At 46.5% G+C, this 256,948-nt stretch overlaps 1 protein-coding gene across 2 annotated transcripts; it reads right to left on the bottom strand.

Annotated features, from left to right (window-relative positions):
• Positions 1–18,315: 18,315 nt before the first annotated feature.
• Positions 18,316–247,249, bottom strand: TTLL11 (tubulin tyrosine ligase like 11). Of its 2 annotated transcripts, XM_027614537.2 has the most exons (9): positions 246,052–247,249; positions 202,251–202,347; positions 195,542–195,675; positions 158,128–158,703; positions 146,490–146,585; positions 145,576–145,691; positions 63,002–63,253; positions 54,906–55,012; positions 18,316–24,524 (listed from the first exon to the last, which is right to left on the bottom strand). In XM_027614537.2, the coding sequence occupies exons 1-9, from the start codon at positions 246,487–246,489 to the stop codon at positions 24,232–24,234; spliced, it is 2,109 nt and encodes a 702-aa protein (XP_027470338.1). In that variant the 5' UTR covers positions 246,490–247,249; the 3' UTR covers positions 18,316–24,231. The 2 variants fall into 2 exon arrangements, with proteins under 2 accessions (XP_027470338.1, XP_027470339.1); XM_027614538.2 differs by lacking the exons at positions 195,542–195,675; positions 202,251–202,347.
• Between the last annotated feature and the right edge of the window lie 9,699 nt (positions 247,250–256,948).

Below are 256,948 nucleotides of genomic sequence, written 5' to 3'. Positions count from 1 at the left end.
GGCCTCTGAAACAAAGCAGCCCCCAAACCCCTTCGGCTGTACCCATGCACGGGGGCCGATTCAGCAGGAGCCAGGCAGGGGTCAGCGCCATCCTGTTTACCCAAGGCTGAGAGGGGGCATGTGCAGGCCCCAGTCCGGCCCCTCGGAGGGGACACACGTAACAGGGTCCCGGCTACGATGGGGGCAGTGATGTGTCGGCGGGTCCCCCGTGGAGACCACGGCCCGTCACCGGCACAGGTCCCTGGCTGTCCAGCATTCCCAGAGAGAATGGCTGGCGCCCTAGCCTCACCCTTGCTGCCGTCATCATTCCTAAAACTGCAGCCCGGCGGCTCTTTCCCACGGCACCGGGGCTGCTCACCTGCTCCGCTCACCTGCCCCGGGCTGGGTTTTCTTCTCTCCCCTTCAGCCAACCTTAAGGTGTGCTGCCTAGGGGACCCCGTCTCCACCTCCTCGCCTCCGTTCTTCTCCAGGCCAGTATCACCCGTCTCCCCTCCCACACCTCTGCCACCTCGTTGCCAGACCCGTGGGCCCCCTTAGAGCTTCTGTACCTCTGTCCTTGTCCCTCAAGATCGAGCACCGCCATTCCTCTGCTGGGCAGCACCACTTAAACACCATAGGATGCCAGGAAGTGGCTATGGATGAGGCACAGGCCATGTTGACAGAGGGCATCTGTAACAAACGTACAAAAGCCGTGAACCTCCATGTCTGCATTAAGTAGCATCAAATAGAAAGCAAAAACTGGAAATACAAAGGAAAAAATCAACAGAAGGACAATTACCTTTGAGACTAACACACCACTGCTGTTAGTTTATTACAGATCAAGGAGACAGTAAGAACCCCGAGGCTTTTAATAATTTATAATGTTTAATAAGCAGGGATACCTTGCTCTTGCCCTAGAGAGCATACCTTCTTTCTGAGTATGCCTGGAACAGTACCCAAAGTCGACTATATATTGAGACATGAAATCCTCAGAAAGTTGCCAAAGGCACAGCTGGGGCCACATTCTGTGCCTTGAAGCAATAAAACTAGAAATCAATAATGTTTATCGGGAAAAAAAAGCTACCATCAGGAAGTTAAAAAAAATAAATACTGAATCAATAGAATTAGATTTTTGAAAGAAACGTCTTCTCATTAAACAAAGCATATCGACCACATGCATTTATCTCTTTAATTCCCCAAACACTGCCACCCTGATGGGGAAAGGACTGGAAAGGTTATCAGCAGTGAACGTGGGAGGAGAGACATCAGTAAACAGAATTTGAAAAGCCGTGGCAGATGGAAGCTGGGGAGGGGGACAGACAAACTGGGGATGCGCCGAGCAGCCCCGCCCGAGAGGCTCCCGAGTGGGAGGTCCCAGCGTGATGGGGGCTGAGACCCTGCACCAGGTGGGAAACCGGAGGACCAGGCCCCAGCCTCCTCCCCTTCTCTGCACAGCCAGGACATTTCTCTTTATCGTCTCATGTCTTTGGAAGGAACTGGACATTTTTTTCTCTGGAGGAATCACACCAGCTATGCTCCAGACCTGGGGACACCAGGCAGAGCAGAGGGCTCTGTGAGGTGTAGGTCTGCGAGCAGGTGGCAGGGGGTAAAGTGAGCTTCTGTCCCCGGTAGTGTTTGCCCCACAGGTGCCTGCACTGCTCCCAGGATGCCCGGAGCCCATCCCCCGAGGGAGGCGACTGGAACATTCTTTGGAAAACTGGCTTTGGAGAAAAGACCCCCAGGTGCCTCCCCAGTGCAAGGACTGCATCCCTGTCCCAGCATCCTGTGCGCGTGCACGTGCGTGGGAAGAGCATGGACATCCGGGAAGCCCAACCCCCCACCCCCCAGACAGGAAAGCTTCCAGTAAATAAAAGGAACTAGGTATGAATTTCTCTGGGCCTTTGCTTCAATATGGCAATAAAGCCCCCTATTTGCAAATATAACAGCTCAAGAAAAAAGGGAAGAAGGGAGAGAGGGAGGGAGGGAGGAAGGGAGAAGGGAAGGGAGGGAGGAGAAGAAAAGAAAGAAACAAAGCTTCCAATGTGAGAGACTAAACCAATCAGCCCAAGAAAGGAAACAGGAAATAGAGACAATGCAGGAAAGAGAAGATCATTAAAAATAATAATAATAATAACCCCAAACTATAATATCGTCACGGAGCTAAAACAAGAACAGCGTGTCATGGAGAAGAAACCAGGATCAAGAAAGAACTATTAGATTCTTTGCAAAAGCAGAATATGCAGTAGAAGAGACGGAAGACAAAGTTGAGGTATTCTTCCAGAAAGTACAACGAAGTACATAAGCAGAGAATGGGACGGAGAGAGGGGGAAAAAACAATCTAGAAGCTCAATCCAGCCTGTCCCAACATCCAACTACTAGGAATTCCTGAAGGAGGAAAAAGAGTTTAAAAGGAAGGATGAAAATGATCGGACGAGTAAGCAAGTTCTCCGGGACAAAGGAAGGTGCCCATGTCTGGGCTAAGAGAAGGTGGCACAACAGACGAAGACGACCTCTTGCAGGCAGCTCGAGGCTCCCGAACGTGGCCCGAGCCGGGCCGATCGATGCTGGCCTCAGCCAGGCGCCCAGAGGCGGGACGGGGTGGTTGAGTCCCCGGGCCAACACGAGGGGCTGCTGGGGGCTGCGGCCCGAGACAGCCAGGAGGGACAGCCCCTCCTGAGCCGGCCGGGTGCGGGGCATCGGTGAGAGGTCTCCCGTGAGAAATGGTGACGTTACAGGGAGACGCGTTAGCACAGTCTGGCCACAGTCAAGACTAGCGGCTGCCCTACAGGGCTATCAAATCATAGGCAATGGGGTTGCGTCTTTCCCTGCCCCGAATCTACCAGTTCGTGTGTAACTTCCCACGCGGCATGCATAAAGAGCAGATGGCAAGGCAGATTCAATGTCTACCCCCTGGAGATGGAAGAGTCCTGGGGCAGGCCTCTTAGATGGTACCCCAGGGTGCTTGGGCGGCCCCGACGGTTGGAAGTCCCATTCGATTTCTGCTTGTTGTGATCTCAGGGCTAAGGTTGAGCCCCGTGGTGGGCTGGCGCTGAGGGTGGAGCCTGCTTAAGAGTCTCTCTCCTCCTCCCTCTGCCCTTCCCCCACTCATGCATGCACGCGGGCTCTGTCTCTCTCTCTTAAAAAAAAAAAGAAAAGAAAACTTAAAGAAACAAACTCCAATACTCTAGGGGACACTGGAATGACAAGCTGGCCTCTTCTGCCTTAATTCCAAAATCGGATGATTTTTTCTGAATAGTCCCTGACAATGCAAAGCACAAAGCCTCCGTGAGCGGGCGGGCGATGTGAGTGACGGAAGCAGGGCCACCCGGGATGACTGCCAGCCCGGGCATCAGGTGGGGCCCCGGGTGAACTTGGTGAGCACACGCCTTTTCTGCAGGCTCGGCCTCCCCCAGCAGGGACCACAGACATGGATTTACATACCCGTGGTTTTCTCACTGACCCCCACGCTTTTATACCCAGCTCCACCTCTGAACCGCACGTTCACAGGGCCACGGGCCCACGTAACCTCACCACTTGGCATCAGGTTCCATGTGTCCAAAACGGAGCTCTGGACTTTTCTGACCCCCCCCCCCCCAAACGGCTCTGCCATCCTCCGTGTTGCTGACGCCAGGAGCCAGACGTGACTTCTTGATGCTCGTGCATGAATGAGGACGGATGGATCTGGAACGGTGGTCACGAGATATTGGGTGTGAACAGCAGGAAGTAGATCCGCACGCCCCCAAGCCTTTAAAGGAAAACAAATTACAGTGAGTGACACGGACGAGCCGTGGAAGCTAACATGCTACTAACTAGTGATGACTTCTCCGACGAGTGGGCCTCAGCGGGATGGGAGAGGACAACGGGCACTTTCTAATTCATACTCCTATTATTGTGTCAATATTTTGCAACCAGTCTTCATTGCTTATTTTGATATGGAGCCATTTTTTTAAAGATTTTATTTATTTATTTGACAGAGAGAGACACAGCGAGAGAGGGAACACAAGCAGGGGGAGTAGGGGAGGGAGAAGCAGGCTTCCTGCGGAGCAGGGAGCCCGATGCGGGGCTGGATCCCAGGACCCTGGGATCATGACCTGAACGGAAGGTGGACACTTAACGACTGAGCCACCCAGGCGCCCCTATATGGAGCCATTTAAAAGCAAGTAAAACATATCCATGTGTGTTTAAAGGCTGTACAGCTATTAAATCTATAGAATAACAAGGGACGACAAGAGCTGTTAATACTGTATTAGGTGTAAAAGCTGATAACAGGACCGTATGCCCAGGAGGATTGGAATTTGGTTTTTAAAATCTATTTGCAAAAGCAAATCTGGATTAAGAGGCAGTAGAGGGTAAGTAAGAGCTTGAGCCTTGGCATAAGGGACCCTCACTGTCTGCAGATGAGCCATGTGAGCTTAGGGTAACCGGGCAAGTCCGCTCAGCCTCGATGGCCCCGACTCTAGGGTGGGACTGACCGTCTCTATAACTGTCTGCAAAGATGCTATTTGTCACCCCTGTCCTTCTACGGATACTGACGCAGAAATAAACATTACCTGCTCTCGGAGCAATAACAATCATTCTCATAATATCTTAAGATAAAAATTACAATTATTAAGGACATATACCGAGCTTTTCACAAAACACAGACCAAGAGGTGGCAAGGACTTATATTTCTCTCTCTCTGTCTGTGCTTATCGGTATTTTCTGAACATATTTTTGCTTTTGTAATAAAAACACGTAAAAAAAAGACTACCTCAAGCCAATAGCCAACATCACCCTAAAGAGTAAACCAGCAGAGACCTTCGCGATGAGGTGAGGAGTAAGACTCAGATGTAGGACCGCCACATGTCAGTGACAAATGCCATCAGTAACGGAAACTACTGGGTAAGAGAAGACAAAAGACGGGGTTGTCTTAGAAATGCACTGGAAATCAACCAAAAAATGGTCACAGTTCAGTCAAGTGTCTACGTATGCAATAACTACAAAATTGAAACTGCTTCTTCAGACACCAGTCAGTGCCTGTTAACAGTGGGGGCCCGTGGCTTCCAGGAGAGGCAGGTGACAGGGAAGCTCACACCCAGACCACACAGCGAGCTTGTCCACACAGTGTGGGTGGTGCCCAGACCCCTGGCAAGGGGAAGAGCCTGTCTCCAGACCACACCTCACAGTGCACCAGATCCTGGTCTTATTTTCTGATGAACAGTACAATTATGCGGCACTGTTTATTGGATTTGCATTAAAACATTCATGTATGCAACATAAATGTTTAAAATTTACTGCTATTTTTGTGACTCTCTTTTGGCATTTCTTTGTTTTTATATATCCTTGAAACATCCAGAAAACAAATTAACCGAGGATGTCTTGCTCTCTGAGAGGCCCAGCCAGTCGGAAACAGGAAGAATCCCTTTCCCAGAGGATGGTGGTCTGACTTTGGCCAAGCCTTCTCCCCCCGCCAGTGACTCTGGGTCAGTGACAATGAGGGGGCCAGGATCCCCACTCACTGGGGGCACAGGATCCCTGGGGAAGGCTGGGTGGGGTCCCGGGGGGCCCACACTTAGTGGTGTTCACACTTTGTTGGTGCATGAATTTCGGCTTCCTGCCCATCAGGAATCCAGCATTTCGATCGGAAGGGGGGCTCCCCCCCTCCCCCTGCAATTCTGATTTAGCTCTCTGGAGAATCTCTGGACTGCTTTTCTTTTAAAATCTTTCTAGATTTTACCTTTAGTTATGAAAGTAACAGATGGTTGCTTTAAAAGATACATTTTATTAAAATGATGAAACCAAAACTTTCACACAAATATATAAAATACATAAAATCTTTTTTTAAAGATTTTATTTATTTATTCATGAGAGAGAGAGGAAGAGGCAGAAGGAGAAGCAGGCTCCCCGAAGAGCAGGGAGCCCGATGTGGGGCTCGATCCCAGGACCCCAGGATCACGACCCGAGCTGAAAGCAGACCGAGCCAACTGAGCCACCCAGGTGCCCAAATCACCTGCCTTTTAATCAGGGTTTTTGTGATCGACGGAGCTGTAAAGTAGCTCAAGGACAATGAAAAGCAGTTTCTGGGTCCAGGAGCCCCTGTAATCCTTGTTTCCTATTTTGAAATCTTTCACAAATTTTCCTGACACCTGTGAAAAACAACAACAAACAGAAACATATAAAGTTAAAAGGGATTCCCTCCTTCACAAATCCCCTTCTCAGTGGAAATCTTTTGTTAACGGTTGATTGAGGTCTCTTGACAGACTTGACTCCTGCGCATACAAACTAATATTTTTCAGACAAAAATGCAATCACACTACCCACCAATGGACAGTTTGCTTTTTTCACTTGGCAGTATATCATGGACACCAATTCATGACAGATGTAATTCTTTTTTTAAGCTGTCCCTGTCTGCCTTCCTTCTTTCTCTTTTTTCTTCCTTCCTTCCTTCCTTCCTTCCTTCCTTCCTTCCTTCCTTCCTTCCTTCCTTCCTTCCTTCCTTCCTTCCTTCCTTCCTTTATTTCTCTCTCTTTCTTTCTTTTAAAGATCTTATTTATTTATTTGACAGAGAGAGAGACAGAGCGAGAGAGGGAACACAAGCAGGGGGAGTGGAAGAGGGAGAAGCAGACTCCCCGCCGAGCAGGGAGCCCGATGCAGGGCTCGACCTGAGCCGAAGGCAGACACACGACTGAACCACCCAGGTGCCCCTTTCTTTCTTTCTTTCTTTCTTTCTTTCTTTCTTTCTTTCTTTCTTTCTTTCTTTCTTTCTTTCTTTCTTTCTTTCTTTGCTTTTTAATGATTATACTTGCACATAGTCTAAAATTTCAAGCCCTGGGATCTGAAGTTTTTTTAAAAAAACAAAAACAAAAACCTTCCGGGGGCGCCTGAGTGACTCAGTCCGTTAAGCGGCTGCCTTTGACTCAGGTCATGATCTCAGGGTCCTGGGATTAAGCCCCATGTTGGGTTCCCTGCTCAGTGGGGAGCCTGCTTCCCCCTCTCCCTCTGCCTGCCGCTCCCCCTGCTTGTGCTCTCTCTCTGTCAAATAAATAAATAAAATATTTAAAAACCAAAAGAACTTCTGATTTGGAAAGAATTCACACTTACAGTGAATTTGCTAAAATCAACAGTACATACAACATCCAGATTCTCCTATTAATGCTATTACCCCATTTGCCTTATCATTTGGTCTCTCCTCCCCCCGCCACACCCCCACAATTTTTTTCTGAACTCTTTGAAGATAAGTGACATATGTCATGGTCCTTTACCCCTAAGTACTTCAGCGTGCATTCACTAAGGTTAGAGATCCTCTGTTGCATAATCACAGGATAGTTATCAACCCCAGTCAATTTCACACTGGTCCATACTGTAATCCGACATCACATTCCAATCTTCTCCATTGAACCAGTAATTGTTCTTTTATAGCATTTTTCCCTCCAGCACAAGATCCAGTTTAGGGTCAGAGATTGCATTTAGGTGCTGGGTCTCTTTAACCTCTGTTAATCTAGAATATTTCTATGGCTTTTCTCTATCTTATGGCATTGAGTTTTGGAAGACTGCAGCCAACTAGTGCCCCCCTCTTTCTTTAATGGAAACATAATGTTGCAATTTATCTGATGTTTTCTGTGACTAATTTCTGGTTATTCATTCTTGGCCAAAATACTGCAGGGAGCATATTGTGTCCCTCTCAGAGTAACCCATCTGAAGGCACACACTACCCATCTGTCCCTGCTAGTGATGTTAATTTTGATCATCTGATCAAGGTGTGGTCCTATTTTTCCATCATATAATTACTGGGTTTTTCTTCTTCTGTCTTGGTTGCAACTAATAAGCAGTCTATGGGGAGACATTTTGAGACCATGCAACCATCTTGCTATTCATCAAAATGTCCCTCTAGATTTAGCAACCATTAACGATTCTTTTTTTTTTAAGATTTTATTTATTTGAGAGAGAGAGAGATAGTGAGAGCAGGAACACAAGCAGGGGAGTGGGAGAGGGAGAAGCAGGCTTCCCGCTGAGCAGGGAGCCCGATGTGGGGCTCGATCCCAGGACCCTGGGATCATGACCTGAGCCGAAGGCAGACGCTCAACAACTGAGCCACCCAGGCGCCCCGCCATTAACGATTCTTGATTGATTTAGCCTTTACTAGGATGGTTGCAAAAGATGATTTTTCCAATTCTAGCACCCCTTTTCTCTTATCAGTTGACTCTCAGAATTTTGCTGCCAACATAGGAGCTCCCTTCTCCTCGGGTATTTATTTATTATTGGTATATGGACACAAAAATTCCTATTCATAAGGGCTTATAATTCATTGCTTAATTATTTTGGTGCTCAAACAGTCCCAGATTTGGCCACAGGGAGCCCCTTCATGCTGGTGCCCACGTCCTGGTGAGACCCTCAATGTCTTTTCTGACCATTTCCTTATTTCTTATTGCATCATAAGAGGTGCAGGCTCACCTTGTACCTACTCTACTCCAGCTATAGATTATTCATCTCCCTGAGCAACTCTGGGGATTGGAATTAGAGAACAAGATCTGAGAGCTACTAGAACGCCCTTTCTTTTTTACCTTTTCAGTGGGCAGAACCAGGAAACAAATGAATAAATGTGATTCTGTGTGTGTGTGTAAATATGTGTGTATGTATACATCCATACACATACATGTGCACACAAACATACATATTTGCCTTTCAGATATCAGGAGTTGGCATGCATGCGTCTGATTCCATGGAATCTGACGTTTAGTAGGTGTCCTGGTGGCTCCTGCTTCAGGCAGGCAGGAAGAGCCCGGGTAGGCCGAGCAGAAGATAAAAACACCTGCAGGAGGGAGGTGGGGCTGCTCCTCATCCCGGCCCCCAGTGGGAGTGGGGCACAGGCTCGGACTGAGTAGAGGGAGTGGCTGAGCTTGCCCACCTGGAACGCAGATCCTCGGGGAGAGTCCTTCGAAGACAGTCCTCTCCACAGGATAAGGGCGAGTCCTGCATTGCCGCCACGGTGCCCCAAGCCTTAATGTGTCAGGTTTGGGCAAGCACCTCAGCTGTCCTGAATGAATGCTCAGATGATTCAAATAATGCTTCATCAATCTACAGGAGTGCGCAGCTAAGGGGTAGGTGCAGCTTGAAAACAACAACTTGAGGGTAAAGAATATCATTGCCAAGAGCAAAACCCAGAAAGCATGTTCTTGAAAGTCAAAGTCATGCTTCATCCCAGAATATCGGCTTGGAGTGTTATCCAGGAATATTGCAAAAGACAAATAACTGGAAATTTGAAGAATTAAACAATTATCCCAGCAGAAAAACAGGCAAAGATATGAAATAGCAACCTGCAAAGAAGAAATACAAATGGCAATAACTGAGAATAGGGGCATTGATGCTAATGATTCAAGAAAAGCGAATGGGTGTGATACCGAAATATCTTTTTTGTATGTGTGCCTAGAAGTGGTTAGGTAATTAACCAAAAAAAGGAATCAACCCAAGTAGAAAAAAAATACTTGATATATTAAAGAAAATGCACCTTCTGGCATTCCCTCTGCCGTACATACATCAAATTGTCCATGTGGATTTGTCTTCTCCATTATTAGGCTCTAGAGTCCAAATTTATTCAACTTTGTATAATTAGCACCTGACATAGTGCTTGGCACAGAGTAGGTTCAAAAAAGGAAGAGTCCTATTTCTTGACCACAGAGCAACTAAAGTAGGAATTAATAACAAGGTTTATGGGGATATAATGTACAACATGGGGAATATAGTCAATAATATTGTAATAACTTTGTATGGTGACAGATGGTAACTAGCCTTATCCAGGGGGTCATTTCATATTGTATAAAAATATCGAATCACTATGATGTACACCCAAGACTAATAGGATATTGCATGTCAATTATCCTTCAATAAAAAACAAAGTTTATCTGCTGCTTAGAAATCAAAAATGTGTGTAGAAGTGTGTATGTGACAATATGTGTGTGTGTGTGTGTGTGTGTGTGAGTGTGTGAGTACTGGTGTATCAGCTATGAGGTTGTGCTGTGTGTCGCTGTGGGCTCATACACACAGACGGGAGCGGGTATCTGCGGGCGTGTCTCTGTGTGTGGCTCTGTCCAGGTGTGGCTTGCATTCCCGCGTGGGTGTGTGCCCCATCTTAGCTGGCGCAGAGCTGTGGCCGGGGCGTGTGGCCTGTGCTGAAGGCAGAAGCCCAGGCCTGTGCCCTGCACACCCCCGCGCCCGGCCCTGGAGGTGCGGCAGAGGCGCGAGCACTGGGCCACGTCCAGGTTGAGAGCCCCTGGCCAGCCTGGCTCTAGGTCCTGCTGTGGTCGTGGGCGAGGGCCAGGGAAGCGAGGGACAGACCCAGAGCAGCGGGCAGAGGGCAAGACAAGAGGACAGCACAATGCCTGGAGATCATCTCTCTGCGAGCAGCACCCAAGTTCAGCCCCCAGCACCCAGTACCTGCCCCCACATGCCCCCCTTGCATGCCGTACCCTCTTGTTTTCAACCTATAGACAAGGAGTAAGTTCAAGACCCTCCCCCGCCTGCTTCAGGGGGATGGGGGCTGGTTTGGAAAACCGGACCTGTCAAGAGGCGGGGCGGAGGCTCGTTGTTCATTACGGGAAATAAGCAGCAGAACTGCATCCTAATAAATCAGCGCAGATTTCAGAGCAGTGCGGGCTCCGCAGGCCGTGGAATTCAATATGATATGCTTCAGCCCGTCAGCTAATGGGCGGCTGCTGGATGCCACGTGACCCAGCCTTCCCGGGGACGTTAAGTGATGCTGAAAAGTGGCCCAGATTTATTTACTGGGACAGTGCGTATTCCTGCCTGTGGGTGAGCGGGGAGATGACCAGTTCTTGTGAGCAGGTGGGAGCAGCTGGGCTTTCCACGCAGCCCCCGGGCCTGGGCAGGCGGCCTGTGGCCTCCCTCCTGGCCCTGCAGCTGGTTCTGGCCCAGCCCCGGGGAGGTCACCAGCTCCCCCAGGTGACACACCACCCCACGACGTAGAACGTCAGTTTCTCCGTGTGCCAAATCCTTCATTCGTTCCGTTCAGCATTTCCTCTCCCACCTGTTGTTCATTCATTCATTCATTCCCAGAACATTCCACCTGCTGCTCACGGAGCCGTGTGCTGGTTCGTCCGCCGGGACCGCCGACAGGATGGCCCAGGCCCTGCCCTCTCGGAGGGGGCTGAGGCAGCGATTAAGCACCGGCCATGGGAGGTGTCCCCAGAGCCACGGCCAGGTTACAGCCAGCATCCCCTGCGACTGGACGCCGGCCTTGCTCCCTGCCAGCCCCTCGAACTCACCTACCACCCGCGCGGCCTAGCCCACCATCCAGATTCGAAGCTTGCTTATTTTAAAACACAAGCCCCCCCTGAACACTCTTCAGTGGCAAAGAAGAAATCTTCAACGGGCCAGCAGGGGCTGCAGGGCCTGGCCTCCCCCCTGCCAGCCTCGCCCTGCCTCCTCACCCCTGCCTCCCCCCCACAGCAGGAGGCCCACTCCCCCCACCACCCACGCAGCCACCAGCACTTAGTTCCCTCCGGGCCCCCGCTGCAGGCAGGCTGCTGCGTCTGGTTTCGCTCCCCGTGGCCCCTGCCTCCCCAGGTCCTGGCGTGTGTGTCAGCACACAGAAAGTGCTCAGCGGCCACCGAGTAGGGACCTGGGGGGGCTGCCAGAGGCACAGACGCCACGGGGTGCCGGGCGCCGGGCACCAGAGGGGTCCCAAGGGCCAGGCAGGGACCACGGAGGAAAGTGCAGCTGGGAGGACCCTTATCTGACTTCTATGTTTGAAGGACCCCCCAGGATGCAGGGGGAGGACTGATGGCAGACCGAGGAGGTGGGCAAAGCAACAGGGGGCCCTGCAGGTGCCCGGCGGGTGACAGAGGCAGAGCTGGGAGCACATCCCCCATCTGGGGAAGGATTGGCAGGAGGGCTGGCCCAGATGAGGGCCTCAAGCAGGTGTCTGGGGTTTGGGGAGAAGGGGCTGCTCCAGCACCTGCAGCCCACCGGCCCCTATAGACCAGAAGGGTCCCTGGCACCCCTCTCGATCCCCTGGGTGCTCCCACAGCAGAAGCTGCTGTGCCCAGCCCGTGCCTACTGCATGCTCCTCCGATGCCCCTGTGGGGGAGTTAGGGGAGGAAGGAGAAACTTCTTCCTGAATGGGCCTTAATTTATTATCTGAAAAGAGCACTAGACTTACTAAATGAAAGGCCTTCACTGCGGACTCACAGGGCAGACTATAATTACCTGGGAAGAACCCGTCTGCTGCATTTTTTAAAAAATTTGTATCTTGCAAAGTGTTTAACGGGTATTTATGCAAAAGAACAACCTATTGGGTAGACGCACGACTTTACAGTAGGCTGAAAGGCTGAAGAGGTTCTGGGTCTGCGCCCCGCTTCACGCCCACTGAGTCTGGCAGTCAGAGGCTGCCTTCATTCATTCCTTCACTCATGTATGCATTCATTCATTCACTCATGCATTCATTCCACACGCACTTCCTCCTCTGTGCTGGGTGTGGGCTGGCTGTGGAATTCAGACACCAATAAGCACAGCGCTGCCCTAGAGAGAGATTTGCCTTGACCTGGGTTAAAGGGGTGACAGGAGGGCTGTGGGGCCCCAGAGAAGGGTGAGCCCACCCGAGGTGACCATCAACACCTGGAGGAGGAAGCTCCCTAGGTCCACAGGGGAGGAAGGGCATTAGGGGCAGAAGGAAGAGCATGGATGAAGCTGGGGAGGCACGGAAGTGCCAGGGCCATATGGGGAATGGTAAAAATCTGGTGAGTGCTGAGGTCAGGTGTATGGGACCCAGAGATAGCGGCTCTCAGGCGGGCCCCTTGTTCGCCTGTAGGGGGCCCCCTTGTGTTCCCCTCTGTGTGTCCTTGGCCCCTGTGCAGGGGACAGCCTTGACTGCTGCACATGGTGGCCCTGGTGGCCAGGGCTGGGGAAAACTGGACCCCACACGGAGGCCCCCCAAACCCGGTGAGGAGTTTGAGCTGGATGCCGGTGGGGGGAAGCTGTCTTCTATCTTGAGGTAGGATGGTGACATGATCAGATTGGCGTTTCAGAAAGGCCACTCTGGCAGCCTGTGGAGAATGTGTTGGAGGCAGAGAGAGAGTTGGCTGCCGAAAAATGGCCCATAGAGAACACATATTTTGCAAGGATACGACAAAAGGCTAATTCTTTTCATCTGCAACGAGATGCTACAAATCAACAAGAAAAAACCAGTAGAGAAATGGGCAAAGAACATGAGCAACCAGTTCATAGAAAGGAAATACTGAAGGCTTTTAAACAGGTAAAGAAGAGTCTCAACCTCATTCATAATGAGAGAAACAAAAACGAAATCTATAATCAGACGATCAGACAAGACCATGTTTTTCACCCATCCATTGGCAAAGGTTGGCATTTTGATACTCTGCTCTGTTGGGGAGGATGAGGGGATCTGGCCCTCTCTCACACTGTTGGTGGGACGGACCAAAAGCTGGTCCAGTCTCTTGGGAGGGCACTTGGACAATTTATCGATTGCAATTTAAAATGCACATCTCCTTTGACCTGGTAATTCATCCAGGTGTAGTGTAGTCGGACAGATACATAAAGATGCATAGACAAGAACTGTTATGTGGTAACAGAAAACCGGAAACAGTCTAAATGCCTTACCTGGGGACCAGTTAAGCAAACTACAGTATTACAAGTAATTATAGTGCGTCGTATAAAGGCTGTTAAGAAACTGAGGCCCGCCTCCATGTCGGGGTCATACAACAATGTCCAGGAAATAACGTCCAGGGGTAGAAACAGAGTGCAGGTCAGTGTATAAAAGAGAGAGAAAGGCGTATACACACATACCTAAGAATTCTTGTATCTGCACACACTGTCTTCGAAAGAACGTAAAAAACCCAGGGACAATAGTTGTTTCTGGGGACAGACTGGAGGACTGAGGGACCGGGGTGGGGGGAGATTGTGTGTGACTGTATATCTCTGTGCTGTTTTTATTTGTTTTAGCCGTATATCTGCATTCATGCCATATGCACATTTACGCGTGAGTGTGTGTATAATACATACATCTCCATTGTGTATTTTTTTTAAACCGGTAACAACATGAAGCCCAGATGGGTTGAGTGTCTTTCTCATGCAGTGGGGTTTGCATTTTACCTAGTGTCCTTGGGGAATGGATTTTCCTGAAGGTAAATTTTCCAGATAACTCACAGGAATCGAAACTCTTTAAAAACCGTTTTTAAAGGAAATCTACGCAGACTGTACAATGTTCTCCCATATTTTTTCAGGCAAAGAACGTGGAATGTGGGCAAACACTTCCTGGCTGGCCCCGAAGGCAAGGGCTCTTTGCCCTCGCCCTGAAGGTCCCCTCTCTGCCGACGCCCTTGTCCCTTCCCCTTTTCCCCAAATGCCACTTCGCCGGCAGCATGTGAGCATGCTGGGGCGGGAGCATCATTTCCAGAGCCGGCGTAAGTGGCCCCTTTCCGGGCCGTGGAGCCGGGAGCCCAGGCTCCGGGGCAGACGTTCTGGATGCCGCGATGCTGGGTGCGCGTGCATTCGGGGGGCAAGGGGGCCTGGAACATTCTGATCTGCAAGAGTGTGGGCAGCGGCTTCCCTGCCCTGGCTGTCCGACCTCGGAGCCTCTCTTGTGGGCCCGGAAAAGGCTGTCTTCCGTGGCCTCAGGCAAGGCGTGAAGCTTCTCCGGACCTCCCTCCGTTCCCTTGCTGATAAAAGGAAAGTGCAGCCGCCGGCCTCCCCACGGTGGCTGCCGCGATTCTGGCGCCTGGGGCCACGCCGGTCCTCCCCACGTGGCACCGTGTGCCACTGTTCCCCTGCTGTGGCTTTGTGACCAAGCTGAGCAATTCCCAAGGCCTCCCTGCTCCGTAAACTTGGCCGGACTGGGGCGGCCCCCAGGAAGCACAGCCCGGCCGGCGAGGACTTTCCTGGAGGATTTTACTACACGCGAGGGCTTTTCAGAGAAACATTTGCTGACAAGGCGCTGCTCGAGGCCTCCCCCAGAGCCTCCCCCTTCCACATGTTCTAGGACACCTTCCTTGGCAGGACTCAGCACCGTGGGGAGGGGGAGCCCCCCCCCCCCCCCGAGAGGCGGCAGCGCCGAGAACCATCTGGAGGCCCGGGATCCCAAACTGGCTCCAGCGTTTACAAACCGAGCTGCCTCGGGAAAGCCACTCCATCTGGGTTTTGAACCTCGGTTTCCTCAACTGTAAAATGGGGTGATGATAGGAGGATCCGTTTCCTGAACTTGTTTCTCAGATGAACGAACGGACGCATAGCGTGTGCCCGGCGCGGTCTGGTGTGTGTGCTCGGTGAATTGAGGATGCGGGTGACACCCCCGCCCCCAATCCCCCTGCCCTGTGCTCAGGGAGCACAGCTGCTGCCGGCTACGGGAGGGGCCCTGCAGACATTGCACTCGCTGCACCGAGGTGGCTCTGTGCGGGGCCTACTCCCCTCACAGGCCTGTGTGCAGGCCAGCCGGAGCCGGCTTGGCCCGACCACCTGCCTCCAGGCCAGGGGGCCCCAGCGGCTTGGACTGAGTGCGCTGCTCCGGCCGGGGAAGGGCTACCCTGTCTAAGATCCTCAGCCATGCTTGCAGCCGGGCCCGGTCCCCATCCCCCTCAAGGGGAAACCTCAGGGCTGACCCGCTTTGGACTAGGTGTTCCAGGTGATGGAGAGCTACCCAAGGAGCTTGGAGGCGAGCTGCAGCTAAGGGACAGAGCTTGGGACTGGGTTTCTTGGTGGGAAGACGTGGGATCCTTCGTACTCTCTGTAGCTCCGGAGGCTGGCAAATCCACGCCTGCCACGGTGCTGAGCTTCTCAAAGGGACAGTAAGTGAAGGTGGCAGGGGCACTCTGGACGGCTCTAAGGTGAAATGGCTGTTTTCTTGGAGCAGCAATTTTATTTGAAGATTTAGAGGAAGAAAACCGTGTCTGAGTTGTAGCAAAGAAGATACTATGTGCTCGCCAAGTCCCGTTTTATTTCTTCCACCTGGGTGGGCAGCAAGACCACATCTCCCAACGTCCTGTGTGCTCAGCTTGGGAGCTTGAGATCAGGTGCCAGCCAAGGGCTTATGCACAGAGGTGAAGTCAGCGCCCCCTGAACAACCACCCCTGCGATCCTCGCGTCTTCTCCTCTTTCCAGAGACACCTGGGAAGCCGTCACCGAGAGGAAAGAGCTCAGGCTGAAAGCAGCCTGGATCCTGCTTGGAGGAGATTCCTCCTGGAGAGAGCCACCCGACTCATGTCAGATTTGTACGTGCAGAAAAATCACCCTCTGCTGGGTTCAACCACTGTGATTTGGGGGATTAGTGATCAGCATCACCTAGCCTACCCTGACTGAAATAAGGATATAGTATGGAGCAGAAGGCAGTACTTGTAGGACTTGGAAAACTGAAACATGAGACTTCAAATTAAGTGTCTGCTTGCGGCTGGCCTCTGTGGGCCACACCCGCGGACCTCGGACCTGCCAAAGTCTGGGCTGTATTTTACCCCAGCACAGCCAGCCATAGGCCGGGTGACCCGCCGATGCCACGGAGCATTTTTGGGCTCTGGAAAATAGTGCACAGCAGATATAAACGACCAGCAAGGAGCTACTGAGGTGGAGTGTTTCAGATCACATCTCAAGCATCTCGTGATTAGAGTCAAGTGAGAAATGAGCCCAGCCCTGGCCTCCAAGGGCCCTCCCACCCCCGAAACATTCTGTGGTGGGTGGGAGAAGCCGGTCTATCCAGGGAAACCCAGAACCTCCCTGGGGCCCTGGTGTGAACCAGCCTAGAGACGGAGCACCACTGCCCAGCACGACACACGTATGTTCCATGTGTCCCAGTGGCTGGGGCAGTGGTAGGGTCACGGCTGGTCAGGTGGCGGGGGCGGGGGGGCGGGGAGACGCTGCTGTGGTTGTAACTTCGAACAAGTTATTTCTCCGAGGTCCCCAGCTTTGTTGCGGGTAAAAAATTGGAAGAGACGATGGTGGCATGTGAAGCTTTTTCCTTACCTGCAAGCTTCATCCGTAAAGCAGCTCACAGCCGAGAGGCACTGCAGATGCTGGGGGCAAAGCTGTCCTAGAGGGCCCCCTGGACGGGTGCTGGCTTCTGCTGTTCAGATTCCCTCCCTGAGGATGCGTTTGCTCACATCACTAACTTGCTGGGCATTTGGGGCAAGGCCCTTCCCCTCTCTGGACTTCCCTTGCTTCGTCAAATTGACAGGTTGGAAGATAGCAGCCAAAGATCCGATCTTATAACCGAGTCCATTATGTATCAGAGATACAGCTGGAGCTGCTTGGGTTAGAGTTGGAGGTGGGGACTGAGCCCTGAGGGGCACCACCAAATGCCCCCGGGCTCCAGGGGGAGGCAGAGGTACGGTGAGGCCCCTGCAGCCCCGATGGCCCCACTCACTGCCCCGAAGATGTGTCTAGCCCAGCTGCAGAAGGCCAAGGCTGATGTCGCCTCTCAGGCTGCTGAGCCGAGACCCGCAGAACCAGGAGTCCAGGACGCACGAGCCGCCGAGAGCAGGAGCACAGGGAATGCGCAGCATCTGGAGGTTTCCTAAAATGGCGCACGTGGGGTCCAGAGAACAAAGGTGTTCCCTGGGGTCAGAGCCGGCCTGCATGGCCCCTCACTGTGGGGGTGCTCTGTGAAATGAATACCCCCTGATGCCCCTTAATTGGGGGACTTTCAGGGGTCAGGGATCCCAGTCTAACCTCAGGCTATCCGCTTTTCACTTCCCATGGGGGGTTGGTGAGGTCTGGGAAATGTTTAGAGCAGACGTAGACTGCTCCCCTAGAGTCCAGGGAAGGCCAGGAAGCGGGGGGGGGGGGGGGGACTTTTGTTCCAAGGAAGGAGCCATCAGGTGAGCCCGCAGTCCCAGGAACCACCTTTCCTGCGCAGCTTCGGGGGCTCAGTTCTCCAGGGAGGTGCCCTGCCTTGAGCCTCCCCACCAGGGCAGAGCTTGCATGCACACCTGCTCCGCCCGGAGCTGCCCGCGGTGCTGCTGGACACGCGAGGCGGGAAGGGCCACCCTCCCTCCCAGGGCAGCTGTCCTTGCCACCTGGTCTTCGACAGGTGGCCACGCTCTGGGGGCACGTCCCTCCTTCCCTAGGGGAGGCTGCCCTCCGCAGACCAAGGCGGGTGGCGGGGTTGGGGGGAATCTTCCAAACCCCTCCCTCCATCCGCGCTAGGATCACACAGTTTCCTTGAGGCAATATTTAGCTTCCCAGGCACACAGGAACCATTTGGGGAGGAACAAATTAAAAGGAGCCCTTTTCTCACCAGTTGACCCAAAATGAACGAGCATTGTCCACCCCGGTGGATTTGCTGTGAAAAAGTATCACGCGGAAGAAACGGTCAATACTTTGCAGCCGTTTTTACAATGAGCCTGTGTTTAGCAACACTCAGCTTTGTTTTATTACTGCATTTTACGAAGTTACCAAGACAACTGAGGCCAAGTAACAGAACCTTGACTTTATGTGCCATTAAAATTTAATAAAGAATGTTTAAAGGCTTTTAAGAGGCAGGAGCTGCAGCCTAGCACAGAGCCCTGCCCAGAGGGAGGAAGGCTGGAGCGCCAGGCAGGGGGTGGGGGGGCCCGCCGGACCTCAAGGGCCCCTCTGTCGGGGACATCCAGGTGGGCCCGAGGGTTCCCTGGCATCTGTCCCGTCCTAGCAGATCTCAGCAGACATTTGTTAAGGTAGTTCCTGGGCGCCAATTCCCGTGATAGGCTCCTCATGTCCATGATGACACGATTGCCACCGTAAGGGCCCGAGAAATAGGGCAGAGAGGTGAAGTCGCTGGTGCACGATCACCCAGCATAGTGACAGGCGCTGCAAAAGCAGGTCTTTTCTTCCCCTTTGTGATGCAAGAGGTTCTGCTGGGGAAAATACCCCGGCTGGCTTCCCCCATCACTGTGGCCTCGCTCCTGCAGCCCGGGAGTGCCCTGGTGTCCCTGAGGCCCGGGCCGACGGTCCTGGTCAGAATCCTCAAAAGCACCTTCACGTCAGAGGAAAGCTTTCCCAGGAGCCTCTTGGGGAGCACGTTATGTTACCCTAGGGCCGCACAGAGCCCTTTTTCCTTGGCTCTCTAAATAAGACTCAGAAGGAAATCGCCAGAAATGAGAAAATCATCAGTAATGTTGCTATTTTATACAAAAGCTCGATGGTGCTGTGTGTGTGTGTGCACACGCGTGCACATGTAAAGCATTATGCTGCATGGCTTTCCTAGTTATATACACGTCCAGACTTTTGGTTACTAGAGATGGAGGTAATGGAGGTTGAGTGTTCTGCAAAGCCTTTTTTGTCCCTGGGAACAGAAACACATTTTGGATTTTTTTTCATGAGGGAGAAATTCGTATGCCATCTGGGAAAATCCCTCTCCCGTTCATCACACAAAGTAGGAGACTGGCAAAAAAATGTCAGTCCAGGCGAAGTGGGTTTTAGGTTAACTGACCTCGCGGAGAGAGAACAGCTCCCTCAGCTACTGGGAACACCAGCTTCCGCCAGCAAGAGGTTTCATCATTTCTGAGCTTCGAGGGAAGGTGCTCAAATGCCGGCCATTTCAAGCCCATTTTCAATTATAGGGCCAAGGAATTTAGGACATTAATCAAGAAGTGAAAAAAAAAAAAAAGAAGGAGGAGAAGGAAGCCATTTTGGTGTAATACTCTGCCAATCACAAGGCCAACTCCAGGTGCTGGAGCAACAGTAGGGGCCATTTTTTACCCTGCGAGTGTCGTTAAGTGTGAGGATGAAGGGCAGGTGGAGAGGGAGAGGAGCTGACTGGGCTTCATTCGTCTTGATGGATTACAACATTCAAGAAGGAAAGTTTTTCCTTCATCCCTTCACACTTTGTGGGAAACCAGAAGCCATCTGAAGATAACATGGCATTTGAGCCAAACGTTTGTGTGGCTTTGTGCTTGCTGTTCCTTGTCTTAGCTCCCAGGGACCAAGTGAGTGAGTCACCGCCTTGTGTGGCTGAGGGACCTGCCGCTCGGCCCCTGGAGCTCCGCTGGGGTGGGGAGAAGGTGGGCACGAGAGGGGCAGGTGGGCAGGCCCCTGTTAGCCCCCAGAAGCCGGGGCACAGGCTGGGCCACCCCCCAGCCTCCCGCGTCTCTGAAAGGGGCTCCAAAGCCTCTCCCCTCTGGGTTTTGGGAGGTGTTGAGTCTCTGTGCAGAGTGGTCACGGTGCCAAGAAAGGAACCTGGGGCTTCACTGTGGGTCCGGCTCTGCCTTTCTCCAGCCACGAGCCTGGGCCTCCGCCCCCTCTCTGTGAGAACCCCCATTCCCAGAGGACAGGATGGATGTGTCAGGGGGCAGGTGGATGTACCCATACTTTGTAAACTGTGAAGTGCTGAACAACCGTTGTTAAAGTGACATGGGAAAGGGAGTTGGTTCTAGAAAGGCAGGAACACCATTCCAAAAGTCTGGGCTCCACCCCAAACCGGTCCTAGCACCCCCCCTCCCCCGAGCATCTACATTCACGTGGGGATTACCTACTCTGAGCTCACCCCCCCCCCCATGTGGACATAGGCGGCTACAGAGCTGAAGAGAAGGCCCCACACCAGATAGGAGCCATGGCTAGCATCATCCAGCCCGGCGGGCCTTAGTCTCTGAGGCTGAACAGGAGGGGGTGCCGACGGGGGGCATAGCCCAGACCTGAGCCCAGGACGAAGGGACAAATGACAAGGGAAGGACGGCCCAGGGTCAGGGGACCAATTGTCTGCTTGGGGTCATGGGGCAGCTATGGTGCCCCGGGGAGCCAGTGAGCCAGCTGGGGGCTCGGAGGGCTTCAGTGAATCCCTTGGCAGGGTTTAAAAATCCATGAATCTTAAGGGTATGCACAGGCTCTGGGGGTGGGGGAGGAGAACTGTAACGCCGCTCCTCCCCTGGGACTCGCTGACCATTTACTTTAACCAGCACCTGCTGGACCCCCGACTCCTTGCTCGAGGGGCCGGCGTGAATCGAGCACCTGCCTGACCTGGAAGAACTTGCAGCTTGGTGGGAGGGAGCTCTGTGATGCCACAGGGCAAGCATGATAACAGAACTTTCCAGATTCCCCCAAGTAGATGGAGGGAACAGTTCATTCTGCTGCAGGGACTGCAGTGGGACGTTTGAGCTGGACCTTGAAGATGAGTGTCCGTTGGATGGAGGGAGGCCATCCAGGCATAGGGAACAGTGTGCACGAAGGTGGGAGAGTCTGGAGCGGGTCCTCGTTCTGGGACCCAGCCACGGTGGCAGGAGACCAGCACACTCTCTTCCTGAGGGGCAGCAACAGACAGCGGGTGCCCTGGGAGCGTGGTGGCAGGGGACAGGCCGAGGCTGCCCCCTGACGTGTGTGGGCCAGGATGGAAAGGAAGGAAGGGGCTGGATTATGAGCAGCCTTGAAGGTTGGGTTAAGGAGCGTGGGCTTTATGTGGACAGAGCTGACAGCTGATTGAATTAGGGGATCGTGTGGGCAGCTCTGTGGTTCTCTGAATTCCTTCTGGGCCACTGCGGGTGGAGGATGGAGGATGAGTTGAGGGGGAGGAGAGGCAGGAGGTGATGAAGTCCGAGCTAGGGAGAGTGGACAGGGACCCACGGGAGAAACAAGAGGACACTTGTTTGGGGATGGAGGCTTCTGTCTCCAGGACGCTCTGCCTCCGCCCGTGGGGAGGGGCCCGTTAGGCGGTGCTTGGAACAGCTGTGCGGGATCCAACGTGCCTTTGTAAGCGCCTCCAGCGGGCTCCAGACTGGCCAGGCTGTGGGGATGGCGCGCCTGCTGGCCCCGCAGAGAAGCACCTCTCCCAGGAGGCTGGAGGGCGGGAGGCAGGACAGCTAGCGTGGAAGAGGAAGGAGGCTGACCGGGGCACCAGCAGCAGCAAGGCAGGCACGGCCCCGTGGTGTCCCCAGAGCTGAGACTGGCGGAGCCTGATTTTCTCCATTCACTGAACTCAACCCACTCTGGAGTGCTGGCCCTTCAGGGACTTCGGCTGGACTGTGTGTGCGTGTGTGCGTGTGTATGGGTGCGTGGGTGCGTGTGTGCGTGTGTGCGTGTGGGTGGGTGTGTGTGGGGGGGGGGTCGGCAGGAGGGGGAGGAACGGGGACGAGGTGAGAAGAGGCCAGGGGTGGATCCTGAGGGCCGTATCCCAGAAATGGGGGAACACAGGGCAAAACACAGGGGGCTCAGCTTCTCGCAGGGCATCTCCGGACCCCGGCTCCTTGGCTCCCGGTTCCTCTCTTCTAGGAGAAAGGGAACGTCTGTCTTTGCTCTCACTTCATCTGCACCCTGCAGCACGAGCGGCCAGCTACCCAAGGGGGGCTTCCCCTGGGCCCCAAGGAGGTGGGGAAAGCCTATCACTCACCCTGATAAGGAAGCAGCCGCTAATTCTTCCTGCTCAGCAGCATTGAGAAAAAAGGGCCCGTCTCTCACTTACTGGCCTCATTTCCGGCACTCACCATGGGGTGCAGGGCTCATTCGGGCCCTGGCACAGAGGAGGGGCTCCTTCGAGACAGTGACCTGGAGGGCTGGGCAGAGCCACCTGCCCGCAGATGACGTGCAAAGGTGGGGGACAGGACATTCCTCACCGTGAGAACTGACATTTTCAAATCACCCCAAACCACGTGGCTCGAAATTGACATTTCCCCCACCAAAATCCAATGTGCTTGGTTGATTTGGGAGCTGAAAACTGCACTCCATGTTGGCAAGCGAATGCTTTCTGAAAACAAAATCAGAGCTTTGTTAAAAAGACTCTGTGCTGCTCCCAGTTGCTAACAAGTGTGAGAGACATGTTTACTTGGTCTTTCACCGTGAAGCCCATTTGCTCCGGCAACAACAGGGACTGAAGAATGGGCCTGGGGTCGTCCAAGGTGGTTTCTCTCGCAGCAGACCACTTAAGAACACTGATTGTCCTGGCCCAGGCCACCAGACTGCAGGAGAGGGGCAGGGCCCTGGGAGACCCCGGGCCCCCCCGGAGCAGGGGCAGGGAGGGTTGGAGCTGGAGTCACGCTCACCGGGACACATAAAGGAAATGGGGCTCTGGGGTCGACCAACAGAACTGGACCAAGCCTGACGTTACCAGGTCACCACCCCCCCCCCCCACCCCCGGACCTTTGTTTTCCCATCTGAAAATGGGAAGAGCATTAGGAAACTAGCCAGGAGGACTGGGGAATCAAGCTGATGACTGTCCCTGTGCAGCCTCCTCTGCCGCCCCTCCTGTCTTTGGCCTCCTGTCCTGCTGTTTGGGAAAACAAAGTCATTACCGGTGGCTCTTGTCGCCAAACAGCCCAGAGGGAGCTCTTCAGGGCTTGGTTTTCCAAAATGCCACCTTTGGTGGCCTCTGAGTCTCCCCCTCCGGGAAGAGCTTGGCCTGGGGACACAGATGGAGACAAGGAAAGGGTCTCGTGGCAGGGAGAGTGTGGGCCCTCCTTTCCCTCAGGCCACACCTGCCACTTGAGCTTCGGACATCATGCTCCTGCTCACACTGGCCCTCCCCAGGGTCTTCTGTCCTCCCCGCTGAAGCCCCTCCGCCCACCCAGGGGCCCTCTGGCAGTGCCTGCCACCCACCTTCTGGCCACGAAGTGGCGCCCTATCTGTGGAGGGGAGGGAGGGTGGGCAATCAGAAGCCACGTGACAGTGGGACACCGGCTCTGGGGTCAAGGTCAAACAAAACCAAACAAAATGACCTCTGAGGCTCCTGTCCACTCTAAGACTCTCGGAGCCTTCCTTAGTTACTTCTTGGTTAATTATTTCTTAATTAATAACAAAGCGATCATTGCAGCAACAGGCAAGCTAAAGAAATAAATGAGGCCAATCTGTTAGCTGCACCCATGTAGCCCATGATTGGCACGGAGAGTCGCGTCTGCCCACTTGCTAGTGCCACTTCGTTTTCACAGCTCGCAGGTAGGAAGCAAACATGATGTCCCTGGGACTGAACAGTGTTCTCTCGGAGGCCCCGGCAGACCCGGGACGCAGCTTCCTGGAGTTCTTTCCTCGCCACAGCTCAGGCCGGGGACCACGGGCGCCCCATGCCCCCCAGTACAACAGTTTTACCCCGGTTGTTGCTTCCTGTGAGCCCAGAATAGAAGATGCCATCTGTCACGTTTTGGATGTCATATGTCCACCGATGACTCATGAATAGTTGGACCACCAAGAGGAAGGCGGGCGGGGAATCATCAGCCTTTCAAAGCACAGCCGAGCAGGACATGGGGACAAGTAGGGGCTCTCCAGCAGGACCTCTCCGCAGCCTGCCCCCTCTCCACAGGCGGGAAGCCCAGAGGGTTCTCTTCGGCCCTGAAGGGCTCGCTCTTCATCGGCAGCATCGAGTGGCCCTCAGGACAGCGTGTGTCTGGAATGGGAGAACTTGTGGGCGCTGTTTGTGCAGGACGGGGGGTTGCCCTCTGCCAGCTGAGCCGAGGGGGCGGCCTCCTGGGGGGTGCCGCTGTCTGGGGGCCGGCCCCCTGATGTGCCGCTCCGGCTGCACACCAGGCGCTTTTCGTCCAGGAGGGACAGGTGGTATTCACACAGGTCGATCAGTGAGGCCACCTGCTCGTGGAGAGGCAGCATCTTGAACTTCCTCTGAGCCAGGTAGAAGAAAGCCTCCACGAAGGCCTGCAAGCACATGCCTGTGGACGAAGAGAACAGCGTTAGGGGGGTCAGCACGCTGCCCTGGGATGGCCTGACTCCAACCGCCAGGCTGCTTCCTCACCCACGGCTTCTGTTCTGGAAACTTTAGCTTCTGGGTTAAACTCCCAGAGTGCCTACCCTGTGCCAGGCACCAGCTGGGCATTCACAACCATTTGCAGATTCAATCCCCTAATCAATCCTATGAGGTAGGCTTAATTCACACGGTGCAACAGACGAGGAAACTGAGTCTCGGAGAAGGGGAGCTAGCCGGGCCAAGTCCCATGGGGGGAGAGTGGCGGAACTGGGGTTTCAACCCAGCCCGAAGCCTTATTCCTCTGCGCCACCCATGTTTGCGTTAAATGTTTGCATTAAAACCCAGCCCCTAACTTTTGTAACACTGGAAAAAGCTACTGAGGGAAATCTGTAGGTTTCAGATCTTGATAGAGGTGTCGGTTACATGGGTGTGTGCACTTGTCAAAACTTATCATAGTAGTCCCCATTCTGTCCCTGAAACGTTTTCCCTCACTTTGCCTCCTCAGTTCCCACTCGTTCCTGGGATCCCAGCTCAAAATCTCCTGCTCAGCAAAACCTTCCCTGATTCCCAGATGGGACGTGGCCCCTGGCACAGGCTTCCTCCATTTTCCTTCGTGGCAATGACTGCGGCTTCTTCAGTGTTCGTGTGGTTGGTTCTTCAACGGTCTCGATCTTTCCTGCTGGGCCGTGAGCTCCAGCTCGCCACTCTTCCCCCCCCCCGGGCCGGACACCCCGTGCTCAAGATACAATGCTGAATACTTGAGGGAGTGAATGGATGAACAGAGGAGTTAGTGCCAGGTACTTTACAGACCTTGCCACTAATCCTCAGCGTTGTTACGTCCCACTCTACAGATGAGGAAAGCAACATTCAGAGAGGCTGAGTAGCTTCCCTAAGGTCACACAGCCAGAAAAGTGGTAGCCTGCAGATTCAAACTTTGACTCTCAATTCTTTTTTTTTTTTTAAGATTTTATTTATTTATTTGAGATAGAGAGCACAAAGGGCAGGGAGGAGCAGAGCGAGAAGGAGAAGCAGACTCCCCCTGAACAGGGAGTCCGATGCAGCCTGGATCCCAGGACCCCGAGGAGATCAGGACCTGAGCTGAAGGCAGACACTTCACCAACGGAGCCAGCCAGGCGCCCCTGGGCTCTCAATTCTTTTAAATAAGTTGCGCTGTGTGAAAAGTTGTGAGTCTCCCCAATGTCCAAGTAAAAACAAACCCCATGATTCAAAGTCATGGGATTCCGGAGCTCCTCAGGGCAGGTGACAGTATTTTAGAGGAGGCCAGCTTCGCCCCTACTGATCCATACCTTCCCAGTGGCCTTGCCTCCCAGCTCAGGAACATCATTCCCTTACTGCTGTTCTCAGGGAGAAGCCTGGCCTGGAGTTTGTAAATCCTGGGTGCTATATGGACCCCGGGGATCGGAGAGCTCTTTTCCTGTTAGGATCTGGTGCTGAGCAAAGAAGTTGTTTCTTTGTCTCCTTCCAAGTCCATCAAAGCTTTTTTTGCTCAGCTTTTCTTGACTCCAGATGCTATGCAAGTCCCCTGCTCTGTTTGGCCCTGATCGGAGGAGCTGATAAAGGGAACAGGTAACCCTGGTGTAAAACCCCTCTAACGTAAACAGAGGCGTGGTGCAGACAGAGACACAGGGCCAAGGGGGGCTCTGTCTGCATCAGGAGCCGCATATTCCTGGGGCGCCTGGGTGGCTCAGTTGGTCGGGCATCTGACTCTTGATTTCAGCTTGGGTCATGATCTCAGGGTGATGAGACTGAGCCCTGCGTTGGGCTCTGCACTCAGCAGGGAGTCTGCTCGAGATTCTCTCCCTCCTGTCCCTCCCCCAGTGCCCCTCCCTCCCACATGAGCGTGCATGTGTGCATGCGCGCTCCCTCTCTCTCAAATAAATAAATCTTTAAAAACAAGAGAGAGAGAGATGGATGTTTCCTAATCGCCGACAATGGGCCGGGGCTCTCCTAGAGTGTGTGCATGGATGCATGCGTGTGCATGCGTGTGCATTTGTGCAGGCACGTGCATTTGTCACCGCCAGTGGGAGGGGCAGATCCAAGCAGGGTGGAAGAGGCCAGGATCCAAAGCCAGAGAAACCCAGTGCAGTCCCAGCCCCCAACTTCACAAGTGTGTGATCTCAACAGCGTTACTCCAAGTGTGGTCGGCAGGCAGGTGCCAAGTCCAGGAACTGGGTGTCCCTGGTGTCTGACAAGATAAGGAGCCTGGGCCAGAATAGAAATCACCCTCCTCATCAGTCGCATTGTTTTGTTCAGCTGCAGTATTTTGTAGTAAGTCTTTCTCTACAAAGGAAGTAGCAGGCGTTTACATTCTGGCTCAAGCCTCTTGTCCAGGACTAGAAGGAACAGTTCGCGGATTGCACTGTGGCTCTGAGCAGCCCCAGTCTAAGGCCGTTCTCAGCCTTAACGTGCATGATCTTGTCAAAATGCAGATTCTGGGGTGGCGCCTGAGACTCTGCATTCCTAACAAGCTTCCTGGTGATGCCCACGCTGGGGTAGCAAGCACTGAGCACCTTTTACTCAACAAATATTCGCTTCCTTCCCTTAATTAAACTAATAAGGCTGTGATTAAAGCTGTAAGGCACAGGGAAAAAAACACAAGGAACTTTGTTGGGGAAAAAGTATATGGCTAAGCCATCTGGAAGAAAACGTTCTAAAATGAGAAATGAGATTTCAGGTGTTATACTTGGTTTTCTTTTTGCTTGTCTACATTTCCTGATTTTCTATAGTAAACACATACCTTATTTTATTTTTTATGTGGAATAAAAAAAAAACAACAACAACCAAACAAACACATGAGCAAACAAAAAGCAGAATCAGACCTATATATACAGAGAACGAACTGATGATTGCCGGGGCCTGGGGGTGGGGGGCGAAATGGGTGAAGGGGACGGGGCGATACAGGTTTCCTATTATGGAATAAATAGCTCATGTACCCAGTTTTAAAATATGCAGTGGGAAATTCTAGTGGACGGAAAGAGGTGGTAATGCAGGGGCAGCCACTTTTAATCGTGAACCCTTTGCTACTATTTGAATTTGAAGTTAGGTGCATGTATTACTTTGAAGAAAAGGCTGTGCACACTTCCTGCATACACGTTCTACTTTGATAAAGGTTATATGCACGCAGGGGAAACAGAAGCGGAAGGGAAGGGCAGTATTGACCCTTGCAGGAGCCAGGCGTGCTGTGCCAGGCGCTCGGATCCCCACTACGAATCTCATCGTGCAGATGAGAAAACAGAGGGCCCGAGAGACAAAATAACTTGCCCTCTAGTCACATGCTGGTAAGTGGCAGGGCTGGGATTTGAACCCAGACCTGATGCACTGCTGATTCTGCATCTGATTCCTGCAATAAGGAATGGGCAAAGCGGGTAGGGCTTTGATGGGCAGAGGTGAGCCCGGAGCAGTGGGCTGGGCCGGGAACAGGGAGGAGGGAGCAGGAGGTGGGGCAAGTGGCCCAGGAATAACCCAGGACACCTGTAGCAGGACAGGTGGAGAAGGGTGCAGCTGGACGAGACTGGAAAGGGCTGGAAGGCCAGGGGACCTGAGCCGGGAGGACTGCAGGTGCCTGGGCAAAAGGAGCCGAGGGCCAGTTGTGCAATTCCACGCCTAGCACAGCCTGAGCACATTCTCCAGTCATGGGGGGGGGGGTCTTATTTTGTTATAGTGATAGAAATGTTGTGGGATTTGCTTGTTTGTTTTATTCCTCAAATGAAATCTTGTGAGGGGGGTGGTAGCTCAGAGCCCTGCCCTCACAGAGCTTCCTCACCAGAAGTGTCTCATCTAAGGGACCCTTGGCTCTTCACACCCGGCCAAGCACCAGCCCTCCCGCTGCTCCAAAAGCCGGGTCTAGCATCTTCCTTTTACAGGAGAGGGGAGCAGTAGATGAGGCCCAAGTCACAGAACCAGTGACTGGCAGGAGCGGGACTAGAACTCCGGTCTCCTGACCTCAAACAGCACCACCACCACCACCACCACCACCAAAATAAGAAAGCAAACCAGATACTTCTCAGGCCAGGGACTGGCGAAAAGGGCTGAGAGCCCCGCATTGTCTGCTCAACCCTACTGAGCCTGTCTGAGAGTCTGAAGGCCCGTGAGGGCTGACAAGAGGGACGCCCCGCACTATACACCACGAGTACGTGGGTCGCCGGCTCCCACCATGGCCATGTCGAGGGGCTGTATGTTTGAGTTTGACAAGACATGGTTCTTGCATCTCATTTCATCAAGCGGCCCAGGAAATGGTGGCTGGACCCGGGTCAGTATTCACTGTGCTTGAGATAATGGAAAGTGTTTAAGTCTCTGAGGGGCTGGGGTCGGGAGGAGGAGGAGAGCGGGAGGAGGAAATGCACTCGAGATAATCCAAGTTGCCTTCCAGCGGGGCAGGACTCTCCTGCCTTTTCCAGATCCTCCACAGACAGTCCCCATATTCTCTCTGGGTCTTTCTCCTTCCTTCTTACTATTTATTATAAAATATAGTGACAGTAACAGCAGAAAGCATAGGAAAACTCATGAATGTCCCCCTCTAGAACCTAAGTGTCCTTGACGACTGACCTTCTATCCTCTCTCTTTGTCCACAGAAGATGTGCTTTCACTTAATTATAATACACGTGCACAAAATTTTATACTTACTATGGCTTAAAATGACACCATAAACATTTTTGTATGTTGCTATGCAGCTTCATAACATTATTTTAATAGTTGCATAATATTCCATCAACTGTTGCTTTGCATACCATTTTGCCATACCCTCCACCATTGGAGGCTGAGACCAGTCATTTTTTTCTTCACTATTATTGAGAAGACGATCATAAGCACTTGGTACATCACTGTTTTTATTTCTGATTCATTTTTTCTTTTGCAATAAAACCCTGGGAATCTGGGTTTTTTTAATGTTAAGTCTGGTTTTGGTAATTAATTTCATGTTGAAAATACTTAAACCTTATAGAGTCCTCCAGTGGACCAAGCACATGAATGGGTAGTTCACTTACATTAGCAAGCAAGAGAGAAAACATCATCCAGGCCCCACCAAAGCCACGGGGCGCTATTGCTCACCCATTAACCAAAATGCAAAATAACGATAATAGGGAGTTAGGGGTGAAATCGCTATGGACGTTTGAGAAGCAATTTGGCAAAAGTTTTAAGAGCTATTAAAGTATTTCAAAATATTCCTTCCAAAGGAAAATGAAATGTACACAGTGGTATTCATCATCAACTCACTTACACTACAGTGTGTGTATGGGGAGAGGAGTGGTACTAGACTTCTAGGGTCTTTTCATATCCTTCTTTCTACTTTTCTGTATTTCCCAAATAAAGTAATGCATGTTCATTGTTGAAAATAATTAGGAAAAATATATATATATATTTTTTAACAAATACCCCCAACCCAGCCTCCGAGTTCTGGAGGTCTGTGACGTTCGCCTTGGCTCATCCCCAGGTGGAGTCACTTGACCTTTCTTGGGGCTTCCCTTTGTTCCCTGCTATATATTGGGACAAATCCATTGGGACGAGGCTGTTTCCCCAGTGGGATTGTGTACTCCTGGAGGCAGGGATGTTGCCCCAGCCTTCTCTATATCCCCAGTGCCCAGTACAGCCCGGCATGCAGCAGGCACTAATAAAGATCCATTTAATCCACTTGAATGGACTGGGACCTTTTTAGCAATCCTGTGAGGCAGGTGTTACTGTTCCCATCTTCCAGCTGAGGACGGCAGGGCAAGCCAAGCGGCAAGGGACAGACCACCCGTGAAAACTCTTCTCTTAGACAACGTGCAGAATTATGAACCCAAGATGGTCCAGACAGGAGGCTCTAGAAGGACATGTGAAAACACAGCTCTGAGAAGGGGGGCAGGACCTTGGAGTTCCTAATTCTGAAGTTTTGCAAATTTGCACTTCGACCACGTTGAGGCTGCTGGTCCAGGGACCCCACTTGGAGAATTCACCCCTTCCTCCTCATCTTCCTCCCCACCGCCGAGTTCAGTCTGTCCGTGCTCCGCTCTGAAAACCCATCTGGAAAAAGTGGCCTATCTGCAAAAGGACCTGCCCCCGAACTTTGAGAAGCTTGACTTTGGGCTAAAAACGTCTGCATTTTAAGACAATCTGATTGAGTTATTTTTAAAATCAAATGACGGAGCGGAAAAACCATGGAATTGTTCCAGCTTTGCCTTTCGTCCTCTCTTGGTTTCTGAGAAACCGCATATCCCCGGTTTCTCCCAGCATCATTGCTGACCGCTAAGTGGGGCAGAGTTCCATTGCCCTCTGCAAGGTCCTGCCCTTCTCTAGCTGTACTGAGGGACACGAGACCAGAAGGGTTCACAGGCCAGGCCACAGAGGGCCCTGTAGACCATGGTCAGACTCTGGGTTCCACGCTGAGGAAGATGGGAGGCCACTGGGGAGACGGGAAATCACGTGGTCAGTGTGGTTGCTGTGTTGAGACCAGGAGGAAGGGGCACAAGTGAAGAGACAGAAGGACATGCCTTAGGGTCTACTGCACTGGTCCAAGCGAGGGTCGCTAACGGCTTACACCAGGGTGGGAGTGGCAGAGGTGGTAAGGATGATGAGATTCTGCACAGAGCCTGAGGGCAGTGTCAACAGATCTGCGACCTGCTGGTGGGTCGCATGTGGACGTGGGGGAAGTCAGGAGCCATTAGGAAGGAGGGCCTCTAACAGCAGAGGAGGACTAGACTTCCCCCCAAGGCCTGTGGTTTTCAAACGTTTTGTACATAAAATAACCTGGGGACCTTGCCAGAAATGCAGGCTCCTGTTCCCAACTCCTGGAGATTCTGTGTGTGGGCCACGAGGCCCCTAAAACTGCACTTGTACCTGCAGCGTTGGTGATTCTGCAGCCATGGGTGAGCAGGAAACTCTGGGATGAAGACTCCATCTTGGCCATCCCCTTAAAGGCTCTCAAGGAGGCAGTGGAGTAACGAAGTGAAGAGCCTGGTCTCTGAGAAGCTGAGTGCTGGGCTAGCCCTGCCGTGGGCAATCAAGAACCACGGGGAACGCCCAGAACAAACTTCCTCCTCTGAAATCCCACTGCCCACCCCCCCTCACCATCTTTGTCTGCTTGGACTGCCATATGCCATATATGCCATAGCTGGGCGTCTTAAACAGCAGAGACTGATTTTCTCAGTTTGGAGGCTGGAAGTCCAAGATCAGGCTGCCAGCAGGTTTGAGTTCTGGTGAGAGCTCTCTTCCCGGCGTGCAGACGGCTGCCTTCTTGTGTGTCCTCAGATGGCATAGACAGAGAGCGAGCCAGCTCTCTGGTGTCTCTTCTCATAAGGACACCAGTCTGTTTGGATCAGGGCCCCGTCCTTATGACCTCATTTAAACTCAGCTACTTCCTCAGAGGCCCCATCTCCAAATACAGTCACACTGGGGATTAGGGTTTAACAATTCTGTAGCATCCCAACTTCTCGGTTCTGCTGTGGCTCACCCGGTCCGCGGAGACACTCTCCTACCACCACCGAGCCTTTGGGATCACCCGAGCCATTGAGGAGAAATAGAAGAAATCTTCCCCGTCTTCCTGCTCCTCTGCCAGTTCCCGGAGAAACCCCTTACAGCTCTCTCTCCAAGTTGGAGGCATCTCTTTGGTAACACTGCTGTAGAGGCTGGCCACCGTAAATGTAATGAAAATAAACAACACTAGTTAATAATTATGGAGCCCTCATGAGGGGCCAGGCCCTGAACTAAAGGCTTCAAGTGCATTATTGAATCCCACAGAAGCCCTACACAGCAGATGTCAACATCAATCCCATTTTACGCTCAAGAGACTTGCCAAAGTCACACAGCTGGAGGGTGGTGGACCATAGGAACCATTCTCGAAACTTCTTGACTCCGTGGCTGCTTCGAGAGCCTTCAAAGAGATGGCCACGTCGGAATGGTCCTTCGGGTCGTTGGGAAGAAAGAGACGAAGGCGGATACAACACCCGCCTGACAGCGGGCCCCATGCATCTCTGCCTAATGTCAGCAAGGAGGTGCGGATCCGCCGGTCCCTGAAAACGGGCTCTGCCCACCTGCCCCCCATGCCTGAAGATAAGCTGTTGAGTATTTTTTTGCAACTTTATTTGGGTTGATGGATGTTGCTGGAGAAAGCAGCCTTTGAAGCATTCTGGATGTGGCCATATGCACGTCTCTCACCCAAGACTGTCGCTTGCACACGGGGATGCGGCCCCTGACAGACCATGGCCTCATTCTGTCAGCCAGCGGGTGAGGGTGGGCTCTCGGGCTCCTTCTGGCTTCAAAAGTCCTCTGGTCCCCACCCCCTGGGAGGGGTCCTCGCGCACAGGACTTAATGACAGAGCTGGTGGCCACTCTCCAGTGATCCCACCCTCCATTCTGGAGCTCAAGGACAGAAGCAGCAATAACACCTTGCCAGTTTGCAAAGCATCTCCGTTTGCTCGTCTGGTTGTCCGGGTGATGTTCAGAAGAGGGTGCTATGACAAAAGCATGAGGAGCGCAGACCCAGAGAGGCCAGGTGGCTTGTGAAGGTGGACAGGGCAGCGTTAAACCCACGCCTACCTGACGCTCAGACCCCCGTTGTTTGTCCTGCATCCCGCCCTTAACATCTTACACTTACGTATTCTTTTACAGTTCCCAGAATACATTTGCAAAGATGATATAATTAAATCCAAATCGTTGTGGACAACCGGGGATATTATCCCAGACTGAATAGGAGATATTGTTTTCCTCTCAAAAATACCGGAGCTTCCTTGCTCTAATTCCATTTCAAGGTATTGGTGCATTGGGCGAGGCCAGCCACTTGCCAGTTCCTTTTCTCTCACCTGCCTTTAAATCTTTCTTATGACCCACCTAGAATAGATGTTTCTGTCTGATAGTGAAATTCTAAATGTGTAAGTATACAGGCTTTCTGTTTGGAATTGTCGGTAGGAAATAAAGCTGAATGATCTGGACTGGAATAAGCTTAGTGATTCCTCTCTGGGCAGTGGAATGTTCCCCACAAGGGCTGTCTGTGAAGCCTGCATCAACTCCAAAGTGGTGAATCACCAGAACCTTCCCTCCATTCTTAGGGCAACTTGCAGCCTGGCTCCCCGTCTGCTCCCGCACAATGCCCCCAGACGTGAGTGTGGTCTCTGCAGCCCAAGGCTGGCGTCTCCAAGGACTCCACTTTGGGAGATGGAACCCGGACATTTCCCACGAGACAGCATCGGGCTCATGGGACAGTGCCTGGGGGTCAGATGTGCTGGTCTGGGTCCAGCTATGCTGTTGTACTTGCGGCCTCGTCTTTAGCAAGTGGCTTCACCTCTGCAGACCTCCGTTTCTGCATCTGTGAGATGGGGACATCACACCTTTTCCAAGTGGCTTTTACAAAAGGCACCGCCCAGGGAAAGCCCAACAGGGTGCTTAGTAACAGCTGTCCCGAAGCCTCGGGCGACCTCTCCACCTGGATTTTTGTGCCCTCAGCACATGTCCTGCCATGCTGTCAGGACATTGGTTTCATTTGCTTCTATTATGTCAGACAGCTGACCGCTTGCGTCCACACTAGACTGCCAGGAGGCCCGGGTGTCTTCGCCCCACCTCTGGCAGCCCCAGAGCAGGTGGTCAACGGTTGTTTGTGGAATAAACTCGCAGGTTGGCCGGGATGACAGGGAGGAAAAGTCATGCGGGGGGTCAGGAGACCGGGGTTCTCAAAATGGTCTCTGTCCCTGTGGGACTTTGAGCCAGTCACCCCTCCTCTTCAGACCTCAGTTTCCCCTTCTGCAAACTGGGTGATTTCTTGGGACTCCAGAAGCATTGGGAGGGATGGTGGCTTCTGAATGTTTAAAAAATGGTAGTGACAAAAGTCACTTATCAGGGGCACCCTGCCCACTGGGATTCACACTGTGCGTTCTCCCTGCACACTCCTATAATCTCACGGCAACCCTGAGCCGTCCCGCCACCTGCCCAAGGTCACGCTGTTGGTCAGTGGCCATGTGGAGGTTCCCACCACTGCTCTGCCCTGCCTCTCCCCAAACCGGATGGAAACCTCCAGAAGGCACGTCCTTTCAGGGAAGAAAGAGAGAGCCGCCTCACACCCACAGTCTCCCCCCGCCACACACACACACAGCTCGAGCACAGAATGGCACACGCCCAGTCATTGTATTTACACATTACAGTGGCGACAAGTCACCATCACCTTTCTCTTTGTCTGGATGGAAAAATTAATAAGTGTCAGGAATGAAGCATAAATAGACCCTGCAGGAAAATCATTATCACCAAGAGCCCGTGACACCCAAATAACAAACATAACCAAAGTCGAAAGCAGCTCCTTCATCATTTCGTTAGGCACAGGTCACACTGCTGGGCAGCGCAGAGTGGCCCAAGGTCCCGTTCCGTCCCAGCCAGCGTCACCCGACTCCACCACAACAGACACAAGCTCCTGAGTCACTGGCGGGGAAGTTGGGCTACGGGACCTGTCACCGCTTCCTGCAACCCCTTCGAGCGATCCCAGACATTTCTCGTGGGATTAATGGCTCCAGCAGAACCTTCTGAGGCCCAACACTCATTCCTCAGCAAGTGGTCAAAACCTCTGGCTTGGAAAGGATTTCAGAGGTCACGCAATCCAGGCCCTTACAGGACGACAGTAACATTCAAAATAGTAAGAAGTGGTATGAGTAGTGCTTAGTGTGTACCAGGGGCTGCAGCGAGCTCTTCAGGGGCACCTCTCATTTCATCCTCAAAACAAAATCTGGGTGGTAGATGCATTTATAACCCTTGCGCCGCCCACCAGTGTTTAATGACAGAGCAAAACTGCTTTTGTCTTGGGTTCTGTTAGTCGGGCGCCGTGGGCTTCTGGGGTGCACAGAGGTAGGACATTCAGGCAGAGTCCCACAGCCTGGAGGTGGTGGGGACTCAGACCCGGGCTCTGTGAATCTGGCCTCATCAGCCTTACTTTGAGAGGCGGGGTGGGGCCGGGGCGCAAGTTACACAGAAGCCCAACTATTGCTAGTACTTTCTATCTGCCTGGAGTTCCCCTGTGAGATTCCAAGCCATGGTTGCCCTCCCTGGCGTGGCTAACAGTGGGCATCTGGCCCCCACTTGGTCTTCTCTGGAGGTGGGGTGCGCATCACCTCCCCAGAAGACCCTTCTCACCCTGTGCTCTCTGCTCTCTGCCTCCCAGCTGAAATGTGCCAAGCCCCCACCGGTCTCCCCTTTCATAAAGCAAATCTAACTCTTCGTCCCCGAGGCAGTCTGGCTCTAGAGGGTGTGTTTGCCGGCAGCAAGGGCGATTCAAGTCCACAAGACCCTGGCTGACACCCAGCAGGTGGATACGGAGGTATGCAAGCCCTCCTCTGTCGGAGCGAAGGGGAAAGTGTGTGCATGTGTGTGCGTGTGCATGTGTGTGTGTGTGTGTGTGCGTGCGTGCCGGGCAGTGGGTAGGGTCAGAATGCAGGGGAAGCCGCAGAGAATTGCGGGAGAGGCAGGAAAGGCTGCAGAACGCCTGCAGGAGGAGAGGTGGGTGGTCTGGAGGCCATGCCTGGTGCCCCCCCAGCTCAGCAGTCTCTTCCCTTCTCAGGAACCGTGCCCATCGGCCATCAAACTCACTGGGTTCTGGCACTGTTTAAAGGCTGCCTTATCATTTCCTCTCCCCTTTCTAGCTCTGCTCCCAGATCAGCTGAACTGCTCACAGGGATGCTGTGTCCGCCCCTCAGGGTGGGCTTCCATCCCCTCCCCCTCTACCAGAACTGCTCCTGCCAAAAGACTGGGCCCCTTCCCTTTCCCTTCCCAGCTCCCTCTGCGGCATCTGTCAGTGGGGAAGCCTCCCTCCTTAAAGTGCGTTCTCCCTACTTCTCTGATGCCCCCACTTTCTGGCTTTGCTCTGTATCTTCCTGGCAACTCCCGGCTCAGGGGCTCCAGTGTTCTGCTGGCTCTTCTCTGGTTCGTGGGGTGTGGGGTCCTGCAGGGCTCTCTGCCTGGGCCCAGGGCTCTCTCTTGCCGTCATTCATTCCCTAGGCTTTAAATATCTGCCAGGAATCAATGCTCCTATGGCTAGCTCCAGGCCAGACTGCTTTTCTGCCACCAGGATATCCCATCGGCATCTCAAAGAGCCCGTTAGAAATGGGTCTGCTGGCCTTCCCTCTCCATCCTGCTTGCCTTAAATAGAACCCATTTCAATAAATACTATCTCCACCCACCTCACTGCTCAAACCAGAACTCGGAGAGCCATTTTTGACACTCCTCTCCCACAGCCCCCACCCCATCGCCAACCACCCCCACCAAGGCCATGGCTCCCCTGGACTCCCAGCGACCTCCTCACTGGTCTGCCTGTTTCTAGCACTGCCCCTTCCAACACAGCCTCCAGAATGACCTTTCAGAAACACATGTTCTGCAGTCACCTCCCCAACAGCATTCAAAGCAACATCTGCTTCCTTAACCTGCAAGATCCAGCCCCATCCACTTCTGCAGCCACCCCATCCCCGTGGGCCAGAGCCCCCTCTCTGCCTGTGTGCCCCCCACCCCCCACTGCCAGCTTTCGTTCCCTAGAACCTGCTGCACACTCTCCCACCTCGGGGCTTTTGTCACTACCCGTTCCCTCTGCTGGAACATTCTTTCCCTCAGTTTTCACCCCCCTTAGCACTTAGACCTCAGGTATAATGCTCTTACGGACCGATCTCCCCAAACCACCTCCTTAATATAAATTAGGTCTCCTCTGCTAGTCTCCTTGAAACTTATTTTATCTCACAGAGCTCATCACATGTAAATACAGGTTTATTTCTGTGTTTCTATGTTTAAGCTCTGCCTGCTTCTGCTACCAGCCTGGCAGGGGCATGAGACCCGGGTGTCCTACAGGCCACAGCACACGCGGTCACTAACATTAGTAGACTAACGGAATGAAATATATAGACATGACGCATGGCACAAAGTAGGTGTTTGGTGAACGTTGATTCTCTCCTGCTCCCCCACTGCTTGGGTCACCGACAGCATGCCACAAGCACCCACACAGGCCTATGTTCAAATTCAGGGTCTGTCTTTTATGTGCTGCCAGGTGACCTTGGCTCATTCCCTTCACTTCCGGGAGCCTCAGCTTCTACCTACCCTGCCCAGCTTTTGTGGGGTTTCAATGGGCGAATACAGATGTAAGGGGCCGGGGCTGTGCCAGGCACATGAGGACACCTCAACATCTGAGCTTCTTTGTTTCTTGTCTCTAGGTGATCAGAGGGGCCAAGCCTGGCAAGTGAACCGTCTGATGCCCAGGAGGTCAGTCTCAGACTCTCCATGCATTGTAGTTGTTTCCAAAAACTGGGCAGTCTGGGGGGGAGACAGGCCACCCTAACTCACCCACTGAAGGCAGCCCCCTTCCCTGTGCCCCACGTTTGCCCTCCAGTTAACTGGCTGCACCTTTGGGAATTTACAGAAGACCAGAGTCTGCAGCCTTGGGAGTGGGGATGCCCACTCACCAAGAGGATGGAGCCTGGTCCTCAAGGAGAGACCCCTCTGAGGATTTCCTAGGAGCCAGCCTGTCACTGGGAAAGGGGATGGGAGGCAGATCGGTGTCAAAAACAAGATCGAGAAGTGGGTTTCAGCTCGACTCACATTAAGAATGTCACTCTAGAGCACAAATGAGAGAGAAGAGAAATGCTCTTTTATGCGGGAGTTTATTTTTATCACTTTGTCAGAGAGAAATTGCAGCCCCGAGGGCACTGGTGCTGCACAGAATTACCCAAAACATTAACATGCAAATTGCCTTCTTTAGAGAAGGTAATTTTATTAGTGCACGAAACGTTTCCTTCACTGTATTCACGCTCAGGAGAACTGCTGTCTGGGGGCCAGTTGGGGCCACCACAAATGGAGGATTAGGGGGAGTCCTGAACTTGGTTGGGGTTCTACTACCTGCTATACTTGGGATCACACCTACAGTGTTATAGCTGGTTACCGTGGGTGCACCCAGTGTAGACGGCAAGGGACTTGCTCGAGATCATTCAGCATGAGTGGCAGAAGAGGCAGAGCTGAGGTCACATGTCCTGTGTCTAGGTAACCGGGTGAGCGACAGGGAGTCATGAGGGTCTGGGAAGTGGCCGCTCTGAGAATAAGGAGCAATGACATGCTATCCATCTATTCGTTCTTTCATTTATTCACTCACGTACTCATCCTTTCAATAAACTTTCACTGTGCTAAGCCCTGGGTCCTAGATGTGAATCAAGCATGGGTTCAGCATCCACTGGGGCAGGTGGAGAGGGATACAGACATCTGCAAACACCATCAAGCAAGGGGAGGCCTTCTGGAGGGCTGTGCCAAGAATGGACAGAGCACAGGACTGAGCAGGACTGGCTGGCAGGGAAGCAGGGAGAGGGGCCTGGAGGCTCCGCAAAGGAGGGTCTCACATGTAGGCATCATCCAGACAGTCAAGGAAGGGAAGGGTATTGCAAGCGGGGAGACAAGCAGGAGCAGAGGCACGAATGGAAGCATGTTGGTCTGTCTCAGAGTAGCCCGTGCAGCTGCTGCTCGGGGTCTGTGGAAGAGGAGTGGAGCTGGGATGAGGGGCTGGGGTTGCAGGGGATGGCAAGGAGGCTGGCCAGGCCCATCTCAAAGGCTGAAGGGCTCAGATTTTCTCCTCAGGCGGCCAGCAGACCCCGAAGGGCAGGTTCAGAACAGAACCGCGTTCCCCTGAGACTTCGGGAGCGAGAGGGCTTCCTAAGGCCTGGAGTGCCAGAATGACAGAAGGTTGTATGAGGCTGTGCTTACATAAGGCTTCCTCCTCCCTTCACAGACGTGATCAGTGGGGAAGTGTGGGCAGAGACACCCACATGCTACCAAGAAGAAAGCACCTCAGTCATGTAAGGTCTTGCGGAACAGTTCAGGTGCACACCCTTTCCCACCCTGCGTTGGCTGGGAGGGGGAGGTGGGGGTGCGGCGCGAGGAACTGCTCCCCCTGGCCCAGGAGCTGTCTTTTAGGGAAGCTGAAGGGAAGATGTGGCTATTTCAAGTAAGCAGAGAGCAACCGTGGAGATTCTGAATGGGCATGCTCTATCTCGGGCTTTCTCGACCTTGATACTTTCCAGATTTGGTGCTAAAAAATTCTTTGTTGTGGGGGAATCTGTTATATGTATTACAGAATGTTAAGAAGCATCCTTGGCCTCTACCCACTAGATGCCAATAGCAACTTCCCTTCTTCCCTAGTTGTGATAACCAAAAACGTCTCCAGACATGACCAAATGCCCTCAGGGGCATGGGGGGAGGTACAAAGTCAACCCTCCCATTGAGAACCACTGGTCTACCTAAACCTCAGGGTAGACTTACTGAAGGCTGACACACCTGACCACCAGAAGTCCCAAATCTCCCAGTGAGATGCAGGGCAGCCCACGGGCATGATGTCTGCCTTTTCCCCTCCCCCATGTGGCAAAGGATGGGGTGGAGTGTAGGTTTCATCACGTGCCGTGTATTGGCTATCTCAAAAATAAATGTGTAACTTAATTCCTAGAAAGATCTAGGAAAAAGAGCAAGGTAGTGAGGTAGAAAGCCAGTGGATGGCAGGTGGTTCTCCCATTAACTTACCAGGGTCTCAGAGTCCCTAGGATTCAGGGTCTCACCTGTGAAGCAAAGGCGTTGGAATAGGTGATCTCTCAGGAGTTTCTGGTTTTAAACACTATGATTCTATGGCAGTAAACACACATTGGAGGATGCTACCGGTGAATACTGAGGTTGGCCCCATGTGAGAGATGGTGGACTCTGGGCTGGATAAGGCTCTGCCTTGGCTAACTTGGCCATTTTTTTGGCTACAGACAAAGACTGGTCAGGTGGATCATGAGACTCTCATTTCACTCTCAGGTTAAATGACCAAGCCCAGATTTCACCAAGAATTCCATGGAAAATCTCGGAAAAGGCCTATATAGCAAACATTTCTGGAATGCTTGGGATTGGTAGTTTCTCAAACACCATTAGAATTAGAAGACAAAGAATTTTGGCTCTGCCACCCATTAGCTGGGTGACCCTGGGCACATTACTTAACCTCTCTGAGCCTCAGGTTTCTTCTCTGTAACCTGGAGTAGAAAGATTAACTCTCCAGATTGATGTGAAAGTGTAAAATGCATATGAAAGACTTCCAGCTTCAGCACTGACATATAAAGAGCTTGGAAGTCATCACTCCCATCCTCACAACAAGAAAACAGATGAGCAAACTGAAAACCAATGACTTTCCTTATATCTGTTAGAGAATTGAGGTCACAGGGCAAAGTGCTATCCCGAACACTGGACAGACATAGGAAAACAGAGAATGATAGTCAAGGTCAGCTTACTAGGAGCAGTCGCTGCTGGAGCCAGTAACCGGTAGGAATGCTTCATTGGTGATTGAGGAATTGTTGGAGGCTGAGTATGGGGCCCTGTCTGAAGGGTCCTCCACTTCTGTGGGTTTTACCCTCAGAGCCCCACTGGGTTCTCAAGGTGGTGATTGGAGAAAAATCCCACATGCTTCAGGCACAGGGTGTGTGTGGGGAAGTAACCTTTTTGAAACATACTCTAAGTGTTCTCCATAACACAAGACTTCCCTCAAAGGAGACTAGATTACCAGAAGCTTATCTGACTTGAGGGAAGGGCAGTGAGACAACTCTAGCCGGTTTGGCCTTCCTCTCTCACATAAGGGTAGGGAAAAAAGGCCTAAGAAACACTTCTGAATGTCATAGTCCGGGGACTCAAGCCCACTAAGAAAGTGAGATTTAATCACAAGATTAGCAAAGGCTGTCTCTCCCCAGCACCTTACCACCATGTCAAAAGGGCTCCAATGTAACAACAGTGGATAACAATCGGACAGCTCCTCTGGTCAAGAAGGTCAAGGACCACAGGGGGAGAAAATAAAACAAAGGAAACCGAAGCCTCTGACACCTATAGCCACAGAAAACATTAAATAGAGCCCAGCTCCTAGCTGGGTTAATATAAAGCTTCACACTGAAAGCCTGACTACCTCAGTTCCTACTACCTGATCTACCACGTCTGGCTTTCAACAAATAATTACGAGACCTGCTAAAAGACAAGAAAAAAGAGATGTGTCTGTAGAGACAAAGCAAGCATCACAAGTAGACCCAGCTATGACACAATGTTAGAATCATGCAATGGAGAATTAAAAATAATGATGGTTAACATGTTAAGGGCTCTAATGGAGGAAGTAGACAACACTCTAGAACAGATGGGTAATGTAAGGAGAGAGATGGAAACCCTAAGAAAGAATTTAAAAAATGTTAGAAATAAAAAACACCATAACAGAAATGAAGAATGCCCCCAATGGACACATCTGTAGACCAGACATAGCCAAGGAAAGAATCAATGAGCCTGAAGACATGTCAATCGAAATGTCACAAACTAAAATGCAAAGAGAAAGAATGAAGAAAAGGAGAATGTCCAGGAACGGTGTCTTTGATGACAGAGAAGAAATGGATATGTTTCTTGAAACATAAAACCTACCAGGACTAAATCATGATGAAACAGAATTTCTGAGCAGACCAAGTACTCGTAAGGAGATTGAATCAGTCATCAACATCCTCCCAACAAACAAAACTCTAGGGCCAGATGGCTTTACTGGTGAATTCTACCAAACATGTAAAGAATTTGTACCAATAATTGTTTTAAATGTGAATGGTTTAAATATGTCAATTAAAAGACAGAGATTGTTAGAGTAGATAAAAAACAAAACCCAACTCTATAATGTTTACAAGAAACCCCCTTTGAACATAAAGACATAGATAAAAAGTGAAGGGATAGAGAAAGATATGTCACTAACCAAAGAAAGTTGGAGCAGGTAAATTAATTTCAGATAAAGCAGGCTGCAGAACAAAGAAAATTATCAGGGAAAAAGGTGGGCATTACATGATGATAAAGGGGTCAATTCTCCAAGAAGTCATAATGATCCTTAAAATGTATGTAGCTAAAAACAGAGTGTCAAAATATGTGAGGTAAAACAGATAGAATTGCAAGGGAAAATAGATAAATCTACTATTAAATTGGAGATTTTAACACCTCTCTCTCAGTAATTGACAGATCCAGCAGGCAGAAAATTGGTAAGGATATAGTTGGATTGAACAGCACCATCAATCAACTGGATCTAATTGACATGTAAAAAATACTTCATCTTACAAGAGTAGAATACACATTCTTTTCAGTTCACACGGAACATTCACCAAAGTAGACTACATTCTGGCCCATAAAACACCTTGACGAATATAAAAGAATAGAAATCATGCAAAGTATGCTCTCAGACCACAATGGCATTAAACTGAAGATTAGTAACAGAAAGATAGCTGGAAAGTCCCTAAATATTTGAAGATAAACTAGCACATGTCTAAACAACATATGGTTCAAAAAGGAAGTATCAAGAGAAATTTTAAAATATTTTGAACTAAATGAAAATGAAAATAGAACTTACTGAATTCTGTAGGATGCAGTGAAAGCAGTGTTTAGAGGGAAATTTATAGTGTTGAATGCATATATTAGAGAAGATGAAAGATCTAGAATCAATCATCTAAGCTTCCACCTTAGGAAACTAGAAAAAGAAGAGCAAGTTAAACCCAAAGTAAGCAGATGAGAAGGAATAATAAAAATTAGAGCACAAATCAATGAAATTAAAACAGGAAATTAATAGAGAAAATCGATTAAACCGAAATTTAGTTCTGTGAAAAGATCAATGAAATTGATAAACCTCTAGCCAGGCTAACCAAGAAAAAAAGGAATAGATTACTAGACTACTCATTGGTAATTAACAATTACTAATATCAGAAATGAAAGAGGGATAATCACTACTGATCCAATGGACATTAAAAGGATAATAAAGGAGGGGCGCCCAGGTAGCTCAGTCAGTTAAGTGTCCAGCTCTTGATTTCAGCTCAGGTCAGGATCTCAGGGTTGTAAGATTGAACCCTGTGTTGGGCTCTGTGTGTGCTGCACTGGGTGTGGAGCCTGCTTAAAATTCTCTTTCTCTCTCTCTCCCTCCCTCTCTAAAAAAAAAAAAAAAAAAAAAAAGGATAATAAAGGAATATTATTAATAACTCTCTGCCTACAAATTTGGTAACTTAGATGAAGTGGACCAGTTCACCAATTCCTTGAGAGACACAATCTACCATAACTCACACAAAGAGAAACAGATAATCTAAATAGGATTAAATCTATTAAAGAAATTGAATCAATAATTAATAACCTTTCAAAAAAGAAAGCAGTAGGCCCTAATGGTTTCACTGAATTCTACCAAACATTTAAGAAAGAAATTATACCAATTCTCTATAATCTCTTCCAGAATATAAAAGCAGAGGGAACATGTCCTAACTCATTTTATGAGACCAGCATTAACCTGATAACAGATAATGGCATTATTAGAAAGGAAAACTATAGAACAATAGTTCTCATGAACATGGATGCAAAAATCCTCAACAAAATTTAATAATGTATAAAAAGAATTGCACACCATTACCAACAGGATTTATTCCAGGTATGCAAGGCTGCTTCAATACTCAATAATCAATTAATGTAATCTATTACATCAATAAACTAAAGAAGAAAAATCATATGATCATATTGATAGATGCAGGGAAAACATTTGACAAAATCAAATACCCATTAATGTTAAAAAAACACAACACCCTCTAAACAAATTTTGTTCACTTGATAAAGAATATCGATTAAAAAAAAAAAACCCACAGCTAACATCATACTTAATGGAGAGAAACTAGATGCTTTTCCCCTAAGATTGAGAACAAGGCAAGGATGTTCCCTCTCACCACTCCCTTTCAGCATTGTACTGGGAGTCTTGGTTAATACAGTAAGACAAGAAAAGAAAAAGTATATAAAGTCAACACATTCCAAATTGAAATCCCAACAAGTTATTTTGTGGATATCTAAGTGAATCTAAAATTTATATGGGGGGGGGGCACCTGGGTGGCTCATTTGGTTAAGTGTCCCACTCTTGATTTGGGCTCAGGTCATATCTCATGGTCCTGGAATCAAGTCGAGTTAGGCTCCCCGCTCAGTGGAGAGTCTGCTTCTCCCTCGCCCTCTGCCCCTAACCGCACCCCACCCCCCGGCTCATGCTTTCTCTCTCTCTCAAATAAATAAATAAAATCTTGAATAAAAAACAACAACATGGTATTAGCAAAAGAACATACAAATTGATCAATGGAACAGAATAGAGAGTCCAGAAATAGACTCACACAAATGTAATCAACTAATCTTTGACAAAGGAGCAATGGCCATTCAACGGAAAAAAAAAACTAGTCATTTCAACAAATGGTGCTGGAATATTTGGACATCCATATCCACCCCCTCCAAAAAAATCCTGACACAGACTTTATACCTTTCACAAAAATTAACTCAAAATAAATCATAGACCTAAATGTAAAATACACAACTATAAAACTTCTAGAAGATAACATAGGAGAAAATCTAGGGGGCCTTGGATTTGGTTATGCATTTTGAGATACAACACCAAAAGCAAGATCCATGAAAGCAAAAAAAAAAAAATACAAAAAAAAAACCACGACGTTAGGCTTTAATAAAATTAAGAACGGCTCTGTGAAAACACTGTTATGAAAATGAAAAGATAAGCCACATGCTGGGAGAAAACCCTTCCAAAAGACATATTTGATAAAGGACTTGTATCTAAAATATACAAAGAACTCTTAAAACTCAACAATATGGAAGAAAGCAACCCAATGGCCCAATTAAAATACAGGCAAATAATCCGGTCAAGAAATGGGCAGAAGACACAAACAGACATTTTTCCAAAGAAGACATCCGAATGGCCAACAGACACATGAAAAAGTGCTCAACATCGCTCGGCATCAGGGAAATCCAAATCAAAACCTCAATGAGATATCACCTCACACCCGTCAGAATGGCTAAAATGAACAAGTCAGGAAAAGACAGATGTTGGCAGGGATGCAGAGAAAGGGGAACCCTCCTACACTGTTGGTGGGAATGCAAGCTGGTGCAACCCCTCTGGAAAACAGTATGGAGGTTCCTCAAACAGTTGAAATTAGAGCTACCCTACGATCCAGCAATTGCACTACTGGGTATTTACCCCAAAGATACAAATGTAGGGATCCGGAGGGGTACGTGTACCCCAATGTTTATAGCAGCAATGTCCACCATAGCCAAACTGTGGAAAGAGCCAAGACGTCCATTGACAGATGAATGGATAAAGAAGATGTGGTATATATACACAATGGAATATTATGCAGCCATCAAAAAACCCGAAATCTTGCCATTTGCAGCAACGTGGATGGAACTAGAGGGTATTATACTAAGTGAAATAAGTCAATCAGAGAAAGACATGTATCATATGACCTCACTGATATGAGGAATTCTTAATCTCAGGAAACAAACTGAGGGTTGCTGGAGTGGTGGGGGGTGGGAGGGATGGGGTGGCTGGGTGATAGACATTGGGGAGGGTATGTGCTGTGGTGAGCGCTGTGAATTGTGCAAGACTGTTGAATCACAGACCTGTACCTCTGAAACAAATATTACATTATATGTTTTTAAAAAAAAAGATAGTAGGAAGGGAAAAAAGGAAGGGGGGGAAATCGGAGGGGGAGATGAACCATGAGAGACTATGGACTCTGAGAAACAAACAGGGTTCTAGAGGGGAGGGGGATGGGGGGATGGGTTAGCCTGGTGATGGGTATTAAGGAGGGCACGTACTGCATGGAGCACTGGGTGTTATACACAAACAATGAATCATGGAACACTACATCAAAAATGTAGTTTTTGTAATGTAATGGTTGTTTTGTAACATAATGATGTAATGTATGGTGATTAACATAACATAATAAAATTAAATTAAATTAAAAAAAATAAAATACAGGAAAAGATCTGAATGGACATCTCACCAAAGAAGATATATAGATAGCAAATAAGCAAATGGAAAGACACTCAATATCTTATGTCTTTAGGGGAATGCAAATGAAAACAATGAAATACCACTACCCTCCTATTACAATGGCGAAATCCAAAACCTGACAATACTAAATGCTAACAAAGAAGTCTCATTCATTGCTGGTGGAAACGTGAAAGGGTACAGCCACTTTGAAAGACAGTTTGGCAGTTTCTTACAAAGCTAAACATGGTCTTACTATATGAGTGAGCAATCACATTCCTAGGTATTTGCCCAACTGTGTTGAAAACGTATGTCCACATAAAGCCTGCACACAAATGTTTATAATAGCTTTATTCGTAATTGCCAAAATTTGGAAGCAACCAAGATATTCTTCAATAGGTGAATGGATTGACAAGCTGTGGTATAACCATTCAGTGGACTATTACTCAGAAATATAAAGAACTGAGCAATCGAGTCACAAAAAGACACGGAAGTCCCTTAAATGCATATTGCTAAGTGAAAGAAGCCAGTCTGAAAAGGCAGCCATGGTATAATTCCAACCATGTGACATTCAGGAAAAGGCAAAGCTATGGAGACAGTAAAAAGTTTGCCAGGGGTTCAGGGTGAGGGAGGATGAATAGATGGGGCACCGGGGATTTTTAGGGCAGTGAGAATATTCTGTATGGTCCTATAATGTTGGGGAAATTACATTATGCACTTGTCAAAACACATAGAATGCACAACACAGCATCAACTTTAATGTAAACTATGGACTTTAATAATATATTAATATTTATTTGCTAACAAATATACAGTCATACAAAATATTATAGTGGACAATGTCGGGGGATATATGGGAATTTTCAGTACTATCTGCTCAATTTTTCTGTAAATTTTTCGTACTAGCTGGGCACCACTGGAGGTGGCCCCTAACCCGGCTAGTCTTCATTTCCTCAACTCTAAGCAGCAGGGCTGTGGGGAGCTTCCCTACCATATTTGTGACAGTAAAGTATATGTGAACATTTATAGGACTCTCCCCTGGCAGGAGGGGGAGCAGATGGGGGATGCCTGGGGGAGGAGTCCCCTAGATGTGTCTGTCATGGCCAACGTCTCCCTGAGCTAAGACTAGGGACCAAACACAGCTCTGCCCAACACTTAGGGATGCCTTGGTCCCTGAATCAGGTTCTTGGGCCTGGGGACATTTGGGGATCGGCAGGCTCCTTCCATCTGCACGTGGTTGTGACTGTTGTCACTTCCCAGGCAGCACAAGGTGGAGGCTCAGGACAGGGTTCCTGCTCTGCCCCCCGAATCCCTCTTTACCCAAGCTTCAGTTTCCTCCTCCAAGAATGGGTTCATGGGACTACGACCCAGCTCACCAGGAGTCTGAGCGTTCAGTGAACAAGTGAACTGGGAGAGTCCTTTGTAATCTGCAAAGTGCACACGAACATCAGGAACCAGGACAGTGCTTCAAACCAACCAACCAACCAGCCAACCCACCCACCCACCAATAAACCAACAAGGGCTGTTTGAATCAGGCATGTACTTCCTCACTTAAGTCCTTACAACAACCCAAGGTAGATGTCATCAGCCCCGTTTTAAAGGAAACTGAGGCTCCCAGAGCTGAAGTGCCCCCTCAAAGAGCTGCCAGCTGGGGGCGGGGGGGGCGGGGTGCCGGGATTGGACTGTAGTCCACGTGACTCGGCTGCTCCCACTTTCCCGACAACCTCCGTCCTGCTACGGCTGTGCCTGCAAGATCCACAGTGGTAAGCACCAGGCACAAGTAAGGGCGGGGGGGCTGCATACAATGTCATTCCGCTTTTCCCTTTTTGTGACTTTTGGGTGTAGGGGGGTCAGGCCAGCTAAATGGACAGAGATCCTGTTCCCTTCACCCTGGAGGTGACAACGGAGAGGATGGTGAACAGGTGCCCACGACACAGCGGCTCCTGGCGCCCCTCACGAAGGGGAGAAGTGATTCCAGAACACGCAGCCTACGAGGTGGCAGGCCCTCGAGCGTCAGTCGGAGGGCGAGGGTGAGCTGGTATTACTGTCGGCTCACTTGCCTTTATTAAGGATAATTCAGAGGCCGACTATTTTGTAAGCGTGTAGGGCACACGTCCAGAGAAGCCCATCTGACTTCGAGATAATTTCAAGGCTGAAGAATGTTGCTTGTGCCAGACATGTCGCAAGAGGCGCTGCATGAAACCTGCCGAGTTATCGGCGGCCTCCCATATCTCAGAGGGAGGGGGCCGTCCATGTATATGTATAAGTGAGGCTTTGCTAAACATTCCAAGTAAAAATACTTTTAAATATTTCAGTACATCGTTAACCAAATACATTTTAGTTGGGGCTCATTCCAGCTGATGAAAGTATAGGAGGCAGATGATTTGCATAAGTCGACTGAGGAAATTTGGTGAGAGACAGTCATAAGACTCATACACCCACAGGCGCCGTGGATCGTCAGGGTCTGATCCTAGCTCACTTGACACGTTTGCAGAGCACCTACTCTGTGCCGGGCACAGCACTCGGCTTCACAGAAGTTAGTCTAGCTTAAGGGGCAGATGTCACACTCACTCCACAGCATTTAATTGGCTGGTCCTGGAGCGCCGGGCATGAGCAGGTGCAGGGAAGCATTTCCTGAGAGAGGGGTGCAGCAAGAGCCCCACATGCAATTGCAGCAGCGGCAGCCCCTTCCAGAGCCGTGCCTATGGCAGCCCCAGCTCTGAGCACCTCGTGTGCTCTATCTCACTTCGTCCAGGGCACTGTTTTTATGAGCTGGTCACCATTATTATCTCCACTTTGCAGAGGATGGACATGAGGCTCCGAGGGAGTTATGTAACTTGCAGAGGTGACACCGCTAGCAAGTTACGGAGCCCGGATTCGGGTTCGAGGCCAGGTTTGCTGGATCCCAGAGCCTGTGGCTTTGGTTATACTGCCAGTCAAACTAAGGCAGTCCCAGGAAGGGGGCCCATGTAGCTCAGGTATTTGTCAGGCAGCAGAAGAAATGCAGGATGTATCAGGCATTAATGGATGCCACTCGTAGATTTCCCTCTGCAAGCAAGGTGTGTGTACGTGTGCTTGCTTGAATGGGTGGACGGGGGTGGTGGGAAAGACTCTTCAATCCATGTTTTCTTGCTTTGCAATCAAGTTTCCATTGATTACTGGGAGGGACTCCAGATGTCCGTTGTGTGTTAGATGGACAAGATGTCCAGGTGCTGGGCTCAAATGTTCCCTTGCCAGCGAAATGTTTGCCTCTCATAGATGATGCAGTAATACTACCTTTTATTGCCTAATCTTGATGCTGTCCTCGTCTCTAGCACAGAGAAGTGAAATTTCCACTCTGGGAAGAGTTGAGAGCAAAGTCTCAATGATAAGAAGGCGCTCGTGAGTGCAATTTACATGAAATGACTGCATCTTCACTGACAAATTTGTTCCTTCATTTGATTCTGGGCAACAACAGGGCTACCAGACCTCAGTTTTGCTGAGAAGACCCACATTTAGATTTCTGTTCTGCTAGAAATTCTGGAATTGCAAATTGAAATCTTTATGTATGTATGTATGTATGTATTTATTTTAGTGCCGATTACACTGGCCGGCCCGGGAGAGTGAGATTGCATTTTACTAAATTCCATCAAGCTCCTAAGTAGTCGTTGACATTCCAACAGAGAGGAAGCACAAGACTATCTAGGGACTGATGAGCACAGGATCCAGATGAGGGTTCTGTGGGTGGAAAGAGGCGGGGAATGGGCTGGTGTTGGGGGAGAGCCACGTGCTGGATGTGGGTTATTGTTAAGTCCTAGCTTTTGTTTTGGGTGGTGAGTCCTGGATGCTTATTACATTATTAAAAATTACTAATTTAAAAAGCTGACTAAATAAAAGCAGGTTATGCATGGACCTAGGATAGAAGGCTCTCATGAACCAAGGATTATGGTTAATCCAATTCTATGCACTTGAGCTCCGGGAAAAAAAAACCAAAACATCGAAAACAAGGCTGTTTAAAAGGATGGTCTGAGTGGCGCCTGGGTGGCTCAGTCGTTAAGCATCTGCCTTCGGCTCAGGTCATGATCTCACGGTCCGGACAGCCTGCTTCTCCCTCTCCCACTCCCCCTGCTGTGTTCCCTCTCTCGCTGTGTCTCTCTCTGTCAAATAAATAAAATCTTAATAAATAAATAAATAAATAAATAAATAAATAAATAAATAAATAAATAAATAAAAGGATGGTCTGAGATTTAGATTTCATGATGTGCATTCTTTTTTTTTAAATACTGGTTTTGATTTTTTCTTTCTCACTAATCTTTCTGAACACCATTTTTCTTCTTCCATTTCAATAGTAGGGTCTCCCCATGCAGGTTACATAAAGGGTTCATTAAGGTCTCAGATATCAGGAATTGGGTTAACCCCTTTGGTGGGTGCCGAAGTCTCACGAGGGCAAGAAGGGCGGTCTGGGCTCGCTTCCAGAAAGAAGACCTTGCCCGAGCAGTTGGACACAGCTGGTGCTGGGTGTGGGGTGATGCTCTTAGCCAAACGGGCTGGTGTTTTCTGCCAGATGTTACGGAGAGAGAAGGGAGACTCTGTTGGTGAGACCAGCTCTACTATAAGTCATGGCTCTCACACTCAGAACACCCTATTTTGGGGAGGCAGGACAGTTTTTTATTGCTATTTGTCTGCTCATCAAACATTCACTGGGCACTGAGCATGACGCTGTCGCACGCTCTTGGCCCTGTGCTAGCCTTCAGCGGTACAGAACTCGTAGAGAGTGCCTTTTCTGGGTTGCACACCATGCTAAGGCTTTGTATATGTTCTTTTTCTTATCTTCACAGCACCCCCACTTTGTTGCTTCCCTGACTGGGGCTCTGGCCGCACCCTATGACAACTGTCAACTGCGTGTCCTTTTCATTTGTGTGGCGGGAGACACTGGGTGTAATGAAAAGGCAAAGGACTCTGAATGCAGACTGCCTTTGGTTCAAATCCCAGGGTCCCCACTGACATACTTGGCACACCTGTTTAAATTCACCTCTTGAAGCCTCGGGCTTCTCATCTGTCAAATGGGAGAAAAACTCTTATCTCACAGGGCTATGTGGGATAATTCATAATAAGCATTTTGTCTTTCTGTCATGTAGTAAATGTTCAGTAAATGGTCTCTATTACTTTTTTTCTCAAGAGTGGGATCTGTAGGGCACGTTCTGCGTGGAGCACTGGGTGTTTTGCACAAACAATGAATCGTGGAACACTACATCAAAAACTAATGATGTAATGTATGGTGATTAACATAACAATAAAAAAATTTAAAAGAAAAACAAACAAACAAAAAAGAGCGGGATCTGTAAATAATTTATATTCCCAGCAGCCCAACACCTGCTAACATGTTCATTGTCTGTTTGGTGAATGAGCGCCCTTTGAGAATGAGAACCCAGTTATACCACTCTTCTGACCCACTTTCTAGTCAGCCCCGCGGCAGCTCCAGGACAGGTGCAGCTGCCCCCTCCGACCTGGCTTCCACACCTCTGGCCAGGACTTAGTTGTAACGGAGGACAGGAGAATCCTTTGGCTCAGCACCATGGAGGGAAGGAAGGAGGACTCTCTGGTCTTTCTGCTGACACTTGCCCAAAGGTAGAACGACCACTCAACAACAAATGTCTTCTTGTGCTATTCCGGAGCTTCGAATGCTCCTAAGAATGTGGCTGACTTCAGAAGCTCCTTCTCCTCAAGAATCAGGGTGTCAGACCAGCCTTCTCCGGAAGCAAGGACTGGGCCCCAGCTTTGCCAGCAGCCAGACAGCAGTGACCCCTGAGACTGTGGGCACAGACAGGCTTCTCATCCCCGGCTGTAATGCCCAGTCCCCACTATCTGTACCCGCCCCCCCGCCCCCGAGGCTGTGATTTCCTTTCAGGAGCCACGGAAACAGGAGTTAAAGCTCTGAGGATGACGTCAGGGGAGACAGGAGCTCACGCCGGCAACTAACCTCCCACTCCAGTTCCATCTTCCCAGAGGCCCTGCGCTCTACGAGTTGACTTTTCACCTCCCTGCCTCACGAGCCCCGCCCCCTCCCCAGTCATTCAGATGAACACCACTGCTTGGGGGGGGCCCTGGATGGGGGACAGCATCCTGGGCCAGGAGGTAGGAGGCTTGACTTCAAATGGGGGCTCTGCTACTCACTGGCTGTGGGATTTTAGACAAGTCACTTGCTCTTGGAACCTCAGGATGCTCATCTGTAAAATGGGATACAATTACCCACCTTGGAGGTCTGGTGTGGGAACTGCAAGGAGATAATGCACATGGGAGGGAATCTCAAAATCACAGTCACTGCTAAGGATTCATTACCGAGGCATGGCAACAGGCCTGGGAGATCCCAGCCCCAGATTCGCCTGTCAGTAGATGCTAAAAATAAGTATTATTCTCATCTCTTTAGCTTGGTCAGCAGAACGGAGAGATCCTGGCAGACCCCAGAAAACCTCACCCGAGCCTGTGCTGTGGACAGCCCCTGTGGATTCCGCTTACAGAGAGCAATTTAAGAGGCAAACAAAACATGAAAAGCTATTCAGAATTAACAATGGGCCAGATGGTAATGCTAGTTTGAAGCAATAAAACATGATAAATAGCTTCCTGCTGCTACTCCTGATCAATTTCAATATTTAATAATTCCACTGCCACCCCCACCCCCTCTTCTGGCCCCCTCCACAGGATCCTGCGGTGACTCCCTGCGTTCAACTCACAGAGCAAACACTTCTTCACTTTCTGAAGGCGTCAGCAAAAAGCACCCCGCTCAACTGTCATGTGAGCGCTCTCCGTCCTCGGGATGATCATTAATCTGCCTGATTCTGAAGACGCTCCATCTCAAGCCTCTCCTGGTTGCCAGGGAAGGCTGTGAGGGCGCTCCACCCACCGAGACACGGTGGAACTCACCTTGTTGATTCAGTGCCTACTGGTATTCCCTGAGTTTTGCTTTTGAATTCAAGAAAGGAGAGCAGTAGGGAGCTTGGTGGTCATCCTACTCTGGGACCAACTGGTAGGATCAAGCAGCCCAGAAGGGAAACAGTGGGGGTGGGCCATGCCCACCACCTATGCTGTTGAGCCTCAGCCTCCTCTCTGCAATGGAGGCGATTCTACCTCCTTCCAGAATTCCGGCCAGGGCTGTGCACATGAAGCACCCGGCAGAGTGCTTACGCAAAGGACTCGCCCAACCACTGGCAGCCGGTAGCATCATTATTAAAAGGTGATGATCTCTGCGGTCAAAAGCTGTAGCCCATGGGATGTGGCAGGGAGCAACCCACGCTCACACAGACCCACCCCCGGAATTCTCCCCAAGCAGCGCCCACTAATAAGATGAGCTGCTTTGTACCGCCAGCAAGGGCTGCACCTTCCTATCCATGGACACGGAGACCGCCGAGCACCCCTGGCGGGCAGGGACTGTTGGCCCCATTTACGGAAGAGGAAGTAGAGACAGGAGGCAGAATGGTCTTCCAAGCTTACACGGGGAGAAAATGGCACAGTCAATTGTAATCTGGCTCTCCCAAAATCTGATTTCTTGTCCTTTCCGCCAAACCACAGGAGAAAGCTGCTCCCTGAGGTGCCCCCTCCGCCCGGCGTCCCTTTTGCATGGAGGCAGCCCAGGGGAGGGAAGCCTGGGTGCCTGGTCACCCGAGCTGCAACTTACCATCTGTGAAATGCAAACACTGATACTTAGTGCACTGGTTCATGGGGACATTTAATGAAGGACTATGCATGGAAGCACGGTGTAATTTTATGATGAGCTATACAAATGTCAGGTATGGTTATTATGCCTTTTTGGAAAAACACACTGTGTGAGGAAGAAGATCAGAAACACGGTCACCCCAAGGTGGATCCTTCTAACGGAATCCTTCACCCTCCCTTGATCTAGAGGATCAAGAGCAAACTCTTTTATGTGGATTCAAGGCCTCGATGGCTCTTGCAACCCCATCTCTGCCCCTTCTCCCTTCCCTTCCTGCTCCAGCCCCTCCAAGATTCTTGGGGTTATCTAAGCCTTCCACATGTGTCCGTATCTCGGCCAGATCACACCTGCCGGAGGGGTCCATGCTGCCCTGTTCACTGGCTGACCCCACTCACCCTTCTCCAAGAAGTCTTCCTTGGGTCTCCCTCGACAGGAGCTCCTCCGCTGGGCTCCCAATAACCCCTCAGCACCCCTCCCCAAGCCAGCGCTGGGCTCTCCTCTGCCTCCCTGCTCTACAGAGAGTGAGAGCCAAGTGCTACTCATTCCCATCTGTCCAGGGCCTGGCCCAGCACACACTAGTACAAGTGTGCTGAGAGATGAACACGTGAACGGCCTTAAGCAGAAACAAGAGATTCTAATGGTAGAACTCGAATTTGGGGGGGTGGGGCACAGCCTTGGTAGTGGAATTCAGGATAGTGCCCCTGGATTCAAATTCAGCTCAACCCTTCCAGCAATGTCTAGAGCTGACAGGATAACCTCCTCTTTCCCCAACCTTGACCCTGAACAAGAAGGAGCCAAAAGGGTGCCGCCCACCCATCTGGACTCCCACTAGACATGGTGGAGGCCAGGAATCAGGTACCTACCTGAGTCCCGCTGGTCCAGGGTCATGGAGTTCCACCTCCTTGTGATGTCAATATAGAGGATGTCCACAGCCGCCATGGACAAGCTGCTGCTGCTGAGCTTGCAGTTCCTGCCAAAGACGAGAGGGGACATATTACTGCTAGATGGAGCATGCCCTCTTCTGGTTTGCCTCCACGTCTTTGCCAGGGCTGGGTCCCCTGCCTGGAAGGCCCTCCCTTCCCATAGCTGGAACTAGTGATGGGCATACGGCAGGGGCAGTGGGAGAGAAGGCTGAAAATGTAAGTTAAGGTTAGATCATGGTGGGTTTCTGTCATTTGGTCAATTCTAAAGGGCTGTAAAGAGCAAGGACTTGAGCATGGCATGTCTCGTGTTGAATCTGGCACTGCCACTTCGAAGCTGATGGCCCTGGTGAATCCATGTCCCCTTCCTGAGCCTCAGGCTCCTCCCTTATAAAGCAGTCACTGTGTTTTGGCCTGTTCTAACACCTACCAATGGAGGTCTCTGCCTGCTCTGAGGGGGAAATGAGAATCCCATGTTTCAGAAATACACCCTATGCATGTCTTCACCTCCACATCCATTAGTCTCTAGGAGGAGAAAGAAAAGCTGGACCTGGGTGCTCTGCTCTCTTACCAGTGTCCGTCGGCTGACGATGGCACACTCAGGGGACCCCATGATGGGTCCCAACGGACCCAACCGATGTCACTGGTTGAGACAGAAATATTGCTGCTATCCAGAAGTGATTCCCCGCTGGAATGCTCACCAGATGAGTCCCTGGGCCCAAACCTACAGACAGGGGCTTGAGGCTTCCGCATTTCTCGCATCTAAATCTGTCCCCCGAGATTTCACATGGGCCCCGAACAGCCACCGTGAGCCCGAGACTCCCAGCGCAGATGAGCGCCCCTGGCCCACACCCCTTTGCATGGGCTGAGGCACACTGCTGCGGGACCCCTCCACGTTGACTTTGGGGGAGTCATCTGGAAATGGCAGGGGCGGGGACGGGCTGGCCTCAGAGTTTCAGAGGTTCCCCTGGTTTATTTCCTCCGGTGCAGAGAGGCCAAGATAACCAGGTTTTCAGCCCCACATCAGCTCCCTGTTTGAGCACAGAGGCGTGTTTGCAATCCTCCTCCTCCCCTCTTGGTTTTGTTTCATTTTGTTTCTTGTGTTTTTTTGTGTTTTTTGGGTCTGGAGATGTGGGGAGGCAGTCTGGCACACTGAAAAGAACGTGATTTGGGCATCAGACAGACTAGGATTGAAATGCTGGCTCTGCTGCTTTTTCTAGCTCTGCGGCTGTGAGCGTTTTCTCAAACCTTCAGTGCCTTTATTTGCTGATACCTAAGAAGAAGAGAAGAACACCCGCCCACGTGGCGGGGGTGAAGATGAGATGAGGCAGTGCATGCCAAGGACCCAGCATGGTGCCTGGCACCCAGGGGGCCCACAGTTGTCGGTTCTCCTCCCGATCTCTCGCCCCTTTCCCATTTCCTCTTCCAGAGCTAGAAAGTGGGAACTTCAGAGGCTGCTTGGGGCTGAACTTTCAGCAAGTGGCCCTGTCCATTCTGGAGAAATGGCGCTCGCCAGTCAGACTGTCTGGGTACGAGAGCCCGGGCTCTCTGTCCAGACTAAAGGTAGCCCTTGGCTTGTCCAGATGCACCACCTTCCTGAACAGGGTCGTGCTGGGAAGCAAGTCCCAACACAGGCTCGATTTGCCCTGGGAATCTTGAAGCTAGACCTCTGGGCCCGCTGTCTGTTTGGCTGAACTACATTCAATGCTGCTTTCAACTCTCCAAACGTGCCCTCATCCACTGCCCCAGCTAATGATAAAGTGGCTCTTTGATTTCCCATTTGTCATCAGCCCTTGTGTGAATAGCTCCCTTAGGAACCCGACAGGAGAGGGGTCGATAGGCAAGCAGGATTCGGGCACCCCGAAACCCCTCTCCAAACCCATGCACACCCCTGCCAGTGGTGGCTGGGAGTGTGCCCAGCGTGGTGCCCAGACGAGACTGGTGTTCTTTACATGCCAGTGCACCTGCTCGCTCCCTCCCTCCCTCTTCCTTCCTGTCTTCCCCACTGGTATTTCTCAGGCCATCAGTTCACATCCTGCTCCCTCCTGGGCTCCTGCTCCATATGTCAATCACAAGTCACCGGTGGCGGACTTCAAACGCATCAGCGCACAGTTATTGAGCCCCGGTAACAACATGTCAACGGACGGGAGAGCTTTTCACGTCACGTGCCATCCAGATGGCTATCTCTATTGGGTTCCACTGCAGACAATGCTCCAGCTTCTCCCAAGGTGTGCCGACAACCTGCACTGCTCATTTTCAAAGCTTCATTAGGAAGGGCCACCGTGTCCCCCTAATTATGATATCGGTGTCCTCTGGACTACCTGCTCCCCCACAGGACAGGAGCTCTGCCCGGCTTGCTCTGTGGGCTGATGGAGTATAAAAAGGGAAACCAAACTGACCACTGGTATATAGTTATTTTTTTCTGACAGGTAGAAAATAGAAGTGTCAAACCTTTAGCAGGAGCCGTAATTTACCAAAGAGAATTCTCTGTTTATCCCTGTTCCAAGGTAACTCATCCTCCCTAGGGATGCCTGCAAACACAGTTGGTTGCTCCATCTGGTGCCCAAACAGGGGAAGGGGGGATCCATGCTGGCTGCAGGAGACAGGAAACACCTTAAAAGAATTTTGATTCTGTAGGTATTTCTTGGGCACCCATCCATAGGCGAGGCCCTTTCCTGTCCATGGGCTCTCTGGATCTTTATAACCATCCTGTGATGGAAGTATTCTTAATCCCATTTCAATGACAGGTAAGCTGAGACTTAAGAAAAGGAACATGACTTGCCCAAGATCATGCAGCGGGGATTCACATCCAGTCCTTCCCTGGAGTTTTGGGGAGAAGTTGGGAGATGACCCAGCCCAGGGCCGTAGGAAGAACCCAGGACTCAAGGCATAGTCTCAGGTGGGGCCCCATAAGGCCAGAGCCTCCAGAGAGACCTATTGGGAAGCTCTGGGATATAGGGCTGGGGGAAGTCAACCAGGGTCACTTGGGGACAGAGTCTCCTAGGTTTGTCCCTATAGTCACCAGACATTCTCAATTGACCCAAACAGGGAGGGCCTCCTTGTTTGGAGGGTCAAGACTTCAGAATGAATTTTTCATCTATCCATCCACTCAATACAGATTGTATTTTGTGTTCACTATGCATAGATGGTACTCTGAGCCCAATGAGCGATGCAGGGCTGAATCCGTCTTGGATGCCACTCTCAGAGGGTGGAAGTGATCTCAGAGTCTGGGATAAAAATGTGAATTCTTGGTAGCTCTTAATCATTTGAACCATTTCCCCTTATGCCCTGGGATGAAATTCCTCAAATGACTAAGGAGTGGAGGGATAAATTCTTCAGTGGAAGAGAAGTCCAAGAAATATGGTAACAAGAGAAGCCAGGACAATTCTTACGCAAGGATAGGCTGGAAAGGTGTATGAGAAAAAAGAGCTCTGAGTCAAATGCACATGAATTTGAATCTTGACTTTGCTATGTGACCTTGAACAAGTCACTGAGGTTCTTTCCTTATTTGTACAATGAGGATGAGGCTACTCACCATTCAAAGCCATTTTAAGGACTAGTTCAGTGCCTGGCTCATACAGGGAAGTAGCAAATGACAGCTCCCAGCCTTCCTCCATGATGTAGAACCACTCTGAATAAATGTTTTTTGTTCTTTATTTTTTTCCCCAGAATCAAAGGAATTTGGGCACATATGATGGGAGATAATCACAAATCATTCAAGTTTATTAGGAGCCCAAGTATAGAAAGATCTGAAATTATCATCCCCATTTTCTCTCAACAACTACTGACATCTCATGGGAAATTTAGAAACAAACTTTCCCACTCTATAACATCCTATTTATACAATTTCTTTTGTGCTCATCCTTCTCTGTGAAAGAAAAGAAGCTTATTTTTCCTGGAGAATTTTCTATAAGGTGAAAGCTAACAAATGACCAATATTTGTTAATAAAAAAAACAACATAAAAAGGGGGGGGAAATGACAACTCTGGTTTATAACATATATATTTTTAAAGGCTATTGATATCCCAGGCATAGGCTCTCACACTATTGCTGGAAAGAGATCATCACAGAACAAGGGGATTTTCAAAGTCATGGAGGAGTTAATGACAGAGGGGGAGAGGAGGCCCTTTACACTTCTCTTCCAGAACATTCTAACACACCATGTTGCCTCTCAGAGCATAAAACCCCCCACAGCTACCCATTATGAAACATATTAATATCTCCCTGTGAGAAAAGGGAGTGGAAGGGGAAAAAAAGGAAAAAAGAGAAAAACCATTCTCTAATTTAAAAGGAGAGCAGGATCAGAAACCACAAAGGGCCCGAGCAGGGCTCTCCAAGTGGACTGGCCTCGCATGAAGCAGGAAGCAAATGCTCCAGGTGCAGAGAAACTGCCTCCATTTCCTCGAAATGAACCCGGTTTTGGCAAACGGTTTAATCTGCAGGCTGTGGAAATGGAAAATGCAGCACGTGCAGACTGATGTCTGATTCTGATGGAGGATACATTTGCAGAACGTGTTCTTAGTGAATTACATAGAATGCCCCCCAGATTAGTAATCCAATGGAAGGAAACTAGCAAAAATGCATTTCCCTCAAAGAAAGCTGTCAAACTGAAGAATCAGATAATTTCTATTTCTCAGAGAAAGAGAAGTCTCCACGCCCCAGGAATTATTATGACATAAAGAGAGAGAGAGACAGAGAGAAAAGAGGCGCTTAATTCATGGTAATATGTGCTACTATTATGTGCCTCCTGAGGAAACGACACGAAAAGCTGGTTCGATGAGTTAAGTCTAGACAAGGGAATGACAGTTCATTATTTCTCATTTCTTGGTAGAAAAGAAAAATAGAATGTGGCCAGACTATCATTAGCATAATTCACTCCTAAAACTGCTGATCTATGCAGAACATTATGAGAGATGGTCACTGAAAATAAATTCGGTCGGATGTTTATTTTGTTCCCTCCAGTTCTCTTTGAGGAACCGAGAGAAAGAGTGGGTCGTCCAGGTGAAAGCCAAGTTCAGCTTCTGCCGTGTGTGGGGGAGATCTGAGAGGAGTATATATCTAGCCAGCAAATATGTCTCTTGCGCAGTGCTCCAGAGAAGGGCACTTGGCTCGATTTAACATATGGCATAAATATTATTAATTCATAATGAAGGAAAATTTAAACCGAAATGGAAAGGAGAGAGAGAATGGTTGTTAGCAAGAGAAAACGCCTGCTGTTAAATTTAGCTGGCAAGACTGAACATACTTAGATAAATCTAAGCTCAGAGAATATCATCTTTTACGATTAAGTTGCTGTTGGGAATCTCTCGGTATATTTCAAAAGGAAAAATCTATTAACGGTTGTGCAACATTTTCTCCACTTCTTCCCACATCCTTAATTAGGCAGGACGTTGGCTGGGTGGGTGTGGAGGGAGGGGAGAGGGGCTCACTGTCCGAGTCCTCCTCTGGCCGCCTACTCCCCACCTGAAAACATTGTTCTCCTTGCTTGCGGTCGCCATGGTCACCATCACTTCCACGGACAGTGCTGGTGGCAGATTTGGAAGAATGCCTACAGGACCTAAGGGTCTTGAACCTCACAAAAATCTGTTTTACATGCAAATGTCCTTAATTATAGAGAAAAAAAAAAAGGATGGAAAGAATCATAAAGCCTATCACATACGGACAGATTTGTAGCGATGTTTTTGACATCATCCAGTTCCAGTCTGAGAGTGTTTTAGGAATCCCCTTTGCTAGGACCATTCTCAATTCTGTTTCTTCTAAAATCAGGTATGAACATAGCTGTCCTCTTAGTATGTCCCTCTCCTCTCACGCCAATGCTTACACATTGGTGGTCTCTATGGGTAGTCACACTTTGACTGAACCTATATGGTGTTTAAAAATTATTTTCTGAGGGGCGCCTGGGTGGCTCAGATGGTTAAGCGTCTGCCTTCAGTTCAGGTCATGATCCCAGGGTCCTGGGATCGAGTCCCGCATCGGGCTCCCTGCTCCTTGGGAGCCTGCTTCTCCCTCTGCCTCTCTCTCGGTCTTTCATGAATAAATAAATAAAATCTTTAAAAAAATTATTTTCTGAATCACCAACATCGATAGACATATATTGGGATTTTACATAAAAATCAGCATTTCTAGCTTCTCTTGAAAAATCAAAAGCTCTGGTGATACTCCCCCAGCACAGCCTTTCCTTTAGCCAGGGCTTGTGTTCTCATGCCTGCTGTACCCTGGGCCCCCTTCCTTCCAGATCCCACCTGCTGGCTTCTGCTTCCAGCCTACCCCTGGAGGCAACTGAGATTGTGATTCTTATGATACGTTATTTTTTTCAAATCTTCACCTACCCCCATCTCTTATGTTTCAGTAGAATTTTATTAGGAGTTAGAAGGAAGCATCTGACATCTCCCTTCTTCCTTCTTCCTGCCTGGAACTCGACCATGATGGCTGGATTTTGAGCAGCTATCTTGTGACTGTAAGGCAACCCTGAAGCTTGAAAAGCCCATGCTTAGGATGGATGAACAGGAAGACAGAAAGAAAGTGGGCTGTGATCACATTGTGGAGTCATTAACAAGCCCTAGGACCCCCATGCCAAACTTCCTATTATATGAGGGAAAATTAATCTCACTATTTTAAACCACTTACAGATGCGTATCTATTACTACGAGTCAGATGCAATTCCCAAACAAGTCAGAAGGTATCGGGTAGTATTCTCAGGGAAATAACATGTGTCTGTTGACTTTCTTGAGAATTCCCATTGCTTAATGGAAATAATAGTCACAAGACCCCCCACTTAACAAATAGCTCCTATCAAGTAGGCTCTGGGCCAGGTGCTTTAGGATGTATTACATCCCAACCTCGTAATAACCCTGATAGGCAGGAGAGATTATTCCCATGTTACAGACCAGGGAACGGTTTGAGATGTGGAGAAGAGGAGGGGTTTGCCCAAAGCTACACAGCTATTAAGTGTCATGCCTGGCTCTGAAGCCAGGCCCAAAGCCTGTGCTCTTTCCACTGGGCTTCCTTCCCCTGCCCCCCAAGCAAACGCAGAGCCCTTCTCCAAAGCACCATGCAAGTCCTAACTCGGGATTAGCAAGGATTCCTGCCGATTCTTCTGTGTACCATCCCATCAGGAACATCAGAGAGCCAGAGTTAGAAGTCATACAGTTCATTTGGAGAAAAGTGTATGACAAAATGTTTCCAATTTAGGGCTTCGAATTATTTGCTTTGGTGAATAAAACTATGAAGGATGTGACTTTAGGTGCAAAGGTCGAAATATTAAAACCAATGATGAGCGAAACAGCAGTGACAACGAATGCTGGCAGATAGTAGCTTCGAGGTGGGGGACACCCACTCCTGGCGTGTATGTGGCTTCCTCCCCATTTTATAGGATCACTGAGACTCAGAGATGTTCCCTAACTTGCCCAGGGGTTACACACCTAGTAAGTATTGCCCCAGATACTTATTCCTGTGTCACCCCAAAGTGCCCCGGGGAGTAGAGGCAAGTGAACGAATGATCATGGGTTATAGTGTAGGCTGTGGAGAAAACACGCTTGCTTTATCTCATGTCTTATGTTCAAAATTCACGCAAATTTTGTATTGTACTCAATGATATAATCATGTTATTTTTATATTAGGACAAATACATTAAATTATTTATCAACTGAATTATTTAACTTTTCTCTCCTGAAATGGACACTTGGGACAGATGTGCCTTGTTTCTTTGCCACATACCGCTGGGAGAACATCACCCCGGCTTAAGAGACACAAGGTCTGTCTGAGTCCAAGGGACGGCAATTTCTATGTGGTTTAAGGACCTCGTTCAAGGCAGCACCACATCGTGCTTTAATGCCGTCCCAACTGTCACATTCGTTAAATCACTCAGCAAACAGAAGTGGATGGTTCCAGCCACCGGAGCAATCTGACCCCAGTCGGGGCGCTGACCCAGCAGCACAGACAAGCTCTCCCAGGAGCAGTCAAGGGCGGGGGACCAGCCAGATGTAGGGCTGCACTGCACCCTGCCGGAATCCCAGGCCAGAGGGGCTGGTCTCACTGACCTTATGAAAGTCCGGAAGCCTGTTGGCCCCAGCTTCATTGTCCCCTTGATTCCCAGGAACCGGATAAACAAATTTGCCATTCTGTCCACCAGACGCAGGTAGTTGAACTGCTTGGCGTACTTGGGAAACACCTGCTTGAGGCAGATGGACGGCAGGTGGGCTTCGGGATTGCAGTTGCTGTCGGAGGTGTTGGCCGGCTCGCTGTCAGAAGGATCTTCCTTTGCGGCTAGTGGCTGCTTGAGCTGCTGAGACCTGAGGAACATAAGCAATTAGGGACACAACCAACCTGTGGAGTGGGCTTGACGGTAGGCAGAGCACCTTCCCTCACCTATTCTCCTTTCCCTACATTCACAGCAGCCTCAGGAGCTGTGAGCATTCTCACCATTTCTATCGTGCAGACCAGAAACTTGACCTCAGAGAAGCCAGCTCCCCAAGCTCACACAGCCAGTGTGTGGGAAGGCCAGAACTCGAACCCAGGACAGAGCCAGGACCAGAAGCTTACACTTGCTCTGTTCTCCCACCCTGGATCCCAAATCTGGACATATTCCTTTACCGCGCTCATGAGTCAAGAGAATACTCTATTACGGAGCAGCCTAGGTTTGATTTCAAACTCCTACTTGTGGGTAGTAATTGAATAATTAAGAAATATAAAAATCTCATTGAGGGCTGGCAAGAAACCAGAAGCACAGTTCAATGAACAATTTGCAAAGATACATCAGTTATCCAATTCTAGGAATAGGCATAATTACGTTTTCGGGCTTAACTATTTTCTTATTTGGAACATATGCAAAAAATATGATTATAGTGTTGTAATTCCTGAGTCTGGATATTTTATCATGAAATTACTCTGATATTCAAGAAAATTCCACAGCTGGTAACTATCACATATCCGCCTCTGGCCTGGAATATTCTTCTCACCTCCAGACCCACATATCCAAGTACCACCTGTTGCATCTTCAGGTTGGCCCCCAGCCACCCCAGACCGAAATGCCCATTTCCCTCACCCCAAATCTACATTCCCCCATCTCCTTGGACATCACCCCCACCTGCCAACTACCTAAGCAGGAAATGTCAGGATAAATGCCAGTCCTCCTCTCCCCCCTGCCTCTGCCACTGGTCCTAACTCCTCAGTATTTCTTTCTTTTTTTTTTTTTTTAAAGATTTTATTTATTTATTTGAGAGAGAGAGAGAGAGAGAGAGAGAATGAGAGATAGCATGAGAGGGAAGAGGGTCAGAGGGAGAAGCAGACTCCCCGCCGAGCAGGGAACCCGATGTGGGACTCAATCCCGGGACTCCAGGATCATGACCTGAGCCGAAGGCAGTCACTCAACCAACTGAGCCACCCAGGTGCCCTCCTCAGTATTTCTTGAAACCAGCTCTGCTCTCCCCTGCTGGGCCTTGTTGACTCTTTCCTAGACTATATCAACAGCCTCCGGCCTTTCCCATCCATAGACCCATAGACACTGTCACCGAGGCACCTCTTCTTTTTTTTCTTATTTTTAAAAAATCTTTTTATTATTTATTTATTTTTTAAAGATTTTTATTGTTATGTTAATCACCATACATTCCATCATTAGTTCTTGATGTAGTGTTCCATGATTCATTGTTTGTGCATAACACCCAGTGCTCCACGCAGAACGTGCCCTTTTTAATACCCATCACCAGGCTAACCCATCCCCCCACCCCCCTCCCCTCTAGAACCCTCAGTTTGTTTTTCAGAGTCCATCGTCTCTCATGGTTCGTCTCCCCCTCTGACTTACTCCCCTTCCTTCTTCCCCTCCTGCTATCTTCTTCTTTTTCTTTTTTCTTAACATATATTGCATTATTTGTTTCAGAAGTACAGATCTGATTCAACAGTCTTACACAATTCACAGCGCTCACCATAGCACATACCCTCCCCAATGTCTATCACCCAGCCACCCCATCCCTCCCACCCCCCACCACTCCAGCAACGCTCAGTTTGTTTTCTGAGATTAAGAATTCCTCATATCAGTGACGTCATATGATACATGTCTTTCTCTGATTGACTTATTATTTATTTTTTTTAGAGAGAGAGTGAGAGAATGCAAGCGGTGGGGGGAGAGGGAGAGGGAGAGAGAGAATCCCAAGCAGACTCCACGCTTAGCGCTCAACACGGAGCCTGATGCAGGGCTCGATCCCACGACCCTGATATTACAACCTGAGCTGAAGTCAAGAGTTGGACGCCCAATTGACTGAGCCACCCAGGCGCCCCTTGAGGCACCTCTTCTAAAGCAAACCTGGCTTGGCTGCCCCTTAGTACAACTCTTCACTGATTCCCGAGTGCCTACAATGAGGTTCATACTCTTCACTCTGGCACTCAAGGCCCCTCTCGATTTCTTCTCCAACCTCCTCATTTCCTATCGCTGCCCTAGACACACTATACCCTCAAAGGCCTTGGGCACCCCCTGCCACCCCTCCCTGCTGCCCATTGGTCTGGTCTGGACCAGAGACTTGGTGCCCACTGGACATCCAGCTCTCTTCCACAGCTGGTGCCTCTCTCTGCCCTTGCAGCTCATCTCACTTTCCCCTCTGCTGTGCCGCCCACAGCTGGTCTAGGAACTGGTGTGACCATTTCCATCCATAACCTGCGTCCATTCCTGAGACAGAACCCTGAGCACGTTGTACTTGGTCAGTAAATACTGCCCAACCGGCGAACTCCAGGAAAATTAGAACCATGTCACCTGGTATTGAGCTCAACACCAAGGTCAATTTCTACTTTTTTCTTTATTAAATGGCCTCATCCCCTGTGTGTGCTCCCACTTCCAAGCACGCCATCAGTCGCCAAGTCGGGCCATCTTGGTATCTTTGTACCTGCTTTCCTTGGCCTTTGAGGCCTTCCCCTGGCCCTGGCTGCCTGGCACATTTCTGTTCCACTTCCAGAACCAGCTCAGATGTCTCCTTGATCATGCTGATGACTCTCTTCCAGGTCCCACTCCTGTTTCTCAGACCTGCTCCCTGGTTCCTCTGCTCAAGCGGCACTGCGTTTGTCTAGACGCCAATCCCTCCCTCACACCTCATTCAACCCTAACTCATTCAACTCTAACTCATTCAACTCCAAATCTCATTCAGCTCGATTTCAACCTGGATCATTTAGGTGCTTGGGAAATGTTTCATTGAACTTGTTGAATTGGGAGTTTGCTTTTAATGGCAAGGCAGGCCTCAAATAAAACACCAAGGTTATGATATTTTGTACACCATAAGGTCTTCTAAATGGGGAAGAGGTTTGATAGAGAAACAGCAAGCTTGACAGCCCTGCCCTAATAGTCTTCTCTTCATTCTGGGTTAAGGAGTAAGCCTGTAAGGAAGAGAACCCCTTGTGTGAGTCAAGTCCTGTGAATTCTGTTCACAGTTCCTTTGAGGTGGGTCATGGCATGGGTTTCAAAGCAAGGACAGGCAGAGGAGAGAACCAGAGCAGCACGAAGGAAACCCTCCCCCACTTTTTACAATTTATTTACTTATTTATTTATTTGAGAGAGAGAGAGAGAGAGAGAGAGAGAGAGTCAGGGAGGGGCAGAGGGAGAGGGAGAGACAGAGACTCCCAAGCAGATTCCCCGCTGAGCGCAGAGCCTGACTACGTGGAGCTCAATCTCACAACCCTGAGATCATGACCTGAGCAGAAATCGAAGTCAGACGCTCAACTGACTGAGCCATCCAGGCACCCCAGGAAAACCCTTTGTAAAGTTCAGCCGTGTGTGGATGGTTCTGGGGAAACAAAGCCTCGCCTACCCAGGAGAGGCCTGATTCCTGGGGAGAAACACCTTTCCCAGGTGGGGTTGGGTGCGCTCTCCCTCCAGCTAAGCCGGTTGTATCATCATCTCCTTGAATTCAAGAACAGTAAATAAAATACAGGTGGTTACTTTTCAGACAAAATGAAATGTTTTCTCATGAAGGTTATAGGAAGACAGTTAAGAAAAGAGTAGCAGTGTTACTGGAGATTAGCTCTTAAATTACTGGGTAAGTGGCAATCACTGACTTTATAAGCACTCATTAAGTTTTTGTTAGAGGGAAGATTTGGAAATGTACAGTTTCCAAATCTGCTTCCAAATGTGCTCAGTGCCAATGAAGAGAGCTCAGAACTCTTCCCAATCAGTCGTCCCATCTTCATTGCCTCATCCGCTCTTCACACAGCCCTGTGAAGTGACTGTTATTTTTATGCCCCTGTTCCAGATGAAGAAACCGAGAGTCCCCGCGGTTTGCCACAGCTGAACCAGAATTATAAATCCGTCCTTCCAACCAGCTTTCCAGCTTGTCCGTTGCCATTCCATCGCTCGAAAGCATGGCATGATTCCCGGGGAGGGGGTCACAGAATCCAAAGTACTGTTATTTACATTGTGGGTTTTTTAAAATATTTTATTTATTTATTTGACACACAGAGAGAGAGAACACAAGCAGGGGGAATGGGAGAGGGAGAAGCAGACTCCCAGCTGAGCAGGGAGCCCGATGCAGGGCTCGATCCCAGGACCCTGGGATCACGACCTGAGCCGAAGGCAGACGCTTAACGAGTGAGCCACTCAGGAGCCCCTTATGTTGTGTTTTAAATAGTGTTTTTAGATTATAATAGTCATCCATGCTCTTTGTAGACATTTTGAGAAATGTATAAAAGAATCTAAATCGTTTGTAATCTACAGCTCAGGGATAAAACCACTGTGTTTTGGTTTCTTATCTATATTTGTAAAGTTAGGATCACATTACACGTAGCATAAATCCTTCTTTTTATGCTTTACGTGACATCACAAGTGTCTTCCCATGGCATTAAATATGTTTTCATGAGCAGAATTTCTCATGGATGTGTGATATTCGGTATTAAGCCCGAACCATAATTTAATCAGCTACCCCCTCAGTTGAGTGTCACCGTGGCCTGTCTTTGACTAAACAGGATGTGGTGGTCGGTCTTAGGCGATGTGTTCCCTCCCAGAAGCATAACGTGTCAGAGCAGGCAGAAGCCTTGGAGGTCATTCTGTCCAATGATGTCATCTATTTCTTCGTATGTGGTCTAATGTATACAACATAAAATTCACCATTTAACCCCTTTAAAGTATACATTTCAGTGGCATTTAGTACATTCACAGTGTTGTGTAACCATCACCTCTATCTAGTTCCAGAACATTTCCATGACAATGCCATTTCAGAGGAGAAACTTTAATTCCAGGCAGATAAGGCCACTAGCACCAGTGGGTCATTTAATTAGCAGATGGTCCAGGGTGGTGGTGGCCTCCGCTCGGGTTGCCCGGGTGATGGGGACCCCACCACCTCCAGGGGACCTCTCAGGCTGGGGAAGTTTTCCTAATGACGTGCATGTCAGAGGATATCTCCCACCAGTGTCCTCAGCCTGCACCCCGCCCTATGCCCAGAATCACGCAGAATGACTGTTTTTTCTCTTGAACGTGAGCCCTTCACATTTCCTTCAAGGGTTGCTGTGTTTACTGGCTGACTACCGTTTCTCTTCTGTCCTGAAACCCAATTAATAAGCTCAAGATGAAAAGGGGCTTCAAAGCCACAGATACCATTTTCAGGGACTCAAAACCACAAAATCAGTGGGGAGTGTTTTACTCAACTGAAAGAAGGCAGTAAAGATGTAGCTGATTTAGAAGACGAAATAAAACAATGAGAAATGGTATCTTTGCTTGAGCTAATTCCAATGATCACATCGAGATCCAAGTTATCGCAAATACTGTAAAATCTTGTTTTTATTTAATAGCATTTTAATGGAAACGTCGGGTTTATGAAATAAAAGTGACTGGTAAAGAAAACATAAATCAAACTTACTAGTCCTTTGGGGTAATTTTTTATTATTATTGAATTTGGTATATCCTTGACTCATTAAAATTCTGGAATGTTTTCTCTATTATCGTTTTTCAAATAAAATGGAATTCTTTGTTATTAAAACTCTTGTGAAAAACCACCTATCTCTATTTTGCCTGGAAAGCTTGCTATTTATCGGGGACTTACTATGTCAAGCATTGGACCAAGCAACTTACTGATATTATCTCAGTGTTTCTCATAACAATTCTATGAGGTAGGTAGAAACTCATGCCATTTTACAGATTAGAAACCCAAGATCTAGAGAACCTGAACACTTGCCCAACATCACAAGTCAGTGGTGGAATCAGAATTAATACTTAGGACTACACATTCCATACTTAGGCTCACTATATAGTTCTTGCGCTAGTAAGTCAAACCAAAAACTTTTTTTCCTTAGGCATACACTGTCTATATCCCAGAAATTAACAAAACAGGAAGGTCGATAAAGCAATGTCAGATTCCAGTTTCAGAGAAACTATGTGAATTCACTCAGAGAAATAATTTCCATTTTTAGTTAAGCACGGCTTCAATAATTTATATGTTCATGAACTATTTCCCAAGCACTTCCTTGTCCCACGGGCCTCGGATACATGGGTGAGGTGGACACAGTTCTTACCACCTGGAAGTATGTGACCAGGTAGGGGAAGACAAGACCCATCTGTAAACAGTGAGTGAGTCAGGTGAAGATGCCCAGGTGAGTATCCAGAGAAGGACCTAGAGTGTATGGAAAGAGCTCGGTTTGCTGGGTCCTGGTAGTATGTATGAGGGGAATGGGTAGGAATACGACCAGGAAGCTTCTGTGGATGTCTAGGTCTTATAGGATCTTGGATGTCAGACTGCTTGGATTTGGTAGTGTGGGAGATCAGAAGTGGTGGATCTGGGGGAGAGGAAGGGCAAAATCAGAAGTATGGTGAAGGTGAATGAGCCTGCCAGCATTAATCAAGGCAGGGGAGTGGATGATGTTAGGAGCTCCTAGAATATTCTGGGTCAATGGTTCTGAAAGCATATGCCCTGGACCAGCAGCATCAGCAACACCTGAGAACTTGTTGGGAATACAGATTCTTGGCCCCACCCCAGGCCCATGGACTCAGACACTGAGTGGGCTGGGCGTTCTGTTTAGCAAGCCCCATGGGTGATTCTGATGCGGGCTACCGTCTAAGAATCACTAGTCCGGGGGAAAGAAGGTGGATTTGGCAACTGCTGGACCATGGGGGACAGAAAGCAATAGAACACCCTGGATCATGTTCCAGGCAATCCGAGCAATCTGGGGCTTGGCAGGAGAGGCTGGTGGGCAGTGGTGCTGCACTGGCAAAAGGAGGTAGGCAGGGTCCTTTCCCCACCACGTGGCTGAGACCCGTCCCTGCAGTCACTTGGGATTTCAAATGCACATTGTCATTCCTGAAGAAACTGCTAACCGTGTACCAGAGAAGTGCCTTAAATTAGCCCAGCAGCTAATTTAAAGAGCTGGAGAATGAAGTCACTAAAAATAAGTGAAACTACCATGTGGCTCAGCTCTATCACTTGATGAATCTTGGCCATCATAGGGCCCCATTTACTTGATGGTGGCGCTATGCTATTAGAAAGGAAGACAAGAGACGATAGAATGAGTGAAGCATGTGTTTCCAAAATGATGAGGATAAGGACTCAGTGAGGGAACTTTTTCCGATGCTTCAGGCCCTGTGAGACCCATGCTGGGTCTATTCCTCCCTGCCCTCTCCGTGCAATGCTCCTCTGAGAACGCCTCTGGCCACTGCCCCCTCCCTCGATCACTTCCTTCCACAGCACGGTGTGACAGCGACAGCAACAAACACCATGGTGATGATACTGGCGGCATTTACTATGTGACAGGAACCGCAGTTGAAAAAAATTTAAACTTGATGAAATCCTGCCAAGGAGGTGTTATTGCTATTCCCATTTTACAGATGAGGAAACTGAGGTACGAAGACACAGACTAATCCTGGATAGAAACCCAGGATAGAAACCCAGCAGGCAAGTGCCAGAGAACTTGCTTCTAACCAGTGCACGATGCTCCTTCCATGCCCGAGGGGTTAGCTGGCCCTGAGCCCCTGAGAGTCAGGTAGGATACCTGTAACATCTCATTCGAGTCTGGCAATGACCCTATGATTTACAAACTATAAATGATGAGAAAAATTAACTTGAGAGAGGTTAACCTAAATTCCCAAGGCCACCCAGCTATTACATGGCTAAGGGTGACGATTTGACCCTGGATCTACTTGAGTTCAAAGCCCAGGTGCTCTCCACTCCATCATGCTACGACTCATTGTAGTTAGGCACCTTCTCTAAATGCATTTTTACCTCCAACAGTGGAGAGAAGTCTCTTACTTATGGGATGGGGTGAGGTTCACGAGAAAGAGTGGCTGGGAGGACAGCCAGCCTAAGCCTAGCACAAAATTGTTGCATTGCTTAGGATCAAAAACACAGCCTGCCTATGAAGCGTCCAAATGAATCTGCTTGGGGGCGGGGGGCTTATAGCTGACCTCAATGTGATGACCTGGGAGCAACCAGCACTTACCTGGATGGGGTTGTTCCCTTTTGACTGCCAAAGCACTCAATCCCTATTTCACCATTACAGGCTCCCACGAGTCACAGATGCACCTTGTTTGTCACGGGTACGAATTAACAAGGGCCCAGGGGCAACAGCAGCAGACTGGGTCTCGAGCTCCCGGAGCCACCAGACCGGGGGTCCTGCAGGACCAACTTCCCGCCAAGGCGATGAGTTAACCAAAGGACACACATGAGGACTTACTCTGGTGCCCCCATTCCCACAGACTCAGAACTCATGCTATTTCAGAGTTGGAAGGGCCTTCAAGGGTCATGGGGCTCAGCCCTCTCATTTTCCGGATGAAGGAACTGACAGCTCATTTTACAAAGGCCTTGCAATATGCTTCTTTTCGAACAGGGCCCTCTCTGCTCTGCCCCTCCGCACAGAGCCAGTGTCTAGTGTCCTTGCTCTCTTTGTCTTGGGCAGTTAAGAGCAAATGAAGTGCACCGTCACATGGGCCAGGGAGAGGGGGCTGCCCGGCAGCTTCTCTCCACGGGGCACCAGCCTGGTGGTCCCCTGGAATCCCAGCTCTGCACCCTCGAGCAGGGTGACCTCAAGCGAGTCATACAGCCTCAAAGCTTCAGTTTCCTCTTACAAAAAATGGGGAAAATAATGGCACCTAACCTATAGGGCTGATGCAATTACAGAGAAAGTGGATGCATCGTGCTTGGCACAGCGCCTCAATACCTGTTAGCCGCTGTGATTCTAATCACCAACATCTTTATCTCCCGTATGCCATCATCTCGAGAGGCTCACTGTCTAGTCACCAGGCTCGATGGGAGAGATCAGTGTACCCCTCTGGGAACTCCAGAGACTATGGGATTTCTGTAACCACTTTCTGACATTCTGCTCTCTCCGCAACTCATGTCACTAGACACTGGACCGTATTCCGGCTCTTCTGTCTGGGGAATCTTGCTGCTAGCTGCCCAGGGTCACACTGCACCTGCCTCTTGTCCCCACCCTAAAGAAATCCCCCAGATGAGTCTCCTCTTCTCAGACCTCATTGGATAAACGCCCCTAATCTGACACCTTGGTTCTCTATTGAGGATTGCTGATGTCACAAAATAATGCTCCAAACAATGTCACCAAATAGTTGCTGCTCCCCACATAAAGAAAAAGTTAAACCATGGAGTGAGCAGGGGCACTGGGGGTCCTGTCACCTCATTTTTCTTTTGAAATATACAGGAAAGTTGAGGCAGACCCTTGCTTGCGGGGAGGCATCAAGCAAGAGGTGGTGGCAAGGGCAGACCCAGTTCTCCTGACTTCCAGTTCAGAGCCTTTAAAAAAAAAAAAAGAAGAAGAAAACCAAAAACAAAAACACGGCCATGAAGGCTGAAATGTCAGAGTGGCCAAAATTCTGATTCTGCACGAAAAGCTTCAGACTCTCGAGGCCACTGTGGCAGGCGGGGAGGGGCAGGGAGAACAGGGAGGAGAATTGTTTTTGCCCAAAGGGCTGAGGAGTCCCCGCTTTAACCCCACCAGGTGGTTGACTGCTATCTTTCTATGGAAGATTGGGCCAGTGCTTAGCTTTTCACCGGGCCCAGAGACGGGTTCTTCCGTACGCGCCTTGCCTGCACCGGCTGCCAGGCGCCCCGCACAGAGCCTACCTCGTGAGCAGAGCGCTCGGGCCTGCTTTGCCAGCCTTGCCCTCCACCCTCCACGTTCCTCCCTCTCTTTGGAAACGTGCTTTCCCAAATTATCCACGGGAAAAACACTCACCCTTCAAATCTTGGACTTCGTTCATAGCGCCTTTTCCAAAAAGCTTTCCATGGCCTTTGGAGCTAGAATGAGCCATTCCTTTCTCTAAAACCTCCCGGATTCTGTACATGGTCCTCCTCAGCCTCATCCCGAGAGCTACTGAGAACTGCATCTCTCTCGGGCCCAAAGCTGAGCCCGCGGTCTGCATTACTCTTCCTCACGGATGTGATCACCATCATATGGAAATGGTTCTTGGTGCCACCGTCTCTCTGACACCTGGTTCTTTCTCTAGACTGCGAGTCCCGGGAGGGCAGGTGCTGTTCTCACTCCAGTACTCGTCTAACACAGGCCCTGGCACACAGTAGGTGCTCAGAATATCTGACAGGGAATACAGACGGGCATTGTTTCATTGAGTTCTCACAACAATCGATCATTCACTCCAGTTTACATCCGAGGACACTGAAGCTTTGAGAGGTTAAGTCAGCTGCTGGGGTGAGGAGACTGCGACTGGAGCCCCGTGGCCGGCCAGGGGATGCTGCCACACCCCTCCACTTCTGGTTGCCAGAATGCACCCTCCTTTCTCTTTGTCCCTCCCAGTGATGGGAAGATCCTGTCTGTCTTCAGGGAGAACAAAGATTTCCTAGTGGCAACGGCACGGCACTGTCTATGTGACAATTATAATCAGGGGTTGTATTAGCCTCTGTTTTACCACCTCCAAAATTAGCAGAAAAGGCCAACTTGAGCTTTCATTGTCTAGTTGTGCTAATGAAGGGATCCTTTTAATTACATACTCAGTGCCTTTCTGCAACACAAAGCGTTTTAGTGTTTAAACACAGTTCTGCACCAAAGTATAGGCCTGTGTGAACACAGACGAGAAGTGGGGGAAACCATGTGGAGAAGTTATCCTTTGCTTAGACTGTAATTCTTTTTGGCATTCAATTTCATCCAAAAGCAGTTCATTTTTTTTACGGTAATCCCTAATTCTCTTTTGTATACCGTTTGCCAAATAAACCCTAACCCAGGGATTCAGTAGGCATATCCCAGGCCAAATTTCCTTCTCCCTCAAATTTTGGATGAAATCTGCTCACTCTGTGAATTTCACCTGTCCGTGATTTGCCCTTGAGGGTCCTCCCTGCCGAGGGATACCATACAGCCGTCTGGTCAACCTGCAGTGAGGGTGTTGAACACAAAATTATCTTCACTCAGTGTCCCAGGGGCTCAAGGCATTTTGCATCCCACTTTCTGAGGCGGTTTTCTTGTGCATCATTCTATATGGGATTTTCGCTAATGTGAGTGAGGCCTTATGGGGCTAATCCCACGGACCTTTCTCAGGCAAGGATGCCATGACTTTTCATTTGTATTTGGTCAGGAGGTAAGGGGGAATTACTCTTATCGAGCCCCACCGCTGGGCCAGGAACTGTCCCGTACATTAATTACTGTGGTTAAGCCACATGAGATCTGAGATGGAGTTAGTAACATATACTCCCAAACCTGACTGCCTGCATTGGAATCCTGGCCCTGTCACTCACTAGCTTGGTGACTTTGGAAAAGTCTCTTAACCAGCTCATGCCTTGCTGTCTGTCTGTACGTTGGGGATAATAGTTCTACCTATGTCACAGCACCATTGGAAAACTTAAATGGGTTCATACATACACACAGAGCTTTGAGAACCATACCTGGCATGCAGTAAGCACTCAATAAGTGTTAGCTGTTGTTTATCCAACAAAGCTAAGCTCAGGTTAAATGAAACCCTCAAGGTCACATGCCTCCCAAGTGGTATCATCTGGTCATCTGGTTCTGACCCTCAAGACCTTGTTCTTTCTAGGCTTCCATGGAGCTTCGGCAATGCCAAAGGGGTTCTCGCCTTGCGCTCTGCTAGGACACTGCGATCTGAGCCCTGCCTGGTGGGGCGTGGCCTAGAGGTCACTAGGCATGCTTGATGCCCTCCTGACCTCGGTGTGAGCACACTTCTACTGCCTTTCTTCTTCCACTGCCTCAAACGTGCTGCTCTTCCTGGGGTTACCATGGCCCTCCTTATTGCCACCAACCTTCTGGGTCTTTCTCCAGTTCAGCTTCTTCATAGCATCCAATGACACTTAACCGCTCTTTCTGGAACTCTCATTTCCTGGCTTCCATGCCCACGCATTCTCCTCTAAGCCTCTGTCCGTGACCTGCTTCCTGCCCCACCCAGTCTCCCTGGGCCATCTCCTTTACACGTGGAGATGACTCTGACATGCCCTCCTGCCCAGCAGCTTCTGCAGCCTCCTGCGCCTGGATGCCTGTGCCCTGCTCCCCCGGCACCAACGCCAGGTTCCAATCCTACACGCCCTGCAAATGCCACCACTTCAAATGCCAGTCCGCCCACAAGCCTCCCCTCATCCCTCCCACCAGAAACACTCTTCTGGATTTCCCACAGCACCTCATTTGCACCTCTCTTGTGGAATCTATCATTTTCTAAACTTATATTACGGCCGTTTAAGTCTGTGGCTTCTCTCCCCCATAGACTGCGAGTTTGCTGAAAATAGAATCCATTTTTGTTCCCCTCATAGTACTCTACATCTAATAGGTAATGCAAAAAAAGGCACACTGACAGATGACTGGGTAAGAAAAGTATTCTGTAAGACAAATAATGAGAGAAATTTGGTGTAATTTTGCCTGTAGGGCAGAGGGTCCTCTGGGTGTCATTTTTAGCTTCAGGTTCTAGAAAGCCATTTTTTTTTTTTTTTAGGGTAATAGGGCAACCGTAATAATTTATGGCAATAAGAATAAGCCATCCTGCTCACTCCTTCCTAACTGTATGGGCCTTGGGGAAGTTGTGTTATCACTCAGCCCCTCTGTTCCTCTTCTTTAAGATGGAGCTGGACAGCAGAATCCCCCTCCCAGACGTGTGGAGGGATTCAGTAGGATGACATTAAACAGGAGGCTAGCATCCTGGCTTCAGCATAAGTAAGTGCGAACAAAATGTCAAAAATCAGTGACTTCTGGTCAGCTGAAGCCCAACCAGGAAGATTTAACTGGCTCCTCCAGCCCATAGCACTCTTTCCCTCCAAGAGCTTTGGTCCTAACAGAATTCATTTTTTTTTTAATTCGGCTAATAAATTAGGCATATGCACATTAGCAACGAGGTCCAGAGAGAAAGCCTAACTTTTTTCTCTATGCCATTTGAATTCCCCTACCATAGAGTTGTTGTCAAAATCCATTAAAATATTAATTTCTCTTGTCACTGCACAATTCCCCAAGCAGACATCCAGACAGTGTGCAGTGGTGTTTCTCACAGAAGTACTAAATGTTTAGTTATTATGGTACATTTTTGAGATGATGCCTCCCTGTTGGCTCTGGAGAGACTGCGGAAGTTCAAGTACAAGGTTAAGGCAGGGTGGCAGACTGGCAACAGTTGTGGGGATTGCACATCAAGCAGGCCTAGGGCTGAGCTCCAGCACTGCCACTTACCCGCTGAGTGGCCTTGGGGAAGGCACTTAACCTCTCTGAGCATCAGTTTCTTCATTTGCAAAATGGTGACAATGATACTAAACACACGGGGGTTTGATGAGAACTATATGGAATACGAAATGTAGAGAACCTCGTAGAATGCCCCACATATCGTTGGTCCTTAGAAATCCCAGAGATTTGGAGACGTGCAGACAGGGGTCTGGAGGCCGTCACGCTCACTAGCCACCCCTTCCCGAGGGACAGCCATGAGGAGGAGTGTGCTTTTTGTGACACCACAGCCTGAACCACGGCATACCGACACTTTCTGCTTCCGCAATGGCCTCTCCAAATGCCCATTCAAATAAATTAATATCCTCACTTGACCGACTCACCTGGTGGGGGTAAAAGGTTTCCGTGCTAACGGGAATGTGGGGGGCGCCCCGCGCCCCAAGAAAGAAAACAAGAGGAAGCCAATCATTTGGTTTCCCTACTAACAAGCCCAGAGCGGAGCTGAAGTCAGAGCCGGCCTCCTCCTTGGTTGTCATGGCAACGTCACTGACCTAGCCTGTCCTGCGAATACATGCGAGACAGCAAGGGGCACACGTGGGAGCTGGGGTCCAGGGATGTGGGCGGCGAGGCAGAAGTGCTGCGAGAGGTGCTCTCACCTGCTTTTCTGAAACACAGAAACCACTGGCAAAAGTGCAGCCTTTGCCAGGGAACGGGGACATTCCAGTTGCTCTTATTTAGTTCCTTTGGTGATCATGAATGGATTTAGAGCCCAGCAGAAAGGCCAGTTCAAACCCGGTGAATGAACAGTTATTGCTTCCTCAGCCGCGACGCAGGGATGGGGAAAGGGCCATGTGCCTCTCCTGCCCGGCGGTGTGGGGGGGAGTGCTCAGCGTCCAAGGATACGTGGCTGACACTGGTACCTGCTGCCTCGGGCTCAACCCCAAATCTATGGAGCAACTTCCCATCCATGATGTATCATCCATGAGCAACAGCCTGGGAAGAAAAAAGCAGTGTGCCCATTTTACAGGTGAGAAAATTGAGTGCTGCGACCATGAATCAATGAGTACTGACACTGTCATGTTCTCTTTTCTCGATTATTCTCTGTCTCCCGAGAGGCTTAATCTGTGATAGCACTTGAATTTGCCAAAGATTCAATTCTTTCCCTCACTCTTAAGCTCAGGGCCGCTTTTAAAAGTCACCTTCCAGGTCCAACTGTTGCCAGTCAAATCCACCCAGATGTCTCGCTTGCAGCCAAGTTGAGCACGATGTGTCCCCCAGACCCCCAGACACCTGCTTCTTGCCGTTTCCACCCGTGTTGTTATTGGCAACTCCATCCTCCCAAGTGAGCCAAGCTCGAAACCCTGAAGTCAGCTTTGGCTTCTCCCTCGTCCTCACCCAGGTTCCTGGGGACCTGTATACTATCCCTTTTCTATTCAGAGGCTCTGATTCAAATGTCCTGGGGAGTCCTAGCAAGTGGAAGGAGGGTTCATGGTGGTTAACCGCAGAGGCTGTGGGGTCAAGGTGTCTGGGATCTTGCTCTCTCCATGCCTGTGGGCTGAGCACCTTCTGTTGTCTGGTCCTCACGGCCGTGTGAGGCTATTACTATTCTTAATATGATTCCCATTTTCCATATGAGGCATATTTCTATGAGACACAAATATGGTGACATGATTTGTTCAAGATCGTCGGGATCGGCCCGACACAAGAGCCCTCACGCATAACCAATTCTTCCTACTTAGGTGCAGTTTTCTTAAGAGCAGGGCCCACGGGCCACGTTCCTATGTCATGGCTTCTGAGGGGTAAGGACCTGACTGAAGGCCTGAGCTCGGTTCTACCTCCTACTGTGACCCTTTCTCACTGTTTGACTTGGGGAAACAACCAGAAGATAACTAGAGGTCTGTAGCCAGCCGAGTAGTGGCCCTAAGCCCCGGCATCTGGCAATGTGACTTCATTTGGAAAAGGGTCTTTACAGATGTAATCAAATGAAGGCTCCCGAGAGGAGGTCATCCTGGGTTTAGAGAAGGCCCGAAATCGAGGGACAGCTATCCTCAGAAGAGAAAGGCAGGGTGAGATCTGACATAGACACACAGAGAAGGGCCGTGGGAAGAGGGGGCAGAGACCAGAGTGAGACCACCACGAGCCAACCAAGGCCTGCTGCCATCACCGGCTGGAAGGAGCAGGGAGGAGTCTCTCCCAGAGCCTTCGGAGGGAGTGTGGCCCTGCTGACACCACCTGGCCTCAGACCTCGGGCCTCCGAGCTGGGAGAGAACACACGTCTGCCGCTTGAGGCCGAGCGGGAACATGTCTCTGCAGCCCTAAGAGACCAGCACGAGGTCTCAGTTTCTGAAACGGGGAACCCCGCCAGTTACTGTGAGAGAAAGTGACTGGAAACATCTAGAACAGTGGCAGGGGCACAGTAGGCCCCTGATTAATGTTAGTTGAACCAAATGAAAATATCCTGAGTCATTACCTTGGAAACTTCTCCCCAGGACACACCTGACTGCCTGGGTCTGCCTGGGGCATCAAGTTTGTACGATGTTTAACTTCAGAACCCAGGAGCCAGAAGGAGGAGCCACGGGGAGGGTCTCCTCTGAGCCCAGGTGTGGAGGAAGAACGGGAAGCCAGCAGAGATGTCTGTGTCCTTGTGAGGCTGGTAACTAAGTGCTGGCCTGTCTCCAGCTCTGATGAGCCTGTCACGGTGGGTTTCAGAAAACATCTGTTTCGGGAACAAGCCTGTTGTTTCAGGCAAGCTCTAGAGATAATAGTATGTTTTTCCTATATACAGCCGTGACATGTGCACTGAAGCTGAATATTTCTAAATGTGACCAATTTCTTAAGTGGCAGAAGCCCATCGAACTCTTCAAGGACATCGATGGCATGTGGGCAGCCTGGGCCATCTCCTGGGCGGCTGCAGACCTGGCTCGTAGGGAAGCGCTTGGGGAGTAGGTGGGGGTGGTGGGTAGCAAGCTCTCAGAAATAGGTCCCTCTAAATGTTACCTTAATTCTGCAAGGGAGTCAGGTCCCTCGGCTTCATGCATATGGATGCAGCAGTGGCTGAATGATAACCTGTGATTTTTCTTCCCCACGTTAATCGACTTGGGTTGGCTACCGAGTATTTGACGAGGAAACGCTATGCCAGTGCACATACCAATGATCCCCAGGACCCCAACGCAGCTTTGCTGGATTTGACTCGATTCTGGCCTGAGATAAGAAAGCACGGGTGCAGCATCCCATGTGAAATGAGCAGACCGTGCCTTGGCATGAGATAGACGGAGCACCAGAAAGCAGACCAGCAATTAGGCAGATGCCAGAACACTTTCCTTGTCGTCCCACAGGTGAGGGGGAAACGAGGCATGCCCGTGAAGGAAACTCCTCAAGATCCTCCGGGCAGGTTGTCCTCTTCTTTCTCCCCGGGGTTGGCATTTGGTCTAAGGAGAGGGGCTCCCACCCCTTGAGCAGGCAGATGAAGGCCAGAATGCATCTGCCCTCACAGGCCACCTCCTCCTGCCCTGGCCGGTGTGCTCCTGGGGAGTCAGGCTGGAAGGGCTTGGGGGCACCCAGGAAGCCCCAGCCCACAGTGGGGGCCTGAAGTGAGCCGTGCCCTGTTCCCATTAGCTTGTAGCCTTGGCCTCCAGAACTGACTCCGGGTCTCTGCATTCCAGGCTCTGCCCGGCCCCAGCGTCCTCCCCTTTCTCACCCTTCTGCAGCTGGAGTCCCAGCATGCCACGGGGTCAAGCCCCTCCTGGCTGACTGCTAAGGCCCCAAGGCCAGGTCTGTATAGCACAGAAGGCAGTGATCTGGTCCAGCCCTCCCGGAACGCACTATGCCCTACAGTCTCCTTCCAGAGCGAGTGACAGGGCCGAGGAGTCAACACATTTAGAAAGGAAAGAGCTGCAGGTCATAGAGACTGGTGGTCCTCGTTCTGTATGTAGACAAGGACTGAACTCTGGAGACAGGGAGTGGTTTGTCCAAGGTTTCCTGGCACCTGGGCTTTACGGGTCAGGAAGAATACAGGGTTCCCATCTCCCATTGCACTTTGCGGGGACAATATCCTCTCCTCTTCCTTTGGCTAATATCAATTAGCTCTGTGCAGACAGCTCCCTGTCTGACTCATTTCTGACTCTCGGGCGGCAGCTTGGGGCCAGGCCCAAGCAGGAGCTCAGTTACTATTATTTAGACTTGGCTGAATAGATTTCCTTGGTAAAACAAATCAGACGTGGACCTGTTCCCGAAGCCAACACAAAGGTGTCCGTTCAGGATTCTACAAACACCTCAGCTACCGGAAGGGAGAGGCCGTACCTGCCTATAAAATGGTATGAAAGTGGAGAAGGATGGTAAATTTATTTGTCACGTCGCTGTGTTAATTTTTTCCTTGTGTAACTCCGATCTTGCGTCCATATGGGAACAGCCGCTGTTTATCGGAGGCCGTGGCATCCAGGCACAGACCTGGGGACCTTGCCCTCATCCCTGCCAGGTAGAACATATCAGGCCCTCTTTATAAGTGGAAACTGAGGCTCAGGAAGGCAAGTGGCTTGCCCAAGGTCACGCAGCTCACAAGTGCGGGAGCATGGATTCTAGTTAGGTCTGTGCTGTTTTACCAAAGTCAGGCTTTCTGACCTAAGAAGAGCAATGCTATGCAAGGAGATACAATCTCACCGAGGCAAGTGTGTGAACGTGTCTAATTCTTATGGCAACCCCATGAAGTGTTGTCTCCACCTTCCAGGGGAGGAAAAATAGGTCCAGAGATACCAAGTCGCTTCCCAGGTGATCCTGGACAGTCTAGAACCCAGGGAAGAGCAGGAGGCAGGGCGAGCTCAGAATAAGAGGCAGGGGCGCAAGGGGGGGCCCCAGGGCTGGGCTGGACTGGCTAGTCGCCTGACTTTGGGTAAATTACCTAACAGAAATGTTTAAACAGTTTCATAAAACACACATAACATAAAATTTACTATTTAAACCATTTTTAAGGGTACAGTTCAGTGCTATTAAGTGCTTTTAATGCTGTTGTGCAACCATGACCACCATCCACGTTCCCGGACTGAAACTCTGCGTGTTACACACTAACTCCCCATTTCCCGCCTCCCCAGCCCCTGGCAACCACCATTCTGCTTCTGGGCTCTATGAATCTGACCACTCTGGGAACCTCATGTCAGTGGAACCATACAGTATTTGTCCTTTTGTGTCCAGCTTATTTCACCCAGCATGATGTCCTCAAAGTTCATCCATGTTGTGGCAGGTGTCAGAACCTCCTTCCTTTTAAAGGCTGAGTAATACTCCATCACGTGCCTATACCACATCTGGTCCATCCCTTCTTTCGTCCGTGGACGGCCCCGTAGGCTGCTGCCACCTGTTGGCAGGTGTGAGCAGTGTGGTAGGCAAAATACAAAAAGCTTGTCGATTTCTGTCCCAAACCTGAACTTCAGCTTTGTTCCCCAACCCAGAGAAGAGATTTAACACCCACACGGTGCCTGAGCCAGACGTCGGGGAGGAGGGTAACTCCCAAACCCCATGAGTAGCGTAGTGTTGTTCCTCTGTCACCTTGGTCCACCCTCCTCTCTCCCTCCCCCCGCCGCTCCCCAGATTCCAGGCTGCCACCACCCATCACTTCAATGGTGGGTCGCCTGAATTCCTACAGCCTCATCACCAGTCTCCTTGCTTCCACCTTCCCCTCCCAACACACCTTCCATGTCATAGCCAAATGGCAGATCTGACCATGTCATCTCGTGGCCCTGAACCTGTCCCCGGCTCTCTCCCTCACTTCCTTCAAGTGTTTGTGGAAACGTCCCCTTCTCCAGCAGGCCTCCCCCGGCCACTCCGCCTACAGCTGCGACACCCACTGCTCACCAGCCCCTGAGTGCCTGCCTGGCCCCATCCTAGCCCCCGGCACCACTGCCATTTATCAGAGCGTAGATTTTACTCATTTACTTTGTTGATGTCTATCTCCGGCCCTCTTACACCCCCACCTCCAGTAAACAAGGTCAGGTTCACAAAGGTAGCCATTTGTGATGGTTTTGTCTACTACGGGCTCCTCAGGCCTGGCACATAGTAGGCCCTCACTGAATACGGGCCGAGGGCGTGAACACATGAATGACTGACTCCTGACCCCATGTAAACCCAGCCAAGACACAAGGCTCACCTCCCCTGGACAGTGACCCTGGGCCTTTGAACATGCCATCGCCTCTGCCTGGAATGTCACTGCCCCCACCTTGCCTGCTGGTGTGGGTGACCCCTTCACTGTGCTTCGTGACACCCTACTTTTACCTCCTTTTTGAAGACTGTTTCACACTGTACAATAATTGCCTCTTTACTTGTCTGTAGCTATTTTTAAACAGCCGGCTCTGTGAGGGCAGGATAATCTCGTTCGCTCGCCGATTCTCGGGGCCACGCACTGAGACTGCTGTTGAAGCACAGGAAAATGTCAAGGGAAAAAAGTGAGGCAGCCTCCTGCATCTCAGCTGCCTCTCCTGTGGAGCGAAGGGAAAGCCGCTCCCACAGGGCACCCAACTATAGACACGACATGTGGTACGTGTGCCTGGCACATGGCGGGCATCGCACACCCGACACGGACGCAACGGAGGGCTCGCACGCACTTGTGCAGGACCTGCTGTTTCCGCTGTTCTCGAAGCCACCAGCTGCCATCCTGAGGTCATCTGTCACCTCTGGGGCCCACACTGGTTAAGTGTGGGCCCCAGAGAGAATTCTTGCCCTAGCTGTCACGTCTTGGCAGCTTGCCTGCTGAGCAGAGAAAACCTCCACGTCCAGTTTCTTCTCAGAACCAACTGTGTTTATCACCAGCATGTTACCGAATTGAGAATGTCCAGGAATTTTGGGGAGCAGTGGTGCTGATCTCCCATTTTACACCTAAGACACGGGTTTAGAGAGGCGGACCGACTTGCTCAACGGTTACACAGCTAGTTAAGGACCTCACTTTCTCTTTCCTTATGGCAACAGTTTAATTCTATCTGGTTCACCCTATGGGACCCTAAGGTATTTGGTAGGTTAATCTAAAAGCCTCACTTGGGCTAACTTCTGACCAGTATTCTCACTATGCCGTAAGTGAAGAGAGGGGGCATGTTTCACTTCCGTGGCCTGCCAACTAACAGCATCAAGTTGGATTTAGATGCTGAGAAACTCTTTTCCCGGGGACCTTGTCTGCAATTCAAACAGAAGAAATAGATGAGACTCTTGACCCTCTCACTCTATCCCTCTAGATAATTGGCCTGCCATCAATAAAGCAATTGTGATGTCCCGCCCCGGCCCCTGCCACTGTCCTTGGACAAGACCTTCCATGGAGAATACCCCTGCTTGCCTGGAAGTGTGCTCCCCTCTGTCAGGGGCACAGCTGCTCTGCTTGGGCTCCTCCGTGGGCGAAGCAGAGGGAGAACTGGGGAGTCTGGAGGTGGGCATTGGCAGAAGGATCAGGGAGGCAAGGAAGGGGTGGCCCGGTTGGAAGTGAACCCAGAACTCCCTCTCACTGAGACGGAGTCATCAGCCGCCACCAACAGACTCATTCACAACCTCTGGTCCCAGAGGAAATCATTAAGCCTAATTATTATTATTAGGCATAATGACTAATTAGTAAAAATAGCTACCATTTACTGAGTGCCAACTTATGCCTGGTACTTAATGCATATTATTTCTTTTTGCCTATTTTACACTTCTTTATTTTCTGTTTTCCTAATTATAAAGTCAATATATATTCATAGAAAAAAATCTTTAAAGATACCTAAAAGCAGAAAAAGGGAGGAAAATTTACTCTTTGTCTCACCACCCACCTATAGTCACTGCTAACATACTGGAGTTTTCTTTCCAGGATTTCTTCTGTCTGTCTGTTTCTCTATCCTTTTCCGTGTGTGTGCATGCATGTGTAGGTAAGATTTAACATAGTTGTGATCACACTTGCCAAAAAGTGGACTTCTAACGCCCACAATGATGCTATGATCCTTGGGTACTATCAACTCCACTTCACAGATCAGGAACCTAAGGCTCAGAGAGGGTAAGTCAATTGACCAAAGAGTCACACAGCAGACAAAGGGCTGGACTGGGATTCATATCAAGTCTTTCTGTGGTGGAAATCTGTCTTTCCCCCACTCTGCCCTGCTGCTTCCCACGCATTAAGGGAGAATCGGGGATAGTTTTAATTACATCTCTGCTTCTGCAACCCCATTCCTCTGCCTGTGCCCTCCGGACCACACTCTACTGAGAGATGTAGCTACAGGTGTAGGAGACACAGAAACTCCCAGCTATGTCGACTCAACTCGCCAGTACCTGACTACGGAAAGCTTTGAAAGCTGAAGCTTCGATGAAGACATTCTGTCAGAAACTGGAGGGAATCTGTGTTTTCTGTCCATATAGGTATCTGGAAAGCTGAAATCAGAAAGTACAATGAACTACTGTTTGCAAGCCGTTTTGCATGAGACAAATACAAGTAACGTCTACAGAGCCGCTGCAGGGTGGCTCAGAAGGCCTCCACCCTGGCCTGCAAAGCTGTAAAGGGCCTGGACACCACAAACACCCCCGTGGGAAGGGAGCAGTGAGCACCCAGATTCTGCCTTTCCTCAAATGGTTTGAACAAAGCCCTAGGTACCAGACCTCTTTAAGTTGGCACCAAGCGTGATAAGCAAGCGAGATAAACATGCGGCACCTCCTATGTGCCAAGCACTGGGCAGAGGATGCTAAATGAGGAAGACAGTGCCCCTGCCTCCAGGAGCTTACATCTGGGGCAGGGAGACCCCTATGGAAAGGGAGTTCCATTACCATGCAGTAAGTGCCAAGACACAGTGACAGAAACCCTTTTTGTTCAAAAACCACCCGCTCAGATCCCTACAATCTCTAAGATGGGAGGATTCATGGCCGAGAAGAAACGCTGTGGGATAAAGGGCAGGAACTGATTAAAGCCCTTTCCCAGAGTGCTGTGTTCACCGACACAAAACAGTCAAGGCAGAGGACTAAGTCATCTATCTTATCTTTGTCTTAACTATCTTAAATTTAGGAACAAGAAGTTGTCCCTCAACATTTTTAGGATCTTTCTCCCTCGCAGTTTGAACAAGACGTCTGGAATGTGTTTCGCTCTGCTGCAGATAACATTCACCTTGAGCCTTTTTCCTGCGTGCCGTGTGTGCGCAGGTGCGCGTGCGTGTGTCTTCCACCATCTGAAGTTTCAGTCATCTCTCACCTAATAACCAGGAGTTGTTGAATCTACCGTCTGGATCCTGCCAGAGCCACAGGATGCTGTGAATGTGAACCGCTTGGAATGTTCCACCTTCCGGTAGGGGCTCAGATACAGAGGTGTTTCCTCACATCCCGCCCCCCACCCTTGCTAGTGCCAGGGGCCTCGGGCCCGCTTCCTGATTCCCGGCGCCCCATCAGCTCCCCTCACCCGGGGAGCCGCTCTCCTCTGGACACATGTCGGGCGGGAGATCGGTTCTGAAGGCCCAGGCGCCGCCCCTCAGCTCCCCAGCTCACTCACCCTCTTCGGCGCTGCCTTGCCCTTCTCCCCCACCCCTTCCTTTGTCACTGCCCCACTCCCAGACCCTACTTTTTCTAGTTGTTTCCAACAGGAGTGACTCATACTTCTCAGATGTAGGAACAGAAATGTCGTGGCTGCACTGGAAGGTATGCGGAAGGAAATCTGCAGATGCCTGAACTTCAGGGAGGGGGCCTGGAGGACCAGCAAGGACCAGCCTCCCGGACCTCAGTGCTGTGGGAGCGGGAAGGCCCCTCCTCTGTCCTTCAGGACGGAGGACAGGCATCCTAGTTGGGCTCAAGTCCCAACTCTGCTCCCTAGATGCTGTGTGATTTGGGGCAAGTCACTCAGCTCTTTTGATCCTCTGTTTTCTCATCTTTAAAAGGGGGATAATCTCCCTTGCAAGTTGTTGTGAAGATTGTGATGTTTTATATAAATATAAGTATATATATAATACGAGATTACATAGGCATATTTTTATAAATTGTTTCAAAACACTCACTTTACACACACACGTACACACACCCTACGTATAAACAGTGACTGGCACAGGACAGTCACCAACCCCTCCGGGCTGGCTAGGTCTATGCTGCATAAATCTGTCATGATGAACAAATGCACTGGTGTAATAGAAAGTATTAGATAAATGTAAAAGTATTTAAAGAAAATGCTGAGGAGTATCTTTTTCTTCTGTGCTTTGAATGGCACAATATTTATCCTGTCATTTTCCAGCTAGGGGCTTGCTGGTTGTTCCAGCACAGCTCAGGGACACCAAATATAACGTGGCTTAAATATACAGGCCAACTTGGCTTCACACACTGAGTGCAAAAATGAAACATACATGGCTTGGAGGCCCACATTCCTCACGGAGCCATCTTCGGAAATAGCATTTTCTCTCGGAAGAAAGTACTAGCAACTAAAAATATTTCCATGTTTAATAATGACCACCAAAGGGACATCTAGAATGGCTTGTCTTTTATACATTATCACACATTTAGTTTACTGTTCTTCTGGAGGGACAGCAGACAGCTGGAGTCCCTGAGTCCTGACGCTCTGCCGGCAAGCTCAGCCCTGGCCACCTCCTGAGCCCAGCCCGGCCCTGCCTGGCAGGTGGAAGCTCAATGGTCCTCACCCCGGCATTGCTCTTTCTGCTATCAGCCTGGAATCCTGACGCCTAAGAGGAAACTCAGACTCTAGTAGCTACTACCAACCCCATCCTTATGGAGACGGCCGATGCCATGCAGTGGGGCTTCTGGCTCAGGGCCTGTTCGGTATTCTAGGAGTTTCCCACTAGGAGGACACCCCGACCATTACCCCTGCCTGTTCAGCTGGGCCCCCCTGCCAAGTCCTTGCCTGCTTCTTCTGCCTGGGCAACAGGTCCTCATACCCGTCTGTGCTGTCTGGGTCCAGCTGTGAGTGACCTGAGCTCATGAAACCATGAGGCCACCAGTGCTTGGTTGACCATGTTGACTGGCCTAGCTTCCCATGCTCCTCCTGCCATCACGGGCCCACAGCTATGGACCCAGATGAGTCCAACTTTGGTTGGTCATGCTCTTTTGCTTTGAAAAGCTCTGCTACTGCTCTGTATCATGTTACCCTTGAACTCTGAATGTGCTGGCCTCTGCTGTGCATTCCTACCCGGCGGTCTAAGTTGTGGGGGTTCTCTCTAATATCACTGGTTTTATGTTGTAATATCATTATCTCCTTATAGAAGACACACAAAAAAATACGGAAATAAGACAACACAACTCTCAAACATAATCTCACTATCAGAAATGATCACTTTTAATATTTTGACAAACTTCCTTCTACTTCTCTTCTATGAATATAATCTGTTCACACAGTTGAAATCATACTATACACAACAGTTTTGGAGCCTACTTTCTATTTAATGTTGTGTTATAAGCACGTTGCCATATCACCAGAATTATTTATAGAAATCTTTAATGATTAAATGACTTCCCTCAGGCTAATGGCTATTTCGATTGTTTCTGATTTTTCACTACTTGGATGTACATACTTAGAGAATAAATCTTTCTCATAATTTTGGATTATATCTTTGGTATAAATTCCCAGAAGTGAAGTTTCTGAGTCAACAGGTATTAACGTTTTTAAGGCCCTTGTTCTTTAATCTGGCTTTAGTCCATGACCTTGTAAATTGCTAAACAATGAAATCATGGTTACCAGTTCAAAGCTTTTCTATCTATAATCTTTTGTTTGCCATGAAGTTAACTATTGAGATCACAATAGAATAGGATGACACATTTTTCTATTAACGTCAACACAAATGTGGGTTTAAAAATATTTCGCATAGGAGTATGTGAAACTAGAAGTAATGAGATTAAGCAATATTTTCAAGTGACCCACAGTTGCTTTCCTACTAATAAGAAAGAGTCATTGAGATTTGTATCTCTAATTATTTTTAGACTCTTCTTCTCAAAGCTATGAATCTGAATCTGAGTCAGCATCCTAAACAGCCAGAACTGGAAACAGTGAGCTCTATTTTTGAGTTTCTTATGTAGAATGTGAATTTGGGATGAGCTGCTCAAAATTCATTTATGTAATAATTTTTTTTAAATAACTGTCTTCTCTGTGAACCCTCCCCTGATTTCTCCAGAAAAAATTAATCACCCTTCCTCCCATAGCTCACCACCAGTGCCTCATTTAACCACTGTCTATGGTCTTCATCATTATTTGAGTTATTTGTTCAAGTTGCTCACTGGCCGGGAGCTCCTACAAGGAACAACCCAGTGTGATTCCCAAGACTTAGCAGAAAGATCAAATACAATAGGCATGCATAAACAGGATGAGCATTCATTTTCAATTTGCCAGTAAGCATGTGGATGGTGCCTTGCTAGGAATCTCGTGTATAGCATGGATCCAAAAGGAGAAACGGAAGGAGGTCCACCACCAGCCCAGAGGCTGCCCATAGAGCAATGGTCAGAAAAAAGAGAAAAAATAGCAAAGAATGTCCATGGTTTCAAAATGAGAGAAAACATCATTATTTCACAGATTATTTATGGGTTACCCTTCTAGGTAGTGGGATGGGCTAGATGATGGAATCCAGAGAGGCATAGGTTCTTTCTGCCTTCCCAGAGCTCATGGAGAAAAATGACAGGTTTCAGTGATTCTACTAAAATGTTCTCCATGGATGAGGGAAAGGACACCTGCAAAACCAGAATAGGACAGAAGATAGTCTGGTCTTCCATTAATCAAAGGCCACCACCTTCAGTCAGTTATCTGTAAGCCATTCGAGTTTCTTCCAAGCAATGACCACGAGTCAGCCCCTGCCAAGTCTAGATCGTCTGCTTGCTCATTTCCATTGGGTAGCAACCTTCAAGGATCAGTAAGTCCTTTGAAATCTGCTAAATCTTACCACAAAATTCTCTAGGAATTCTTACATATATGCTGGTTTGCCATGAAAAATGTATTACTTCTAACCAAATGGATATTTTAAAATATACATAATTAGGGGAAAATGTCTAAGGCCTAAGGATCAAGATTCATTAAGAAAAAGCCCAGAACGGTGGGGAAGCTTGGGAGGAAGCCAGCCAGGGATAAAATTCCCATGCTGCCAGTTCTTAATCCTATGACCTCGACAAAATACTTAAGCTTTCTGGGATCAGTATTCTGATCTGTAAAATAGGGATGATGATACCTATCTCCTACAGAAGAAGTGAGAGAAGAGTGTTGTCTGCACAGGTTAGGCGTGTACATCTAGGACCCAAGCATAAGGCATGTGGACTGCTTCAGGGAAAGGAGAAGAGTTCTTCTGGAGGGGAGAAGAATGAGCAGGAGGCCAGGTGTCAGCTGACTCAGATTCCAGTCCCAGATTCTCCCACCCTAGCCGCGGGACCCAGAGAATCCCATTCCCCTCTAACTTCAGTGTTCCCATCTGTAAAATGAGAAGACTGGAAAAGGTGACCTCACAGCTCCCTCCCAGTTCTGACATTTTAGCAGACGCTTTGTTTCTCTCTTCCCGGGTGTGTGAGGTGGGGGATGGTTGCTCAGCTGAGAGCACCGTGCACGCAGACATCATAACGACCCGCACTCTTACAGATCGCCTCGTCTCCAGGTTAGAGACTGCCCGCCCCGCTCACCACACAGCATCATTGGCACTGGTGAAAGATCCCACCACAGGCTGGTGTTTCATGAGCAATGAAAAGAGATCCATCTCCCATTTTGACAGTGCCGCACTGAACATTCATAAAATATTGAAGTAACTAATGAAGTCATTTTTCATTTCAATGGTGGTTTTCTCTACTTATCTCTACATGTGTTTGTCCGTCCGGTCACAGATTTCTTCAACGAGTCAGAGCGCCTATTATGGGCAACGGACATGCAGACATGTCGCTTATCTTGTAGGGGCTCGTCTCCTTGGGATGGCCATGTTCTCCCCAGGTCTTAACTCCCCTCTGTGTGGGCCTGTGTCCAAATTTCCTCTCCTTGTAAGGACACCAGTCATGAAGGATTAGGGTCCACCCTAATGACCTCATTTTAACTTGATTACCTCTATAAAAACCCTATCTCCAAATGAGATCGTATTTTGAGTTCCCACAGGTTAAGATTTCAATATACATATTTTGAGGGTGACACTATTAAGCCCCAAAAAGGGAGCCAACGTATTCATTCATTTATTTGTTCATTCATTCTTCCAACCCTAATTGAGTCCCTAACCATGTGCCAGGCATTGCACTGGGTACTGGAGATCCAAAGGCAGTCCTAGCGTGGAGGATGTCGATTTGGCAGAGGCACCACCCACAGACAGATCACTGAGTATGGTATATGTGTAAAGTACAAGGTGGGCACAGGGACAACAGGAACTCTGCTCCCCTGAGGGTTTAGGACAGCTTCCGGAGGCTTCCATGAGGTAGCCTCGAGCTGAAAGTCTTGGCTGGTGGAAGGTAGAGAGAAAGGAATGCCTGGGTCCCATGCAGAGGACACTGCATGTGTAAATAAACAGGAGCTTGGCGGGAAGGGCACAATTCTGGAACTCTAGAGGTGGGGATGGGGCCTAGGGTGTGTGTTGGCAGCGAGAGAGGAGAGATTTAGGGTAAAGACCTGTGTGGTAATTCCCGTGCAAATACCATGTGGTAGAGAAATCTCTCCCCTGTCAGAACCCAGACACCCAACGGCTTCCTGTCTCTGTGTGGACACTGCTAAGACCTAGGTGTCAAGTGAGAAGCTCTCTCTCTCTCAGAGAAGCTCAAATCAAGATCCTAAAGTTCATGCCCTGAAGTTGCAGTGGGGAGGGCCTCTGGGGGACTCCTCCACACCTATATACTCCTCCTCTACACACACTTCTCACAACTTGGTGATCTGGTTTTCAGACCATCACGTGGCACGGTGCAGCCAGCAAATTAGAAGGGACGAGACGGGTGCCTCAGCCGTGCAATCCGCATGTACAGGGTGATGGCCTGAAGACAGAGAAGGAAGTAGAAAACCCCTTCAGAGCTCTTCAGGGGCGCCAATACTCCACAGAACAGTTTAAACCCAGTTTGCAGAACCGTCGTTCAAATAAAAAGCCAAATTTACTGAAATGTATTTAAGAAGCCAGGATTCCCAGCAAAGCTGAAAGGGTTTGGCGAGTAAAGGGTTAAACACAGACCATTTAGAAAACAAAGGACTCCAATTCCCCAGGGGTCTCCACAGCCCAGCACTGACAGGCCAGGGTGAGGCAAACTAAGTGCTCTCTCAGACTCTTGAGTTTTCTGTTGGAAGGGACTTCGTAATCACTTAGGCCAAATTCTCTCCGTTTAGGCCTAAGAAAATGAGGCTCGCTGTGGGGAGAGGATTTGCCCAGAACCACCCAACAGGAGAGGAGCAGAACTTGAGCTGCAAGTGGCTTCTCTTGACCCTGCCTCCTGGGGGGTTAGGGAAACCCTGGGGTGAGTAGGTTTGGGGCAGCTCAGCAGAAGCAGGACCCGGGAGGGTTCCAAATGACAGAGGTGTTCTGGGCCAGTGGAGAAGAGGGCAGGGGGTCAAGTCCTGGGGTTGGGAGGACCGCTGTGGACACTCTGACAATCCTTCCCAGGGCTCAACACTCCGATTACCTCACTGGCCCCTCAGAGCCAGGCTGCAAGGTGAGCAGGGCAGAAATGATTCTCTCAGAGTGCAGACCAGGAAACCGAGGCCCGTGAGGGGAGAACTACCGTGTCCATAGGATAGAGTGTGCGGGGTCAGACCTGGACATGCGGTCTCCTAGGCTCCGCCCTGGCAACGGGCCTCCTGGGGAGAACAGTTCGTCTTGGTCTTGGCCCATGACCTTGGGCAAGTCTCATATTCTGACACTTCTCTCCTGAGGCACACTGGATATTATTTGGCCATTACTTGGGCCAAAGCATGTTACTCAGCGGCAGTGAGCAATCGACGGCCTGACTTCAGATGCTGATCCTCATCATAGATCCTTCTCATTCTGCCACTGCAGTCGAAGTCCCCATTTTCTGTGCAGCACTTTAGAAACTTCCCGGTCCCTTCACAGTTTCCTCGTCAGCTGAGCATAACAGTTTGGAAAACAGCTTCAAACCAAACACCAATTCTAGCTCTGTACAGCAGTGGTTTTTCTTGAGAACACATTTATCACTAAAACAAAGCGCTGTGGGTTTGGGAGAAAGCGATGTTTTGAGCTGTCAAGTCAGTTGGAAATGTTTGGGAAAACAATTTTTTTTTTTTTTTTGAGATAATGCTGGCTTTGTAGGTAGGTACAATTTCAAATTTCTCCCCCCTTAAATTAACATGTTTTAGATTGCACAGGAAAGAACCAGGATATCTTTGATAGCCTCAAATATAATTATTGTTTTGACTACAAAGTCAACTTCACAATACTAAAAAGGCAAATCACCAAATATAACGGTGTGGTTTGCATTTCTCCGTAGTTTTAAAGGGCATATGCTGTCTGTTTTGTTAAGTGAGAGAGCAGTAGTAATCATGCAGAGATTTTTTTTCAGTGGGTAGGTAAGCTGGTTTTTCAACATTGGTACACGTTGTAGCTGGTGCATGGCTATATACCACCACACACCTATATTGGAATAAAGCCCGAGACTTTGTCGAGGGCATTCACCCCTGTTATGTCTCTGGTTCTCCGGGGGCACTGTTAGGGAAGCAGGCTAAAGATGACCAGCCAGATGGGGCATCTGAGCATTGATCCAACAAATATTTACAAGTTTCTACTCTGTGACAGGCCCTGCACTGGCAACTCAGGGCGGAATAACACAGAGGTGCTTCTGCTGCCAGGGAGCTCACGTGACGTCATGGGTGGAGGCTGGGCTCCTGATTGCCTGGGCCTCCTCATCCGGGGCATTTGCCACTCGAAGACCTGCTTCCTCTCAAATCTGCAATCCCCTTAAACTCAACAGCAAGATTTCCTTTTGGAAGAGACACCCTCTGGTCTGGACGTCCTGAACATCTTGGTGGGGTAGCTGGTACCACGTGGAACCCACAGGCCTCTATGGCCAAGCCGAGGAACCATCTGGAACACTTCAAGGCCAGATCTTCAGAGGGTGCCCCCCCCCACGAAGAGACAATCCATCCTTATGATTCCTCCCCTCCCTGTCTGACAGAACCGCTCTGTTTATAATCCTCCAAATACAAACTGTCTCTCCACACCTCTCCGCCTTTGCATAAGCCATGCCTCCTACTCAGAACGCCCTTCTCTGCTCATATCCCATGCGGGCCTCCCTGTGTCATTACAGCCCAGCAGATGTCACCTCCTACAGGACACACCGCTCCCCTCTCTGCGCCGTCTCCGTACCTTGTTCGTGCTCCCACTTCGGACTGGTCGCCCTATATTGTGCTTTTCCTGTTTATACGCCCCCGTCCTCCATCTCTGAGTATCTTGAGGGTGGGGGCTGTATTTTATGATTTTCTGCGTCCTCAGCACTTAGTCTAGAATCTGACACATGGCAGATGTTCAATGACAATTTCCGAAATGAATAAATAATATTAAGCATTCATGGGGCGCCTGGGTGGCTCAGTCGGTTAAGTATCTGCCTTCGTCTCAGGTCATGATCCCAGGGTCCTGGGATCGAGCCCCGCATCGGGCTCCCTGCTCCGCGGGAGGCCTGCTTCTCCCTCTCCCACTCCCCCTGCTTGTGTTCCTTCTCTCGCTGTGTCTCTCTCAAATAAATAAATAAAAATCTTTAAAACAAAACAAAACAAAAAATATTAAGCATTCAGGAAGAGCCCAGAATGTGAGAGGAGTTCTAAGCACGAAGATTATCTTTAACCCTCCCAAGGGTTTCTAGGAGGCAGGCATTATTCTCCTCACTTGACAGATTAGAGACCAGAAGCTTGGAGAAATTACGAGACTCGCCCAAGAGCAGAGTCAGGAAAAAAAAAAAAAAAAAAAATGAGATCCAAAGCCAGGTTTGTCTGACTTCAACGCTCTTTCTACTCTGTGGATGTCCCCCAGGCGGTCTCTCCTGCAAAGTTTGATAAGGGATGCAGTGAGCCCCAACTGCTGTCCCCCCTTCTCCACTCACGGGCTCCAACCCCAACAAACAGAGGCCAAGCCAAGGAGGGTTCCCTCTGGAGGCCTGGCGCTTCCCCTTTCTGTGTATCCTAAAAACACTCTCCGCAGCATGGATCTGAAAGACAGGACTTGAAGCACCTTACTGTGGGTAATCTCGACTCTGAGTTTCATTTTTTTTTAGATCCGTCTGACTGCTTCCGAAAATGGTCAAAGACCAGATCTTACCGAGACTAATTATTTCTTTAAGATGTACAGATCCATCCGTTGGTGAAAAGAAGGCCAGGAGGCAAAGTGAAATTACATAGTACATCACTGTCCCCGGCACATTCATCTCTGCCACTCTGTCAATGTAAAAATTTACAGCAGATATTATCTCTTTGAAGGGGTTCAAGTCCTAGAAAACACAAGCTAAATTTTAAATAGAATTTTAATTTTAATGAAAGCTTCAGGGAATGCTGTTTGTGTTGCATATCTTTCATACCTGGTGATTACGTTAATTTATGCTTAATGGAAAAGGATATTTCTAATCCCCAGACAGGCTCAACATCTGTCTAGGACTGTGTTTTTGGAAGCCATAAGCTGCTTGTGATGGATGCAATCAAGCCAGGACACTACTGGACTGACACCTGAAGGCTGTGTGTAAGGAGGACCAGGGACATTATGTCTCTGCCCAGTGCTTGTGTTGAAATCAAATCAAAGTCCCCAAGCATCTCATTCTGCCAGCCTTTAAAAATCTTGCCCTTTCATGTTGTTCCCTGGACAGGCCTGGGGAAAGGAGCTGGGCTGTGGGGCTGTGGATGGAGCGTTCGCACTCAGTTGAAACTAGCAGTTCTCGATCCCCTAAGCCACCCACCTGCCGGGGCCCTGCTGGACACTCTGCACACACTACCTCATTTAGCTCTCACAACCCTGAAGGTGGTGACTATTATCCCCACTCTATGTTCGGGGAAACTAAGGCTCAAAAAGGTGAAATAGCTCACACCGGGATGCAGCTTGTAACTAACATAGTATTTGATCTTAAGACAGTCTGCTCTTGTTCTTTCTCCTAGAGTGTAGGGCAGGAGTTGAAATCTATGGCCCTTGGGTCCAAACCAACTTGCCATCTGTAAGTAAAGCTTTATTGGGACACAGCCAAGTCTACTGGATTTCACACAGCAATGACGGAATTGAGTGGATGCAACAGAGATAGTATGGTAGCAGAGCCTGAAGCATTTTCTATCAGGCACTTCAGAGGACAAGTTAGCCAACCCCTAGAATAGGGCCTATACCCTCATAAAGAAATTACCTGAGCACCTCCTATCTGCAAGGCCCGAGCTGGGGGTGGGGGGGCATGGAGTCAAAGTTGAAGACACAGTCCATGGCTTCAAGGGACTTAGTCCACAGGCAGGACCTTCAAATAAACTGGTTAAGTCCAAGTGCTTACCACCTCAGTGGCTCTCAACCTGCCCCATAACAGAGCCAGAGTCCCGATCTGCTCTCGCCCTCCCAGCAGGTCACAGGGGCACCCATGACTGGTGCCAGAGCCCTCGAGAAGACATCCACCTCTCCACACAGATTCCCAAGGGCCCACTCACATGGGAGTGTCCTCGAGTCTGAGCTGGGCTGTCAGGTGAGCACCATCCCATGGCAAGAGGATTTGCTCTTCGTGCTCCCTAAGCTTCCAGCCCTTGAATAGAGCTAAATTCCATGGAGACATGGGCAGAAGACTGGGGGTCAGGGGAGAGTCTGTGCCACCTGTGGCTCCTGGGGACCTGCTTGTGGCAAGTGTCACACGCGTCCTTGCGCCCAGATTCATCAGCTTCTACCTCTCACCTCCTCTTCTACAGGAGCTTGAAACCAGTGCCAGAGGCCCAGGACAAGAACATAGCCTACTTCATCTCTATTCCCTCCCCACCCTGTTGCTCTTCACATGACCAGAATGTCCCTCCCAGCTACCGCATAGCCAGATACTGGTGGTGGTGGTGGCGGTGGGAGGGGGCCCCCTGGTCAATGATTACACACCAGTGATTCCTGGTCATGAGATTAAGTGCTCACCCATATGGCAGGTGAGATGAGAAAAGGAAACTAAGCTGTGTGTGTGAATGTGTGAGCATGGGCGTCCATTCTTTTATGAAATCATGCTGATGGTATGAAGCTAAACCATATGAAACTACAGGTATTAGGCTATTTTGACATACAAACAGGTCAATTTCACATGGTTCAAGCTAATCGTTGATACTCGACTTTTTTTAAACACCCTTACATGGAAAAACAAAATGTTGATGACATTCTTTATGTTATTTCCATATTTTTTTTTTTTACATTTTATTGGTTTATAAAGTCTGAAAGTCTGGGAATTACTTATCTTATAGCAGCAGCAGCTGCCTCTAAAACACCCTCATAAAATTTGGCATTGGCTATCAAACTTTAAAAATCACCTATTCTTTGACCCAGTGGTTTTATTTCTAGAAATCTGCCTGGCAAAAATACTGGTCTGTGGGGACAAAGACACACACACCCACACACACACACGCACACGTACAGGGGTTCCTGGCAGGACTGTTGGAAATATGGGAAAGTGGAAATAACATAAGTGTCCATCATCGGGGGATTGGTTATAAAAAGTATGATAAGGCCTCAAACTGGAATAACAGTCAGGCCATAGAAACAATGTCTAGATCTGGATCTACTCATATAGAAGGCTGTCTTTGCCATACTGATAAGTAAAAACAGCAAGTCATAGAACACCAGATGTGTAGTAAAGCACCTAGTATGATTCCATCTTTATAAAAATTACAGTAACAAAATGAATTCACTTCTCCTTGGAGGTTTGAAAATCACAAAAAAAGTGTTTGAAAGGATAAAAGCAAATTGTTTATAGCAGTTGTCACTGGAAAGTGGGGTCGAGATTGAGGGAGAAAGTGGGAAGGTTTGACTTTTCAATGTATATACTTTATATATTGTTTGAATTATTTATAAGTAAGATGTATTGCTACTTTTATAACTTTTTTAAATTTTATTTTTAAGAAATCTCTCCACCCAATGTGGGGCTTGAACTCACAACCCCAAGATCGAAAGTCACATGCTCTACCAACTGAGCCAGCCAGGTGCCCCATACTTTTATAATTTTTAAACAAACAAATAATAATAATAATAATAATAATAATAATAATAAAATCCTGGCTATACAGCAGTTATGCCAAGCAGAATGAAAGAGAATACAGAAAAAGGAAAAATTCATTTTGATTTGGGAGTTCAGAGAGAGACTTCGAAGGAAGTGCTTTTTGAGCTGAGCCTGAAAAGTGGCGAGCAGTGAGAACGGAAGGAGTGAGGGCCAGCTGATGGACTCATGAGCCCGTGTGAACCCTGAGTGTGGCCAGTCAGGTTAGAGTTTGATCGTAGCTGATGACCATCACATGGCTGGAGACACTGTTAGGGCATGTGATCTCTGGTTATTTATTTTTTATATTTTATATTTATTCAGACACACTGAATTTTTCACAGGTAAGTGTCTCTTCCTTGGAACGGGGGCAGATTGATTTCGGGTTGGGAGCCTGTGGCGGACCTGACTGGTGGCTCATCCAAGCTTCATTTCCTCTCTTCCCTCTTCCTCCCAGAACTCCCATTCTGTTGAGGTACCCATGCCCTTCCTCAAGCCTGGGTGCTGCAGGGAGGCTGGCCCCAGCCCAAGGCCCAGCTGCAGGGGTGAGTTCTGCTGGATCTAGGCCAGTGGAGGAGAGCCTGCTGTCCTCGACAATACTGGTTCCGGTTTGGGACTGGGACCCACTTCCGGCTAATATGATGTGCTGGGACATCTGAGGGCTTCTGAGAGAGGTTTCTTCACTCTTCAAAGATACATGAGGAGGGTTGGACCCCTTTCCTGCCTCAAGAGGCTGCTATTTTTAGATACAACACCTGAAACTGCCTTGGCCATCCCTGGGCCAGGAGGGGAACGAACCCGAGGGCAAAGCCACCGTGCTGAGGATGGAAGAACAAAAGGCTGGAAAGAACGTGGGTGCTCGGCAATGTCATCGAGTCACTACATTTTAGCTTTTCATGTCTTTTTTATGGGAAATGACACATTTCCTTATAACTTATGCCAAATGAAGTTGGGCTTTTCAGGTACCTGTAGCCAAAAGCCTTTCAGCAAATTCAAAATCATTCTTTCCAGTGACAGGATTCAATCATATGTTTATTCAAACAAATACTTCCTACTGTGCACCAGATGTCAATTTTATTTTATACTTACCTTTCAAATCCACTAAATTGATGGTTGCACAACATTGTGAATATACTTAATGGCAGGAAACTGTATGCTTTAAAATCATTAAAATGGTAAATTTTATGTTTGGTCTATTTTTCCACAATAAAAAAAGAAAGAAAGGTAATCCGTGGCACCCACTGAAGTGAGCATGAGTCAGGGGCAAGAATGAGTATAATCTCTAAGTTTTAACGTTCTCGTTGCTCTATAGGAAATAAATTGCACTTAAAAAATCCACAAGGATTAAGTTCTGCCCATATAATGGAATAATATGGGGCCGTTAAAAAGACAAGCATGCACTTCTACTTTTGGCCGTGATAGAGTGACCGCAAACTTCTACTCCTGCCCTGAACAACTAGAAAACTTGGCAAATTTTTTGAGGAAAGTGTTTTTAAGGACTGGACAACCGGCAGTGCAGCCGTGAACAAAGAGAAACGTGAGATGAGCCCCAGCTTTCCTACGGGGCACTTTACAGACCCTGGGCCAGGGATGGGAGAGCTGCAGACTCTGAGCTATGGAAGCAGAGACCGGCATTCAGGGAGCTGAGGCGTCCAGAACGCAGGGAGCAGGTAACTGGAGAGGGGCAAGCCTGTGGATGGGGCTTGGTGGGGGGCACGCCTCAATCCTTGGTTGAGGGTTCAATGTGCAGGCGATATTCCGTGAGGTCTAACGATGTGGCCACCACGGGGCAGAGCATGGACCAGAGGTCACAGAGTGATGGGAAATAGCAGAATGAGAATGGGGAGATTCTGGGCTGCTAGAACATACGGCCCATGAGGGCAGCAGCTGTCATCTGTGTTCGTGCCTGATGTATCCCCAGACTCCAAATAATGCATACATGCGGTACATGTTTAATGCTTATTTGTTGAATGAATGAACGAATGAATGAATAAAAGAAAGCTGCCCCCGGTCTGGGTCTAGGGCAAATGGCATCAACAACAATACTGGGGCCGTCCAAGGAGCTCAGATGGGGGGAGGGACCTGGCTCTAGAGACTCCATGGCCAGGCCACTTGGGAGCAGAGAGTCATCTGTGACAATTTATAGGATGCGCTCATTCATTCACTCATTTAATTTCTTCTATTACCCATCTTGTTCTCCAGAAAGGATATGTGAAATAATAGTCACACACTGGAAATAACCCATCAATTATAGAACATAGAAATAAATCACTGTACAGTCACAAAATATAATTCCATACAACAAGGAAAATCAATGAATTCCTGCTACATGTAAAAACAGAGAGGAATGTCACCAATGTAATGTGAAGTGAGAGAAGTCAGCTACAAAAGAATATATATTGTCTGGCTATATTTATATGTAAAGTTCAAAAACAGGCAGAAAAAAAAAAAGCATAGTGTTAGAAATCAGGATGGTGGTTACACGTGGTGAGGAGGCAGTGGGTAGGGATTGGAAGGGGTCTGTGGGAATGCTCGGGTTCTGGTAATGTTCCATTTCTTGTCCTGGATTTGGTTACCCCGGTGTGTTCCCTTTATGACAGTTCATTGAGCAGTACACTTACAAATCATGTACTTTTCTCTGTGAAAGGTGTATGTCAGTTAAACTGGGATATTTTGCAAAAATCAGAAGTTAGACTGAGTCATGGAGAAAATGGTACCCAGTTTAATTATAAATTTAAGAGTATCCATTTTTAATAAAATCAGTATCAGACAACTTTAAAGATGGCAATATAACTTTAAGAGTTATATATTGCCTTTTAAAAGACTTTAAAATACTTTTAAATGTTGTGGGTTTTTTATTGTGTTAAAATACACATAACATAACATTTACCATCTTAATAATTTTTAAGTGTACTGTTCAGTGGTATTAAATATTCACCCTGTTGTGCAACCATCCCCACCATCCATCCCCATAACCCTTTCCTCTTGTAAATCTGAACTCTATATCCATTAAACGGGAACTCCCCCTTCCCCTGCCCCGCCCTCCTCGCCAGCCCCTGGCAAGAACCATTCTACTTTCTGTCTTCATGATGTTGACTACTCCAAGTACCTTATATAAGTGGAATTATATAGGACAGTATTTGTCCATTTGTGACTGGCTTATTTCACTTAGTATGATGACCTCAAGTTTCATCCATGTGGTAGCGTGTTGCAGAATTTCCTTCCTTCTTAAGGCCAAATAATATTCCATTACAGAAATATACCACGGTTTGGTAATCTGTTCATCAGCTGATGGACACTGGGGTTGCTTGATCCCTTTGAAATACTTCAAAATACTGTTTTTTAAAAACTTTTTTAAAAAAGATTTTACTTATTACTTATTTGAGAGAGAGAGAGAGAGAGAGCATGTGAGAGAGAGCACATGCAAAACGTGAGTGGGGAGGAGCCGAGGGGGAGGGAGTGGGAAAGGGAGAAAGAATCAGACTCTACGCTGAGTGTGGAGCCTGGTGTGGAGCCCCACAATCGATCACCACTACAAGAGCACGACCAGAGCCAAAGTAAGAGTCAGCGGCTTAACCAACCGAGCCACGCAGGAGCCCCTAAAGGACTGGTTTTTAAAAAAGAAACACATACATGTTCTTTTTTAAAAAGTATATGAAGTGGTTTACATGATAGATAGATGATAGATATAGATAAAATGCTTTAAAATGGATCTACACATAAATAGGGGTAAGAGCATGCATGAAATAAAAAGGTAAGGTTAAGAATGAACTAAACACAAAGAAACACATGCGTCAAAGGTCTGCGTAGTTGCTGGCAGGGGTGAGGTGGTCACAAATTTGGCTCCAGGCTTCCTGGTAGCCAAAGGAAAGAGAAACAGAAAAGTTGAAAGATTTACTTTGACAACAAGCCGTTACAATACAGAAGCTATACCAGTTGCTCAGGGAGAAGCCCGGCTATTCCTGGAGCCGATGCTGGAGAGAAATCTCCTCTGTGGTGAGACAGCTAGTGATTAGTGCATGATGTCCTCAGCCACATCCTAACAATGATGCTAATGGGGATGTGGATGCTAACACTTCACTACTACGTAACTATTTGTCAAGCACTGCTTTAGGTTCTTTACATATACAACGCATATTTAAAATCAGTGTTTCTTATGATGTCTCCCACCACAGGGGGAGCACCAAGGAAGAGTCAGGAAAGGTAGCTGGAATAATGTCTACAAGAGCAAACCTCTCTGTTGGTTTGGCTTGATCCAACCATCTAGACCAGATGGATTCCATATCCTCTCAGTAAACTATGATGGATGCCACCAGGCAGCACATCCCTGAGAAGTAGAGAGCTTATCTTGCAGATTTAGACCCAAGCTGTTTTCTTTGGTAGTCAATCAAACCAAAGGTGGGGTTGAAATCCTTTTCTTTTACATCAGTACCTAACAAGACTTGAGCCGGAATAGATGGCCTCCCCATCCCCACAGGAGTGGGCCAAGGAGGATCTGCGGCCAAGACCGAGATTTCTCTCTGGAAACTGTTGTATGTCAGCACTAACACAAAGACCAGCAGCAAAAGCGTAGCCCCCGCAAGTTTATGCCACCCCATGTGACTGGTCATTTCAGTCTCGCAAAGGATCTGAACGTGAGCAGCCCCATCATAGGAGAGGAACTGTTCTCAAAGAGGGAGGAAGACCCCTACCCACTACAGAGAGCCAAGGACCCCTTTGCCTGGACCCCTCTGCCTGGGGAAGGTAAGGAGAGAAAGGGCATCCAGTTAATATGTGAACAGCCTGGAAGGCATCCTTCTGCTTTGAATTGCTTTGACTTCTGCCAACAAATTTCTAACAATCATAAAATATTATCTCTTTGTTGTTAACTGAGGGGTTTCCACAAAAGATAAGTTAAGAGAGGCTAATTTGTCTTCAGTTGTTTACTCACCCAAATATCTGCTGACCAATGGAAGAGTGAGGTCCTTGTGAAAGACCCTTGCTGGCGATATGCAAAAAAAGTTAAATCAGGTGTACAGCTTCCCCTCAGGGGGTTGAGTCTAATTCACTGGTTCCTTCTCTCATTGACTCAACAAACATTCGTTTCACACTTTTTTGTGCCAAGATCTATTTATATTCCAAGGGAGGTTGGATCACGTGCCAGGCAGAGACACAACCAACTGTCCTAAAGGAGTTTAGATGAAAGCATAACTAATCGGAGAGGGGTGTGATCAGAGAGAAGTTCAAGGAGGTGACGCCAGAGTGGGAACTCCAAGGATCAGTAAGATTTGTTTCACAAAAGACAAGGATGCCTCCAAGTAACAGTCCCCCACCCCGTACCTTTCAGTTACCCCTGGACTGATTTACACACCCTTTTAGAAGCACAGCTGGTGTGTAAACTAAGGCTCAGCAATCCCTCCCCAGGGCTGAGTCCCCCTCGGGAGACATTCTGGCACCTGCAGATTTATTTCCGTGTACTTTTTCAACACCTTGAGAATATCAGCTTTAGCAATCGCAATTATGAGACGCTCCAACCGGGGGTGGTCAGACCAAGAGGGAACAGGGGATCCAGCAGAGAGAGTGGAAGCCAAGCAGATGGCCGGGAAGGGTAGGGAGTCCTGTGGCCAGACAGAGGGAAGGCATCCTAAACTTCAGATGCTCAGGGCTGCCTCCTCAGTTAGGAGGAAGGAGAGCTGAGAAATGTTATCAGAGGGGCTGCTCACAAGCGCTGCCTCTGAGCCCCCGGAAGAACCTGGTGAGCCTGACATAGTCATCACAGACTAAGCCCTTTTCATCGGTTTCAAGGATTATGAAATAACATCTTTAAGGAGCTTAGCACGCTGCCTGGCAAACAGCACTTTACACCTCAGCCGCTGCTACTGCTGGTGTCCTTCCATTTCCCCCTCCTCGCCGCCAAGGAAATTGTAGGGAAGAAGCCACTCCGACTGGGAACCATCCGGGTAGGAACGATCGTCTATCTATGCTGAACCATTTCCTGCTAACTCTTAGGAAACAGCCTCTAGACTCGCCATTTCTGCTGAGATCCCTGAGTACTTCATCAGAATTTTATCCTTCTCCGTTTTCATGGTATTGGTACTGTTTCAAAAAATGTGATAGAAATTATGTTGTTGTCTCGCAACTCCCACGCCTTTACGTGCATTCACGCTTATCATCCGGGACCCTGGAGCCTAGTCATCACAGGTGTCACTGTGGGATTTTTAATTCAGTATTTCTCACTGGAGGCCCCGGGAAGGGATTCCTGGGGCCCAGGAGCCCTCAAGTTTGCAAATGCTACGATCAACTGGTGACCACCAGGCAGCAAGCTGACCTGGGACCAGAGGAGACAGAAAGCCCACAGTGACATTCCAGGTCCCCTGGAGTCAGTAGAAAGACCTCGTCTGCTGACAAATTTGAGGCTCACTAAGCCTAGAATGGATTTGTTTTCTCTCTCACAGAGAAGTGAGCCTGATTCTGAAGCCCTCTGGCAGCCTCTGGCCATCGCTGCCGTCCCCTGTGACAGTGAGGGGGGGGAAGGTCCACCCTGGGATTGGCTGGGAGAGGACCACCCCTGAAATCAGCACCTTAGATAGGTTCCCATCACCCTCTACCACGGGTGTGTGCTTGTCCAGGGGGGACTGTACTCACCTCTGCCTAGCCACATCCAAGTCAGTGTTTTTGGGGTCCAGGGCAAAGGGTCAACATCGGTACTGAGTGTGCGTATGGATGTGTGTGTGTATGTGTGTGTGTGTGTAACAAACCTCAAAATCCCAATGGTCAGATGGACAAGGGATATAGGTAGATAATTTCCCAGTCCCATAAAATAAAATACAAATAGTAAACATAAACGTTTTTCTGGAAACGTGTTGATGCCCATTAACAACCAAAGACACGCACGTTTTAAAACCATCTTAAACCTCCTAAATTGGCAACTAGTTTTGTAAAGGCAGGCTGCAAGGCTTTGCAGGGTATGGGCTCACACAGACGTGAATGGCGACAAAGATGGCAGTTACAACCCTTTGGAAAAGCAAAATGGCCCTTTGCAACAAGATCTTTATAAAGATAAGCATCCCTTCGACTCGGTAATTCCAGAGCGGGGTTTTATTTAGAGAAGAACAAAACTGAACACTACATAAATGTCCAATGATGGGGGTAAATTACAGTACAACTGCACCCTAGGATATTCTCTCTGCACTAAGAACGATCATGAGGACTGCATAGCAATGTGGGGGAGAGTTTAGGCCATAGAGTCACTTACAAACCAGCAGCACTCAAATCTTGTACATGACAAGAAAACATTAAAGGCACATCTGCAAGTAGACAGAGTCTAGAGAAGCACTAACTTTGTTGGTAGACGGTGGGGTTGGAAGTCTTTTCCTTTTTTTTTTCCTTTTTTTCAGAATTTTGTTTTTTAGCAACCCCCACCCTCTGCTCTTTTTAATGCTTTAGTTTTGTTCAAAACTGCAAAGGGCATCATTTGGAAACAGGTGAAATCAACACTTTCGGAGACATCCCCTGGGCCAGGCATCATTCCAGGGGCTTTAAGACAGTATTCACCTTTCAATACTCCCAACGGCCCTTGATGTCAGGCGCCTCATTTTATAGGTGCAGTAACTGGGGTTCGGTGAGAGTTAGTGGTTCTCCCTGCTCACGGGGCTAACAGAGTTACCAGGGCTCCACCTCTCTCATGCTCCCAGGAGTTGACCCAGGGCCTGGCACAGAGTCGGTGCTCAGGGCGTAGTGACGCTGTTGAGTTGGACCCTAGAATGTTTCCATCCTTCCCAGCCCAGTAATGGTGCACAAGGCAGAGAGAGGCAAGGCCCGGGCTTTTCCCCATTTCCTGGGTTCTCAAGACTGCATCATGCTGTGTGCTGGCTTGTTTGTTTTAATCATAAAGTAAACTCGGAGTTAGAAGATGTTGACAAGGCTTTCAGAGGAAAATGAGAAAGGCCTGGCAAAGAAAGACACAGGGAAGGGGCAGGTGAGGGTTCTGTGGATGGAGATGAGAAGTTTAAAAATGAAACAGGAGAGGACAGGGAGAGAGAATAGCTTTAGGGAGAGCCCTGATGAAAAGGCAGAGGTCAGAGTGAAATTGGGCACTTCCCAGAAAGAGGAGAAAAAAAACAGGCCCAAGCAATTTCCTGCAGAAATGCCTGTGGGGATAACAAGCATTTTTTTTTTTTTTTTTTTTTTTTTAACCTGAGCAAAATCATCAAGCCGAGCTACTTTTATCAACTAAAATTCGTTCCGGAGATTTCCTCCAGCTCGTGAGAGACATTTTAACTCTCCTGGAGACAGTCATTTGTCACAAGGGGCTGGAAGCTAACCAAAATGTCTGTGAGCAAGTCTGAGGGTTCTATATAATAAAACAAATGGCAAGGTATTGATTTTGTTTCTTTTCAACCTGTTTTAATCCAACTATATGGTCTTATTACAAGAATTTTCTCATCACGACAAGAAGAACAGGCTCAGCTGAAGGAGAGAAGCAGGACAGAGGCAAGTCGCTCTTCATTTCTCCTCAGAAAGGCTCTTTTTATAGATTTCTAATATCTCCAGCAGAGTTTCAGTCTCAATCTTCCACCATGACATTTCTGAAGGAAAGACCAAGGTGCTGAAGAACATGACAAACAGAAGATGTGTGGTTTTTTCCCAAGGCTGAAGCTTAGAAAAACAAAATTAAAAACCCAGAGAAAGTGACGCCATGTTAGTTAGTGTTTGTTGGCTCCTCAGAGCCCACAGGCCAAGTCCCAGGCTCCAGGATCCCAGGATGGGGGACAAGGCCTCCTACTGCCTGGCTCCATCGACCTTGCCAGCCTTCTGGCCCCACTACCTGCCCCATGCCCTGATGATTCTCCTCACCACGTTCTGGGCCAGGAACGGCGTCTGCTCAGGGCTGGCTTGTGGAACGACCGAATGGATGTGGAATGACTGAATAGATGGCAGCAAGCCACTCCCCTCCGGCAACCTCACCCTTGTTGAAGAGCCTCACCCATTAGGAGAAGGGAGCCTGGCACCAAGGGCCTCTAATCTCAGGATGAAAGGCACAGGCCGACTCTTGAGGAGGTAAGGCCTTCATCTTCCTTCACATTTTTCTTGTGCCACGGAAGCTCTGAAAATCCTGTCGTATCAATCTCTTCCCAGGTCTGTGTTCCTCTCACCAGTTTACCCTTGTGAAGGCTCTGAGGTTATTTTGTCTCTTGAGGGTTTTTTTAATCTTTAGAGCCATAAGGGGATCCTGACACACTTTGAAGTTCCCCTTCACACACGCCCGCCAGGAAGTAGCCACGATTTTTTACATGTGAACAGTCTCTGCTTCAGAGGGGCCCAGGTCTGGCCTGGGCAGGCCCTGCGCAGCCCATGTCACGTTCCCAACACAAGGCGCTGGGACGCAGGGCCCTGGCCCTTCCAGCTCTGCACAGGGCCTCCTGGTCTCTGCTGGCCCCTGCCTTATTTAGAACCCCAAAACAACTCCTCTCTCCTCTGTTTAGAGCCACACAGCCCATGAAGGGCTTATTCACATTCATTGATTCCTTTTATTCTCAGGTGAACGTGTGATGGTAATAACATCCAGTGCCTACTGTGCATTGGGCAGGTGCCAAGCACTGGGCCATGGATGTCACAGGTAGGAGCCCCCACCCAGCCCCCCACGGCCTCTTCTCACCCTGTGGCCCAGGCTGGGAATCCACAAACTGGGGAGGAGCAGCTCGTACCAGGTGTCAGAGCTGATCAGTGGCAGAGCAGGGGTCGAGGTCCAATCCTCCGGCAACAGACTGTCTCTTCTCTTCCCAGGTCACCCTGTTGCCTCGTCCCCCTTCAGTGGTTCTTCCTCCTCAGGGCTGGAGCAGGAGCTTTTGTACCCGACAGACTTGGCTTTGGGTCCCACTGCTGAGGCTGTATTTAGACCCACTCCCCCAAGTCCCTCAGCCTCAGACTCCTCAACATCACACGGAGGGAATAACAGCACCTCACCCTACAGCGCTGTTGTCAAAATTAATTGAAGTGGCGCCGATAACGCTCTTCATATAATGTCTTACACAGAGCACGTACGCTGTGTGGACGCCTGTGTAGCTAGCCAGCTAGAGACTTTTGTTATCATTATGTTTTCTTGAGGCTCTCCATTTCCCCTCTGAATTTGACCTTCATGTTTATTATTTTTGTTCAACAAACATCAGCCTCTCCCTGAACCGTGATTCAGGTTTTTGGATCAGTAAGTCTCAAAAAAACACGGATGGTGTTCCAACCAAGTGCCCAGGCGCTGCCAGGAAAAGGAATCTAGGCATATGAGGCTCCCAGAAAGTTTAGAGTCAGCGGGTGAAAAGAATATGTAGACCGATAATTTTGGGGGAAAATGGTAAGATTCACAAGAGCACAGTATTATGGTTGGGATCATTGGGAGGAGGTGGAGATCATGCTGGTAAGGCGGTTAAGACCTAGTCACGGAGGATCTTGTATATTCCATGGTATTGGGTTTGGATCTTACCCTAGAGGCCAGTTACCCTCAAATTTTGGTGTGCTGAAGCAATCATGCAAGGAGCTTGTTCAAATGCATGCTTCTAGTCTCAAGCCCAGAGACTTTGGTATTAAAAATGCAGCTGGGTGATTTCCATGGGGGCGCTCCAGGCACCACAATCTTAAAGTATCACAGGAGATGACTGAGAAACACGGAAAGGGGTAGAGAGGGGTATGGGACACATGGTCATGTCTGTGATTTAGAAAGATCAAGAATTCTGTTTCAGAATGACCTCTCCATTAGCCCTGATTTGGGAAGGGCTACTATTCTAGAAAAATTGATGCTATTTCTTCAGTATAGAGAAATATATATTTCCCCACACTAAGAGAGCGTAAGTCATAAGTCAGATGATCTTCAAATCTTTTATTCAATTTTAGGTACACACAAAACATCCATTTACTGCACTAGTATAAAATGACTCATTACTTCTCATTTGGACAAACAATAATCTTTAGCCTATTAGGGACATCCTCTGTGATTTTAAGTAGAACATGCAGTTTCAGACAATTTCAGCTAACAAAACATAGCTTGCAAACACGAAGTGAGCCCCAAAGGCCCCAGAACTGAAGAGAGTTTCCATAAAATTCATGCATTCTATTTTAGGAGAGTCAGGGGCATTTGCAGCTTCTCTTCCAGCCAAGGAGTGTGTATGAAAAACGTACAGGGGAGGGGTGGACCAAACGTTCATATCAGATGCCAGCACTACAAAGCAGGGCTACTTCCGGGGGTATGAGCTCATCCATTCATTCCTTAAGTAGTAATTAGCCCTCTCTGCGCCGGTACCCGTATGGGGTGCTGGGAATACAAGCGAGGTCTGTAGGGCAACAATTCATTAGACCACAGTAGAAAAGAAGGCGGTGCACTGGTCAGGAAGCATTAACTGGTTCTGAGGACCCACACTCTGCCCCCCTCGACCTGTGTGACCCCTAACAGGGCACTTTGCTCCTTGGAGGCATTTGTGGACTAAGGGGGTGGATCACAGTTCTTTTGGGCACTAAGGGCCTATGTTTGTTTGTTTGTTTTTAAAGATTTTATTTATTTATTTGACAGAGAGAGACACAGCGAGAGAGGGAACACAAGCAGGGGGAGCAGGAGAGGGCGAAGCAGGCTTCCCGCAGAACAGGGAGCCCAATGTGGGGCTCGATCCCAGGACCCCGGGATCATGACCTGAGCCGAAGGCAGACACTTAACAACTGAGCCACCCAGGCGCCCCAAGGGCCTATGGTTTGATGTTCAAAGTGATGAACCCAATTCAGCAAGAAAAAGTTTAATATCTACTTTATTAAGAAGACAAATATGTGTAAGCTTTTTAAAAAAAATCTCCAATTTTAAGTGACTAAACTGTAAAACTTTGGTGATCAGTGAAATCAGCACCTATCTTTTGAAAAGAATTACTTATAGAGACAATTGCATTCCCCAAATGAGAGGCAATGAGGGGGGTCAGTAAGTGGAAAATCATAGAATTTGAGTCCCAGAAGAGTTGCTTAAAGATGACCCGGTCTGATTCCACCATCTGAGAAAACTGAGGTCCAGGGAAATGAACGCGGACCACAGGAAGAGGCAGAAGAGCAGTGAGCAATGCCCCTGGGCTGACCAGGCTGGAACTCCCATGTATACCATGTTGCTGGGAGGTGTAGATTACAGGGTAACACACGCAACATCAGCGACTACACTCAAGGTGAGAAAGGCACTTGGCGTCTAGAAGCTCTTTTACTCCAATAATTTGATGGCTTAAGCAAGTAGCCCAAAGCAACCATTTGTCTGGGGAAAATATGGATATGAATGAGTTCATTTTCTCATTTACACAATTACTATAACCATGTCCCACATCTCAAGATCAGCCACTCAACGATCAGTTAATGGCTGGTGATGACTTAAACTTAATCCCACATCAATCAGCCACCAGAGAATGCTAGGTCTCGAAGGTCACCTGCTACAGGGAGAGGAAATGACCCACCCAGGGGCAACCACTCAGCCAGCAATGGCAGAGTCCTGGGCCCAAGATCAGAAAGGCCAGAGTTCCCAATTCTCCAGGTTGTTGGCGTCGCAAGGGCCTGACTGGTTATGGACACGGCAAAATGCGCACAGCCCAGCCCCCAGCCCAGCCCCCAGGGCCCGGGGCCGTTTACCCTATTGTGGACAAAGCCTAGAAGCACTAGGGAGTGGAGAAGGCAGCCAGAAAGCAGGCTCTGCCTGTGAGTCCCTGAGTGGCTCCTGCAAGCAACTGGCCTCTCTCACCCCAGGTCCCACGTGGGTGAATTCAGGATGAATACTCCCTCCCAGCTCGAGGGCAGCACGGGGATGAAAGGAGATGTGAGCATGCGAGCCACCAGCGTCTGGTGTAGCGTGGGCAATAGAGAGCGAGTTAGGGCTTGGACTCTGGTGCCAGCAGACCCCGGGTTTGAATCCCAGGTCTGCCGCTCAGTCAGGTGGTCCTAGCGGTCACCATACCTCTCCACGCTTTGACCTTTGCCCCTCTAAAATGGAGCCAGTACACTATCCACACCCCACAGGGCAGTGGTGAGGATGCATGTTTAAATGCAGATTTCCCAGCACAGACTCAGGCACATGGTAGGTGCTCACTTAACGTTCCTAGGAGACGGGAGCCATCAATGCTGTGAGGAGTAGAATCCCACACTGCCCTTCTTCCTAGTAATTGAATCTGTACTCTGCTTCACACAGTAAGGAAATGGGAGGCGCTCAAGCAGGCAAGCCAGCCATGGGTTGGAATCCATCTAATTACTCGGTTCACTTTATTCGACCGTTAATTGGTAACATGGCAAGGTTCAAAGACCTAACGATTAGCATTAGCTTTCCCCGTTCGGTGAGGCCGGCTATCTTCCCATGCCACCTGGCTCGGCCATTCACTAGGAAATTGCCTGAGCGGCAGCTGTCCCATTTGTCAAACACCGAGCGCCCGGTAATGATCGAATGCGCTCGGGGCAGAGAGCGCGTGCTAATGGCCCCAGGCCACACGGTGTCCTCTGAGCCCCTTGCGGGCATGCAAGCTCTCCCGGACAGAGGACTGAGCGAGCTAAGTGGCTGAGAGGTTAAAATTAGCGGCTCTATTACTGGATCTTGTTGAAGGGGAGGAATTGTTCTCAAGTTTCGTCCTCCTTCCGCATCTCACTCCTGTCTTTGCAGCCGATGGTGCTCAATCCCTACACTGCGGAGAGAAGGAAAAATGCTCTGGGACCGTGAACGATTTGGTGACCGTTGGACACAGGCTTTGACATACTACCCAGGATCCTCCAAGGGGACACTGCCAGTCACACCAGCCACGTCACTCACCCCTCAGGCTAGCTGCCCATTCTCCAGAGAGTTCCAGTCATCCCACCACACACTCAGCAAAGACATTTCAGTGCCACCCACCCCCCCCCAGCTCCTTTTTCTCGGTTCCCCTCTTCAACTTTTCTCAGTGATGTCGGCACCAACCTCTGAGGGCTTCCCGTTACGTCCTTGCTGATGGCACATGGCCTGCACGTTGATCTGGGGGTGCTGCATATTCTATTTGTCTCCATTACAAGCCTATGAGTTCTTGAGACTTGACCTCTGCGACCTCACTGTGCCCCAGGATGTGGCCACAGGCTTGGTGAATGGGGGGGGGGGTGTATAAAAAATATGCAGATACATGTATTCTAGATGTATATTATAAATATATATCATTCTGTATTATACCTAGTGTTTTCAGAGATTTAGATATTTGGTTCCCAAGAGCCCTGTACTCTTCTTTGGAAACACAGGCTTGTTTCCTCCTGCATCCGCACCCTCCTCGGTAACGGGCACAGTCTGGGTACATCCCAGGTTCTCAGGATGCCTTTGGATTACAGAGTCTTAGGGCAGGATGAGCTTTAGTGAACACCCAGCCCATTCATATCACAAATGGGAAAACTAGATCCTGAGAGGAAAAGAGGCTTGCCCAGGATTATTAGCAGCCAGGAGAAGCTTCACTCCCAGTCCCCCTCGCTGACAGCACAGATAGTCTGTGCTATTACAAAGGCTTTCTTTACAGTTCAAAAAGAAAATCTCATTGAACCTTTCATAGTAGTATGGCAGGCTGATAGATCTAGATAACCCAGTTTTTGCAAAGAAAAATCGAATAATAAGGCTAATTCCCACTGATCCTGAGGATAGGTGAGGTCTGAGTTCACACTTCAAGGGGTTGCAGCTTAGAAAAAAGATGATGTACCGTTAAAATGGGAAGTTTGGCAGATACAAAAAAAAAAAAAAATAAGCACACACTTCAGAGATTTCCAAGTACAAGAGACAGGAAAATCGGCTTCATTAATGACAAAATGCAGATGTTTTGCTTCCTGAGCTGGAAAAAAAAAAAAAAAAAAAACCCACAGAGTAAATTACACCGGAGTGTATAAAGAGGTATGTGAGAATCCTCTTAAAAATGTATGAAATTGATCAGCTGGCTCCCTTAGCATTGAAAATGTCGGTTAGTTTTTCCTCTCTCTTATATCAGACAGGTGGTGATTAATATAACACAACAGACAGCAGAGGAGGTGGTACTTATGAAATAGGCACAAAAGGGAAATGATAAAGGAAGGACATAACAAGAATTTAAATCTGAAGGTAGAATGGAAGAACAGGTATGAAATATATTAACACGGAGCCTCTGCAAGGGAGGGAATCAGAATGGATGTGACGGACACAAGGAGAGAGAAGGCTTTCCTGAGCTGGGATGGCCAGAGAGCAGAGGTTACTAAGAGGATCTTGGTGAGCGGGGAACAAATACATTTTAGGCACAAGTCACTGCATGTGCAAAGGCCCTGAAGCAGCAGGGAATCAGGCTGGAGGAGCTGATGAAGTCATGGAAAGGGACTAGTATTCAGGGAATACTAGGAATGATATAGGAGGAGGGCAGAGACCGGATCTGGTTCTAGATCCATGGTTCCCAAATTTGGTGGGTGGGGGTGGGGAGGGCCCTTGGGAGTCCTTCATACACTTACAATCCATTGATTCACCATAATAGACATTAAAACAGACAACTTTTTAACATATTCACTTAAAAATAACAATAGCAGGTTCATTACTGTAAATAACATTCTTGTTAATAGAAAAATATATTATTTTCCAAAACAGCAACAAAAACATAGTGAAAAGAGTAGCCACTGTTTTACATTTTTGCAAATCTCTACAATGTCTGATTTAATAAAAGATAGTTGGGTTATCTGTTTCTACGATGTCTGCTGTGACATGTTTGGGGTTGAAGTATGTGAAGGAAATCTGGCATACCCCAACTCTTGCCAAGTGGCACTTTCTTAAAGGTTAGTCACAATGTGGAAGCTGAAATCTATCAATAAATGTTGCACCCTGTTGGGAAAATCTATTGGTCTACCTTGCACTTTGAACAGATCATTTTTACTCATGCAGAACTTTACAACATCATGTACTGGATATTTGGAAAAGACTGTTTGATGCAGACTTTCCAAACGCTGTGTAATTCATTATTTGATACCAGAAAATGACATTCATTAATATCACCACTGATCTCATCAGAAAAATCTTTAAATGTTGCAAAGCCATCAAGCTCACGGTGGCAGATACAAGTTTTCTAAAATTCTAATTTTTGAGTTAAATATTCTAATTTTATCATTGGTGGCAAACGCTATTGGTTTTCCTCCTTGAAATGAAAAGCCCCCTTCTTCCAGTTTCAAGAAAATGTCTGCCAAATGCCTAAATGTGAATAACTATAGTTTGTCTGCCAATCATTCTTTCCAGGAATAAGAACTTTCCAATCATTCCTTGACAAAAGGGGCTAGTTCACCCCACACAACCACATGAGCGCCTTTCCTCCAAGCAAGCACTGTGGTTTCCATGGCAGAAGTGCTTTAAACTTACTTGCCATTTTGCCATGCAGAATATTAAAAAGAAGTGTACCCCAGGGCTGAGATTTACTTAAATTAATAATTTGTACTGTTTGATCAAGGATTTTAAGTGAACCTGGTTTCTGTTTGTTTATTGTTTTGTGTGTTTGTTTTAAACCGTGAGAGAGTGGGAAGGAGTCAAGAACACAGCGACTGCTAACAGTTTGGTGCCGCTGTGTTAAGCACAGCAAAGGAGCCAGTTTTACTCGGCACTGCTATTACACCATCAGTGCAAAAGTCAACACGATGGAAAGGCAAATGATGTCTTAGTGTTATGATGATGACAACAGTTTCGAGCCTGCAGGTATCCTGAAAAGATCCTGAAGGACCCTGGGGGTCCAAGGACCTTACTTTGAGAACCGCTGGTCTAGACTAGCTCATGCACAGCCTTGGCAGGCATTTTAAATGGTTTTCTTTTTAGTCTATGAGGAAATGAAAAGCCATTGAAGTGTTTTAAGTAGTGTTTTAAGTCTTAACCCAGTTAGACTTGAGTTTTGAAAAGATCACTCTGGCTGCTGCAAGAATAAGGTGGATGCAGAAAAGGGGTGAGCAGAAAATAAATTCTGAGATCTTAGAGCTCCCTGCACGGGAGAAGACGGTGACTGGACTGGGGTGGTACACGGAAGACGCAGAGGATGAGAGGATCAAGGAGGTGAGCTCAAGAAAACTCACAGAGATTTCACAGAATCCTCCATGGCTTCTGGCTTAGGTACCGGGATGAACTGAGAAAAGAGCGCAGAGGAACAGAGCATGTGAGGCACAGAGCTCAGCACCTGCTCCCTGTGACAGCTCAGGGAAACTAGCCACCCCGCAGATGAGCACCGGGTCTCAAAGGGTCTCTGGGTACACTGACCCCTACTGGCCACTTCTGAGAAAAGCAGCCTCAGGTAGTAACTTGTTTAATCCAGTCTCTGAGGGACGGGCTGAGACAGAACTCACTACCATCAAAAAGAGCTAACTCTGCATAGGGGTGGCTTGGCCAGCCCAGTTAGAGCCTCCCTGCTTGGAGAACTGAAGATGAGAGGGATGGAGAAAGGAAGACACCACTGGTAGAACAGGAGAGAACTTCTAACGGGGACTTAAGAGTAAGACAACCTGGGCAGGTACCGGTTAGCAAGCTGAAAGCGACCACCAAAGGCTGACGAGAGGATGTGAATTAAAACCATTCGTATCAAGTTGCTGTGTGGAAAGAGAGGAGACAAGATTCCACTTCTGTTCTGCCCTCTGAGGGCCGAGCCGCTGCAAGATCCCAGGTCCCGCGTGTACTCAGCAGGGGGCCCACTGGCACTGAGTCCTCTGGGACCTGGGGCCAGGCTGCCCTCACACAGGTCTAAAGGGTGGGCCCTGGCTCCTTCTTTTCCTTCTCAAAGCAGAAAAAAACTGTAGAAAATTTAGAACATACAAAAAAGCTTAAAAAAATTAAAATTATCTGTAATGTTTACAGTCAGAGAGCATCACTCAACATTTTAGCATGTTTCCTTCCGATAGTTTCTATGCATACAAACCATATATTTTTACATGAATTAGTGCTACATGCAAATCATTTTGAAACACTTTACTACTTCATCCTATAGACTTTAAAAACGTGATAGTAACACCTAAATAACATTATTAAATGATATTTGTAATCTTTTCTCTGCTCCCTCCTTTTCAAATATACTAGGCTGTTTCTCTGGGTCTTTTATAGGATTTTAAATTTCTGTAGTGACGCCTCTGAATATAGGCAAGAATTTGGGTTTAAACCATCCCAGAGTATCACATTCTTTTTCATCTGCATGATGTTTTGTGTTTATCAAAGAAAGCCCTTTTGCACACATTAATACAAACCCAACATTTTAGTAATATTTTACTAAATGTTTCCATATGCTCATATGACATCTGTCAAATAATAATAATATATCTCATAAAACAATTGTGAGGATCAAATGGGAAAATGGACACAAATGATAACAACAGCTATTTGTGATTGGTTCTTACTGTGTGTCAGATACTGCGCTCAATATTTTATGTCACAGGTATTCGGATGTACTCTATGCAGTAGATACTATTAGTATCCAATGGTAATAGAAGAAGCTAACTTGAGCTTTATTTTTTTTAATCTTTTTTAAAGATTTTATTTATTTGAGAGAGAGAGAGCATGAGCAGGAGGAGGGAGAGAAGGAGGAGCAGACTCCCTGCTGAGCAGGGAGCCCCACGTGGGGCTCGATCCCAGGACCCCAAGATTATGACCTGCGCTGAAGGCAAACGCTCAATTGACTAAGCCACCCAGGACCCCCTTAGCTGGACTTTTAAAAAGTTAACCAACTTGCTAACTTGCTAATGATGACACACTTAATAATCAGTGGAGCCAGAATTTTAATCCAGATCCATCTGACTCTAAAACCAGGGCTCTTGATCACTACCTCATCTCACTTTGCTGGGTAAGGGATTTGTGGACAGCAAGCACAGTGTGGCAAGTATTCTTGGACCCAGAGACTCTATTGCACATAGTAGTTACTCAGTAAATGTTTGGTGACTCGGTGGCTATGTAAGCCGATGGAAGCAAAGGATAGACTCAGTTTGAAAAGCATGAAGAGATGGTCCTCCCTGAAAAAAGACAAGGCAGACCACAGTATCCTAGCTAAGTGTGTTTAAAATAATCAAAAATTCAAACAAAAGAAACCAAACCCTAAGGGAAGAAAAATGATTTGGAAAGACAAAATAAATTTAAGAACAGAACCAAAGAGAATACCTGGAAAGAAATCCAGTAAAGATGAAAAAATAATCTATCATTACCAAGGATTGTCCTCGGATTGCAAGGATGTTATAAAATAGCCTGATAAGAGATGTCTACCCAAACCCACAACTGACCTCACACTCAATGGTGACACGTTAGAAGCACTCCCTTTAAGATCAAAAACAAGGCAAGCATGCCTGTAATCATTAGAGCAGAGACATTTAAAAAGAAATAAAACATATGAGGGTTAGAAAGGAAGAAATAAAGCTATCATTCTTAACAAATAATAAGACTGATAAATTCTACTATATAAAATTGAAAACTTCTGTTTATTAAAAGGCAAACTAAAATAAGGCAAAAGGCGACTGACAGCCTGAGCAACCACAGGTATAACCCATATAACCATCTAAGGATTTTTAATCTAAGATAAATAAAGCATTTCTACAAATCAGTAAAAAAAAAAAAACAGAAATGGCAAAGAATATGAACAGTGAATTGATAGAGGAAGAAATCCAATGGCCAATAAGTCTGTGAACAGATGGCCCTCCTCAATGATCACAGGAATGCAAATTAAAACAATCTGACACAGTTTTACTATATATCAGACTGGCAAACATGAATAAGTTTAATAACGAAGTGTTGGTAAGAATGTTAAAAATGGAAGCACTCAAACTGGTGGGAATGCAAGTTAGTACTCTCACTTCGGGGAGTCATTTGTCAATAGTCATTCTTTTAACAAATGTTTATTGAACATTTAGCTGGCACTGTTGGAGGCGCAAAGGAAATAGCAGCAAACCAAACAGATAAAGTTTGATACTAAAAAATAACCAGTAACCTAGAAGGTACCCATTTCCTCTTGTAGGTACGGACCCCACGGAATCTCCTGTAATGTGCAAGGGTGTTCACGGCAGTGCTGCTTCTAACAGCAAAGATGAGAAACAACCTGGCTTTTCCTTAGTAAGAGTAAACTAATAAGGAAGGAATAGATATATAAACTGTGGTTTATTAAATGAAATATTATATACCAGTTAAAGTAAATGATATGGACCCAGCATAGATTCAAATCCATCATAGTGGATAAATATCAGAAACATAATGTTAAGCCAAAAGGCCAGTTGCAAAAGGATACATGTATAGTGGTATATCATTCATATAAAAATCGATATATAAAATAATTGTATGCCTTGTTTATAAATACATACCTACATAGTAAAAGTAAAAGAACATAGTGGTTCCTGGGGCAAGGGGTGGGGGAAAGAAGGGTTGCCATAACTGTAAGTGATTTCCTTTAAAAAAAAAAAAAAAGGGAGAGAGAGTGAGAAATCCAAAGTAGATAAAACAAAATTGTTCACATCTGCAGAATCTTGATGGGAAGTGCACTCATAAATATCCATTATATTGCTTTCTGAATGTTTAAAATGTCTCATAATGAAAAGCTTTTAAAACAATTTTTTTTGTTATAGAAAGAACAAGACAAAGTTTGAGTCCTAAGCACTGAAGAAATCACTGAGGCTCTTCTCTGCAGCCCCCAGGCTCAGCCCTCCCATTCAGCCCCAACATCTATCCCATCCCTCAAAGCACAGCTTACCAGCACAGGGTTTGAAATAGCTAGGTTAGGGGATTTTTTTTTTGAATACAGTACACCCCACTTTTTGAAAGTTTACATTCCTCCACTTCGCCTTTACAAAAGACCTACATGAGTACTTGTTTTCACTAACCGAAAAAAATCCAGGGTGGATTTTATGAAAAGAGGAGAAAATTGAGAATGGCGTTTGCTCCGCATTGGTGCTGCCTGCATGGGGGTGGCCCGGGCCAGCTCCTTCCCGGAAAGACATTCAGCATCTCAGCATCTACCACCAGGGCTCTGAGCTGTGTCTGTGAGCACCGTGCTCTCTTCTCCATGTGGCTTGTGCAACCGTCAGCAGGATGTGCCCCCCGGTACCAGAAAAGTCTAAGAGAGGTGATTTTGGGGTCTGGGAACACTCACGTTTTTTTCCACGTGAATTAATGGTAATTGCTTCTTCACTTTATGACATTTCGGTGTACGAAGCTTTCAGAGGAACGCTCCGCTGTTTGATGGGGAGGGGGGCGGAGAGAGGAACCTGTATGTGTTTGATGGTCATAAATCCTATTTCTAAATTATGTAAGAGGGTATACTCGTGGGAAACATGCAGCCTCCTCCCTGGCCCTCCCTCCCTATTTCCCCATCTCTCCCTTTTTTGGAGTTCTAACCATCTGTGACCCATGACCTCCTCTTTATCTCCATTTATCTCTCTCCTTCACTCTCGCATACCCATCAGCCACCACAGAAGTAAAATGCTTCTCTCCACTGTCCCCAGGATCTGGGCCTAGTTCCAATCTCCTTGGCTCTCCCTGGACCACTGAGACTTTCCTTAACTGGCCTTCAGTCAGACGGGCATCCTTCAAGGCCCACCTCTAACGTCACCTTCTCTGGAGAGCGCTTCCTGACCCACCTGGCAGAGGGAGTCACTTTCTCCTCTGGTTCCTGTCGGACTAACACCATTTATCACCTTGAGTTGATTTCACTGTTTCCAGTCTGCGGGGACCCTGTCTCATCCCTCTTGGGGTACCCTGTGCCAGCGCATGGTAGCGAGCAGCCTCCATAGACCATGTGCTGATCTCTTCTTTTTCTACCTCATATAAACTGGAAATATAATTTTAATTAGATTACTAACTTCTCAAAACATGATTCAACTCTAATTAAACAAAGAGGTCTTTATTCACCATCGAACCAAGAAATGTTGGCTAAAGGTAACAGGAAAACTGGAAGGTCCCCAGAACTCCAATTACTGCAGGAGCCGGCTATATTTGGGAGCCAATTAATTTCACAATGTTGAAAATTAATGCATTTAAGATTCTGCCATTCACATCCATTTTTCCCCATTAAAACATTTTAAGTGTGCTGAGCCTGTCATTATCTTCCTCGTGTGTTCCCAGGAGCTCTCGTGTAACGGGAACTTCAGGATTGCTGGATACAGCCAGAGGCTTACTCCTTACCTTCTAAAATTGCAGTTAATTTTAAGAAACTCTCAAGTGAAGCCACATCCATCACGAAAGTGAGCCCCAAGTATTAGAACATGTCTTTAGCACTGGCTTCTAAAAGAAACGGAGGTGAAGGCAGCTCTCCTCCTCACCCTTTTCTCATCTTTGGCAATGGTCTCAACTATCACTGATGAGCCAAAGGCTGTGAAATCAGTAGTGACGGTGACAGTGATGATGATGGCCAGTGTTCACTGAGCACCGACAATATGCCAACTTCCTCTATGCGTGTCTGTCATGCGATTCTCTCAGCCTATAGTGTGGGTGCTGCTGATGCCCTCACGTGACACAGGGGAGACTGAGGCTCAGCGAGGTCGGGTACCTTGCCCTGGCCACTTAGCTGGCTGGTGGCAGAGCTGGAGTTGGCACCTGTGTGGTCTGGCTTCACAGCCCATGCCAAAATGTCACTCATCTCACCTTTTTGACAGGCTCTAGACTTCTTCCACCCGAAGCTCCCCAGGTAACTGAAAGACAACCTGTCCCAAGCCTGACTACTTTCCTTCTCCTGAAATCTCTCCTCCCTGCTGCATTCCTGACCTCAGGGAATTGTTTCCTGCACAACCTCATGGTCAGTGCACCCTCCAGCCTCCCTCACCCCATCCCAGTGACGTGGCCTGCTGAGTGGAGCCGGGAGTGTTCTCTCTGCTCAATGTCCTTCTCTCCAGCTCCACAGTCAAACACCTTGGTCCAAAGTGCTCATTTCTCATCTGTCAGCTGGCCCATCTTGGGGACTGTCCCCCACAGGATATGTGTGTGGTACAGATCAGCATCTCCATCTTCCCAGGGGCCACCCAGTCACTCTGGCCAAAATCCTGGGAGGAGCCTTGATTCCTCTGTGGCCAGCAGGAATCCTGTCAACCCTGCCTCCAAATAACACTGGGTGCCTTTCATCTGTTAAATTCCAATCTGCCTTTCCCAGTTAATCTCCTGCCACATTTCCGCCCCCTACCCCTCCACCCCCCGCCCTGAGTTCCCGATCTCTTTTTTGCCTGAATAAGTGTGTACTTTGATATATCACACCTTTGCGCATGTGATCCCCTCTGCTGGTACTTCCCCTTTCTCTGCCTGACAAGCTCCTCTCATTCTGCAAGACCCAGGCTAACATCCCCTCGTTCCTGAAGGCGTGTCTCATGCCCTTTCACTCCGGACCTACAGAATAGAGGGTAGCACACGGTCGGCCCCGGCACTGGCAGTCCTGAAGGGTTTGGCAGGTAACAGTGCGAATAGAGACAGCAATCCCAATCCCACAACTGTCGCCAGGATGAAATGAGATGACATTTGGAAGGCACCCTGCATGACCTTGGATCACCCCTTCCAAGGGACAGGTAGGAATTCACAAGCCACTGAACTAGTGAATGAGGCCAGCTGACCGATGAACAATTCATTCAGTTCTGCATAACAATAAATAGCAATTTAAGGATTCACAAAGGTCTCTTGACGGGTCCCTCATGGTTATTAAGAGCAGACTGTATTACAATTATTTGTGCATCTTTTTCTCCCTCGTCAAAGACAGGGATTGAACCACCCAGCTTTGCTTCTTAGGTATACAGACCATAACAGACACTAAATTAAAGAAAGGTTTGTTGAATTAATAAATGAAATGGGATCTATGTGGATTGATTCCACGGGCACAGGGAAGACTCACCACTCTCCCTAAACACTTACCCCATCTCTTTGGTGATGCCCAAGTTATTTTACCAGAAGTCACAAACCTCCTCCTTCACAATGGAAGATAATTTACATTTCAGCAAAATGACAAATTGCCACATTTCACATATCTTCACGTTGCTCGAGCATAGTCAAGACAGGCCATGTTACACCTACAAATGCCTGGAAGCTGGAGTTTGTATCTATCTGTCGAAATGTCTGTCTTCCAAAGAGAAGAGGCCATGTCATCACCGCCATCGCCAGCCCATCACCATGCTCACTGGCACCGTCCCTTCCCCCTTTTTCCTACTTTCCCTCCTCTGTGTGCTTAGCGTCTGTCCCTCCTTCAGAACGCACACTCCAGGCCACGGACGCCATGGGTAGGCTCCACAGCTCCATCCCCTCCCGTAGAAAAGCTTAGGGCACACAGGACGTACCCAGAAAATGTTTGCTGCATAAACCAATGAGTGATTCTTTTTTCATGTCTGATCAAAGAATACAAACCTATCCTCATATTATAAAAAGGTAAACAGCTAACAGTAAGAGAGTGAAAAACCAAGTTACAGTGACATTTACAAATCCCTAATCAAAAGTGATTCTATGCAATCCCCATTTTCCTGGAGGAGGAACCAAACTATGACCAAATTAGACGAAATGATGAATATGGCCTAGGAAGGCTGGTGACACCATGAATAATCACTGAGAACTAAACACTTGCCCTTGGGGTAATTTCAGAATCTGGAATTTCACTGCTATCGTAGGGAAATGCTGAATGTGTTCCTTTAAGTGAATTCCATGGAATGACAATAGTCCAGGAGAAGTATTAGTGGTGTTTAATCTACGTCTATACTATCTTGAGCTATATTTAAAAATTATTTTTCTTGGGCGCCTGGGTGGCTCAGTTGGTTAAGCGACTGCCTTCGGCTCAGGTCATGATCCTGGAGTCCCGGGATCAAGTCCCACATCGGGCTCCCTGCTCAGCAGGGAGTCTGCTTCTCCCACTGACCCTCTTCCCTCTCGTGCTCTCTATCTCTCATTCTCTCTCTCTCAAATAAATAAATAAAATCTAAAAAAAAAAAAAAAAAAAAAAAAAATAAAAATTATTTTTCTTATTTTCCAGATGCTATTTAACCAAAATACAAATTCATATATCATGAAACATGGCCAATTAAACACAGGCAAGTTGGGGCACCTGGGTGGCTCAGTCGTTAAGCGTCTGCCTTCGGCTCAGGTCATGGTCCCAGGGTCCTGGGATCGAGCCCCACATCGGGCTCCCTGATCTGCGGGAAGCCTGCTTCTTCCTCTCCCACTCCCCCTGCTTGTGTTCCCTCTCTCGCTGTGTCTCTCTCTGTCAAATAAATAAATAAAATCTTCAAAAAAAAATAATAAACACAGGCAAGTACATAGCCATGAGCACAGCATAGCAAAGACGTTGTAGCCCAAGAACAAGGACATGGGCCCAGCCCAAGCCTGAGCTTGACCCCTACCGGCTACGTGACCTTGGGGAGTGACTCAGTTCTCTGAGACCAGATTTCTTCTTCCGAAAAACCAGTATTTGCAAAGATCCCGTGAAAATTCAACAAGACGATAATATTTGCAAAGCACCCAGCACTGCCCCCAGGCGCCATTATAGTAACAGTAACAACAACAATCTCAGGAAAACGTGGTATCAGCAAAGAACCGAATATGATTGTTTTCAGGTGAAAAAAAAATTACTATCAGGGTTTCTTCATTGAATAAACTAGTAATTTCAGCAGCACAATCTGGAGGCCTGTGGTTTAACAAGCAACTAATTAGAAACTGGTGCCCCCTAAGCACAGCCTGACACCTGCTTTTTAAAATGCACACGGAGAGGGCAGGCAGGTGCAAGGATGATCGTTGGCCATGCTCTCTCCAGAAAATACAGCAGAAAACAAACCCCTGATGATCTCTTTTAATCAAATCTTCTCTGAAAAATACTCGGGTTAATAATGGGAACAAAGGAGGTCCTCTGGGGTCCCATCGGTCTAATCTTCCCCTGCCTCAGACCATTCCTGCTAGTTTGGGCTGTGAATGTCGTGAAAGAAATAACCTGAAGTAAGGGGAACTTGTGCAAATGCAAAGGGCGGGAACACAGGGCTGGAGCAGGGAGTGCTCTGAAGAATGATTTGATCTGATCTGTGCAACGGGCCAACCAGGAACGATTCACTTGCCAACTATGGAGCATGCTGCTGTTATTCCTCTCCTAAAGTGCCCACGGGGTCCTGCCCTCTGCCCACAGGCGAGTTCTAAAACTCCTTGGCCTGGCATTCAAGGCCCTTTATAATCACACTGCCGCCAACATTTCTACCTCATCCCCTCTGCTTCCTACGCGCCCCCTCCACACCACACTACTTACAGTTTCCCAAAGTTTACTGTTGTCATTTACGACAATACTGGAGAGAAAAATTATTTTGAAGGCCAGTGTCTACATCCTTTAAAGAAAGTAGTCCACAATTAGCCACCATGAATGAGTCCTGCCGTAGCAATTGATCTCCCTATGGGATTTCTGGAAATCACAAAAACATTGCACTTACTGGCTCCCCAAGAAATCCTGGTTTAATTGGTCTGAGATGGGGCTCGGGCTCAGGTGAAGTTCGCCAGCCAAGCTTGAGAACCTCTGTTTCAATATTTGTCAGAATGCCCATCCAGCTTGTTGCAAGCATGACGTCACCTGCTTGGCCCCTACAGCACTTGACTTTGGGACCCCTGACCTATTTTACCTTACTGCCGTCGTTGGTGTATCGTTGTTATCTTAGTTTATATAAAGAAACTCAGGCTAAGTACCCTGTCCAGGATGGCCCAGCTCTCAAGTGGGAAAAATGAGGACTAAAGCCAGCTCTGCCCAGTCTGGGGGCCCCTGTCCTCTCCACCCTGCTCCTGCAATGGGGCCTCAAGCCGCCCATTAAGTATTCACAAGTCTTCCCAGCTGGTTGTTAAAAACCACTGAAAGCATGAAATCACTTGTAGTAGGAATATTTACACCACGGAAATAGGCAAATGTTAACAATTGGCCGGGGGTTGTTTGCTTGTTTTGCTTTTGGGGAGCCAGTTTATTGGCCCACCTCTGAATTCTGGGGCCCCAAGAAGAGAAAAAAAAATGTCAAATTAATGTTCCTTCGATTGCAGGAAGCAGGTGTGTAATGCATTTTAGAACAATTTCAATCCCAAATAGTTAAAGATGAGTTTTTGAGTTTGAAGAGATAAACCCCCAGTGTGTGGAAGATACCTATCTGCACTTTTTTTTTTTAAGATTTTATTTATTTATTTGACAGAGAGAGACATAGCGAGAGCAGGAACACAAGCAGGGGGAGTGGGAGAGGGAGAAGCAGGCTTCCCGCAGAGCAGGGAGACCGATGTGGGACTCAATCCCAGGATCCTGGGATCATGACCTGAGCCGAAGGCCGACGCTTAACGACTGAGCCACCCAGGCACCCCCACACTTTCCATTAAGATGCCGCGTGGGTACCGATGCGTTTTGCATGCCGCTGTTTGCGGGAGGCAGCTTGACTTGGAGTCACTCGGCGGCAGTGACAAAGGAAGACCGAAGTGTGGAACAAGGTGTCTCAAGGTGCTTGCTCCCGGCCTCCGCCACCGGGAGCATCACAGAAACTGTTCTCTGAGACACGTCGCCCAGCAGCCCTGTGCCTGCCTTAGCTGCTAGATGTGTGGAGTTCCAATATTGGAACGCTGGATCGGAGCCTCCTATTAAGGAATAACAGGAGAGACTCACAGAAGCTGCTCGCCCCCGTGATCTCCGGAGCCAGCGCCGAGCTCAGCTGCAAGTGGTCCCCACTGAACAAAGACCGGGGGCATTTTTCCCTCACAGCGTGGTTCCTCCGTCAGCTGGCTCGATGCTCTAAAGCCTAGTTATGCTGGCGAGGTGCTTTCAGAGGACTGAAGGAGATTGTAAATTGAAAAGGAATAAAAGAAAGTCCTGTTTACTGAGGGTCTCCTTTTACAAGCCAACACTGAGCTCGTCCTTTTCATCTCTGGTAGTAGACCTGGCATCAATGGAACAGCTCTCACTGTCAAGCCCATCCCCCGCCCCTACATACAGGATCTCCTTTAATCCTCCCGACGGCCCTACGAAGTGGCTACACTTACCCCCATTTGACAGATGAGACAGTGGAGGCTTCTATAGCTGCAGTCCCGTCCTTACGTGAGCTCAGCGGGAGCCCGGCAGAATGGAAACCAGGGCCGCGATTCTGGGCAGCTCCCCGTACTGAGAAGCGGACGTACTTGGGGCAGCAAGGAAATTGTCACTGATTGAAGCTTTGGCCTTCATTTATCCAATATTTGTCCCAAATCCGTGTACCTCAATATTACACGGATGGGGAAAATGGTATTATGTATATTTCTTTTTTTAAATTTTTTAAATTAACATATGTATTTGTTTCAGGGGTACAAGTCTGTGATTCATCAGTCTTACACAATTCACAGCGCTCACCATAGCACATACCCTCCCCAGTGTTCATCACCCAGCCACCCCATCCCTCCCACCCCCCTCCACTCCAGCAACCCCCAGTTTGTTTCCTGAGATTACAAGTCTCTTATGGTTTGTCTCCCTCTCTGGTTTCGTCTTGTTTCATTCTTCCCCTCCCTTCCCCTTTGATCCTCTGTCTTGTTTCTCAAATTCCTCATATCAGTGAGATCATATGATACTTGTCTTTCTCTGATTGACTTATTTTGCTCAGCATAATACCCTCTTGTTCCATCCACGTTGTTGCAAATGACAAGATTTCATTTTTTGATGGTTGCATAATATTCCATTGTGTATATATACCACATCTTCTTTACCCATTCATCTGTTGATGGGCATCTAGGCTCTTTCCATAGTTTGGCTATTGTGGACATTGCTGCTATAGACATTGGGGTGCATGTGCCCCTTCGGATCACCACATTTGTATCTTTGGGGTAAATACCCAGTAGTGCAATTGCTGGGTCGTAGGATAGCTCTATTTTCAACTTTTTGAGGAACCTCCATACTGTTTTCCAAAGTGGCTGCACCAGCTTGCATTCCCACCAACAGTGTAGGAGGGTTTCCCTTTCTCTGCATCCCTGCCAACATCTGTCGTTTCCTGACTTGTTAATTTTAGCCATTCTGACTGGTGTGAGGTGGTATCTCATTGAGGCTTTGATTTGTATTTCCCTGATGCCGAGTGATGTTGAGCACTTATTCATGTGTCTGTTGGCCATTTGGATGTCTTCTTTGCAGAAATGTCTGTTCATGTCTTCTGCCCATTTCTTTTTTTTTAAAAGATTTTATTTATTTATTTGAGAGAGAGAGAACGAGAGATAGAGAGCATGAGAGGGAAGAGGGTCAGAGGGAGAAGCAGACTCCCTGCTGAGCAGGGAGCCCGATGTGGGACTCCTTCCCGGGACTCCAGGATCATGACCCGAGCCGAAGGCAGTCGCTTAACCAACTGAGCCACCCAGGCGCCCCCCATTTCTTGATTGGATTATTTGTTCTTTGGGTGTTGAGTTTGATAAGTTCTTTATAGATTTTGGATACTAGCCTTTTATATTATATATATTTGTGGAATTAGGTAAGTTATAGTAATTATCTATAGTAGCAATCATTCACCCAATGATATCTACCATGTTTGAGAACTCTAAAAGTCAGTCGATGATGACCATTCTATGCCACTTTCTGAGCCTTTCCGTTGCCAAGCGATGGACTAAACAAGCATTTGACATCAATCCTCACAATAAGTGTAGGAGATTGGTATTGTCTCTGTTTTTCTTTTTAAGATTTTATTTATTTATTTGAGAGAGAGAGTGAGCACAAGCAAGAGGAGCTGCAGAGGGATAAGGAGAAGTGAAGCAGACTCCCCACTGAGCAGGGAGCCCGATGCAGGGCTCGATCCCAAGACCCTGAGATCATGACCTGAGCCGAAGGCAGGCGTTTAACTGACTGAGCCACCCAGGTGCCCCGGTACTGTCTCAGTTTACAGATACAGAAACCGAGCCTTAAAGAACAACTTGCCCAAAGTCCGAGTTAGGCGATGCTCAGGATCACAGAATCCACAGCCCTAGACTCCAGCTGCCAAGCGGGGGCTATGGCGATCCTCTGCGTGGGTTAGACCATTCCCAGAGGGGTAGCATTGCAGGACCACTCAGGGGTGAGTGAAGCACTGCTTTCAGAGTCTCCACTGCCTGCCTGAGGTTGGTGCAGACACAACGCCGTTCAGGAGCCAGAACGCAACCCAATGCATGCTGAGAGCCTGGCTCCCTCGGAGAATGTGTCTCCCCCAATCACAGGGCCAAACATTTCTCACCAAGAGTATAGCTGCCCCAGAAATGTGGAATCTGAAAGGAAAGAGTGACCCACAGGCCAGCTGGGCCAGCCTCCCACCCATGAGATTGTGCCACAATTTCATGAGATTATGTTTAGGATGAAATGAGATGCCTGTAAAGTGCTTAGCTCAATGACTATCACGTTAGGTAGCAGTGATGAACAGGTTTCATCCCTCCCTCACTCCTTCACACAGTACATTTTAAGCTGGAGTCACTATATGTACTAGGCTCTGGGGATAAGACCCAAATTCAACCTTCAGGGCGAGGTTTGGGGGGAAATCATTGGTTCATTAATTAACCCAATCCACAAGCATTTACTATTGAGACATAAAGAAGACATGTTCTGCAGTAATTACAGTGATGCCGACAAGCAAAAGTCACACTTTGCTGATGTTCCCCAGTTCAGAAAGTGCTTTTGCACTTGGCAGTAGATCCTTGCAAGAAAAGCAGAGTCTGATGAGTCAAGTGACCTGCCTGGGATCACGTGGCAAGTGCACAAGTTTGGCTCAAGTGTGGCTCTCCGGTACCAAAGCCTGGCCTCTCCCTCCTCTACCTCTCACCTTCCCTGGCTCTGCCTGGGCCCTTTGGTGACAGAGAGCAGGGTCCCCAGGCAGCCCTGCTCCACTTTAGAAAACCCTGATTATTAGGAACTTTTTGCTAACATTTACCCCAAATCTGCCTTGCGGGATATTCTGTTAGTCTCGGCTCTCCACTCTGGAACCGTACTGAATAAATGTGCTCCTCCCAAGAGAACCTCTCTCCATGTGAGAATAGTTACCAGTCATCCCAAACCTGCTCTGCCCTGGCTTACATGGCCCGAGACTTCAGTTCTTCCATCTGACAGAGCTGCCAGCCCTTCTCCAGCCTAATCCCTGTGTTTTCCCCTCTGGGCAGCCTGTACCGGTATATTCACCCGATGGTACTGGAATCGTCGATTACAGTGTCATTGCCAGCCTGCTGGGAGCTCCCCAAGGCCACCACCAAGAATCACACTATGGTTGCTCTCACTGAGTGCTCACCCTATACTGGGGGCTGTTGTAGATTCTCTCCATTTATTACCTCAACCATGCACGATAGGTACTGTTATTTAATTTCCACCCCTGGGCTTGGAAAACGGTAGGGGCTTATACATTTCTTTAGAACTGAACAAAACTCCAACCATTCATATCCTCAAAACCTGGTGCCAAGGGGTATGGTTTCTCCACCAGGACAGAGGCAAGAGAGTCTGACCGAAGCACAGAGTGTGCGACGCAGACCTTCTCCAGAGAGCCCCACTCCTCATGGCAATGCTCAAACGCTCGCGGGTCAAGGGAGAAAAGCAAATGTCATTACAAAACAAACATTACAAAAACAAAACAAACAAACAAATAGAACCAAAGCAAAACAAAAAATGCAGCTGTGGCTAGATATTAGCAATAATAGTTGCCAAGAAAAGGGGCGCTCTGCTGGTTAACCCCAAATGTCAACGACAAGACAGCTGCAAGGGGGCCTTGTGGGGTCTCCTTCTGGGCTTTGAGATGTTACTAGCTCTTCTCACACGAGCGGGCTTGCAACACTGTAATGGTAACATGGGAATGATGCAGCCTTGCAGGGTTGTACAAAAGACTAGACAAGAAAGTAGCTGGCCACGGTAGCCCTCCGTGAATGTGATGGTGGTGGCGGTGACTGGGAAGGACAAGGGGAAACAGGGTTTTTTCTTGAGTGCCCTTCAGAGTGCCAGAGTGCCTCTGGCAAATGGAGCTGGCCCTCGGAGGCTGACGGCAGCATTTCAACCTGTGTCAAAGCCCTGCTCGTGATTTTTTGGCATAAACTAAAGGGAGGGAAGACCTTCTAGTGGCTGCTACAGAATTACATGAGAGTTTCCAGGAGAATCTAGAAAATAGCTGGAAGCAGAGGAATGGTCATTCTGATGCAAGGAAGTCTCTCGTTAATTAATTCCTTCTTCCCTTCTGGACCGTGGATCTTCTTTGTAAGAGCGGATAGAGAAGACACGCATCACAAGCCACCAGGTAGCCCCCAGCCTATTTGAAGAGGCCTACATCCGGGGCCCGAACACCATTGTATAGCGAGGGGATTCAATGCTTTATTAATACCACACCACAAATAATAATACTTCTTCATATTTCTATAAAAGTGTATCACTTACAAAGGACATCTCTACATGTTATCTCTTTTGACTCTGTTATTTATCGAGCACTTACTTTGTGCCTGGCATCCTAACAGATTATCTCACTTGACTTTCCCAGTGATGGCCTCTTTCTCCTGCTTTGCAGGTGAGGTGTAGAGAGGTGAAGGAATTCATCTCTGATCACACAGCCTCTAAGTGGAGACTAGGGTTTTGAACCGGGTCTGTCAGACTCCAGAGCTTGTCCTTTTAACCGCCCCCCACCACCACCACTCTGCTTCCTGTGACGTAAGTATCATTGTTTTCGGAGGGGAGGGGAGGCACTGTTTCTCTACCTTAGATGTTTCTTTCCATGTGACAGGAGGGCCTCAGCATAACACTTTTGGCCTCTCTCTGCCCCACCTCACTCTACCCCTGAGGAAATTAAGGTCCTTTTTTGATTGGTGAGTATGGAGAGAGAAATTGGGGGGAAGCCCGTCAGCCCTTCCTCCTGTCCTCTTGGGGGCACAGGTTCTGCCACCAGGGATCGCTCTGGTTCCCGCCGTCCTGCTGGTGCGGGTGGGGAACCGGGCTCTCAGGACTCTCTGGACTCAACAATGGGAGGCTCATTCGCCTCTGGACAAAAGACACATTCTCCAACATCACCTTTTCCATAATAACAGTGATATTTTGGCCCTCAGCCCCTTTATTCCTTTGTCTTATTCCCGATCACTTCAGATTTTAGGCAGAAAATAGGGCTGTGGGTTGGGCCTTCTTCAAAGATTCTAACCATTACGATCCCCCTTTCACAGAGAAAGCCTGGAAAGGGCCAGAGCGCTTTCCTAAAGAAGAGGTAGCTTAAAAGTCAGCATGTATGTGACAAATCGCCCAAAACATTACTATGCTATATGAATGCAATCCCTGGAATTCAGAGTAGAGCACAGGGTTTAAGGAGGAGAAAAATGGGAGAATGGGGTGATATCACCCAAAATAACTCAAATGTAAAACTAAAAGAGAAAACACAGCTTCAAATGTCTACATCATAAATCAAGACGATGCTATGCCCCTATCAATTCTGAGATCTTAATCTGAGGTAATACATAAAGCAATTTGGATGCCACTAAGAGCCCAGAACAGAAAATTAACCAAAGCATTTCTCAACTACTAAAAAGGAGCCAAGAGCCAGTTTATGGAGACTGCCTGCCCCCCAGAAAAGAGCCAACAACAAACTTGATGTGGGGTACAACCAACCTCAGAAACTAAGCACACATTTTGGGGTAATTTGGAACTCATCCAGAGATCTGCCTGCCCCCAGAGTTGTACCAGAATGCCCACGTAAACAACAAGCAAGGGACTTGTTACCATTATTACCAATAACTGAGCCAACAGAGAGTTAGAACAGAACGGGTCCTCAGCAATCCAGCCCAAGCCCCTCAGTGAAGAGATAAGAAAGTCTGGATGCTGGAGCTGAGCAAGGGAGCCGCACAGAATCCGCTTCCCGTCCGCAGGCCCCAACACAGGCCTGGATACAGTATGTGGAAGAGAGCATCTCCAGGGCAGAGCAAAGACGAGGGCCCGGGTCTCCCACACCAGCATGCCTTCCCTTTCTCACAGCAAGGTTGGTCCGTTCGCCTCACTGACATCATGCATTCACACTATCAGGCTGTTGCAGGCCAACTCAATAGGCTTCCAACACTGGAGGAGAGATTTCCCACCAACAAACCACTGGTAGAATGAATGCTAAGATCCAAACCACGGGAGGCCTTGTCCACATCCCCAGTTGCTAAGCACAGGGAGGAGCACCATTCCAGGGATCCTAAGCGCTGGTTCGCCAACTTCAAAGATGCTAGCAATGAACTTGGATCAAGAAGAACATGCAAAGCCTCCTAATGTCCCCCCTGATGAAGCAGCCAGATTATCAAAGCACCAAAAAAAAAATGGCCTTCTGTATCAGAACTATTTTTAGCAACACAATCCTGTTTCTCCAAACTATTTAACATTGGTAACCAGGACTAAAGTGTTTCTTCTGAATGCAACGGAGAAGCAAATCATCGTGTTTGGAAGCAAGAAGCTGGGTTGCAAGAGACCGTCAAAAACACATTTAGTGTAAGTGCTTACACTCCGGATGATAAACACCACTTCCAATTAAGCCACCCTCAAATATCTGGCACCTAATACCTGGTGGTTTAAAAGCGACTGGCAAAATTTGCAGAGTCTCAGTGTTTTAAAAAAAGGATGAAATCTTCCTTTTTAGTTTTTATATCTCTCTTTTTTAAAGGCAACAAATCACGAGCACTTAGAAAATCACAGCATTTACAGGCCGCAGGAGACTCTGGAGATGAACAAGCCACAGCCCAGAGAAGGGTGGGCAGCCCCAAAGTCCAGCTCAGGATGAGGCCTGGGATCCTGACTCACAACCCACATCATCTCCCTTACAGGCAGAGCTGCCTTTCCACGAGAAGACTGTTCTTTCATTTTTCTTTTTCTTTCTTTCTTTCTTTCTTTCTTTCTTTCTTTCTTTCTTTCTTTCTTTCTTTCTTTCTTTCTTTCTTTCTTTCTTTCTTTCTTTTCTTTCTTTCTTTCTTTCTTTCTCTTTGTTTCTTTGTTTCTTTCTTTCTTAAAAAGATTTTATTTATTTATTTGGGGGGAGCACAAGTGGGGTAAGGGCAGAGGGAGAGGGAGAGAGAGAGAATCTCAAGCAGATACCACACTGAGCGCAGAGCCCAATGCAGGACTTGATCTCAGGACCCTGAGGTCACAACCTGAGCCAAAACCAAGAGTCGATGCTTAACCCAATGAGCCACCCAGGAGCCCCAGACTGTTTTTATTAAGGTCCCCATACCCACGCACAGCAAAGAGGAGAAGTTCCGGAAAATCCATGGTACCCATTTTCATTTTGAGGCACAAATTAAACAAATGTTTTGCATCAGGGATTACCTTAATTAAACTATTTATATGAGCACCGTTGATTTACTTTAATCTTGCTAAACTTCATTAAAATGTTCATTTACTTATGTAAATTCCTCTTGGCTCACATATCTTAAAAAATAAAACACATATAATTTGCACGGTGGAAAACTGCGTTCCTGATCTATGTCCATCTGTATGAATTATAATGATAATAATAGTAATAGTAATTATCATTTATTGAACTCTGCGCTCGGTGCTATGACAGGCACTTTGTATAATGACAGCAATAAGGGTAATTGTCAAATAACCAGCACTTATTATACTTATGTTCCATCATTATGCTACAGATTTATGTATTTTTATTCATTTAACAATCACAATAATTCCGTTAAAAGCAGTTATTATTATTCCTTGCGCTTTAAAGATGAAGAAACTGAGGGTGCCTGGGTGGCTCAGATGGTTAAGCGTCTGCCTTCGGCTCAGGTCATGATCCCAGGGTCCTGGGATCGAGTCCTGCATCGGGCTCCCTGCTCAGCCAGGAGTCTGCTTCTCCCTCTGCCTCTCTCTCTCCATCTCTCATGAATAAATAGATAAAAATCCTTAACATAAATAAATAAATAAATAAATAAATAAATAAATAAAGATGAAGAAACCGAGACTTTGAGAAGTTAAGTAACTACCCCATGTTTCACAGTGGCAAGAGGAAAGAAAAGTCAAGATTCAAACCCAGGCCCACTGGATTCTAGAACCCTTTGTTGCCTGTACAACACTACACCTCCATTTATAAAAAAGTATTGCTCCAAGTTCCAGTGCCAGGAAGGACATTTACAGATCCAAGGACAAACTAAATGGGGCTAAAATGACCTGTTCCCTAGAAATGTCTTAGACTCCTCCACAGTTTTGGACAAAGTTACTCTGCCACCAAATTTCTCCGAAGACAAATAGAGCTCACGGACTCAGGAAAATCAAACAATGCTGAAATGGGAAGTGGATCAGAACTACAAAGAAACTTGGGAGGTGAAATACAACTTGTCTATTGTATTTTTAAAAAATACATTTTAAACTAGTCACGAGGCCAGGAAGCATTCATTTCCATTTGCGATAATGAAATGGCTAAAATCTGCAAACTGCTGTATTTACTGATCGTGAACGATGCATTCCTAGGAGGACCTAAGTTCGAATTAGCGGCCCCATGAGCTGTCATGTTACAGCGCAAAACCAAACAAATGAGACAGAAATGTTGCTGTTGCCTAGAGAAAAAATTTTCCCCACCACTTGCTCTGTGGTAGGGGAAGGCTCAAATACATCTAGGAAGAACACATCTAGGACTTGGCCTGCAAACCAGCTGGAAGAGGAAGAAGAGAGGAAAAAATCTGCAACATTTCCCCCTCGTTGGAAGAACCATTTCAAAGGGAGTGGGTTGTGCCTTAAAAGTTAGATTTTACAATCATTTCATATTGACTCATCTTAAGAAGCCTGCACAGAAAGGCAGGGAAAGGAAACATTAATAAAAACGTGAATTTATGCAGTGTTTCTGCTTTGACTTTTCAGTCCTGTGGTCATATGCAACACCCATGAGTAGGGTTGTATTACTGGCCAAGTGTTTCCAGTGGCCTCCCTCCCCAGGGGCCTCGTCCGTCTCTTTTCCATAAGGATGAGTCCTCCTGACTACCCAACTGGAGCACAGTGCCAGACGCCAACAGGGGCGGAGGGTCTGGAATGGTCACAGGCCCAGGGTTGGCAGACAAGTGGTTCTCAAAGAGTTGGGTTGTGCCTGGACCAGCAGCATCTACATGACCTGGGACCCTGTAAGAAATACAGAACAATCAGAACGCTGGGGGTGGGACTCAACCGTCTGGGCTTTAACAACCATCCCCTCCCCCCCGGGGCGGGGGTTCCTAACAGGCTGCTAGAGTTTGGGAACCACCCATCTACAGCCCATGCAGCCTCGCCCCTCTGCCCCGACTCAGTTGTGGGCTCTCAGGGCCTGTATCTGAGGACTCTGCTTCTATCCAGCCCTAGAGCCCGTACTGGCCTCAGCAGAAAGCACCAGTAGAAGGGGACCTGGGGTGGGGTGGGGGGCTTGCTGACTCAGACCTAGAGTCCGCTGCCCAGCTGTGCTGTCCCGGCTAACATGCTGGGATTCTAATAGGGCTGTGGTTCTATCTCAAACTCCAGGCAGAGGAAGACACAGGACTCGGAGAGGTCAGGCAACTTGCCCAAGATCACCAGCCCTGGAATTGAACCTACGTCTGTTTGATCCCGGAGCTGGTGCTCCTTCCCCACTTCTGGCCAGTTAGCCTCGGCTTGAATACTTCCAGCTACATAGAACTCACTACTCCTTTGAGTCAACCTTTATCATTTCAGGCCAAGTAAGGTTGTTTTTTATTTGTTTTTGGTTTTGGGTTGTTTTTTTTTTTTCCTTGAGCTTAAATAAATCTCTCTGCCTATCTCCTCCCTGTTTCCTTGTTCTGCCCTTTGGGGTCTGTGAGTTTATCCTTCGCCCACACAACCACCACAACCGTGCAAGCTAAAAATGGACATGCCAGCCCCTGGGGTCTTTTCTTCTCCTCCACCCTTCACTCTGAGCAGGGGGATGTCCAATCCCACTTCCTAACCAGGCCTGGTTAGATAGAGGAGAGATTCTAGTTGCTCTCCCTTACGGAGCCTTGGAGAGGTCCTGGTATGCAGAAATGCACCTGTCAGGAGCCGGGGGCTGGTAGATGTACGCACACAGGTAAACGTTCCCATCACTGGCCATTGCCGCCCCCCCGATGCCTAGACTCCCAAACCCCAGGCCTGTGGAACGTCGCCTGGGCTCTGCAGGGGCTAACCAACCTATTCCCTTTCGCGAGTCCTCCTTCACCCTCACGGCTCACATCTGACTCATCCTGAGTCCTATCTCCTCATCCTCCTAAATACCTCGTGGCTTCAACATTTCCCTCCATCCCCACCCCTGACACCCAATCCACACAACCACCGTCTCAAAATTCTCAGCTGCCCCGCACCCACACTCGCCTCGCTCCAGTTTGGTCTTCCTGCTGCGGCCGAATCTCAGCATGCCGCCCTGCTGTTTAAAACATTGCTGGGGGGACAAAAACAAAATGTGGGGTCTGACCCAGTAGGTCCGGCAGCATCTGGCCCTGTCTCCTGACTCCCTCCCTGCTTACGTGCTATAATCCGGCCATGCTGGACTTCCTTATTTCCACTGTAAAACTGTCCTCTAGCACACATGCGGGATAGGGCATAAAACAGATGTGTACGCTTACAGAGAAATTCCAGCACTTACTGGACCACCACTGGATGAAGAATTAGAGTGTGGCCGGGGTCTCTATCGCCCACCTGTGTCCCTCTCAGGTCACACCCTGTCTCCCCATCCCTCTCCAGAAGTAACTCTCCACAGCTTTCACATCCTGCCCTTGCTTTTCTTCATGTTTTTGCCACTTAGGGTTACATCTCTACAAAATACAGTTGAGTTTTGTCTGTTTTAAATTTTACTTCATTGGAACCATACTGCAGATATGCTTTTGCTCAGCATCCATATCAATGCACAGAGGTGTGGCTCACGCATTTCCACTGACATAGAGTACTCCAGTGAGTGAATGTCCATGATTGGTGCATTTTTCTGTTGGGAGACAGTTAGGCTGTTTCCAGCTTGGAGCTCTTATGAGCCCAGCAGCTGGAGTTCTGGACTCCTCTCTGTGCCCCGAGAGCCCCATGGGGTCTTGTAGGGACTTGTTTTCTCTGCCCAGGCCCCTCTCATGGCCTCCATCCTGCTCACATTGCTGCCGGTACTCCCACTGCACCCTGCACCGCACAAAGGCATGCACTCATGCATGTGTTGGCAGCTTCTCCGGGCTGGCCTCTGGTGCTGCAGAGGCGTGGACCATCCAGAGGAAGAAAGTGATCCTCTCCAAGCAACTGAAGACATCCACCCCCCCATCCCCCCACCCCCCCACCCCACCCCCGCTGGGAGTGCACACACTGAGCCGGTTGAGCCTCACTGTGGCTGTGAGCGCCCCCAGAGGGGGATGAGCTTGGGGGTGGGTCCCAGGGCTCTAAGTTGCTCAAGTCCCACCTCTTCCCACCCCTTGACATTAGCCTTTGCAGGGAGGGTTGCCAGGGGCTCTTTCACTATTGAAAATGAAGGAAACTCTGGAAATTGAATAAAAAGGAACAAAAGCAACTGGAGAATATTGCCCACCGTTGGGTGTGACATCCAAGGGCTTTCAAATGATGACTAAAACTGGCTTTAATTTTGATCTTTCATTTCTTTTAACCTAGCAGATAATTAGAGGGAAATCAAATCCATCCTCGCAGCCAAAGATTAACCTGTCACTGCTGGAGCTCCCTTCCCACTTACTTTGCCCACCTCTTCCTTCGCGCTGTTTTTCCCTTAAAAAAGAAAGTCTCCAGGTTACACAATTGGTTTATTTAAATACACCTAGATTGGACATTTCCCGAGACAAATAGTCTTTTAGGAATAAGCAGCATTTTTCTCTCCTTCCAAATTAGGAAGTTCTCATTGCTTTGCAGCTTTAGAAACAACCTATTGCAAACTCCTTGTTATGGATGAAGAAACCAAAGTACAGAAAGGGGAAGAAGTTCTGTCCCATTTTCAGCTGTCAATGGCAGTGCCTGGATTCACCCCAGAGCATCTGACTCCGGGGCGCCCACTCTTACCCACAGCACTCTCCTACCTGTGCATTCAAAACATGAGTGGGTCTCGTCTCCTACTTCCTCAGGGGCTCCCTCCATGCTAAGACAACATCCTAAATTGCACACAGAGTTTTAAGCACAAGATGCTGGAAATAAATTAAACATTCCCCAATACGGAGGCCGACTCTAACCCAGCCACTGATGCAAATGATGCTTTTTCCCCCCAGCACGAAGGGGAAATTGCTGTCACACACAACGGAGAAAAATAAAAACAGCATACAAAAATTATATAGATCGGATGGCCTCAACTATAAAACAAAATAGAAGAACATACTATTTTATGAACTAAAAAGTTAATAAAGGTTAACTCTGGGTGCTTGAATCTGAGGGAGATTTTTCTTTCATGCTATATACTTTTCAGTATTTTCTAATTTTTTTATAATAATTACATACTAACTTTATAATGAGAAAAAAAATTAATAGGAAGTGTGTTGCAGAGAAGAAGCCTCTGTCCTCTCCTTCTAAGGGCCCTTTTGGAAGCATGACTGGTGGTCCCGGCCTGCCATGAACCTCTCCAGCCCTGCCTAACCCCCCCACCCCACCCGCCTCCATCCTTCCTCCCCAAAACTTGCTTCTCTTTTCTCACCAAATCCAACCCAAGGGAACATAAGCCCCACCTCCCTCAAGAAGGGTGCCTTGACCACTCCGGGCCGGCTATTAGCTGAATTATTGGAAATTGCCGTTCCTGTAGGTCCAAAAAAAGGGCTAATATCAACCATTTCATGGGATTCCCCCTAATCCTTGGCTCACCCTGCCTTCTTCTGAACTGTCCATAAGTTCGCAGTCTGGGATGCACAGCCACGCACAAATAAGTTTCTGTCTGGTCTTGTTCTCTCTTGTGCCATGTGTAGATCCTGCTGTATGTTGATATTTTCCACGCATTGGCTCCCATTTTATTCATTCTGGTTTTGAGCATTACTGGAAATGAAGTAACCACCTAGCTGGCCACAGAGCTTCCTCACAGGAGATAACCCATCACTCATACATACCTACTCCTGTTCAGTACTTAAAGATAAAAAGGTGAGTCCTGGCCCCAAGTTTACAATAAAGGCCTGAACCCACCCAGGTAATGATATGATAATACCCGGTGGGCACACATCTCTTTCGTGTGCTAAATAGTTTCACCTCCATTCTCTTTCAAGGCAAGAGCTAAGCAGACCTGGCATTCCCTTGCTTTCATTCTTGGTTTATTTCTGATGAGGAAACCAGGTGCGGGAAAGTACAGTGGCTTAACCGAGGCCCAGAAGAACTGGTACCAAAACCTCAGTCTCCTGAACCCAGGCCACACTGCCTCCTTCCAAAAAGCTAACAACTCCTCATTTACAAGCACACGAACATTTAAGCCTCACTGAAGCAACTCCTAAGGAAATTTCCAAATACATTTGCTACCCCCACCACTACCTGGAATGACTCTGGACGGGCCCCTGCAGAATTCCTCACCACCCCATAATGGTGCCTGACTGGCCATAGGCCATATACTTGTCTAGTGTCCCATCTGCTCCCGGTTGGGGCGAGAGGGACAGCGGGCCTGCCTGCTGGCGGAGGGGCTCGGCTCCTGTCTAATGGTCTCTGAAATGACACTCTCACTCAGCTCAGGAAATTCCACCTTCCCCATAAGTCTCAGAAATGGTTCCTGCTCAACAAACTTCATGCAAAAGAGGCTTTTACTGGTTACTTCTGACTTAATGTTTAAACACTTTCAAATGAAAGAGAGTTGTCTGGTTTTATTTCTTGCCCATAACATAATGCATTTATCATTAGTCATTTCCTGTCTGTTCTTACTTGAAAGTGCACACACATTTTTCTAGTTTGCTGACTGCCATCCAAAATGTGAGATGTTTCGAGGTACAGAGGGCTTAATGTATCTTGAAGCCACAACACCCCAATCTTGGACAAACTGCTCCAGCTCCCTGTGGCCTCTGATGATAATAGGACTGCTGGGGTCCTCAACTGCTTGAAAACATGATGAAATTCCTCGCCTTCTCTCCAGGAAAAATATACAGATACACAAAATTTTATGTAGTTAATGGCCTCGCAGATACCGCGGACTGAAAACCAGCTTTGATTTTCTTAGCCTGCCATTCAAGGCCATCCCCCTCTGACGTCTGGGTCTTCATCTGCTTCCCCAGCAGCACCTCCCCTCTGTGAATCCACTTCATCCACCTGCCTCTCCAGCCGATTTGAACTCCGTAAGTTCCCCCAACAGAGCCCTGTGACTTTGTTTCCTCCACCAGGGACATCCTTCCGTTTGTGTGTTTCAAATATTCCTCATCTTTAAACCTCAGTTCAAATGCCACCTCCTCCTAGCCAGATTTTTTTTAACTCTTCTTATCAGTAAATAAATCGTGCCTCTCCCATTGTCCTGTGAGCTAATTCAGTTTTGTAAGACTTCTCCCTGGCACAGAGTAAGTCAGTAAATACTCTAAAAGCCAATAGCTGTTCTCTAATCCTTGCACGGTGTCAATGACATGCAAATAAGTATGCAAATATTCATCTCTTTCTGACCCAGACTCCTGATTTCTGTGAAATCTTCAAAGGTGCTCGGGGTCAGTGTGTGCTGATCTGTAGGGTCTTACCACAAAGGAATCCTTAGGAATCAAGGAAACCCAGAATTTCAGCAAAATGTCCGCTGTGCAAGCAAGATGGGCCATTGGTCAGGACGGTTAGATTGTTCTGAAGGACTGTTTGCCGAAGAGCACTCTCTGATAAGAAAGATGGCATCCCGCATTTATGAAGACATGTTTAGTCTAGACATTTTAGGAGTCTCTCTTCCCTCCCATTGAAGAGATTTCAGTAGGATATACTGCCAGTTTAAGTGGCAGGGGTCTGGGCTTGGAGGACCTCTGGTTCATGTGTTTTTGATATTCTTCTCCAGGACAGGACAGAGTTACATTCCTTGGTCTTGGTACAAGCCCCAGCTGTGAAACTGAGCGACTGGGCGATTCCTTGGTCTCATTTCTCTTAGAATGTTCCACCTTTATCCCTGATTCTATGTAGAATCAACTTAATCTGGGGATTCATTTAATTTATTGGCTCTAAACATGGGGCAGGATCCGAGGGATATGCTTGGACTCAAGGCGAGAAGTGAAGCCTGAGCTCCCAGTGAAGCCTTCAGAGGACAAACTTCTCTGAATCTGGGCAAAAGCTGCTCTGACCAGCCTGACTCCTCCCCTTTTAATCCACCAGGTTGTTGCTGTGATAGGAAGTAAGCTAAACTGGGAGAGGGCGGTGAGATGTTGCTCTGGGGAAAGGTGCTTCTGTGCCTTATATAAGCCATGTTCCAAAATACACGCTTCTGAATAAGAGACGGGCCAGGCTGTCTATATCACAGCTCCTGGGCACTACGTGGCAGCACGATATTGAAAAAGTCCCCTCCGATTCCTCCAAGCCTGTCTCTGGCTTCACTTACACTTCTCTGGGGTCCTGAGGGCTATGCTTCTTAAGAAAGGAACCTGGTTACCAGAAATACCTACATTCCGGAAAAGGAGAAAAATACCAGTGAAATGGCTCCCCAGGGTAAACCGACCTTCCAAAAATGAATCAATTGATGGAACAATCACTTTGTTTTTTAAATAATCAGGGAATGCAATTTGTTCACTTCTGCTCTGGATAGGAGTTTTAAAAAAGATTAGGCTGCCCAAATCCCTTGAGGAAAGGAAAACTCTCCATTGATTTTCCTGTTTTTTTTTTCTCTTTATCTTACAAGCTTGGCTTTGAATGGAAGGCGAAGCTGGAGGTCAATGGAGCAACGTGGCAAAGCGAAGTGGACACTGGTGTCAAAGTCAGGAACCCAGAATCCGGTCCCCATGCTGCCTCTAACTAGCTTTGTGACTTCTTCACCTAGGTTTTTGTCTTGTATGATTCACATGTGCAAAACCATCATGTACATTCCTCAGATAGACTGCCTCAGAAGCTGGTAACTTACCTGTCACCATTAACAGAACTTCAAAGCCTGACTGACCACTTGGTGGGCCTAAAAACTGGCATTTGTCTAATGTCTTCAGATGTCATGAGGTTCTCTCCTCGGTGTCACTTCATATGATGACCATGACAATCCAGCCAAGGAGATACCTTGATTCCCATGTTAGAGACCAGATCAGAGAACAGGGTGCCTTGGCCAAGCTCATAGTACAGTGATCAGAGGTTAACAACATCCCCCCAGACCAGGCTGATGCCGTACCCAGTGCCTCACCAGGACATATGCTGCTCGTCTGCAGGACACTTAGGAGGGAGATCCTTGAACCAGGGAGCTGACTGGCATGATGGTTTCTATCTCAATAAAATGAGGGGGTTGAAGTAAACCAGGAATTTAAAAAAATTTCTTGTAGCTGGAAAGATTCTTTGTTCTCAAATGAAATCTACAGAATGTCGAAATATAAAACAGTTCATTGCTTCCACCCAAATGTCCATCGAGTGACAGATGGATAATAAAACATGGTATATCCACATAATGGAATATTATTTGGTCATAAAAAGGAATAAAGCACCAATACATGTTACAAAATGGGTGGACTTCGCAAACACGCTAAGTGAAAGAAGCCAGACAAAAATACTGTGTATTGTATGATTCTACTTATATGAAGTATTTAGCACAGGTAGATCCAGAGGCAGAGAGTAAGTTGGTGGAGGTGGGAATGAGGAGTGGCTGCTTCATGGGTATAGGGTTTCCTTCTGGGGTGACAAGACATTTTGGAACGAGGGTGGTTGCATAACACTGTGAATATACAAAATGCCATGGAATTTAAATAGCTAATTTTATATTATGTGAATTTTATCACCATATATGTGTGTGTACAGATATACGATGTTTCCAGAGTCCCAAACCATTAGCCTCCCCTTTCCCATGTCCCTTCAATGCCTCCAAAAAAACCCTACTATGTAAATCAGAGTCACTAGATATTATAAGATGTATCATAGTTCAAAAGAGTTCTCATATGACAGCTATTTTATTCCTTCAGGGGCCAAAGATATTTTCTCCTAATCCAATAAAGAAATATGCCTGGGCCAGTGACATCTTGCTACTTGGAAACAGAAGGTTCCATTGGCAACCAGCTCCAATGTCAATTCTAGTCCACAGTGACCTAGCAGCTTCAGTTTTAGGATATGTCACTGGTTTTCAACTCAAAATTCTGCTTTAAGTATACCAGAAAAGATAATGATAGCTAAACTTTAATTTTGTTTTCTCATATTCTAGTAGAGAATTTTATTGTTGAGTAGTGAACTAAGCATTTAAGTGGCTACTATTTATCAATAGGTTTCCTGTTTCATTTAAATGTCATTTCATAGAAAAGGACACCAAGGCTCACATAGCTCCACAACATCCCTGAGGTCAGAATTTGAATCTGGTATCTTCGAGCAAGCCTCCAGCTTGCCAAGATGGGTACCAGCAGTCACAATTTCTTGTTCCCGTGGAAGGCATGGGGACTGCTTTCAGTCCCACCAGGAAACTGAACCCAGTTCATCAGCCCCCGAGGTGTGTGAAGATGCTTCACACATGGACACAATCCCCCTCCCTACCTTCCCGAGGAAGTTCAGAGATATGAAGCGGTCAGGACATCTATCTATCTACCATTTTTCTTCAATCTATATGAGAAGAGTGAAGACTCACCTCACTGGTCCTGCTGACAATCTGTACTCAAGAAGGAATTAATGAGGGATACTTCAGACCCTCTTTTGTTAAAGAGTTGTAGCAAAAGGCTAGGATTTCGTTTGTTTTTAAAGGTTTAGGTCAGATCCTATTTAAACACAAGACACTCTGGTTTCTAAAGCTACCTCCCAACCCAGAAGTCTGTCATGTTGTGCTCTGCAGCTGGAATGACATGGTCTCAGCTTTGGATACATATGATTCAGCACTACAACACTGGGCATTTTCTGTGGGCCTAACTACATTGCTTTTTCAAGTGATTCTGAAAGATTTCTACACAGAGGAGTTGAGGATAATTTTAGCCTTTTTATCTGCATGATAAAGTTACCGAAATGATAATAATAATTCTTTACATATAAATGCACTTTACAGATTACAAAGTACTTTCGTAGACAATCATTGTTGGGAGTTTTTTTAAGGTGAAATTTAGGAAAATTATCAGTAAATGACATTTGGCTATTAATATGCACCCTTAATGGTAAGAAAAGGGGGAGATAGAAGGGTTTTATATGAGAATCGAGGTCAGGTTCTAGAAGTTTTAACTGTTCCTGGTTATCAATTTAAAAGAAAAAAAGCCAATGCTCCTTCAGTTAAAACCAGGTTCTGCTACTTATGATTGATAAGTTGTAACTGTCTTTCCCATTCTTCCTGTGGTCCTGTGCCCCCTCGCTATTCAGTTTTAGGTCTACAGCTCACCGAGATGATCCAGAATGCCAGGTGTAGGTAAAGCAAAACACCCAAACCAAGGAAAAGAAAGCTTATCGTGTTCCGGTACCATTTAACGTGAAAATACAGTGATCCTCTTATATCTCTTCCTATTTTTGGTGGCCACACAATGGCCTTCGAATTTGTTCCCACCAACACAATCGGAGCGCTCATGTGTCAAGGTCATCTTTAAAGAGCTGCACTAGTGCGCCACACTGACATGGACAGCCCCCCAAACCTCCCCAGAGGGCCGTACAGTCTCTCGAGACCTCATCTCTATCAGGGAGATCAATAACCCTTGGAGAGTAGATTTTCAAGGAATGAGTTTTATTGCAATGAATCTGACCAAACAGCCCTCCATCTGCTGCCTCTCCTTAGGGCTGGCGGAAGAAAGCCGTTGCGTGCCCAGACGAGTGGTCGCACTCCCAGTTGCTGTGGTGTGTGAGCCACACCGAGGATGCGGGGGACCTGATGGGACACCACTTTGCAGCTCTAATCGGTGGGAGCCACGCCTGGCAGGACTGGCCCGACGGACTGCGGGTGAACGTTCTCAGCCAAGTCTTGCCAACAGCCGCACTCTGTGCCTCACGCAGTGAAGAACACTCCGGAGGGGCGCTCAACCGAGCAGCCACTGTCCAGCCGGACTCAGAATAAGACAAACACTCCTACAGAGTGACATTTCGTGCCAGGCAGCGGCACTCAACCTCGGCTGCTCAGTAGGATCCCCTAGGGAACCTGGAAGACTTACGTGGCCAGGCCTCCAGTTCAGGCTAATTAAAATCACTGTCTCTAGAAGTGGGGGCCCTCACACTGGTGTTTATGATGGTTCTAGTGCGCAAGCCAGGGGAGAAGCACCACTGCAGTATATTCTAACAGTATCTCTGGCGTGAGCCCAGTTCGTGAGGTGCTGCGGTGGAGGCACCTGCAGAACACCCCTTGCTCAGGAAGGGGAAGCCAGTGTTCCTTGCAGTCTTGAAGCGTGCTGACAAGGGCTTTATTTGTCTGCGAGCGTTTAGGTCAATCTGATTTGCCAGCGGTACAAAGAGTGCTATTTGAAATGCCTATCTTTGATTTTTCTGCCTCAAACAAGCATAACGATATTTACTCAACCCATACTTTGTGAGAGCTAGGAATTTGACAAAAACAAAACAAACACAATACCCAAATGAGATGCAGCTCATTTCAGGAGTGATTCCACGGAGGGAGGGGTGGGGCACGCACTCCCACCAGCATCCCGACGGGGGTAACCTGCCCTGGGGTGGGTGGGCAGAGAGAATTATACTGCTGTAAAGATGATAGAACTTCCGGAATTTCCTTAAATTGGCTCTGCGAACGTTGAAACAAAAGGCTTATAATGCAAGAGTATAAGAATCACGAAGTTAAAAAGGAAATGATCTTTATCACATCCAAGCGGCCTGTGGTCCTCTCCTTGGCTTTGTTTTACTCTCTCCCTAGGCTTGAGCATTTCCAAGACAAGCGCTACGTCACCAGTGGTGGGTGAGAGGCAATCCCAACTCAGGGGGTGGCAGGGGGAGTGGGTTTGTGGAAGCGACTCCCTAGATTCAAGTAACAATCAGCTAAAAATTCATCAGCTGAATCCCAAACGTCAGATTCATATACATATCCATCTCCCGATTTTAAGTCACCATATTCGGAGGCTGATATCCATAAATGAAAATATGATGGATTGGCTGGTTTAATATGTACATCTCACAATGTTACGATGTCCTAAGAACCAAATGGCTAGGACATGGGAGCAGAGTTGATAGAAATGAATGATATAAAAAATACTTACTGGTTCTCTCTTTTGTTCTTGAGTGGGTCCATGAGGCGCAGCGTGTCTCTGATCACGGCCACCTTTACTTCCTCATCGACAAGGCTGGGGACATTTTCAAACACCCCTGGAGAAAGCTTGAACGGGTAGGATTCCGTGTTTCAGTGGAGGGAGTGACTTGGTACCAAGCGACTATCAGCACCAGCTCTATTGGCTGTACTGTTGGTTAGGTTTTGCTTATATGAATCTATAGAAGAGAATTTTTAAAAGGCTCCCTTCATGCTATTTGTACGATGGCAATTTCCTTTAACAAATCGACAAAAGACATAAAGAGGAAATACATACATAAAGAGCACTATGTTAATCTAATCATCAAAATCATACATGCTTGTTGTAGAAAATTTGGAAATATAGAAGGGGCTAAGAAAATTAAAAGAATTTACATAGTCCCCCCAAAACCCAATATTAGTATTTGGTGTATTTCCTTCCAGTCTTTTGTGTGTGTGTGTGTGTGTGTGTGTGTGTGTGTTTTAAGGGGGGAGGGAAAAATATAAGCACTCTTAAATGTACTATTTATCTTAGTGATTCAAATATGTCGACATGGCTAAATCATATTCATAGAATTTCAATTAGCTCATCTCCTGAGGCTAACTAATTAGTTCATGTCAAAACTGATGGAAAGGCTCAGCTGTTCCTATATCTGCAGACCTTAAAAATTGGAAGAACGGCATGCTGGACAGTTACCATGGGTCGGATAGGTCTTATATTTATGGACTCTGCTCAGAGCTCAACCAAACTGAAATTATTTAGACTTGGGCAGAAGTTTGCTGTGCCAATTTGAGAATATTGAATCTTGTTTAGCCAAGTGAGCAATATGAGAGTGACCACATGCAGTGGTTGGGCAATATATTCAAGGAGTTATTCAAAGTACTTACTTCTTGCTCATGTTCGATTCTCATGCTGGGATTCGCATTTACTTCAAGTAGGATAGGCTTCAGGTTTTTCATTAGAAGAATGTCAAAGCCTAAAATCTGGGCGGGATAAACATAATTCAGGATTACTCCCTCTGGCTACAATTTCTTTTCAGGAATCGTGTATGGTATTAGGGTCATTAAGGTGACGATAAATCCAAACCTGACCCCCACCCTGGGCTGTGACCCTGGCTTCTCCTGTCCACGGCGCCTCTTCCTCGGGCTGTACTTCTCAGGCCAAATGGACAGCGGAACATTTTATAGGAGCCTTGATAATGGGACGAGTTCTCATAGCGCACCTCAGCATTATCAGTGACCTCTTTCTTCCTTAACAGGGTTTTTATTATGTTAAGGATCAGCTGTGGTCCATCAATTTCTCCCTCTCCATCCGCTCTCCTCTATTAAGCTGCTTCTTAGCTAGATCTCTGAAAACCCAAGGCTACTTTTCTTAAGCTCAGGTGTACTTCGGTATCACTGAAGGGGCCCTAACCACTACACCTCCCCCAACCCACACCCCGGGAGTCAGAATCTGTCAGAGTGGAACACAGGCAAGTGAATTTTGAAAACCAAGGCCCCCCCCACCCTCCCGGTGATTCTGATAGACCTTCTTAGCTAAGGAGAAGGGAATATTTATTAGGCACCATTTACTATACAATGCACCGATAATTCATAATCTCATTTAATCCTCATGACAGTGTATTTGAAGGAGGGATCTGCTCTCCGCTTTACAAAAGGAGAAACTGAGTCTCAGAAAGGCCAGTGGATTTCCCCAAACCATTTGTGGGATCCAGCACAAGACAAAAATGTGGGTCCCCTTGTTCAAAAAGTATTGACAATTTCACTATGGTGACAACAGAGCATTAAACCAGGCACCAAGCCCTTCTGGGTGTGGAGCGCTGTGTCACTGCACTGGCTCACACCCCAGGCTAACTCCAACACCATTTGTCCTTGACGCCTGCCCTTCGGTCCAGAGTGCTGCTTCAGGGGAGGCTTTGTCTTCTGGGCTCTGTGAGTTCCTCACAAGCCCTAGGATGGGGTGAGCCACCCTGGCATCTCATTCCCTCTGCCTGAAACAAGCCTTCCCCTACGTGACTCCTCCTGACCCTGGAGGTCCCAGCTTCCAATGAGATTCACACTCGAACCATGAGGACGTCAGATGCTCAGGGGGGGACTCTCATTAACTCTACAGGAGGTGAGAAGGTAGAAAGCTTCTAACAATTGATACAGTCCCAAAGTTTCAAAAAAATAAGATGAAGAATGACGGAGAGAGAAAGAAAAAGTGACAGCTATGTCCCCACCTGTGTGGACCCCCGAAGAAAAGATGGGGGAAATCCAGAATGTGCATTAGTTAGATGACAATTATGAAACTGTAGCTTCATCCTTGTTAATGAAACCAGAGCCTGAATGACCATTTTCGGGGGTAACTCAAGATGAGGTTATTCTTTAGTGAAGGGCACTAAGGATGAGGGGTTGGAAAAAGTCATTCTGACTCTATTTTTCTTTCCCTGGTCACGAAAAGAAAGGAATGGAAATTTGGTAGAGAATGTTACATGCGTTATAGATGCGCTGAATAATATATGACAAGTGGCTGTGAGTGACGAGCCCTCTAAGAGACTCTGGTGACGTCATCAGTCTAACTTCAGACCTGGGCTGAGGCAAGTGGTATTGAGGAGGCTACAGAGAGGAGTGGGCTATGGGGCCCACGTTTGTCATCCTTAGTCATCAGCTGCTTTTTGCTCCAATCAGAAGCTTGGACTTGCTCTTTCTCAGCCTGGTGGATGCTTTCAGTTCAATGCACAGTGGTTTCATGAAAATAAAGCTACAGGAAAGCTGGAGAAGGCAAAACCTCGCCAGCCGCATTGACCTGCACCCACCAATGGTGTGGTATTTTCCAGAACCTAAACTTTTGTGCATGTAGCTGAATATGTAGGATCTTGTACAGACATGGTTTGGAGTCAGAAACACTTGGCTCCAATCCTACTTCCATCTCTCACTCTGGGTGTGGTGCTTAGCCTCGCTGAGCTTCATATACCTCATCTGAAAGATGGGAGTCACAATAGCTGAGTTGCAGGGTTAGCGGCTAATGGAAGCAAAGAGTACCTAGGGTTATGCTCATCATATAGGAGGTACCCAATATAGGCTAGCTCCCTTTGCAGGTTCCTACTGATCCTACCACTGAGAAATGGCATGACATGGCGTTAGAGTCCAGAGGAGCTCATTTCAAATCCTAGCTCTGCCTTTAACCTGTGTAACTATAGGCAAGTTACTCAGCAGCTCTAAGCCCCAGTTTCCTCATCTGTAAAATGGGAATAAGACTAGTACTTACCTTAGTTCATTCATTCAAAAAATATTTATTGAATGCTTTCCTATATCCCAGGAATTATTCTAGCTTCTAGAAATACAGCAGTGGACTAGATGAGCTCCCTGTCCTCTTGGAGCTTACAGTCTAGTAGCGGGGGACAGGACAAATAAAGATAATGCGATGTAAAATATTTTGCACAGTGCCTGAAACACAGTAAGCATTTGATGAAGGCCAGCTTTATTATACTTTTTCACAAGTTCAAGGAAATACAATTTGTTTTCTTTTCAAAAGTTCAATGAAATATGTAGTACCAAGGGATCTCAACAAACAGAATAACAGGCCTGAGAGGAGCTTAGAGTTGATCTTGTCATGAAACTCTGGCATGTTAGAGCTGGCAAAAAGTCAGGAACGTATTTGGTCCAGTGTTTTTCAAAATGGGGTTCTTTTCTGGGGAAGCACTGGGGAGGCCAGATCAAATTAACTTTTACCTATTTCATATACTGGGTTCCCCAGAGAAAAAAAGCTTTATATTTTTTTGAAAAACTATTAATCTAGTCTAACTGTCCCTTTATGCAGATCACAAAACTGCAGCTTAGAGAGGGGAAAACCTCTCCCCAGTTTGATGGCACAGCAGGAATTGTCAAAAGGGGGGAGAGATGGGAGGGGGAGAGATTTTCAATCACATGATACTCTGCCCCATACAAGTACTTGAGTCAGCAATTATGTGTTGCGCACCTCCTACTCCAGAGGTACTCTGGGGATTCCAAGTTATCTGTCCTTCGGCCCTTCTAGAAGCTTCCAAAACAAGTTGGGAAGAAAAGAGCCCTGGGCCATTACTTGTAAACTCATGCCAAGGCTCCAAGCTACCTTCCAATGAGAGGAGATTCTCTCTTGAGCCCTAGAACTACACATCCATCTGCATCCATAGTAATCCCAACTGGGAGGTTGGGTCCTCAAATTTAGCATATCCAAACACACTATCACAATCCAAACTCACTAACCTCTAAAATGGTCTCAATGATCCCCACCTCCTGGTAATCATGTGCTTGTGTAATCCCCTCCCCTCACGTGTGAGCTGCACCTAGTGACTTGTTCCTAAAAACAGCAGAGGGCAGAAATGATGGCATGTCACTTCCAATATTAGATTATAAAAAGACTGTGGCTTCCATCCTGGAATACTTTCTCCTGCTCTCTTGCTCACACACTCTGAGGGAAGCCAGTCACCTAGTGACTTGCTCCTAAAAACAAATCCCCACCTCCTGGTAATACCTGCTGCTATGTTGTGGACTGCCCTCTGGAGGTCCAGGTGACAAGGAACTGATGTCTTCAGCCAACAGCCAGGGGGGCCTGAGCCCTACCCTCAGACTCCTTCCCCAGTGGGGCCTTGAGGTGACTATAGTCCTGGCCATCATGTTGATTGCAGCCTTGTGAGAGACTGAACAAGAGGGAGTCCCCTAAGCCTAGATTCCTGATCCTCACAAACTGAGAGATAATAAATTGTTTGTAAGTTTAAGCTGCTAAGTTTTGGGGAAATTTGTTACAGAGCAGTAGATCATTAATATACCATCTTTCTCTAAAATCGACTTTGTCTCCTGTATTCCTTATCCACCCAGTTACATAAGTCAAAACTCTCTCCTTCATCTTTCATATCTAGCTGCTCACTGACTCCTGCTCAATGTATCTCTTGTACATCCTATCTCCTAAAGAGCTTTCCAGAACTGGCCCATCCTCACTGCTCCTGGCCTCTATCGAGTCTGCACCAGCTTTCACCTGGACTAATTTAATAGCCTCCCTATTTGTTTCCTGCTCTCCAACTCACCCCTCTAGTTCATCTGGCACAAGGGGCTGCCAGAGTAATTTTTCTAAAACGTAGAGTATTAGCATTCCTCTGCCTAACATCCCTGCCTACAGAATGAAGCCCCAGTTCCATGACATGCCCTACAAATTCCCCTTTGACTTGACATCGATCTCACACTCCAGCTTTATTTCCTCCCCCTGCACATCCTGGGCTGTAATTGTGCTAAACCAGTAGTAGTTCGAGGATGCTTTACTGCTCTCCGCCTTTATACTCTTCTGCCTGGAAGGCAACTTTACTGATGAAGTATTTATTGAGCACCTACTAAATAACTAGGTACTGTTCTAGGCACTGGGGATAAAGCAGTGAACAAGATAAACAATGTTTTAATATCCTTCCCTCTTGGAGCTTACATTCTAGTGAAGAGAGAGATCACAGTAAGTTAATAATTAAGGCCACAAAGAGTGTGATATGGTGGATGGAGGGGAGGGTTGGTGGTTTAGAAGGATGACCAGGGAAGGCCTTGCCATCCCCATTGTCTTCTGGCTTCCACAGTTTCTGATGAGAATAACTTTTTCATTATTCTTTGCTCTTCTGAACATAATGTATCTTTCCTCTCTAGCTGCTTTTAAGATTTTTTTTTTTTTTATCATCACTGGTTTTCCACAATTTGATTATGATAAGCTTTGGGGTGTGTGTGTGTGTGTGTGTGTGTGTGTGTGTGTGTGTGTGTGTGTCCTTCTTGGAGTTTCTTAGGCTTCTTGGATTGCAGATTTCTAGTTTTTATCAAATTTGGAAATTTGGAGCCATTTCTGCAAATATCTTTCTGTATTTTCCTTGTCTCTTCTACTTAGGAAACTCCAATTACACATATGTTAAAATACTGGATATTGTACCATAGATCAGTGAGGGTCTGTTCACTTATTTTTCCTGTCATTTTCTCTTCTCTCTGTTTCATTTTGGATAGGTTCTATTGCTATGTCTTCAAGTTCACTGATTATTTCTTCTGCAGTGTCTAATCTGCTAATCTCATTCAGTGAAATTTTCATCTCAGATTTTGTATTTTCTTCTCTAGAAGTTCCATTTGGTTCTTTTTAATAGCTTCCATCTCTCTTCATTAAGCTCATATTTTCCTTTAAAATCTTGTGCATAGTTTTAATAGCTGTTTTAACATCTTTTTCCTACTAGTTTCATCACTTCTGATAATTCTGAGTTTGTATTGATTTTCCCCTTGGTATGGGTTACCTTACCTGCTCTGTGGAATGTCTGGATGCTGGATGCTGGACAGGAATGGATGCTGGACATTGTGAATGTTATAATGCTGAGTGTCTGGATTTTGTTTTCTTTTAAAAGGGGGTAAGGCTTTTCTGGCAGTGAAGTTATTTGCAGATTAATTTGACACCTCCAAGGCCTACTGTTTAAGCTCCACTTGGTTGGGTCTAGAGCAACTTTCATTCCAGGGAAGATTCAGTCCATTAAGGCATAACTTCTCTGGAACCTCCACTGAATGCTCCCAGTGACCACCAAGGACTATCCACACCAGCTACTCAGAGCATGAACATCTCTCCCTGCTCTATGTGAGCCTGGGAGTTGTTCAGATTATCAGTTCACTGGTCTCTCTTTGCCCAACTGTATGGACCAACACTCACATCGGGGTGGCCTAACACTCAGCAATGACACAGGGATCTCTGCAGGTTCTGGAGCTCTTTTCCAGCTCAGCTCCCTCCGTTTCAGAATTCTGCACACAGAATTTCAACCTCAGCTTTCCCAAACTTTGATCTCCATCTCCGCAGCTCATTGAGGTCACAACTCTTGGGTTCCCCTTCCCTGTGTGCATGTCCTGGAGTTGTGGCAACTGTAGGATTCAACCTTGGTTCCACTCCCCACTTCCTCAGGGATCACAGTGCTGAGCTGCCTGTTGTCCAAAATCGGAAACCACTTATTTCATGTATTTTGTCTAGTATTCTAGTTGTTTTCAGCAGGACGTTCAGTCCAGATTTGCTATTCCATCATGACCAGAAGCAAAAGTCCCAGGAGGTGATGCATGAATCGGGACTGATTGAAGTGAGTTGATAAGTCATTTGAAGAGCTAAGGAAGAGCATTCCAGGCAGAGGGAACAGCAAGAACCCAGGTCACTTTTGAACAACCGCAAAGAGTGAGCAAGAGGGAGAGTGGTAGGAGATGAGGTCAGATAGGAAGACAAGAAACCGATCGTGTAGCATTTTAAGGCCATGGTAAGGAGCCAGGATTTTAAGTGCAATGAGAAAGCCATTGGAGAGTTTGCACAAGGGAAGTAATTGGATCTGACATGTTCTAAAAGAATCACTTTGGCTATAGTGAGAAAAATAGGCCATCAGCAGCAAGGGTGGGAGACGGGGCATCAATTAGGAGGCTATTGTGGTGGTACAAGTGCAAGGTGATGGCTGCCTAGACTGGGATGGTAGCAGCAGATCTGGTTAGGATGTATTTTAAAGTCTATTTGCAAGACTGGCTTATGTAGCAGACCCAGGAAGGAGGCAAAAAGAAGGAAGAATGGCTCAGGTTTTCATTTTGCATAACTGATCAAACGCTGTGCATTTCCTGAAATAGGAAAACAATGGCAAACTAGGTGTGGGAGGGAAATCAAGAGTTTGATTTTGGACATGTTGAGCGTGAGAGTCCCACTAGATATCTGAATAGAAAATGGAAGGAGGCAGCTGGATATACTAGCCACAGGGCTAAGTGAGAACACTGAGGGAGCGATTGTAGATAAGGGAACTTTCCAAGCACTGAGTGCTGGGAATCTCCAGCACTGAAGTTTCAGGAGGAGGGGCACAGAAGTGGCAGCCAGGAAGGGGGCAGGGAAAGCAGACCACGATGGGGGTCCCTCACCCCTTTCTGCCTGGCAGATTCTGCTTCATCCCTGAAGCTCTGGCTAAAACAGCTCCTCCTCTGGGAAGCCCTCCCTGACTGGGTCAGGCAGTTAATTACTCCCTTCTCTGTGCTCTCGCAGCATCCTGTAGAGGCCCTTCTCCATCATTTAGGACAAGCAGTTGTGATACCCAGGTGCCAGTCTTCCCCATAACCTGCGCCCCTCTTAGGGGCAGGGACCGTGCCTTACCCACGGCCACCTGCCCCACAGCTAGCTCGGGGTTTGTCTCAGTGCGTGCCCAGGGAATATTCCTAAGGAAGAAAAAAGCTTATGTATCAAAAGTGGTCAAGGAAGCCTTTACAGAGAAGGAGGGATTTACGCAGCACCTTGGTGGAAGCACTGAATTACAAAAAACAGTGAGACTGGAGAGCGAGACTGCCGGGCCAAGACAGAGGAGGACAAATGGGCAGGCTCGGGAAAGCACAAACTATGTCTAAGGCACAGGAGCTGCTGTGTGTGGCAGGACAGATAAGGAAACTGAGGCAAAGAAAGGTTAACTGGCAAGCTCACCAGCTCGCGTGGCTGGAAGGAGCTGGTATTAGCTCAAACCCAGGATGTCTGAGAGTGAAACCCAAGCCCTCGCGTGGCCACAAAGCTGCTTCTTCATCTTCTTCCCAGGGGGCATCTGGGGCTAAAGGGGAGCAGAAGATCAAAAGAACAAAGAAGAAAGAGAGGCACTTAGGCTTCAGGAAAGGTATCTCTTCCAGACATCTAAGGGAAAGGATCAGGAGCCAAGGAGAGAATGAGACACAGTGCTAAAGGAAGATAGAGACGGAGCAACAGAACTGGGAAAGAATGTTCTTGAAAGCTGAGCTGGGAAACCTTTCCTTTGCGTGTGTTTTTCTGCCGCATGAATCATCTACCCCCGCATGGACCTGACTGCCAAAGCCAGGGTCACACCGCTGCCCTTCTTGAGGGCTGTGAGGACGTGTTGTGGGGGGCTGGCTGCGCGATGGGGGTGGGGGTGGGGGGGAATGTTCCTAGGCAACAGATTACAGGAAAGTTGCCCACAGCCTGAGCTGCGCCAGCAGCCGCTCCAGGCCACCACAATTTCCCAAGCAGTTATTGTGGCTATGACTGGAAAGGGGTCACAGTCACATGTTCAAGATAAACGTAATGTCGCTGGCTGGAGTTTATGTCCCGGAATGCGGCAACATGGGCCCGGTCCAGGCTACAGGCGAAGGGGGCTTCATGACAAAGAAATAATTTCTTGTACGTGCACAGAACGTTATAGTTTGCCTCTTTATCTCATGTGTGATGGACAACAGCCTTGGGAGGAGGCTGAGGAAACAGGCCCAGAGAAGTTAAGTGACTTAGGTAAGACCTCACAGCAACTGCATAGCAGAACGATACCGCTGCCTGCAGTCTTCAGGTTTCAAGTTACTTTGGGTATCTGAGACCCAAACTAACAAGTGTTTTACCAAGTGATGAGGATAAAGAAAGTAAGAGAGGACTCCAAGGGGAAAAAACCTAGTATTTTGTCAATCACCGTGAATCTGAAATGTATGGTAAACCCATTACAAACATCTAACACTTCACTCCTCGTCAAAGTTTTTCACCTATGGTGTCTCATGCCGCTCCTAAGAAGGCAGCTGGGGAAGTGAGTGCGGGTGATTCACGGGGAAAGAAACAGAGGCCCAGGGTAGTGAAGGAAATTGCCCAAGGTCACACAGCTGCGAAGGGGAAGAGCTCCTCCTTGGAGCATTGCTTCCAGTCCGGGGCTCATCCCCTGACCCCAGGCCTGGAAGCAGTTAGTGTGGTCAAGCAAAGGAAAACAGACACGGGGTTGCGGTTCCATCCACTAGACGTCATCTGTCCAAACCAGTGGCTCCCTCCCTGTCTGCCCTCCAGTTCCCCACAGCTTGCGCCCCTGGTTCCACCCCAGTGGCTGCCCATGCAGCCTGTCCACAGCAAAGCCGCCACCCTGGCGCTCCCCCTGCGCCCTCACCGTGCCAGGGCTCCGTGGCTTGGCTGTGCGTGCCGGGCCCACATGACTTTCCTGGAATAGCCGTCACCGTCAAACAGATGTGGCCACACGGTCCCCTGGGATGACCCCTGGGTGCCTCCACGTTGCAAATGTCTCCTTTGCCCTAACCTTTTGATGGCTTGGGATCTGACTTGTTTTCTCTGGTCCTATCTCTGAGTTCTGCCCACTTACCCTTTCTAATGCCATAAACTACCTACCTCATGGCTGAGCTGGACAGACATCCTACGTAGGAACCAGAGTCTGGGGTCCAAGGGCCTAAGGACCGATCTCTAGATCTAGACCCATCCATCAGAGTCACTACCCCCCCCGCCTCTCCCCTCCCTTCTTTGTTCCATTGGCCTGTTGCTCTCCTGCCACAGTCTTGGATGGAGGACGAGAAACAACCCAAACAAATCGTGTGTATTGATATTGTCATAGATAGCAGTGCAAATGAAACGGGTCCCAACAACCCACCTCAACATGTGGTGGAAAAGAATGTTGAAAAAGACTACATACTTTACAGTAGCGTTTTTATAAAGCTCAAAACCAGGCAAAACAAAACAATATATACTGTTAGGGATACATTCGTGCATAAGAAAAGTATTTTTTAAGGCAGGGGGAATGATAAACATAAAATTCCAGACACTGTGACCCTGGGAGTGGGTAGGAAAATGGGATGGGGACAAGCATGGTGGCTAGCGAGCGAGCCTGGGTAGGGAGGTGGCGTTTGGGATGACCATTTTGTTGTTCTGCTCCAAAGCTTAAAGGCGTGTTCTGTGTGTTCTTTTTATACGTTCACCTGCCACAAAGTAATTTTGAAGATGAGATGGAGAGGGTCCCAGAGGTACTCCTTCTTACCATCCGCTCCCCACTCCGAGTATCTGGTGGCAGGAACCCGGGTGTCTGCTGAGTGCCCAGACTCCAGCCTCACCCTGCCTCACAGCCCTTCTCTCGCTCCCTCCCCTCCGTCCCTCGCTCTGGCTCGGGCCACCACGCTGTGGCCCCAGCCCTCTCACTCCCATGAAGATCATCCCTGATGATCACGAAGCACCGTGGACAATTTCAGTTCTGGTCTCATGTGACAGCTCAGTGGCATTTGCCGCTGCTGATCCCTGCCTGCTCCTTCTCCAAGCACATCTTCTTTGGCACTCAAGGTGCCTCGTCTCCTGATATCCCTTCTACGTCTCAAGCCCCTTCTTGTTGGCCTCCTGTGCTGGTCCCTCCCCCACCCCCACCCCCACCTGTCCCTTGCCTAAACAGTGGTGCCCGCAGGAGTCTTCTGAGGCCCCGCCTCCCCTGTAGCCTCACACGGCTTCCGTCATCGTCTGAACGCTGGTGAGTTCTCAGCCCAGCCCCAGCATCTCGCTCCTGAACTCCAGGCCCAAATGCTCAAATGTCCAAATGTCCATTCAAACTCTCCACTTGGAGGTCACATAGGCTCTTCAAGGGCATGTTCAAGTCCAACTCCTGACCTTCTCCACACAAGCCTGGTCCCCTTCCTGAGGCTTCTATGCATCCATCCAAGTGCCTAAGCCACCAGAGTCAGTCTCGGTTCTCCCCTGTCCCTCACCGCCACAGCCTCACCAATCCCTTCAGCCCCAGCAGTCACCAGCCCAGCCCGCTGACCTCCTAAATGGCTCTCAGATCTATTCTCTCCACCCGCACCAAGATCTTCCTAATCCAAGTGAACATCAGCTCTTGCTTGTATGAAAGCCATCGGTTCACTAGTCACCTCCCTGCTCCCAGCCTTACCCAATCCGCTCTCTACCCTGCAGCTGGTTTGTTCTTTGTATCGTGCAAACCTGAGTCCACCATGCCCCTGTGCACATCCTCTGGGGGCCCCCCAGCCCTCAGCCTTTCGTGACTCGGGCGATACCCACCTCTCCCGCCTCCTCTTCCCTCATCTCCCTTCAAGCTCTGCCTCAAACCCGACCTTCCAACCACACCGAACCTCTTTCAGTTCCTCGAACTGCATGACTCCCCCTTCCCCCGAGGGCTGCGAACATGTCCCCCCAGAACACTGTCTCCAACTTATCCAGAATCTCCGACTTCGTCCAATTGCCACTCCTTCTGCGAAGCCTTCCCAGACCACCCTCACTCCCAGCCAGAAAACGTCAGACAGTCCCACAATGTCACAGTGCCCAGTCCGTTTCTTCTTCTACTCTAGCCCTTGTGACACTTTATATGAGGTGCTTTCTAAATGATTTGTCTCCCATATTAGTAAACTCCATGCCTCGGCCAGAGGAGACCTGACCGACTGTCTATGCAGTACCTGGGACAGTGCCTGGCCCCTACAAAGCAGGTGGTACAAAATGCTGGAAGGAAGGATGAATAAATAAATGGCAAGCACTGTGCTTGTGTTATTTCATTTAATTCTTACAAGAATCCTTTCAGGGAGGTACTCCTCGTCTCATTTTACAGGTGAGAAAGGGGAAGCAACTTGCCTCTATTCACACAGCTAGCAACTGTAAAGTTGGACCCAGGTTTAACCCCCAAGGCCACACCCGCAACCCCCCTGGCCCACCTCTGGCCGCCCCGCCCCCACCTCTCATCCCACAGGAAGCCAGGGAGCCTTCCACAGGCCCCGTGAGGTTTTGGGAACTCAGGCTGGGACTGGCAATGGTTACCTGGAAGCACGTGGGCCCCGGCCTCCCCGCGGGGATGTCCGACTGGTAGAAAACTTTGAGCTCTGGAGTCAGGGCAATGACAGTCTTAATCACCAGGGAGATGATATCAGACCAGACCTTCTTGATGTCAACACCTTTGGAAGACAACCTACAAAGGATGCTAGAGAAAGTCCTTTTGCTGCCCGTGCTAGTGCTGTCCGAATGGACAAAGTTACCACTGTGGATGTTCAGGGAATAGTTGGTTAAGTGCATAAAGATGTGGTGCAGATTTTTGGGGTTGGGCTCCTGATATGGCTCTGTACAAAATCTAGAGAGTCCATCTTTGGCTATATAAATCTCTAAGGGGTCTAAGGACTTGAGTAAGACATACAGACGAATGTCAAACTTGAGCTTGTCGATCAGAAGAGGTTTGCAGATGTACTCCTGGACCACCGCTGGTCGGCTCTGAAGGGTCCCTGCCAGGCGGATGTCACTGGGGTCTTTAATGAGGTAGATGCCATCGCCCTGACAACCACTGTCAGGTTTCACAATAAAAGTGGGCTTCCAGGAGGGGTCGCCATCTTTCACCATTCGAACCTGGTGGGGAAAAAAGAATGGTTAGCCTTACATTCTTTTCCTCTCTGCACCCCCAAGGCAGAGCAGGACCCTCAGCCAATGTTTGGTGAAGCAGTGACAGAGTGAGCCCTGCCTGGGGGAGTCTTCACGAAGCACCGGGGGGATAACACTGGACTAGGTACCGAGATCATGACCTAAGAACTGTCCTCAGTCCTTTAATGAGGTAGATGCCATCGCCCTGACAACCTCCTTCACCGGGTGTTTGTCGGAGGTCTAACACCAGGCAAGTCATTTAACTCATGACGATATGATAATGGTGAGGAGGAGGAAGAGAAGGAGCAGATAATGGCCTAGGACCATTTTTAAAGAAGATTTTATTTATTTATTTGACAGAGAGAGAGCATGCGCAGAGGAGGGGCGGGGCAGGGGGAGAGGGACCAGCAGACTCCCCGCGGAGCGGGGTGCCCAATCCTTGATGGAGATTCCAATCCCAGTTCTGCCTCTCAGCTAGCTGACAAGTTACTTCATCCTTAAGAAATAGGAATGGCTGGGCTTCACGGCTGCCTTTCACGGGTCAGGCTCTGTGTGCTTGGACCTGTGCATTCCTTATCTCACTTAATCCTCAGAACAATCTTACTCCTGTTGTACAGATGAGGAAGTCACTGAGAACTTAAGTGACTTGCCCAAGGTCACACGGGAAGAGCGGGGCCAGGATGGGGCCCAGGCAGTGGGACTGCAGTGCCCACGCTCTGAACATCTCTGCTCCTTGTGTTGTGAAAGAGAATCATATTCTCTGTGAGGGTCAGAGTAGGTGGACGGTGCCGTGTGGAGTATCTGGCGCATCGCAGGCACTCATAAATGGGGCTGGGCCGGGGCGCCGGCGGGGCTCAGTCGGTTACACGGCTCCTGGGATCGAGCCCCACATCGGGCTCCCTGCCGAGCAGGAGAGTCTACTTCTCCCTCTCCCTCTGCTGTTACCCCCGCTTGTACTCACTCTATCTCTCAAATAAATAAATAAATCTTTAAAAAAATAAAAATGGGGATCTACAAACCTACCCTCAGCGGATCACTATAAGGAGGAGATAAAGTGAAATGTGCCAAGGGCCGAGTGTAAGACCAAATGCGGAGCCAGTGCGGGGAAACGTTCATGTTATCATTTGTATCTCCTGTTTGGTTACTCTAGCAGACCGGGCCCATCCTCCTTCGGTCTGTTGAGATCTTTTTGAAACTAGATTCTGCGATCCATAATATCTGCTGTCTTTCCAGCTCCAGGTCAGCAGCACATTCGCATAATTATCTGGGGCACTTGACCAGTCCAGACACTCAGTCTGGATCTGCAGGTCTGCATGATTCATGCACACCCAATTCCCCTGGACACTCATTAGGTCCTCTGTGCAGCCACAGAGAGTGCACAGACTTGGAATTGGAGGGGGAGGGGGAGCTGGAGGAAGCCTGGAGGCAGATGGGAGAGGGAGCCAGTCTCTCTGCAGCTTCCGCCAGCCGTGCAAGACTCCCGAGTGGGCCTTCCGTTCTGGGCTCTATAACTCAGAGCCATGCCCGGGGTGGGGGGCAAGGAGGTGGCGTGCCCCTCTCCCCACTGGACTTGCCCCAGCCCTCCACCTTTGCTGCAGCAGCTCAGCCCATGACATCTGCACTCTGGGTTTTACTTATCTCTCTGGCCAGCCTATATTTCTAAGTGAAGGTTTTGCCAATTCCTTGGGCACTATCGGTTACTCCGGGCTTGTAAAAGATCTTTAACAATGGAGAAACACTTAAAACCTTAATAATGGTCCACATCAATTGTTTCCCCTTGTCAGCAGGATTCGGGAATGGAAGTTCACAAGAGATCAATGCAAGCCTCCCAGGGCCCTCCCCTGAGCCTTTCGTGCAACTGTGACCTTGATGTTTATGTAGTTATTTAATATGCATCCAAAGCATTCCTATATTTGGCCCTTCACAGTAAATACAAGCATGCTGGAGAAATGGCAGTTATGGATCAAGAAGTGAAAAATGTCAAGTTTGCACTGATGGATAATTTTTCCCTCTGGAAAGCTTTTACTATGCTGAAGATACTAACAGTTCAATATATTATGGTGAGCAATATTTTCTCCTTTGAATTCAGTGTATATGCTTTAAATAAATTAAACTACATGGTCAATAGTCTCTGTCATTCATTGCATTACTGAATATTTCTTCTGCTCTTTGCCAGGGTAGGACCATACAAATCATGATTATTAATACTAATGGGATCATTGAAATTTTAGAACCGGGAGGATCCTTGGAGATCAACGCCGCCCAGCCCTCCCATAATTCAAACTGAGAAGCTGAGGCTTCGAAAGGTGACATGACTTGCCTTGGGTCCCCCAGCTGGCTGGATGGTTCGGATGAGAACTAAGGACATATGACCTTACTGCAGGTTCTCTACGCCCATTTACCTCTCCTAAGATAAAATTAAAGGCCTCTTTTTCCTGAATACTATAGGGAAGATTTTCTCAGTATGGCAGACAGTGTTGGTGTCTGAGTTCTGGCTGCACACTAAGGAGTCTGGCCCCTGAGCATGGCTTTCTCGGAGCTGTAACCACAGATGCTGAGTTTGCCAGGGCCTCCCCAGTTCCAGAAGCTTCTGCCCAGGTTCCTGGCTTGTTATAATATAGGTACAATCTATGGGAAAGCCTCAGAGCTTTGGGTTCCCTTGGCCACCAGATCCTTCGGTGGCTTCTAGTTTTAAAAGGGAAAGAGATTTTCCAGAATTCATATTCACCTCTCCTCTGAGTTTTTACTCGAGTGACTCTTTCCCCCCAGTTATTAAAGTTAAGAACTAATGCACTAGTTCTTAGCAAGAACACATGGGCTAGGATAAAAATATAGTCTAACTAGGCCCCAGCCCCAGAAATTCTGATTTAATAGATCTGGGAGGAGACCTGGGCATGGGTACTTTGGAAAAAGCATGTGCGGTGATTCTGATGTTCACTCTGCTTGAGAATCACTGAACTAATGTGAATTGAATAAAAATACAATCAGGAACCAACGTATCAAATGAAGTTTTATGCACTAATGTTAGCCTGAATAGGAGGAAAACCTGCACGTAGGCTACAGCTGCTGGTATCTCCAGTTTTACCCAAAGCTGCTGTTGGACGTGAAATCCATTATCTCATAACTATGCGCGGATGGCTGAAAGAGATGCAAAGAGGATGTGGTGGCCTGATTGCTCGCCATGCATCTGGCCTTTTGAAAAATTTATGTCTTTTACTGCCCCCTAGTGGATATTTAAGAAATGTGACTGGGAAAGACCCCCATTCCAAATTCCAACTCTTAGCAGTAAGCCGCTCTACCATGATGGTCTTAAAGAAGCGCCACTACGAAGAGCTCCCTCTGTAGACTGTTAAGGTAAAGTAAGATCATACTTTGAATGAACTCCTCTCCTGCAAGGCCAGGGTTGGCCAAGGTCACATTCAGTGTTCATGCTCTCTGTTCCTTAAATACATTTCATGTGTTCTCCCTACTACACAGATGGGACTATCTGTTAAAATTCTCTCTTAGTATGTATAAAACCTAAAATTATGGGCAGCATGAATATGAAATCCTGCAAATATACACCACAAAAACATCCGTGACTTTTCTATTCTTCACTGCGCTTTTTTGTATTTTCCCAACTTTCCATTAGGGGAAAAAAAAAAAAGATGAGTAGCAATGGTCAGGAGCAAGTGTCTCTAAATGTATATAAGGAATACTTCTTGGTGAACAGATACTGGTACATGCACGTTCGGAGCAGCATGCCTCACAATAGCCACAAGGTGGGAGCAGCCTGAGTGTCCATCAAAAGATGAGTGGATAAACAAAATGCACTATCCACAGACAACAGAAGACTATTCAACCATACAAAGGAAGGACACCTGCCACAGTGGGTGAACCTGGAGGACATTATGCTAAGCGAAAGAAACTGTCACGCAGAAGGAAAAAAAAACTGAATGGTCACACTTACAGGAAGTACCTAGAGGAGTCAGAATTCACAGAGACAGAAAGTAGAGGGGTTACCAGAGACTGAGGAGAGGGAGAGACAGAGAGTTGGCGTGTGAGGGGCACAGAGCATCAGCCTGGGGAGACGGAAAAAGATGGCGGTGGTGGCTGCACAACAGTGTGAATGCATTTGATCCCCTCAACCATATACTTAAAAATGGTGACGATAGCAAGTTTTATGTTACGCATATTTTACCACAATTTTTTAAGTTTTTTTTTTTAAATGTTTAATAGAAGAAACTAAATAGCTTTTGGTGAGTTAGAAAGAAAACTGAAGTAAAAAAAAAAAAAAAACAGAGAATGTGGATTCTAGTCCCAGTTTAGTCAGGTAATTTCTGACTGTGTGACCTTGGGAAAGTCCCCTGTTCTCTCCTGGGCTTTGTTGTACTCACCTATAAAATAAGGAGGGCATGCTAAGGTCCCTGGCTTCTGCCAAATAACAGGGTCTGAACAATGATTTATCTTGACATCACCACAGTTGAAGGCTATGTTACAAACACACAAGTGACATTAATCAGTGGAGAGCTCACGCTGGGCTGCTGAGATGAGTGCATCGGGAGGGTCTACAAGAGCGGGAGATCTGGACTGGAGATTTACGATGCACCTGAGGAAGTCGGCTGGGCAGCTGGGGGAGGCAAGCTAAAATATTTGAGAGAGAAATTCAGCAACTGGAATACTAAGCCACAAAACATGATTAGCAACAAGGGGGCAGCTAAGAGGACAGTTTCTGAGGAAATATGGTGTCTGCAATCCCTGGGAGGTCAAAGCCAGTTAGAGCGGTCCCCTGTCACTCAGGTGGACTTGCATCCAATCTCAGCAACCGAGACCCTTGGTGTTGCAGGCACGAGTAAAACAAGCGTCCGGAAGACAAGCCGATGTCACAAAGCGCAAGCATGCAGGGACCAGCCCCTTCCAGCCTCGGCGGACTGAGCCTCGCACCCAGGGCAAATCCCTGCCCCCCACATTCCGGGTGACCTCTGAGTCAGCTGAGGAGGAGGCAGTCCACAGTTAGGCTACCGAGGGCCAGCCGGGGAAGGGGCAGAGTGGGAGAGAGACAGGTACCGCCAAGAGGAAGAACGGGGCAGGTATGGTGCTGCTGCAGCAGAGTTTTTATAAAAGCGGGAGAGAGCGGGATATATCGGGGCAAGTGCAAACAGTTCCAATGGCTGGAGAACAGAGAGTGGTGAAGTGGCGGGTGCACTGGAAATCTCACCACTGAGATCTGCCAGGGCCAGATAACAAGGAGCTTCGCACACACACACCCCGGGCCCTCATACATGTATCAATTCAATCAATCCTCCACAACCTTATTTTACAGCTAAGGAAACGGGGAGGGGGGCAGAGATGTTAATTAACTTGCCAAAGGTCTCACAGCCACTGGGATGAGGAGCCAGGATTTAAGCACAGTCAGATTCCAGAGGCCCTGGGGATAGTGAATGAGGGAAGGACTGTGAGGCAGGGGATGGAAGAAGATCATGGCTGGGTACGAGGTGGGGCCTGACGGGGAAGGGCCCTGAATATCATTTTAGGGAGACTGGACAATGTCCTGAAGTGACAGGGAGTCACTGCAGGGCTTTAGAAGGAAACAGCTTAATTAGACGTGTACTTAGAAATATCTCTCTGTCTGCTGCACAGAAAATGGCCCAGGGTGGCGGGGAGAGGCTGGGCGCAGAGAGGAAGAGCGTAAACTGAGGCTGGGGTGGGGTGAGGGGGAAGGAGGCAGGTTTGAGAATGTTTGGGAGGTAAAATCAACAGAACTGAGTGACGAGGTGAGGGAGAGAGGGGTACTAGGCCAGCTCCCACTTATCTAGGTGATGGTGGTTATATTCACAGGGAAGGACAGAGGGTGGAGAGAGATCTCGGGGAGGCCAGGGGGAGACAGGGGAGGGGGTGGGCTAGACAGAGGGGGCTAAAGGGCACACAACTGGACAGGCTCTGCGGCCCCTGGAAATGCGCAGCTGGAGCTCGGGAGAGACATCTGGGGTCATTAGCCCCCACACGATGGCTACAGCTTCCATGATGGGCCCGGATCCACAGGGACGGTAGAGGCAGAGAGAAGAGCCTGCCTGGGGACGAGAGGCTGGAAGAGCGGAGGAGATCACCAAATGCCGTCTATTTGTACTTGGCCCGCAGGCAACTGGTCAATTTTCAACCAGGGGGTGGCAGGCCACCGTACCGCTCGCACTCATGGGGAGGATGGTTTGGAAGAAAAGAGACCAGACCCAGGAAGATTCGGGGCTGTCCAAGTCTTGAAGGTCTGGGCTGGGCTGGGGAAGTAAGGCCGAGGTGGGTTTGGGGGCACCCAGGAACTGCAGCAATGTGGGGCACAGCTTACAGACTTAGGGGGTGCAGGAAGGGGAGCGGGGCTGGGGTGGGAAGGGGCAGATGGGGAGCTCACTCCGTTGACCGAATATTCACTGAGCCGCGAAGCCAACATAAGACTTCATCACCTCATTCCTCAAGCCCTTTCCTGTTAATCGGAACCGGACCGGGCTGTCCAGTATCTCATACAAAGGGCTCATTTTGACCTTCGCAGTGACTTTTGAAGTATTAGCAAAAGTAAGAACTGCTGTGTGGCAGGGGTGAGACTCAAGACTCTGATTTTAAACTCAGCTGTGGAATATCTTGAACTGGAGGAAGGGGATCCGAATAAGCCTCTCAGGCCGGTGGTTGGCAGGGGGACCGCGGGTCCCGCGGCCGGAGCAGCACCTGCCACTGCATGGGCACACGGCTCGCACATGGCTTGCCACTCCCTCGCTTTTGAAGAGTTCCAGTCGTGAAAACTTTAGTGGCAAAGCCAAAAAAGCTAAATGCAAAAACCCCCATTCGTTTGTAGTGCACTGATGAGTATCCTGGGTTTTCTTGAGCAATTTGGAAGAAATACCATGAATTAGTCCCAAGGAGTGGTAGCTGGCCGCTCATGTGCAAATCCCTGGCATGGCTTCAGAGGCCCTCCTTCTTTGGCAGGCGGGCCCTAGCCTCTGTCAGAGCCACAGCCTCAGCTCCTTCCCCTGCCTCCCCTCCATCCCGCTTTCTCGCCGCTACCCCTTGACAGTGCTTCCCACCCGCCCCCATGCACCCCTGCCGCCTCTTTGCCGCCTCTTTGCCTGCAGAGCTACCACTCAGCCTCCCAGGCCCAGCTCAGAGGTGCCCTCTGAGAATCCTCTCCTGGCTTACAACCCTCCGGGCAGAGCGGCCACAGCTTTCTACACCTTTCCACAGCACATCTCGAGCACGGTATAACTACTCATGTGTCTTTAAGTTGATAGCCATCTTGCATTATAGTGACGTAAGTACTGCTCATTAGGAAAGCTAAGAACGGGGACAGGACAGCCAACAGCCTGCAGGGCTTACAAAGCCCAGCACCGCTGCCACTTACTAGCTAGGTAACCCTCAACAATTTTCGTACCTCTCTGGGCCTCAGTTTGCTCATCTGCAAAATGGGAATAATAGCAGTGCCTCTGCCATAGGGTTGCTGTGAGGATTGCATCAGGTAAAGAATGTAAAGTGCCAGAGCAAACATATGGTGGGCTATTATTTTTATTCATTGTTCTGTCTCTCTCGCTTGACCACCTGTTTGTTGAGGATAAAGACCATGCCTTATTTTAGTCACTATTCCCAGTATGTAGTGAGGTGGATGCTCGATAAATATTTTACAAAATACTATTAAGAAGCTTGATCACTATGGCGTTTATGAACTGCAGGAACATTACCTAACAGATATGTAGCTGACAGACTGTCAGATAAACCGACTTCTCCTGTAGAAACAAAATTATTTTAACAAGTAAGAAAAGTTACCTCTGAACTACCATTTGTGAAACACACATTCTGTGCTATGAGCTTTGCAGTCACGATCTACTGAATCCTCACAACAATCCTGCAGGGAAATAGAGGCTCAGAGAGGTGGAGTCCCAGGGCCAAAGTCACATAGCTAATGAGCGGTAAAGTGACTTGAACCCAAGTAGATCAGATTCAAAAAGTCTGTGATCTTTCCATGACAACTACATTCTTTGGGAAAACTCAAAGCAGTTAACGTGCAGGGACTATAGCCCCGCGGGGCAGGACTCATCTTGCTCTAGCTGGGGCCAGGCGGTATGAGAAGCCGTTCAGCCACAGAGCCCGGCCAGGCCCAGGAAGGAATTCCCTCTCTCTCCCCCTCTCTCTCTCTCTCTCTCTCTCTCTCACAGACACACACACTTTGTAAACAAAGAAACTGCAGACTTGCTCAAGGCCACACAACTAGTGGCAGAGCCAGACCCAAAGCACAAAATCCCCAGATTTCTAACCTAAAGTTCCTTCCACTATAATTGATTCAGTCATCGGAAGAGCTCTTTCAGAAGAGAACCTGGAAATAAGTTCTCTCTTCCTCGTTCTGAATAATAACATAACATTTGTCTGGTCTTATCATACATTTGGATGCTTTTCAGAGCGATCGCTGTATTCAGTCTTCAAGCCTCCATTCCAGGGAGACAGAGGAAGGGGAGGCCCAGAGAGAACGGAGCCCGCGGCCGCCCAGCTGAAGGGGTTCTCAAAGCATGTGGGAGGTGGACACAGCACCACACACGCTCCAGGAAGCGGGTGCTGATGGTCACGAAGACCAAGAGGAGCCTCTCCACGAATTCCTCCCCCCCCCAGTCCCCTCTTGTCAATGCAGTTTAATGGATCCCACTCTTAGTGAGCAGCAACTTTATGTGGGCCATCATCTATCCATCATTAGTGAGCAATCAAAAAGCCACTCTCGAACACACCTGGGACTATAAAACTTGCTTAAAAGGAAGGCACCGGTCATGTGGTGAGACTGTCCATTTTCCTCTCAGGTCTCCCCCTCAACACCAGGAGAGAGGACGCGAGGACAGCCAGCTCACCAGCCAGGCTGCTCAGCAGAGCCTGGCCTCCCCGCCCTCCCCCCGTCTCTCCCAAGTTCCCTGACCAGGCTCTGACCAGGCTTGCTGGGCCTGAGCACAGGGGGGCCCCGGGCTGCAACTCCGTGTATCTGAGTGTCTGTGGGGAGCAGGAGAGCAGAGGGCATGCATGGGCTTTGGAGCCAGACAGACCCGGGTTCAAACCTCAGCGTGGCCACTTCCAAGCTGAGCCCCGGCCGAGCTGCTTAACCTGTGTGTACTCAGTATCCCCACCTAGAAGACAGGAAGAACATCACCTTGTTCCTGTGGCCTCTGTGAGAATTAAATACTACCTCGCATTTGTATTTAACACAGGATTATTTTTTATAGTACCACTTTTGGTTTCATTTCACTTTATTTTTTATTATTCTGTCCTGGTCTCCTGATCATCCTCCAGATCCCCTACTGTGGCTCCTCCCTGACCTGCTTGGCTAGAATCTGAACACCAACTCCACTGTCCTGCGCACAGTCCCCAGGGACTGGGCCTGTCTCCTGAGCCTCGGCTGCTCCCCGCTCTCCTCCCACGGCGGCCTCACATTCACCCCAGCCGAGTCCAGCCCACAGCCTCGTGGGATTCCCTGGCCCCCACAGGCCTCGCTCTTCTACCCCCCTCTTCCCCACAGTCTCCTCCTGGGACCCCAGAAGGCATCACAGCCGATCCCACCTGGAACACAACACCTGGTTACTAAGCTCCCCTTCCAGCTAAACTCATTTTTCAATACTGAGGGTTTCCTGCTAATGAACTGGCTAAATAATCTTTAGCTCACCTCCAAATGTCTATGACTACATTATAATCAAAAGCACTTCAGATCACCAGCCCTAGCTTTTCCTTCTTCCCAACACCACGGTCCTTATATCTCTTGCATTCTTACCATACTTTACACGTTGAACTTAAAACAACAACAACAACAACAACGAGAATATCGGTGTCATATTTTGCAACATTCAAACCAGGAGTCCTCCCTCCCCTGTTCTTCTGGCTATAACAGCACCACCATTTGCAGTGTGGATCAGTGCCAGGCATTGGGCTACACGTGTTGTATGCATATATAAGATCTAACTCTACAGGATGAGTGAGGGCATTTTCATTGTTCTACTTTGTAACTAGAGCTTTTCCCCCATACTCCCAGGACTACAAAAAAGGGGCTGAGTTAACTCAACTGCCAACTCGTTGAAGGCCGGGAAAACAGCTCCCCTGCCCTCCTCTGTCCCCCATCCAGCCCGGAACCTGCATGGAGTGGGACACAGCAAACGCTGGTTGGAACCCCGCCCAGCCCCTGTCTTCCTTTGTTCCATGTTACTCTTTTGTTCGGGGTGACAGGGAGCACGACTTCCGGTGCGAATCCTGGGTGACTTCAATCATTTCCGGGACTTCAGTGAAAGTACCCTGAATGCAGCTGGCTCCCCATTCTCTTATCTCCGGCACACACCTCTCTCTTGGGCTCCAGACCCATATTAGACATCTCCATAGGCATCAAATATTCGACTTGGCCAAAAATAAATCCATTGTCTCTTTCCTCAAATCTACTGTTTCTGTGTTCCCCGTACCAGTAAAGAGTGCCATCATCCACCCCTGTCCCCGAGCCAGAAATCTGGGAGTCACCCTGGCTCCCACCTTCTTGCACATCACCCGCCCTTATCGGGTCACCAAGTTCTGACATTTCTACCTCCCAACACATCTGACTGTCCTCTACTGCTCTCAGCACTCTCCACCTCTTTTGATGCAACAGCCTCAGCTTTCCACGGGTTATTTTCACTCCTTATGAGCAATCCGATGAGGGAGACGTTCAAGGGTGAGCCAGATGAAATCGCCATTTTTATAGGTTAAAACCAGCCATATGGATATTGACAATTTCGTATGGTTCAGCATAACACTGTTACAGCTCCCTCCATCAGCGGTGAGGAAATGGGACTTAGTGTGTCAGGTGCTCCTCCAGCGTCAGACGGCTGTGCACTAGAGAGCCAGGATCTGAACACGAGTGTGTGTCCAAATTCTCCAAGGCTACACTTTGTCTGCTAAATCACATCATCTGTCATATACCAGATCCGAGAGGAAGGCTCACAGCTTAAAATTTCAGGATATAATTAATAATAATATATAATAACCATGTATGAGCACCTACAATTCATTTGCATTAAGTCATTATTTTACTTAATCCTCATCTACTGATATTGATTTTTCCTTTTTGTTTATTAAAAATATATATACATTCTTGGGCAAAACACTTAAATTCTCTGCCTCTGTTTTTTCTTGGATATAATGGGAATAATATATGTACCTCACAAGGGATATCTTGAGGACTGAATGAGTTAACACACGTGAAGCTCTTTTAAAAAGTGGTGCTGGCATATATGTTAAGGAAAAAAAAAGAAGAAGAAGATAGCAGGAGGGGAAGAATGAAGGGGGGGAAATCGGAGGGGGAGACGAACCATGAGAGACGATGGACTCTGAGAAACAAACTGAGGGTTCTAGAGGGGAGGGGGGTGGGGGGATGGGTTAGCCTGGTGATGGGTATTAGGGAGGGCACGTTCTGCGTGGAGCACTGGGTGTTATGCACAAACAACGAATCATGGAACACTACATCAAAAACTAATGATGTAATGTATGGTGATTAACATAACAATAAAAAATTTTAAAAAAAGTGGTGCTGGCAAGGAAACAGTCAACAGGACTAAAAGGGAACCGACGGAATGGGAGAACATATTTGCAAATGACATCTCAGATAAAGGGCTAGTATCCAAGATCTGTAACTTATCAAACTCAACACCCAAAAACCCAAATAATCCAGTCAAGAAATGGAAGACATGAACAGACATTTCTCCAAAGAAGACATACAAATGGCCAAACAGGCACATGAAAAAATGCTCCACATCCCTCAGCCTCAGGGAAATGCAAATCAAAACCACAATGAGATACCACCTCTCACCGGTCAGAATGGCTAAAATGAACAAGTCAGGAAACAAAAAATATTGGCAAGGACGAGGAGAAAGGGGAACCCTCTTGCACTGTTGGTGGGAATGCAAGCTGGTGCAGCCACTCTGGAAAACTGTATAGAGGTTCTTCAGGAAGTTAAAAATAGAGCTACTGTATGACCCAGCAATTGTACTACTAGGTATTTGCCCCAAAAATACAAATGCAGTGATCCAAAGGGACACCTGCACCCCAATGTTTACAGCAGCAATGTCCACAATAGCCAAACTGTGGAAAGAGCCCAGATGTCCATCGACAGATGAATGGATAAAAATGTGGTATATGTACATATACAATGGAATATTACTCGGACCATCAGAAAGGATGAATACTTACCATTTATATCAACGTGGATAGAACTGGAGGGTATTATGGTGAGTGAAATAAGTCAATTGGAGGAAAACAATTACCATATGGTTTTACTCATATGTGGAATATAAGAAACAGCAAAGAGGACCATAGGGGAAGGGAGGGAAAACTGAATGGGGAGTAATCAGAGAGGGAGACAACCCATTGGAGACTCTTAACTTTAGGAAACAAACTGAGGGTTGCTGGAGGGGAGGTGGGTGGGGGATGGGGTAACCGGGTGATGGGCATTAAGGAGGGCATGTGATGTGATGAGCACTAGGTGTTATACACAGCTTGATGAATTATTGAACTCTACATCTGAAACTATGTAGTACATCTGATGTACTGTATGTTGGCTAGTTGAATTTAAATTTTTTAAAAAAAGAAAAAAAAGTGGTGCTAGAATAAATACATATATAAATAAATAAATATTAAAAGTGGTGCTGGGCACGTACTAAGTGCTACATAAATATTTGCTATTATTATTTTGGGGGGCAGATACTCAGTTTATTGGCTATCACCTCTTCATCAAATATATATTCTATATATGCTTTTTTCAGTGAGTTGTAATTGACATATAACATTATATTAGTTCCAGATGTACAACACAACGATTCAATATATGTATATATTACAAAGTGATGACCACAATAGGTCTAGTTAACATCCATCACCACACATAGTTACACAATTTTTAAGAAAAATGAGATGAGATGGGAACATTTAAGATTTACTCTCTTAGCAACTTTTAAATATACAACACAGTATTATTAACTATATCAATCATGCTACACATTACATCCCTGTGACTTATTTATTTTATAACTGGAAGCTCGTACCTTTTGACCCCCTTCCCCAATTTTGCCCAAAATGTGTTATTTTTGTTTTGTTCTTCAGTATGCTTTGTGCATGTGTGTGATACCATTTTTAATAACGTTACAAATAAGGGATCTGAGGTTCAGAGAAGTCAGATACCTGTGAATCACAGTTAGGACGTGGCGGGTCAAATGTCAGGAGGGCAGGAGTAGTAAAGAGTGGGGGCGAGACAGGGAAGTCTGAGATGACTCTGGGGACCAGGGCCATGAACCTGGACACTTGCTGCCCTGAGTGCCAACGGCCTGGCCTGTTGCTGGGTCTGCCTGGCTCAAGGTCACTGGGCAGGCAGGACAGCAGCGCCGCGCTGGTCACTACCAGAAAAGCACTGCATATAAACTGACAAACCAAGAAACCAATCCCCTCTGACAACCTGGCCTGGCAGCCAAGTGCCCTTCTGGGAACTTGTCAGTCATTAGCCTGATCATTTACACCAGGAGAGTGAGAACAGGATCTCCTGCAAGCCTCCAGATTTCAACTGCTGGTTTAAATTTCAAGGAGCACGAAGGTGTTGACATGTAGGAATTACTTTTATGTGCCTTTGATCACCGGGAAGCTCTGTGGTGTTCCAGATGAGTGTGCTGGTTGGAAGCCAAGGTGGGCTGAGCTCTACAAGGGAACTCTACTGCACCGCTGTAGACCAGCTCTATAAGCCACTTTTCCTTGAATAAACACTGTTTCCCCCACCTCCCTTTAGTTCAGTGGTAGCAGGTGGCCACTGGACAAGACCTTTGCCTACTCCTGATGGGCTCACAGGCACTGTTGGCCCAGTATCCCCTTCCTGACCTCAGTGGTCAGGTGTAAGGAAATTTTCCTGCTTCTTTAATAAATCAGAGAAGAGCACTGGAGGCCACCCTCTGTGTGGAAACAGGTTCCCCTGACTGTCTCCCCCCAATCCACCTTCCCTTTGGGGATAGCTCTCCAGTCACCGTCTCCATCACAAAGGACTTAGGACAGGAGGGGAGTTTGATCCCCATTAATGCCCTGAACCAAGCCTGGGCTCCAACTCTTTCCTTACTTGCCCACAGCCCAGATGGGACCAAGCTCTAAAAGGCTGTTATTAATGACTCAAGGAGAGCAGAAGGAAATAAACCCAAAGAAGAGCATGCAACTAGACGGTTCTGTTTACGGAATTGTTGATTCTCATCTCAGTACCACAGGGCTCTGCAGTGTGTCCTTGTTTGGCAGAAGGCAGCATTTCCCCGTGCCTGGGAGCACACCTACATTCCCTGGAGGCTCAGCTACGAGATCACCTAACACTGACCCTGGGAAGTTCACCCTCTCTAGGGAAGACCTCACCTATGACCCATAAAGACAGGCTGGTTATGTGACAACCACAATAGGACAGCATTCAAGATATCAGGATAGAATCCCATAGACTGAGCAGCCACAGAGAGTTAAGTACTCTTAAAATAGTAGGGTACGTGGTAACACCACAGCGTCAATATCTTCATCCATCAAACGGGCATTATAACAAACCTCTCTTTTCCACACTTGCATGACCAGAGAACACTTTTTAATCTATAATGTACTTGGAGAACACCGGCAGGAGCTCACATATATTCAGATTAATAAGGTGGGCTGATTATAATTTCAACATAGAAGACATAGTGATATGGCCATATTTGTCAACAGTGACACTAGTCAATATGTGTTCTAACATTAAACACACAACAGTTAATCTGAGAGACAAGTTACTATTTTGCCTTTACCTTGAATTCAAATAGGCACGATCTCCTTGTTGGTGTTTTGCCCATTTAATTTTTCACGTATCCCCTGGTTATCTAACAAAGGGTGGAGTCCAAGAGCAGCAGAGATAAATCTGAGTGATATTACTCTGATAAATCATTTTATTCTGAGCTGTAAGCCCTTCCCAAATATCTAGAAGTTTCTTCAAACATGTCACACTGGGGGAATAAAAAGAGCAAGGGGAAGAAATAACCATGCATTCGGCGTCCCAGTGCTGGGTGCTTTAGAGCATTTTTACTCAACACTATACGGAGTGTTCATGTGGCAGCAGCTTTACAGAGGACAGAACAAGGCTCAGAGCGGGAAGCAAAGACTAACACAAGGCCATATGCGCACTTATGGACAGCATCAGCCCAAGCGTGGCTGGTTCCAGAACCCAGCCTCTTTCGTCTACACCGCTTTGGAAAAGGAAGTAGGGGTATTTCACATCAGCCTTGTGTCCAGTACTTGTGGAGTACTGGCCTTCCTATTACACAAAAAGCTTCATAAGGACAAGAACTCAGGCTTATTCATCACATCAATCTCAACGTCAAGTACAATGTCAAAGACTGCAGCTAAGAAAGCTCAGGAGACAGGGATACAACTTGAAGATTCCTGAAGTGCTATCATTGGGTCTACAGGGAACGTATATGTTTCGTGGGACTGACAGCGCCAAACCACATCCAGTGGGGATGGGGAAGAGAAGATGTGATACAGGTAGAAAGGTCTCAACTCGGGAATAATTTAAAAATTTAGAACAGTCCTTGGTGGAATGAACTGCCTAGAAAAATATTAAATTGTCCATTTCTGAAAATGATTAAGTGCAGGCTGGAGCCTGGGCACCCATCCAGGTGTGAAGGAGATTCACCCAGAAGAGAGTGGCCTGGATGTTCTCCCGGGTCCTTTCCAATCTTTGGTACTTCTTTAGCTCTATGCCTAATTAGTATCTCTGACTCACTGTGTGACTTGGCCAAGTCTATCTCCTCTCTGGGCCTCAGTTTCCTCTTCTGTATAGTGGAGGTCTTTGTCTGCTTCGGGCTCCCAGGGATCTTTCCATACGCTCTTTGGAGAACAACGGTCATGACAAGACTGCCTACAGGATGGCAGGGTGCTGTGACAGGTCACAACCCTCCTACCCAGAGTGGACACCCTCCCTGCATGCAAGCTCGGGCCACCCTAGGCAGTGACCTGAGGCTGCTTCGCCACCCGGGCAGAGAGACAGATCAGGGTCATCCTCATTCCAAAAGTAAAACGGGAGTCCGGCAAACCTGTAATGTTAGACATAATTCTGGAAAGTGTTAAAAATTAAACACCTTCAAGCAATATAACAGCATTTGTGTTTCTTAAGGAGGAGAGATGAAACTGCTCTGCTCCATGGAGATGGATCGGCGTTCTCGATGGGGCTGGTACTGCCACCTAGGGAGGGTTTTGGAAATTTCGAGGAGTGTTTTTGCTTGTCACAGTGAATGGAGAGCATTGCCAGCATTCAGTGGGCAGGGGCCTGAGCGGCAGACCAACAGCTGTGTACTGGGCGGTCTTGCCGCACCTTCGTGAAGTCAAAGACCTGTGTATAGAGAACACGGAGCGAGCCTAGAACCCAACTCTGTGTCACAAGCAAACAAAAAGAATTGTCTACGTGATTTAAGTTGAGCCTCACAATTTTCCAGGAGTGCAGCAATTGTATAAATAGAGGGAAAATTATACTTTGCCCTTTCTTTCCCTGGAATTTTATCAAGAGTTGTTCAACATTTAAGCAGCGTCACATTACTGATGGCGTCGTGGCTTATTCCATCTATCGATCGATCCATCCATCAAGAGACAGAGACACACTATAATGTTTAAATCAAATTGTCCTACTTTTTTTATATCCAAAGCTATTCCTTATAGGTAGGTGCAAGCATTTGATCACTTTATTATGTCTTTCAGTGTAACAGTGCCAAAGCATTTACTTACTGAAATGTATACATTTTCCCTTATTTTCTCTTTTAGAGAACACTTCGGGTGTTATTTTGTTTTTAAACTATGTGTGTAGGTTGATTATGTGTCATTTCAGGATAGTAAAGATAATATCACAAAATATTTTTTATAAAAGGGGAGGGCATTGGAATGATACCTGGTAGCAATGAGCACACTTCACACCCACCAAAAAAAATTAGGGATTCTTGGAGAGTTGGGTGATTCCAAAGCTGGGGCAGGGAAAAGATGAGAAAAGCCTGGAACATCTTGTTGTGGCAAAAGGAAGAGAGTACTCACAGAAGAACAGGAACTGGGGCACCTGGGTGGCTCAGTCGTTAAGCGTCTGCCTTCGGCTCAGGTCATGATCCCGGGGTTCTGGGGTCGAGCCCCACATCGGGCGCCCTGCTCCGTGGGAAGCCTGCTTCTCCCTCTCCCACTCCCCCTGCTTGTGTTCCCTCTCTCTGTCAAATAAATGAATAAAATCTTTAAAAAATAAAGAAGAACAGGAACTGCTAAAGGACACAGGAATCCACTGGCCAAACCTTGGATAATTTGAGTGTCAAGACAAATAAGGATAGTAAAGGATTATAACCCACTGGATAAAGTAAGAATCCACGAGTCCACACCAAAACACATGCATACCTCCACAGATAAATCCATGAGAAGACAATTTCTTCCTTGCAGTAGAAACTCAACTAACAAATGCAGAAGGAACGATGGGGTTAGCTAATCACCATGTGGCAACCATCACAATCATAACTGATTCAGGCAAGGATCACTAACAGAGGTTCAAACGAGAGGGTGAAAATCTGAGGAGTAAAGGGATATTATACAGTTTTAAAGTATCTTCCCACAAGGTACTTATTAATTCGGAAAGGGAAAATAGTAATTTTTTCAGTGGAAATCTGGCAGACACCACCTTAACCAAATGATTAAAGTTAACATCCCCAGTAAGAAGACACGGTGACATCATGTGCCTCCGGATGATACCCTTGAGAAAGACACGGCACTGCTTCTATGCTGTTCCTGCCAAAAATGCCTATCCTGAAGCTAATAATGAGGAAACCCCAGACAAACCCAAATTGAGGGGCAGTCTGCTAAATAACTAGCCTGCACTCATCAGAAATACCAATGTCATGAAACACAAGAAAGACTAGAACATTCTTCCAGATTACAGGAGGCTCGAGAGACACAACTGGATCCAGTTATTTCGCTATACGGTATTGGGATAACTGTCAAAATCCGGATCCATTCTGAATACGATTAGATTAGACAAGAGCATTGGATCAATGTTAATTTCATGATTCTGTGGTTATGAAGGATAATGTTTTATTTAGGAAATACATACGGAAGTGTTTCCGGGTAAAGGGGTATCATGTATGCAACTTACTCTCAAAAAGGGGAGAGGGAGGGCAGGAGGAAGTAAATGTGGTAAAACGCTAACATTTGGGGTTATCTGAGTGAAGGGTGTGTAGAAATTCTTTGTATTATTCTTACCATTTTTCAGTAAGTCTGAAATTACATCAAAATAAAAAGAAAATGGAAGGGGGCCGTCAGGTCCAAAGGGACAGAGAAGCGTTATTACTAGATCTGTTCTAGCCAAACAAATCCTTTTATCCTGGTCTTCAAACTCTTCCAGAAACATGTGGGATGAGTTTCAGAAGGAGGTGGAAGAGGGGGTGTGTGCTTGGGGGAGCAGGAAAGGACGAGAGAATGAGTTCAATAACGAGCTAGAGGATCGGATTACTGCGTCCTGCTCACCCCAAATCTCTCCTCTCCTTTGCTTCCCTGAAACAGCTCCTGCAAAAGGCAATGACACAGAAAAGAAACTGAACAAGAAACAGTCGCAGGGATTACTCCGTTTCTTTGGAGACAAGAAGAGGAGGTACAAGCAAAGCAATTTTCATAATTTCCTTTTGAAACAGGCACTGAAGTCAAGATTGGGGCCCCTATTTCCTGGGAGAAAATTAGACATGTCCTCAAGTGACTAAGGTGACATCACTAAGAACTTTTGCCGAATGAAATGAAAGGACAAAAATTGAAGGGTGAACAATGACCTTTTACTCGATTTGGGAAGCAGGGCTTTCTTCACCTTTAAAACAGTCTCCCAGAAAAATGTTTACCTCTTTCAGTTTTCTTTTTTAAAAGCTTTGCCATTAGAGGGGGGAAAGCACGTCAAGGCAGTGGCTCTCTAATGATCCCATTCATCTCACAATTGCACATAATAAATCAGTACCGCAAAGGAGCAAGATTAGAACAGCTGTGACTTAAAACATTAAATGTATTGGGGGTCAAATTGAAGTTTAGAAAATTAAACAAAAGAGCTTCTACTCTCACAAAGTATTACTGCACAGGGCTGTCTCTGAGGGGAAAAAATATCGAAAGGGGAAAAAAAAAAGTTAACCCAAGTTGGGATACCATTCAGTCAAGGAGAAGTCTTCACTTTTTTCCTCTCCTAAATGATATCTCACCAAATAGTGAGATAATTAGTCTCAAGATTCCATTTTTATGAAAAATTAAAATAAGTCCATTTCCACATTTCCAATAGGCCAGCAACACCCAGAATACTCTGTCTTGGCATTCTTAGCACTGGCTTAAATTTCCATCGAAGACTGAAAAACCTCTCAATATTCATGCGTTTCACACAAATGCCTTTGTGCTGGGCAGTGGGGAGACGGAGATGCCTCTGACCAGGTTCTGCCTCCCCAGGGCCCCCAGTTCAGTAGGGACAACAGAGAAGTAAATGTCCACTCACTGAGGGACACAGTGTGATTCTCATCGCAGCCCTGTGGTGCTATGGGTGAGGAAATTGAGACTCGGAGTAATTAAATCACTTCCCCAACGTACACACTTAGAAAGTAATTTTTAAAAAAGATTTTAACCTCTGGGGCCCATACTGACCCCAAACTCTTGCCTTACTACCTTTCAACTGGGAACATCGGAAAAAAATACTGTGGGAACATTGAAAAAAAGGTACCGTGCTTTGGGGTCCTATAATTGAAGAAAAGCATAGAATTTGGGCCCAGAGGAACTGCCCATGGGTCTGGGTGCAGGGGAGTGGGAGGTGGAGTGGGAGAGGGGGGATCAGAAAACGTCTTCATAGATTTGGTGACATCAACCCTGATGCAGGGAAACCTAATAAGAGTTTGTCAAGTGAACAAGCACAGGAAGAGAATCCCTAGCAAAACAAACAGTCAAGAGATGGAAGAAGGGGCGCCTGGGTGGCTCAGTTGGTTAAGCGACTGCCTTCGGCTCAGGTCACGATCCTGGAGTCCCGGGATCGAGTCCCGCATCGGGCTCCCTGCTCAGCGGGGAGTCTGCTTCTCCCTCTGACCCTCTCCCCTCTCATGCTCTCTCTCTATCTCATTCTCTCTCTCAAATAAATAAATAAAATCTTTAAAAAAAAAAAAAAAGAGATGGAAGAAGGTGCACAGATGTGAATCTTTCTGAATAGGCTTTAGACAGACCCAACAGGAAGGATGTCTTGGTTCTGCCAATACTGGCTAGTCTCAGCCAACCAACCACCCCACAGGACTACTCGGGAAGGAATGTGCAGACGTGGCTTCAGTTACCCTCCTGGGAAGGGGGGAGCAGAGGTGAGGAGACTGCCCCCTTGTAGCCTTCCCTATCTTCACTTCACTATGCCCGGGCTACACTGACCAGGCATTAGCAAGAAGATTGATTACACAAGGCCCTTTGTGCTCCAACTGAAACCCTGGAGCAGAAATCTGTGCAGAATTTTAACTCTAGTGGGGAGTTTTATGGATATCCACGAAAGCTAAATTCACAGAATCGCAAAAGATTAGCGGTGGAAAGGTCCTTAGTGATGCTATACAATCTTCTCTATTTGCAGAGGAAGCACTAAAGCCTCGGGGGACAGGAGAGATGACTTGGCCAGGATTCCATAGCCACTGAAGGGGTGGCGCCAGGATATGGCACCAAAAACACAAGCAACGAAAGCCAAGACCAACAAGTGAGACTACATCAAACTGAAAAGCTTCTGCACAGAAAAGAAACAATCAACAAATTGAAGAGGCAAACTATAGATTGGGAGAAAATATCTGCAAACCATATAGCATATAAGGGGTTAGGACCCACTTTATATGAGGAACTCACACAATTCAATAGAAAAAATTTCAATTAAAAAATGGGCAGAGGACCCACACAGACATTTTTCTGAAGAAGGCATACAAATGGCCAACAGGAACATGAAAGGACTTATCATCAGGGAAATGCAAAGCAAAACCACAATGAGACGTCATGTCACACCTGCTGGTAAGAATGCAAACTGGTGCGGCCACAATGAAAGGTAGTATGGAGGGGTCTCAAAAAAATTAACACTAGAACTGCCAGCAATCCTGCTTCTAGGTATATATCCAAAGGAAATGAAATCACTACCTCTAAGAGATATTTGCGTCCCCACATTTAGTACAGCATTATTCACAATAACCAACACGTAGAAACAAGCTTGGTGTTCACCAACAGATGAAAGGATAAAGAAAATGTGCTGTATATACACAATGGAATGTTATTCAGCCATAAAAAAAGCAAAACAAAAAAGAAGGCAATACTGCCATTTACATAGATGGACCTTGAGGGCATTATGCTAAGTAAAATAAGTCAGAGAAAGACAAATACCCTACGATCTCATTTATATGCGGAATCAAAAAAAAAAAAAGCCTCACACCTAGGAACAGAGAGTGGAATGGTGGTTGCCAGGAGCTGGAAGGTGGGAGAAATGGTCATGGCCAAAGGGTACAAACTTCCGGTTACAAGACGAGTAAGTTCTGGGGATCTGACGTGCAGAAACGGTGACCATAGCTAACAATACTATATTGTGTACTTGAGAGTTGCTAAGAAAGTAGACCTTAAATGTTCTCACCACATGCACAAAAATGTAATTATGTCAGGTGGTGGGGGTATTAACTAACCTTATACCTTATGTGGCAATCACTTCATAATACGTCTGTCAAATCATCACGTTGTACACCTTAGCCTTACACATTACATGTCAATTAGATCTCAGTAGCACTGGGGAAAACAGAAAGGGGGGGGCAGGACTTGAACCCAGACCACCTAACCCCAGTCCAGCCCTTCGTTTCACATTAAAGGACTGCCGAGGGCCGGGATATATGTAACTTGTTTCGTTTCACTGGCACTTGGCACTTCGTAGGTCTCAGGAAATATGCGAACTAAACCAAGCCAGAAATCTGTGTGCACTAGTCATAGCAGAGTCACATGGAACCATGAGCGAGCCTTTCCACCTCTGAACCTCCATGTCCTTATCTGCAAACGAGATAATGATGCTTCCCCAAACTGAGTGAGGATAGCAGAGGTTAGGAAGCTACAAAGATGCCAGTTGTCACCTGGGCCACTGAAAATGACTTCTTAACGAATAGGACCTCAGTATGCTTTCCCAGAGAGGGGCAGCCTCTTGGGCTTCAGATGCTATCATTTTTCCAGTAAACAAATTGATCTGTTAAGCAAGGGACACAAGAGCAGCATGATATATCTAAGCAGGAGGTGAAGTTCTATTTTTGGCAACAAAGAAAACAAAACTTGAAGCAGATGGGGAGGTGGGACCATGGCTCCCACAGTCTCTGCCAACGGCTCTGAATCAACTGCCTTCTTCTGACAGCTGGAGTCCCCGATAGCTTCCGTTTTCGGTCTTTTACTAGTTATGCACCAGAACCCTGGGCCACTGCATCAGCCTCCGGGGGAGGCCACGCTGCATCAACAGAAGACATTCCAAGCTTGCTGCGGAGGGGTAAGCACTCCGTGCATGGCTGCGGGTTGGGCCATCACCAGGGAAAGGGCAGCAGACCAACCACCGTCTCACCGGATGGCATTTTGGTAAGCTCCTTGTGGCCCAAGTCTGGCCCACACACTTATAAAGTGCCAGGCTCTGTCATGCTGATACCCTGGGCCTCAGAGGAGCTAACTTTTTTAGACGGCTAAACTCAGAAGAGGCAAAATTTTTTTAAACCATACCATCTGCGTATTAATTTGCAAATACACCTGAGTTCCTACTATGGGCCAGGCACTGGGATACACACTAGGGACACAGTGATGAGTAGGACCCGTCCGGTCACTCACTGCCCTTGGGGGACTTGGAGTAGGAAAGAAAGATGATTAAACGTGCAGTTGCTGGAGCACCTCGGTGGCTCAGTCGGTTAAGCGTCTGCCTTCGGCTCGGGTCATGATCCCAGGGTCCTGGGATCGAGCCCCCCATTGGGCTCCTTGCTCAGAGGGGAGCCTGGTTTTCCCCTGCCTGCCGTTCCCCCTGCTTGTGCTTGCTCTCTCTCTCTCTCTTTAAAATCTTTAAAAAAAAAAAAAAAAGAAAAAATGCAGTTGCCAAACAGTGAATAGGCTTAAGTGGCAGGAAGAGAGAAAAACAAGGTGCTGTGGAGGACTTGCCCCTGACTTGGGGGGAAGAGTAGGTTTGCAGAGAAAATAAAAGGAAACAGGGGTCTGAAGAATTAGCCAAATGGGTCAGGTGAAAGAAGGCAGCCTTGCAGGTGGGAAAGGGGCACAGAGGATGAAGACGAGTGCTCCGGGCGAAAGGAAAGGCATGTACAAAATGCAGAGGAAAGAGACCGTGCTGCCTAAAAAGTTGAATATGGAAGGGTGTCCTGGAGGAAGGGGTGGAAAATGGTGCCACCTGAGGTTGCAGAGGGGGGCACGGCTCTACAAGGCAGGTGAAGGCATAGAAACTCCATTCTCTGGGCCTGCTATCCAGTGCCCAGAAGTCAGCCAGATCAGCATAGCATCTCTATGCAGGAAAACCATGGGAGTAATCAAGTCACCAGAAGGTTCTCTGACAAGCATGGAATCAGGACAAGGAATATACGCTTCCCACTGCAGGTTTTCTTTCTGCCTTGACTCTGACCCACTTATAACTCCACATTTTCCTAGTTCCTAAACCCAGTGGAGAACATTGTTCTCTGGGGTTTTTGCAAATAATGCACTTCATTCAGCCTCGAGGAGCTGAATCAATAAAAGCTAACTGAGGATGGTAACTGGAGGAAAATGGAAGAACCCCATGCTCGCTGGTTCCCTCCAAGAAACCGCAAAAGATTATTGAACAGGTTTTTGGCTTTATTCACTGAAAAATTCTTCTGCTACGAAATACAAACTCCTTCACCATAATAAATACTGTTTTGATAACAAAACTGTACTTTTCTCAAATACCCAGATGGAAAACCATATGCAAAATAAACTCCAAGGAATTTTTTTATTGGCCATCTGCTAACAGGGGAAAGCAAGCCTGCGTCCTCCTCCCCCCTCACAAAAATTTCCACTGAGAATCCTACTTGCTTCCTGCTAGCGCCACCTGCTGATCATATTTGGGTACCAGTTTTGCAGCCAAATATCAGGAGTGATGTGGATCTTCCCTGTTCTTTGACAAAATAAATATAATCCTAATTAATGTGATAAATAAAATACCTACAAAGTGTCAGGTTTTAGAATGTGTTACAGCTAATCACATGCCCTCCCGCTGTTGAATCAAAAAGTAAAGCCCCCACCCACACCTCTGAAAGCTCACTTCCCAGGCACTCACAAGACACTGTTTAGTCTCATAATTAAGCACACCATTTCTAATAAAGCCTCGTGTTTGGCTTCACCTGTCAAAATGTAAATGCACATATCTTTGAAAACAGCAATTCCACTTGGAGATATCTGTCTGAAGGCAATGCTGGCACAGGTGTATAAAGATGCCTACATATGAGAGGTACAGTACCCGACAACATTATTTGTTGAACCAAAGAAATATGAGAACTACCTATACGTTCATCAATAGGGGAATGACTTTAAAAGTCGTGGTGCGGGCGCCTGGGTGGCTCAGTTGGTTAAGCGACTGCCTTCGGCTCAGGTCATGATCCTGGAGTCCCGGGATCGAGTCCCACATCGGGCTCCCTGCTGGGCGGGGAGCCTGCTTCTCCCTCTGACCCTCTTCCCTCTCGTGCTCTCTATCTTTCATTCTCTCTCTCTCAAATAAATAAATAAAATCTTTAAAAAATAATAAATAAATAAAATAAAAGTCGTGGTGCATCCATACAATAGAGTTCTTTGCAGCAGGGACATGGAAAGATGTGTAAGTGGAGGAAAATGGCAGGCTGAAGAAGAGAACGCACAGCATCATCCTATTTCTTTAAAGAAAAAGAACTGTATGTTACAATGTATATTTGTTCATATGTAGGAAAAAAACTGGAAGGATATACACTAGTGTTTAAATAATTTAATGAGTGGGGGGCGCCTGGGTGGCTCAGTCGGTTAAGCGACTTGCCTTCGGCTCAGGTCATGATCCCGGAGTCCTGGGATCGAGTCCCGCATCGGGCTCCCTGCTCGGCGGGGAGTCTGCTTCTTCCTCTGACCGTCCCCTCTCTCATGCTCTCTCTCTCTGTTTCTCATTCTGTCTCTCTCTCAAATAAATAAAAAATAAAATCTTAAAAAAAAGTCTTTAAAAAATAAATAAATAAATAAATAATCTAATGAGTGGGGATTTTTTTTCTCTTTACATGTCCCTATATTCTTTGAATTCTTAATATGAGTGCATTGTTTTGTATTAAAACAAAAGGTATATTAAAAATAAGAATGCCACATTTGTTTAATCAGGTTCACAGCTAATAAAGCATTTCATCATCAAACGCTCACTGGATGTGCACAATCACTCCGAGGTTCGGATCACTTCCCCACTTAACAGATGGAGAACTGGGGCTGGAGGAAGGGGCTTACTGGAGGTCCCAGGAAGAGTAAGTGATGGGCTGGGCTTTCCAGCAAGCGACTAGGGGAGGGTTTTCATAGTCTCATTCTGCATGTGCCAAGTCCTGAGTCAGCAGATTCTAGGTGAATATCACCTTAGAGACAAAGAAATCCTCCTCTGTATTAGGGAACTACTCAGTTTGAAGTACTTGTGGCATCAGTCAAATGGTCTTTGACAGTTCAGGACTTCCAATGCTCAAACAGGAAGACTCCCTGTCAATCACCTGACCCGCCTCCCATTTTACCGATGAGAGCCTCTCTGAGTAGCTACCGTCAGAAAGCCAACAGTTGGACAACAAGAACTAGCTCCGCTTTCCATCTTCTCCACCAAACCTGCTCCTCCTTCTCTCGGGCTTCTTGGCAAACGGCACCCCCATCAGATTCCTGAAAGCGTCAATTCCGCCTTCTTCCTCACCCCCTCTCTGATCTTTCTCCAACTCCTGTAGCTTCCCCCTTCTAAATATGCCGCATGCCTGACCCTTCTCTGCATAAGACTCCTGTCTTAGTGTCTCAGGACAAGCCTCCGCATCTCTGCCACCTTTCCAAGCGGAGCATCCTTTCCACAGGTCTCACTCCTCTGCCCTCCCCAATCCTGTCTATACTTCACCAGAGGTAACCACATTCTTCCCCATCCCCTACCTAACCCTCTCATGGCTTCCTCCTGTTAACCTGGCATTCAAGGCCCTCCCGGACCTGGCCTCTACTTCTCTAACTTTACCTACTGTCAAACCCTCTTCTTTTAAACTCTAATAACATCAAACTCCTTATCATTCAAATATGTCACACCATTTCACATCTATGCACCTTTGCACAAGCTACTGGTTTGGGCTGGAATGCTCTTCTTTGGTTAGTCTACAAGGCAAGCTCATTGTTTCAAAATCAAATCAGGTGTCACCTCTACCAGGAAGCCTTTTCTTCCTGATGAGACGAACCCTCTCACCACCAGCAAAGTTTTACTCCTTTCTCTAGAATAGTTCTGGACCTTATCCACACATCTATTCAAATATCCTCCCACAGTATAGCACAGAAAGTTAAAGTATTGATTCTGGAGCTAGTCTTCCAAGCTGTGTTACCTTGACAAAATCACTTAACCTCTCTGTGCCTCACTTTCCTCTCCTATGAATAATAGAAGAACCCTATTTGGATCGCTGAAGAATTTTAAATTAGGCAATCCAGGTAAAAAATACTCAGTAAGTGTTGCATTGTTATTGTTACAAAATCATTCATTCAGAGGACTTCCATTTCCAGCCAAGATGTACTGACAGAAACTTGATTTATCTGCCCATCTGAAGCAACCACAAAATAGAATGCATTAAGAATGGTTTTGGAGGCACTGGACATCAGGCAGCAAAGGACAATGATTCCTGAGAGATGTGAGCCCTGTGACTGCCCCAGTTTACTGCCCAGAGAAAGATTCCAGCCCAACAGATCCCCTAAGCTGAGGAAATGAAGTTGTCAGTCAGGGTGACTAAGATAGCTCGTGTTCTCAAGATGGACTACTGGAGAGGAGATTTCTTCACAAAGAGAGGACCCTGGAGATCCACAGAGGCTCTCCCATTAGTATTTACCTGAGTACAAATCAGTGAGTGATTCTGAGGAAACTACCTGAGGCCAAGGAAAGAACCACCCAAAAAGACTAGAGGTAGCAATGCCAGATGCCCACACACAGCCTGGAATAGTATCCGTTCTCACCAGCAAAACTAGAAAACACCATGGTTCATGGAGCATCAGGTGAAGTACACATAAGATTCTTGCCTCAGTAGTAAGGAATAATTTGGTTAGACTGGCCACTGTTCCAGTGGTGCCTGCCTTTAAAAACAAGACCCAAATCTAATTCCACATAACTTAATTGGATCCCATAACAAAGTTCAAGAATATTTGTAGGAATACAAAAATGGACAAATTCATTGAAGGACAAACTACCAAGGCTCATTCAAGAAGAAATAGAAAACATAAATAGCCTATATCTGTTAAAGAAATTGAAATTTTAGTTAAAACCCTCCCAGAAAGAACCATCGGGTCCACATGACTTCACTGGTGAGTTTTACCAAATATTTAAGAAAGAAATAATGCCAATTCTACATACTCTTTCAGAAAATTAAAGAGTAGAGAATACTTCCAACTCCTTCTATGTGACTAGCATTACCCTGATAGCAAAACCAGGCAAAGATATTGTAAAAAAAAAAAAAAAAAACACTACAGACTATCCCTCATGAATATAGATGCAAGCATTCTTAAAAATTTTTTAGAAAATCAAATCCAACAATATATAAAGAGGATAACATATGACAAGTGAGATTTATCTAAGGAATGAAATGCAATTTTATTTGATACTTAAAAATCAATCAATATTATTTGTCCTATTAATAAGCTAAAAAAAGAAAATCCATATGATCATCTCAATAGACTCAAGAAAAGTATGTAACAAAATCCAACACCCATTTCTAATTAAAAAAAAAAAAATCCATGGAAACAAGGAACAGAAAGGAACTTCATCAATCTAATAAAGAGCATCTACAAGAAATCTACAAGTAACCCATACTTAATGATGAAAAACTAAAGACTTATCCCCAAAGATCAGGAACAAGTCTAGAACGTCTTCTCTCATCACTTCTATTCAACATTATATGGAGGTTCTAGCCAATGCAATAAGGTAAGAAAAAGAAATAAAGGGCTGATTGGAAAGTAAGAAATCATGAGGACATGAGAGTCTATACAGAAAATCCAGTGGAATCTACAAAATAAGCTACTGAAACTACTGAGTTTAGCAAGGTTTCAGGACACAAGATCAGTATATAAAAGTCAATTGTATTTCTACATACTCCAACAACTAGATATTGAAGTTTAAAAATACAACATTGCCAATCTATCAAAAATTTGAAATACTTAGGAATAAGCTTGACAAAAGATGTGAAAAACCTATGCACTAAAAACTAAAAGACATTGCCCAATGAAATTAAAGAAGACCTAAATAAAAGGAGAGATATATATCACATTACATATAAAATAAAAGGAGAGATGTATATTATATATCAGAAACTCAATGCTGTTAAGAAGTTGATTTTACCTAAAGTGAAACGTAGACTCAATGCAATTCTAATCAAAATCCCAGCAGGCTCTCTCGTAAATTGACAAGCTGATTCTAAAATTCATATGGCAGATCAAAAGACTATAATAGCCTAGACAACTCTGAAAAAAATGACAAAAGTTGGAGGACTTATATTACCTGATCTTAAGACTTATTGGAAAGCTACAGTGACAGACAGTGAGGTATTAGCATAAAAATAGACAAATACATCAATGGAATAGAATAGAGAATTCAGAAACACCCACACATACTTGAGCAACTATTTTCAACATAAATGCAAATGCAATTTGGGAGAGAAAGGTTAGTATGCTCATCAAATGTTTCTGAAATAAGTGGATGTCTATGTCCAAAAAAAGTTAACTTCAATCCATACCTCACACCACATTCAAAAATTAACTCAAACAAATCATAGATCTAAACTTAAAACTATAAAATTTCTAGACAAAAACATAAAATATCTTTGTGAATTTTGGTTAGGTCAAGGTTCTTATGTATAACACCAAAAGCATGATTCATAAAAGAGCAAATTGATAAATTGGACTTCATCAGAATGAAAAATTTGATCTTCAAAAGACATGGTTGAGACAATGAAAAGACAAGGCACAGACTGGAAGAAAATATTTGTAATTGATACATCTGATAAATACCTATATTCAAAATACATAAAGAACTCTTGAAACTCAATAATACGAATACTCAATTTTTTAAATGGACACCAGATATAAATTTATTTCATTAAAGAATGCATTTGAAAAATATTTTTTAAATAAAGAATTTAAAAAAGAATGCATTTGGATGGCAAAGCACATGAAAAGATGTTCAACATCATTAATAACGAGGGAAATACAAACTACATAATAAGAAAAGGCTACACACCTATTAGAACAGCTAAAATTGAAAAGACTGACTACTACCAAGTGTTGGCAAGAATGTGGGAGAACTAAAATGCTTATACATGGCTGAAGGGAATATAAAATGACACAACCACTTTGGAAAACAATTTGTACTTTCTTTAATATCAAATATACACCTACTATATGATCCAGACACTCCATTCTTAAGTGTTTACTCAAGAGAAATGAAATCATATGTCCACACAGAGACTCAGACATGGATACTCATAGTATCTTTATTTGTAATAGGCCAAAACTGGAATCAATCTAAATATCCAGCAGCAGCTGAAGGTATAAGCAAACTGTGGTATATACATTCAATGGAATACTCCTCAATAATAAACCTACATGAATTATTGATGAATACTATAACCTGGAAGAATCCCAAAATAATTATATTGAGTGAAAGAAGCCAGGACCAAAAAAAAATTTTTTGAAAGAAAAAATAAGAGTACCTGCTATATTATTTCATTTATATAAAATTTTACAAAGTGCAAACTAGTCTTGATAAAAAGCAGATCCATAGTTGCCTTGTGATGGGAGGTAGAGGGCAGGGAAAGAAAGAAAGGAAGGATTACAAAGGGACATGAGGAAACATTTTGATGTGATGGATATGTTCATTATCTTGATTGTGGTAACAGTTTCATGGATTTTTACATATATCAAAACATATCAAACCGCACACTTGAAATATTTGCGGTTTATTGTACTTCAATTATATCTTAACTAAAGCTTTTTTTAAAAAAGTATGAGACAAATAGGCTATCCACATAGTCTCAAAATATGTCCCCACAAGATACTTACAAAGGAAAAATGGTAACTTTTTATGGAGAAACCTAACAGAAACTACCTTAACTAAGTGATCAAAGTTAACATCACCAGAAATAAGACATCCTGACATCATGTACCTCCTGATACGCTGCATTGAGAAGGTCACAACATCACTTTGTAGTATTCTTATGAAAAATGTGTAATCTGAATCTAATCATGAAAAAATCAGACAAAACCAAATTGAGGGACATTCTAAAAAAATAAACTGACCAGTACTCTTCAAAAGAGTCAAGGTCATGAAAGACAAAGGTAGGTTGGAGAACTGTTACAACTCAGAGGAGACTAAGGGGAAATGACAACTAAATGCAATGAGTAAACATGGAGTGGATCCTGAACCAGGAAAAAAAGACATTAGCAGGACAATATAGAAATGCAAATAAGGTGCATAGATTATTAATTAATATTATATCAATGTTAATTTCCCAGCTTCAGTAATTGTATAAGATGTTAACATTAGGGGAAGCTAAATGAAGAGAACATGGGCGCTCTTTCTGTATACTATTTTTGCAATTTTTGTAAGTAATTATTTCAAAACAGTTTCAAAACTGAATGTAAAATAAAGACATTTTCAAACAAAAGCTGGGAGAACAGCAGATCTGTACTATAAAAAAATATGTTTAAAAAAATTCTTCAAGTTGAAGGAAAATAATTCCCAGATGGAATCCAAGAGCTACTTGAAGGAATGGAGAATACTGGAAATGTAAATATACAGGTGAGTATACTAGACAAATATACTCATTTTTCAGTTTCTTTATAAGATAATTGACTTTTCAATGCAAAAATAAAAACACTGAATTGTGGGGTTTATAACACAGAAGCAAACTATATGATAATACCATAGAGGATGAAGATGGGCAAAGAGGTATACCGTTGTGAAGCACATACACTTTACTTCAAGTATGTAATACTTAAATGTATATGTGACAAGTTAAAGATGTATTGTAAACCCTAGATTGATTCTAGGGCTAAGACAAAAATTAAAAACATTTTTAAAGAGGCATAGCTGGTAAGCCTAAAGAGGAGATAAAATAAAACACTAAAGATACTCAAGTAATCTAAACATATAGAATAAATAGTAAAGGCATAGGAAGATGGTATACTTGAAGCCAATAATATTGATGATCGCATTAATTTAAGTGGGCCAAGCATACCAATTAAACGGCAGGGATTGTCAAACTGGATAAAAGATCATAACCCAATTACACGATGTCAACAAGAAGCAATCTTTAAAAATGCAAATAGGATAAAAGTAAAAGAATGGTAAAAAGATATACCATGCAAATACTAAACCAAAAGAAGCTGGAGGTACTGTATTAATATCAAAAAGAGTAGATTTCAGGACAAGAAAAGTTACCTTCTAATGGAGTCAAATCATCAAGCTAACAACAACTTCAAAAATACAGGAAGCAAAAACAGACATAACTAAAAAAAAAAAAAAAAAAAAAAGACAATCCACAATGAGATTTGGAAATTTAACATACCCTCTCAGTAACTGACTGAATAAGTCAGCAGTAAATTAGTAAGGAATATGTGAACAGTACCAAGTACCAACTTGACCTAATTGACATTTATCAGATGCCACACCAACAACTCCAGAATACATATTATTTTCAAGTACACATGAAACAGTCATCAACATAAACTATAGGGGCATCTGGGGGGTGCAGGCAGTTAAGTGTCCGTCTCTTGGTTTTGGCTCAGGTCATGACTGCATGGTCGTGAGATCGAGCCCTGCATTGGGCTCCATGCTCAGTGCTGAGTCTGCTTGGGATTCTCTCTCCCTCTCCCTCTGCTTTTCCCACTTGTGCGCTCTCTCTCTCTCTCTAAATAAATAAATCCTTTTTTAAAAAAATATAAATAATATATGGGCCATAAGATGACTTTCAACAAATTTAAAGGGACTAAGATAATACTGAATATATTCTCTGATGTCAACAAAATTAAATTATAAATCAGTAACAAAGAATACTTGGGACAGTTCCAAAATTATTAATAAACCCAACAACCCATTTCTAAGTAACCTATGGGTCAAAGAAATCTCAAGGGAAATTAGACAACATTTTTGTTAAGTGGTAATGAAAATATAATATACAAAAATTTCTGAGATGCTTTAATGTTTAAAAATCAATCAACTGAATTAGGTTCGTCCTTAAAAAGTTAGAGAAAGATGAGAAAATTAAACCCAAAAGAAGTAGAAATCAATGATATAGAAAATGGCCAAACAATACAGGAAAACAACAAAATCATAAGTTGGTTCTTTGAAAAGATCAACAAAATTAATAAACCTGCAGCTAGGTTGATATAAAAAGAAAGAGAAAGAGAGAAGGAAGGAAGGAAGGTAGGCAGGCAAAGAAAGAAAAAGAAAACACAAATTACCAATATCAGCAATGAAATGGGGAGATCACCACATATCTCATAGACATTAAAAAATAAGGAAATACTGTTTTTCAAAACTTTCATCAGTAAATTGGACAACCCAGATAAAATGGATTAATTCCTTGAAAGAACAAATTACCTATATGTATTAAAAAATTAATTCGTAATTTAAAATGTTCCCAGAAAGAAAGCTCCATGCCCAAATACCTTCAATAGTGTATTCTATCAAGCATTTAAGAAAGAAATACCAATCTTATACAAAATTTTCAAAACAGTAAAGAAATATTTGCTAACTCATTTAATAAGGATTGCCTGATACAAAGACCAAAGACATCACACACCATTTTCTCTCATGAACAATGACACAAAAATTCCTAAGTATCAGCAAATACAGTTTAGCAGTATTTAAAAAGGATAATATAACCATATAAGATTTATAACAGGAATGCAAAGTTAGCTTAATATTTAAAATATGAATTGGTGGTTCATCGTATTATCAAAATAAAGAGAAAAATCATACCATCTTAACAGATGCTGAAAAGCATTTGACAAGATTGAGCACCCATTCATGATGAAAAACTTCTGCAAACTATAGAAGACACCTTCCTCAACCTGATAAAGGCCATCTATGAACAACCTATGGCTAACATCACATATAACATGATAAGACGTATGCTTTCCCCCAACATTGAGAACAAGGCAAAGATGTCCACTCTAATTACTTCTAATTCAATGTTGTATTGGAGATCCTAGCCCAGTGCAGTTTAATAAGAAAAAATAAAATAAATAAAAGGCATGTAAGATTAGAAAGAAAGAAACAAAATATATTAATTCACAAGTGAATTAATTGTATACCTAGAAAATCCTAACAAATCTACAAAAAAAGAACTTGTAGAACTAATAAGGGAATTGAGCAAGGTCACATAAGTTCAAAGTAATAAGTCAGTTGGATGTCTATATACTAGCAACAAACAATAGGAAAATGAAATTCAAAAAATATCATTTACAATAGCATAAAAAAACAAAACTTCTTAGGGAAGTCTTGTACTCTGAAAGCTATAAATCATTACTGAGACAAATTAAGGAAGATATAAATAAATGGAGATAAAAGTTATGGATTAGATGAGTCGACACTGTTAAGATGTCCACTGTCTCCAAACCGATCTGTAGATTCAAAGCAATCCCAATCAAAGTCCCAGTGGGCTTCTTTGTAGAAATGGGCAAACTGGTTAAAAAACTGATACGGAAATGCAATAGCCCTATAATAACCAAAACAATTATGATGATAAACAAAGTGGGAAGACTTGCACTACGTGATTTCCAGACTGACTCCGACTTAGAGTAACCAAGATAAAATGCGGTAGTAGCGTAAAAGTAAACATATAGATGAATGCAACAAAACAGACTCCAGAAACAGACCAAACACATGCAGTCAACTGGTTTTCAACAAGGTTGCCAAGCTAATTAATTCAATGAGGGAAACAATCATCCTTACAACAAAAGGCACTGAACAACTGAATATCCCTATGGAACAAAGTAAACTTCAACACTGATCTTATGCCATACACAGAAATTAAGTTGAAATGAATCATAAACCTAAATGTAGACACTAAAACTAACAAACCCCTAGAAAAAAACAGTACAAAATCTTCACCACCTTTAATTGGGCAAAGATGCTATAGGTATCACACAAAAGCACAAACTATAAAAGAAAAAAATGGTAAGTTCAACTTCACCAAAATTAAAAACTTTTGTTCCTCAAACGGCAGAGTTAAAACATGAAAAGTTAAGAGGGAGAAAATATTCACAATACACATACAAATGACTTGTACACAGAATATATAAGGAAACTACAACTTAAAAATAAAATGCCCAGAGAAATGAGCAAAAGTTTGTACACATAACAAAAGAAGATATTTGAATGGTCCAAAGGCATATGAAAAGATGCTCAACATCTGGTCATAGGGGAGATGTTATTTAAAACCATAGAGAGATACAACTACGTATCTCCCAGAATGTCTAAGGTTCAAAAAACTAACAATACAAGGCTTGGTGATGATGTGGAGCAAAGAGAACTCTCACACACTGCTGGTGAGGGTGTACAACCACGCTGGAAAACAAGTTCAGCAAGTTCTTATAAGTTAAACATACATATACCATGTGATCCAAAAATTCCACTCGTAGGTATTACCCAAGGGAAATGAAAACATATAACTACATAATGATTTGCATGTGATCAGTCATGGCAGTTTTATTTATAAAATCCCCAAACTGGGGATGGCCCAAATGCCCATCAAGTGGGAAATGGATAAGCAAATTCATACAATGGAATATTACTCACCAATAAAAATACAAATGGCCAATACATACAACAAATATGGATGAATCTCAAAAATATAATTCTGAAAGAAAAACAAAGACTAACAGGCAAAACGAATCTCTAATGAGAACACAGACCAGCGGTTACCTGGGCTGGGGGAGTTGCGGGAATGGCCTGCAAGGAGGACAGAGGAACTTGGGGGTTGACGGAGAAGTTCTCACATATCTGATGTTGAAGGCACAGTTGGTAGGTATCTCATTTAAATTCACAGGATAGTTAGATATAGAGTTGTGGAAATGGGACAGAAAGATATTCCACAAAGGGACAAGGACATGAGCAGAGCCACAGAAGTGAGAAATTGAGGGGTGAGTATGGGGAGCGGCTCAGAGTTTATTTTTTAAAATTAACTTTATTGAAGCATAATTTGCATGAATAAAATGCATCCATTTTAGGTTAATAATTGGATGAATTTCAAGAAATGTACAAACTCATGTGACCACCATCCCATTGAGAGCTTCCTTTTAAAAAATTACCACTTCAAGCTTTTTTGTGCCTACTAAATCATCATTTTATTACAAGTTTTATCATTTAATATTAAAACCAAAACAACACGCAGGCAATAAGACAGCTTATAAAAAGCATAGGCCTTGGGGTGACAGGGTGGCTCAGTGGGTTAAGTGTCTGCCTTCAGCTCAGGTCATGATCTCAGGGTCCTGGGATCCAGCCTCGTACCGGGTTCCCTGCTCAGCAGGGAGTCTCTTTCTCCCTTTGCCCCTCCCCCTGTTTGTATTTTCTCTCTGTCTCTCTCTCTCTCTCTCTCTCTCTCTCTCTGTCTCTGTCTCTCTCTCTCTCAAACAAATAAATAAAATCTTTTAAAAAAATCCATAGGTCTTGAAATCAGCTCTAGGTTTAAATTCCACTTCTCCAGCAAGTCACCTTGCTTATCAAAGTCTGTTTCCTCATCCACAAAATGGGATTAATAATAAAATCAACTTGACAAGATTGCTGTGAGGATTGAAAGAAATAACGTTAAGCTTCTGGCACAATGCCTGAAACACAGTAGGACCAATAAATGGTATTAATCCTATCACATCACAATAAGATGGGCATTTGTTATATAGTTACCCTCAGAGGTATGTATGCACCATGGAACCCACTGGCAAAGGCTTTGAAGGGGTCCCAAATGAAAAATGGCAATCCTCAATTCAGTTTCCCTACTGGTACTGTTTCACAATCAGTGGTGAAGGCTCCAAAGTATTTCATGCTCAAACATTTTGCTTTGATATGGAATGGGCGATTTGAAAATTGATTCTGGAGCAGATTTAAAGCAGAACACCTAAAAGGTCCCCCCACCCCACCTCCACAGTGTGTCAGACCTCCTCCCTAGCCTTAAAACGGAGCCCGACCTCCCACATTTCATACCACAGGATGAAGGGGAGACCACACCCTAGATTCACCCAAACAGTCCCAATCTGCTGGAGGGCTCAATCACCTGCTCCAGCCCTATCTCCCTCGCTTTCCAAACATCAGTTCCATGACCCCGCTCCCAATATCAGCCTCAGGCCAGACGCACTTTTTAGTTTACCTACCTGTCACCCTGCCTATTCAACTGCAAGCTCCTTGATCACTGCCAACACTCACCGTGTACTGCTGAGACACTCCCTTGGCTAGCCGCAGCTTCCTGGGGACCCCCCCACCCCAGGTCCCAGCACACAGGACCCAGGACCCCAGCTCTCAGGACACAGTCACAACCATAACATAATTCAAGGGTCACGGGGATGGAGTGCCATCTACCTGAGCAACAAAGAGCTGGAACTCGTCAGGCAGAATCCATGAGCGAGGATAGAAGTTGTACTCCTCAGGAAAGAGATTCTGCATGATTCTCACGGCTCTGCTCAGAGTAATTTTACGCACCATCTCCGTCATGCCTGGGGAGAAGAGAAGCTGTGAGGTTTGAACAGCAGTGGGCCGCTAGCTATAAAACAGCCATCATCAGGGGACTTTCAAAACCACCCACCCGACATATTCGCTTTTGCAGACAGGATAAAAAAAGGTAGCTGTTCCCCACAGCAGTGACTCATGGTTTGGAAAGACCTACCAAATTAATGAAAAACTTGAGGTAATAGATGGATAGTTTTTTCCCCTTATGAAAATGAAGCATCAACTGGAAGGAATGGGTTTCCACTAGTTCATTAATCCATTCTTTGTCAGTCTCCTCGATAGTGGATAAAGAGAAGCATTTACATCTTGCACTTAAAACTTAATATCCTCCTTAATTTGGGGCCACCATCCATAATTCTAGGACTGCTTCCATCTTATACCCTTGAGAATATCATCTACTGGACTCTGCTTACATTACGAGAAGCTTAATTAAGTTGCTTTGCTTTAATCTTCCATGAGTATTCAAGGTATAAAATAGAAAAATATACAGCTTTCAGCATAAAATCTGTCTCCTTGAAATAAGGACAGAAAGTAGAAAGGATATCATAGCATAATTTATAGTTTAGGGGGAGAAAAATGCAATCTGTAGGAGTTCTTCAGTTCTAAGTACTGACACTAACATTGATCAGACCTCATTAATTTGCCCAGAGGGGATTAAAATGACTCACTTATAAAACATTTTGAAAGAATGGTGGCTTTTTTTTTTCTTGTAGCATCTTTAGGAACTCTGACAAGAGAAGAAACTGGGTCTATACCTTAGCAAATTTTCAGCAAATAGGTAAAAATTCTTTTAAGTTTTAGCATGCTTATCTCTTAAGGCAAATATCACCACTGAAAATGGAGACTAGAAATGGCCTTCACCCTGGGACAGGCAACACAGTTCCATCCCTGACACTAGGAACTGGCTTAGCGAAGTTATTTTTTACAGAAAGCACAAAGTTTCATGTCAGCTTGGCATGTCCGAATTATCACACATTCCAAATGGACACAATCAGAACGAACGAGATTTCTCGAAATTCCCATGTTCAGGAAGTGAAGGGTGAACATTTTGAGAATGAAGGTTTTAATAACCTATTTCTTGCTTCCCTCGGCATATTAAAAAGCGCAATAAATCCAAAGATTGCAGATTCAAGATGTCAATGCCCAGCTTCTTGGTTCTTGTTTAGGATAGAGAGAAGGATTAAATAAGAAATAAAGGAGCTTGAAAAGCACTAATAAACTGTGCTCTGATGTGAACTCTTCAATATTAAAGAAAACTCACTGAGAACATTGTTCTGAGCTTCCTAAGAAATAAGTACGAGCCCAGAAAATTCTAGCTGTTTCCTTTTAGTCCCCTCCAAAATTAGAATTTTTGAGTCATAAACACTGCAGCCGAACACCAAATACACAAAACAAAAACTTCAACTGTTTTTGAGGGTTTTTCCTTTTCTTTGACAACAGTTTGTTATCATACTAGACTAAAACGCTTCATAACTGACTATAATACAGCACCTTACATCAAATAGATAAAGCCTCCTGACCGTTGTGGTACTTTCTACACTTTTAATGGCCTTGTGACAGGGGAAGTTTCTCTTTCAGAAACCCCCCAGCAGGTCGGACAGACTCACACAACACAGACAGAAGTGCTATGAGTACAGAAGTGTGGTTTGAATGCTCCAGAAAAGCCTTGTGGAAATCAATGTCCAGGGGTGCCTGGGGGGCTCAGTCGGTTAAGTGTCTGACTCTTGATTTCGGCTCAGGTCATGATCCCAGGGTCGTGAGATGCAGCCCTGCGTCAGGCTCCACACTGGGCATGGAGCCCACTTGAGATTTTCTCTCTCCCTCTCCCTCTGCCCCTCCCCTGCACTCTCTCCCTCTCTAAAAAAAAAGAAAAGAAAAAAATCAATTTCCGGCAAATTGAGTACATAATCATTTGAAACCTGCGATGGCTCCTACTGTAATGTGGATCCTAAGTCCCCCCACCAGCTGACAGATCTGCTCCCAAGTCTGCTTTTGTGCCAGTCTCCAGGTAGTTCTCTACTGAAAACAGCCAACTTTGGAAGCACCCTACAATCCAACGGCTACTTTCCCCAGACAGTTCAGTTCTGACCCACAGTCTCTGGACGACTCGCCCCTCCTCTACCTAAATACCTGTCTCCAGGAGGCACCCAGTGTCGACCTCCCTCAATCCACTCACCACCAAAACCTTGGTTCCTCCACCATATCTCCGACCCCTCCCTCCACCCCATGTGGAAGCTGCTGGCGTCTGGGCTTCTGGTGGTGGCTCAGAGACAGATGTGGGGAGTGTCTTCGGCTCTCACGGGAATAGCTGGGTTTCTAGCTGAGCCAGAACAGACGTTCCCAAGCAAATAGGGGAAAAGAGAGGTCACTGCCAGGCTCTGCTGGCTCTAGACTTTACCTCCCTTCTCCAAGGAACTGCAGCACCTGACCCTCCCTGGGACGCCTGCCCTAGGCTCTGGGACACACTCTGACCTGAGCTGGAAGCTCTAGGTCCAACCATCAGCTCCCTGCCCACCGAGATTGAGAATAAGGCAATCTTTGACCCTGACTTTGTACTCCAATTAGATAAGGAGGATTTCAGCATCTTTCTGAGGCTTTCTGATTGCTTTGTCCCCAGGTTTTGGTAATCTGTCTTTTGCTCCTGGTGCCTGAGTAGCTGCCTTGGCAATGCCTTTGCTTTGTTCCTACCAGTGTTCCTCCTCTGTTCCACCCAAGACTACCCAGCAAGGGCTGGGTCCTCCTGCTTGGGACCTGAGCCCTGTGCCTGCCCTCCCACTGCCTACTTAAGAGGTTCTTTTGAGGCTCACTGCCTACCTGGGGTTCCCAGCAGGTCTTTCTCCAGATGTCCCTATGGTGGCAGGTCCCCTCTCAACTGGGAAAACACTCTAACTCAGGTGGGAGCTTCCCACACCAAGAACTTGCCTCCAGTCACTCCTGGGCCTGGTTCTTCTCTCTGCTACACTGGAGTCTCGAGGCCTGGTAGATCTCAACCCCTGTGAAGCTACACAAGAGGGTACCAGTCTGATCCTTAGGCTTGCCCACACAGACCTATTTAACCCAATTTAAAACAAAAACAAAACAAAATCTGAGCTATTTCGGGAGTACTGTTCAATCCAAATATCATTGACAACAATAATTCTTGGCAAAACACATTCCAACCACCCAACGACAAATAATTTCTTCCAGATGCACCCTCTTTTCTCTGTTCGCAGTGCCGCTGATGAGTTCATCTTTTGCCTGGCTCCTCTTAGCTCTACCTCTGTCTCCTGCCTCCGCCCTTCCACCCACCTCCAACGCATCCCTCTGGGGGGCCTTCTGAAAATGCAAGCTGGCCCATGTCGCTCTCTGGCCTAACAATTTCTCAGTGGCTCCCATGACCTTCCGACTATAAGGATGCTATCCTTCAGTCCCTGCTTATCACCCATCCACAGCCCCTCTCACACCTGACCCTTTCTGACCATCCATAGGCCACTTGCCCTTTGCTGAATGAGCAACCTGCTCTAAACATTCTAGGTCTCTGCACCAACTCTATTCCTGCATTTTGCAGGGAGGTCAGGCCCGTCCAGCCCTGGAGCCTCAGTTCGCATGTTCTCCTGGGTCTCCCGCCCTGTCTGCCCCCCAAGCAGATCTAGGTTAGGTCATGTGCCCTCGTTCCAAACCACCCGGGCACCCCAGATTTCCTCTGTCTGGCACTTATTTTGTATTTGACTTCTCTCCCTACACGCCTTTCTCCTTGTCTCTCTATCTTCTCCGACACAGCCGGGTGCTCGACCGCAAGCAGCCCGGGACCTTCCTGGCTGGGGCCCTTTCCCTCTCTGCCAGAACATCCCCTCCCCACCCCTGCCATGTGCTGTCATACATCTCAGACCCTGAAAGTCAGCAAAAAACTGTCGCTTGTGAGCTGAGAATTGACAGTTTGGGACTTTCCTAAAGCAAAAACATATCCAAATCAGATTATTTTTATAGAAAGTCTTAATTCATCATGTTAAGACATAATAACACATCTTGGAGGACCTCGTCATAGAAAAGTGGCTAAAATCTAATGTGCTGACACAAACAAAATAAATCGCTTCCATATGCATCTCCAAAAGTTTTCAGTTTATTCAGCATGTGATGCATTTACAGTTGCCTGCCACATCCAGTAGAACTTACTCTATATCAAATACAGTGCGTACAAGATGCACTGCTAGAATAACGGGATACCGGAGCGACAGAAGATAAGCCTGGACCCAAACTAGAGCCAAAGGACAGACCCTTCTGAAATCACGTCATAGTTAAGAACTGCTGTCTTCCATAGGGAGAGGGTATAGCCACACTGTGTCTCTGCCTAGAGATTCGAGAGCCTGCTTTTTCATTAGAACTAATTAATTGTCGTTGGTAAGGTGGAAAATTACATGTTCCAGTCACGGGCACATGGAATATGGGATAGAGCGAACTTGTTTCTTTGGAATGAATATTTTTATATCACCTTTAATGAAACTGGTCCTTTGAGGGTATTTTTCTCTAATTTGTGTTCCAAAAGGAGAGCTAGGACTGTGACTTTTTTTCCTACTCTCAGCCACGAGATGAGGCACAAGCAAACAGGGGGAAACATAAGTGAAGCCTCATTTGAGGATTCATGTCTTAGGAACTCTGCCCTCATTCAAAGAACTGTTCTCTTCCAAATTACCTTCTCCCAGTATCCCGGTAAGTCCTTTGAGTGACATCAAAAAGTCACCTTTTATGAGCAGCAAGATAGAAAAGAATAGTTATCCCATTGAACTGTATGCAAGAACCCAGGCTACCAGAAGCCTTCTTGTTCTCCAACAGAACCCTCCCTCATCTCTAACTGTGGGTTAATTCTCTAGCTCTGTTCCCCCGGAAACCAATAAAGGTAGAAAGTTAGCTGCGTTCCTAGACAACAAAGCATACGGTTGAAATGATCCCTGATTGGCAAATTGCATAAATACCTGGTAGGAAGCCATAGCCCCAGGCTTTCCTGATGTAATGATTCTCCTAACTCAGCACGACCCTGCCGGGGACCTTGGAAGCTATGCTTTGGAGGAGCTACGTGAGATAAGGCCCTTGAGGCATGTCTAAGCCAAGACAGACCTACATCCACCAATGTAGCTGTTGTCTCCTTACACCTAAGCTGATTTCACTTGAGGGGTTAGACTAGCCTTTGGCACCCTCACAAAGACACCACTGGAGAGAAATGCCCAACATTGACCGGCTGGCAGGCCGTGTTTCCTGCCCTATACCCTTTTAAGTGAATCTGAGCCAGGTGAGGCCCATGGTAGCCTGAATGCTTAACTGAACCTCCCTAGTGGACATGGCGTAACTCACCAGCGTATCATGTATGGCTACTGGTTTTTCCGAGACTTGTTTTCTTAAAGACATGGCATAGAATGCCAAAGAGTAAATTTTTTTTTAAGTAAACTCTATGCACACCATGGGGCTCAAACTCCTGACCCTGAGATCAACAGTCACATGCTCTCCCAGTTGAGCCAACAGGCACCCCAGAAAAAGGGTAAATGCAGTCTCCTTTTAAAAATAAGCATAAATGATATCACGCTAGAAGAAAACACCTTGTATTCAGGCAACCACACTCTGACTGCAACCATGTAAAAATGATACAAAAATGTGGTTAAGGTTTGGGAGGAAATCTAGAAATATTCACATTGTCTTGTTAAATGAGGGATGGGATTCAGGGTGATGCTCTTTTTAAACAAATTCTTTACTATTGTATTATAATATGGTTTGTACATGTTATGTTAAAATTTCTGAATATAAGAGAAAGACCCTTTGGCTGCGATCGCCACCCCCTCCTGACCAAATGTTCCTTCCTCTCTGAGCACACCCACTCACCTTAACCACCCTCCTCACTGAGCCATTAAAAACAATGAATAGCAATCCATAGCAGAAGAGGGAGGCAGAGATTAAAAATAAAATGGAAAGGCATATGGGGAGGCTGGGAATGGAGGGAGGAGGTGTCTTAAAGTGTGGGCTCTGACACTTTCTTGGCACTGGTCCCCCTTACAGGAAAGCCTCACTGGGATAAGGTCCTGAGGTAGAAGGTAGGCACTGTCACAGCCTGTCGTTCACCACACAGAGACTGGTATATTTGGTTGTAAAAATGGTGCCTCCGATGATGATACTTAAAGAAAGCAGAAGCTGCTAACCCCATTTTTGTGGCATATTCCTAGAATTTCAGTACTTTTGTTTCTTGCAAATAATTTATGTGAAGTGGCCTACTTTTTTTTTTCATTTTGAGAACATCGTCTCCTCATTACACCTTCATATGATAACTCAGAAAGTGAAGATCATGTTCTTCCACTGGTGAAATTAGTCCAGGAAAGCCTGTCTTTTTATTTTTGAACCTCCAGTCTTTAACCCATTGGTGGGTCAAATCCTGATGACCTTTGCGTTAGCTTCTCTCCCAAGGTCAGGGCGCCTCGGTGGTATGGGCGGCAAGTCCCAATTAAGAGTCCTTGAGTCCGAGCTCAAAACGCTGCCATTTTGCAGAAGAGCCCTGACGCTCAGCCTAGAAACATTTTTCGATGCCAACAATAACAGTAGATACCTGGAAACTTGTTCACTTGGCCGGAGAATATGTCATTGTCGTGAAATGAAACTCCATGCCAGTAGATGTCACAAGGCAAGCGTCGGCCAAATGGGAACTAGAAGACAGAGGGGAAAAGACTGTGACTATTAACAAGAACTAGAGGAGCAGCTACTATCTTGGGTGTCTATTATGTACACATTCCCCGCGACTTGGTGCATGTCACGTGATATAATCCTCATAATAAGCACATGAGGTAGATGATATCCTTTCCCATTTTATAGGTGAAGAGACCGTTTCAGGCAGGTTAAGGAACTTGCTCAAGGTCACAACCAGTGAGGAGTGGAGTTCTGACTCTGGGTGGCAGGCACTATACTCATGCCTTCACACGTACCCCTTCATTTTAATCCTCCTAACTACCCTAGAAAGAATTATTCCCATTTTACTGGGGAGAAAATTGGGGTGAAAAAGGTAACACAAAATAATACAGTGCTGGTAAGGAGAGGAATCAGGATTTGAATCCAGGTCTGTCTGAATCCCAAGCCATACTTCTCTTTCTCTGAAAATTGCAACTCTCCAGTCAGTCCCCCGAAAAATGAGCTTACGCTCTCTCACTCATGCTCTCTCGTTCTCTCTTCCCTGCTCCCCCAAACACACATGGTCCGTGAAGGGAGGATGCATCCCCCCGTGCCTCCTGGCATCCGGTAAAGACTTTTTGGATGAATAAATGAACAAACCGGGAATGGTCATCTGACTCAAGGTGAAATAACCAGATTCTCTCTTCCAGGAATTTGGAAATCTGAGATGCCAGGCAGCCTCTGCTAGCCCTTGACCTGGAAGTGATAAAAAGCCAGAGCTGGGCAGATGTGCTTAGCTGTGAGCACAAAGAAGCAAAGGCAGCCCGGCTGGTGAGAGAGAGGGAAGGAATAGGTGTAGAGAGGAAAGTGAAGGTGATACCAGGGGGCCCTGGTGACAGACTGAGTGACTTTAGTTCCTAGGGCTTCTAGATCCTAGGTCCAGACCCTCCTGAGTCTTGCTGTCTCTCCTGTCCTTGGATCCTGTAAGACAGCCTTATATTCTTAGACTATATCCCCTCTTTGCACATACTATAGGGTTTCCTTATTAGCAGCCAGAAAAATCCCTCAGTGAGACAAAAAGGCCTGCTCTTTCCACCACATCCTGCTGCCTCTCAAAGTTATCAGCAAGTTCTACATCTACAGAATTCATTTTTTAAATCTGTAACTCAGAGGACCCTTGTTAAAGGAAAAAAGTGAGGACGTGTCAGTTCATATTTAGAACTTGCTTGTTAGAAGTCCAGATGAAGAGAGATGCTAACACATTGAATGCAATCACTTGACTTTCCCATCCTAAGACTACAGCTAATCAGGATTTTTGTCTGCTCCAAGTTGAGAGAGCTGAAGTTCCAATGGAAGAGCATAGCATTACTAATGAAATGGTGGTGATTCGATACTTTCCAAATATTCCAAATTAAAATGAAGGCAAACAGACTCAAGCCCTTTAAATCATTCATATTATTTCAAAGCTGTGCCAAAGTGAGGCATATGTTACACACTCTATTAGCATGAACAACTTTCATCTATAATTTATAGCATTTCACTTGTTTTCTTTGCATCCAATGGACTGAAGTTATTAATTCAGTAGTCATAAATACAAAGAGATACAACATATGTTATTTTCTTCCAGCTGCTAAGTGCTAACAGAGGGAAGGGGAAAATAACTTAACCAGGGAAGTTTCTCTAAAAAGCAGACTATCCAAGCAAAATTTACTAAGATCCAAGTGGCCATGCTGCCTGCAATGTGGGACCAACACCTGCTCCATGTCAGCAGACAACCAATGACTCCTTATCACCTTTACCGTTACCCTTCAATCCTTGCCAACCTCATGAGTCCCAAATTAACACTTCATTCAGCAGTGTCTTTAGCTCATTCAGTTTTGTGAAACTGTCGTTTTTTTTTAAGCCATTCATTTAATAATTGCTATGTGCCAGACACTGTGCTAGGTGCTGAGAACACAGAGAAACACAATTTTAAATAGGTCCCGGGACTTCAAAATCCCACCTCTTTTAAAGATCTTTTTTAAAAACTGCTTAAACAGCTAACATCATACTCAATGGTGAAAGACTGAAAGCTTTTCCTCTAAGATCAGGAATGAAATGAGGATGCCCACTTTTGCCACTTTTATTCAACATAGTATTGTAAGTTCTAACCAGAGCAAAAGGCAAGAAAATGAAATGAAGCATCCAAATTGGAAAGGAAGAAGTAAAATTCTCTGTTTGCAGATGAGATGATCTTATATGTAGAAAACCATAAAGATTACACACACAGTTAGAAATAATAAATGAATTCAGAAAAATTATAGGATACAAAATCAATACACAAAAATCAGTTTTTCTATATACTAACCATGAATGATCCAAAAAGGAAATTAAGAAAACAATTACATTTATAATAGCATCAAAAAGAATAAAATACTCAGGAATTTACTTAACCAAGGAGGCAAAAAGACTGTACACCAAAAACTACAAAATGTTGCTGAAAGAAATTAAAGAAGACACCCATAAGTAGAAAGACATCCCATGTTCATGGATTAGAAGACTTTATATTGTTAAGATTGTCAATACTACACAAAGCAATGTACAGATTCAATGAAATCCCTACCAAAATCCAAATGACTTTTTTTTCCTTACAGAAATATAAAAATCTATCATGAAATTCATGTGGACTCTCAAGGGATCCCAAATAACCAAAACAATCTTGAGAAGGAAGAATAGTGTTGGAGGTATCACGCTTCCTAATGCCAAAACTTACAACAAAGATACAGAAACAGTGCATAAAACAACAATGAGATACAATGAGATACCACTATACAACTGTTAGAATGGCCCAAATCCAAAATACTAACAACACCAAATGCTGGCAAGGATGTGGAGGAACAGGAACTCTTACTGCTGATGGAAATGCAAAATGGTACACCTATTTTGGAAGACAGTTCTTAAAAAAGGAAACATATTCTTACCATATGATCCAGTAATTGTGCTCCTTGGTATTTATCCAAATGAGTTGAAAACTTATGCCCAGAAAAAAAATCCACACATGAATGTTTATAGCAGTTTTATTAATAATTGCCAAAACTTGGAAGCAACCAAGATGTCTTTCAGTAGGTAAATGGATAAACTGTGATGCATCCAGATAATGGAATATTACTCAGTGCTAAAAAGAGATGAGCTATTAAGCCAAGAAAAGACATGGAAAGATCTTAAATGTATATTTCTTTTTTTTTTAAAGATTTTATTTATTTATTCACGAGAGACAGACAGAGAGAGAGAGAGAGAGAGAGAGAAGCAGGCTCCCAAGGAGCAGGGAGCCTGATGCGGGACTTGATCCCAGGACCCTGGGATCATGACCTGAGCCAAAGGCAGACGCTTAACCATCTGAGCCACCCAGGCGCCCCTTAAATGTATATTTCTAAGTGAATGAAGCCCATTTGAAAAGGCTACATACTGTGTGATTCCAACTATATGCCATTCTGGAAAAGGCAAAACTACAAAGCCAATAAAAAGATCAGTGGTTACCATAGATTAGGAGTGAGGGGAGGGATGAATAGGGGAAGCACAGAGGATTTTTAGGGTAGTGATACTACTCTATATAATACCATAACAGTGGATACATATCATTATTCATTTGTCTAAGCCCACAGAATGTACACTACCAAGAGTAAGCTTTAATATAAATCATGGACTTCGGGTGTCAACATATGATGTGTCAATATATGTTCATCAATTGCAACAAATGTACCATTCTGGCATGCGATTTTGATAGCTGGGGAGGCTATGCATATGTAGGGTCAGTGAGCATATGTGAAATCTCTGTTCCTTCTGCTCAATTTTGTAGTGAACCAAAAAATAGCTCTAAATAAAAAAATAATAATAAATTAATAAAAACCAGTATGGTACTGGCATAAATACAAACAGACTAAGTGGAGAGGATACAGAACCCAGAATTAAACCCTGATATATATGGTCAAATTATTTTTGACAACGATGACAAGACTATTTGATGGGAAAAGGACATTCTGTTCAACAACTGCTGCTAGGAAAACTGGATATCCACATGCAGAAAGCATGAAGTTGGACCCTTACCTTACACCATATACAAATATTAATTCAAAATGAGTCAAAGACCTAATCATAAGGGCTAAAACGATAAAGCTCTTAGAAGAAAACATAGGGAATAAGCTTTATGATATTTAATTTGGCAGTGATTTCTTGGCTATGACACCAGAGCACAGGTAACAAAAGAAAAATAAATAAATTGAACTTCATTGAAATTAAAGCTTTTTTGCCTCAAAGGACACTTGTCAACAGAATGAAAGGGAAGCCCATGGAACCGGACAAAATATTTGAAAATCATGTATCTGATAAGGGATTAATATTTAGAACATATTTTAAAGCTTTTACAACTCAAGAACAAGAAAAACAATTTAAAAATGGACAAAGAAAGGACTTGAATAGACATTTCTCCAAAGAAGACATACAGATGGCTAATAAGCCCATGAAAAGATGCTCAACATCACTAATCATTAGGAAAATGCAAATCAAAACCACAATGAGATACAACGTCACACTCATTAGGATGGCTAGCATAAAAAATAATAAAAACGAAATAAGTGTTGATGAGGATGTAGAGAAATTAGAACCCTTAGGCCCTGGGAATGTAAAAAGCTGCTGTGGAAAATAAAATTGTCACATGATCCAGCAACTCTACTTCTGAGTATTTACCCAAAAGAACTGAAATCGGTGACTTGAACAGATACTGATATACAAATATTCAGCATTATTCACAACAGCCAAAGGTGGAAACAGTCCAAGTGTCCATCAACTGTCCATCAACAGACAAACAAAATGTGGTATATCCATACACTGTAAAATTACTCAGCCTGGTACAACATAGATGAAACCCTGAAGACATTATGCCAAGTGAAAGAAATCAGACACAGAATATTGTACGGTTCCACTTCTGTGAGGCAGCTAGAGTAGTCAAATTCATAGAGACAGGAAGTAGAACAGTGGTGTCCAGGGGCTGGGAGGAGGGGAAAATGGGTTGTTGTTTAATGGGTACAGAATTTCAGTTTGGGGAGATGAAAAATGTTCTGGAGACGGATGATGCTGATAGTTGCCCAAGAAGGTGAATGTATCTATTGCTACTGAACTGTACACTTAAAAACAGTTAAGGTGATAAATTTTGTTATGTATATTTCACCACAATAAAACAACAATAAAAAAACTGTCTGCTTATGCCCCCTGAGGATAAGGGGCCATTCGTGGCTCTACTCTGAGCTCTCTGTAGCCGGGAATGCTACCTGGCTTTTCACGGGGCAGCTGAAAATTGACAATGTTTCTCAGACTCCCCCACTTCCCATTTTTCTAAGGTCAGCACCATCTTCCCAGTTACCTAGATTTTAAATTTGGGAGTCATCTTTCCTTTTCCCTTCTTCAAACTCTTTTGGAGAAAGGACTGGATTTGGGGTCAGAAGACCTGAGAGCTCTAGACTTATTTCTGTCGCTTACTATGAGATCTTAAGCAACGAAAACCTGTGTGTCTTCCATCGATTGAGATGAGGAAATATGTCAAGGTGCAATAGGAACCAAACAAGATAATGGAAATGAAAATGCTTTGTACATTCCACACAACAATACAAATCTGAGTCGATCATTGACTTATTTACTCATTAAGTGTTAAGAACCTATTGCATGGCACAATGTATCTCAGGTGGCAAGGACACATGGGAACATGCCTGCTTTCATGGAGCATACAGTCCCTCGGGGAGAAGAGTTGACTCAAACAGTCACTCCAACATATCACTGCAAACCATGGTAAGGGTGGGGAAATGAGGTCCAGAGAGCAATGAGAGCACAGGGAGACCCCATCACATCTGGGAAGTCAGAGAAGGCCACTCCAAGTAGGGTGACCATGTGTTCATTAGCCCAGGGCAGTTCCAGCCAGTTTACACCTGTTGTCCCGGTGTTAATATTAATAGAGGGGTTTTTTTTTTCACTTCCAAACGTATCCCAGTTTGAACAGCAAATTGGTGGCCACCCTACTCCTGAGAAAGGGCTATCTGAGCTGAGATTAGAAAGAAGAGGCAGATGAGGAAGGAAGAGTATTCTAGGCAGAGAACAAATATGTAAAAGCCCAGAGGTCAGACTGACCATGGCCCACTGGAAAGCCTGAAGACAGGTCAAGGTGGCTGGGGTACAGAGGACCAGTGGAAAGTAGTGTGAGATTAGCTGAAGACCTAGACAGAGGCAGATCGGGTAGGGCTGCTGCCCAGCCAGATAGCAGAAACAGTAGGTCATGTGGAGAGCCGACTAAGATGGACCAGAGAGACAGAGAGCATGAGCCATAAAAGGACAGCGGGGGGGACGTGTTTCAAGACAAAGAGAATGGTAAATAGTGTGGATGTGGCTGACAGGTCAAGTAGGATGGAAACTATCAGCGGCCCACTAGATAGGATGACGTGGATTGCTTCAGGAGTACATCAGCTCACAGGGATCATCTTCTTGGTCCCTCCAGCACTTACTATGCTTATCATGGTCTGCACGTTGTGTACTTCATGTGTAACCCTTATCTCCCTCAGAACACCAGGGATTTCTAGGACCTGGAACAATTTGACATACTTGTCTCAGGTCTCCAAGAATGATTAACCAGGTGTCCAACTGGTCCTAGGCCCACAGAAAAATTAGAAGTCATAATCCTGAGAATCAGGATTAACTCCCTTCCCTCCCCAATATCCACCTGGTCAGCAAGTCTTCTAGTCTACCTCCTAATTTATTTTTACATTTCCTCCCCTTCCTTAGTCCCCAGTGCCACTGCCTTACTTTGAGGCCTCATCTCTCACCTGGATGAGGTGGCATTTATTAGTCACACATGAACTATAGTCACTAGCGTACCCCCCCCCACACACACATGCTACCACCTTTACCACAAAGGAAGATTCTCCTCAGCATATACACCTGTGTGGACCCAAAATCCTTTTCCCTCTTACCTAGAAGGACTAAAACAAACTTGCAAAACAACCAAGCTCTAGCAAGAACTGAAACCTTTAAGTGTCCTTTGAGCATATTTGTGCTTAAGGAATTCATATTCGGGTCCCTCTTCTAATAAATAGCCCAAAGAGCAAGTTCAAACCCCCCAAGGGATTTCATAAAATGGAATTTCACAGTGAATGCTGATGAAAGCACAATTCACATTTCTGCACTTTGTGAATGATTTTCTTCATAAAGCTTCTTCATGAAAGAAAATCTTTCAAGTGATTGGGCATAAAAGTGGCAAATAAGCTTTGATATGGGCAAGCATGTGTGTAATGCATCCACAGGGGGAAATGACCCAAATTACTGTTTTAAAATGAAAGGCCCAATGCACTGTGAGGAAACCCAAGGAAGGGGTAGCAGCCAGAGCGGTACACTTGGGCTAGGAAGACCCCGGCTCCAGCCTTGACCCGCCACACCCCACCCGGAGACTGAGACACATTGACCTTGCCCCTCCCCAGCTCACCCATAGGGGAGGAAAACAATAGCAATAAAACTTGCCCACCTCCTAGGGCTGTCATGCAGACTGAGGTAGTGCTTGGGAAAGTACTTTGTAAAAAGCAAATTGTGGTATATAGAGTAGCCTATTATTTTTAATGCCCAAAGAAATCACCTCAACGAGTAACTTCAATTAAAAAAGATGCCAACCAAATATCAAGCACCATTAGGACAGCTCTTGAATAAGAACGCCACAGGGTACATGCACTTGGGAAACCCTCGATGACACCCCTAGGCAGAGTTAATGGATCTCTCTTCAGTGTCCCCTCTGCAATCTTGCCAATGCCTGTAGTACAGCCACTGCCTTGTAGGGTATTTATGCTTACATGACTGCCTCCCCATCAGACAGAATGCTTCAGGGTAGACATACTTTATTCTTTCTGCCCTCTCCCTGGTCTACCATCTGTGGTAGGCAGCCTCTAAGATAGTCTCCGATTATCCCTGCCTCCTGGAATTCGGACCCTTGTATAGTCTTCTCCCACAACTGGCACAGGCTTGGTCCGTGGAACCAATAGCTACCGCAGAAGAAGTGATGGGATGTCGAGACTGTGGCTTCTGTCTTGGGCACACTGTGTGTGTGTGTGTGTGTGTGTGTGTGTGTGTGTGTGTGTGTGTGTGTGTGTGTGGCTAGCTCCCATCTCTCTCTCATCATCATCACATCACTTTGGAGAAGCATAAGGAGAGGGAACAAATCAAAGCCTCCCACCAACAGCCATGGGAATGAGCTTGGAAGTGGGTCCTTCTGCCCCAGTCAAGTCTTCAGAGGCTGTGGCCCCGTGAGAGACACTGAGCCGGAACCCCAGCTAAGTCACTCCCCAAATCCTCATCCTCAGGAAGTGTGTGAGTAATAATGATTTCAGCTGCTCAGCTTTGGAGAAATCTGTTACACAGTAGTAGATAATGAATACACTATGCCAGGTTTATAACAGTGCCTTAGAGAATGAAAGCATTCTGAGAATGAAGGAATCTAAGATGAGTATATCCTTATATGAAATTTAATAATTATTATTTATTAAGCACTTAATTGTATGCCAGGTATCTTACATATATGCCTCCATTTTGCACATGAAAAAAAAAAAAAACACACAATTCTGTTGCTGCTAAGTGGTAAACCCAGAATTTGAAGTCATGTTGGTCTGTCTCCAAAGACTGTGCTCTTTTTGGCTCCACTAAGCTGAATGGATGGATAGATGGATTAATCTATGAAAAACAAAATGAGCACGTATATCTACGCAAAAAAAGAGCTGTGGTTAATACTTCAAGGAAGATCATAGTGCAGAAAAAGTCCAGAGAAGACCAGTTAAGACAAGGAAAGGACTGAGCAACTGCCCTTCAAGGATGTACTGAAAACTCAGCACTCTTTTCTTCAATCAGGAAAGGCAGGCAGACAAAGAAAACACTGGCAAAGATCCATCAAATGCTGAAGGGTGTAACCAGATGGAACATGGCTCCATCTGCCAAATCTGAGCGTATCAAAAGAAGGTGAGCCCCCTTTTCAGCCTGAGAGAGGGAGGCTAGCGCACTCTTCTTTTGTTCACATCTCAGCTAACGGCGTCACTATCCTCCCAGACAGATGAGAAGCACCAACCACCCAACTGAGGGGCCACAGGGAGATTCCAGGCTCCCACCTACCTGTGGAAAATAGGCGAACAAGAAGAGGCTTCCCCATGCTGGGGAGGGACTGGCCAGCTTCCTGACCACAGCATCTCTGGATGGGGCTGGGGAGAAAAGCTACACATGGGGCAACTCCAAGCCTGCGTCCTCAGCAAGAACAATAATGACGATGCGATGTGGGTTACTAGATGGATTAATAATGCATCTGAGCCACCTAGCACCGTGCCTGGCACACAATGCCAATTATACAGTAGGTGTTCAAAAAATGCTGATCTCTTTCTTCTCTTCCATGCTTTCCCATCACCCTTCACCCCATACCTATTGGCTGGTAAGATAGTATGCAAAGGAGATGGCGGACAGGGGTGTTTTCCAGGGCCAGTCTAAGGTTCAAGGTGCACAAGGTGTATTCAAAGTATTTGAAGACATGTAGGTCTTCTTGGGTATGCATCTAACCTCTGGGGAAAGCCTGTACTCGCACAAAAGCTCCTTGACTTGACTTCCAGAACCTGGGTTCAAATCTCAACCCTGCCAACTTCTAAGGCTTTTGGTTTCAATATCTGAGAAAGAGGACTAGCAAAGCCTCCATCACAGAGGGTGTCAGGAAGATTAAAAACAATTGTGTAAGTGAAAGAATGTTTGTGACTAGCCTGGCACATAGAAGGAGCTAAGTTAGTCCTATTACAGAATATTGACAGTGAGCATCCTGGATTGCTCTTCACCTAATTAAGTCCCATGGTGAGAGAGGCAGAGAGAAGTCCCCAGACATCTCCCCTGGTAGAGAAAGCAGAGGCTGGCCCTCAACAAATCCACCTCTTCAAAAACAGTAGTGAATCAAACATAGCTCCAGGGATTCAGGAACCAGCCTGGGGTTGAAGCAGATGCATTATCTGTGTGAGAGTCCAGCAGGAGCAATTGCTTCTGCTCTAGAGGAGGAAAGTTGAACCGAGGTGGGGCCATTTGAGCTGGGTGTGAAATAGGTGTTTGCCAGGCAGAGATGAGGAGAAAGGGAAATCAGGTGGAGGGCGGAGTGCATGCAAGGCAGGGATTCTGGAAAGCATGAGAAGTTCCACGTACCTAGAGCCCAGGGTGAGTAGAGGAGATAAAGCTGGAGAGGTCTCCATGACCCAGACAGGTCATGAAGGGCTCATAGGGCAAGCTGACAAGCTTGAACTTGATTCTGCAGGTAGAGGAGAAGTGCTCCAGCAGGGCTATGCCAGATCTGGCTAGAATGGAGACTGGAGGGGAGGTAGAGCAAGATTGAGGGCAGCCAGACCCATGAAGAATCTGGCCAAGGCTAGGAGAGAGGGGACAGGGTGAGTGGCCATGGGGCAAGGAGAGAAAGAGTGCATTGCGGGTAGGGGTGAGGGAAGGCACAGAGGTGGAAAAGCACATGGCCAGTTTCATGGATAAGAACTGCTCTGACAGCCAATGCACTTTAAAGAAGCCCCTTCATTCATGCCCATAGGCTGACAGTCCTCTCTCACCTCCTCCAGATTCCTAGTTGTTGGAGACTCTGAATGGAGAGGATCCCACAGGGATAACTAGCACTCTACGGAGCCTTCCAATTTAATAAAGTCGCCTTCTGGCTCGAATGGGTTCCCCAGGAAGGCAGTAATTATTCATCCTCTAATAGAGCCAGTAAGTATAGGAAAAGGATAAGTAATTAACAACCTTTTGCTGGAAAGTAGCAATTCTTGTGATCTATGAAGTTTCCTTTTCCTGTTCACTTCTTCGTTATTGCAAATATGATACTCTGGATAAGCGCACCATTTGTTGTTCACTGAGTTAATCACCAAAGTACATTGTATGTTTTTTTTATTAAATCCATTCATTATAATTGACTCATATGAATTAGAGCTGGAAGAGCTGCAGGGAGGCCTGCATCCACCTTGCTTCTGCTTCTGATCATAACACTTCTAATGAGATCAGAATTGTTACCAAACAATTGAACTATTTAAAAAAAGCCCATGTTGGCAGGAGGGGAAGAGAACCTTGCCCCTCTCATAATTTCAAAGCCCCACAGCAATCTCCTCCAGTTATTTATTCTGGTGTCTAATTCCCCACTCGTAAAGAATCTTCATTAGTAGCAATTATACCAACCAAGAGAAAAAGGAAAACGTCACAAACTTCTAAAGTGATTTACCTCTTGGCTTGCAGTTTTAATTAAAATTCCAGTTTATTTGGCAAATCGCTCTGAAAAGATTAGATACCAGTTTAGCACTATGTTCTTTTTTTTCCACTTTCCAATTCATAAGGGTGACACAAACAACAAGATGCCCACATTAAGTGACTCTTACTCCATTCCACTGTAATTCGCCTATGGAAAAGAGTTCCAGTATCAATTATAAATTAACTCTATTATGTTCTACAAAATTATTGATGGGGTTTAGGGCAGGCTGCCCCAAAATATGCCACTCTGGCATATTATTTTGAATTAAAGTTACATAAGAAACAATCAATGCAAGAAGGATGCTCTGACCATCCTTTGTCTCCCTGAGAGCAGAAAATAAATCTCCCATGTGAAAGGTGCCCTCTTTATACCAAGAGGAAAGGAGAAATTCTTATCACCAGCAAGAGAGAATTTGGAGCCCTGAAGACGATGAAATCAAACCTTGTTACTTCCTCTCCAATTTACTACCTCAAGCTCAAACTTCGTTGTCAATTCCTCACAAATTTATTGTTTCTTGTCAAAAAAGTATAAAAGTTATCTGTTCGGTTACTTCTTTGGGTCTCATATCTTTGGGGCCCCTGTACGTACAAAATCAATGCAAATTTGTTTTCCCCTGTTAATCTCTCCCTTGTTGCAGGGGTGTCTCAGCCAACGACCTAGAAGGGTAGAGAGAAATTTATTTTTTCTTCCCTATACTATCAACAGCTCTCTACTCCATCACCGTGAGTAAATGATATCAATTCACCATTAGTCCCCAGATTACCTCAAAGACTTCCACACCAAAACTTTAAGTGTGTTTATTAACTGAAATGGCAACAAGGCAAATCAAGTTTCCATTCCAGCAGCACTCTCTTCCCAGATAGGATTATCAAACGACTTTTGCCAAAGTCATGCCCAGCACCTCTTATAGCAGCTCATCCCCAGTAAACCAAATACCCAGGCCCTTTCAGGACTGTCCACGTGGCAACTCCACCAGAAAGCCGATCTAAAAGCACCATGGTTTAGCTGGAACATCAATGCATTAGCTCAACACACAAGCACGTCATGCCTTTGAGCCAGGCGGTATGCTTAGGGAATGCTGCGAGTTTCCACGTATGGGTCAAAATGTCAGTGATGGGAGACAAAAGCTGGAGAGGTAAAAACAGGAGGATGAATGAAAGAGTCTTTACCTTCAGAGAGCTCATAGCATAGCAGCTGAGTTAGACACACAAACAGATCACTGGATGCCTGTAGTCACCATCCTACCAAGCATCTACTATATGCCTGCCCCCAAGCTGAGCTCTTTACCCACCTGGTAACATTTAATCTCCACACAGCTTATGAATAGCCGTCATACTCCCATTTGGAATTTGCCAAGCCCGGAAGGCATGAAGGTTGTCTAGGCTGGAGGAGCCCCATGCGCAAAGGCACGGACACATGAGGGAGCATGATTAGAAGTCTCTCCAGGGCAGGAAAAGCATCTCAGTTATTTCTGTATTCCAGGTGCCTCCACCCAGTGTCTGGGAGGGAGGGGCAAGTCACAGATGCTGGAGGAATGAGTGGCATGCGGGTCAGTGTGGAGGGAATAAGGCATGAGATGGGGTCTTGCAACAGAAGGGGAACTGAGTGGAACCAGAATCTCTAAGCCTCAAAACAAATCCTGATGTGAAACTGCTCAGGGGTACCGCAGACCTGTGCGGGCGTTGGTCATCCATCTCTCCAGCCCAGGCTCTGATAACAACTCTTGCGGGTGAACAAGGCAGCTGCGGGAAAGGAAATGTACCCCCTCAATGTGGGCCAGTCGAGAGCAATGGTCTAGTTCTCAGCCTAGAACCCACCTCACTGTTTCGGATTTTGAAAGGAATTATCAGCAAAAACAATCCAAATGTGATGGGAGCAGAGGTGAGAGTGTATGGGCCTCCTTATCAAATTTTGGGGTCTCCTTTTCTTTCTAATGTTGAACTATACTGTCAAGTTACAAATCTTCTCATTATTCACAGCTCAGCACAGCCAAGAGCTGTAGCAAAACCCACTGCTTCACTAGCTGCTTGAGATGAGAGCTGTTATTCCTCTACTAAGTATTTAAGCAACACCTTTTGATTTATATTGTGAACTCAGAACAAACTGATCGATGGCCTAGCTCAGTTGCCAATGACAGTTGCTATTTCCCTGATGACCAGATAATGAGGCAACTGCATTAAGTGTATGTCACCCTGATCCGCTGACATGGTCTATTAAGACAAAGCCAGCCCACTCGCAGCTTTCAGTTGGTTTCTACCGAGTCCAGGTTTTAAAGCACTCTGGGACAAGTTTAAACACCTCTGTATTTTGGTGGTGTTATAAATCTGGTGCTTTTCTGGAGCATCCTGAAGAAACTGGGCCAGCAAAGTTAGCTTTGGGAAAAAAGCTGTATTCTATTACAAGTGATGATTAGTAGAAATACTCTAGGATTAAGAATCAGGGGACCAAGATTCTGGTCCAGATTAATTAATCTATCCACTCAACAAACATTCATGAGGGCCTAGTATGTGCTAGCTCTGGGCTAAAGGCTGAGATAGAACAATCTCTGAGTTTTTACTATGTGCCTGGCACAGTTGTAAGCACTTCACATGGCTAAGATCACTCAGTGCTGCTAACATTATCATCTCCATCTTACAGAGGAGGAACGGACACACAGAGAAGTAAAGTAACTTGCCTCAGTTTGTTTGTTTGTTTTAGAAAGAGAGAGTACACGAGCCCGCGCACATGAGAGGAGGGGTGGGGAGGTGGGGGGAGGGGTGGAGGGAGAGAGAAGCTTAAGCAGGCTCCACACTCAGCACGGAGCCGAAGCAGGGCTCGATCTCACAAACTGAGCCAAAAGCAACAGTCAGACACTTAACCGACTGAGACACCCAGGCGCTCCGGTTGCCTCCATTTTTAACTTCCTAAGCGGCAAAGCCAGGGCACAAACCCAGTCAGTCTGACTCCAGAGATCAATAAGATGAAGCTCCAGCCTTAGAGGAGCTCAGTTTCTTGGAGGGTTATACAGCTATGTGCACTTAATGGTTCTATCACCCAAGGAAAAGCTTTTAATCTCTCTGTATTCGTTTTCTATTGCTGCCCGCCCCCCAAAAAAGAACACAAACCTAGCGGCTTCAGACAACACCCATTTATGGACTCACAGTTCTTTAGGTCAGAAGTCCACCATGGTATGGCTCAGTGCTCTGCTTAGATTACCACAAGGCTGAAATGCAGGTGTCGCTAGGGTTGCAACTCCAGTCTGGGCTCAGGGTCATCTTCCAGTTCACTGTATAGAAGAATTCATCTCCTTGCCGCTGTAGGACTGAGGTTCTCATTTTCCTCAGCGCTGCCAACCGGGGACCATACTCAGCAACTCGAGACTGCTCACAGTTCCTTGCCATAGTGAGCCCCAAGGGCAGTTCACAAAAGTGGATGTTGGCTTTCTTCCAGACTAGCTAAAGCACATCTGTCTGACTTCTCCTGCAGCCCAGCCAGAGAAAAATGCTTTGAAAGGGCTCACTTGATTAGGTTGGGCCCATCCAGGAAAATCTTTCTTTTGCCATATGATGTCACAAAATCACAGGAATGGATAGCTTATCATATCCACAGGTCCCATCCTCACTCAAAGGGAGAGGATTATACATGGGTGAAGGCCCCTAGGGGTCATCTTAGAATTCTGCTTACCACACTTTCTGAGTTCTTCCATTCCTGGTCTGAGGCTAGATTAGATGATGATGGTAATACCACATATATAGTGATTTACAGTTTAATAAAGACCTTTCCACATATACTATCTCATTGGAACCTTACAATGCAGAGATTGAGGTACTCTGGGAGCGAAGGTTAGCCTCACTGTCAGGAAAAAGAATCCAAGGGTTAGTGAAGTTAACAACCTTTGGCTTGCTATACTGCAAGAGCAAAGACTTTAACTCAAGTCTTGTGACTCCAGCACCTGAGCTCCCTCCTACAGCCCATGCTGCCATATTGATCTGAGAGGACCAGATACATTCTGGTGTCAGTGCCACAAATGAAGTGAAAAGAACATAGACTCTGGAGTCTAACAGATCTGGGTTCAAGTCCAAGCTTGCCCCTTATTAGCAATAGGGTCTTGGGCAAGTCACTTCCCTTTTCTGGGCATCCTCATCTTTAAAATAGGGGCGGTCGGACCACATGGTCTCCAAGGGCTCTTTTAGCCTCAAATGAGGAAAAAACGGCTTCAATTGCACTATGGAAGATTATTTAGCTCCATGCTTCCACTCTCTCAGTTGAAGGAGAACCTCATAACCCTCTTCCAGGTATACCTGTAGTTTGGGGGAAGGTTTCCATTTTATTAGATTCCTATGGCTACCATAACCAATTATCACAAATTGGGTGGCTTAAAACAACAAAAATGTATTCTCTCACAGTTCTGGAGGTCAGAAATTTGAAATCAAGGCATTGACAGGGCTGGTTCCTACTGAGAGATCTGAGAGAGAAACCCACTCCATGCCTCTCTCTTGCTTCTGGTGGATGCTGGCAATCCCAGGCGTTCCTTGGTTTGAAATGCATCACTCCAATTTCAACCACTCCTGCCTCTGTCTTCACATGGCCTTCAACACTGTGTGTCTCAATGTCTTCTCCTTTTCTGTTTCTTGTAAGGACACTCATTGGATTTAGGTCCCAAACTTAATCCAGGATCATCTCATCTCAAGATCCCTAACTTAATTACATCTGCAAAGATTGTAATTCCAAATAAGGTCCCTTTCACAGATACTGGTCAAGACTTGGACCTATCCTTCAGGGGGGACACAATTCAACCCACGTCATAAAAGGACTTATGCATCCCACCATTGACGGAATATAGGTGCTTTCCAATTCTTCCTCATTACAAAGAACACTGCAATAAACATCCTCATTGTATTCCTCATTGTATCTCTTTGTGCACATGGATGACAATTGTTCCCTAGAAGTGGAATTGTTTGGGTCACAGAGTATACACACTTTCAACTCTGCTGGCTACTGCTACATATCTTTGCCCAATCAAGTCAATGGGAAATGGTAGCTCACCGTTGTTTTAATTTGCCTACTCATGGATAATACCAGTGAGTTTGAATTTTTTTTTCAAATGTTTATTGGACATTTGAGTTTCCTCTTTCAATGGCTTAAAAAAAAACCTCTAAATAAGTGATTCTCTATCAAGATTATCCAGGAGCTTTTCAAAAGTACAGAGATGCTGATTTAGTAGAGGTGGGCTGGGAGCTAGAAATCTAAAGGCTAAAACACTTGCCAGGAGGCTGAGGCACAGCCCCAGGGAAGGACCACTGTATGAAATGTAGTCATGGGTCTTATTGGCACTTGGTTGTTATGCTCTCAGAGTGCACTGAGGGCACCATCTCATACAAAACCTTGAAACTGCATTGAATCAGAGGTGTTGATAGAGCAATGCCAATCACTCAGGGGCTCCTTTATGAAGGCCCTCAGGGGAGATTTCTCCCAGCTTTCAGTGCTAGGAAAAAACGCATTTCTCTTAAGCAGTATCTTTTATTTTATCTGCCAGCACCATGACTTCACAGCTTGGAGTGTTTCTGTTTTTCCTTGGTAACCAGAAAACCCAGAACCAAATCTGTGTCCCTTCATAAAGACTGTGCAAAATCTTTACATCTCACATTTCTTTTTTTTTTTTTTAAGATTTTATTTATTTATTTGACAGAGCAAGAGAGGGAACACAGCAGGGGGAGTGGGAGAGGGAGAAGCAGGCTTCCACTGAGCAGGGAGCCCAACGCGGGGCTGGGTCTGAGGACCCTGGGATCGTGACCTGAAACGAAGGCAGACTTTTAAGGACTGAGAGCCACCCAGGTGCCCCAAGAGCTCACATTTCTAGATACTAACTCTTGTCAGATTTCATCATATTACACCATTTTCATTGTTCCTTTGCCCTGACTTTTTAACCTAAACTTTAAAAACATAAATAAATAAAAATCTATGTATTTTTGAAAGCCACTCTACATACTTTAGGGGACTAAGATAGGCATAAATACATATTAAAATAAGCTTATATTTTACCTTGCAAGATGTAAGCGATAATACACAATTTATGCTGAGATAAGGCCCTCATTTCAAAACTGACCTATTTTCAAAACTCATCAATGATAATAACATTCTACTGTTGTTTAACTAGAAAAAAATACTTCAAAGATGAACTATTCACAACATATCAGTGAAAATGATTAATGCTAGAAAATGGGTCACATAAATTGGCTAGCTGTAGCCATTCAGGTGCAGAAAAGACGGGATTGGGTTTTGCAACACAATACCATTCATTTCCAAGTAACTGTCATTGAGTTTCTAAATGGTGCAAAAGCAATTGCATTTATATGAGACCTCCTATATTTAGTTTGGTGCTTTAGAAGGAAAATTAATTTTCAAAAACTTTCACTAAGTTTTTTTTACAAAGCAGTTTTAACTTCTTGGTTCCTTGGTTCCTGTGTCCCTTAAAACAACAGGAAGGCATGCTAATGCTTGCTTCGCTGTTACTTTCATTCCTTCAGCAAGCTACTCCATGGATGGACGACCAATTCACCCCAGTTTTCACAGTTTTTAACTGGTTTTAAAACTGAAAGGCTAGTGCCCTGGGGCACTGCCTCAGTCCTGGTCAAACTGGGATAGTTGGTCGCCCGGGCACTGGGGCACCTTCCATTTGCCACTGTGTCAGAGGAAGAGCCATTGATGGTAAATCCTTCTCCTACACTTCAAGTCTGAATGGCAGTCACATCCCCAAGTGGGTCCCAACTGGGAGGGAAACAAAATAAAATTCTGAATTTCCTTCACCTACTAACACCAGCCTGGATTTCGCAAAAGATTAGAAGAAATCTTCACAAGACAGTGTTCGCATTCTCCTTCTAAAGAATTCCAGGAAAAAAGTCTGTAAAGCTACCTTTGAAACCCATCTTACCACCCATGATCTTTTAAAAATATTAAGTTTGGTCTACAATGATATCGTTTTGATTCTCAGCACCGAACTGAATAAAGAAAACGTAAAGATATGCTATCCACAGGCAGTCAGGTACAAATTATTAGAGACTTCGAAGTGGGTCACCAGAATAAAATTAAAAGACTGGCAGAAGACAATCTTTGGACTTGAGGGGGCGGTGCAGGGAGAAAGGTAGACTGAATTCTAACTAAACCTTTAAGAATATTAGAAACCTTTTAGAATAGTGTGTTGAGCAAACAGCCTTAAAGCCTATTAATCTATTCCATTCAGCACTAATAACCATAAGTGGGTCCTCCAAAGGAAGTGTTAAAAAAAGAAACAACAGGCTCCAAATGGATTTTCAGGCTCCCCAGGAATGTAATCTCTAACCAGTCCATCTGGAATTACCTGATCCATACTAACAATGTAATCTGCCCGACAGAACCCTGCCTTTCCCCAAAGGAAGGTGATCTTGCCTGAAACAATCCACTTTTTGTTAGAAATTTCTTTTTTCTGCCCCCTTCTGCCTATCAAAACCTCTCATTTTGTACAGCTCCTCGGACCTACTTTCTATTTGCTGAATGGAATGCTACCTGCATCATAATTGTTGAATAAAGCCAAAGAAGTCTTTGAATTAATTCAGCTGGATTTTGTTTTTTAACAGAAGGGAAGAACTAACATTTATTAGGTGCCTACTGTATGCCAGTTGTTCTAACACTCACTATTTCATTTAATCTCCCAACACCCCTGTGGATTGATCGTGTTCATCCATTTTTACAGTTGAGAAAAACAAAGCTCCAAGGTCATTCACATTGCACTGTGCTAGGTGTGTTGGGCGTGCAATAATAAACATGAGAGTCGTAATAATAAAAAAATTATAAACATTAGAATCATAAATAATAAACCCAAGACACATGGTTCTTCCTTTCAAGGGGCTTAGGGTCTAGTGGAAATGATAGACACTTAAACAATTCTTACAAAAATAATTATGAGTGACCCAGCTTGGGGGGAATCAGGGAATACATGCCTGAGAGCTGAAGAAGAGGAAGACAAAGGAGATGGGAAGAGGGAGAGAAAGGAAAACGCTTTGTTGTGTCACGGCAGAGAAAATGGCAGGGGAGTTCTCAAGATGGGAACGTCCAGTTACATACCCAAAATAACAAAATTTACAAGCGGTCACATTGGGTTTTTGAATCCTGTGCTTTCTGACTCCAGAATTCTCCAGAATTCATGTCCTCTCTACTGCAGTGCAATGCGACCGCTGTGCTTCAAATCTACAGAGGACAGCAGACAAAAAAGACCCAATTCCCAGCGATGATACTCAGTGTTTCCCAGGCTAGTCTGATCATAAGAATTGCCTAAGGGGGGCTTGTTAAAAAATATATATATGTAAAGACTCCCAGGTCCCACCTCTACCGGGAAATCAAACTTTAACCAATGCCGCAGGTGATTTTTCTGATCAGACAAGTTTGGGATATGCTGAGTTAGGCTTCAGAAAATCTAAAACCCAACACGCTAGGAGCTTACTTCACTGCCACCTCCTGGACATTTTTAAGAACTGGGTGGAGCTCCTTGAAGTACTTCTACCCTTCCAAGAAGAAAAGGAATGGGGATAGAAAAAGAAAGAAAAGTCTCTAGAGATCAATCAGCCAGCCGGTCAAATAAAAATTTTTCCCTTTCCTTTCTTCCAGCTCTCCTGTGGATTTTGACGGTCTCTCATTCGGGCTTAAGTAATGTCTTCTCAGTATGGATTATGCGACTCCTGTCAAAACAAAACCCATTCTCGTACCAGAAGGCTCAGTTAACACGCTGATTTGGAGTCACCACTAATTAAGGAGTTGAGTAGAGTAACTGGAGCAGCAAGATAATAAGAAACTATAAGCCTTGGCTTTCATCTGGGAGAGGTTATGGATTTAGAATCCAAACACCACGGTTCAAATCCCAGACCTACCACCTACTAGATGAAATACAGACGAGTTAATGAACCTCTTTGAGCCTCATTTTCCCCAACTACAAACGGTACCCCCTTCCACAGAGTGATTTTGGAAGAATATGTGAGATAATGGAGGTGGTAGCCTGACACCATCAAGCCCTTAACAAATGCTTGTTAATAAATAATAAAACAAGAGTGAATTTATAGCCCAACAAGAGAACTGTGCTAATATGGAATGAAGAGTTAATAAAGATAAATTAAATTAATAAAAAAGAGATTTGCAGGCACAAAGCACTGATTCTAAGGTGCGTTCTGAAAAAACAGGCCCTTCCCAGGATACGGCGGATTGAATTATAATGTGGTTCTCTGGGATATGATGTTTTAAAGCGTGGGAGTGGGAGGGAGCTTTAATGTGCTAATTTTTGTTCATAGGCAACAGATTTCCTGGGAGCTGGGCAGAACTGAACGCAGGTTTCAGAAAAGAGAGCACACTTGAAGCTGAAGTGACATCAGCTCAGGGGCTGGAGAACTAGGGGAACAAAGTGTGGGGCAGGGGTTGGGGGGGGGCCCTTCGTCATAATAAGGCCATACACTTAGAAGGTGCTTTACATGACTTTCCTTTTACTAAGAGACAGAAAATCCCGGAGAAGTTGGATAAAGGCTGTGGGCAGGACACCAGGGAAGGACACAGAGCCAGAGTCCAGGGTCACGGAGAGAGCAATCTTGCCTTAGAGCTGAGGGGCAGAGACCACCCAAACGCAGAAATGAGAAGAGCCGACAATGTCGACTGGACTAGTCCCCTGAGAGTGACTGGATTAATGACCTAAGGATCGAAGCATGCCAGACACTGAGCTTGGGGCCACAACAGGCCCTCTGTCTCTACTGTGGCCAGAAAGGCCACAAAATCATCAAGAGGCGCTGCTCATAATCATATGTTTATGCAATAGGTAAAACTTATTGGACATTCAGGGAAGTTCTACAGAGTCCCCTAAAAAAGAACAAGAGAGGCCCACAGAGTGATACGGTCACCAAGACTTGAGTTCAAATCTCGATTCTGCATGACCTTGGGCAAGTTACTTAACCTCTGTGAATCCATCCCTTTCTTTGTCTGGAAATCAGGGATAAGGTTTTTCACCTCAAAGGTTTACAAGGATCAAAAGATAACCTGTGAAAAATACCTAACACAGAGAAAGCACTCGCAGTGTTTGCTTCTCTGCCTCTCAAAACCAAAATCAAAAGGACTTTGTTTCTACTATAGTCAATCCAACTTCTTCGATGAGTAGGGCATTCAGAAAGTTGGTTGACAATGTGTTTATATGGGAAAATAAAACTCTCAAGCTAAAAGCTGATTTGCACTGGTTTATAAATCTGCCAAATATCCCTGCTGGGGAATCTAGAATCCAAGCCATCCTGGGAAGAGGAAACAAGGGTCTGTATTAGCAAAGGCTTTAAAAATAAAGAAACGACGACGTACTTTATCTCTTACTTTCTCATGACAAGCCGAATCCCTAATTCCTAATCCTTTCTCCCCACAATGGTTACCAGAATGAAAACATTCCCCATTTTCATGAATGCTAGATTTTTTTTGTCCTACAGATAGTCTCACACAAGCACACAAAGACATATATACGAGGGGATGGTGGGCGCAGCTTTATAGAGGGGCAACACCCTGTAGACGGTCAAATGTGTGTTGATGGGGCACTGGTTAAGTGATGGGACACCCACACTGCGGGATGTCATGCAGCCATAAAGGAAAGGTTGTGGTAAATCAATTCGTGCTGACGTAAAACAATAGCTAAGTTCTATCGTTAAATGAAATAAAAGGTGCAGAGTAGAGCGCATCACATGAAAGCATTAGGTAAAGAAAAAACTATTTAGACACAGATGCTTGTGCATGTGTATCTCTGGAAACCTACCAAGAAACTGCCCACGGTAGTTGCCTTTGAGGGAGAGAACTGAAGGTGGGAGAAGAGACATATTTTTCAGAGTTTACACCTTTATACTATGTTGATTTTTTATCATGTGCATGTTATTAAGTTTTAGGTCAATCAATGAAATTGAGATACATGGTAATAATGAAGACACTAACGACTAGAGTGATAACATTCACAGTGTGTTGGATTATGCACCACTGGGTTTTCTTTCTCAACTATCCTCTGAGGTGGGGGTTATTTATCCCTATTATTCAGCTGAGGAAACTGAGGCTCAAAGTTTGGACAAGTTCAATAACTCCTTCTAGTCCACACAGCTAGCAAGGAGCAAAATATGGATTGGAACTCAGTGTTGACAGACTCCAAATCCTTCTTTATACTGCACTGGGGCAGAGACTGCAGGCTATTCTCCAAAATGTTATTTCCTCTTCTTTCTGGAAACAACACTAGTCTACATTCCCAGGGTCCCTTGCCGTGACAAAGCCTCACTGTGACCAAACGTGAGTCGGGCTCCTCTGAACACTCCTCCCAACTGGGCCTCCGCCTTTGGCCTTCTGTGTCAGTCTCTGCACGGCCCGATCTTAGCAGTTTAGCAGGAATTCCCCACCCAGTATCTGATCCCCCTCAGTATCTCATCAAATTCCTCATCCTCCACCTTTGGTATCTGATGCCCCCGGCCTGCTTCAGTAAGAATCCTGTCCAACTGGTTTAGCCAGCGGCCCAGCGCCCCCCCCACCCCCAGTGTTTCTTCTTAGTAATTTTCCATCCCTTCACCCCCATCCTGCTCCTTGGCTATACATTCCCACTTGTCCTAGTGGTATACAGAATGCAGCCCAGGCCTCTTTGCCTCTATTACAAGAGTTCCTGAATAAAATCTGTTTTTACCACTACTGCCCAGCTCTAGTTTCCTTCCAGGAGAGTTAGGTGTGAGTCACTGAGCACCTAACTATGAATCAGGCGTGGTCTTCAGGCCTGGCAATACAGTGATGACTAAGATAGTCCCTACCTGTGCAGTGGGGAGACGTCCCCAGTATTTGAGCCCTATCTCCTCAGGTGAAGTCAGAGACATTGCAAAGCAAAAGCAAAACCAAAGGCTAGCTATGCAGTCAGTACAGCTAACAGGTCAGGCTGGGGATGGGGAGCAGGGCGGAGGAAGGACAAGGGGAGGGGGTTGGTCACTCTCCCAGGTGAAGGTAGGCGAGAGCCCCCTGCTGGACGGTGCCAGAGAAGCCCCAGCAGCGTAACCCCCAGACAAAAGCATCCTTTCCTGGCAAGAGACAGGAGGACAGAGAGAGAAGAGCTACCGGGGGCTGGACTCACTCCCTCACTAATGCATCTCTCTGCCCCTCTGCAGCTGAGGCCGGCCCTGGCACACATTCTCCCATTCTTCCAGGTCACAAGCCCTCCCTGGACACCTGCTATAGGCCAGACACTAGACACACACACACACACACACACACACACACACACACACACACACTACGTCGGGCCTCAAAGTGCTCAGAGTTTAGTGTCCATAAACAAATCATTATCCCCACGAAAAGCAATATATATAGAGTTACCTACGAGGTGCTAAGAAGACACAGAGGAAGAAGCAGCTGCTTCTGCAAGGAGGGGCGTGGCTCATGGCGGAGCTCACAATTGGCTGGATATTGAAGTGGGGTTCCAAGTTCAGCGGGCAGGGGATGGGGGGAACAAAAGCTATTCCAACCCAAGAAGTCAGTGGGAGCAAGGGTGGCAGCACCTGCCTCACCTGGGCTGTTAGGGTAGACAGCTGGTGTGGGAAAGTGGGAAGGAAGCCTGGCAGGGGTGAGGCTGATGGGCTAGCAGGCGGAGATTTTAAGGGCCTTAAATGCTTTGCCAGGATGTGAGCAGGGATTTTGTGTGTGAGAACATCCACCCCACAGCCTGTCACCACCAGAGGGGCCTCATCCCTTTGGCTCTTGCCGCTGAAGCTGTCTTCCAAACTCTCCTCTTACATGTGGCACCCAAGAAGGAACTACAATTAATTCGCCATCAAACTGCTCATTACTAATCAGCAAAGATCTCAGGATGGAGTCAAAAGCATCTTCAAGGAGAGCCAGACAAGTGTCTCCGAGGGCGGGGGAGAGAAGACAGGATAGATGGAAGGGGAGGTAGCTGGAGGGTGGGAGAAAGGCAGGCGACAGCCCGGAGCCCGGCGGAGGGGCAGACTGACAGACAGGCTCCTGCCTGAGGGGAGTGTAGGGTAGGAACTCACACAGGGCGCTGATCTCCGTGCCATTCGTCCTTTTCACAAAAATCAATCCCTGCATGTCTGGTGGAGGGCAAACACTGAGCAGGGGAGGGGGCTCGGTGCAGGGGAAGGAGCAGGCAGCATGAGGTCAGGCCCAGCACTGAGATTCCGGTTCCACCCCTCCGCGGCCGGTGTCCCGTACTTTCCATTTCCTTCCTCCCAAATGCACAGCACCGTCTCTCCTGGTCGGTGATGCCCGTGCCCAAGCTCCTTACCAGAGTCCGGCTCAGAGCGGACCCTCGATGCCCGATGCCCGTTCGTTCCCTTCCTTTCCCCCTCAGGAGGAGGCCCATGCATGTGAAGAGCCTCATTCTTTTATTTCCACATGGTCTGAATTTGATTTAACTCTGCGGCTTCCTCCTCAACGAGGTTGAAATATATCATTGGTTACTTAATGGCCCCTCAAGCACTGAGGCCTTTATTAAATGGCAGCGTGATACCCATGTGATGAGAGTGCCGGGGGGCCCACAAATCTCTCCCCACTGCTTCGGTGAGACAGCTTTCAGCCTCCCCTGGGCCGCCATCTCCTTCTGCCTGGAAGGAGACTCAGGGAAGGGGGCATCACTGCCTGGGGGGCTCCAGTAGCTGGAAGGTGGAGGCCCCTCCCTCACCAGAAAGGAAGACAGTGGTCCCTGGGGAGAAGAGACACCAGCGAGCCAATTCTGCCCTGGCACGCCACCCACCCCATCACGGGACAGATGGAGGAGAGTGCACTTGACTTGGCATTGACAAAGACCTGGGTTTGAGTCCTTTGGCCAGCTGGCCTCGGTTACCCTCATCTGTAAAGGAGAGCGAAAGTATATAGCCTCCTTGCCTCAGAAGGGGGCCGGGCAGCTCCATAAAGTGACAGCAGTAACTCTGCCACCCTTCTGCAAGGAGGGCCTGCGATCCTGCCCTGCTGGCTTCTGCAGGTTTACTCGGTCACAAAGTACCATCCCCGAGCACTTGCCACATGCCAGAAACTGACCAGGAAGCCACTCTCCCTGCCCTCAAGGAGGCTTTCCCTACTTCCAGTTCACCCCCCAAGCCCTCGATACACCTTGCACACCACAGCCAGAGGAGTCCTTCCAACATACAGAAGTGACTTCTGTCACACACACACACACACACACACACACACACACACACACACACACACACACACACACACACACACACACCTGTTTACAACTTCCCAGGGGTTCCACAGAGCTCTCAGTTTGCAGTTGGGACCTTCAGGTCTTGGCCTCTGCCCACCTCTCAGGTAGGTGGCATCATCCCTCACTGTCCCTCCCTCAAATTCTGTGTCCCAGCTGCATTACTAGGCTGGCAGTCCCCCCAAGTTCCCTGTGTTCCAGCTTGCCACCCTGTTGCTGGGCTTGCTGAGCCGAGTCTGAACGCTGGAACCCTTGCTCAGCCCTCTCTTCCTTTCAGATTCAGCTCAGAGGTCCCCTCCTTAGGAGGCTTCACTGAGCCCTGCATCTGAGTCCTTTACCATTGCTCTTCCTCCTGCACGGAGTTGTAATAACTAGAGAGTGAGCTCCCTGCAGGGAGGGACCCACAGGAGGTCATTTCTTTGTTTGCCTAGCGCTCAGTGGAGTCCATGGTGCAAAATAAGGGCTCAGGGCATGTCTGAGGAATGAATGAAAAACTCCTTTCAGCCAATAGCTATGAAGAGCCTACTACTCTACAGTGTGCCAGGCCTTGTGCACTGGAGCATGACGATCGGATAATAAATAATAACCAAGACCTATGTGGTCCTTGCACTAGTTGAACTTAAAATCTGATGGGAAAAAGAGAAAATTAAAACAAGCCATGACAATGATGCTGACCCATGCTGCAACGGAAGAGACCTGAGGACAGAGGAGGCCGGACACAGGCGGGAGGAGAGAAGATCGTGAAGACTACGAAAAAGAGCAACACCTCACCAATGTGGGACTCCGCTGGCTCTCTTATCCAGAAAGTAGTAGGAACCCAGGAGGCAGGACTAGAGGCTACTTAACAGCCAAAATCTGTCAAAAAGGCTGACTCTTATTTCCCTGAGTGCCTCTGACACATACGAGCCTTTGCCAAAACCTGCAGGTTGACCTCATTTCCCCTACCTCTGCCTCCAGCACACTTCCTACATACCTGCTAATAGAACCCTTAGCATCCCACACTGGACTCATCAGCTACATCTGCTCCCCTGAGACTGAGGTCCCCAAGGCCACCATGTGTGGCTTTTTTTAGGTCATGCACAAGGGTGCCATGATGCTGGTCATACACAGGCATCTTTCATATTTTGAACACTTTCATATATTTATAATTTATATATTTATGTATTTTATTCTGTAACAAATGAATTATTCATACAAATATTAGTTATTATATAACATTTACATATTATTATAGGAAAAGGACTTGTTGATTTAAACTGGGAATTCAAAAATATTCTGGTTCAGTAAACAAACATCAGATGATTTTAGCTGGGCAATTTTATATTTATGACAAGAATCTTCTGGCAAATGGTACTCAAGTGTCTTGTTTTAACAAGAAATATATACTGTTCCCCTTTGATAAATCAGATTATCAAAAGATGTTGATCTTTTATTTATTTATTTATTTATTTATTTATTTATTTATTTATTTATTTGACAGAGAGACAGTACAAGCAGGGGGAGCACCAGAGGGAGAGGAAGAAGCAGGCTTCCGCTGAGCAGGGAGCCCAATGCAGGACTCGATTCCAGGTCCCTGGGATCATGACCTGAGCCAAAGGCAGACGCTTAACTGACTGAGCCACGCAAGTGCCCCAAGAAACTGCTGATCTAATAATACCTAAAATAGACTGTGTTTCTAAATCAGATCTGCTTTTACATCTGATGTATAATTGATGAGTAATTTTCATTTTTTTGAAAAATTCCTCATTAGTATTAATGCAGTAGTTAAACCATATTGCAGTTCAATTTAGCTGATGTTTGCTTCTTGTGCCAGAATATTTCTGAATTTTAAGTTTAAATCAACAAGTATTTCATTATAATGCCATGTAAATATTATCTAACAACTAAATTCATTTATCATCAATAATCCATTTGCTGTAACAAATTCATTATTGAGATATAAGTAATTTATTGACTAATTTTATATTTTTTTCCTTGAGGAGGGGGCACCTTGTTCTCATTCACACAAAAGGATGATATAGACCAGTAGTAGTGGCCCTGATTCAAGGGCAGGGATGGTGTCTACTTGTGTCTTTTTTTTTTTTTAGAGCGTGAGAGAGTGCGAGCAGGGGTGGGGGGCAAGGGGCAGAGGGAGAGAAAGAGAATCTTAAGCAGGTTCCATGCCAAGTTAGGAGCCCGATGCGGACCTGATCTCACAACCCAGAGATCATGACCTGAGTCGAAATCAAGAGTCTGATGCTCGACCGATTAAGCCACAGGCGCCCCCCATTTTTTAAGTAGGCTCCACACCCAGTATGCAGCCCAACACAGGGCTTGAACTCATGATCCTGAGATCAAGACCTGAGCTGAGCTCAAGAGTCGGACACTTAACTGATTAAACCACCCAGGCACCCCTAATTGTGCCATTGTCTTGAAGAGGCCTTGGGGCACAGTGGACATACAACATATATTTGTTGTATGAATGATGGAGAACTTCAAGGCCTCAGGATTTAAAATCATACATGTATGCTCTATATCATTTACTTCCTAGAAATACTTCTGCACATTCTAATGGAACAGTATTGCATAAACTCTTGAACAACGCTCCTTAGTGACCAGCTGAAGCTTTTTAAACGGTCACCCAGCAGGGACCATTCTCCTCTCCCTTTGTTCCCTAGACACAGAGTACTTTTTCTGAGAAGTCTTAAGAGTAATAAGTTTTCACAGCTATCACATACCGTTAAAGGAACATCTTTGCAACCTGCCTAGACAGTCATAAAGTTTAGTAATTTCTGAGAAAGTGTCATAAAATCCAGTAAGATGGCAAGGCTTTGTGTAAGTAGTTTCAAATAGAGCCTGAGGTTCCTTAAGAAAGGAACAAGTGCACAGGCTAAAGAAAGCTATGGAAAGTAAACCCAGCCAAAACCGAAGACTTGCAGGGACTTACAAACAGCTGTTCTCTATTTCTGGCTTGAGCTTTGCAATGCCAGAGACAGGATGAGTTCACTGCCTGGAATCCCTTTATGTCATTTCCCTTTAAAGAAAATAGTCACTTTGAAGGTAGTCCAAAAACACAGCACTAGAACCATTAGTGATTACACAGTTCAATTCAATTAGCATTTGCTGAATGCCTTCTCTGTGCCAGGCATTGAAGAACTCAAAGATGAGTAAGACAAGCTCCCTGCTACTGGATATCCTACAGTCTAGGGGAAGAGACAGACCATCTCGATCAACAGCCTTGCCCACCCAGCCCCATCTTGTCCCAGGTAGCATCGTCTCTCCTGAGGTGTAAGACAGCATCCTAACTTGCTTCTGCCTCCACTCTGGGGCTCCAATCCATTCTCCAGAGGGATATTTTTCAAAAGGCAGGTGTAAATCATCTTTCCCCTGCACACAGGGAATGGTCTGGCACCTGAGTGCCCCCGGCAAGGCAAACATCAGATTAGAGGCTCCCATATCAAGCCAGGCCCTCTGTGAGGCACATCCTCAGTGGGCAAACCAGAAGAAAACCTGCCTTGTCTTGGGTGTTGGCTCAGGGAAGGGGAAAAGAGCCTCCCCTTGGAATGCCTAACCATAACACATACAAGTCTGGAGTCAGACTTTAAACTATGCCTATTATCTTAAAAGCCTAAGACCAAAAATTTAGTTTCCAGTATTCTAGGTTAGTAGAGCCCTCTGAGCCACTGGCACAAGATGAAAATCCTCACTTTAAACTCAGGTCTCAGAGAATTAACAAGAGATTAAAGTTCCAAGGAACATGAGCTCACTGTCAAAAAAGAAAGGTCTAGAAATGTCTAACTGAGAATCCCAGAAAAAGAGAAGCAAAACAATGGGTAAGAGGCAATACTGAAAGAGAAAACAGATGAGAATTTTCCAGAGTTGATAAAAGATAGCAAACCTCAGAGACAAGAGTCCCGACAAATCTCAAGCAGAATAAATAGAAAGAAATCCTCACCCAGGAAGTCATAATGACACAGACAACATCAAAGACAAAGAGAAGATTTTAAAAGCAGCCAGAAGGAAAAAGACACTTCACCAGCAAAAGAAAAAAGTCAACTGAGAACTGACCTCTCAGTAGTAAAAATAGAAGTGAGTAAACAGTGGCATATTCTCAAAGTGCTGAGATCACATAATATCAACTTAGCACTGTATGTACAGCAACACTATCTTCTAAGAATGAAGGCAAAAGGAAGGTAATTTTGGACAAACAGAAACCGATAGCGTTTATTACAAATAGCCCCTCACCAAAGGAACTTCTAAGAGATTACTTCCAGGAGAAAGAAAATGATCCCAGAAGGAAGGTCTGAGTTGTAAAGTGGATAATAAACAAAGCAAATGGTAAATGTGGGCAAATCTAAAATACACCAAGGCTTTGTAAAAACTAATAATAATGTCTAATTTGTAAAGTTCAAAAAAAGGATAAAGTAAGAGAGAACTAATATATTGGACAAAAAAGCATGTAAGTCAGGAGGCATGCAACCAAAACGAAATATCCTAAGATCCTTGTGTTGTTAAGAGGAAAGTAAAGATACTAACTTTAGACTTTGTGAAGTTAGTTATACACATATAAATTTTCTAGGGTAACCACTAGAAGAATAAATATAGGATGTATAACTTCCAGACTAGTACAGGGGGGAATGGGAAAAGGAAAAAGTCAATTTAAAAATATATGAAATCCATAATCATAGAGGGAAACACTAATATAACTCTTCAATGGTCAGACAAAAATATCAGGGCTATAAAATTTGTATAATGCAATCCACAAGCTAATCTGGTATACATATGTAAAATACTGCATTCAATAACTAGAGGATACACATTCTTTTCTGAAACAAATAGAACATCTCCATTTATTAGGCTATAAAGCCAAAAACTGGAAAACAGAAAAAAGCAAGGAGAGCGGGCAAGAGAAAGAGAGGAAAGAAAGAATATCTTTTAACCACAATGCTATTAAGATAGAAATTAACAATAAAAAGATAAGTAGAAATAATCTGTTATATGTTTAGAAACCCTTAAAAAACCCACAAAGCTAAATAACTCACAGGCCAAAGAAAAAATCTTCACGAAAATGTGAAATACGTAGAACTAAAAGGTGAATTTTAAAAAATGCTACATAGGGCGCCTGGGTGGCTCAGTCGTTAAGCGTTTGCCTTTGGCTCAGGTCATGATCCTAGGGTCCTGGGATCGAGTCCCACATCAGGCTCCCTGCTCCGCAGGAAGCCTGCTTCTCCCTCTCCCACTCCACCTGCTTGTGTTCCTGCTCTCGCTATGTCTCTCTCTGTCAAATAAATAAATAAAATCTTTAAAAAAAATAAATAAATAAAAATAAAAATAAAAAATGCTACATAGCAAAACTGTGGGTGCAGCCAAAGTGGTACTTAGAGGCAAGTTTGTAGTTTTTGTGTGTGTTTTTTTTTTTTTAAGTAAACTCTATGCCCAACATGGGGCTTGAATTCATGCCCCCAAGATCAAGAGTCTCATGCTCTACTGACTGAACCAGCCAGGTGTCCCAAGTCTGTAGTCTTGAATGTTTTATTAGAAAAGAGATAGGCTTAGCATTCAACTTAATGTCAGAAATAGAACAACATCATAAGCCTCAAAAGTAGAAGAAAGGAAATCATAAAGAGCAGAAAGCCATGAAACAGAAAACAAAAATAGAATGGAGATGATCAATAAACCAAAAGTTGCTACTTTGGAAAAACTAACCAAACTGAGATCCATAGAAAGTACCATAAGTGACTAAGCAAGGATACTTAGCCTAGCCTGGGGTGTGTGGGAGTGGAGGGGGTCAGAAAGACTTATGGAAAAGAGGAGGCATGAGCTGATCCTTGAAGCATGTGTAGGAGTTAGCCAAAGAAAGGAAAGGAACTTTCTAAGGAAGAAGGAAAATATGACCAAGATAAAGGGGAATGGTACAGCATGAAGGCTCAAGAGAGCCACACACAGTGCAGTGTTAGTAGTAGATAAAGTTCAAGGCCTGAAATATGTGAAGTATGGAGAAGCTTAGGGCCCAGATATTAATAAAAAATATTCAACTGAGTCTTTACTGTATACCTGGTATCGTAGGCTAAATACATACTTATATTTCTTAATGCTGGCAACAAGCAACTCCATGAGGTACAATTGTATCACACCCATTCTATAAATAAAGAAACTGGGGTTCAGAGCAAAACTTCCCCACGGTTACATAGTGAGTTATTTCAAACCCATATCTGTGTGGTTCCAAAGTCCATGCTACACTGCATCTCAGGTCATGGAAGTCTTCATATGGACCTTTTGTAAGGAGCCTGAACTTTATCCTTGAGGCAAATATTCAAATCTACCCCACAAAAACCAAAACTCACTCTTACAGTGAAAGTCTGGAATGGTGTCACAGCTGCCACCAGGACAGAGTCCCTTTCATACAGGTGTCCAAAAAGTCAACGTACCAGTAACAGGCAATATTGCAATGCAGAACGACAACAGGACGCACGGGGCTGACGTGAGTTCCTGAGGCATATTTACAATTACTACCTGGGAGGCAAGTACTGTTCAATGACGAGAACTGGATAAGCACATGGCACTTTTTTCAACATCTTTATTGAAATACAATTCACATACCACACAATTCACCCATGTCGAGTGTACAGTTCAACAGTTTTTAGCATAGTCATGGAGTTGTGCAACCATCACCACAACCGATATTGGGACATTTTTATCACCCCAAAGAGAAATCCTGTACTAGCAGTCGCACCCAACTTCCCCACCAAAAGCCTCCCCCACCCCTAGGCAACCACTGACCTATTTTCTCTATACAGATTTCTCTCTTCTGAGCGTTTTGTATAAATGGAATCACATCATGGGTGGTCCCTGTGGCTGGCTTCTTTCACATAAGATGTTTTCAAGGCTCATCCATGTTGTGGCATGTATCAGTGCATTCCTTTTTATGGCCAGATAATATTCCACCACATGGATAGACCATGTTTTGCTTACCCGTCAGCTCATGGACATTTGGTTGTTTCCGCTTTTTGCCTATTGTGAATAATGCTACTATGAACATTAGCATAGTGTTTTTTAATGAACATCCATGTTCATCTCTCTCAGGTATATACCTAGGAGTAAAATACTGGGATGTAGAAATTCCATGTTTAACATTTGAGGACCTGCCAAACCATTTTTCAAATGGCTGCACCATTTTACATTCCCACCCCAAGAGCATATGAGGGCTCCAATTTCTCCACACCCTCACAAACACTTATGATTTGCCTTTTTAGACATCCTAGTAGGTACAAAGTAGTATTTCACTGTGGTTTTGATTTTCATTCCCCTAATGGCTAATGATGGTATGTGACATTTTAATACAACCTTTAATGTGTCCTTTTTTTTCACACCAGAGATATTTTGACAAAACCTAAGAGACAAAGAAATAACCGATTGAAACTTTCCACAGTTTCATTACCCAACTATGCGAAATGCTTAAACCTCAGCCTATGGGAAGAAGATCCAGGAGCCAGATGTGGGGAAAGGGTCAAGGGTAGAGAGAAAATCAAGCACGTCACTGAGTAAATTGTTGAAAATTTAAAAGTGGCTTTATATTCTGATGTGGCTATTTCAATTTAGACATAATAGCTACACAAAAATAGCCCTATCAAAATGCCCTGCTTTGAACTAGGAATAATTATCAGAACTAGATTTGGCGAAGACAGGGAAAAGATTCACCTAGTTCACTCTCTTCTCCAATATTTGTCATTACATCTTTCAAAAGCAGGTACTCGTAGGAACTCTCATACACTGTTAAGTAGAAACTGCTACAATTCAAAAAAAAAAAGAAAGAAAGAAAGAAAGAAAGAAAGAAAGAAACTGCTACAATTCTTGGAAAGCAAATTAGTGATACGTTCCAGAAGCCTGAAAACATACATGTCCTTTCACCCAAATACTTCATTTCCGCAAAGTTTATTTTAAGAAAATAATTTAAAATGTAGGGGAAAAGGACTCCAGAAAACTTTTTCACAGAGAAATCAATCTAAACATTTACTAACACGAAAATAAATAAATTTCACTGAATGAGATTTTTTTTAACAATTAAGATGACATTTCTGAAAGTTTTTATAGCATAGGAAAATGTCTAAATTATAATGTGGGCATTAGTGTTAACATAATAACACTAATCAGCTTTGTAAAACATTGACATTAATCACATCAGCTGACATTTATGCTGAAGAAATGCTGAAACGAAATGCTTCAAAAAGAAAAGAGTCATTGCATCTCTGTAGTAGGATTATAAATTTTTTCAATTTTTTTCCCAAAATTTTAGTATTTTAAACAATGTGCTGTTTAAATGAAACTTAACAGCCAGGCTCAAAGCCCAGTCCTGTACTGATGACTTAGGTAATTAAGTAATTTCCAATGGTCTTACTTATTTCTAGGGGGTCAGGAAATCAGACTCAATGTAGATGGGCAATGTGGTCACTGGAACAAGACCCAGCCTGAGAGCCAGGAGACCCAGCACCTAGTTCTAAGCTGTATGTCACCTAACAACTCTGAAGGGTGGGAGAGTTGAAATGGAACCAAGACTTACTATGTAGTGGCTTTGGCATGCAGGTTATGTATGTTATTAAACATATGTTATTAAAATGGGACAACCACCCTATGAGACAAGTATGATGCCCCCCGTGTCAGAACTAATAAGCAGTGGGGGTCCAAACCCAAATCTAACTCCATACCATAATGACAACTATAAAACAGAAATAATGAAGTCTACCATACTCACTGCACAAAGTTCAAGTCAATTAGATAAATGTATGTAAAAGTTCCACATACAACATTTAGCTCGGGGGTGCCTGGGTGGCTCAGTTGGTTAAGCTCAATTGGTTTGGGCTCAGGTCATGATCTCAGGGTCCTGAGATCGAGCCCCGTGTCGGGCTCTGCACTGGGCATGGAGTCTGCTTAAGATTCTCTCCCTCTGCCCCTTCTCCCCTTCCCTCTCTAAAAAAAAAGAAAAACCCATCTAGCTCCATAGAAATATAAGACCCTAAGGTTCTTCACACAGCCTGTTAATCCATCAGAAGTTTAATAGCATCTGAAGATAGAACTGTGTGTTTCTACCCTCTTGAGCCAACAAGTCAACAGTAAGTAAGGACTGCTTTTAGTGAAGAGGAATGAAAAAATTTTTAACTAGAATAAGGTAGATTATGCAAGGCAAAAGACTATCTGTTAGATGTTTAAATAATAAACGCAGAAAGGCTTACAATGCATATGAGACAAAAAGTAATTATCCACAATATTTATAAACCAATAAGAAAAACATCAACATAAGCAAAATACAAACATAAACAACCTGAAAGATAAATGAACAAAGAATACATTTAGGCATTCCACAGAGGAAATAGTACAAAGGACTGGTAAGCATACAGAAAGCCCAACCTCACTGACAAGCAGAGAAATGTAAATCAAAAGAACACATTTTTACCTATCAATTGGGCTAAGATTTAGAAGATTAATAGGAGATGGATTGCAGAGGAGATGAGAAGAGAGGCAGTCTCAACACGGCTGGTGGCTTCGGGCTCCCTTCTCAGCGGGAAGCCTGCTTCTCCCTCTCCCACTCCCCCTGCTTGTGTTCCCTCTCTCTATGTGTCTCTCTGTGTCAAATGAATAAATAAAATCTTTTAAAAGTAAAAAAAAAAAAGTAAAATCTTTTAAAAGTAAAAATAAATAAATAAATAAATAAATAAACACTTATTGTCTGAACAACGATGTCCACTGTGCCTTTCTTTGTAATTACGAGGGAAAAGTGTGGAAACGGTATCCATCAATAAATTTTATGATGGTATATCCACAAAGTGGACTATTAGATTGTTATTAACATGATATGAACCTATACTTACCAACAGAGAAAGATGTCCATGCTAAAAAAGCAGTTGCCAGACATTATACATATTGTTTAACCGCAGCATTTAAAATCATGTATGTTTACATTTATATATTCTATATGTATCTCTTGCATCTCCACATATGATTCATACTGCGGTGGTCATTAGCACCATTCCCCAGATAGTCTGATTATCCTCTTTATACCTTCATGGTAGAACCGCACATCCCCAAGCCCTGTGAGGTTAGCCATGCCATGTAACGCTTTGGTGAATGAACTGTGAGCACAGTGACTTCTGGGTAGAAGTCTTAAAAGTCAGTGCACAATGTGCACATTCCCTTCCCCTCAGTGACTCAGTGAAGCAGGTGTTGAGCTGGAAGCATGGGTTTCTGAATAACCAAAAGGCTGAGAGCCCCCATCCCTCCTACCCCCATCAACCCGCACTGAATTCCTGAGCATGAGCGAGAAATAAACTTCTGTTGTTATGAAGCCACAGATATATTGTGGTTGCTTGTTACTAGAGCACAATTTAGTTATCCTGACACATGCAGGAATAAGGAAAATTCTGGAAGGATACATACCAAACTCTAACAGTGGTGTTGCCCCTTAAGGAGAAGAGTTAGAAGGGGAAGGGGATGGGGTGAGGAATGCAGGCTTGGGGGGTTTATTTTATATACTTGGGAACTGTATACATTTTTTATAAGCACATATTGTTTTTGGATATTGAACGAATTTATTTATAAATAATCAAGGAGGTCCAGAAAATTTACCATTGTTGCTTTTTTAGATTCCAATAAACCACAGTTCTGAGACACAACTAGAAATAAAATCTCCCTATGAGCATAAAGAACAAAATGGGAAAACTGTCCTTCATTAGAGTTCTAGGCAGATGGACAGAAGGACTTTTTGGAAAAGTAACATTCTACCGAATTGGGATGATGGGCGCAGGAGAAAAACTGCCCTATTCTTCCAGCTCCATGAAGGAGGAGGAGGTTTTATTCAGATGCCAAGAGAAGCAGATGGGGCTACAGAAAGAGTCGTCAGAACTGCCTGCTAGGACTTACAAAGGCATTTATAAAAATTACTAGATAATGGTTCAAACACACCCAGGGAAACAAACACGCACACAAATGGCAACCGAGGCAGCTGTTACAGGTACGACCGGACATGACGTGAAAGGAGAGATATCAGTCCATGTGGAATAGAGAACCAGGGTTACTGTTCTCTCCAGCAAAACACCAATCTTTGCAGAGGAAATCTCAGGGACATAACGTGGCTGCAGGGGAGAAGCCACAGGAAGGGAGGAGTTCAAAACTAATGAAAGGACATGCAAGGTTATTTGCCTGTTCATACCTCTATGTTTCTGTTAGAAAACTTAATGAGGACGTCACAGAAATTCACTGGAGGGAAAGCCAAACAGGTATTCCTACTGTAAACACGGGCACTTGAAAGAGTTTCTGATGGAACCCTCCTATCAACCCTACCAAGTATGTGATGCTCATTCCTAGAGATGAGCCATCTTCGGCTCAGAGAGGGAAAGCAAGTTGCCCAGGGTCACAGAGCCAAGATTTAAACCCACGTCTGGCAATGGTGTTTCCAGAGTCAGTGGGGAGGACCGTAGGGAAGACAGTAAAGAGTAAAGGGATCAGCTCAGGAAATCCACATCTCTTCCACACAGCTAATGGGTCTATTCACAGGCACAACCTCAGCCCTTCCCGTGAACTCAAATAGCTACCATAAGCCTCCCACGGTGATGTATTTGATAATTAATACACCAAAGTGTGAGGAAGGCACCAGGTTAAAATAGCGGCTTTAAATTTTTCAATTAAATTCACAAAACCTTAAAAGTATGATTGGTTCAAAAAGTTTAAGTCCGTGTTATTTTAAAAATTTTAAACCTAGACTATATCACATTGACATTCATTTAAAATGTAACTGTCCCTTATCCACAGAGAGCTTTGTGTGTTTTTCTATCTGCTGTATCCCAGGAGCCCAGATACAGTCTGGCACAGAGTAGGTCTCAAAATATTTATGAAATGATTCCAATGAGCTGGTCATAGATGTTCTGGTTAACCAGTAACCTATATATGCAAACTAAATTCTATAATCGTTTTTTTCTAGTTTTTAAAAAAGTAGATCAAATAACCAAAGTCTGTGATTGCTCAGAGGAAGAAAAATGGCTAACATTTACTAACGACTCACAGTGTCAAGCATGGGGTTAAGGCAATTTACATACATTCCCTTATTTAATTTCACAAAAATTCTGCAAGGTAGGTGTCACTTGACTTGTTACAGATCAAGAAATTGAGGCTCAGATTCTATATTTAGTACACGATCGGTTGGGTCACACAAGTCATTAGTAGCAAGGATTTTAACTCAACTGCCTGAATCCAAAGCCCATGCTAGCTCCAGACGCAACACTTCCCCTCTAGAGAAGGCACTTAAAGAGTGGGCAGTTACTATTATAATATGTCCTTTTCAAAGAACAGATTTGAAAGAAAAAGAAAATGTATGATTGAATTTTTGCATTCGACTTCTGCTGATACAAACCCAGAATCCAGAATGCTACCAAAATTGAGGCTATTTACAATAGAGGGTATGTTTACATAACACGGGAAACAGCTCTAGGAACTATGCGCTAAAAAAAACAAAATTTTAATTTGTACTAGCCCCTGAACTTGAACATGAGTCCCTGGAACTTATTTTTTAAAGGACTGTGTGAGATGTTAGTGTGGATTCGTGAAGCTATTGCACATACCATATTGTTCAAACAATTTGCGGTAGTGAACTGTGATTTTTATGGCCAGACAAGCTCAGCTGGCAAAGGAAAAATTCTGGTGGACTAGCATTAAAATAGCATGTCTGTTGAAAGGAGAGCATGTGATGGAGTGGGATATAAACCATTCTTACATATAATGTTGTTTTTAAAAAACGGAACATAAACCGCAATGACTATCATCGGGACGAGAAAGGGAGGTAAGATTAAACTATCCAGTTTTTCATTTTATACCCCTACCTTCTTCCAGAAGGAATGAGGTAGAGCAATTCATAGAGCAGGATCACATTCCATAGAAGAGCAAGGCAACTCAGCTAGTCAAATGGCACCCAAATTACTTCTCTGTGGGCAGCAACAAAATAGGATTTGGAAAGTACAGGCACCAAATGCTCCCACTGCCAGGCAGGATATATTTCAACATGTTTTATTTTAAGTCCTATTTGCAATATCACTCTCCTGGTTCTGAGCGACTCCACTGTCATTTGAGTTATGAGTCAGACAAACGGGAGGGTTAACGAGTGGAGAATTATAAAACACACCAACAAGTGTGCTTTGGAACAAGACAGACCACTGTTTGAACCCTAACTCTCCCTCTTACTTGCTGTGCCCACCTCAGTGTCTTCAAGCATTATCTGGACTAAGAATAACAGACCCCTGGCGGGGTGGATTTTAGCAAAGGATTAGCAAAGAAGACAATGTAGGACTGTACACTGGTTCCAGGCACAGGCCCTGGATGGTTTTGCCACTTGTTACCTGTGGCCTTGGGCTAGCCCTGCACCAACCTATCCCTAAGCCTCAGTTTCCTCATCTGTAATTTGGAAATGATAATAGGATCTACTTCAGGGGCTTGCTGTGAGGATTACATAAAACAATCCACAGTAAATGTCTGATATAATTTTTAATAAGCATAAAACACTAAGTACAATGCCTGGCACAAAGCAGATATTTAATAAGCAGTAATTAATATTACAGAAGTTATAAATAGGACAATGTAATAAGTGTATACATATTCTAAAGAAGGCTGGATAAAGTTCAGAAAACAACCCATGATTTGGAGTCTCTGAAACAAAGAGCTCTCACTGTAATAGATCTTGGGACAGGGGCTTATGCAAGCTATTATCAACAAAAGTCCTTCTGTGGAATCTCTCAGTGCCCTCGTTCATGTCAGCTAGCTGGTGTCCATAGCACCACTGTGCACGTAAACAGAACCTACATCTCCAAGGACGGCAGCTCATAACAATAGTGGCATCTATTCTCCTTGGTGTCTTTTCCCTAAGGTTTCTTTACTGCTGGTGTCAAAACTGCAAAGGAATATACAGGACTTACACAGATGAAAGAGGACCATACAAGTCCATAAATATTTACTGAGTATCTACTATGAGCCAGGATCCATCTCTCTCTTTCATGTGGCAACTTCAATAGTGACTCCATAAACCTGATTTGGCTATTCTAAAATAAACTTTCGCCTTATCTATTAAGTTCACAGAGCTAACATTTGTGAATTTTCCTTTGAGAGGCAAATTTACCTTTGTAGACACGATTGGATTAGACCTGACCAGCGTGGATAGAACTGAAAAGAGAAGCATCAGAGAGTTGGCGTGGTTCACCTGGGGCTGAGAGAGTGGGCAAGAGAAGCTGAGTCTATATATGGCAAGATCCTGTCATATTCAGACAGAAGCGCAAGCTTCTTGGCGTGGTCTCCAACATCCTCCGTGATCGGGCTCCTTCTTCATCTCTCTTGCTCTCCCACATGCTCCCTATGCTGCCATCGTCCCATTCTGCATACAAAAGCTGATCCATGCTCCCTGTCTTTGTTCCTACTCTGTGTGGAATGGCCTTTACCCATTCAGCGCCCAGATTGGACTGCCATTGTGTGCACGTCTGTCCCTCACACGGGGAGCTGCTGGAGGGCAGGGAGTGAATCCCATTCACATCCACATCTGTAACTCCACCCCAGGGTCTGCAGATAGAGATCCAGTAAGAAACAGTAAGAGCCCAGAACTGAAGGCTGGTTTCAAACAGAGTCTGTTTCAAATGCTAGCTCCACCATTTACCAGCCGTATGACCTTGGAGAAGTTAACCTCTGTGTACTTCAATTTCCTCTTCCGTAAAATGGAGACAATGAGGCACTTTACTGGGTTGTTGGGAAAATCAAATCACTGTAGCTACATACACGGGGTAAGAGTTATGTAAGGGTTCATCACAGCTGCTGACATTCACAATCGTTGTTGTTAAATGTATACGTAATAAAGAAAAGTGAAGGAGGAAGAGAGACCGTGACCTGTAACCGAGCAAAGGTTAAATTCACACGCTGGCTACATGCTGCCCTGCTCAATGGACCCTGTGGTGTGGCCCCTCACCATGCACTCACAAAGGAAACACTTTTACCCTGGTTGGTGTTCATGACCTTATTTCCTACCTGGGCTACCCAACCACCTCTGCCAAAGCCAGCCGGATACTCCCAAATCCTGTGGCAACAGCACAGCATGGCGTAGAAGGGACCCCACTCGATCCCTGTGTCCCAGCTCCCCGTGGAGATATGCCTGCTCCTAGAACATCAGTGCTGGACATTACAGACGATCGTGTCCAACGTCACCCCTGTAACAGATGGGAAAACTGAGGCCTCAAGAGGTAGTATCTGCACTTTGTACCTGCTTTACATAAGTTACTTGTCATGCAATCAACTTTTAGAGTAGGTACTAAAAATACCATAATCATAGCTTAAAGCTGGAGGGAACTTAAAGTTTACCCACTCCAGTACTTTTGGAACTCCACATTCTAGGGTATCGAGATGAAGTGTGAGCTCTGTAGCAAGTATCATCATTTGGTGAATATGTGCCCCAAGTCAAACACCACTCCCGCCCTCACAGGAGGACAAGGGAAGAGTGACATTAAGTGAATAATCACGCATCTAATAGTAAAGTCCTATTGAGGTGAGTGAATTTGTTTTAAAATATACCGGAAGGAGCAACTCCACTTGCATGCCCAATATGCTTTCCGACCGAGAAGTAAAAGGCAGGACTCAGGTGGAGGGGGCAGTTACAGGTAGTGCCTGGAAACTGCCCCCTACACTTGGTTCACCAGTGCAAGGACCTCGTGTACACTAACATTACCATTATGTGGCTGCCACGGGAGAACCATTAAACTAGCTAGCCCAATCTACCCCCATTTGATAGACAGGCAGACAAAGAAGCCTGAAGAGTTTAACTCACTTGCCAAACGAGCAGAGTCGATACGTGGAAGAACCTTAAACTCTTTTAGTGGCTCACGCAGCCTCCCAAAAACAAGTCCACATCCCCCATCTGACCCCTGCTCATTTCTCTAGCCTCCCCTCACCACCATCCTGCCGCCCACTCATATCCAGCCATACTGAACTACATGCAAAGCCCCAAAGTACCTCTGCTATGCCCACACTAGGCCCTCTACCAGAGATCCAAAGTCGACAGCCCCTAAATAACTCCCTCTCCTCTTCAACACTCAGAACTCAGCTTATACCTCTCTCCTCCAGGAAACTCTTCTTGAGATGGCCTTCCTCTTCTCCCCCAGCACTTACACCTTTACATAGGGACAGCGAGACACACATCACATAATGTGTTCATCCATTTAACAAGTATTTATTGAACACCTTCTATGTACCAAGCACTTGAGGATACAGCAGTAAATAAAACAAAGCCCTTGCCCTCGTGGAGCTTACATTCTAATGAGGGAAACGGGTAATAAACAAACAATACATAATATAGTGTCCAGTAGAGTTTAGTGCTATAAAAAAGATAATAAAGAAGAGCAAGGGTTGGAGGAGGGATCAGAGGGGAAGGCTTCTCTGAGGAGGTGGCATTTGCTCAAAGAGCAAAAGTGACAGAGTGAGCCATGCAAATAACTGGGAAAAGAGCATTCCAGGAAGCAGCAGCAAAGATCCTATAATCACTGCAATGATTTTTTTTTTTTACTTGTGTTTCTTCCCTACTGAACTATAAGGTCCTTGAGGGCAGAAGTTACATCTTAAGCATCTTTGATTCCCAGGGTCCAGCATCCACAGCAAACACAGACTGAGTGCATGAACCTGGCATGCATGCCTGCTGGTTTCTGAGTCCTTCTGGCTCCATCTCTCAAGATCTAGTCAGCTTTGTGTCTCTCTCCCCCATGGGGCTAAACTAAGCACAGGCCCTCCTTGGGCCGGTCAGCCTCTCCTGGTTCTGGGCCTGGTTCCAGTCCCTGGATTCTCATTAGGACCATGGCACTGACAAGTTCTCCAATTCTATGATGTTCTGGCCAGACCTGGGACCCTGCCCAGAACTGGGAGCCCTCCCTCCAGGTATCCTAGGCATGGAAGTCCTCCTCTGAATCCCAAGCCCCAAGCCTGGGGACCCTGACACCCAGGGAATGGGGAATGGGGAGTGACACTTCCTGACACTTCCCCAATGGCTAACCCCTACCTACCTGGAAGTCTGCCCTGCCTGATTCTTGACTTCCCTCCAAACTACATGACTCCTTCCTGTTGGGACATCAACCTTCTGACCTCATCAATTCTTTCTGTGGCCATCTCTCTGTGTGTTCCAACTTCATAAAACCATTCCTGAATGTCTGTCATAGCCAAAGCACAGAGCTAAGTACCTGAATCTTCATGTTGCCTGTTGTGGATTCCTGTTCCATCAGCAGACCATCTGAGTCTAAGTCTCCAGACCTGACTCCCTAAATCACAACCCCACCACTCCTGGAACCCTGTTAAATAGCCTTAGAAGCTGCAAAAAAAGTCAAATGGCTTTATCCAGTCAGCCAACTGCAACAGGCACCCCTCTGTGTCACTGGTGCTGCATCCCTGCCCCCGCCAGGTCTAAAATGGGTTCAGGGACGAATAACCCATTCCTTCACTCACCCTTGCATCCACCACTTACTGACATGCACCATATGCCAAGTTCTACAATGTAAAATACAGTTCCTGCCCTGATGATGATGATGGTGGTGGTGACAGTGATGGAGGAGGAGAGAGAGGTGAGGGTGGTAGGATGAGTTACCATTTATAGCACACTTGTGCTATGCTACAATAAGCCGTGAGTCTTCTAATACTAATACGAGACAGGTATTATTAGCTTCACTTCACTTCATTAGCTTCCTTCACTTTCAAAGGAAGCAGGCTTAAGAGGTGAAGCAACTCGCTCAAAGTCACACAGCTAAGTGGCAGGGTGTGGTGAGACCCTAAGTCTGTCTGCCTCCAAAGTACCAACTGTTCAGCTGCCACACAATAAGTGCTGAATGAAGAGAACTTGAATGAAGAAGTGAAAGACAGGATCCCGGGCCCCGAGGACCCAAAGCTGGTGAAGGAGACAGACATAAAAGCTAAGATCTACGTAGGGGAGCGCTGGTATCTACAGCAGGTGAGCGCTGAGGGCTAGAAGCCAGAGCCCGTAGTGTAGGGGAGCCCGGGGAAGGAGTTGGCTAACCTGACCTGAAGCGGGCTGTAAGTCTTCTGGAGGAAGTGACTTTGGGGGCTAGGCCTTGAAGGATGAGCACTTGGAGCGTGGCGCTCGGCAGGAGCTCAGCCCTCAGCCCTGGCCTGGGCCGCGCCGGGTCCTCTGAGGTCGAACTGTCCACCCTCCCGCCGTGCCCACGCGGCCGGGCCGGGCCTCACCTCCTTCCACTTGAGCTGGCGGATGCTGATCTTCAGGGCGTCCAGGGAGGTCCTGGCCTTGGAGCTGTCCACGGTGACCGGCCGCTGAGAGCAGTACTCGTCCGCCGAGCGGCCCGAGCTCCGCCGGCAGCCCCGGCCCTTGCTCCGGGGCTTCCGGTGCGGGCAGAGGCCCCGCGCCCGCGCCGGCTGCGGCTTGGCCAGGGGCAGCGTGGGCGGCGGCCGCGGGACGACCCGGGCGTCCCCCTCCTCGGCCGCGCGGGGCTGCGCCGGGGCCCCCTCCCTGGGCTGCTCCTCGGGAGCCTTGCGCTCCGGCTCCCCGGCCGCGCCCGAGTCCACGCCGCCCTGCTCCGCCGCCGCCGCCGCCGGCGCTTCGGCCACGGCCACCGCCTCCGCCTCCCACCTGGCCGCCAGCTCCCTCTCGGAGCTGCCCCGCTGCATGGCGCTCAGGGCCGGTGCCAGCGCCAGTGCCACCGCCGCCGCCGCCGCTCCGCCGCCCCGGCCCGCGACCAAACTGCCACCGCTGCCACGCGCTCCCCGCCCGAGCCCGTTGCCATGATCGCTCAGGCTTCGGTTGACAAGGGCAGTCGCCTCCTCGGGACGGGGCTCGGGGAGGGACAATCACCGCCGGAGCCGCGGCGACCTCATAGGCGACGGCGCCCACGTGATCAGGCCTGTCACAGAGGCGGTGGCGGCCATCTTGGAAGAGGGCGGAAAGCCGCCTGGGCCCGCCAGCCCGGGGAGACGGCGCTGGCCTTCTAAGGGCGCGGAACTTGGAGAGGCAGAAGATAGATGGAGGTTACGAAGGTGTTGGGCGCTTGTGGGGCTCCTGAGCCCGGAGGCTGCGGAGGACGGACGAAAGTCTCAAACAAGAGGCCCACTTTTCCCCACCTCCCATACACAGTTGCTAGAACAACTCCCTCGGAAGGAGGAGACAGAACCTCGCCCCGTGGAGGGAACTCCACCATCGGGAAGCACCTCAGTCTGATGAGGAACAGGCCCAGTCCAGGCCCTGGGGAAGCAGCTATCCGCTGAAAAAAACACCTGCTGCTCCCGGGAGAGCCCCAGACGGAGAAGGGAGACATCTTTCCCTGCTCTCAGAGAACGCCCCATGGGATGGAGAAGCCCTACACATTCCCAGTCAAGTTGAGGGCATTAACACCGCTTTTCTTATTATGTCATTTTTTTTTATTGTGGTAAAATAAGCATAAAAGTTACCATTGTAACCTTTTTTAGGTGTACAGTTCAATGGCATTAAGTACATTCGCATTATTTTGTAAAAACCATCACCAACATCCATTTCTGGAACTTCATCTTCTCAAAGTGAAACTCTGTACTCATTAAACCATAACTCCCCAGCCTCCCTCCCCCCAGCTCTTGGCAACCACCCTTCTACTTTCTCGCTACGAATTTGACTCCTCCAGGGACCTCATTACATACAAGTGGAATCATACAATATTTGTCCCTCTGTGTCTAGCGAATTTCACTCAGCATAATGCCTTCACGGTTCATCCATGTTGTAGCATATCTCAGAATGTCATTCCTTTCTAAGACTGAATAATGTTTTGCTGCATGAATCTACCACAGTGTCTGTACCCATTCACCTGTTGGCTATTGAGAATAATGCTGCTAGGAGCATGGGTGCACAGATACCTTTTCAAGTCCCTGCTTTCATTTCTTTTGGGTTGCAATATATCTTTAAAGCCAATCGAAGGAGAGGGTTCTCCCCTCTCACCTTAGGGAGCCACATTTATTTGTTTTTGTTTGTTTGTTTGGGGGTTTTTTTTTTTAGGGAATGCAGTTGGGAAGGTGTAACAGCACCCCAGACTGAAGACAGTAACCGTAACTGCACACCAGTGGCCCCTCTTTCTCACTCATCTCCCCTGGTCTCTTGTTTCTTTGTTTTGGCCCGGAGATTCCCTGTGTAAATAAACTGCCTTGAAATGCACCAGTCATAAACTCAAGACGTCCTTTAGCAGCAGAGGGCGCTCTCATCTCTTTCTCTGGAGGCCACCGTGGTTTATTTCAGGGTTTAAGTATAGTCATGTGACTGCCTGTACCTGAGTTATCTGGAGTGCTTATTTAGAATGCAGGTTCCTGAACCCCAAACCCAGAGATTTTGATGCAAAATATTTGGGTGAGACTGGGGGTCTGTATGTAAAATTAGCTCCTCTGCTGATTCGAAGGCACCCAGTGTCAAGAACCATTGATCTAGTCTACCTCAAGGCCTCTGGAGATCCTTGGAGCTGTCCGTGGTACCAAAGAGAAGCCCTCACCACCCCCCAATCTCTTTCCACCACCATACTCACCCCACCAAATCCTGTCTCTCCTCCTCCATCCCTGGTCTCATCCAGGGGTACTGCCTTTATTCAGTCATCCATGCTTGAAAGTTGCAGCGCCTTAACTTATTCCTCTCCCCCGCCTCCTAAAATCAGTCCATCTCCAAGTTGTATACGTTTTACACTGAAATGCCTCTCTCATCTTTCCTCTCTTGTCCATCCTTATTATCATTGTCCCAATTCAGCCATCAGCCTGGACCATTGCACCAGCCTCCTCATGGGTCGCCCTACATTGGACCTCATTCAGATGTCTCCATTTTGGATAAGCTTTCCTCAGTGCCCACAAGCAAAAATAGTTACTCTCTCTACCCTTCTACTGAAATACATGATAACCCTCTACCGTGTCTGTCACACTGTACAGAAATCATCTTTGCCCTCTCCATTAGACTGAGAAGGAACATATCTGGTCTGATTTATCTCTATATGTCATTTCCAGGGGCCAGAACAAAGAGGTCCTCAGAAAGTAGTGTGAATGCATACCTTAATAGTTGCTTTCCACTTCATTTGCCAAATCTGGAAAGGCCATTCCATGCAGATATATTCATATTCATTTGGCCTTGCATCTCAAAAATCTTCTGCCTCAGGGCCTTTGCACATGCCCTTCCTCTACCTAGAACAGTCTTTCTCTAGAACTCTGCCTACCTCTCCTTCAGCATTTAGTGTAAATGATACATCTACAGAGATACCTCTGATTTCTCAATCTAAATCAGCCCTCTTCAGATGAAATAGCGATGCAAGAGAGAAAAACAGGAGGAATCACAAGGCAGGGTACAATTAAGTGCCAAACAAGGCAAGGAGTTAAAAAAAAAAAAAACTACTTAGATAGGAGTTCAAGGAATGGAGAATTTACTATGAATTAGAAAGCTAGATAAGACTTCCTATAAGAGATGGAATATAAACTAAGTCTTCAAGACGGAGTGACAATCAGATAGAAAGTAGGTGGGGTGGTCATTCCAGAGGCTGTGGGCAGGGCTGCCATGTGCAGTCATGCACGTGACCCAAGGGGCCTCAAAAGGGCTGAAATCCAACTTGTGCTCTGCCCACCAAGCCTCAGCCATTGAGGCTTTGTCCACTGGAAGTGGGCACCTTTGCCAATTGGTTCAAAGGCTCCCAGGGCTAGTGGAGGTCCTATAATGAGAGAGAGGTGAGGAAAAGGCACAGTGCAAGTAGACTTAAGAAGTGGATAATCGTAAGTCTCTTTGGGACCACACTGGTTGAAACACTAGCCTTAGAGGGAGGGAGAACAGAAAAGAAGGCCCATTTGATTTCATTGTCAGATCTTAGAACACCTCCGTGAGCTCTGACTCCTCAGGGAACTGTGTTAGTGGAAAATCCAACCCCAAAAGGTACTCCTCAAAGAGAAGCCTCAGTTACAGCCGCTGAGGAGCAAACAGTAGGTTAGAATGAGGGCCTGGGATGACTTCTCGAAAATATAAAAATGTGTCAAAAAGTGGACCCCTCCCATACCTCTCTCCTTTTCCCTCACAGCACTCACCACAGCTTAGAGTGGGAGTCTCACTTGTCTGTTTATTTGTAGTGGTCTGTCTTGCCGGCCAGAGTCCAAGTGCCAGAAGTAAGCAGCGTGATGTTCTTGCCGACCACTCGATCCCAAGGCCTAGTTCGGTGCCTGGCAGAACTGTTTCTTGAATGAATGAATGAATGAATGAATGAATGAATGAATGAATGAATGAATGAAAAAGAAAACTCAGATATTCAACAATAAGGAAGTAGTTAAGCAAACGGTGGCAAATGCTGTCAATGACAATTCTAGCCACTTAGGAAACTGTTGATGATGTAACATTAAGCAAACGGGTGCAAGCATTGCAATGACAATGCTGAGACACTGTTCTGCATAAACAAGGCCTGGAAGAATATAGAGACAAAGGAGAACAGCTGTGGATCTTGGTTGAAATTGGCCCCTCAATTTGGGTACACTGTGTCAACCTTGGGGCTCTTCATATCCTTAGACCCAGAAACCCACCCCATTTCTAGAGATTTATGCCATGAATCGGAAAGGCAGGCACAGCTTTCCACGGTAATGTATTACCAGGAGCAAACCTCTCGGCCCCAGGCTCTGACCTAAGCATTTTATATACACCACATCCTGTAATCTTCACAACAGCCTGGGGATAAGTCCGGTTATGAATCACATTTTACAGATACAGAGAGAAATTGTTACCCCGAGAAGTCACTTGCCCAAGTCACACAGCCAGGAAAGGGTTCCAACTCAGCATGGCGTGACACTAGCACTCAGCTCCCAACACCCACACTCACCCCCACACCAGGACTTTGTGCACAAAAATACTCAACATATGGAAAAGAAGGGGAAAAAAAGAGAGATGAACCAAAAAGCAGACTCTTAACTATAGAGAACAAACAGATGGTTACCAGAGGGGAGGCTGGAGGGTGGTGGTGAAGTAGGTGGAGGTGATGAAGAGAACACTGATCATGATGAGCACTGAGTAATGTAAGGAACTGTTGAATCACTGTATTGTACACCTGAAACTAACATAAGATTGTATGTTAATTATACTGGAATTAAACTTTTAAAAAACTGTAAAACCAAAAACTAAAAAAATTTTAAAAATAAAAGCTAAAAACATACTCAACATATGTTTATACGTAACTGAGCCCATATGTATTTATACGTAAATATATATACACACTAATCCTGAGCTATGTGAAAATTATATGCAGAGAAGAACACTGGAAGCAAATACGCCAATATATTAATAGTGGTTACTCTGGGTGGTGGCGTTAGGATGACTGATTTTCTTCTTTAATCTTTTCTATATTTTCTTTTTTTTTTTAAAGTATACTCCATGCCCGGTGTGGAGCCCAAACGCAGAGCTTGAACTCACACCCTCAGATCAAGACTTGAGCTGAGATCAAGAGTTGGCCGCTTAACCCACTGAGCCCACCCAGTCGCCCCTATTCTTTTCTGTATTTTCCAAATTTTCTGCAATTAACATGCATTGTTTTGATAACTGGAAAAAATATAATTTTGAAATAAAAAAATGTCTTCTGATTGTTCTATCACTTTTACAGCAAGTCCATTTCTGGGGAAAGACATAGAAAGGAACGGTTCAAGGGAGAGGGATGTGAGCAGCTTGGACTCCAGTTGTTTCTGTCCTGTTAGTATCCATGACCACCACGAGGTGGCGCAAGAGGTCCAGGTTTTTTTTTTTCCAGAGGCTGAAGCCAGATGAGGTGCAGGGAAGGTCTACAGCAACCAGCATCTGAGTAAAACTGAAGAGCTCCTGCCTGGCTCTATGTGCAAACGCACTTTTGCACCTCGTGGCTTTTGCAAGTGTTGCTGTCTCTGCCTGGTGCATCCTCCTCTACACCCCAATGACCCCCTGTCTGGTCAGTGAGCTGTTTATCCTTAAGGCTCAGATCCAAAATCTCCTCCTCCTCTTAGACTAAGTGGTGGAGTGTCCAGGAGCACCAGGGTTCCCAGAATAGCAAGTGACCAATCTTAATGAGCGAGCAGAAGGCTTCATGTGCAATTTAGGGTTAACTGTTTCTCAAATAAGTGGTTTCTTTTTGAATAACAATACTAGCCATTGTTCACCTTGCACACATGTATGAACAGGGACATCAGTTTTTTCCTGCTCTTGGACTAGAAGCTCCACCATCAGTTCTCTTGGGGTTCTGGTCTGCCAGTTGCAGATCTTGCATCTTGTTAGCCTCCATAATCACCTGAGCCAGTTCTTCGTAACCCATTGGCTCTCTTTCTATGCATGTATAGAGTAATACAGAAAGTTCTATGGAGTTTCATGAACTGAGCACATGCATGCAACCAACAACCAAAGCAAGAACCAGAACATCCCCAGAACCCTGGAAGCCCCCATATGTATCCCTCAATCACCACCCCACCCCCACCCCAGGGTAACCACTTTCCTGACTTCTAAGGAGACAGATCAGATTTGTTTAAAATATAATAAGTTTTAGCTGACTTCAAGTTTTTAATGAATTCAAGCCATACATGATCCATTGGGTGGAGAGAGGATCAGAATGCGGAATGGTCTTCAAACATAAGGGACAGTGGGGCCCACAGTGGGTGAAGCCTACGGGCACTGGGACTCCGCTTCATGGCAGGGCCTCGAAAACTTCATGTGATGTCAGGGCGCCTGGGTGGCTCAGTTGGTTAAGCGACTGCCTTCGGCTCAGGTCATGATCCTGGAGTCCCGGGATCGAGTCCCGCATCGGGCTCCCTGCTCGGTGGGGAGTCTGCTTCTCCCTCTAACCCTCCCCCCTCTCATGTGCTCTCTCTCTCTCATTCTCACTCTCTCAAAAATAAATAAATAAATCTTTAAAAAAAAAGAAAAAAAAAGAAAACTTCATGTGATGTCAATCAGATGAGCACCCCTTCCCACCCCTAGCTCACTTCATGTACAGCCTGTGAGCAGGAGTTGGGGGGGGGGATGCTTCCAGAGGACTTAAGGAGGGTATCCTGGCAGAGAGCATAGCTGGAGGAAAGGCCCAGAGTGGAGACCTCAGAATGCAAGGGAGCGATGGGGTGCTGGTGGGGGTGGTAAAGACATGGGGAGGTTGGCAGGTCAGTGTCAAAACAAGCTTCTTCCCATAATCATGGGGATCCCCTGGGAGGCTTTTGAGCAGAGGACGGACATGGTCAGATTTCTATTTCAGAAAGAACACTCTCAGCATTGAGAAATAGAATTAACTAGCATATACCGAGCTAAGTCCTTGACATGGGTTATCTAGTCCAGTGCTCACAGCAACCAAGGAGGTATGTAGCGTTAGTATCCCCCATTTACATGTCAGCAGTCAGCCCAAGAGGGAGCTAGTGCCCAAACTCACACAGCTGAAAGGGGCAGAGCCAACTGTGGCTCAGAGCCTTACTCTTAACCTGACTCTGCCTTAGGAGAGGGGTGGGGGCAGGACCGGAAGTGGAGAGACCAGCCCTCGATGCAGTTAAGTAGCCAGGGGTGACAAGCTGGGGGACCCTGGGAAGAGGTGTGAGGGGACGGGAGATCCTGCTGTTCAGGCCACAGCAGGCTCCCTTTCCCTGGGCCCCAACACTTGGCCTGGGCTCCCTCTCACCAGCCTCACCCTGGGGGTCCTGGAGACCCCCAGCCTCCTCCTCCCTCACCATCCCCAGCTGCAGATCTTGCATCTCCAAAGACTCATCCTCTTAATACTTTCACTCATCCAAGGAAGACATTGAGGAGAGGGCAGTGAGTCCGGGGACCCACAGCTCGGGTCTCCACACTGGGAATCCTGATCCTCTGTGGGAGGGTCTCTGGGAGCTGTGGGGGCCCTGACCCCTCTAGTTATCGTGCCAAGGTTGGGCGGGGGGGCTGATCCCAGCTGTCTCCAGCCTCCTTCCCTTCTAGGCCTCTTCCTCCAGGCATTCCTCCCCGCTGCCTTCAACCCCTACGCCTGCCTCCCCTCATCTCAGTGGGTGAGTGGCCACTAGGAATCCTCTAGGATAGCAGTGCCCTCCCACAGAGCCCCTGTCCTGGGAAAGCTCTTGGGAAAGGCTGCCAGGTGCCAGGTGGGCAGCTGCCCCTGGTGGACAGACCACCCGGAGGGAAGAAGATGGCTCCAGAGAGAAAATAAAGCTGTAGAAGGAGGCCTGGTCTTGTCTGCCCCAAGAAAACAGGGAAGGAAGGAGGGAGAGAGGGAGGCAGGAAGGAAATTAACGTTTGCTCAGCAGTTCCAACACTGGCACAAACCTTCATGGTAAAGATCATAGGGTTCTATAGTCTAGAGCAAGAGTCAGCAAACTTCTGTAAAGGGCCATGTGGTAAACAGTCTAGGCTTTGCAGGCTTCCACTGCCATTCTGCCCTTGTGGTGAGGGAACAGCTCTAGACAATATGCAAATGAGTGGGCTAGCAGGGCTGTGCACCAATAAACCTTTATTTACAAAAACAGGCAGAAAAGATGCTCAACATCATTGGCCATCAGGGAAACGCAAACCAAAATCACAATTAGATACTATTTCGGACCCACTAGGATGGCTATAATAAAAAAGACAGGTAAGGTTGGTGAGGAAGTGGAGAAACTAGAACCTTCGTACACACAGGGTTCAATATAAGCCAGCGTGGCTGCTTTGGAAACTGGTGGGGCAGGTCTTCCAAGGGTGATGAACACAGAGGTACCATGTGACCCAGCAATTCCACTCCCAGGTACGCCCCCAGGAGAAAGGAAGGCATAGCCACACGAAAACCTGTACAAGAGTGTGGGCAGCACCACGATCCAGAATAGTCCCCAGGTGGAAACAACCCAAATGTCCATCAACTGATAAATGGATAAATAAAATGTGGCATCATCCATTCAACGGAACACTATTTGGCAAAAAAAAAAAAAAGAAGAAATACAAAACAAGAAATTTCTCAGTATATAATAACATTAATTTCCAGGAACTACGGCGAAGGTGCTCTGCCAAAATGAGGGGTTAAAACAAGAAAGAGGAAGACATCAGATTCACAAAGATTTGTAGCAAAAATGAAAATCAAAAAAAAAAAAAAAGGGAATGAAGCACTGACCAATGAACCTTGAAAACATTGTGCTAAATGAGAGAAGCCAGATGCATGTTGTATGTTTCTGTTCATATGAAATGTCCAGAATAGGCAAATCTAAGAGAAATTGTGGTTTCTGAGGGCTGGGAGGTTCAGGAGACACGGAGGCTGAGGGCCAAGAGATGCAGGGTTTTTTGGGGTTTTTTTAGGATGATGAAAATTGATAGTGGTGGTGAATACACCAATCGGAATAAAACAAAAACTAGTGAATCAGACACTTTAAAAATATGAATTATACAGTATATGTCATATTGCAATAAAACTGTTTAAAAAAAATAGTGGGCCAGATTCTTCCCACCAGCCATAATTTGCTGACTTCCAATATAAAATAGAGTAGTCAGACTGGGTTGGAATCTTTGCTCTTTTTTGTGACCTCAGGCAAGTTTGATAACTTCTCTGTTCTCTACCGTCCTCATCTGAAAAGCAGAGTGATAATAATAGTACGTATATCAGTGTTGGAAAAATTAAGTGAGTTGAAATATGTTAAGTGCCTACACATAGAGGATCTATCGATGTTGATGATTATTCTGTTCAGAGCTGAGACAGAGGGAGTTCAAGATTCCGCGTGTCCAGTGCTGAGGATTTCCTTCTATTTTTGGATCTCTGACTCCTCCATTTCCTGCACCCCTCCACAACCAATTAGCCACCGAGTCCCACATTGGCTTCTCTTGGACACTACCAAATGGATTTTGAGCCAGCTTGAAGGATGTCTTGCCGGGCATGAGGACCACACAGGTGTCTCCAACAGCCCTGTAGCCTCTTAAACTCAAGTGTGTGCATCAGTCAGGCTAGGCTATGTTATGCTGCAGTGAGAAAAGTCCCCCAAGTCTCAGCAACTTAACAGAAAAATCTATTTCTCACCTACACTATGTATACAGAACAGGGGCCCTGCACATAGTTATCACGCAAGGTCGGAAGACTGACAGACAACACATGCGTCTATGGCCACCATGGGTGGGAAGAAAGGGGACGTGGTGAGTTACACACTGGTTCTTAAAGCTTCACTCAGAAGTGATGCATGCCGGCTCTGGTTAGATAGCATTGACCAGAGCAAGTGTAACTTCAGAGTTAGAGAAGATAGCAGTCCCCCCCATGCAATGGAGGAGGAGAGCCAGAAATGTTTAGTGAGATCTGTCTTGGCAAGCATGGTGCACCTCAGAGAGGGACCAGGGCAATGGGCCCCAGGCCTTAGAACCAAACTGCAAAGGGCAGCGGCGTGGTACCCAGGGAGCTTAGTGGCCTCCCGGGGCTTCTAGGGTGAGGGCAGGAGAAGCGCCTGACACATGGTAGGCTCCCAATAAATCCAGCCTTGCCTGGCCCCAAAAGGATGATGACAGAAGAATAAAACTGGGATATTAAAGGTCACTTGGCCCAAGTTCCTGAATCAGAAATGGGAAAAGAGAAAGGGAAATAAGGAGGGGACAGATGGGGAGTGGGAGATGGGGGAAATGATCCTCCTTACCTCCCCCCTCCAAGCAACAAAGCCCAAGCACTCAGCAGAATCCCCTGCTGTTCTCTGCGTGGTAGAAAGCAGAGTGTCACTCCCTGTCCTACCACCTAAAGTGACAAGTGTCCCATGGAGAGGACTGTCCTGAAAGACCCAGCCTCCCAGGGGTAAGGCCGATGTGCGACACAGAAGTTGGGGCTGGGTGACTCCCTGATGGCCCCACCTGCAGACCCAGCCTTGGTTAATGGAACAGACCCCAACTTTGGCTGTGCCTTAGGTTCAAAGCAAGGAGATCAGAGGCGACTTCAAACTGCCTTGACTAACTCAGTTTGCCTTGACATGACAGGTGGAAAGTACTCTCAGTTGTACTGAGAGCCATTCCTAAAGAAGGAAACATAACCACGGCAGGCAGTTACACCGATGACCCCAGTGGGCCACACCCCAGCCCCGGTCTTGGCCATGTGACTTGCTTTGGCCAATGGAACGTCAGCAAGTACGATACAAGCAAAGGTCTAAGAAGGTCTTCGGCACTAGGTCTTGCTGTCCCGGAACATTCTCTGATGGA

Source organism: Zalophus californianus, chromosome 13 (genome assembly GCF_009762305.2).
Source record: "Zalophus californianus isolate mZalCal1 chromosome 13, mZalCal1.pri.v2, whole genome shotgun sequence".
Classification (NCBI taxonomy): domain Eukaryota; kingdom Metazoa; phylum Chordata; class Mammalia; order Carnivora; family Otariidae; genus Zalophus; species Zalophus californianus.
Note: the sequence above shows the minus strand (reverse complement) of the source record. Positions and strands in the feature narration are given on the sequence as shown.

Bases quoted from the DNA above. Each gene is read 5' to 3' on its own strand.
- TTLL11 (XM_027614537.2), bottom strand. From the start codon at position 246,489: ATGCAGCGGGGCAGCTCCGAGAGGGAGCTGGCGGCCAGGTGGGAGGCG. The intron at 158,704-195,541 runs GTAGATGGCACT...TTTCCCCACCAG, and splicing joins TCCAGCTCTTTGTTGCTCAG to GTTCGAATGGTGAAAGATGG. The intron at 24,525-54,905 runs GTAGGTACCTGA...CTTCGTCCACAG, and splicing joins CCTGGACCAGCGGGACTCAG to GCATGTGCTTGCAGGCCTTC.